We start from the raw sequence: 288,358 nt of genomic DNA on the forward strand, positions 1-288,358 counted from the left end.
GCAGTCCATAGTGAGAGGGAAGCAAGGGGAAGGGCTCCCACAGCAGGTGTGTCCTCAGAAGTGCTGGATCCTGAGATAGACCCTGAGCCACAGGCATCTACCATGGAAACGTCTGCAAAGCTGCGAGGTGAGGGGTCGCCTGCACACAGCAATAGAGGTAAGCAGCGAGCATGCAAGTGGGAACAGGAAACCCCACTCACCAGGGCGGCTGCCATGAGAAGGCAGGGCTGCAAGTGCTGCTGCTGCAAGGGAAACGCCTTACCCAGTCAGTGCCCTGCGCGTGGAAACGCACAGACGCGGGGAGCAACCGTTCTCACAGCGCTGACACCAGTTGACCAGCAACTCCGCTCAGACCCCGCCACGGGCGCAAGGACACACGGGTGCTCGCTTCAGTGCTATCAGGGGAGAAAAATGGGCAACAGCTTGCACATCTATCCAGAGGGATGGGTGTCGGCTGTACACAGTCAGCAACAACACGGCACACAGCACGTCCAATGAATAACCCAGTGGGTGACCGTCCATGTGGACGGATCTCAGTGACACGCTTCAGAGAAGACGGTGAGAGCAAAACGTTACTGACAGTACATCGCCATGTACTATAAATATATACATTAGAAACACCAAGATTTACTTTAAAATATATGTACTTATTGGTTTGAGAGAGGAAGGGAGAGGGAGAGAAAGAAACATCAGTGATGAGAGAGAACCATTGATCGGCTGCCTCCTGCACTGGGGATGGAGCCCACAACTTGGGCATGTGCCCTGACCAGAAATCGAACAGTGACTCCTTGGTTCATACGTCGACCCTCTACCACTGGGCCACACCGGCTGGGCCAAGATTTACTTTTATAGAAGCAGTGGCACAAATGCAGAAACATGGACAAGAGGTGCACATACCACTTTCGGGGCAGGTTCCTCCCAGAGGCGGGGGAGTTCTCTCCGCAGTGTGGTTGTGGTATTTCATACTCTCTCAAGGTAGGAAAGTATCAACACTTTGTAATATACATTAAAAAGTCACTTTGAGATAAAATGACCCAAAAGATGTGTCACATAAACCTCGATTCTAATAAACCTGAAGCAGCCCTCAGGAGCCTCCTGGCCCGAGAGCTGGAAATACTTGTAGTCGTTTTCAGAAATGAGAACTGTAAGAATAAGATCCTCTTGTTTGGGGTAAATTGATAAATACATTCTCATAAACATCCACCTTAAGCCTGAAGAGGCTCTCGGTATATTGTAGCCTCTCAACAGCTGCCATCCCGTTTGGCAGGGAGAACATGTAACCACCCCCAGCCCCCAGCTCCAGGCCCCAGCCCGTGTCCGACTCCGAGCACTCCTGTTCTCCAGGCTGTGGCTTGGCAGCTGTGCCGTCAGCTTGGGTGGCTATGCTCCACATACCTCATTCTGTGGCCCATTCTAGGGGGGGTCCCAGGGAGCAAACTTGGGGGGGGTATTGTATGCAGAATGTTCAAGTACCTTGGGTGGCAGCTGTGAAAGGAGATAAGAACCGGACTTGGTAGAGAGACAGTGGCTGTGCAGTGGGCAGCAGCACCTTGGACAGGCCCCAGGAGTGGGCTAGAACCACATGCGGTGGCCCAGGAGGCCGCCTTTACCCATCTGTCACCCCAGTAGGTAGTTCCAGGGCTGGGCAGCCAAGGAGGATGGTGGCATGGTCTGGGGGTGGCAGTGTGTTGCTCGGCGGAGGTTGTGGTTGGGAGTTTGCAGATTGTGGGGGTGGGGGGGAGGTGGGGGGCATGTGCCCAGCTGGGGGAAAGGGCCGAGCCTAGGCTCTTTGGCCTTGTCTTCCTCTGAGATCATGTCCAGCTCACCTCCCCAAAGTCTGGAGAGAGAACACTGCAAGGACTACAGGTACTCCCCATCCCAGGCTGAGTGCAGGCGGGCCAGCCCCGCGGGTCCTGGCCCACGAGCCAGCAAGGACAAGAGCACACAGGCAGAAACCAGAGGTGAGAGGGCAATGCACGGTCTTTATTGACACCACAAGAGTAACAAGTTGTATGACGAGGTACAAGAACTGGGCACCAGGGGAAGTGGAGGTGGGGTCGGCCTTCAGGACATGGTCAGCCGATGCAGATCCACCCAACAGAACAAAATGAGAACACTTCCGACCCCACTGAGCGAAGGAGAGACCCCCTGGGAGGTCCAGACAACCGGACAACTGTTGAAGTTACAGAGGAAGCAGGCGGCCGCTCCCAGCAGGCACAGGCGTCAGGTGGAGGTGGTGGCGCGGACCCCCGGGCCTGTGCTGAGCTCTCGGTGAACAGGGTCAGCCCCGCTTATGTGTGTTCTATGCGTGTCATTCTCAGAAATGGGAAAAGAGCCTCCAGCATGGAGCACACACACCAAGAAACAAACAGAAGCGTCACTTTCGTTTCTTTCCATAGGAGACGTTTAATCATGTCAGAGACAAAGCGAGCTGAGCGAGGAACCAGCTCGGCTTCGTTACAAGGAAGAAATGGGTTCCTGTCGGTACAAAGTAGAACCTGAAACCACAGTGCTCGCACAGCTCACGACGGCGTAAAGTGAAATCTTAGCCATACACCATCTAAAAGGAATAAAAAGCCAACGCGCTGTGCGGAAAGGGCGCTCTGGCCCACCGGTTCTCCATCGGTTCGAACGGCCATGGGGCCGGGGGGGGGGGGGCAGTGCTCACCTCACCCCCCCCCCGCCCCCCCGCCCGAGAAGATAAAGGAAACAAAGGAAACAAAACAAAACAAAACAAAACTCCTCCAAATCAAATGAAGAGACAGGCAGTTCACTTGAACTCCGCGTAGTTCCCCTAGAACACTGTTCCCACATAAATACAATAAACTTTATTATTGGTATGTCACAAGTGTTAGATAAACTTTGTTTCTTAATATGACAAATGTTTAAGTAGTCCTTTTTATTTCTCTTACAATAAAAAGTACAATTTCTTAAGAATAAGTTCAATAAGACGCAAACGTTCCCCCCTCTCCTCCAAGGGTTTGTTACGTTACAGAAAAATCTCCATCTTTTGAGTCAGCAAATGTCACGAGAGGGGAACACAAAGGCATTTTTCTTCTCCCCCAAGCTGCCGAGTTCGGCGTGCAGATCTGTGTACAATATAAAGACATGCCGGCCGTACAGTCATGCAACCTCCGGGTGTAGGAAACTTAAAAAAATATACTCATATATATTTATATATATATTTATATATGTATCAATGCCCATAAAACACGTGGGCCCAAAAGTCTACAAAAAGAATGGAATGAGCACATGGCTGTGACCAGGAAAGGAGGAATGTTCCGATGGGAAATTGAAAACAACCGACTCTGAGGCTGGCCACCCAGGCTCACAGTGTCAGACCGACACAAAGGGTCCTTCCCCTGGAAACAGACTTTTAAAAGAAAGAAAAACTGAAACACCTTGACAAAGAGGCCCTTTGGAAGCCGGGTACAGTCCCGGATGGCCGCCTGCTGGTGGGGCTCAGACGCGTCGTGGCCGGAAAACTGAAAGGGCTGGGTGACACCCGGGCCCTGCGGCAGCAGTTTCCGGTGAAGGGCTTTAAAGTGCTCACCTGCTGACCCCGGCCTGTGCCTCAAGGACTTTGCAAAGGAAGAAAAGGCTAAGGTCCAAGGACCAAAGAGGGAGGGCTGAGGGGCCCTCCTTCACGCAGGGTCCTGCCCACACTTGGCAGGCCCTCCGCCATCTGCCCTGGACGGTGGCCGTGGAGAGGGGCTGAGTGTCTTCACAGAAAAGAAAGGCTACATGGCTCTGCTTTCTGCACGTCTGTGAAGCTGGAGTGAGCTGACAAGCGAAACAGGCTCCCTGCCGGGCCTATCTGCAGGGGTGCCTCTGTGAGCGGAAGTAAACCCCCAGGGAGAATGTGGCCACCAAGAGGTCCGGGCCGTCTGATCATCTGTAAAAAGGTCAGATGATGCATTCCTTCCGAGAGCCAGGGCTGGCAGAGCAGGCAGCAGGGTCCCCGGAGGATCTTGAGACGGGAGCCGAGAAGGCCGAGAGCCACCAGCGGGGCCCTGCACTGCTCTGCGCCACGCCGGGAAGGATGGCACTGATCCCACCTGAGCTCCTCCTGCCAAGTGGGCCGCAGGGCAGAGTGGCCAGCAGGGAGAAGCGTCAAACGTACCCCAAGACCTTCCTGTCCCGCCTCAACCCACTGTCCTATTTCTGACCAACAGCATCCCCATGACCAAGCCAATCCAAGAATTTGGATTCCTCTGGTCAACAGCCGGCTGTGTCAGTGGCTCTCTCAGAAGCTACCCTGTAAATGTCCCCAAACTCAGAGACTTGGCTGGGGTTCCCTCCTGTGGGCACGCTGTGTCTGCACTTTCCCCCACGAGTCTGAACTCAGTACACACTTGGGAATGAAAGCGGTGGCTTCAAGTTCTGAAAATAAGTTACCAGTAAAAAGTGACGTTCCGTTTCTGTCAGAGAAAAGGAGCAAAGGCTGGCTGTGCTGCTCAGGAGTCTGGTGTCCCCACAGCTCACCAGGCAGCAAGGGCCAGGCCATGTGGCTGCAGTGGAAAAACCTGGGCTGGTGCCGGGCCATGCATTGCTGACATGCTTAAAAGGTCTTTGGAAAACTGAAGCTAGTCTGACGATGTGGTCAGAGAAGTTTAAATGAGAGTTTCAGGAAGCTGACGGCCTGCGGTGTCTGGCAAGTCACCGTTCAGTGTCACGAGTGGCCCTCTCCACACTTGCCACGGAGGGAAACACACCACCCGGTAATACTACTGGCGAGGCAGGAGCAGCCCGCCGCTACCAACAGCCCAGATCCACCCCACAGGCGACGCTCTTTCTGAAAATAAACTCCAATGGCAGCAGTTCCGTGCACAGAAAACTGCTCACCATACAAACAAAAGTGAAAACAATAAAAAACACGTTGAAAGTTAAAAAAATGTACAAGAAGAATTTAGAAAGGAAAAAGGTTTAGACATTATTACCATTCAGAAAACTGCTAAATGGTGAGAAAAAAATGTGAAATTCACAAAACAATGCTTATTCAGGATCTTTTTGTGAAAAATTCATACAAAAATCAACAGCAAATTTATATTCCTTGCTACAAAAACTCATTAGGTACATATGTGGGTGGAGGTGTGGAACGGGAGGGGTCTGTTAGAAAATAATTAAAATGAAATACAAACGTGTGGTAGTTGCCAGTGGCGAATGTGCTGGCGATCTGAAATCGATCCAATCTGACTTCAAACTACATGAGTTCAAACTAGATCCCTTTCCGTAAGCACCTTGGTAGCTAATTCACAAGTCGCTCGTTCCCAGGGGCCTTGACAACCTGCATTTTATATATATATACATATGTATATATGTATATATATATATATTTCTTCTATAAATGCATTATAAATATTTTATCAAGATTTCATAAGAATCAAGTTTCTTAGCTTGGAATACAGTGGAATATATATTATACATATATATATTTATTTATACCTAAAATTTAAGCAATACTTCATGCTACTTGCTTTTAATAAAAAGCATTCCAACCGTAACACTGAAGGTGTGCCTAGGACATGCTTCACAACCAATGGAGATGCTCAATTGTTATATGATGTATGAGAAAAGAACACTTTGGATTCATTTAAAATTTGTTGGACTTCAAAAATCCCAACAGTATTTGCCACTTTTTGGGAACTACCTCCATTTTTCTTACACAGCAGTAAAGCAAAATGAGGGCGGCAGGTTGGCAGCCCTCTGGAGCCGCCGGCCGCGGCCTGCGCCTGCTCTCAAAGCCCTGGTCAGCGTGGGGCAGCCTCCTGCCCACGGGCACTGCTAGCCCCACCAGCCACAGGACTATCCCATCAATTCCTGCTGTTTATTTTTTTCTTAAGGCATTGTTCCTCAGACTTCAGAATACCCAGCCACAAAAATCCATCAGAGCAATAAAAAAAAGGCACAAACTTGCATCTTCCGATGGCTTTGAGAAAGCAAAGCCGGCTCCTGCAGGCTCACATTTCCATTTTTGTCCACTTTTTTTTTTAAAATGCTCATCCACTCTGTCCCCACCCGGCTGCAAACCCCACCGCACACCGCTCTGGTTCACAGAGGCAGGCCAGAGCGATAGAAAACGTTCTCTTTAAAAAGAAAGCTACAAGATGAGTGGTTTACACGGAGACTGTGGAATTGTGGGTAATTAATCATCAAACTTTAAGCACCAGTTTTGATCAAGTTTGTTTTGTATTGTTAGATCTTTGATTTTCATGTTCTTTTCCTCGTGTCAACTGAATCGGGCAACTCTGCCACGAGTTGCCGCAGGCTTCCTCCCTCTTCGGCATCCCTCAGGGGGGCCGAGGGCGAGCCTGGTGCCCTGCATGTCGGTGTCTGCTCTTCCCGGAGTCTGTCCCGGGTTCTGTGTAAGGCTGCCCTGCCCGGAGAGACCTGGGGTCTGGGCCCCTGGTGTGCCTGCGGATTCTGAGAGAACGCCTGGCAGGATGCAGAGAAACAGCAACTTTTCTTGGCGGAGCTTCAAGACAGACAGACAAACAAGAGTCGCAGCCGTGGGCACGGTTACAGGGGCGGCTCCTCTTCCATGGGCTCCTCCTCAGGCCTGTGGCAGTGCCCCAGGGGGAGGACAAAAAGGCACACAGCAGAGAAGAGAAAGGACAGACGGAGGGTTAGAGGCAGCATTGCAGGGCCTTCTCTGCCTGTCCTCCGCCCCTCTTCCTCCAACAGGACTGCTCCCCTGCTCCCCCCCCCCCACCTCCCACCTTCAATTCCCGGCTCCTGACCAGGAGTTACTGGGCCACCTGCTCAGGGAAAATGCTCCCCCTACACGGGAAAGACTGTTGGATGGGGACACCTGCTCCCCATGCCCTTGAGGGCCCATGTGGAGAAGCCTCGGGCCTCTGATGCAGGAGCTGAGACTCCTAGCTCCTTCAGAACGCGTCCCTTCCATGCAGTGCCGCAGGCCAGGCCCTGCAGGGCTCACCTCTTCTCAGCAGGCTTCACACCTACGGACAGGGAGGCCATGGCGGTGACTGTCTCGGCTTCTTCATTCTCGCGCTTCTGGGCCTCGACCAGGGAGTAGGCCACGGTGGAGGGGAGGCGCTGCAGGGAGCGCCAGTACTGGCCTGGGCGAGGGAAGTGCTAGGTTACAGACGCCACGGGTCTGGGCCCAGCAGGCTCTCCATGACCCTATCCCTGACTCTAGCAGGCGGGGGCATGGGAAGACTGCCACCCAGTGTGGAGGGGGCTCCCAACTGGACCTTCCAAGACCATGGGGGTGTCCCTATGAGGCTCAGAGTAAGGGGACCCTGCAGGGAGGGCTGGGCCTGGCCCAGACCCAGCCTCTCAGTGTTTTCTGGCACCCAGGGGTTCTCATCAGGGCAGGGGGATAGCTCAGCTCCAAGGCTAGGAGGGACCCAACACCCGTGGAGGACACACAGGTGAGACCCCTGGTTCCCACCCACCCAGACGGACAGTCTCCACAGTCTGGGCCATCCCAAGGACCCAGGACAAACTGAGCTTTGTGACCAGGAGAGGGCACTGCCAGCTCACCTGAGACAGGTGTGCTGGCATGAGTCACCTGGCTGTGTGCCAGTTCCCTGGGTCCCCAGGGCCTGATGTTGGAGGGGAAGTGCTAGGAAATAGGGGGCCCTGCACTCTCCAGAGTTTGCAGGGGGGCCCTGCACTCCCCACTGAGTCTGCAGGAGTCTGCAGGAGGGGTGGGGTTCTCGGGCCAGGGAAGAGACCAGACCTGAGGACACAGTTCACGCCCTGGCCCCACCCTGCTAGCTGGGGGACTGGAGCAAGTGACTTCACAGCCTCCTGGAGGCAGGCACTCTGTGACATGAGCTGAGACACATTGTAGTGGATTGCGGTGAGCACATGGGGGTTCAACAAGAGTCTCCAGCAGCTCATCAAATCTGGCTAAAAGCCAGGCCTGTCTTGTAGGCCCAGGAAGCAGCCGGCAGTGACATGAGGAGCCCAGGGCGGGGACTCGGGGCTGGGAGTCCTATACTCTCCCTCCCACAGGAACATTTCCCAGCTGGAGACCTGGCCCAGACAACTTACTGTGAATCTCAATGACCTTCTCCATGGACCGGACAGCGTTGGCATTGGGTCTCTGCTGTAAAACCTTCTCTGGGAGAGGATCGAGCTGCAAAAGACGAGTGACTGTATGGTTAATATAACCCCGTGCACGTCAGGGCGGGCTGTTCACAACCAGCACTTGTGTCTTGAGCGCACTTGCCAACAGCGAGGAAACGTAACTTAATAGCCAGATGTGGGCTTCGGATTTATCACATAAACGTTTACGAAAGTAAACTTATTTTCCTTAGGACACTTTTCTTAGGAAACTCTCAGGGATGCTTGTGGTTCTCAGGTAGCAGGGCCACAGACGGTGTCCGGGAGGGGCTGGTGCGACATCAGCATGAGATCAGGGGAACAACTACCACTTTTTGGAAACATCACTTTGACATTCCTGGTAGTTTACATAAAAATGCTTGACTACTCCCTGGCCATGGTTTTCTTCTAATAACAGGGGAAAAGGTAAATGGAAGGAAAGTATTGAGCAGAACAGAAGGAACCTCTGCTCTAGGCGATTCCCTAAGTCCTGGCTGCAGGTAGCAGAACCCACGCAAAGTCAGAGGGCCGCAGGGCAAACCAGAGTAGCTGCAACAGAGCATGACAACACAATGATTAAAAAAACTTTAACTGGATAAGCCGAGGGACACACAGGGCCAGCAGGAAAAGGAATACAAGATGCAGGACGGAATCAGAATCCTGAGTCTGCCATGAACAGCCACGAGTGAACGGGAGAGACCTGGGGGCTCGGTAGAAGCTGGAGCCACCGAGACACACTGGGGACAGGCGGGGCTGGAATCCTGGAGCCCTAGGCTGAGCCAGGGAGGGCAGATGCAGAGGCGTGCTTGCAGAGACCACTGTAAGCAGTTTTGTTCTTAGCCTTGGCTCTGGGCAAAAGCTCAGAACGAAGGCACCTGAGACTCTGCTGGGTCCTAAACACTGAGCGTTCAGACCTGCACTTGCAGTGGTGGCTCCGTGACATGGCACAGCAACTGTCCATCCGCCATGGGCACTCGGCCCCGAGGTTGCCAATCAGCGCTGCCAGCTCAGTTCCAAGGAGCCTGGCCTCCCGATCATGAAGCACAGAAGCCAGCGAGCTGCACTTGGGCCAGGAGAAGCAATCTCGGTCTCTAGTACCACCCTCCAATGAAAGGAACCGGCTCCCCGGAAACGCGGCTCTTCCAGGCAGCGGGGAGAACACGGAGGAGCCGGGGCGTCTTCCGGTGCAGAGTACAAAGGAGCGCAAAGACAGTCGACGGGGCCTGTCCGAGGGACACACAGGGCCAGCAGGAAAAGGAATACAAGATGCAGGACGGAATCAGAATCCTGAGTCTGCCATGAACAGCCACGAGTGAACTCTGACATAAACAAGTGACTGAGTACACAGCCCTCCCCATGACAGAGCTGACACCTCCCACCTCCCCAAAGCACGTGCGGGCTGCACGCATGACTTCCAGCCAAAGGACCGTTACGTGGGGACATACACTGACAAGCCCACTGTCGCCAGGCCCTCACGGTGACCTTCAGCAGAGGAGCCACGTGCACAGCAAGTGTGGAGAAGGGCACTGGACCCCTGGGGTTTCGCCCCCCCCCCAATCATGAGGGAAAAACCGGACAAACATAAAGGAGGGACACTCTATGAAACGCCTGACCAGCACCCCCCCAAACTGTGGTGGTCGTGAGAACAATGAAAGACTGGGAAGCTGTCACAGCCGAGGAGACTCAGGCGACAGGACGGCAGGGCCACTGCGGGGAAAACCGAGCGAGCCTCAGTGTGTCCCGCGCTTTAGCTAACGGCCGTGTGCCAGGGCTGGCTCCCAGGCAGGGACCCTGTCCCACACTGAGCTAAGATGGTGACTCCAGAGGAAGCTGTCTGAGACACGTGTGCTAACGCTGCTACTTCTGGGTCAATCGAGAGGCACCCAAAATCACAGCCCAGCTCCTCGGAGACGGCAGCCATTGAAATGACCAGTTCAAGCTATGAAGCAAGCATGGAAGCAACAACCGCAGAAACGGTCAGATGCAGCCTGGAGGCAGGGACGTGGAAACGGGAACAGGTGCTGACCTCCGCAAGTCCCCGAGGGAGTGGCAGGCATCAATCAGCACAGGTGCCCACACTGAGGGTGTCCCGGCGGACCACTGGCACATTGGATCGAACCTGCAGAAAATTCTAAAGCAGCTGGGGAAAACAATCGTCAGAGGAGCAGCACCAGCCAGACGGCGCTCGCTTCATGGCAAAGGAGCAGGAAGACAGTGGTGTGACCTCTTCCACGCGAGAGAGTGACTCGCTGAGTGACAGTGAGGGCGAAACAGCACGCTGGGAAGGTTCGCGCAGCTTCCCACGGGAAACTCTGGGCTGTGCTGAAGGCAAAATGAAAACAACCCAGTGGCCTGAGAAATGAGGAGGCACGAGGAGCAAAGAGAACAGCACAGGTGCAGGATGGCCACGTGAACAGGCTGCATGGCGCAGTGACGGTGACATCTACTCCATGAGAATAAAGGAAAGAGGGAGCAGGAAGGAATACTCGTCATGACTGCACAGAACCGGGAGCGGCTGGGCTGCCCACTGACAGACAGACATACCGAACACCAGGCACACTTAGGTGTCTGGTGAGCCAGTCATGTTTTATGAGCATGTTCACCTGGGTGCCCTGCACTTAATCTCTGATGTCCCCTGTAGCCAGAGCAGCCCACGCCCTGACTGCACAGGGAAGGGTGAGGTTACCGACCGAGTCAAGGGCACACGCTAACATTTTTAAGGGTCATGACTGAGAGAATTTGGTTGGCTGTAACTTCCCACTCAGGAGAGAGGACAAATGGAGTTGGGGAACCCTCCGCTGTGTTGAGAACAGGCACGAAAGAGGAAAGAGAGCCAAGGAAAGGGGCAAATAGCACAGAATCAGATGGCGGGAATGAATCTGAACAAACCAAACAACATGGACTCGAACCAACGGTCATAAAGGTATAAAGGTAACAGGACCCCTGCCTCCTGCTGGGTACAAGACATCGGACAGGGGAGGCTCCATGGCCAGGAGAGCCGGTGCTCCGCAAAGCCCGCGAGAGGAGGCTGGTGCACTGGGCATGACGCCTGCAGCACTGGGCATGACGGATTTAACTGGGCACAAAGGTCACTGTGTGATGATAAAAAACTCAATTCATCAAAAGGATATAAAGATTTAAAATGTGGACATATTTAGCAAAATTGTTTTAAAGTGTATGAGGTAAACTTGGCAGACCTAAAAGGAAATATGGGTAAATGTTCCATCACAGCGGGAGACTGACTTCTTAGATGGAGCAAACTAAAATGTGGGCAACACAATGAGCAAGCTGGGCTTAATGGACATAAAGAAATACATTCTAAAGGAAAAAAAAGGTACTGTAGCTGAAGGTTGATTCTTTGAAATTATCCATTAAATTGACAAGTGCAGCAGGAGTAATGGAGAAACTAGAGAGGCACAAACAGAGTGAAGGGTACCAGGCCCCAGATACAGCAGACATAAAAGGACAGTAAGAGATACTGTCGGAAACCTGGCTGAAAGGGTAAATTATTGGTAAAATGTAACTTTCCAAAATTAACTCAAGAAGGAACAGAAAACCTGAATGGATGACCAAAGCCACTAAATGATTTTTCAAATCATCTAAAATCTTCACCCAAAGGAAACCCAGGGCCCAGGCGAGCCATCCCAGTCAAGGAACAGAACAGACTATTCTGATCCTACACACACTCTTCCAGAGACAGAAAAAGAGGGGACTTCTACTGTCATCCTTCCCACATATGTAGATACCCTCCCCTCCATTCCCCCGCCGACCCCTCCCATCCATCCATTCACCCCCCTGTCCGTCCTTCCAAACACGTCCTTCCAAACACGGCCTAATATAAAAAAACAAACAGGAAAGGTCATGATCTCCATGAGAAGAGAAGCCTGAGGGGCCCCCGCATGAGAAGATGCTCAGCCCCGGGGTGACGAGATGACCATCCACCTGGCTGGCTCCAGTGCTGTTTCGCCCATCACGTTGGTGGAAGTCAAGTGTGGGGATATCAGGGTTGCTGAGGTTCGTCACCCACTGCTGCGGGGGCTGTGCGCCTAACACTGACTTCACCTTCCAAAGGTGAGCAAGGACGCTTCCTGGGAGCACGGCTCCCTCTGCTGGCATTTACCTCAGAGGCACAGGTGAGCACTGTATCGGCTGCAGTTGCTGTAACCACCAAAGGCCTCCACCAGGGAGAGGAGCAGTGTCCCCAGGGCACTGGCCCTTTGTTGAGAGATGAGGAGCAGGGCCCCAGGCCTCTCGCTGGACATGAAGCTCCAGCAGAAAACCAGCCGTTGAGATTTTGAGGTTGCCATTCAGTACAGCCTATGGCGTCCCAATGATTAGGTGCCAACTTTAATATTTTGCTAGAATTTCGTTTTACCAGTGTTTTAAAAAGCAACGCATTGCACAAGTTATCAGTCATTCTGAAGCAGAGGGGTGCATGTGCATACACGGGAGGAAGTTACTACTGCTGCTGCTCCATCTCCAGTTGGTTCCCCACGCCACTCTCCCCAGTGGGACCAATACAATGGTGGTGGCGAGCCCTCCAGGGTTATGTAAGTCACCTCCTCCCGTCACCCTCAGCCTCGTCATGTCTTAGCCCTGTGACATGTCACTGCCGGCCGGCACCCCCTCCATCCCCATTCCCGAGCGTTAGTGCAGCACCTGAGGCTCACTGTCTCTGTCCCCAGCACCTGGCCAGGCGTCTGGGGGTGGAGCTCTCACACGCTTGTGAAGTAAGGCATGAGCCATGAAGAAGGGTCCTGTCCTGAGCTCACATCCCCCTGCCATGTGAAGTTACGTGGAATTAAGGGGAAAGAACGGGAGCGATCTAGCAGGAGAGTGATCAGGGCCCTCGGCTGCATCTCTGGCTTCTCTGGAGACCTGGGCAGTGGACAGGAAAGCCGGAGGTGCTGCCTGCGTGTGAAGGATAGAAGGAAACGAACTCAGGCCAGCACCAAAGGCAGAGACTGGGTGCGTTTCTACTGGTTTCATTGAATAACAAAGGGAAGGTAAAAGGGCGATTGTGGACCTGGGTTTTTAAGGCAAGGCCGCTATGCATAAGTGGAATAAAGCATGAGTGATGAGATGCTACTGGCTTGTACTGAACCAATTCTTTCCACGAGCCTTTATGGGCGCCTCTTAGTGCCAGGCTCTGCTCCACCACCAGAGATACTGACTGCTTCTCGCCTGGACTTAAGAAAACGGGGCCAGGAAGAGGGGACTCACCCCTCAAAGTATTACCCTAAGTCTGACAACACTGGTGGCTCAGAGGGTTCTCTGCAGCACCTCTGCCTGCTCCCATCTTCCTGTGGCTGCTTTCAGAGGGGCCTCCTAGGCCCAGTTCTATGCCGCCAGCCTGGCCCCTCCACCCACCTGTGGCTCCAGTTCCCTCTTTGAGTCCATGGCATCCCCCACACATCCCTGCTGCCCTGAGCACTTCCACAGTCGCCCGGGAACCCCACAGCTACCCGTCAGGCCCCGTGGTGACACTACCAGACCTGCCCCTCTACACAGTTACTTCAGGGTGACTTGAGGAGTGGGCGGTGAATCCTCCACCGAGTCAGCACCAGGTGGCCCAGGAGAGCTGGTAACAAGTTGGTAACCTGTTCTCATGTTGGTTTTCAACAATTTTTAAAAAGCAAAAATAAATCATAAGAGAACTAATAACCCGGATTCCTTCTTAAAAAAGGGTAAAGGCTTGAGACTTGGTAAACAGCAGAGTAAGGAAGTACACCTGTGGTAACAGCACCCTTCCCCCTAAACGGGGCCAGCTGGGCAGGCTGCCCAGCCCTCCCCACCTGCTGCCTCAGGCCCTCATGTGAAAAAATCCCTGCCTGGCCGGGGAGGGCACGGAGAGTGCATGTGCCAGGATGACACCAGGAAGAGGCTAGTTTTTCTTTTTTTAAAATGTTTTTATTGATTTCAGAGAGGGAGAGGGAGAAATAGAAACATCAGTGATGAGAGAGAATCACCGATTGGCTGTCCCCTGCAAACCTCCCACTGGGAATCAAGTCCACAGCCCGGGCATGTGCCCTTGACTGGGAAATCAAACCGTGACCTGGTTCATGGGTTGACGTTCAACCACTGAGCAACACTGGCTGGGATCTTTTTCTTTTTTAAAAATAATGTTTTTTATTGTTTTTTAGAGAGAGAGAGGTAAGAGAGAGAGATAGAAACACGGATTGGCTGCCTCCTGTACACCTGTTGGGGACTGAGCCCACAACCTGAGCACAAGCCTGACGGGGTATCAAACCAAAGACCTCTTGGTGCATGGGTCGATGCCCGACCGCGAGTGACATTGGCTGGGAGAGGCTAGTTTCTTGGGAGACCTGTGGGAGAGGCCCCGGCCCGCTCTTCCTAGGAGGTCCTGTCACCTGCAGAGTGGCAGGGTGAGGCCTTCCGGGATGAGTGCACCCCGTCCCCATTCTTTCTCTCTGGGAGATTTGGGGCATGTGTTTCAGAGAACACGAAGCCCACACTCCCAATCAGCTCAGGCTTGGAGGCCTCAGCTGCTGTGCCTGGAAACTAGGCCAGTGGGTGACATGCCACCCTAACATGCTGGAGACGCTGGTGTGCCATGTGGCGGCTCTTCATCAGTAACCAAATGCTCAGAAAGCCCCCTATCACTCCCTCCCTGAGTAGGGGAAAAGGTGTGGTGAGAACAGTCCTGTGTCCTTAGACTGACCTAGGGCCAGCGCAACTCATCTCCCCCTCATGCTCCAGTCTGGCTTTCTGGCTCTCCCGTCTCATATTTTTATAGTTGCCAAATCCTCTAGGAAGAGAATGAGGTATGAAAAAAAAATCAGCCCAGCTCGCGTGGCTCAGTGGTTGCGCATCGACCTATAGGAGGTTGGATTCTTTCCTAGTCAAGGCACATGCCTGGGTTACGGGCTCGATCTCCAGTGGAGGGCGTGAAGGAGGCAGCTGATCAATTATTCTTTCTCCTCACTAATGGTTCTCTCTTTCCTTCTCCATTTCTCTCTGGAAAAAAAAAACACCAGTCACCAAAGCTGAGTGCTGTGAACACAGGAGTTTCTTGCTGCCAGGGCCCCAGAGTGGGAGCTTGGCAGTCAGTGCTGGGCATACTGAACCTGCTGAGCAAGTGAGGACAGGGCCCAAGGTGGCATCCTACTCTTGGCTGTGAGCTACCCTTTTGCTGAGCTAGGTGGCTGGCAACTAGGATGACTTTTTTACCCATTTTACAAAGGAGGGGGGGGGGCGGGCAACTGTCACTGTTTCCCTCCATCCTGCTGTGACAATGACCAGGGTGAGGGGGATGGTCTGTGTGTGGGCACAGCTCCTTCACCTTTGAAGGACGGGCGAGGGCCCACTTTCCGAGTGTTGCTAGCAAGGACTCAGGAGACTGGACAGACAGGAGGCATGCACTGCCCTAAAGCAAACACACATGCACTGGGGCCTGTGTCCCCCACATGGGCCTGCACACAGCTGAAACTACGGCCACTGCTGGCAGGAGGTGACCCTGGCCAGGAGTGTGAGCATGTGTAAGCGCGACTGTGAGCATGTGCAAGCATGACTGCAAGCATGTGTAAACGTGATTGTGAGTATAAGTATAGCTGAGTGTGAGTGCAAGCATGACTGTGCAAACGTGTGCATTTGTAAGCATGACTGTGATGTGTAAACATGACTGCGAGTGTGTAAACATGATGAGCATGTATATAAACATGACTTGCAAGTTTGTGTATGCATGATTGTGTGAGCATGTGCAAATATGCCTGTGAGTGTGAGTGTATGAGCGTGTGTGAGTGAGGGGGAGATGGCCGATTAAAAGCAGATAACCGGCTCCCAGACTGAGTGGACTCAGTGTCTGTCTCTGTGTCTGCCTCTCACACACACAGCTGTTTTTAATCACTGTGTTTTGTCACAGCCACACCTTTCCCAAAGTGTAACAATATAACACAGTTGCTAAATTTCCAGTGAAAGCCTTTTCTCCCAACACTGCGGCTCCACCTCATCCTCTGTGAACTCCTTCACTGATCTCGGAGATGGGTTGAATGAAATGATGGCATTGATCCCTGATATGCCACATGATTAACCAGAAAATTGGCCCAAACCAAACGCTGCCTTTGGGGTGACATGAGAAATGATGGTCCCTCACTGCTCATCTCAGCCCTCCACCTGCTGGACTCCCTATACCTCTGTTTACACTGCTCCTGCAAAACGTTTGAGTTTTCACAGTCAGTTGTCACCAATAGTTGCAAATAAAGCCAAAACTGTTCAATAAAATGGCTCTTGGGAGCAATGTGGGCCTCGGCACAGCGCTGGTCTCCTATCGTAGGCCGTGCTCTTGCCTCTCTCCTGCCTCTCTCCCCACCAGGTGGCTATGTTGGCCACAGCTGGCTGCCCGTTGTGTGCACCAAGTCGTCCAACACGCCGTACATCAATCCACTTCAAAGGCCGCAGGGCAGAGAAGTGGGGCTCCGTCCAACTTTCTTGCATTAAAAATATTTTTAAGAGACCTTGATAAACCAGTGTTTCCTGCTTTTTGATGTGTGTAAGTAAAGGAACATTTTCTTGTCAGAAGAGTGAAGCAGGAAGAAGGGACAGGCCCTAGTTGAAAGCTCAGTTCTCTATTGTTATTTTAAAATAACTCGAAGAATCAAAAAGGTTTGGGATGGTTTAAATACATAAGTCAGTTGCCTTTTAACTTTAGCTAGAAAGGGAGAAGATTGTTTCATGTGAAGAAAGGCTAGGTGAAATTCTATGAGCACTTTAAAAAGCACACTGGCATTTTATTCGGGAATATTCAAGCATATCGCTAACCCGCTGACCAGACATGAGATGCCACCAGGACCTTTGATCTGCTTGTGACCTGGCTTAAAATGAACACCATCCACAACAAGCAAGGGGCCGGGGAGTGGGGGCTGGCTGGAGCACCATAGGGCCTACATGGAGCTGGGACCACACCACTGTCTCCTCCAGCCTGAGCACCTCCACCACAACTGCAGAACCAGGAAGCATGCTGGGTATGGGGCCACACCTCTGTTCCCTGAGCCCAGCAGAGGGTTACAGAATGGGTTCAGGATCCTCCCACCCCAAGGATGGTGCACACTCAGTCCACCTTCCTTAGGACTGGCCCTTGAGAGGGGCAGACAGAGCTATGGCCTTGCTCCCAGGTGCCCACTCCCCAAGGCACCTGGCCTGGCTCTCCTCTGCAGGCCATCTCACAGGGAGGACACACACAGCTTCCTGTGGACCCAACCCCACATCAGGTCATTGTCACACTCAGCTGGACTAGGGCCCAGACCTGGGTGATACCTCACCTTTGCTTCCACATGCCACCTGTCATCTCTGTCCCTCCTGAGCCTGGCAGGGCTGGCCATACCCCTCCTCCTCCTGCCCGCAGCCTACCTTCTGTCAGTTCATGCAAGTCACAGGGAATAACGCGGACTGGGAACAGCTCGAGGACAGAGTGCTACCTCACATCACAGACCTCTCTGCAACTGGCCATCTCCCCAGTGTGGCGGATGCAGTGAAGTTCAACATGGAGCTTGGAGCACCTGCTCGGAGCCCCCCTCTGCATCTTCCCACATGCCTTATGGACCCTGTCAGCTGTGTTTCGGGAGGAGTGGGGTGGGTGGGTCTAAGAGGGCAGCCTCAGGACCGGCCAGGGTGGGCTCCCAGTGACTGCCTCCGGGGGGGAGGGGGGAGGGGCCTCTCAGGCACTCAGCCCCACAGGCCAGAAGCTGGGGACAGAGCCCCACTGAGCAATGAACTTATGAGGGTGCCGCACCCAAGATGGGCCTTAACAGGAGCCTTGCGCTCTTGGTGTTGACCAGCAGGGCAGCTGCAGAGGTGACGGCCCCTGACTGAACACCTGGTAGCCCTGTCCCGACTGAGGAGTGTGCTCAGTCACCGTGTCTGATGGGTGAGGGAGATGAGTCCCAGGGGACGAGACGGCATGAGGGCAGGGGCCCTGGCACCTCTCTGTGTGGTTGGGCCTCTAATCTAGGGCACTCACCGGAGCTCCCCAAACACCAGCCAGCTCATCTCTAGGACCCATATGTGACGTTCAAAGCAACAAGAGAAACTACACTAGGGAGATCCTGAACCCGCTCCATGAGCCTCTGATGGGTGCAGGGGACAGAGGTGTGGCCCCATATCCAAAGGCCTGTGGGTGAATTTAAGGTTTCAGGAAGTGTGGCCACTCAGAGGGCTGGACATCCTGGAGGCATCCCTCCCATCACCCTGCCCTCCCCTGGCCCACGTTGGCCTGGAGTGTAGGTCTCCCCGCGGCTCTCCTCCAACCTCGCAAGTTGCCTCCCCTGGTCCAGATCCTTGAGCCCCTTTGGTCCAGCTACTGCGTCTCCCTGACTGTGTCCTGGGCCTCAGTGGGGACACTGTGCAGAGCCGGACCCGGTGTCTGTGAGCCCGGGAGGCAGAGGCCTCTCACTCAGGGCCCGAGACTCTCAGAGATGCCACTCCTGGAACCTGCCTTAGAACCTCTGGGAACTGACGGTTTCTGAAGGAGGAAACTGAGAGTCCTCTCCAGGTGAGTCACACATGAAGGTGAGCCCCTTCAAAACACAGGACCCTGAACCATCTTTTTAAGAGGAAGGGTTCTTGATGATCCTTTTGCTCACCTCCTTGTGGCCATAATCAAGCAGTTTGTCAGATGTGTTGCCTGAGTGGGGGGAGGGGGGACATCAAAAACCAAGTGGGAAGCAAGTGAAGTGGCCCATGCACTGGGTCTGGGTCTGGAGCCTGCGTGCAGCAGCCATGGGCCTCCGGTCCTCCTACCTCGTTTCCCAGCAAAGCAGAAACACATGCTTCCGAGGCATCACAAATGGCCGTGAGGTCGTGGCCCCCCTCCAGGGCCAGAACTATCCGGCCGCCAGCCAAGCCCATCAGCTGCTTCGTCAGGTACCCGAAACCTGCAACGGGAAAAGGGAGATACAAGTAGAGGGCAGGGCGGGTGCAGGGCCGACGCTGGCAGCAGATCAAAGCGTCCAGAAGTGCATTACATCACATTACAGACCCAGGGGGCTGGCACACCGCGGCTCATAATGGAAGCCAGGTTCGATCGCAATAAATTCATCGAGGAATTCGGTTTGGGATCCTGTTTGATCTGTGTGAGAGCAGGAATTACGGTTTCAGTGCTTTGATTTCATAATGCTGCAAATCACCTCATTTGGGTGGATGGGGATGGGCCCCAGGCTTTCTCACATAGGGACCAGAGGCCAGGAGACAGGGCGCCTGGAGCAGGGCAGCTGTGGGCAGCCTCGGAGGCACGGCCATGTCCATCCCTGAGGCCAGGGGTTCTGGTTAGGGGGTGTGCTGGGCATGAGCACACACTCCGGCACACATATCAATGCTGCGTGTGCCCCTCTAGGACTCTGACATCTGTGTCTGGCTTTCATCAACAGCCATGTTCCCTCCGTTGCACCCACATCACCCTCCCACAGGCAGGAACGCCTGACGGGTAATGATAATGACCACCCTTGGCCAGAACAGCCTGACATTTATTAAAGAGCCTGTGAAAACCATGCCATACTGGTTAGCAGCCCCAGTGCCAGGTGGCCATCGGCAGACCCGGCCCCACGCTGGCAGCCGTGGGCACTGTAACCTCCTAAAGCCCTGGTTTGTCTCTGATGGAATCAGGGACACAGGCTCCAGGCTGCTTGGTCACTTCCTCATCACTAAACCACACTGCCCGGGTTCAGGTGGATCTGAGGGGTCCCGCACTGGAGCACGGCTACGCCAGCATAGCCCTTGGTTTGACCTCTTTCTTCTCTGGTGACCCACACTCTCCCTGTGGGAGGGGAGAGACGATAGGCTCTCCTTGGCCATCTGCACCCATGGAGTCAGCACGAGGGGCCCCCAGAGTGTCCTAGGAGAGTCCCAGGACCTAGATTTCTGTGACCACCACAGCAGGGGGGTGGTGGTGGCCAGGCAGGGGTGGGGGTGCCCAGGGCCTTTCTGTGGACCAAGGTTCCACGCCAGTAGGTCTCTGATGTGACTTGCTGTGACGGCATAAGCAGAGGCCTCACCCTTGTGGGAAGGCGATTTTCACAGGACTCCCTCCCATCATGAAAGCAGGGCCTTTATCTAATGCAGTGGTTCTCAACCTTCTGGCCCTTTAAATACAGTTCCTCATGTTGTGACCCAACCATAAAATTATTTTCATTGCTACTTCATAATTGTAATGTTGCTACTGTTATGAATCATAATGTAAATATCTGATATGCAGGATGGTCTTAGGCAACCCCTGTGAAAGGGTCATTCGACCGCCAAAGGGGTCGCGACCCACAGGTTGAGAACCGCTGATCTAATGCAAATCCTTAGATGAGCCCATAATCTGGGGCTCCCTGCTCCCTCCAACTCTGAACTGAACCTGCTCTCAGCTACCCCCCTCACAGGCTTTAGGGTCTGTTCCTGCACTCAATGTGGGCGACCACACCAGTTCTCAGTCAAAGTGGAGACCTGGCCCCTAGAGTGGCCTGTATGCTCCCAGCTGAGCACGAGCCCCCCGGGTCAGCACTGTGAGTGCATGACCTTCAGTGAGGAGTGCCTGCGGCCTCCTGGTCCACACCATCCTGCTGCCTCCATGGGTTTTCTGGGGCTGCCCACACTGTCACATCTCTAGAAATGCCATTGAAGGGGAGATGAGAGACACAGCACAGTTGGCCACAGAGACAGCAGGTCCCGTTAAGCTCCTGAAAACCCGACTTACATTTGGCAGAGAGGTTGTAGCCGCCCAGAGGTGTGGGGTGGCCCTCCACGGCGTCGAAGCCTGCTGACACCAGCACCACATCCGGGGCAAACTCGTTTGCGATTGGCATGACCACCATTCTGCAAAGGGTAGGAGAAGGCAACACTGAGGCAGCCGGGACACAGATGGGGAGGGCTGCTTGGTCACTGAATGTACCTGCCACAGTTCCCCTCAAGGTTAGTGGGCCGAGGGCTCCCATGGAAGCTGGGATCTGACGATTTCACAGTACCTAAAAAGTCCAAACCAACAAGGCCCTGTACGAATGCTGAGGGCGAGCTATGCACTGGTGGTTTTGTAGGAGGCTTTCGCTGCAGACCGTGGAGGTGGTCTGTAATGCCCAGCACCAGCTGCACCAACATGGGGAAGTGGAGCCAGCTAACAGGGCTGCTAAGAGTCTTCCCCAAAGGTGCGGATGGCTCTGCTCACCTTACACTGGCCCTGATTCAAGATGGACACAGCCATGCCCCTGGCACCAGGGATACAGGGCTGTGTGGCTGAGGAGGTGGGAGAGCCCTTCAGTAGCCCTGGCCCTGAGGGAGCCCTCCTACCTCCTTCCACTCACCCCAAGGGCCATGTTAGCAACAAATGACCATACGCACACTTGCAACAGTGCTGCATCGGGTTAGTTAAAAAGGAATTCTACACTTGAGATTTTTAAAGGGAAAACTGATGGTCACATTAAAGAGAATTGATAGTTAAAAATACACACACCACTGAGAGGTTAAGTTATATGAGGGAAAGAAGGAAAAAGATTTACTTGAATACAGAAAAAACACTGAACACAAAACCACCACCTGGGAGCCTGCAGTGTAAAGAGGTCAGTGTGTCCCTTAAACATGTGCTTTGTGTTTTGATTGAAGAACTATTAAATTTGGAACTCAGCAGTGGCACCTGCCATTTAAGCTTGTTTCTCAGACTCTCCTTCCTCCCTCTGTAGATGAGGTGGGCAAGGTGAGCAGAATCTCAGGTGCTTGGGGCCCATGTCCCTGAAGTGGGCAGAGGAAGGTGGACATGACGATCTAAATGCGCTGGGAGCCTCTGCTGACGCGTTGCCCAGCCCCATGGGGGAAGTCCAGCATTCACAATTTCTCCATCTGTTTCTTAGAGCAGCTCAAACAGTTTCTACTGCACCAAAGGCTGCTCAGTGCTCCCGCAGCTCACCCAGCGACTCATCTCTGAGTCCTGGTTCCCTTCACTTGGAGCTTCAGAGGCCCTCGGGGGGAGGAGGTCACAGGCACCAGGCATGGCCCATGGTCCTTCCCCATGGTAGAGCCCTGGGGACACCATGGCCAAGGACTTTTATTACAGAATGAAATTGCCATTTAAGTCAGCAGAGTCAACTCCATAAAGTACCAACTTTGCCAAAGGACACAAACATGCTCAAAATGAAATGTTCCTCTACTCTGCAACTACCCTGGATTGCGATCCCATTGAAAAGCCACCTGGTCTCCGGTGGAAGGAGTGATGAAAACCCACCACCTGTCTCTGCAGGACCCATGCTGCAGAGCACCCGGCCCTACTCCGAGAACACGCACCACCCAGTGCTGAAGGACCCTGAGCCAGAGCTTCCTGGAGGAGAGCGTGGGCTGTGCCATGGGACTTTCATCTGCTCCAGTTGGGGCTGAGTGCCTGCCATGAAAACAGGCACTGGCAGCTGAGAAACTCGCTTCTGGAACCTCACACTGGAGTCACAGCAGAAGGATGAGGCTGGGTTTGAACAGTTTGCTGCATTCCCTTTTCCAAGGCCAAGCGCAGTTCATAAACTTCCCCGGGAAGCACCTCTGCACTAGCCTCAGGGTGTGTGCCTTGGGCACCGTCCATCAGGGCCCAAGGAACAAAACACAGGATCTGGATGGGCTTGGCTAGCTTTTAGTCTGCGGGCCACACGGCCATGCGTGAGCTGCACACGCACCATGTGAACACACTAGCATGACGGTGCCCCAGTAAAACTTGACTTAAAACACATGGTGGATTTGGCACGAGGGCCCCACTCTGCCAACCCCTGCCCCACACCTGTCATTACAACCATGGTGATGCTATTCAATGCCCGGCACCAGTTCCAGATTTTAACATGTTTCATTGTGTCTATGGGGACGTGGTAACCAAAGTTCACAGATTCTGTGAATGCAAAGGGGTGTCTGTTACACAAAGCACATGCTCCTGAGCAGGCACAGGGCTGTGTCAACAATCCTGCCATGACACCACCCCGTGCCCTGGCTGACCTGTCCCTCCGGGTGCCCTGGAAGCACCATCCACACAGATGGGCCTGTGGACGCCTCCTCTCTTGAGGTGCCTGGAAGCTTGGGCTGCCAGTGCCACCTGCTCTCCTCAGTCTTCCATAGCATGTGCTTCCTGTTCCTGTAGATGTGTAACACATGTCTGCAGCTGGGACATTCCTGTGTGCTGGAGCGGCCAGACCAGGAGCAGCAGTTGCCACACTGACAGACCGCACCCGCCTCCATCCCCCCTGTCTTATAGGAGGTGGTTGCTTCCACACTGACAGCACCATTTCAACAATCAGCATTGTGATGACTGAAAATTCCATTTATTATATGCTGTGACTTTGGTGCTTTGGGTCCCATCTTTTGAGAAAGCCACAAAAACCATGTTTGTACCAGAGCCACTGGGCCAGTGGCTGGAGCAACTGTCCATCAAGTATTTGAACTCTACTGAGAGTTAGAATCAGAGCAAACACAGAAATTACGGGAACCCATCTGCTCTGGCCTGGCTGCCACCGGCGGTGATGCCCACAGCCCTGCCCTACTCCTGTTTACCCACAGGCATGGTGGCCAAAGAAGGTGCACAGACAGCTAGGACACAGCTAGGTCCTGAGACTGGCCTGAGCTCCACCCACACTTAGAAGACCAGTCCCCTCCAGAGCCTGCTGCCTGCACCTGCAGTCCCTCTCCCTCATGCTCTGAAACCGGGGGCCCATTTGCTCCCAGCCTCCTCACCTCTCAGAGGTCATCCTGGTGAAGTGGGCACACCCCTCCCTCCCTCCTGTAGCCTCCGTGGGGGTGGAGGGATGTCTTCCCTGGGCCCTGGGCCTCTTGACTCTAACCCAGGGGTGGGCAAACTTTTTGACTCGAGGGCCACAATAGGTTCTTAAACTTGACCGGAGGGCCGGAACAAAAGCATGGAGTGTTTGTGTGAACTAATATAAATTCAAAGTAAACATCATTACATAAAAGGGTACGGTCTTTTTTTTTTTTTAGTTTTATTCATTTCAAACGGGCCGGATCCGGCCCGGGGGCCGTAGTTTGCCCACGGCTGCTCTAACCTATTCTCACCCTTCCCCTCCCTGCCTCTCTTGCCATGTCTTGCTCCACAGGCTTCTCCATACCCCACCTATCACCACCACAGGAGGCCTCAGGCCCATGCAGCATCCCTCCCTCATGGTTCCCACAGCCTCACTGACATTGTCCTCAAGGCCACCTCCACTGCCAGGGCCCTTTGCTGCTTGAAGCTGACCTTGGCCTCTGCCTCACTCTGGGCAGGGCCCAGCTTCCCCACTGGGCACTAGCCTGCCTCCGAGCCTGTGTCTTCCCCCAGCTCCTGTCCCGTCCCCCAGGTCCTCAGAAGAGCAGTGTTTGCTGTCTCTTGTCCCCACCTCCCACTCATTCACTCCTGTGCATTCTGTCTTAACCCCTTCCGACTGTCTTCCCTGAGTCACCTACCAACTGCCAAATAGAGGGACACTTTCCAGCTGTTTCCTGGAAATCTGCTAAAACACCATTGACCCCACTACGCTGTCCTCCACTGACCCTATTGTGCTGTCCTTCGCCCAGCTCAGACCTGCTCCTCTTGATTCTCTGTCCACTACCCCTACCCTCATCCACCAGTACTTGAGCCCCCGCCCCCCCTCAGTTCTATCTGATCACCAACATTTTCTGAGGTGGCCCTTCCCACCCTGTTCCATCCTGGTCAGGGTTGCCATCCTTCCCTGGGCTCGTCCATGGAATCTAGTGCAGTCCACCCATCCTGGAACCAACTCTGTCACCAAACTGCCACGAGATAGCCATCAAACATGTAGAACACACCGCCTTAGTCACCTGGTCAGAGCCCTGGACACTCACTGTCAGAGTCACGGTCCAGCTCTCTGGAAGCAGCCACACAGCCTGGACTGGCTCCTGTGGGAAAGCCCCGTTCCCCGACACCCATGCCAGCTCACTCCTGCAAGACTTGTGAGTGGGCACGGGTACATGCACCTGCTGCAGCCCTGTGGTCCCCGTCTGAGTCACCTGAGGGGGCAGGCACTGCATGGATCACCTGTTCCATTCCCGCCGCCCAGGGCAGGGCAGTTGGACATGAGACTGCCCAATTCTGAGTTTCTAGCTTACATCTTTGCTTCTAAAATCACCGCAGAATGTCCTCGGGTAAAATTTAGAGACATGTTGAAGAGACATGGAGAGAACACGGCATGTCATGGACATTTCAACACAACAGAAAAGTTAGAAAGAAGCAAACACACCTTAAGGACGTAACAAAAGTCAGAAGTGCCACAACCTGACGCCATGCCCGAAAGGCCAGGGAAGGCGACATGAACCTGCCCGGCTGTTCAATCGCTGGGTCACTGCAATTACCACTTTGGGATGTGCAGGTCCCCTGACACCTCTCAGACACTATGTCACAATGAAATCCAAATTATGACATCAGAGTACGGACAATCCCGATTTCACTTCCTCACTGCTGATAGGTGGACCTGCTGGGCTGCCAGCCGCAGGTAAGCGAGGGGTTAAGGAAAGTGCACCATTATCTCCTCCAGCCCAGGCCCTCAGCTCCTCAGCCAACTTCAAAGCCTCACCCCACTGGTTTGAATTAGGCCCCCTTTTCTCCTACAAGCCTCCCGCCCCAGGAGAAAGCACCGCTGCTCCTGGATTTCATTAGGGGCAGTTTTCTTATCTCCTCTTCATCGCAGGCTTGATCTCCTGAAATGCAATGTGGCAGGCAGGGTCTGAGGAACACGGTGCTCCGTCTGAGGCACGCACTGTCCGCGGGGCCCCAAGGGGAGCAGCACAGAAGAAAGGGGAAAACGGATCCTGACCCTCTTCCCCCTCCGACGATCAATGCCCAGGGAACCATAAATTGTAAACTTCAAAGTGCTATTTTACATTAAAATCAATAAAAAAAACCCGACACAATTTTCCTTTTCAAAGAAGTTATTTAAGCTTTAAAAAGCTCATTTGATAAGGTATCATCATGTACACACTTGGCAGGAGATTAAAACAGAATGTCGACAGCAACTCTGAGGGAAAGGTTCATCTTAAAGGCTGGCCTGGGGAGGGGGACGACTTTCAGGGCCGTCTAGCTGCCCCTCACCCTGCCCACCACCAATGAAATGCCAGAGGAGGTGCCAACACGTCCGCCTAGGATCGGAGTGCACAGGGCACTGACAAGCTGCAAGTGCCAATCCAGTCAAACCTGGCCCGAAAAATGGTCTGAAAGAAGAGAGACTACCCAGTTTTTACCACTTCAAGCCTCAGTTTAAATAAAGTTTTGCCTTCTCTGACTTACACCAGGTGTGGGCTGTGTTGTGCCCTGGTCCCCTGGGTGGCACCAACATTCACTTGGGCACTGTTTACACCCCTCACGGTGGCATCTGGACACCTATTTCAAAAGGAACCCCCTGAGAGGGCCGGTTCTCAGGCAGGAGGGGACAGTGATGCTGAGTGGCTGTTCCATGCACATGCAGCGACTGCCCAGGTGGGTTCAGATTTCATGAAGCTGATATTTAACTGTGCACAGGAGAAAATTGTCAGATGTTTTGGGGCCTCCTTCTCTCTTAAATTAGGCAGGGTAATTATCAAAATTCCACGATATTTGATAGAGTAAGAAGAAACATCAAAATTAGACCAATGAGGCCAGGAGAAAAAGTAATTCGGTGCCAATCAGGGTAGGTCTTCCAAGAGACAACTGGCTCCTATTTTCACAGACCAATTCTGTTGTTGGAGCTGCTGACCGAAGGCCTCTCCATTTGCAGGCCCACACGCATGCTGATACTGGGGACTAGGATCCTGTTCTGAGGTGAGCGAGCAGATGCTGTGAAGGGTCCTGTGACCCACACAGGTCTCACTGGGACATGAGGCAGAATCCTCAGCAAAGCTTTGGCCAGATGTGTCCTTAATGAATCTCAGCCTCCAGAGGAGGTGGAAAGTCACTGGGGATGCCCCGGGGTACCAACTCCTGGGTTTTCTGAGATGGTCAGACTTCACCATTGAACAAAACTCTCCTCCTCTCGCGGGCCTGCCCCACCCTGAGCTGCCCATTCTGCCATTTTAACGTCAACAGAGGCCACCTGTGCTATAGGAATTACTTCAGTTTGGCCCAGATCAAACCAGAAATCACCATTTGATGACAAAAGCAAACACTGAGGCTCAATTCTAGGGCCCAGAATAACACCAAGCAAGTGTATGAATGGGGAGGCCATCTAGTTTATCAATAAAGGAGGAAGATCTTTTTCTGTCTCCCGTCTTCTCAAAGAGGTTTCTGGAAGCTAAGTCAGGAGACCACAGCCTTCCAGATTTGAACACCCACTTTTCATTACTACACCTCCTGACCCCTTCACTGAACCATTGGGACCCAAAGTGCACAGCCTGGAGCTCTGCAGACAAAGGTCAGAAGACAGCCTCAAAGATTCCACCTTCAGCTTCAACAAGGAACTGAGACCGCACGCTAGGGCCTCAGAGCATCGCCCCTCCACATGCAGGATAGAAACATCTGTCTCTGGAAGGTGTACCCGGGGGACGCTGGAGGGTCCTCCTGAGAGGGGTCTGGGTGCTTAGGAAGGAGGGTGAGGGTTAAAGTCAACAGGAACTGAGACATGGGGGTGGAGTTCCTCGAGGTCCCTAGTGCCCGTGGACAGGAAGCCAGGACAGTTACCTGAAGGCTGCCAAGTACTCTGCATCTCCCATGGGGGGGTCAAGGCCACCAGTGAAAGCCATGTTGACGTTGAAGCCCACGCCCGGCCCTGTGCCCACCTGTGGGAAGGAAACATGTGTCAGACCCTCGACAGACCAGCCCTGGTGGTCCCACAGCAGAGCTGTGGCTGTGCTCCTCATGAGCTGTCACTGGTCCCTACAACCCCTGACATGCTGACTCCGATGACGGCATGCTTTCACAGAATTTGGGGCTCTCGCCCGCCCACCTGACCTGTGGGTGCAGTGGGGGCCACCCTTTCCCTGGGCCCTGGATGAACTGCAGCTCTGTGCTGAGTGACAGACACAAGCCAGCAGAGGGCCACTAGGAAATGCCTGCAGACGAGCTGCCCTTTCAACTTCCTTCTGGGAAATAAGATCTGGAGGTGGAGCAGCTGTTTCCTAGGTTGGGATTCCCCACTGCTGGGGCCTCCACAGGCTTGGCTGGGGCTGAGGGTGTCATGAAGGCTCTGAGCTTGTCGTCCTGAGGCCCACTGTCTGGCACCACAGGTGAAATCAGAGCACAGTCAGCCTGCCCGAGGGACTGGACAAGAGCACGGCCTGCATAGCAGCCATTCCTGGAGGAAGAAGGGCACCCTGCTCCCTGCTCAGGAACACCTCTGTCGGCCTAGACTGGAATGGGAAATGGTCTCCAGGCCTTCACTTACACATCAGACAAAAGTCAGGCTGCTGTGCACACACGGGATGGAATTCAGGCCAATGTCTGCCTCAAGTCACCTTCTGGGGTTTCCATGAGTGGGTAGCCCTTGCTTCTGCTGTGCAGATGTCCACTCTGTCTCCAGGGTAGCCCTGCCTTGACCTCCTCCCAAAGTCCTGCACACCTACAGGAGGCCCTGAGTACCTCGTCAGGCGCCCCGCTGCCTGGGAAGAAGTTGCCGTCGTCGTAGCGGTGCAGTGAGATGTAGAGGACATTGGGGTCGCTGTAGAAGGCCTGCTGGGTCCCATTTCCATGGTGCACATCCTGAGAACAGGGAGAGCGGACTCAATCTGGGCCATGCAAGGATATCTCCTAGGCTCAGTCCCCCAGCAGCCCAGCCAGGCCACTAACTTCACAGGGATGCCAGCCCCCTGCACCCAGGACTCGGTCAGAGGGCCCCAGGGACCAGAAGGAAGGGTCCCGGGACTGTGCCCGAATTCTTAGCACCAGAATAGACTGCAGGCTTTTGGCAACAAAAGGTTGGTGTTTCAACCCTGCCTGGAGGTCAGCTTTCCAGATCATTTGACTAATTTCTTGCTTGGCTGTGTTTGTGAAAAGTGAGCCACTTCCTACCTCCTCTGACCATGGCTGCTGATGTTCGAGCACATGCGTAGTGTCAGCTCTGTGCCTGACGCTGGGGTAAGCTGTGGGGTGGGGGATGGGAGGAGCGGGAACGCGGGGCAGGCCTACCCCACAGGCTGAGTGGCAGGTGCATAAGGCACCCAGCACTGTGGGCCCAGGTCCCAAACTAAACTGACAAACCACTTCTCCTAATCACAATGGGTGGCCAGGCTTCCACCAGGCCCTAGGCCCCACTTCCTTGGCCAGGACCACGAGGCCCCCGAGAAGGGGCCTGCTTCACACAGTGTGCACATGAGGGGCTGCTTGCATGTCAGTGACTGGGAATACCAGAGAACTGCTTAGTATCCTTCTCTTCTTTATAAAAGTCATCTGTGCTCATTACAGAAAACACGGGACCACGGTACAAAAGGAGTTGTGAGAAACAAACAGTCCCAGCCACCAGGAACCACTGATGCTGTGCAGACAGGCGGCAGGCGCACACCACCTGTACCCTGTGGGACACGGCAGCACATGCCTCAGTGAGGTTCCCTGAAGGTTCCGCACAGGTCACCAACTTTTGCCAACTGCTACAGCCACGCCTGCGTTGATCACATGGCTGAGCTGTTCTAAATCACATGGCATCTGTCACGTCCCCAGCATTTCTAGTTATTCCGTTAGGAGCAACTAAGGGCTCAGGGACATAGGCGCCAGGCACACTGCAGCCAGTGACTGTTTTCACTGAGGCCACATAAGTCACGCGGCCTCAGCCACCTAAGTGCTCCTGGAACTCTGTGACCAGCGCCCACATCTGGGAGCTTGCCGGGTATCCTGGGTTGTGTTTTGGTTTTTCTTATCCAAAGTGACAGGACTTTGCATTATAAGTCACACTTCTACCTGGTGTACCTAACTTTTTTCCTTAAAATTTTATAAGATTAATCATAAATACCCAAGAGAATACCCTTTACTCCTCCCCCCCCCCAAGAATTAAGTTAACACCTTGACTATCCACTTCCAGTTCCAGAACCCATGACCCTGATTGTGGAGTTCAGAGGTCACAGCGTTTCTAACTAGAGCTTGCCCTTTGGGGCACTGGGATTGTGAGAAGTGGCACTTCCTACAGGGAATGGGGAAGGAACGTAAAGCAGCACAAACTGGGTCTCCGGTGCCGGTGCCAAGGCAAGAAGGGCGCTTTCTCACAAGGGAAGCTGCACACTGGTCCAGGGGAGAGTGCGGCCTGTGCTCTCAGACGGAGGCACCTGGTGCAGGCTGCACCATCTCCTCCTAAACCTGCTTCTCAGCGAGGTTTTGCCAGGGTTGCCCCCAACCACTGGCACATTTCTAGGCATTTTGGGAACCCAATTATTGGCAGGATCATCTATTGAAGTTGTGAAATAGATCCGTAACAGGTCTGGGCTTTTATTTTCCGAATCTTTGAGATAGTTTCCAGAAGCTAAGGTCCCCAAATCTAGATGTCTCAGGAGGCAGAAATGCTTGCCTTCTCCCTCTACACAGGACAGTCTTCCTGTGAGAATCACAGCTCCCCCAGCCCTGCCCTGGTGAGGGAGGCCCCTTACCCAGTCCACTATGAGCGTCTTGCTCACATTCAGCCTCTGTTGGAGAAGCCTGGCTGCAACAGCCACGGAGTTGAAGTAGCAGAAACCCCTGCAGGTGAGAATCAGGAGAAACGGAGAAAAAAATATAGGACTGGATCAGGTTTTGTTTTTTGTTTTTTGGTTGAGATTTTTTAGAGAGAGAGGAAGAGAGAGGGAGAAACAATAGATGAGAGAGGTAAACATCCATGAGTTGCCTCCTGCACGCCCCATACTGGGGAGCGAACCCACAACCTGGGTAAGTGCCCTGCCCAGGAATCAAAAGGGCCACCATTCAGTGCACAGATGACGCCCAACCGAGCCACACTGCCCAGAGCTAGATCAGTTTTTACGTAACTTGCAACAGAACCATCAAGAGTTTAAGAGGGTCTGGTGAATGTACAGTTTCTAATCAAGCAGTTTGAGAACCTTACTTGATGCTTATGATTGACAGACCAGTCTCCTGTGTGCAGACGGCCAGGCTCCCTGTAAGAAAATCCATTTCATTTTGTACCAACATCTCGCTCTTACTGGCCTCTCAAGAGACACCATGGGCCACAGAACACAGACGTGTGACCTAGTTTAGTTGTTCACTGCCAATCTTTCCACGTTCTAAGACATACGACAATGATGTATACAGGCACCCCATTGACTGACTGTAATTCCAGAGTCTTATTCAAGAGAGCAAGAAAACCTAAGAAAGTGATCCAGGTAAAAATGAAAGTCTTCTCAGTCTAAATCTGTTTTTGTGGAATTCCCACAGAACCGGGTGGCCTGCTGTTTTGCTGCTGGAATCCAGGCTGCAGTCTGGGAGCCGCCCCCTAGGACGTGTGGCTACAGCTCGGTGCACAGCGGAGAAACTGCACTGAAAACACCTCTCTGTCACCCACTGCAGTCATTTGGGTTTACTACTCAGAATATCCAACACTGAGATTCAAGCTGGAAGTCACTCTGAGCACTGAGACAAGGCCCTGCTCCCAGGTGGCCTGGAGTGAGTGCTCTGGGCCATGGGGCAGCCAGCGACTTCTCAGGTGAGGCTGCAAATACTCCAACCCACACCCACCTCCTCCTTCCTACACAAAGATGATTCCTTCTGAAACTCCGCTCTGACTCCCTTACTCCGGATCTGAAATGACAGGAGGCCCTTTGGGTATCACGGATTAGTCTGTGGTCCCACTGTGCTCTAGCGGCTTTATGAGGGCGTTGCCCTCCCTGCCCTTCCTGGCTCCACCTGACAGTGCTGTCTGCCAGGTGACACACCACGACTCATTCTTCAAGGCACAGCCCCAACATCACCTCCTCCTAACTCACCTGGGCTGTCTCCTGGCCAGGGGAGGCCACCGTGTTCACTGGGGTGGTTTCCTAGCCCAGTGAGAGGGCACCTCACCCTGCAGGCAGCAGAGGCACTCTGCACAACACCTGAGGCTGAGTGAGTCCTTGTGACCTTGCCCCAGGTGAGTGTGCACCAGTCACTGGCTCTCCACGAACACGATGGATTGGACAATCCATACATCACATGCACCACCTCAGCCACCGCCTCAGAGACGCACAGCCAGGGGAATCCGAACCCGGAACAAAGTCCAGGGAGCGGGCCGTGAGGTCATAACCCGGAGCCTTCAGCTTCATCATCACCATACTGTAAGCAGTTACCTGAGAGGTCATACTGAAAACAAGTGGAGGGTTTGACTCTGAATGCTCAGTAACAAGGACGGGCCACATGGACTCGTCTATACAATGTAAGCTTTCTCTCCCAGTTTTTTGCAGCGCACTTAACAACTGACTTGTCTAGACTAATTCTGTGGGTTCCTTTCCTTCCTTTCCATTCTCCGATTCACCTTTTCATCACAACCATCAGCAAAGTCGGCCTTTGACTACAGAGTTGCTCGGTTAGTCACTCATGCTAGATCAGGGATACTTGGTGTGGAAGACATGCAAGCACATTCCACATCACAGGAGGTTTGGCAGGTGGCAACTTCAGTCCTTTAAGGAGTCAGACACCAGCCCCTCCCCCACCTGCAGGGCCCATGTGTCTACTTACATGGGCGTGCTCTCCTCTGCGTGATGTCCTGGAGGGCGGACCACGGCAAAGCCATTCTACACACAATACCAGACATGTGGGGGAAAATAGGGAGGAAAGATTGGTTTCATGTCAGTGAGAAAATCATACAAACTGAATGGTTAGCAGACTCAGAGGACACTTGAGGATGTGGATTTATGCGGAACCCAGGGCATAGACAGGAACAGGATAAAGGGCTGACTGCAGCATTGCTGAGATGGCTAGTCTACAGGCGATTGTGGTTACTAAGGGAAAGTCATCCCTGACTTTCTACCTTTGCTGGCCTGCTGGCCAGGGTGGACACTGCTCAGTGTGAGATTCTGGGAGGGCTGGAGAGAACCCTTAGTTCAGGACTCTCCAGGAAGCAACCTGACGGGGTCCCTGGGTGTAGATGAAATAGAAGGGGCTCGGCTGTGGGGCAGATGTCATGTCCCAGTTTGGCCTTGACGTGAAGGTCTGTCATTATCACTGCAGCTCAGTATACAGGGGAATGGGCCACGTGGAAAACAAGCCCATCAGCACCTTGAAGAAATATCTCAGAAGCTGGGAGCTGCATACCCCTGCCTTCTGTTAGAACCTCTAGGTTAGGTAGGCTTTAAAAAACCATCTGCTTTAAAGACACTGTAGCTGCTGTATACAATGTACAATGTATACACTGCACAGGATGTATACATTGTATAGGATGTGTGCACTGAACAGAATGTATACACTATAAAAATAGTCTCCATGAGCATCTCTTGGTCTCACCAGCAACAGGAAGCTGTGTGGTCAGTCTATACACTCAGTAGACAGACCCATCTCCCTGCACACAGACTCTGTGCAGTGGTGTTAAGAGTGCAGACCACAGACCCTGGGCACCCCATGCCCCTCCAGGGGCAGCTGTCATAATGACCTTAACCTTTCCTACCATGCTGGCCATTGTGTGGATGCACTGGTGGGCCCACTGAGAGTGTCATAGCAGGAACTCAGGCACCCACCTGCAGTGCGATTTTCACCACACATTTGCAGGGGAAAAGGCAAAATGTTCTCAATGAAGCAGTAAACTTATCAATGTCATCAACTCTCGACCCTGAACACACGCCTGTCCCATGTCGAGAAGCGTGAGGCTGTGTGAGCAGTTCTGCCGCTGACCTGAGCCTGGCTGCTCCCCGCAGGAGCACCAGTTTTCCTCAAAAGCAGTGAAAAGGACTTCCTCAAAAATAAACCAAGTGAGCTGTCCTCAGGGAAAGTGCACTCAGTGGTAGCCTTCGTGCTAAGATCTGAGTGTTCAGTGAAAATGAGCCAACGTTCGGGAACCTGGATTGACCACTCCTCCTGGCACTCAGAAGACAGTCCTGAGTGTTGACCGTGCAGTGAGACGGGCAAGGCTGGAAAGACATGCATCACCCAATGAGCCCATATTTCCAAATGACCAGTGTTACACAGGTCACGTGTAGACACGGGATCTATTCAATGTGCAAGACAGGCCCATGGATTTTCATGTAAGAATTACAGCTCATTGACTGTTTCAGGTGCCACATTGCAACTAAATTCAAGAGACTTCCACTTGCTGAATTTTGGTGTGGCATCAAAGAATATCCACAATTACCTCAAAAAGCTACTGAAATACCCCCTTTCCCCAATTCTGTGTCTGTGTGACGCTGACTTTCTTCATGTACTTCAACCAAAATAGCATGTCGCCAGAGAGCACACAGAAGTAGCTATGAGAACCCAGCTGACCTATGGAGCCATACAGATATTTATAAATGTTTTTAAACTTTCTTGGCTTCACCTCTAATATGGTCCATGCTGATGACACAACTTACACACACAAGAGTTTTTGGGGAGCTCCAATACTTTCTAAGACTATAAAGTGCTTGAGGACCCATACCTCTGAGGACAGCTAGGTAATTGTTTATACAGATGTAGGAAATGTTCCTCTTGATTCACAGCTGTTGACAGAACAGGGTCCCCCCTTTGCGCCCATTGTGCCTGTCTAGAGGGGGAGTCGCAGTGGCTGTTTTCTCCCCCTCTCCTGGAAATGTCCAGGCCGGTTTCCTGCTAGGACCCCATCTCTGCCGCATGCTCACTGACCTTCAGCTCCCCTGTGGCCACCTTGAAGACCAGCTCCACCACGCAGCCCACAGCCAGGCGGGCTGCCCCCGATGAGTGCACTTCGTTCCATATGGTGTCACTGTCCACCTGTGGAAACAACACTCAACAGTGAGACCTTGCCGTGGGCTCTTGTCCCAGAGCCTGTCTCTTCCTCACCAATTACAGAACATACCTTACCGCTTTTCAGAGGCATGCCAAAAATACTAAGCAAGAAAAGAACAGTGACTGCACCAACACCAGTGTGTCTGGGTTTGCCCTTGCTGGAGTGTCACTGTATTCTCAGCTGCTCCGACACATTGAAAGCTGAGTACAGATGTCAAGGTTGCCTGGTCAGTTCCTGTTTGTTTTTACTACAATTGCAGTCGAGTTAAACTAACAATTAGCAAAATGATATGTGAGAAGAATTAGAGGTCTTTCTAAATTATGGCCTTATTTTGTGCAGAATTTAATTAGAAGCACCAAATACTTGATAAGTTCTATAGGAATGGAGGCATGGAGTGGGGGTGAGGGGAGTGAAGGTCTCCCGGAACATCCTGGTGGACTGTGCACCACGCTCTGCCCAAGTGATGGCATGTCTGCCTGTTCACGGCCACTGTGTGCAGACATGTCAGGAATTTCTTTGTGTGTACCGGCTTATTTATTAAGGCATATTAGATTTTTTAAGGCTGGGAGAGAAGGAGGCAGAGGCAGGCCTCAGTTTTGTGAAGAGTGTCTCCTTGTAGAACAGGGGGAGGTGGGACAGGATTAAGCACAAAGCCCCTGGGCGCTGTGCCCCATCCACATGTGCCTTGGCCACACACACTGCATGTCCTGTTTTGGGACACAGCCCAGCGAAGACTCTGAGAAGGTGTGCAGTAACATGATTGTTTATCTTTAATATAGTGTCTGCAAGTCTATATGAGGACCCTCCTCTCCAAATTCATCTCCTCCAAGCGCTGAATTATTTGGGACTCCTGAGACGGAGGCCCAGGCAGCTGCACACTACTGAGATGTGGCTGCCAAAACTGTGCCTGCCCCTCCTGGCAGGTGTGTCCTGATGCACAGGCTCTTGCCCACCTGATTACAACACTGACTATTCATGCGGGTGGATGAACTTCTTTCAAGGAAGCCTTGAAGCTTGTATCTTCAAAGCCAGATGATTTAAAATAAAGTACATTTCTGAGGGGTTTGAGCCACTGCCTGATGAGTGCTACTTCTTGAGGGTTATTCTTCCCAATGACCAAACTTCTATGTTCTCTAAATAGTTTCCAAATGTCAAAGGAATGCTGTGCGCTTCCCCAACTCTCCCAGCTTTGATATTCAACTTCCAAAGCCCAGCTTCCATGCTAGGGCACACTGCTCTGCTGTCCTCGGACGGTCCGTTCACACAACCATCTGCACCCAGTCCTGGCTGCAGAAACACCTCACTAAAATCAAAGGTGACAGCCCTTGACTGACAGCCAGTGGGGGTGGCCAACCGCTGCCTGTGCCTTCAGGAGGATGACACTTTCATGGGCAGGCCAGCCCCAAGGCTGCTCCTCTGAGGACCGAAGGCAGTTTGGGCAAAACCACTCAGGTTATTTCTCTCTACAGGCGAAGATTTGGGCTTTAGGGCCAAGTAACACAGTATGGGGAGGGAGTGAACTCACACACCACGCACTTCGAAGGTCCCTGCTCTCCCCCTGCTCACCTTGGGTCCTGTACCATCCTACCCAGAGCCAACAACAGCCCCCAGCCCCACAGTGGGATACCAGGACCTTTCACTACTTCAGGGCTGGCCCTCCAGCTGCTGGCCACTAGACTGTGGATAAACCTGGAATGGTCAGCCCTCAGCCCCGAGTTCCAGAAGCATGAGGTCCTGGGAAGGGAGTGCAGCCTGGACAAGTGGCCCTGTCCGGAGGCGACCCTGCTTAGAGCGAGGCAGCAATGTGCCTGTTAATTCAGGACAGGACCCACTGCATGCAAAGAACAGAGTGGATGCAGAAGACTTTCCACAGAGACTGGGGGACAGACGAGGTGGCCCTTTAGGAGTGCAGAGCACGGGCACGGGACTCAGCACCAGGGCCCACCGGGGGGAGGACTCACCAAGTCCTCACTAAGGGAAACCTGTAATAACCAGGAGGTGAGCAAAGCAGTTTCTTTTACCGGGTTGAGAAGAGGTAAATCACCTCAGCCTCTATGTAATACAGTTAAGGAAGAATAGTTATACACCTAGATGCTAACTTAAAGCGAGCAGCCTCTCTCACTGCTTCCTGATGTTCCCACCCACACTTGGGCTCCTAAGGTCGGCTGGACCCTGGTGCTGGAAGGAGAAGCTGAGGCCCAGGAGGATTGTGCTGCACCAGCAACACAGGTAATTATGGAAACAATGGAAAGAGACACCCTGCGGTTCACTCCTAATTATTCCACAGGCTCCCCTCTACCAGTCCATGTGCTGGGACTTTTGTCCCCGAGCTTGGGGGCCTCTTGTGCCTGGGTGTGAGCTGGGCTCTGGTCAGCCTGCGGTCAGGTCTGGACTCACACTGGGGAGGGGCACCCAGCTCAAGGTCCCACTCAGCTTTCATTTGTAAATTATAAGTCCTGCCTTGCCCCGTGCTAGCTGCAGGGCTGTGCGAATCCAAACCTTTTCAAGTCTGGCCAGAAATTTGCCCCGAATTAAGAGATTGCAGCCTACTTACAATTCAGAATAAAACAACTCTAGGAGGGCTTGGTGGTGGATGAATAAATGCCGCTGATTCGCTTTCTGACGGGATAATTTTCAAAGCAGCGATTTTTGTAAAGACTCAGGAAGAAAACAATTTTGTTTCATTTCCATAACAGAATCCAGACCTTGGGCTTCACCCTGAGCTCTGTAATTACACGCACACCCTGCCGCTGCGCAGTTTCAGCCCGTCAGCTTTGTTGTCCACTCGGCCATTTCCCGGGTCGCTGGGACCTCGTGGCCAGCAGATCGCCAGGAGGAGGCCCGGTCTCACTTTCAAACTGCAGCTCTGTTCCTGCCCTCACCCTCCCTCATCCGAGTGAGTGGGGGCCAGGAGCCCCTTCTTTATTCAAGAAGCTTTGGCTGGGGAGACCCCCCTTCCCTGAACCAAGGGAGGCTGACACCCATACCAGAAAGTCCACCTAGTTCAGTGCCCACATTAAAACTCGGGGCCCCATAAGTGTCTCCCTGACCTGATCTGATCTGCTTAAAAGCATGTTAGAGTTGGACAAGCAGTGAACACAGCAAGCTGGCAGCTTCTGGAACTTCAATGGCCCTTAAACATCAGGCTTCTGCAGTCCAAGCTTCACTGGGGCTTGGGTTTGGACATTGGGATAAAGATTTTCACCACCTGAGTCGGGACAAGCAGACCTTGCTCTGTAGCTAGGAGACCAGCCCGCACAACCGATCCCGTTTCCTAAGGCAAGCCATGGTGCCAGACGACCCTCCCCAGGAAGGTGCCCGAGTCCAGCCATCAAATGCTCACAGGCTCACGGGGCCTTTGAAGCCACACGTGTGAGCGGCAGGGCAGCCCGGCTGCCAGCCCGTTTATGGAAAACACCTGGCAGCCATTATCCACTCGGCAGAGAGCGAGGCGGCGGTTTCTGTGACCACTGGGACCCTGAGAACAAACAGGACATTATTTACACATTAAAGAAATACTTACCCCGACACCGCCACAGGGCAGCCTGACAAACATGGACGTCAGCGAGCCTGCAAGAGAAGAAGAGCCAAGGTCAGAGGGCCAAGGTCACAGGGCACAGCATGGACTCTGGAAATGCTGCGGGTTCCTGAAAGGCGTGGGTACCATGATACATCCCAACTGAGGGCAACCTAGTTTCAAAGATAGAACTGTACCTCTACACTGGGTGGCACCTGGTGGGCAGTGGGTCCTGGGCTTACGGGACCTTCCTTAAGGCAGGGGAGGCACCCACGGGTGGGCTTTGCTTCCAGCCAGAGCTTGTGCACCTTGTGTGGCACAGCCCCATGCTCCTGAAGGCTGTGTCTGAGCAAACCTCAGTCATCTGATCTGACCTGGCTCCATGGTGAGCCTCACTGCCGCCCTAATGTTGTGTTAAGTCCCAAGAACAGACCTGACCTGGATCCACAGAGAGCTTCACCGATGGCCCTAACGCTGGGTTAAGTCCCAAGGCCCCAGCAGCCACCCAGCTGTAAACAGGGAAAGGAGCTGGAATATAATGAGCCATTCAGACAAGAGGGATCTTTCTAGAATGTGAATAAAGACAGACCCCTCCCCACTGACAAATGTTTGAAGTTCACTTGGATGGTGCATGAAGTTGGCCATCTGGGAAGGCCTGCCCAGTCCCAGAACACAGGAGCAAGCCTCCCCAGCCCTTTCCAGGTCACTGCCGTCAGAAGACGACCCCCTGACTTACAGGAACAGCTAGGAGGGTGACCGACCAGTCCCCTCGAGTCCAGAGTGCACTGCAGCCCAGCCAAGCTGTCCCTGCACATCCGCTACACAGGTCTTGCACGGGACTCAGGAATTTGTGGATTTAATTAGAAGAGGAAGAGAAGCCACCCAGCCATGTTTAAACACCTAATTAGGGTTAAGTTAATACCTGAGATAATCACCAGCTATTACTATGTCTGGGACACTCAGACTGACGACAGTGGCGTGTCCTGGTGAGGACAACCCTCAGATTAAAGTAGATCCCAAGTGGTGAGAAGGAAACCAATCAGGTGTCCTCACAGCCACATGAACAGATTTTAAAACACAAAGTTTAGCAGAAAAGAAAAAGTAGAGTGATTTATAGTATCATGGATGCAAACTGCACACACTTGACGCTGCCCTGCGACTAGAGACCTCCCTGCGGCTGGAGTTGGGGTTACTGGTTCGTGCTGTGGCAGCAGGACCATAGGCCCCTCTCCCAGAAGGAGGAGACACTCCAGGCAGCGAGACCTGTGCTGAAGTAGTGACATTTCCTGGAGGATCCGGGGACTGGGCACTGCTGGTCACGCTGTGTGGCTGTCTTCTGCATGTAGCCTCCTCAGTCAGACCCTCCTGCTGAGGCCACTTACCCTCTCCCCACTGTCCACTGTCCTCATCTCTTAAGGCTCCTTTCTTCCAAACCCTTCCTGGCCCCAGGCTAGATGTCCTTTCTTCTGGCCCTACAATGCTGGCTCATTTCTGGACATGCTCCGCCCTTCTCTGCACCGCAGCTCTAGCTTCCAGCCCTCCACAAGCCATGTGTCCCTCCGGAGCCTTTGTCTCCTACCTTGGCTCAGACTTCCCTGCCCTCTGCCTAAGACCCTCTCCACGACTCCGGGATGAGGGCCCTGTTCACCCCAAACACCCCCCAGAGCTGAGAGACACAGTTGCTTTTTTGGGGTGAGTAGCAGGATCACTCACATGAAGGGTGTACATGATGTACATGTATAGTCTACGTCACAAACATCCTGTGACGGAGACCACATCCACACCCTCCTCCACAGGGACCAGGAACCTCTCCCCTGCTCCTGGCCAATGGTCCCCACACTTTTACTATAGTTCTACCTCCTATGTCATATCTTAAACCACAAGAGCTGAGCTTTGAAAAACTGAGTTAAGTAGCAAGAACAAAGCAGAGAACAAAAGGGCCTCTGTGGGCTGACGGCTCCCAGGCCATGACAGTGGAGGGAATCTTTGGTCCACACCCTGACATCAACTTTCCCCAGGGCTCCCAAGGCATCATGGGGAACAGGGTTCAGGACAGCAGAGCATTGGGCAGGGCTCAGACCAGGCTCCTTGCAGGCGAGGGCAGGTGGCAGGCTGGGAGCTCGAGCATCTAACCTCTGCTGTCTCAGATTCTGTGAAACCAGTGGTTCCCACACTGTACAAAACAGATGGACACAACCAAGACTTGGAATCCCACTAGATACACAGGGTAAAAACTCCTCCTCCAGCACCTCACCTTAGAACTGGATGCAGGCCCTACAGAGAAGGCCTCTCCCTGCCTGGCTGCCTGGGCAGAGCCTGGTGGGTGACACTCACTGTCTTAGCCATAGCCTCAAGGGCCAAGGATGGGATGTCCTCCTGTGACCAGGCACAGAGCCGCCTTGAGTGAGCACAGGGCTGGAAACAGCCTCGGGCAGTAAAGTTAGGAAGGCCTCAGAATACCTAGACGTTTCTTACTGTCCAGTTTCTGCCTGTTGAGGGGGTTTGTGCCGTAGAGTAGGGTGTGTGCCTCCGAATGCACAGTCTGCAGCTCCTCCAGGGTGGCCTTCCGTCCTCGGATGCACTGTGGGGACACAAGGGAGAGGTCACTCATATTGCCCGAGTGGGCTCAGGTACAAGGGAAAACCACCAGCCAGAGGAAACTGAACTGTATACATGCAGGAGCAGAGAGTTATTTGGTTATTGCAAAATACACCCTACACAATGTTTCTTAAATTTCCAGGGAGGGCTTACTTTAATTGTAACTGAAAAAAGTTTAAAAAGACAATTCCAGCCTTCAATGCTTTAACCTTCACTGTCACACAAATGATCTGGCATCAAATTACTACTCTACTTCCCCACTGCCAGGGTCTGGACTAAAAACAGAGAGGATTTGCCAGGGGCAGTGGGGCTGCCTCCTGAGTTCTCCCTGAGAGGAGGCTGGGGCCCGCGTCCCTGAGCACTACCCAGTGCCGGAAAGAAGCAACCTTCTGGGGAGCCCAGAGAAACCTGAGATCGGCCTTGGATCGCCATCCACGCCCCTCCATCCGTATTTTTCTTTGGTTTAGAAATTACCCAAATCAAGACTCCAGTGCTGTTTTCAGATTTCCCCAGAAATTAACATAAAAATTACTGTTCTTTAGTTGAGTTACATTTACTTGATCTTGTAGCAGGAGGGGTTGGTTTATGAGATGAGATTAAAGTTGACATTTTACACTACAGTGGTTTCTGAGAGTCAGAACACAGCCAGAGGCCCTGGTGGTGGTGGTCTGGGGACACCCTGGGCTGCCAGACAGTGTGACACTCCTGAGCACAGAGCCAGGCCAGCAGCTTCTCCTGCTCCTGAAACCTCTGGGGTGATCTGGAACTACTCAGAATAGGGCAGCTCCTCTAGAGACCGTGCTGAAGCAGGAGGTAAAAGCAGAGGGAGCTGGCTATAAGCGGCCTGTGGCTGCCTCATTGATGGCCCAGCCTCAGCGTGGAGGAGAATAAGCTCCCAGGAAAGATCCACTCACTCCTCTTTCAGCACCATGCCGAATCCGACGCAGCAGCTCGAGCAGGAAAGCCCACCGAATGGACACCCCCACAGTCATCTGCCTAGACCAGGGGTGGGCAAACTTTTTGACTCGAGGGCCACAATGGGTTCTTAAACTGGACCGGAGGGCCGGAACAAAAGCATGGATGGAGTGTTTGTGTGAACTAATATAAATTCAAAGTAAACATCATTACATAAAAGGGTTCGATCTTTTTTTTTTTTAGTTTTATTCATTTCAAACGGGCCGGATGCAGCCCGCTGGCCGTAGTTTGCCCACGGCTGGCCTAGAGCGAGGGGCCCTGGCTAGGACGCCTGGGATCCTGGTAAGTCCCTCTAACTTCTCCTATCAGGGGTCAACTCCTATAAACGTGTCCAGTGCCAGGCCATGTACTCTGCCATCCAGGGGACTGTGCTGGGAGCCAGGTGTAAGGGGTGGTGACAGGGACACTGTACTCCCTCACTCTGAGCCAAGAGGTGCAGTTCAAGGTGCACAGCCCACCCGGGTCCCTGAATGAGTGCTGTGTGGAGGCCACATGTTTCCACCCAGTCTCCTCTAGCCCATCGTGCTGACTCGGGTCTGACTCATGAACCACAGGCCCCTCCCCTCCTTGGTACCCGAGTCCTGCAGGTCTGGGGACCCATTGCAGTCATCAGCGAGAACAGGTGGGCACCCCCTATGGTGCCAAAGAAGGTGGAAGAAGGTTGAAGCTTTATTCTTCTGCGTTTCATGTCTCACCCCACCTTGCCGTATTGGCTTTCCTGGCTGAGAAACCACTGCAGAGACCTCTGGCCTCCTTGACCCTCTTGGGGACAAGGAGGGAGGGACAGGAAGCTGGTCGTGGGGATTTCAGATGCCCCAGCAGCCCTATGGAGGAGGAGCAGGGCCAGGGTGGTCTGCAGGAGGAGAAACAGGTTACAGCTGTGTCTGCAGAGGCGATGCTGCCCCCTAGTGGTGAGTTCTGGCAACCCAGAACAGGTGCCAAGCTCCATTCCTTACTAGTGGTCAAGGTCCTCCCCAGGGCACTAGAGGACAGGATTCTGGACCGGACCTTTGTGCCCCATTTCCCTCCAAAAATCACGTCAAGAACTGCAAAAGATGGGGAACTAAAGTTCCTAAACATTCCAGCTTCTGGAGGAGGAGGAGGAGGAGGAGGAGGAGGAGGGACTCAAGGGGGGACTCGAATGGGAAAGAGGGGTGGGGGGCTCAAGTGGGGAAATGGGGGGACTTGAGTGGGGAAGTGAGGGAATTTGAGTGGGGGACAGGAGGACTTGAGAAGGGAAGGGGGACTCGAATGAAGTGGGAGGACTTGAGTGGGGAAGTAAAGGGACTTGAGGGGGGCTCAGCAGGGTCCTGGATGTGCTGGCTTTCTGTGACACGCCTGCCCCAGCTGTGGCCCAGGTGGCTTGGGCTGTGATGCACAGATATGGACAGTTTGTCATCAACTGCAGGGCCCTAGCTTCCCAGAGTCACTCTGCAGTGCAGCATGTCCCATCCCTGGTGTGGGATTCCCAATGTGTGAGAGACACAGCAGGTGTCCCATTTAATGGGTACTTGGGGACCGGGGCCATTGTCCTAGAGTATCCTGGGAGTTGGGTGCTGCTAGCCCCACTCCATAGACAGGACTGTGAGGTGTCCCCGAGCCTGGGCCCCTCTTCATGCACCCACTAATTGCAAGGCCTTCCTGAGAGCTACACTCCTTCATGATGGCTGCACTCCAGGTCAAAGAGCATGAGTTGGGTCGCTCCATGAAAACATTTTCCCCATCAGCAGGATGAAAGACCGTCCTTCATGTTACTCAGCAGAGCCTTCCTGTCCTCACAGGCCAGGGACCACTGCAGCCGTGTGTGGGCAGAGACTGGAATCCCAGGCCCTGATGGGCCAGGAGGTGGGGGCCCTCTTTGTCTGAGAGTGAGACTGGCCTTCACTATCCCAGGCAGTGAGGAGACCGAGGACCAGCTGGAACCCTCTCACTCCACTCAGAGAGGGTGGGGGCGCTATGATCGTGAATCAAATTCCAACCAGACCAGACAGGACCAGACTGTGACTCAAATTCCCACACCATTCACAGCCCCATGGGAACTTGGATTCTGAGGGGTACCTCAGACCTGACACTTTCCACATACTGGGAGAAGCTTCAGGAATGTTAAGTGAGAGGACACTGACCGAAAAGCAACAGGGCTCGTTTCCCTGTTTCTCTAGTTCCTGCTGGAGGGCGGCCTGCATGCATCCTGGGAGCTGATGGGAGAATAGCCTCAGAATGGTTCCTCCAGGGGAATGACCAGACGGAAAATAAGGGGCTTCAGCAACAGTGTGCCGGGAGAGAGTGGAGCAGCGTGTGATGAGGGTACAGGACAGAGGGGTACAGAGGGACCAGGGGGTGCAGAAAGACAAGAGGGGTGCAGGGGAACAGAGGGATGCAGGGGGACTGAGTGCAGGTGGACCAGGGCATGCAGGGGACCAGCGGGTACAGAGGGACCAGGGTGCAGGACAGAGGTGAGCCTTCCTTCAGGAGGCCTTGGGCTTCTAGGAAAACAGCCCTGGGCATCTTCCAGAAGGCAGGCCTGAATATCCCAAGCTGCCAGTCCTTATCATGGAAATGCTCACAGGCCCCCTCCCCGCAGGGTCCCACACTCCACACCGGATTCCTGCAGGCCGTGTGGGCCACCCTCCCTGCTGCTCCGGGCAGCCTTACCTCGCATTTGCCTCGGAGGCCAGTCTCCTGCAGCCGAGACCAGATGCTCTGGATCCTGCCGGCGTGCTCGGGGTGGCTGTTGCTGTTCCCGCAGGTGCACTGGTGCTTCAGCATCAGTGTGTCGTACACCAGGCCTGCAGGGAGGCAGTGGAGAGACCCTCAGAGCAGCAGGGGTGCTTGGCAGCAGGCTTCCCACCACCAGCCCAGGAAGCTACCATCTTGTGGCAAACCACCACTTCCATAGAAGTGGACAGAGGCTCACATCATGTCCCATCCTGCAGGGACGATTCATTAGAAAAATCAAAGTTCATCAGAACCCCTCAACTGCAGTTCACAGAAACGAAAACCAAGGAGAGGTTGAGAGGGTGAACTGGGCAATGGCTTTGGCGCACACCTGCCCAGAATCGAGCCGACAACACCTCTGGGGTGTGGTGCCCTGCCCAGTGGGAGCAGGCAAGGGAAAAAGACACGAAAAGGAGGCCCACCCTAGGACTCCAATCTCCAGCATTAATGCTGTGTGGCATTCATGTTGCAGAGGACCATGGCGACTTCCAGAAATGAGATTTTGGTCTAAATAGCCAAGTCTATCTGCCAGGGACCAACCTCTCTTTTAAGCGGTCCTAGTGGACTGGACTGTCCAAGGCTCCTAGATTCAGAGGAAATACAAGGCATGGTCTCTGCTGTGAGCTGTGCTCCGGGCTCATCTTGGCCAGTGGCCAAGATCTGCTCCCTGCCAGGAAGGGCCACCTGCTGACCACATGAACCTGTGCAGTTTCTGGTCTCCTTTCTGAGAAGCAACAATTTAATTTCTGGATAATCACTACTTAAGCTTTTCTCTGAATATGGACAATATCCTTCTAAGAGCTGACAAAGAGAACTTAACCACACTTAGACATATCTGTGAAAAAAATTAAGACATTTTATAAGGACTGTTTGAAGGATGAAACCATTCTGAATTTTGACATTTTTTTGTTGTTAATATATCATTGAAAAGAAACATTAGGTGAAAATAGTGTTAAAAGCAACCCTGGCTTCCTTCCGCCTCAGGCCGGATGTGGCTGGGCAGTGGCACACTCAAGAGCCCAGTGCCTCAGACCCCAGTAGGTGCCTGGCTCAACCACCCAGTTCTCATTCCTGACTTGTGTGTGGAGCCTTTCAGGCAGAAACAAAATTCCCGCCAGCAGACATGTCCCCCGGCTCGGGCATGGTGAGGTGGGGCAACACAGAACAGCACAGCAGGAATCGTGACCACCGGCAACAAGGAGGACAGCAATGCAGAGTCCAAGGCCCTAGATATAGGCTCAGCTCAAGGAAGGGACAGAGGAGAAAGGGCAGGTTCACTGCCCCAGCTGATGACAGGGAGGCATCCAGCCTGCACACTCACACTCACGCTGGCCTGGGGATGGACCTTTCTCTGGAGGACAATGACTCTCTGGGAAGGGAGGGTGGGCTTCTATGCCCAGGAGAAAGTCCCCAGGATCATAGATGGAGGGCAGAGGAAGGGAGCCTCAGTGAGCCATCCATCTGACACCCTCCACCCAGGGAAGGAGGTTGGGCCAGGTGTGAGGCTGCCCAGCCCTCCAGCCCTAGAAGTGGCCTGTCCCTGACACCACACCTGGCCTGACACCTCACCCTGAAGCACACCTCCCAGACAGACGTCTGTCAAATCCTGGCTGCCCTGCCAGGCAGTCCAAGGCCCAACACCACCGCCCCCCCCGCCCCCCCCAGCCCTCCCTGCTCATGTTACCTGTGGTGAACCTCGGTTTGCTGGGGGGCTCCTGCACAGACATGGGGAAGGTGGCAGACGCTGGGGAGGACTGTGCCCGGGACAGAGGCCGGTGGCCACCGAAGGACACAGGGATGCCAGCGGCCTCCATGGAGGCTTGGTAGTTCCTCAGCTGGTGGATCCGCTGCTGTTCCAGCAGGAGCGCTTGCTACGGGGAAACATGTTTTGTTGCTTCAAAGAAACCTTACACCCCTAAGGGCTCTGCATATACTTTTCTCATGTATCATTCATCCCTCTGCCCGCCTCCCCTCCACCCACTCACCATCGTGCCATGCACGGTGGCACCTGGATGGACACTGAGGATGGCCACCAGATGCCCCAGCAGCCTGCAGGAAGCCCTCCTGGTCGACTCTGTTGTCTTGGTTTTGACCAAGAGCACTTGCTCTGCATGCCAGAAACCTGGGCAGAAAAGCCCACTGCAGAAGAGAAATGCTAATTCTACTTCATTTGCCACCGTCTCCCTGTCCTGGCTCCTCACTGTCTCATGCCCTCAATTGATGACAGGAATGACTGCTGAAGCAAGGAAGATGTGAGCCATCAGGTTCCTGACACCCAGGGCCCAAGCAGCTGGGGTGACAGGGCCGGGAGAGTGTGGCTGTGCCTCTGAGGAGGCAGGGACCTACATGAATAATCCCAGGACTGATAGCCATCTTTCAGGAAAAAACAAAAAACAAACAAACAAAAAAACAGAGTAGAAAGGGGTGAATTAAACATCCATGAAAAGTCTCCCCTGCCCCCCCCCCCAAAAAAAATGCTGTTTCTGTGTGAAGAATGGCTTCTTTAAGAGCACAAATGCGACCAGGATCTAAAGCCTAAAAGCCAGCAGGTCTCTGACCTCTCTCCCGTCTTTACTGCTGGCCAGTGGAGATATAAAGGAGGACTCTGGAAGGGGCTGTGGAGGCTGCTGGGACAGAGGGGCTCCAACCCAGGGCTGCAGTGCAGGTGAAGAGCTAGGTCTGTGGAGCATGGGCCACTCAGCCAGGGCCTGAGGGAGACAGACCCCGATGGGACGCTGTGGACAGGCTGAGGTGTGTGTCCTGTGGGAGGCAGAGTAGAGCCACAGGGAGCGAAGGGCAGGGATGACCTTGCGGCCAGCCCCGCCCTGCCCAAGGAGCTGCTGATATCCAGGCCACCCTGGGACAGCAAAGGAAGGAATGGGTCCACATCCTACTTTATAAGCTGAGGAGCCAGAGAAAGTAGAGCCTGCCAAATCCTCCGCAAATCGTGCCTTAGTTTTCATGTATAAATCTTGTCATTCTGGAAGGTCTGTTTTCCTAGCCCCTGGGGGAGGGGCAGGCACACTGCAGGCTGGGGGGCAGGGAAGAGCCCTGAGATGCTGGGAGGACCTGAGCAGGAGGCTCCCCTGGATCCTGAAGGATTCACACCCAGCTTCACGGCCACCTACAACCAACCAGCCCTCTTCCCAGTACAGGTTTTCCAAAAACTCAGATACAGTGTCTCACGTTTACATCTGCAAATTGCTACTTGCACCACTGAGTTTCCCTGATGAGGACCTCTGCTAATTATTCTCCAAAGAACATAGAAAATTAGTGTTTTTAATGACTGCCTCAGGCTTTGAGTACAACAAGGCTATTTTTCCTAAATAAATGCTGATGGCTTTACCATCTACAAGATATTTACCCTAAAAATTTACATAAGTACTTTCCAATCTCATATCCGGTACTAATAACACAATGAATTCCAGTTATAATAAGAAATCTGCTTCCTTCATAACTCCGAGACCTACACAGACGAGGGAATGAAGCCCCGTGGGGTCCTGTTGGCCAGGACAGCCAGCCAGGCACTCCTACTGCTGGAGCTGCACAGCAGAAGGCAAGGTTCCTTTGGTTGGAACCTCTCTATTTTCATCAAGTGCCATTTCCACTGCACTTTGCAGAGCAGTGGCTTAGTGCCTGGGTGCTAAGAACATGGCCTGAGAAATGCGAGATGGTCCCCCTCTGAATGAGAAACAGAAAAAGCACTATACAAGCAGCCAGCTGCAGGGCCCCCCATGAAACCCAAAAGGGGTGAAGGGTGTGGCCTGCCGCCCAGAGGCCTCTAGAGAAATCAAAGGTCCTGTGTGTCACAGGTGGCGTCTTTCTTGGTGCTGCTGGGGGAGGTGGGGGAGCTGCAGAGGGCCACATGCCTGGGCTGTCAGAGATCAGTGGTGCACAACTGGATGGCTAGGATATCTAGTGGAGAGAGGGGAGGGGACGAGCCAGGGCCTGCACCCTGGACAGAGCTCTGTTGCTGGAGGACAAGATCCGACTTCACTTTGAGAGTGACCTTTGACTCTCATGTGCAGTTCATTAGGAGTAAGCAACCTTCTTCGTGGCACTTGGGCCTCTTAACACGAGGTTTTGACTTGCTGCCTGCCTGGCTGACCTAGTGTTTTGTTGACTTGGCAGTTTTATTTTTACTGTAAATTAATAAATCATTCATCAGATATATTCACCAGTCTCTTGTGAGTTTGGTTATTGTGTGCCAGTGCCCAGAACCCTTACTGGCTCTGGGCACCTGGCTGGCACTACTTTTCTGGATCTGCAAGGCTGGCCACTGCTGTCTCCTCAGGCCCCAAAGGCCCTGCCTACCTTTTTGATCAACTAAAAATTAATCTCCCTCCCTGGACCTTTGGTGATTATGCTGAATCCTATTAACACTTGGCTTTATGTTTATCACAGCCTATATACCTGAAAGAAAACCATCCCTTGGGAGTCTGGGCCAACGCTGGCTGGAAAGTAGGTGCATAAATGCCCACAGTGGACAAATGGCCAGTATGTCTAGATACAGCTAAGGTAAACAGACATAGAACCTCAGCCACCTCCCACACCACTAGAGAGTGATGGGTGAAGACCTGGCCTGGCAGGAGTGGAAGGAAGAGGCCCTTCAGTTTCCACTGCCCACTGGAAATGTGGGCCACTGTCCCTTGCCGCCTGCACCACCCAGCTCCAGTCCACTTTCCCCTCCCTGTCCACCTTCCCTCGCCCTGCCCGCCCCGCCCTCATGGTCACCTGTCTGAAGAGCAGCTCTTGCTCCGTGGGCTGGCGCTGGCTAGGGTCCACTTCCCGAGATGGCTCTGCCTCCTCGTCGTCACTCTCCAAGGGCTCCTGTTTCACCTGCACTCCAGTCAGCTCCTGGGTCTCCTTCTGCCCAGAGAGCCGGTCTAGGTAGGGCTCCTCCAGGAGGGCCTGGTGCTCACGGAGCTCCTCCTCTGTCTCCTCGGGGTGGCTCTCAGGCTGCCGGGCTGGCTCGCTGGGTTTGGGGATAATCTACAGAGGTGAAGGGTGAAGTCAGAGTGACCCAATGTGACTGAGGTCATCAGAAAGGAATGGTGCATCAGAAAGTCTTCATCTCAGAAACAAAGGGATAGAGGACTCGGGGCGGGGGTGAGTTAAGGCCAACAGGCACCAGGCTAGCACCAGGCTGGTCACCTATGCAGAACATGGGCGCTGTCCGCGGTGCTGAGAAGTAACATCAAGGCTCCAGGCAGGGAAGGACGCAGACCTGCAATTGGTTTATGAAACTGTGTTTGTGCCAAGCAAGAGAACACAATGACAGAGGTGTCAACCCACCTCTGCACCTGGATGAGAAGGGAAGAGGACAATGTCCCCTTCTCCACTGTCACAGCTTCTGAGAGGGACATTGCCTGCCTTCTTCCACCCTCAGCCCTTTTCTGTGTCCATCTGCCTGAGAAATCCCTTTTCTGTGTCCATCCTAGTATAACTGAGGTCCTGACCTGAAAGGGCACTGGGGTGGTTACCTGCATCTGCTCCTCCTCCTCCTGGGCTTCTCTGCCAGCTGACCAGGCCCCAGAGCCCCCAGCCCCATCCCACTTCCTGCTCTCCACCCTCAGGCCTGAAAAGCTCCCATGTCATGAACTTTGACCTACAGACCATAGGCATGAGAGGCTGTGTTTTCTTAAAGGGGGTTCACACCCCTGCCTGTGCCACAGGTAGGTCCTAACAGTCAAACTGAGAATGGGGCACTGGGAGTGACACTTTGGGCCTCAGCCAGGCTGGGGTGGAAGGCCAGAAGAGGGGCTGGGTCCAGAAAGAGGAGTGGAAGGCTGCAGCAGGGCTGGCTCCTCGTGCAGGTATGGACAGAGGCTGGCAACTGCCTAGAAGGATGCAGCTGGCCAGGAGGGAAGGGCAGGGAGTATAACGGCTCAGAGAGGCTAAAATTCAAATGCCACATGAAAAGGGGATCCACGTCAGGGTTTAGGAGCCAGCTCAGGACTGGAGATAGCTGTCAGGAAGAACCAAGCAGTCAGGAAGTTGAAATGCAGAAGCTCATGCAAGGCTCAGAGAGACTCGTACTGAGGACAGAGAAGCCACACACACAAAGGGAAACACAGAGAACAGGCCAGAGGCCAGGAGAGGAAGAGGGGTCCACCCGTCCGCTGCCCTGGGGAGGAGGACTAGAGGGTCCCGACTACCTGCAGGCTCAGAGTCAGCTCTGGGATGTTACGAGGAGGCATATAGGCCACCTGCTCCGAGGTGCCCTTCCACAAGCTCAATGAAGATGGCTGTGGGAAGCATCTGCACCAAGTAGGAGCAGGTGTGGGGGAAACGGGGCTGTGGCCACCTCGGGGTGACCCGGGGATGACCCCAAAGGGAGGTAATTTGGATGCTAGGGTAACCCAGGGCCAATTCTAGGCCATTTGGGAGGCCCAGCTCTGATGTGGGGTGTTTCTGCAGACACAGAGCTCTGGTCCCTCCCTGAGGAAGGCCAGGGAAAAGTAAATGAGGAATGGAGGGCCCAGCCAGGGCCCCAGTGCTTGCCTGAGGAAGCTATTTGAGAAAACAGAGCACTAATACTGAAGAGTTAGGAGAGTGGCCATGGGAACATGTACTCAGAGGACAGGATACTCCAATCCTGACTTTCTTCCAACGTTTTCTTCTAAATTTCAAAACTAGAGAAAACTTTCAAAAATCGTTAAGAAATCCCATACACCCTTCTCCTATAGATGGAAGGACACAGGGATGAGGCAGAGGTCAACCTCTCCTCTGCTGACCTACTTGAGGGCTGCCAGTGGCCGTGAGACGCAATCCAGCAAATGTGTCAGCCCTCCTCTGCCCTTCTCCACAGAACCCTGGGAATCACCCACTTGGGAGTCTCACTGATAGACTTAGTGACTGTCAGCTGTGCTGTAGACCACACAAATATTCAAGTTCCCTCAGTTGTCTGATAATGTCACTTATGGCCTTTCCTGGTCCAAATCGGGTCCAGCTACAGATCACGTGTATGTTTAGGTGACCTGTCCGAAGTTGCCATGTCTGAAGCATTCAACCAGTGTCTGTAAAGGGCCCCTGGATGTGGTAAGGGATCATCCCCTCTGGTATCTGGGGCAGGTGCTAACATAGTTGGGCAGACTCCCTGTGGGGCAGGTGGACTTCCAGCTGTGGTCAGTGTGCCTCCTGTGGGCCGCACTCCATCCTCTGTCACATGCTGCTTTTGGGCTGAATGTTTAGTCTCACCGGTTCCAGTGAATGTCCTGAGCAACCTTTCCAGGTGATGGGCTCTGGGAGTCTCTTCCTTCCTCCTGCAGCTTCACTCTTATGGAGCCTCTGAGGGCACACCCCTTCCCCCATTCCCCCCAGGCCTGGCAGGTGGATGGGTGGCAGCTCTGGGTCATCGAAGGGGAGGAGAAAGGAGCTGGTAGACGGCAAAGGCCCAGCGGCAGCTCTTCCTGGAGAAGCCAGGCAGAGGGGACACAAAGCAGCCTGCTCATAGCAGACGTCCAGGGCTTCCCCTGCCATCCTCTCAGCTTCCTTGGGAAATGAGGCATCCAAGCGGAGCCTGCCAGGCCCTCCCCTTGGGCCGAGGTCACGTTCTGGCCCCCCGTCACTGACATGCAGCTCTGCTTCCCACTGGCCGGGCCATACGGCAGAGCCAGCAGCAGGAGGGGCAGTGGCAGGCAAACATGCTGGAGGAAACACTGGCAGAGAATCGGCAGCAAACTGGACGAACAAGTCAGCTCTTTGTCTCCTAGTGGCCTTTGGACCTTAGGAGCCCTCATTTATCAATTACATGAGAACAAATGCAACTCCAAATTAGAGCAACACATTTTCTAAAAGCCAGACTGGAGTTCAGAGCCAAAGCCAACTGGTAAGCAGCCCATTTTTAAAGACTACTGGCCATGCTCATAATTAGACCACACAAATAAACGAGACCCAGTTTTCATATTCAATATTGGGAAGGTCAGATGAAAGGAAAATGCATCCAACCCAGCTCTATAGGACTTGGGCTCATGTGCAATTCAGCAACCACACACAAAACTGCTGTCACAGCAAAGCCAGCTTTTCCAGTTCTCAAGGTGCCTTAAGAATTCTCTTCTAACAGAGAAAAGGCATTTCTGCCCCTGTACACGCTGCTCACCTTACACAGACCACACCTGAGGCCATTCTCAGACGCTCCCAGACGCACAAGACTGGCTTCACTTCAGCTTCAGAGCTGGAAGCCCCACTCCCTTTGATGGCAAGCATTCTCCTAAAAGTCCCTTCACCCAGCAAACTTCATTAAACACACTGCGTGCAAGGCCACGGGCATCCACAATGAGGCTGACACACCACTGGATAGGAGTGCTGGGCACCCACAGGGAGGCCCACATACTGCTGGAGAGTAGTGGTCATCGCCCGGTGAACCCAGCCAGCTCCTAGATCCATCTTTCCTGCCTCATAGACTTTCTTAGCCAATGGGCCATTCTCTGGAAACCACAGCAGCCCCGTTGGGCTGCTGAAAGTGTAGCAACTGGGAAGGGCTGATCTCTCCAAGGGTGACATCCTTGAAGAGGCTGCCCACTGAGGCTGAATGACAGCAGGCCATGCATGGAAGGTCACCACCCCCATGCACAGGGCACAGGGCTGCAGGGAGGGAGCCCTGCCAGGCTCTGGGCTCTAGTGCCCTCAGGTAATGAGGCCTAGGAACAGCCTGCTCCAAGACAAAGGGCAGAGACATCAGCGCCAGACGGTGCCAGATACGAGCTTGGCTCCCTGAGCGCTGGGAGAAGTGTATAAACATGTCAGTCATCTGTCGTTCCCACCGTCAGTCAGTCAGTCATGTAGTAGAATCAGGGAGATTACCCAGCTTCCAAGTCGCTCTGTTCAGGAACATATCACCTATGAATAGGTGTTTCTTGTCTTCAAAACCTCCTAACCTGCCACTCAGATAATGACATAACAAAACCAAGAAGCCAAACTGGCATCAGGTGGAGAAATGTCAAGTTCCCACACAGTGAGGAGTCCCTTTCCTGTCCAATCAGGGCTGGGCTCAGGGCCTGTCCACTGCTGACTGCTTAGTCCAGCCTGGCTGGGAGAGCCTGTGGGGTGGGGGCTTTGTGGGGGGTGGGGTGGGAGCCTATTTCCTAGTGCCTGGTGGGTAGAGGGGTCTGGGCTTGGCTGCCCTGGGCAGCTGGCCATTTAGGAGTGAACGTCCCTCAGCCCTGTCAGGGCAAACACACTGGGGTGGACTGGGGCTATGTGGCCGCCACCTCCACCTGTGAACCCTGTGGGGGCTGAGCCGGACTCAGTGGAGGAGCAGCCCCAAAATACATGATGGCATTTCAATAAGCAACACTCTTGACAAAACCACACCAGCACCCGCTCTTGGCAGGCACCGTGCCAGGTACCTGGGTCGACCAGGGTACACAGACCGCATCCTTGTGGGCTGACATGCCACCAGGGAACACAGATAGGAATATGAAACGTGAGAAATGGGTGTAGTCACTGCAGACGGGAGGGTGGGCAAGGAAACAGGATGGAGCTGGAAGGCAGTTCTAACTGAGGTGAGGGACTCATGAGTGATGTTCAGGCCAAGATTCAGAGGAGCAAACCTAGGGAGCATGGAGTGGGAAAATGCTTCTTCTTTGAAGATTAGTCTCCGTGCCCCAAACCCAACTGGGCTGGGAATGCTGGCAGACAGAGGAGCAGGGCTAGCTGTACTTAGCGCCTCGGCCCCGGAGAGGTGATCTTCTCTCCTCTTGCTCCATCTTCACACTCGTGTGGACCCTTCCAGGTCTTGTTCCTGATCCCCCTCTCTCCCTCCACCCTTTCATTCCTCAGGGAGGCAGAGACAAGAGTCGAACTGTGTGTATCGGGTAGAGGATCAATGACTGAGGTCTCTCTGAAAGAGGGAACGCGACCAGATGAGCTTTCCCAGGAAAGAGACATGTTGAGAATCAAGTCTGTTCATCCCCAAATCTGCTAGTTCCCCTCAGAAAACACCAAAGCTGCCTTCTCTTACCTCATCCACTTCTTTCTTAGCAGCTTTGAGAGGTAACTCACATACCAGAGTTCACACTTTCGAACTGTGTAAGTCACTAGTCATTTGTATATTAACAGAGTTGTGCAACCATCACGTCTCTAACTCAGAACACTTTCAATCACCTCAGAAAGAAACGCCATTCCCACTGGAAGTCATGCCCCTGCCACTCCCCACCCTGCCTAGGGTGCCCATCGATCACCAAACTGCCTGCCCGTCTGATGTTCTACCCACATCGAATCATACGTGTGGGCTTTTCTGTCTGGCTTCTCTCCCTCAGCACCATGTTGTCAGGGCTGAGTGATACACCATGGCCTGTCTGTGCCCTTTCTGTTTGACTGTCATCTGGGCTGTCCTGCTGTTGGTGTGCAAGCCCTTGTTTAGACCTATGCTGTCAACTCTCTTGGGTACAGGCCTAGCAGTGGGCCTGCTGGGTCCCATGGTAACTCTGTTAACCTTCTGAGGAAATGCTGGACTGTCTTCCACAGGTTCATCTCATTCTTTACTATTAAAAGATGCTTTCTTTCAAATGTTGGTATTTGAAAAACGTTACTCAAAGTTGCTCTTTTCCTATTTTACTCACTAGAGAGCAACACCACCCTTTCCCACCACTTCCTGTTGAGAGTGGCGTCGCCGTGACTCTAGGGACTGTATAGGTGTGCCGGCCTCTGTGAGCTGGCCTGGGTGTAGCCCTCTAGAGGATGTTATTCCAATGGACAAGTATACTGCAAGGGTAGAGTCATCCGGACATGTGCTTCTGGGGACTTCAGGCCACTGTAAAGTTGGGGACTTCCTGTTTTGTGTTTGCTTAAAGATAAATATGCTTGAGAAAAAAGTCTTGCCTGGCTGGCATGGCTAAGTGGTTGAGCATCAATCTATGGACTAGGAGGTCACGGTTCAATTCCCTATCGGGGCATATGCCCAGGTTGTAGGCTCGATCCTCCTGTGGGGAGTGCAGGAGGCAGCCAATCAATAATTCTCTCATCACTGATGTTTCGATTTCTTTCTTTCTCCCTTCCTCTCTGAAATCAATAAAAACATATTTAAAAAGAAAAAAGTGTTGGCTGAGTGGAATTTACCATGCAGTGATGCGAACACTTCACATGCATAATACTGACCAGGGACTCAGGAACTGGCCCTGCCCACTCCAGTCATCCCCCAGCACGGGTAATTCCCCCAAGTTCCAGCTGCACACAAGCCCGTCCTTGCCGAGCGTGGGGAAGCCTGAGACGCACTATTTCTCCTGTGGCCCTCGGCCGTTCAAGGTCAGAAAGGGGCAGCTGCCAGATGGCAAAGCTGAGGAAAGAGCTAACAGATGTGAGGCCGTGGAGCGCACGGCACAGACCCACCTTGTTCATATGCAGCTGCTGCTGCTGAAACTGTTGCTTGTGTTTCTCCAGAAACTGCTGGTGCTGCTGCTGGATGACCAGGTGCTGCAGGGCCTGGGCGTTTTGGGGCAGCGGTGCCGACTGTGTGCGCCCCAGTGGGCGGTGCTGCCTCAGCTTGTGGATGGAGGGGGACACCCGGTCTGCGCCAACCAGAGACTGTGTGTGCAGGGGCAGGGCGCCCAGGCCTGAAAGATACCAGTCTGAAGATAACATGGAGGAAAAAAGCAGAGGGGAAGAGGAAGAAGAGAGGAGGGGAGAGAGCTGTTGAGTGAATGACAGAGACACCGTGAGCTGCAGCCGCCAGCCCAGGCGCCTCCTCCCTGGAGCCCAGCGAGTATGACTCCAGGCACACACCGAGCATCCTGAGCTGTCACTTGGAGAGTACTGTCTCTGACACCCAGGTTAATGCCATCAACAGGCATTCTGTGCAACAGGCTTCAGAAGAGCTTGCCCTGCCAGAGGCAGATTCACAGGTACGAACGCCCCCTCAGAAGGTTCTGATCTGAAGAGCACTGTGGGCAATAAGAGTACCACATGCTGAGCTGAGGAAGGCCATAGTAGCCCTTCCCTGTCACAGAAACTAATTGTGAGAGAAATAAACTGTCCTCAGGGGTCAAGTTCTTTTAAGGGTCTCCTAAAACACTGATCTCATGCACAAAGGGGGCATTAACACTTACAATCCTGATGAATATGGTCAAAACCTCTTTCTACAAATTTCTACAAGGATTTGCCAACGCCCAGGCCCACTGGCTGCACAGGAGGGTGCTGCGCCCACATCTGCACCTGAGCTAAGTGTTCAGATCCAGAGTCTGAGCTGACAGGATACATCTGGCTGTGTCTGCACTTGAATCTCAGTTTAAATTACAACCTCTCTTGTGAACCAGGAAGTTTAATATTTTTTCTTCTGTAGGCTTTTCCTCCATCTGGTCTTTCTTTTGCAAATTGTTGTTTAGGTCATTGACCATTTTTCCAAGGGTCTATGGGCAAAAAGTTCTAACAAACCCCTTCCCCTGCAACCTGGGTATGTCCTCCTGGCAACCTGAGGTAAACAAACACTAAACATTGCTCAGGCTGAAAATGACCCTGGGTCAAGGATATCCGACTGGGAGAAATGGTAAATGAACTGAGCACACCAGCTCCTGCTGCCCTGTGAGTGACCAGAAGGCTAGAATAACCCACCAGGTACCCACACCTGCTCCTCTACTGGGCCTTCTTCCCACCTATTCACCTGCCGAGTACCACCTCAGGTCTTAAGCAACAATGCTCATTTCCAGGAAGCCTTCCCTGAAGCTCACCTGCCCCAGCACCCAGCCTCCTGCACACACCCAACTACCAAGCTCTGGGGCCCATCTCCCAGGGCCTGGCCAGTAGGACACACTGGTCTGAAGGTTTGGTTCGCCGGCCACTCAGTCACTGTGCTCAGCTGGGTGGCCAGGCCAGGCGGTGCCTACGGTTCTGTGTGGAGCTGCAGAAACAAGCCAGGACTCTGCAAACAGTTCCTTCTCGCCTGGAAATAAACCCGATTTCTATGCGCTGCCCTGGCTAGCTGCTCAAACTCAGCCTCTGGGAATACTGGGACTTTGCTCTTTCCAGGAGTAACTGTGTGCAGAGTGCCTAATAATTGAAAACATACGAGCCATAGGGCCTGCAGGGAAGGGGACACAGCACCCGAGACCCTCCACCTTGCTTGCTCTCTGACCTGGCCAGCCACTCCTCCCACACGGGCTCGTTTCCAGAGCACTTGTGAGTGGAGCTGGTATAACTTGGTAGGTCTGTCCAACGAGATCATCAGCAAGCAGAGAGGTCTGTGGGTCGTCCACTTGGGGGGACTCAGATACACTGACATAGGAACCATGCAGTGAGAACTCCTGGGTCCTGCTCAGACACAGCCACCTCAGACACATGGCTCTCACTGGGCTCAGTCACAGGGATATTTACTACGCCTATGCTATCTACTAGGCATTGCAGACTGTGTGGGTGCTGGGAGAGAGAGGATGGCAGAGCTGTAGGAAAATGCAAGGTCTGGGCTCCAGGAAGGAGGCAGGACAGATACAGTGTCCATGGAAGCTGACATAGAATGAGCACATGGGAGCAGGACAGGGGCACAGAAGCTGGCCTCATGGAAAAAGGGGTTTTGGGAAAAGGACAGGGCTTCCAGAATCGCCCTGCAGGCCAGTCAGCGAGGAGTAAAACTGGCTAGTGATGAGCTGTGTGGGAGAAGGGGCCCAGAGGCCTGGCACAGCGTATCTCCAGCTGAGAGCCCGGGCCTCACTGCAGCCAGCCGCTCAGAGCTTTCTGTGCCATGGAAATGGTCCAGGTTCCCCTGCACCAGCAGCCACAGGAGTATTCGCTATGCCTCACAGGTGACTGAGTGCTTTTAACTTTCAATTTCAATGTTAATAGCCACATGTGGCCAGTGCTCCTGCACTGGACAGCACTGTGCTACACAATGGGGGGACTTCCCGGGCCCTGATGGAAACCTGGTGGCAGCTAGAGGACAGGATGGAAAGGCAGGAAAGCAGTCAGGAGGCATCTTCCCACAGGGCCCACGGGTCGTGGAAGGACACGACCTGAGCCCTGACCAGCCAGTGACTCTAAGGAACCAAGTGCTCGAGAGGGACAAACAAGCATAAAACAGGAAAACCAAACCAAACCCCCGTCTGGACCCGCATGCTCCACATTTGGACTCTGAGGCCTGCCGGCACCTGCATTTCCCACTGAGGTTGGGGGTCAGAGATTTGGAGGTGAAGCTCTAATGTTGCTGTAGATTTTACTTCTGAACAGAGAGAGAGATTCGAGAAGGCAGAAATGAAACTGAGGACGGTTTCCAGATGAGGACGGGCGACCGCAGCCCCCACACGACTGGCAATCCTTAGTGACTCTGTACACCATCACTGCTATGAAGACTCCATCACAGATTTCCCACTTTTTCCTAAATATAACTGTCCTTTAGATGGGGCACCATTTTAATAAAAATTTACTGCTGATAGAAATTGACTGTCCTCCCAAGTCAGGTCTGTGTTTCTGCCACTTGCTTAGCTTGACCCAGAGGAAGACGCAAACCAGAGGAGCTTCAACCTCCTCTTGAGAGGGCAGGACCTGTAATTGGCATGTCGTCCACACAGTTCTGTGAGGGAGACATGGTGCATCATGTCACATGCCCGGACATGGGGGAAGTGAGGGAAACACAGGGTGGAACAGGCCTCCTTGCCGGTTCTGTGAGCTGGCAAGGCCTGATGCCGTGCAAAGCGCTCACCTGTGACGAGGGGCGTCTGTGTGGGTGGCTGCTCCAGTAAGACCATGTGCTGCAGGAGAGGGTTGTGAGCTGCCCCGCCGTCCCGCTCCAGGGGCGCCGTGCTCAGGTAGGGCGTGAGGTGGGTGCCAGGAAAGAGGGAGAGCCGCTGTTGCAGGGCTGGGAGAGCCAGTCTCTCGGCTTCCTGCTGGCCTGCCGCCCCCTGGAGAGGCACAACTGGTAACATCTAGGCTACATGCCTGTGACAGCTGCCCCGCACCACACAGACCCTCAGAAGCCTACTTACAGCAGAAGGGCCGGTGGCAGGAAGTCCCAGTGTGATGTTGGGCAAGGATGGCGATGTGTAGAGGGGAAGTGGGGCCACGGAGCCTTCCCGAGTCACCAGTCTGTGTGCCAAGCTGGTCTGGGGACAGAATACAGGACGACCATCACACAGAGTCTGCTCTGGCCAAGTGTGGGCAACCACACCAAGGGGAAGGACAACAGAAAACACTTCTGGGCAGATCATGCCCAGAATATAAAGATGAATTAACAGATTAGAGCATGTAGGTGAGTGTAACATTTCAGAGCAGGCGGCAAGCATAAAAACATAGATTCATGATCCACCAAATTCTCATTTTTATTCAAATTGCTTACTCATGGCAAAACTACAAGAAGAAAACCTAGGAAAATGTATTTTAAAATATATTCTTAGAGTTGGGAATGTCTTTCTAAACATCAGAGGCAGAAACCAAAGAGGGAACTAAAGATGAAAAAAAAACCCTCCCATGAAAGGGAAAGAATGGTGATGACAATAGTAGCAAAGTACAGGACAAAGGTTAATATATAGAGCGCTCACAAATCAAAAGCAGGCTCGTTTACACATGGGGCACCAGTTTGGCAGAGGCTTGCGGTTACTTGGAATCTGTTCATGATGTGATGTTAAGTTAGAAAAACAAGTCACAGAATCTTACACTTTTTAAAAAGAAGACTTGGACTATTTAAGTGTACAGCAAAAGTGAGGACTAGAAGGGCAGTCAGAAAAGGGTGAGCAGTGAGCAGTCTGCAAGGAGTTGAAGCACTGAGATATTTAACATCTTCTGCTTCTAGAATAAACCTTCTTTGATAAAAAACATATTCACCAGCACATCCCTGCACAGCAAATGTGCGCCGAGCCAATGAGCAAACCACCAATAGGTGACTTTGCCATGGGACACGAAGGTGGGGGTGGCAGAAGTCTGCAAGATGAAAAATAATGTGAGGGCTGAACATCCTGACTTCCTCCCATCCTTCCCACAGTGAACAACATAATCAAGGATGAGAACCATTTCACTTCCAGGGGAAAAGCTGTGGACTGAAAGCTGTTACACGTTACTGTAGACAGTGGTCACTGACTGCAGCCTGCCAGCCTGCAGGGACAAGTGCCCACTCTCAGAGTGAACATCTCTGCCTTGCAGATTCCCTAGGTGGCTATGTTGATGGTGTCATATTTTGATGTCATCAAGAAACATACATTTTGTTTCTGTGCTTAAGGCAGAACAAGATGGAACAGCTTTCCTCAAGAGGAAGGAAACAGCACGTCTTGTTCCGGAGACTGGCTGCAGCTACCTGTACAGCTACCTGTAGTCACTCATGTAGTCAATGGTACAGTAATGATGAAAGGATGACTGTGAAAGCGCTCTTCCCACACAAAGCAATTTTGTTAGAAGTAAAATACTAACAAGCTATGTTTTAGGGAACATGATTGCGACTGCCAAGGAAACCATGGTTCCACTGAACTGAGATTCTCCAAGAACAAAGAGATGTTCTAATGTTTCCAAGGTTGTAACTTCCTCTTTATAACCAAGGCTATTTTTTTTTAACCTAAGTTATTTTTAGAAATAAAGCTGCCTCAGAATTACTTGGTAGGCTGACTTGCCCGCATTTTCAGTGTCAATGTCTCTGTCAGCTTCTCAGTTCTGCATACGTGAAGGGTTGGGGTCAGAGTGCCTGTGGCACCACCCTGCCAGCCACACCCCAATCATGAGGCACACCCTAGTCATAGGCGTGCCTCAATCCCATCTAGCCTTCTGAACTGGACGGAGCCGCTGTCTGTGGCACGGGGAGCCCTGCATCCTCTGTATAAAGGGGGACAGGGTATAGTGAGGCTGAGCTCCACGCCGTCCAGGGGTCCCTTGCCTCCCTCCCACACAAGGATCCTACACAGCCTCTGGACTGGGAAGCCTCTGTGCCTCTCAGGGAACTGTCCAATCCTCAAAAAGGACACCTACATACCCTCACATTTTCTAAGACTACCCTGCCAATCCTTTTAACATTTCTTGTGAACCTTCCTACATCTTCTATTAATTTGCACTAGCTTAATTTACATCAACGTGTGACTTGGAAAAATTAACACATACTTTAAACCAGAACCATGTAAACTCACCCAAATAAGGCATCCCTACAAGATGAAGCATTAGGTACATACCTCCCCACCTTTAATAACAATCAGGGCCCAGGATCGCTATTGCCCACATGATGATCCTGACATCTTGTTCCGGAAGCAATTTCTAGGCTGAGCTCTACGCAACTTCAGGCCACACTGAGCTATGACCTGAACACCCAGGAGGACTGTCAAAATGTTCTATAATCTAAATAAGCACTTAAACAGGTAGCTTGAAAAGAAAAGGTCATAAAAGGAGATGTATAAAAGAAAAAGATGAGAAAATGGGGATTAAGCAAATTAAACAGTAATCTTAGTTTCCAAAAATCTGCTTATCAATAGTGTCTAGAACTCTGTCAGCCCTTTGGAAGGGCTGGATTCATTTCTATTTAGGGAGGAAAGTAAAAAGCTATGTCTAATAAAGTATGGCCTCCTGTAAGTTAGAACTGAGAACACAGAACCCACTCAGTAGAGCTGTCTGGGCACGAAGCAGACGGTGTTTCTGGCTCAGTTTGCCAGACACTCAATGCCGAGGAGGTTCCCCACATGGATCCCCGCCCACATCCCCACTCAGCAAGTGCAAAGTTCTCTGCTGAAGACTGGCCCGCTCGACTCCCTCTCCCCACCAGCATGAGGAGCCAGGGAGAAGCAGGCCCTTGGCTGGACCCTCGCCCTAGGTCCCGAGCCTGCACAGGGCTGGGGCAAGATAGGTGCTCCAGAGACATTTGGGGGATAAATGGAGGGAAATGAATGTAAGAGTGGAGGTCCTGGAACCTACTGCTGGATAGTCGCTCGACTCAGGTCTGGTCAAGTAATGGCATGACCTGCAGCTGGCCCTGGGGCCCTCCACCTGGCTGAAGAAGCCATCCACCTCTTCTCCTAGGAGGCCTTCTTCCCTCTCTGCCAACCCCTGCATCTGATGTTCCCTCTAAGTGATCCCAGAACCCTCTCTGTACCCAATCCGTGATGCTAACTGACACCCTAACCACCTCCCATTGTGGCTCCAGCATTCCTACACAAGTACATGTGCCTTGTTGGGCCAACATTTTGAGCAGTGTATCTCTCAATACACAACAAATATTTTTGTTGTTGTTAATACTCACCCGAGGATATTTTTCCATTGATTTTTAGAGAGAGTGTAAGGGAGGGGAAGAGACAGATAGAGGAAACATCGATGTGAGAGAGATTCATCGATTGGTTGCCTTCCGCGTGCCTTCCGACCAGGACCGGGGATTAAGCCTGCAACCAAGGTATGTGCCCTTGACCGGAATTAAACCTGGGACTCTTCAGTCTGCAGATTGATGCTCTATCCACTGAGCCAAACTGGCTAGAGCCACAAGTTTTTTCATTCCCATCCAGCCAGGATTCCAATGGGCTCCTGTGCCATGAGGTTACGGGCAGCTGGCACCACTGCCCTGTGCCATGAGGTTACGGGCAGCTGGCACCACTGGCATGTGGTTCATGTGGAGGATGGATCTAATGTGTTCTGAAGAGCCCAGGAGGAAAGAGGGGGTGCGGAAATGTTCTTTGACCATGACTCTTGTATTGGGAACTCCTGAGTCCCTATGTAAAGGAGGTCGAGTGATGAGTGGCAGACAATGAAGTCCACACCAGTGCTCTGCAGGCTGCCTCGCTCTTCAGTTTCCCTCACCACGACCTGGACAGTCAAGTCTGAAGGACAACTGTAAGATGCAGTCACCTCAAGCAAATCAGCTCTTTGAACCTGCCTCGGGGCCGGCAGGAAACAAACAGAAAGCGGGACACTGACCTCGGCTGGGATGCTGGGGACGGCGGGCGCGATCCCATTCTCCGTGCTGATGCTCCCGGAGCTGTTGTTGGGCGAGCTGGGTGCGGAGCCGGGGGCACTGCTGCATGCAGAGTCTGTAGTGGAAAGACATGCTGTCAGCCATACTTGGCTCAAGTCCCAGGAAAGTCATAGGACTCACCTATTGACTGGGGCCTGAGCTGCTGCTCACCAGCTTGTGGACAAACTCCAGCAGGAGAGAACATGACCAGGGTCCCCAAACAGCACTGTGCAGCCCACTCCCCATTTTTAGCTTTGCTAACCTTTCAGTTCTGTGGATGCCACAGCTGAGACTTTTGAGCTGTACACATTATCAATTTTATTTCTCTTTTGTGTTTTCAGATGATCTTAAAGACCAGAAAGACAAGCCCTTGGACACTAACTAATATTCTAAACAAAAGGCCAGGAAACACACAAGCCCAATGACTGAGAGCAGGGAAAGGTTACTTGTGGTCACCAGGAAAGCCATGCACCATTAGTGTCCACTTTGAACACATCCTCTCATCCTTCCTGAGTTACATCGAGGTCCAGGGAACGTAGAGCGTGTAGTTTCTGCGGCTGATCTGGGTTATGCGGAAACACACACTACAGCTTGTGTGAGTAACTGTGAAGGTACAGTGGCTGCACACTGCTCGTGGGGAGAGGGCTCCATTCGTGCTGCTGACAGAGGAGAGGAAGGTGTTCTGTCCAGTTGGCCTTCTGAGTTCCAGGGGAGCGGCCATGAACACAGAACTTGCTTTCTCTGCCCCAACCTATGACCATGGCCACCAACAGGTCCTGTCTGCTGGGAAGTCAGCTCTGCTCAGAGCATGGGCCCCTCTAGCCACTGGGGCCGTGCTGCCTAGGACACCTGCACCTGTCCCTCAAGCTTTTTCTGGCCTGTGCAGCTTCCCTCATGTCCTGGCCCAGGTTCCTTTGGGTGCTTTTTCTATGAAACACACTCAGTGTCAATCAGGAGTTGCACACCCAGTCTGCTACTTGTCTCAGAGTGATGGTCTAGTCCAGGGGTGGGCAAACTTTTTGACTCGAGGGCCACAATGGGTTCTTAAACTGGACCGGAGGGCCGGAACAAAAGCATGGATGGAGTGTTTGTGTGAACTAATATAAATTCAAAGTAAACATCATTACATAAAAGGGTACGGTCTTTTTTTTTTTTTTTAGTTTTATTCATTTCAAACGGACCGGATGCGGCCCGCGGGCCGTAGTTTGCCCACAGCTGGTCTAGTCTCTTGAATTAGATCGAAAGCTCCTGGGCAGCGAGGACCTGAGTCGTTTTTGTGACCAGCCAGGTCCTGACTCACAGTAGCATCAGCAGTCATGGCTGACATGACATTCACTCTAATGCTCAGAAAGAAGCCCAGGGACAGTTCCATCTCCCCAACAGTGTGGCTAGAAATAAACGCTGGCCTTAGAGCTGGCCCCGACCAAGGTGCTGCTCAGAGGAAACCAGGTTGTGCCCATGGGCACACAAGTGCTTTAACATAACGGGATTCTCTAACTCACACAGAAGCGTCAAGCTGGTGAAACCAAGAGGGACTTCAGACGTTTTCTTCATTTCTTTAAATCAGGCCTCTACACTAGAACAACTAGAGGAAAGACCCCACATTGAAAAAGGAAGACAAAGACAAAAATGGCTCCCCAGATTCTTTTACACTAATCCACAAATATGTGGAGGTAGGCTCTAGGCTGGGTTTCCCCTGGGCGGAGGAACCTCAAGAGCAGCGGGGCAGGGCTCCAGGTACTTATCTCATCCCGAAGGTGTTGGGACTCAGAGTGTGAGATGTGGCCACTCACATAGGGAGGACCAACGCCGAAGGCGCCCTCCTGGTCCCGAGAGCCTTGGTTTTCAATCCAACACTGTACTTGGTGCAAACGCCCCCCCCCCCCCCCCCCCCCCACTTTCCAGGCTACCTCTAAGCAACTTCTTTGTCCTGTGCTTTCAGGAATGTGGACGTGCGCCCTCATGACATGGTGCACCCCCAGGAAGTGGGGTGTGCCTCGAGGTGGGGTATATCTTGGATAGGGGATTCACTCTTGTAAGGGGGTGCTCCTGAGGACTGGGGTGCACCAGGGGACCTGGGGTATATCCCTGTGAAGGGATGGGCACTTGGAAAGGGTCTCTGCCCAGTGGGTGTATTCTGCGTCTCCACCACTAGGTGGGATCCAAGAGCAATGCACTCATTACGAGAAAGTGGAGACCTGGAGCTCCCCATTTCTCTTCTGCCGACCTGCTGGCCCCTTGCTGAACCATTTTGATGCTCTAGTGGTTCTAGCATTGGAGCAGGTCAGACACGCGTGACTCCCCACTAACAGGGCAGGATGAGTTAAAACCCCACCTTCAGAGTAACCTCAATCTGAATTCCTGCAGACCTCTCCTGCCCTGTTGGCTTTGTCGTGCTCCCTGTGCCTAGTGACTAATGCCGGAGCAGGGACAGGTGTGCAGGGTGGGCTTCAGCCTCAGAGGTGCTAAAGAAAGAGCCTCATGGAAAAGGTGCTGCTGGGTTGTTGGGCAGGCAGTGGGGTTTAAACTCTCTTCTAACATACCTGTGACATCCAAAGGACGCTTTTTTAGAGCAGTGACCACAGGCCCATCTTTCCTGCGCAACAGAGGGCTGCTCCGTCTCTCAGCCACTTTCTGCTTTAGCCGGGACCGTAATTTCAGATTGGGTTCTGAAGCTGCATGAAAAGGAGACGTCATTACAGCCAGACAGACACAACCTGGGTCAGGGTTATTTTGTGGTGGTTAAAAATATGCACACTGGGTAAATATTTGCTTAATAGCGGAGTGAAGGCACTATCCTGAGGCCTGTGGGCAGAGTATTTTCAATCAAACAGCGAGTAAAACATATCTGATGCCTTTGGCTACATTTCTTCACATATAAGATTATAAACTTGTGTCAGTGGTGTCATCAAAAATAATGCTGTAACTGTGCCTTACCAGCAGAGGGGAAGAAAACCGAGAACTGGGCTTTTTGGGGCTTTGTCCCATGGGCATTATTCTGACCTTACACACTTTCCTGTTCACCTACCACGTATCACAAACCCAGAAGCAAGCTGCCTGCTGGAGCACCTGTGTCCTCTGTGAAGGTCACTAACACCAACCCCACTGGGATGAGGGTTAATCAAGCCAGGTCTCAACATCCTAGTTCACCTGAACACAGGCCACAGGTGTTTCAGCTTGGTTTGGTTTTTATTCATAGCTCTGCTTGTGTAGACGGAGCTATTCGCAAACCTGGGGCTCTAAGCCCATGGTGGTTCCTAAGTCTTCTGTACCTAGAACCCAGGCCACCCCTGACCAATCAGGTATTAATCTTTATACACTCACATGGAATGGTGCCTCCATTATAAGGTTAACTGAGAAAATGAGTTACAGGACAAAATGCAGAGCAGGTATTTTAACAAAAAGCCAGCTATATATACCACACACACACACACACACACACACACCCAACACACAGGCTCTAAACTGTCTGCAGATAACAAACTATTGGCAGTAGCTGCCTTGGGAGATAAGACTCGGGGTCCGTACTTTTGTGTGTTAATTTAATATAAGCATGCTTTACTTATGTAATATTTCATATTAAAAAATTTACTCTATGTGATGCTTCAAGGTGGTGGGTTTCCTAAACCCCCTGCCCTACTCAACTGGGCTCAGGGCAGCCTTCCCACTGAACAGTGAAACCTGCAGATCAGCACAAGATCTCATTGGGCACTTTTCATACTGAAAGGAGGTCAAGTCTGACAGATGTCGGTTTGAAGGCTGAACACAGAACAAGGTGTGAGCCACTTTCCCAGTGTACAAGCTGCCTAGTATTGAACAACACTCGCTATCCCTAAGAGTTTCTTTGGAAAAGCACAACAAAGTCTTCTTTAAAACCTCCTGAACACACTCATGCCCATTTTTAAAGAGCACTATTGCTCCATTTTAAAGATGGGCAAATGCGCTTGGTGGGGTCATCTGCCCACGTCACCCAGTGAGGGCACGGCTGACTATGGAGCTCTTCCTCGCCCAGCAAGACAGCTTCAGCCAGTGACAGAGGAAAACCCATCCGGCTTCCCATGGCAGCAGTCAACTGATACTTCTCGTGAGCCACTGCGAACGGGGCCATCCATGTGGAGAGGTGCAGAGCTGGATGAATGTTCTAGAAGGAGGAGCAGGAACCTGGGTTGCAGGCTAGAATCCAGGCTAGAAGCCAAGTTGTGGGTCTGCTGCCGGGCCCATCATGGTGCAGGGACCATTGGGAGCACAGGTTCCTTTCCCAGGCTGGCCTTTCTCACTGCAACAATTCTCCACAAGGCTAAGGAAAGCCTGGGATTTGCTTTGTACAACAAACGGGGAAGACAGTATGCCCATGCCAGCCAGCTGGTCTCCTGCTGGGGAGAGTGGCCACTGTGTTGGAGAGCCAGGTGGGGTCCTGAACAAGCAGGCTCCATGCAGCGCAAAACTGTGCTGAGGTCCCAGAGTCACGGACAACATGGGAAAAGGATTGTGGTGGGATGACAACAGGTTGTTTTGTGGTTCTGGTCTTTTTTCATCAATCGGAAGTCACATTTACAAGTCTTTATGAAACAACTAGAGGCCTGGTGCACGGATTTATGCACTGGTGGGGTCCCCAGCCCTGGCCCGTGGGGATCAAGCTGAAACAAGCTTTTTGACATCCCCTGAGGGGTCCCGGATTGCGAGAGGGCGCAGGCCAGGCTGAGGGATCCCACCATATATGAATCCGTGTGTGCACCAGGCCTCTAGCATGCATATAAGATCTTTGGTTAATCACTTCCCGCCCTCCCCCCTCCCCCCTTCCCTTCATCAGTCTGTTCCATGTTTCCATGCCTGTGGTTTCCGCTCCTGAGTTGAGCATCTGCCCCCATGGTGGTCAGTGGGCATATAGCTACTGGTTGGCTGGTCAAATGGTCGGTCTGTTGCTTAGACTTCTATATATACTAGAGGCCTGGTGCATGAAATTCATGCACTGAGGGGGGGGGTGTCCTTCAGCCCAGCCTGCACCCTCTCCAATCTGGGATCCCTCTCACAATCTGGGACTGCTGGCTCCCAACTGCTTGCCTGCCTCCCTGCCTGATTGCCCCTGACCACTTCAGCCCGCCAGCCTGATTACCTCCTAACCACTCCCCTGCCAGCCTGATCAATGCCTAATTGCTCCCCTGCCAGCCCGGTCGCCCCCAACTGCCCTCTCCTGCCAGCCTGGGCCCTCCCCAACTGCCCTCCCCTGCCAGTCATCTTGTGGCTGTGGGCACTGCCATCTTTGAGGGTGTGGCAGTCAATTAGCATATTCCCTTTTTATTGACTGTGGACACTGCCATATTTGAGGGTGGGGCAGTCAATTAGCATATTCCCTCTTTATTAGATAGGATAGATTTTTCAGCAGCCAGTATCTTCAGAAATAGAATGACCAAGATGCTATTGGAGAACAATAACATCCCTATGCACCATCACTGTGACAAAACTCTGCTTTTAAAGGGGAAGAGCCTGCTTTCCTCAGTATGAATGTAGAACCAAACGCTGTACTTCACGGAAATCTCAGGTTAAGTTGTTTGCTGCCCCACGGACCAGGTGCTGGGGATGTCGACACTTCTAGGACATCTGTCACTGCTGGACTTGAAAAGGATCAGAAAACCAGGGTTAAGGCAGCCCCTGAGGCTCCACCCAGAAGACCCAGTGGGGGCGGGCACCACTTCACCTGCTCTGTACCCCTGTCTAGAAATGACCCCTCATATTCTGGTTGAAGGTAGAGGACAACTCCTGTCAATCACTGGGAAAGGGGCAGGGCTAGAAGATGAAACCTGACATCCCAGTAGAACAAGGCATGCCTTGATGTCCAGACTTCTGGCTATAAATGCTAGTGTTTCCTTCAGTGAGGTCTTCTCAAGGGGTGTCCTGCAGTTCCCTTGGTTTCTGACTCTGGCATTGAGGAAAGGGCTGAGGGTGAGAAGTCTGGCCGGAATGGGTCACTGGCTGGGGAAAGGATCAAGAGTGCCCTAACAGCTCAGGAAAACACAAGCAGATGCTTGTCACTGGAGGCTATCTGAGGGAGGCATAGGAGGCCAAGAGCTCCCTAGTTATTAGGCAGGTGGGCAGGCAGGGTGCTCCAACTCCCCTGAGGATGCAAATACTCGGACAGATGGATGGGCTTTTCTCTTGAGACAGGACAGGTGAGAGTGTCACCCATAGAAGCCACCAAAGCCCAGGCAGGAGAGCAGGATGTGTGGAGTGCAGTGAGATTGAGGACATATGTTACATGCTCACACATTGTGGGAAGGGCAACAGAAATTAAAGGTAAAATCATGGGATTATTTAATTGTACATCACACCTGTTAGAGGTGATCATTTTAATTCATCCAAGGCATTTTGTAACTAACATTTCATTTAAAGAGTTTCACATAACTGACTGTTTCCACAGAAATGTAGGTGTAAATTATTTAGAATTAATTAGATGTCCAGTGTTTGAAAGAAGACACCTGTAGGATGACACAGGACATCTCACTGCAAGATCTCATTTAAACATTTTCCCTGAAATCTTCGTATTATTAATATTATTGATGTGCTACTGATGTCTTTTGATAACTGACAGTGCAGTCATTTCTTGATTAAGCTCCCTGGGCACCAAGCACACTCAGCACACGAGGCAGGGCCTTGGCCTGGGTCTCCCTCCCAGCCCGGTGCACGCCACTCACCATGGACTCCAGCTTTGCATGTCTGCACTTGGTTAATTACAGCTCCTAAGGGGGCTGTGAAGGGCAATTGGAGGGTGGGCCCCCGACCCTGACAGACATTTCTTTCTGTCCAGCTGGTGGACGCTCTTTTTAGGGGAACTCAAGATCATTCTTGGCAGATGATGAGTGAGAACCACACCTTCAAAGTAAAGAGGAAAGGACAGAAGCCCCACATCCACCTTCAGCATTAAAGGTTTTACACTTGTTTGCAGGACCCCACCTCTGGCTGGGAGGAGCTCCAACATCTAGTCAAGGCTCTGGGGTCAGCACCAGGGACATGGCTGTACTGCTGTGGCCCTTTCCTCTCACACACTTCGACTGCTAGTCAAGTCTCGCTGAGGTTGAGCTTCAACCTCCTTCCCTGCAACTTACAGCTTTGCATCCTGGTCTGACCCCTCTCTGGGCACAGCTCCACCTACTGAGAGGCCCCACATCTCAGTCTTAGGGTGGGCTGGCAGGTGAGCCCCCACCCCCAATGCCTCATCATTGGGGTAAAAGACCTGGGGTGTGACTGCTTTAAAACATTTCTGTCCCGAATTAACTGAAATCTTCTTGATAACACAAAGTTTGTTTTTACAAAAACACAGCTGCACAGCAGACTATTCCCATTAAGCAGGTGTCCCCACATTACCCACACTGCCCTGTGGCCCAGGCTCTGCTGCTGTTTAGGCCCTGGCCTCCCCGAGACAGAGCTCTGGACGGCCCTCCTGCTCCAGCCCTCCCCTTCCTCAGCCCCAGTGCACTGCCAAGGCCACTCTCATCTTCTTAAACGCCACTGCCTGCTTAAACCACCAATGCTGCAGAAAGTCCAAGAGGCCCGGCACCCTGTTTACATTTGTGACAGAGGTGCTGCTCCCCTCTGGCTTGTTACAAAGGTGCTGCTCAAACCCCTAAGACCTCCCCCTGCAATGTCCCTGATTTCTTTCTCATACAGCTTTTCCCCCAACTCCAGGGCCCCGACCACCCCCGCAGCATGGGCTCTGCCCAGAGACAGCACTGACAGCCAACAATAGAAGACCTTGAGGCCCATCACAGGAGCAGTTGTGTTCCCACACCCACCAGGGGACACTCTAGACTGGGACAAAGTACAGCACACCACCAAAAGAAGAGTAAGTTTGCATGTTTACAAATGAGCTTGAGGGTTAAAAAGTAGGTGCACATACAAGACGTTCATTGCTTTTGGTATGAATCACACAGGAATACTTAAGAATATTGTTTAAAATGATGCTCTAATAAAGTAGCACCTATTTAAAATAAGCAAGGGCTTCCTGTTAGTGCCAGGTGGACTTGGGGATATGGAGGGTGCAGGTACAGAGCCCACCCCATCCTCACACCAGCAGACAGGGACACTGACCTGTTTTTCTGAGAGGGAAGTCGTCTTTGGCGTCATACATGCCCAGGACCGGGTGGTTGTAGGAGGCCGACACACCGCTCTGGGGTGGGGAGCTCTGGTCCAGGGAGCTGTGCTGCGTTTTCCTGGGGATGACATGCAAAGACATGGCTTAGTGAGTGTGGGGCATGGACCCAGTGTAGCCTGGCTCCTCGGAGCAAGCCGCACCGAAGTCCAAGACACTGTCCCCATGAATGGTTCCCGCTTTGACATCAGCTCCAGCTCAGCTGATGGCCTCCTGGGCAGACCAGCCTCCTCTCTGGGGCCAGCCTGAAAGGAAACCAAAACCAACACTGATAGAGAGGCAGATCATGTGACCACACCTCCGCCACCTGACCTGGTGCTGAGAAGTCTCTGCCAGGCCACTGCTCTCAGGTGGCTCCTGACTTCGTCTGTACTCTGGCCACCAGGGTCACCACCAACAGAGGTGCTTGTCCTGGGGGGACAGGGCCCTGGGGCAGACAGGTGGGCTCCAGGTGTAAGAAACCAAAGGTGTGATTGGGAGTGGCTGTGAGGGGAAATGGGAGGGCTTTGGGATGACTGCTGGAGCTGTCTGTGGGTCCCTGAGGGCAGAAGCCACGTGGTACTTCCCTCCAGCAGAGAACCTGCAGCTTTCACCCATGCCTCCACCAGGACACAATCACTGCAGACATTTTCCTTCTGTGGGGAGGGACAGGCTGCCCTGGAGTTGATCTATACATTTACTTCTTTATGAACAGCCATGCAGAACGCAGAATCCTTAAAATGGCTGGCAGGCAGGCTGCCACAAGGAGGCTCAGGGGAGAGGGAGGCCTCAGAGGGAGGGTGCTGGCTGCCCTCCGGACAACCATTAGCAAGCTCTGTCCTAGTGGAACTGCCAGCTGAGTCTTGTGGAAGCACCAGAGGTGTAATGAATTCTGTAAAATTCAAACTGTGTAATCTGCTTAATGACTGAAAACAAATTTGCCAAACTTATTTGGAATTTGTTAGACTATTTATTTGAATACACAGGACTTCTTATCCATGCACCTGCTGCTATTTGAATTAAGAATGTGAGCTTCTAAGTGCTTACAGGTGGATATTTGAATGTTCAAGAGCAAAGCAGTGTAAAGAAAGTGTCTCTTACGGAGACCAGGTCAATGAGCAGGGCTGGTCCATCGAGTGCCTGGCACCAGCCCGGCCAGGCCATGCCCCACTGCTACAGGGACAAAACTCCATCAGGACGTTCTCATATTCCAGGGGACCACCTGCGGCCTGGGCTGGGAGTCCAGGCTGGGACAGGGGCACCCATGGGCCAGCTGCAACCTCATCATGGGTCACCTCTCCTTCAGGCACAAAGCCTTCCTGTAACCTGCAGTTGTACTAAGACCCCGAAGGCCTCACCCCAGGGACTATCTCCCACAATGTCATTCAAGGTCTGGGGGTTAACACCCTCTACCGAATCAGTTTTACAGTGTATCCTAGGGGCAGCCACTTGCCAGACAGGTGAGCCCCGAAGTCCTGTCCTCTTCCCTTCCTTGCTCCCAGACACTCCTTGTGGACCCCTCCCTAGAAGCCCCTACACTTCCAACCTCACAGCTCCTGCCCTGTCTCTGCCAGAGGCCACCCGTTCTCTGCAGCCTCCTGGATGCAGGTGATGCACTTTCCTAGCCTGTGGCCTCCATGCTCCCCTCATCCATCAGCCCACCACCATGGCCTCTACTCCTACCCGCCTAGTCTCTCCTAGCACCACAGTTACCCTAACCCTCCTCCAGGGCCCTGTGGCTGCCATCCAACAACCCTGATGTGCTCAAGCCATGCCTCCCACTCTGACTTGCCTGGGCTCACCTCGCTGACACTGCTCCCCTTCTGGATAGGTTCCCGGGGCCTCCTCACCCCATGGTCATCTCTTTTAAGGTTATTTGCCAGCTGTCTCAGCCTCCCTCCAGCTATTGCCCTTACAGGTCTATAGTCCAGGTTCCTCTCTGTGCCTCCTGATCCCTGAGCCCACCCCACCCCACCCCAGCTTCATTACTGCTGCCCCCAGCTCAGCTCCGTGGACAACACCACAGCCATTTCCCAACTGCTACCCTCACTCAGCCAGCATCCACCTGCCACCCCAGCCTAGACAGTGGATCTTTCCCATGACAAAACCTGCGACTATTACTAGTGGAGAGACCACAGGTCAGACTGGTGCTACCAAATGTGGGGTCTCCAAGTGCACTGCCCCAGCACTTCTAACGAACCCACCCCTCTCAAGTTGCTAAGGGCTCAGGACTTCGTTATGACTTTGCATGAACCCCCATGGCCTTCCTTCCGGTGTGACTGTCACTGGTTGAGCTGTATAAATACCACAGCAGGTCATGGCACGAGCACAGCCTGGTGTCCCAGCAATGAGCAGTCACAGCGAGCCAAGGGGAGCAGAAAAGGGCCTGGGAACAAAATGCCTTTAGGTTGCATTGAGATACCTGATATGTCATCTAAGGGAATAAGTGGGGTTACCTCAATGGGGTTTGGTGTTTTAGTACTTTGGAGCTTGAGGACAGCTACATTTTTTCCCAATGAAATTAATGGTAGTCACATTTTGATTTATCAAAACTACCCTATGGGTTTCTCCCAACATGAAATTACCCGGGCGGGCATTAGAAACCTAAATATAAGCAAACATCTGTGAAGCACCTTGGTCAGTGTTAAAAGCCACAAGCTCACCACACCCTTCAAACCTGGCCTGTGTCCACGGCCAGCGCCCTGGAACTGTGCTGACAGAACATTCCCCCTGCACATGGCATCACCACTGACAAGGTCAGGACTTTCGGCTTCCAGCATGAGCAGGCTCTTTGATGGTCTCTGTCATTGTGCAGGCTCTGGCAGAGGCTCTTACGTAAAAATAATAAACACACTGCAGGGGTTTACTGACTCCCTAAGAATCAGTAACACCTGGGGAAGAGATTCAGAAGGTGCCTATGGACAATTAAGACCAGAGTTCCATTTGAAGTGGATCCTTTTGTGGCCTGAGAAGACCAGGAAAGCCAAGAATGATGGGCAGGCCCCAGCTCTGGTCATTTTAAGAGAGGGCCATGCTCCTCTGGGTGACTGCAGTGCGTCTTACCACCAGACCTCGTCCTTTATAGCATGTTTGCTATTTGTCTTGGGAGTGTCTAATTCCACACCCTCCCACTGCCTTCCAGGAGCAGAACTGGTGCCACTCAAATCTATCACAGATTGCATGCTTGGGGCCCTGCCCACACCCCACTTACCCATACCAGTAGCGAGGATCACTGGAGATACAGTGGTTCAGGCTCCGGTGGGCCAGCGCCTTCTTTTTATTGAGGACAAACTCTTGCAACTTCATCTTCACTTCTGTGCTGGCCACAGCACCTGGCGTGGGAGAAAGCACAAGGCAGTGACTGGAGGCTCTGCCCTGAAATGGTAGAAAGGGGCTGGAGACATTGAGATTGTAATTCAGGAGGCTGCTGACACCAAGGAAGCTTCTTGAAGGAAGGAGAAGGCAGAAGCTTTAATAAGAGGTCCTCTTCCCGCCAAGGATTTTTACATAATTGCATTCTACCAGACGTGCAGAAGCAATCAATATGGGGACAGACTATCCCCTCACACAAACCCACATCTTAAGGAAGCTTTAATATCTCTCTCTATATAAAAGCCTAAGCGATCATTTGACCGGTAGCTATGATGTGCACTGACCACCAGGGGGACAGATGCTCAACGCATAGGCATGGACACATGGAACAGACTGATAAATCTCAGAGGGAAGCGGGGAGGGCGGGAAGAGATTAACTAAAGATCTTATATGCATATTAGAGGTCTGGTGCACGGATTCGTGCACCAGTGGGGTCCCTCGGCCTGGCCCGTGGGGACTAAGTCGAAATCAGCAGTCCGACATCCCCTGAGTGGTCCTAGATTGCGAGAGGGCACAGGCCAGGCCGAGGGACCCCACTGGTGCATGAATCCATGCACTGGGCCTCTAGTTCTTACATAAAAGAACATTCTGGCCTTGGCTGGGTGGCTCAGCTGATTGGAATGTTGTCCTGTACAGTAAAGGATGGCAGGTTCGATTCCCGGTCAGGGCACATACCCAGGTTATAGGTTGAATCCTCCCCAGTCAGGGTGAGTGCAGGAGGCAACCGGTAGATATTTCTCTCTCACATGAATGTTCCCCTCTCCCTTCCTCTCTAAAATAAAAATAAATAAATAAAAAAGTTCTGGACTGAGCACTGGCAGCAGAGTGATTTCTTTCTCACTACAGCACTAGAGGCAGAATCTCAGAAGCTTTGTACACACCAACACGTCCCTCCCATGGCAACGGCAGCAGGGATGAAGCCTGCATCCTGGGCAGGCTGCCACACTCCTGAACCCATAAGGCAGCAGGTTCCTTTGCAATCATATCAACATTATATATAACACGTAATATCGAATGCACATTTCTGTTTCTTCCAACCTTGCAGCTACTGAGGCAGAGTACTTCACCAACTGGACTAAAGTCAAGGTCATGAGCTTTGTGGTTTGTTGGGCTGCTGGTTGCCCATAGCCTCTCCCACCATAGAACAGGTCAAGGGTCAATGGTGCCTGCAGCTGCCCTGGAGGCCCCTTAACCTTGCAGATGCCCCTTCTCCTGTGAGGTTCCTTCCAGCAGCTCAAGGGACAAGAGCCTCTTGGTGTCCCCTGTTGGGGTGTCTTGAAAGTAGCACAAACAAGCTAATCTCAAAAGAGACACACAGAAATTAAAGTCCAAACTCACACTCCCACACCCAAGCTGTGAACATCTACCCTGTTTCCTCAGAGCTGCCATTGATTACTCAGAATCTGTGTCCATCCCCCAACAATGATGGGCCTAAGTATGTCCCATCATTGTATAGACTCAAACAGCTTTTTCATGGTGGGAAAACATTCCCACAGTGAGTGAAAGAGAGTTTACAAAATCAAGTCCTGACTATGGGGCATCCTTAGATTTTCCTTTGTTGTGGTTAGAAACCACGCTGCAAAGAACATGTATGAGTCAGTATTACTGTCCATGTGAAGAATTAGTGCTTAGGAGAGACCATCAAAATGATGACATCTAACAAGTTTAATATTATAGTCCTTGGAACATCTTCCAAATGCCTTTAAATACTTGTGACTTCCTATTGGCCACACACCAGGGGCAGGTCCCCTACATCTTTATCAATAGTTGGGATTACCACTTTATCTCTCAGTACTTGGCATGTTTTAGTGCCACTGGCACTGCAGGAAAGTGATCAAACTGCATGATGATAATGAGGAGGAAGAGGGTGAAGACAACCCCAATGGCCAGTCAAAGGACATAACCTTCAGGTCCTTCTACACCTGCTGTCTCAGAAGGAGTAATGGAAAGCAAGACGAGAAGCAGAGTTTTCACTGAGCAGGATAAGAACACATACCAAAAATTTCCAACAAATGAGAATCCCTGTTAGCTAGCCTAACCTCAAGAAATACCTATTCACATGGATCCACTTTCCCTTTATGGGAGGGATGGTATTTCTTACCTGTAAGCGCTCGAGGAATAGAGAGAACCTCACACATCTCTCATTTAGTAAGTCACTGCCTCTCCCTGCTTTGGCCACACCCTCAAGCTTGCATCATGGGCTCCTGAACTCCGAGAAAGGCAAAGAACAAATGCCCACCCCCAGCAGGAAGGGCACACAATAAATCCCAGTAACAACTAAGGGCAGGAAGGTGTGGCCAGGGCACATGCACTGCCCAGTGGAGACGATGGCCCATTTATGCTAAGTACCCACCAAGCTGGGACACCGAGATGCCCTTGTCCCCTGAGCTGCTGAAAGGATCCTCATAGGAGGAGGGGTGTCTGCAGGGCTGAGGGGCTACAGGGCAGCTGCAGGCACCATGGCTCCTTGACCTGCTCAAGGGTGGGAGAGGGCACCGTACCAGGCTCTCATGAAATCAAAGGAAAACAAACCCAACTCCCCAAACAACACTTCCTCATCTTTAAAATGATCTGAAAGGCTCCTTACCCAGCTAAATGAACTAAACAAATGATGCAGTGCCTCCCTGACCTGTCCGACCAAGTCTACTTTAGAAGAAGTGGCCAATGGTGATGTGGTCACAGGAGTGACCCCGAATGGCCTCCTCCAGCCACCTTTAGCTGGGGGCTGAGTTACGGGTCCCTCCTCACAGGGGCCAGTGCGCATGACCCAAATACACGTCCTCTCAGCTCCCCACAGGCCTGACTGCAGCAAACAAGTAATGCCAAGGCACAGACCTGCAACTTTGAGTGCAAAGGAAATCTTTTTTTCTTTGTACTTCATGAGGATACAATTCAAAAAGGAAGCTGCTGGTTCTGATTTATGTACTCACCTCTCAAAGGATTTTTCCACTATAAATCGAAGTTCTGGAATCAATAACGCCTCTTCAATAAACAAAAACCAAATGTCTTAAAATTTCTACTTTTTAAAATAATTCATGTACATTATCATTTATTCATTTGAGAGGATTTATAGAGACCTTACTATGTGCTAGTACTGATCCGGGCAACATAAGAGAGACAAAGTCTCATACAACAGGGTGGAGTGGGGCAAGGGGCTGTCTAAAGAAAAGGCAGGTAAATAAAAGATAAATAGGAAGAGAGATATGAAGTACAGTAAACCAGATGGGACCAAGCAGATAGGTGGGAGGATCTAGACCACTTTGGGACACATCAAATAGGTGAGATGACCTGACCAGGTAGGGATCCAGCAGATGGGTGGGAGAACCTGACCAGGTGGGGGCCCAGCAGATGGGTGGGAGAACCTGACCGGGTGGGGGCCCAGCAGATGGGTGGGAGAACCTGACCAGGTGGGGGCCCAGCAGATGGGTGGGAGAACCTGACCAAGTGGGGGCCCAGCAGATGGGTGGGAGAACCTGACCGGGTGGGGGCCCAGCAGATGGGTGGGAGAACCTGACCGGGTGGGGGCCCAGCAGATGGGTGGGAGAACCTGACCGGGTGGGGGCCCAGCAGATGGGTGGGAGAACCTGACCAGGTGGGGGCCCAGCAGATGGGTGGGAGAACCTGACCGGGTGGGGGCCCAGCAGATGGGTGGGAGAACCTGACCGGGTAGAGGTCCAGCAGATGGGTGGGAGAACCTGACCAGGTAGAGGTCCAGGAGATGGGTGGGAGAACCTAACCGGGTGGGGGCCCAGCAGATGGGTGGGAGAACCTGACCAGGTAGAGGTCCAGCAGATGGGTGGGAGAACCTGACCGGGTGGGGGTCCAGCAAATGGGTGGGAGAACCTGACCAGGTAGAGGTCCAGCAGATGGGTGGGAGAACCTGACCGGGTGGGGGTCCAGCAGATGGGTGGGAGAACCTGACCAGGTAGAGGTCCAGCAGATGGGTGGGAGAACCTGACCAGGTGGGGGTCCAGCAGATGGGTGGGAGAACCTGACCAGGTAGAGGTCCAGCAGATGGGTGGGAGAACCTGACCAGGTGGGGGTCCAGCAGATGGGTGGGAGAACCTGACCAGGTGGGGGTCCAGCAGATGGGTGGGAGAACATGACCAGGTGGGGGTCCAGCAGATGAGTGGAGGACTTGACCAGGTGGGGGCCCAGGCTGAGGGGCTAGAGAATGAGCTGGTGGACACAATGAATTACACAAATCTGTTTCTACCTTCAGTTGCCTGTGCCTGAACCTAACTCCTTTTTTTTATGCTCCACGTTCCTCTGAGGAAGGAAATGGAACAAATGGATCACTTTCAGGATCAGATGTTCAGTCTAAACTCCAGCCTTTTGAGCCATTTTTACAACAAAGTAAATGAGTTTCCTAGTGAAGGCCCCTTACTCTCAACCAGGCTATTATAAAGGACAGTGATGAGAGTCGACATGCTCATTCTGACCTGCTCAGAGAACAAAGACTTGCTTTTAAATTTATATTAAGAGATAGTGTAGTTCAGATTCTTAAAGGTAGTAAATCTAACTAAAACTTAACTGATTAAAGATCGTGTATCAATGCTGAGATACCATAACTCCCACAAATTCTGAGAATTCACTATTCTTTCAAATTAATGGTATTAATGGTATCAGAAATTAAAAAAAAAAACACCTGCAGAATTATTTAAAATTAAAAGTACTGTAAATGTTTACAAATGTAACAAAATTTTGAATTAAGTATTTAAAAAGAAATTAATTTTAAAAAACAAGAATCTGGACAGCAGTGTGCCCTGCATTTCCAAGTGTATAACCAGGAGCTTGATCACAGGCAGGGCCACAGCCGCCAACGCCAGGGCCTTCGCACAGGACCGCACTCAAGGTGGCAGAGCCGACCCCAGTGTGCCAAATCCTCACACCGTACACAGTTTACTACTACTAATAAAACCTGACCACCCAAATCCACATTGGAAACCACCGGTGCTACACTGTGACGAGCTTGGAGAGAAGCAGAGGACACTCCGGCGCTCTGGCTGGGCTGAGTGGGGTTGCTCCACAAGGGCTGCAGAGATTGTTTCTGACTTGCAAACAGGTCTAAGATGTTTTCTAAAGTCAAGGGTTTTCATATTTTGTGAGGCTTAAGATGTTGTTTGTCTGTATTGGAAGATTCTGATAAATACAAGGACTAATTTAGATGAGCTGCTTTTAAGCACTCTGAAAAACCGGTATTTTGTTGGTTAGTTGTGGCACAGACCAACTATCTGATACGTTAAACATCCATCCTTGGATAAGCAGCAATGACTTCCTCCCCCTAAAGAAAAATGTGTAGGATCACTGAGCTCCAAGCAGAGCACGGGAGAAAGAGGACAGAGGACTTCCTGGCAGGCCACATGTAACAGCAGCCTTGCATGCACTCCTGCGGCTTTGAGTTGCATGCAAGCTTCCTGCTCACAACAGAAGCCCCTCACAGTGCCCCCTACAAGGCCTGGTGCTGTTGTCTATGGTGGCGGCTCTCTGAAGTGGAAGGCAATACCTGTATAGTAGGCCAGGCCACATGTGACAGGCCCCAGAGCGTCTAATTTATGTAGATTCCTAACACAGAGCGAGAGGAATCATCTAGACTCCCAGTTCTCATCCTGGCCACACAGTAGACTCACCGGGAGTTTTAGAAACGACAATTCCACCGTCCACACTCCAATCCACATAAACATGCCAGGACACCTGGCTCCACGTGCTGCACCTCTCACGCATCCCTCATGGTGTCAGTGCCCTGGCTGCACCCTCAGCCAGGAAGTTCCCTCAGCTGAAAGAAGTCAGCACACATAAGACAGGCAGTGGTATAGAAGAGGAGTGTCATCTGAGCCAGTGGGCCAGGCAGTGAGAGCGACAAGGGTGACTGACACCATGTGCCCCATCTGCCCCTTGCAGGGGGCCCCAATCTGTGCTAGCAGCCAACCAGAGTCTACAGTGCAGCTCCTCTTGGCAGCCTTCTGTCCTCACTGTTGGATCTCAACTGGGCCACCCCTGAGCCTGCAGTCATCACCACACCTCATTGCTGTGGTACAGATCACTATGCCACTCAGTTAGTCATTACTTTCAAATATCGCACAAAAGTCAGATCTCACGGGGAGAATAAACTCTCCTGATGTGCTTTTCACATTGAAGCTCTATCAGAGTTGAAGAAAATGTTTATTATTTTAAGAGTAAACTGCTGGCCAGGCCAGTGTGGCTCAGTGGTTGAGCATGGACCTATGAACCAGGAGGTCACAGTTTGATTTCTGGTCAGGGCACATGCCCAAGTTTTGGGGCTCCATCCCCATTAGGGGGCGTGCAGGAGGCAGCTAATGGATGATTTCCTCTCATCATTGAGGATTCTCTCTCTCTCTCTCTCTCTCTCTCTCTCTTCCTCTCTGAAATCAATAAAAACATATTTTAAAAAATATTTAAACAAAAAAGTAAACTGCTGTAATAACAAATGATTGTAAAAGGTGTTAATTTTATATAGAAAAACAATTACTATGAACTTACAAATAGAGAAATAAACTAAAAATAAAGAGAATACACTAGCTAGATACATTTAGAACAAAAAAATGCCCCTTTTAAAGAGAAAATATTTATAAAATGTAGAAAACAATATAGGCATAATAGTACAGATTTTATTATAATCTAATTCTAATTTAAGAAGGATAGATAAATTACATCAGGACTGAACTTATGTTAGGAGAGTGACATAGAACGAACAACTCTACATTCAGAGAAAGGAAGACAGCGCATTAGACAAATGAGCACACTTCAACAATGGAGAATAGCAAAAGGTGCCCATCTCACTGGTAATCAGAGAAACGTGTTGGAGCCATGAGGCGCTGCTACACCCAGCTGACAGGGCAGTGACTGATGGCAGTACCAGCACTGGTGGGGACTCAGAGCAACAGCAACTGTCCCACAGCTGGTGGCAGCAAAAACTGGTACAGAGGCTTGGACAACCATCTGGCATCACGTATGAAAGTTGAACACACACTACCCTAAGGTTCAGTGATACGACATCACAGGGACTCATATGCACCCAGAGACATGTCCAAGGACGTGCATGGCAGCTTTACTGTGACAGCCCTGATTAGAAAACAGCTCGAATATCTGCAGTGCATGGGACACACATGGCGGTGCGTCCATGAGGGGCTGATCCTCAGTAAAAGCGCATGAACACCAGTGAGGATGGCTTCGCAAGCACAGTGTCAAGCGAAGAAGGGAAACGCACGAGCCCCTAGATAATGATCCCACTCATTTTGGAAGCAGGAGAGATGACTCTGGGGTGTTAGGTGTCGGGGAGCAGTTGCCTTTGGGAAGGAGAATGGAGTGGTGACTGTCCTTGTACTTCAGGACGGTAACACAGGATGGTCCTTGAGGACAGTTTCCCCCAAGAGTTCCCTATAAACTGAAGATTGGGGGCTTTTCTGTATGTCTATCATACACCAATAACAATGACCTTTATAATAATCCTATCAAATAAAGAGGTAATATGCAAATTGACCATCACTCCAACACACAAGATGGCTGCCCCATGTGGTCAAAGATGGCCGACGGGAGGGCAGTTGAGGGGGATTGGGCCTGCAGGGGAGGGCAGTTAGCGGTGACCAGGCCGGCAGGGTAGGGCAGTTGGGAGCGACCAGGCTGGCAGGGGAGCAGTTAGGCAACGGTCAGGCTGGTATGGGAGTGGTTAGGGCAGGGGTGGGCAAACTTTTTGACTCGAGGGCCACAATGAGTTCTTAAACTGGACGGGAGGGCCGGAACAAAAGCATGGATGGAGTGTTTGTGTGAACTAATATAAATTCAAAGTAAACATAATTACATAAAAGGGTACGGTCTTTTTTTGTTTGTTTGTTTTATTCATTTCAAGTGGGCCATAGTTTGCCCACGGCTGGGTTAGGGGGTGATCAGGCTGGCAGGTAGGCGAGCGGTTGGGAGCCAGCAGTCCTGGATTGGGATTGGGCCTAAACGGGCAGTCGGACATCCCTCGAGGTGTCCCAGATTGGAGAGGGTGCAGGCTGGGCTGAGGGACATACACCCTACCCCCTGCACAAATTTTGTGCACCGGGATTCTAGTTTCAAATAACAGACTTTACAAGAAGACTTTAAAAATATAAGATGCTGTTGTGGAATTGGATATTAAATTTTAAAAAAACTTGTTAAAATGACTTGTACAGATGGCTAATCATTTTCAGAAGGTGAAGCTGAAGGACTTTTGAGAATTTAGAGCAGGGGTCCTGAAACTTTTTAAACAGGGGGCCAGTTCACTGTCCCTCAGACCGTTGGAGGGCCAGACTATAGTTTAAAAAAAAGTATGAACAAATTCCTATGCACACAGCGGCGGCAAAAACACCCGGCGGGCCGGATAAATGTTTTCGGCGGGCCGCATATGGCCCGCGGGCCGCAGTTTGAGGACCCCTGATTTAGAGGTTTTGCATCTTGGTGAGGCATATAAAGTCTTCTTCTTTTACTCGTGAATATTGGATGGGCAACTCACCCAACCATCAATGCCCAAGCCCTGACAGGGTCAGATATGCAACCTAATTTATTTCAGTGTGACCAGGGACAAACAGGTTTAGCTGAGCACTGGCATTGGGTGGAAGCTGACAGGCAAGGACTGTGGACACGGATCTGCTGAGGAGGCCCTGATGTGTCATTGCAACAAGTTGTCAAAAGAAAGTGGCACAATACTCCTGGGGGCAGTGTTCCTTTTATCACAGTCTGGGCGGGATGCTGCAACTGTCAATACACCAGGCCTTACTCAGGCTAGTCACCTTGTGTCCATGTCACTGTGCAAGCCCAAGCCAATCTCTGTCCAGTGGCCGTGCAGTCAGCAGAGGGGGCTGTGGCCTCTTCCCTAAGAGACTCCGGAAATTTTCCAAAGGGGAATAGCACACAGAGCAGCCTCCAGGCTCAGATCAAGTCTGGGCCTTTCGAAGGATAACATACGACACTGGTATCAGACATAGGGGAACAGCCACTATAAAAAGCAGAATTGGGGTTGGTCACGATGTCTCCTCTCAGCTATGGGTGTCCCACAAGCTAACATTGTGTTCAAGGCATCCACAAAATGCTCTCAAAAGAAAAGAACTTTCAAATACTTAGGATTGAGCTCACGGGTAAAACGCATACCCATTTGGATTTTAATATTTTCCAACCTATTAGGAGTCTGCCAAATATACTTCAATATGCTTATGTCAACCCAAAGGTCATGCTGACTGCTCCTGCAGCCCCCAAACGAGGATAAAGTCACTATCAAGGCTGAAGCTGAGAGCAACTGAAACAGCCACTTGAAGTGACCCTGTAGTGACACCTCATGCTAAGACCAGGGAACAAGTGGAGCACAAATAACCTCGACCCGAGGAAGGCCCTGGTGTGGCCTAGACGTGACACTCACTCTCTTTGCCTTTCTCCTTGTTCTTGAGCTGCTGCAGCTTCTGCTCACGGTGCTGCTTCTCCAGCGCCTGCTCCTGGCGGTGCCTCTCCAGCTTCCGCTGGTGCTCTAGCAGCTCTTGCTGGTGCTTCAGGGCCAGCAGTTCCTGCTGGTGCTGTAGGAGGGAAGGAGACGGGTCAGAGCCTGGGGCTGAGACAAGAACCAACACACAGACACACACACACACACACACACACACACACACACACACACACACGACAGAATCAGCGAAGGACCAGTTCGCCTCTGTGTAGGTGCTGCCACTGGGGCTGGTCCTGTCCCACAGCCTGCATTTCCTATGATTCTATCCCAACTCTGTGCAGTGCCCACGCAAACAGGCTGCTCGGGGCCCAGATGTCTCCTGACCTTTTAAGTGATAAAAATGACTGGATCCTAGAAGAAAACACACAGGGAGATTTATTTATGTCATCTTGCAAGCTGGGAATGCCTTTTTGAGAATGACACAAAAGAGTGTGAAATAAGCATTCACCCTAAGGCAAAGCCGTCCTACTCCTGGGACTCACCCAAGAGACATGGGCAAATCTGACCAAAGCCCTCTAGGGAATGTGTATGGCAGTCCTGCAGGACAGCCCAGCTCGCCACGCCCAATGTACCTCCGAGTTGAACACAAACTGTGCATTCACATGCTGGAATACTACCTAGTGATGAAAAGGGATAGGCTAGAGACAGAGGAAAAGACACAGACAGACTGCAGAACCGCATGGGGACAGTGACAGAGTCAGCAGGCAAAGTTTCTACTTCTGTGGTGTTTGGGAATAGAAATTCCTAAGACCTGGTGACAAAAATCAGATGCAGGCCCATGGATACTGAGGGTCACTTCTAAGAGCTTTCTTATAGAAAAAAAATATATTGTAGTCAACTTACATGAACTGGGGACAGTGGACATTAGCAGGCACATTCCATGCCCTTCCTGCCACCTAACAACACTCTTGATGGCAAATGGCACGGGGTCAGAGGAGAGTGCTGAGGCCAGCCTGCCCGGCATGAACCTGGCTCTGCATCCTCAACCCCCCGCCCCCCTCCACTCAAGTACTGAACTCCTCCCTGTGAGGACTACAGGAGGTAATCTCTGGGAAACACTTAGAACAGCGTGGCACAAGCCTCTTGTCTGTTTTCTGTCTTCCTCTGAAAGACCTTGACTCCTTCTGAATGTTGCAATGTCATCCTAAGATCAAAACGAGGCCCCCAGTGGTCTTCCAGAGAAACAGCACTCACAGAACAGACCCATAGGGAGGAATTCCAGGAGTTTTAAACCACAAAACTGGCTTCCTAGTTCTGCAGTGTTGGTCGCCAACAGTTAGCAAAACCTGGGTCGAGTGCCCAGCTCCAGCTCCTGAGAACTGTCTATCAGCTAGAACTGTGCAAACAATTCAAACCAGTGGGGTTTTCTTACTGTTTAGGAGGGAAACTAAATTACACCTTTGTGACAAAACAATAAATGAAGTGGGGGTGAAACATGCCCCTTATTTTTAGTTTTGATCCCAGACACCATGCTCTGAGCTGCACTGTGGGGGCTGATGTTGTACTCACTGAGGACAGGCGCACATGAAGAAGGTCTCCGCCTGAAGACCTATTTGCTTGTCTGAATAGACACAGAGGACCTGCCCAAGAGCCACATGCTGTGTCTGCGGTAGAGGCTCGCCCCATTCCTGGGTCACTAGTCGTGTCAACAGCCCTGCCCTCCTGCGTTGGCAATCTCAAGAAACGTGCATCCCGGCGGGCTGCCTGCTACTGCTCAGGTCAGGACAGTATTACAGCGATATTCCGACAACAGCTTTTACAATGAAGTGTCCCTCCCCACTGGTATTACCTATACCCCAAGGGCCCTAAGTACAGCCTGGGTTCCCTTTCAGCTGCTCAGTATTCATTTACTTTCTAAATGAGGAACAGGCAGAAATTTGCTTAATAGTCTTTCTCAACATTTATTTTTGAGCCAGAACCCAGAAGAAAAAGAGATCTTTCAATTATCTTTACAAAAAGACTGGAAACAACCACCACAGATACTGGTGATTAAAATTCACAGGATTACAGAACTCCCAGAAAAACAATATTGTCATGGAGTTTTAATGAAAGCAGCAAGTACAAACAACGACTCAGATTCCCCAAAATGCCCCAGAGCTACACTGTATGATCTCATTCCACCTCCCATTTGGATGGACATTACCCAATATTAGATTATATTAAAGCCCATAAAACAAAAGTGATGGGAATAAATCAGACCCTGGCAGCCTTCCGTCACAATGTCACGTCACATTTCTGGCCTGTCTCTTGATCTTGAGACAAAGCGGTCCTCTAGACTCACAGATTTAGGGAAATAAGGGTGAACTACAACATAAAGATCATCTGCATTATTGTCCCCAATCACGCATCATTGTGTGGAATCGTAAATATGAACTGCCTGTCAGCACCCAGGAAGGCTCCTCCATGGGGAATGAATGAATGTGTCACGAAGTATAGTCTTCAGAATACAAAACAGGTCTTTGAGATGTGCTAATTTTCATGTTAGGTAAAATCCATAGAATTATTTGCACCTAGTATCTCGCTAACATGAGTGAAGGTCAAGACTATTCTATAGAGAAAGACTTGTTGATAAGCTATTTTTTGCAGATTGAAACTATTATGAGCAATTTAAAGAAGATGTCTACAACTTAATTTTTCTAAGAAAAAAAACTGAATAACAATAAATCCCATTACTCCAATGAGAGTTTAACACTGAATTTACTTTTAAGCCAATACTGAGCTCAGAATCAAAGCACAGGTTCCTGGAATTCAGCTTCTTTGAGTCTGACTTTAGAATTGAATAAACGAATGTTCAGGTGGAAACCCAGCCAAATGTCTACTCTCAAAAGTGAACTAAAACCCTGCTACATGGAAGGACTGAAACTGGGGACAGGTACCCATCCACAGCCCCAGGCGAGAACAGAGACCTTCCAGCCTCCAGGGAACTGTCACCTGACCCTCTCAGAGTGCCTCTGATTAATCCTATGGATCAATAACCAACCGGTCATCAGAAATGGTAGCAGTCAAGTTCCATTAAAGCACATTAACACCACCACAGGGACGCTTACAAAGCTGCTCAAAAACCAACCTCCCTGGGCGTGGACTCTGCAAAACAACTAATGCTGAGGTCATGACCATTCAGACGTCAAGTTCTTGGAGCCAGAGGTGCCCCATACAAAGGCAGGAGTTGCAGGTAGGTACCTGTATTTCAGCACGGGGGAGTCCCATGGGCCATCTGCTTACTCTGCGGGGGGAGGAGGGGCGTGTGAAAGCCACAGCCTGCTCAAGAGCCCAAGGATGTCTAATGGTCAAACATGCAAGTACCCTACAGGGGTCAAGGGCTCCTTTTAAAAGTCAAGGGTGTCTTCCTGATTTTAAATTTACGGCAGACTCATGGTAGCAAATGTGAAAATGAGAACAATATGAAACATCACCCACTCCCCTTGTCTCAGGAAATAGGGAGCTGATGTCCAATGATTTCTGCAGTCCACTCACAACTAAATCCTGGCTCCAAATAAAAACCAAACAGCCAGCAATGAGGAGTACCTTCTAGTCTCCCATGTGTTAACTGGCCTCAACAGAAATGGTCTTAGGTGGATTTTTATTAACCATTAATGGCCCAACCTGTTTTGTGCCAGTCTACCCCTAAATTTTGCTAATCACTAGAACTGATGCACCAGGAAATGTCCCAAGGCATGTAATGAAGGATGGTGATGGGCAGCCTATTCAGACCTCCAGCTACCTGCCCACACCCAGGATGAGGCCGTCTCAGGACTCACCATGCCCTGCTCTGCAGATCCCTAATCACAGACGTTCACTATGCTCTTGTTTCTCTTCCTTGACATTGAGGCTGGTAAGACACCAAACCTAAACAAACGACAGCTGGGGCCAGCAGGGAAAAGGACGGAGGAAGCTCCACATGCAGATGAGCTGGAGTCAGCCAGGGCTAGAATCTCCAGGTGCTCATGTGACCCATGTTAAGCTGCGCACAGGCAGGCACTGGTCCTCTCACACAGATGTTTCCCATGGTGGAGGGGTGCAGCGAGAAACTTCACGCTGCCTCTCTATAGCAACCCGGACCTCGTGAGGGCTTGCCACCCCTGAGGCCGATCACAACCTATGCAGGGCCCTGCCATCAGCAGATGGATGCTAGGAGCTGTCTTTGCCACCTCCTTCACTGCATTTCTCTTGAAAAGATTAAATCAAAAATAAAGCACAGATTCAGTGCCTCTTCACTGAAGAATGCACAGCATTTCAGGAGCCTGGCATAGTCAGTGCAAAACTGAGGATGTGCATAAAGGCTGGAACTGTGACATGGGGAGTTGCCCGGGAGCTCTGTGTCTCAGCACAGCCGCCAGTTAGGTGGCCTAGTTCACAGATGCAGAGGCCTCTCAGGCAGCCACCCCTACCCCGACACCTCCCTCATTCTAAGAACACAGTTCTGACTGACGGAGATTTCTCTCAGGTGGGCTGGCTGTTCACATCCAGGAACACGTGCTGTTTGGCCATGGTTTCCATAGCCCATTTGGGACTAAAATGCTATTCGTTAAGGGATCCTCAAAAACAGAAGCCTTTCCATGTTCCTCTTACTGGATGTGCTGGCTCATACCCAGAGGCACCCATTCAGTACTTTCAAAATCATCTTCCCTCTTCCTCACCAGGGTAAAATCCCCAGGTGGCAGTCACATTCCCATCCCAAACTGGCCACTCAAATGTTATAAAGACAAAAAGGGTTGGCCTCAGCATGATGATCTATGAGAGGAAGGTCTGCAACAGACGCCAGCACTGTGGTGTGGTCCAGGGCACTGTGGGCCACTTCTGTGAGGCTGCGGGTACAACATAGCTGTGAGGATGGGGGAGCAGTGAAGGAGGTAATGAGGAGGGGGGACAATAAGAGGGAGAAAGTGGAGCCAGGAGGGGGAGGGATATGAGAGGGAGGGCCAACTGCAAGCCCGCTGCCCGTGCTTCCTTTGCCTTTGCCCCCAGTACCCAGGGTAACCCTACTTTCTCCTTCAAGGCTGGGCTCCAGCAGCTGCACTCTCATGAAGCCCAGCACCTCCCCCCATGCTGGGATTCCTATTTCTTTCCCTCAGGCCTCACCACCACCTGGCACACTTGCACAGGGGCCTGAGGCTGTCTGTGATTGGGCTGGGGCTGCGCCCCTTGTCTTCTGCAGACCTCAGCTGGGCCCACAGCAGGTGTGAGCGAAGCCCAGGGATAGGGGACCAGAGCAAAGGCAATAGAGCCAGTGAGGAGGAATGAAGGAGTAGGACAGGCAGGACACAAACTCCCACAGCTGCTGCTTTGGAGACACAGAGTTCCTTTTCTCCTACAACTATAGGCAGCCTGCAGTTGGAAGGCAACATTAACAGTCAGCAGGACACCTGATAAAGCCAGATACTCTTAGGTGCAGCCAACGAAAAGCAGAGCCCAGTGTGGCAGCCAGAGTGGCCATCAGTGACCCTTAGGGCAGCAGGCAGGTGGAGCAAGGCCATCCACCTGCCCATGAATGAGTTCCTGGAAACCACATGCCAGTTGTATATGCAGTGCTTCCTAGCACTCTCATTAGGCACAAACAGGTCCAGGGATGACACAGGTCTGCATTGCACAGCCATGAGCCTTTCCAGGTGCCAGGGTTACAACAACCGGAGTTTTCCCGCTAGCTCATTAATGTCGCCTCAGGTGACCTGGAAGCCAGGACTCCGGGCAACATCTCTTCAGTTACCTGAGGCAGGTAATAAAGAGAGAATAAACATCCCCATCCCAAGTGGACTCCCAGTGCCATTAGAATCAGGTTTCCTTTCAATTTTCTTCCTGTCCCCGCAGGGAAAAGAGTCATACCCTCAACTAAATAGCTCTTAAAACCCTGTCCTACCACTGGGAACAGCACAGGTCACACTAACAGACATGAACAGAGAGAAGTTCATCGTTTCTAGCAAAAAAGCACAAATTCACACAAAGTGGGAATGATTTTTACTTTTCACCACTTAGGCCAGAAGAGAAGGGGCCACCTGCCTGCACCTCTGGGAGGAGCACTAACCTTTCAGCTACTCCCCCAACCCTTGACTTTATCATTATACCCACACTGAGAAGAGCTACTCCAGTCAAACAGGCTATGATGCTACTTACATGAGGTCCATAGAGTAGTCAAATTTATAGACAGAATGTAGAGTGGTGGCTGTCAGGACTGAGGGATGGGTAATATTTAATGGGCACAATGTTTCGGTCTAGGAAGATGAAACTGGCGGTGGTTGCAAAACAGCGTGAGTGTACTAGTGACACTGAACTACACACCTAAAAATGGTAAGATGGCAAACTTCATAAGTATATTTACCATAATAAAGAAATGGTTTAGGGGTCTAGTGGTAACATAGAATTACCATATAACCCAGCAATTCCACCCTAAAGAACTGAAAACAGGTGCTCAAACAAAAATTTGTGCACGAATGTTCATAGCAGCACTATCACAATCGCCAGGGTGGAAACAGCCCAAAGGCCTATCACCAGATAAAGAGACACATAAACTGAGGTCCATTCAGACAAAGGAATATCACTCGGCCATGAAGAGGAACACAGCACGATGCTTGTTACCATGTGGTGAGCCCTGAACACGTGATGCTGAGGGAAGGAAGCCAGACACAGAAGGCTATATGTTGTGTGATTCTGTTATATGAAATGTCTAGAACGAGCACATTCATAGAGGCAGAAAGTGAACGAGTGTTGCCAGGGGATGGGGGAAGAGGGCATGGGGAGAAACTGATAAAATGGTTTGTAACTAGGTGGTGGTGATAGTTGCACAATATTGTAAGTGAACTAAATGTCACTGAATTGTATACTTTAAAATAGTCAAATGATGAATTTTATGCTATGTAATTTTTAAAAATATATTTTTATTGATTTCAGAGAGGAAGGGAGAGGGAGAGATAGAAACATCAATGATGAGAGAGAATTGATTGGCTGCCTCCTGCATGCAACCGGAGCATTTACTCTGACTGGGAATTGAACCGTGACCTCCTGGTTCATAGTTCGATGCTCAACCACTAAGTCACGCAGGCCAGGCAATGCTACTTAATTTTTATCACCATAAAAAAAAATGACTAAGGAAAAAACTAAGGATTTCCCATAAAACAGTGGTTCTCAATCTTCTGGCCCTTTAAATACAGTTCCTCATGTTGTGACCCAACCATAAAATTATTTTCGTTGCTACTTCATAACTGTAATGTTGCTACTGTTATGAATCGTAATGTAAATATCTGATATGCAGGATGGTCTTAGGCGACCCCTGTGAAAGGGTCGTTCGACGGCCAAAGGGGTCGCGACCCACAGGTTGAGAACCTCTGCCATAAAAGAAAAGGAATAAAAGCACAGTTGTTTCCTATGTGGAATCTCCATCTGTGTGGACTCAGGCAGGGGACAGTGAGTGTGGTTTTTGAGACCAATTACAGCAATGCAATTGGTCTTAGAACTTAGATGGTCCCCTGGGCCTCCCAGCAGCAGCAGGAGGTGGGAAAGGGAATGGAGGCCGAGAAGGGCCAATTGACCAGAGGCAGAGCCTGATGGGCACTGGAGACACAAGCTGAACTGGAGCAGGAAACAGGGAAATGCAGCTGTCAGGAACATGACCTGGGTCCTGGGGAACACTAGAAAATGACAAAATTGCTCCATAGATGAGCACACTTACCATTTACCTAGCACCACCCCATGAACCAGCTCCTCTAGGAGGAGAAGGCCATCGCTGTACCTAGGACCCAGGGAAAGCTTTCTGCTCTGTAGAAGCTAGAGCGTGGGGGCCTGAGTAACCCCACAGGAGAAACGGGAGGGATTCTCCTGGGGTGACCCAGAGGCCCACAGCATGAGGAAAAGAGTTCCCACCTTCCCCGGAGCTCCTGCAAGCCACAAAACCAGGTTCAGAGATGGAGCCTTCGGGAAACAACCTTGGCCTGTCAGGACCCCAGGGCCACGAATCATCCATACCTGGGGCCCAACCTTGGCAAGAGCACAGTCATGGGATGGGCCAGGCCCTGCCCATGAGCTGTCAAGGAGACTGTCACAGATAACGTTTCAATATCTTAAAGTGGTTAAGGAAGTTTTAGTCAATGCAGCTGAAGAAAGGAGGTCATAAGTATTTGCATATGACATGTCTATCTGCCTAGAGAACATGAAATAACCAATTATAAATTTGAGATGAATAAAAAAATTTGATAATTCTATAAAGAAATATATAAAATACCTAAGAATAATTGAGTATAAAATCTACAAGGCTTATATGAAAAAATAAAACAAGGGTTTTATTTAAATAAACCATCAGACTGTAACGCCGTGTTCCTAGATTAGAAACTTAATATCAGGAAGTTATTACAAAATATATTAATTTATGAACTCGCTGCAACTTCCATACATTTCCAAGTTTTGAGGACTCTATGGGAAAGATTCTGAAGTTCACCTGGAAGAATGAAGGGTAAGACAGGCCACAGCGAATTTAAAAGGTAGAATCCACGTGAGGGGACAGGAGACATGCGGATATGCACGAGACTAGCACACGGTGCAGGGGTTCCTGCTGACAGCTGTGTGGTGTCAGCACAGGACCTGGAGAAAGCCGAGGCAAACACGCACTGGTTAGGAGACCACAGTGACACTTCTAACCACTTAGAAATCATGTTCTGATCTGTGAATGAGGTTAGGACAAGTAGATACTACTGACTATGGGCAAAAGTAACAGCCACATGACAACACTGAAATAATACCCTTAATTTATAATGGGCACTCCTACAACAGTAAGAAAAGGCCAGCACTACAACAGAAGAACAGCAAAGAAAATGATAAATAGTAGAAAAAGCGAATAAGCATATATAAATACGGTTACCCAAAATCGCAGAAATAGAGACACAATGTGACACAGAATGGAAATATAATGGGAACAAGTCCCGCTAAGGCCTCAGACTGCCAGGGAGGGGTGGTCACTGCAGGACAGGGACAACCCCATCAGTGGAGGAGCAGGCATGGGCACCAGCTCCTTGGGCAGCTGTGGGTGTGAGGGAGAGCACCTGTGCAGTGCCCAGCACGAATGGCCCCACCCAGGACGACTCAGTAAGTGCGCCTGTCATGGTTACTACTGCTTTGCTATTTTGTCCATAGAGTAAGGAAGGTGTGTGTGCATGTGTGACAGAGGGAGGGAGACAGACAGGCACATGTGCACTCGGCTGGTATAGATTTTGGAGATAAACATGGGTAACAAAAGCCACAAAAAAGTACTTATCTTGGGTCAGCAATGCCATTTCTACTCTGTCTAGACATATGCACATGATTCATGCACAAAGAAAGTAAAAACATGAAAAACTGAAAATAATCTTAATGTTCAACTATTCGGGTATTAGTGGTTGTTTAAATTGTGACTTACTATAAGACTACAATAAAACCATTAAAATCATACTTTCGCAGTGTATGGGATGGTTTAGGGAAATGCTGACAACACAGTAAATAAAAATAAATCAGAGTTTGACCTCATTCTGTAACATTACACATACACATGCACACAGCTCACTAGTACATAAGATCACAGAACTTCATTAACAGCCTTCCTACCTAATAGCACAGGAGCAATATTTTCTCCTTTGTAATTTTCAACTATTCAAATCATTAACACTAATGACTTTTACAATCAGAAAGAGGACACCATGAAAACATTCCTTATAACAGCAACACAGCCTGCAATGCCAACGTAAGCATAGGGCTGAATCTGTCCATACACAACCACTAGGGAGGCCTGAGGCCCCAGACCCTCCTCCTCCTCCCGCTGATGCTCAGGACACATTACCAGTGGGTTGTTCCTCTGGGGGTGCAATGGATTCGCCAGTTGGGATGCTCAGGAGGAAGGTCTATGGGTGTGGTTCTGTAAGTGAATGACTAAAGAGGAGGGCCAACATCTGGGTGAATGTGGCTGACTGAACACAGGCCTGACCTCCACCGCCCTGAAAGCACCGACAGGGACAGAGGAAAGTATTTTTTAAAGAGATACAAATCCATAGACCACAGACTGCAGAAAAGGTTGGACTGCAAATCAAGTGAGTGAAAGAAACACCCCAACTGGGAAGGCTGTGGCCTCTACCAGGGAAACAAAACAGCAGAACTCCCAGTAGCTCCCAGACAAGTGTCAACACCGCTTCCAACTAAAGATGCTCATATGTGTCTATCACTAAAGCTAAATGTTTGATACATTCCCAACACAAAAATATAAGTATCTGCAAAACATGAAGACAACATGCATTTACAGAAACATTCCTGCTCATGGATGGAGATACTGGGATGGCACCCCTGATCCCAGACTAGAGGGTGGCTAAGATAGTGAACTGGCTTGCACTCGGGTTTCCAGTGTCCTGCCCCTTCTTCCTGCATGCACCCAACTCCTGCCCGAGTCACTGCTGAACATGCCCCCTGTCCCCTCTGAATGAGAGTGAGCATCCCTCCTGCATGCACTCTGGCCCTGTTGCTGCATGTCCCCAGTACCCATTCCCTTGGATATTATTCCCAAAGGAACTCTGACCTTAGCTATGAGACCTGCTTTGGCCAGTGGGGCAGTAACATCCTAGAGGGAAAACACACTTGCCCTTCTGCTGAGCTTGCAACTCTGAAACCAGCAAATAATCCCCTGCCCCCCAACAGCCTGCCAAACATCAGACCAGAAAGTGAGGCAATTATAGGTCACCCCACTGCTGTAGGTACAGAGAGAAATCCCAGGCCTGAAAAGCAGCTTAAACAACCCTCAACATACAAAATGACTACTGTGGTAAGTGCTGTATTTGGGGTCATTTGCTACACAGCAAAAGGTAACTGAGACGCTCCTGCAATACAGTCCTTGCAGTCCTGTAAAACGGTAAGCATCACCACACAAGCAGGAAGGACCTAGTGGGTCTTAGATGCTAAAATCATTTCCCCTTTGCATGAAACGAATATTTAAATTATTGATCCTGATCTAAAGATGCAATACATTCCAATTTCAGATACTTGGAAATACAAAAACCATGTGATTGTATCATTATACTTAGAAATAGCCGCTGACAACTACAAATGCACTCTTCTGTGAGAAGAGCTCCAAGGCCTCTCAAACTGTGGGACTGGTTTGCATCAGAAAAGAGGGACCTAAGCCAATGGGAAGGGAGAAATGATTCACTCCAGGGAAACCCCAGAGCTGTATCAGAAAGGGCATGTGGTTCCCCGAGTGCCAAGTGTGAGCAATACGCACACAGACTGACACAGGAAGGGAGACTCTGAGTAGGTCTTTAAGCAGAGTAAAGTCTAAGTATACCAGTAAGTGGCCTCCAAGAAGTGGCCTTGTGTATGTGTGTGGGGGTTGAGCAGGAGAGCCAGTTCTTCCCTCAAGTGGGAAATTGCTCGCTGGGTTCTTTCTTGCAGGGAGAAAGCTGGCTGTCTAAACAGGGAATGTTTGCCTGACGAGGTCTAGGGCCTGTGAATCCAGACGGAGGGCAGAGAGAGGCAGCTTTGTTGGTTAACCCCACTTTTTGATTTGAAACACTAAAAACATGTATTTCTTTGATAAAATAAAAAGCATTAAAACTATAACAACTCCCAAAGCAGCAAATCTAGAAAATAGTCTTAGTTATCTGTGCTATCCCTGTTTGTGAAAGTTCACAATTTCTGGGCACAGATATTCCCCACACCCCAAACTCTGGCTCTCTCACACCCCGCCTCAGGTACAGTGCTCATTGGGACCTTGTTCAGGAAAGGAGAGAATGAACCATGTAGGATGCAAGCAGGAACGTGGTACCTGAAACAGCCTGACTCGCAGAGAAACTGTCAAAGTCACGTGCAGTACTGAGCACTGAGAGCTCATTAAAGATCTTCTGCACCCAAAGTTAACAATTTAAGTCATATTTTAAAAATGACTCCCTTCTTATTTACAAGTTTCTACTCAAATTCACTGATGATTTAATGGCACTAATTAGACTGTGTGCTCAAGAGCTCTGTCTGGCAAACACGACTGCCAAATGTCACTAACAATGTGACAGCTTAGGAAGAGGGTTTAAATCATCAAAACAAAAGCCGCTGATGTAATGATACAATTACAAAGTTTAAACAGCTTTTATGATCTCCATTTTAAATGGAAAAACAAATGATTAAAATGCAGAGAACATGTGACCTTGAGATTCTTCCTGTGTGTGGAGAACCAGGCCTGAGCTCTCTTGGTGACAAGGGCATGAGAAGCGCCCAACGGCCAGGCCGGCCCTACACAGGCTGACATGAGGACTCGGGAAGGACAATCTCCCATCTCCATGGCAGGGATACAAATTCCTGAAGTGCCAGGTGAGAACAGGAACAGGGTCAGGACACCAGACCCAGCGCAGTCAGAGGACCAAGCTGCGGGAAGCCCACTTGCCCTCTCAAGGGTCTTGATGATTCTTGTTGCCCTGATGACCTCATATACATGGGGTTTGTTTATTTCTCAAAATCTCATTTTTTTTCTACAAACTATAAATTCAACAGACTCCTACATGAGACATGTTTAATGCCGGTTGGCACGAACCATGCCTACAAGGTAGGACACTGGCGCTGTCTGTATTAGTGCATGATGACAGGAGTGTGAGGGACAATGCAATTCAATAGGTAGCTACTAAGGTCTTCCTTCAGCCAGGTATAGTTGTGTTGGGCCTGCAAACCCATGTCCACGTTGGGAGGCATGCACATGTGACTGATAGAGACACACAGTGAAGGGCAGTGAGGGGCCCGCCTTTGGGAGCACACGCATGCACTCTATGTGCTTTGGGGGCTGCGAGAGAGGCCCACATGATAAGGACCTGAGGCCTCCTGCCCACAAACACATGTGAGCTTGGACATGGATCCTGTGGCCCTGAATGCCAGCTTGACCTTATGAGAGGCCCTAAGCCCCCACCTCCAGCTAAGCTGCTCCTGGGTCCTCGACCCACAGAAACTAGGGGATAATACACGTCTATTGTTGTAGCTGCTAAGTTGTGGGGTAATATGTTACATAGAAATAAATAACTTATACGACATGGGTTTTTTTGCTTTGTTTTAACGTGGCTACTAGGAAATGTAAAATTACCTACATAATTGTAACGTACCCTATATTTTTCTATAGGGCAATGCTGCTCTGAATGGCTCGAATACCATGAGAGCTTATCAGGACCAGCACATCACACCAGGACTGTTAACTACATATTGTACCTTCGCTACATTTCACTAATACATGTTTCTTTCCTATGTATTTAATTTTAAAATCTGGAATATGATTAGATACTTGTATAGAGTAAGCACCCCCCCCCCCCAAAAAAAGATCTATGTTAGTTTTTCTTATTCTATTTAAATATAAGAAAATGTTAACACCTCTTCCCAGTTACAAAAGATCAGTAGGACAAAATGAGAAGAGGTAGACACCACCCAAGAGATAACCTGGGTTACTATTCCTACTGGTAATTTCCCTATTTCAGGACATGTATTGGCAGGTGAAATTAGGTGGGAAGCACTCTCTCTGCTTTAAGTACATCCTACACTGGGGCTTTAGACACTGTTTCCACTATATGCTACATCTGCCACAATTTAGTTGGCCAACACCCTGCTGCTGAAGATACAGCATCCAGTGATCTGTCTTCGGGGCATGGTGAGGAACGTCCCTGCCTGTGAGTCCTAACGGTGCAGCTGGTTGCTAGGGACCATGCTCAGCAGCTAGGATCACGGTGAGAAAGCATGTGCTGGAACCAGGACTCACCTTGATGTGCTCGTGCAGCTGGGCCTCGTGCTGCCGCGACAGCTGTTCGTGCTGCCTTTGGAACTCTGCGATGAGGATCTGCCGCTGCAGCTGCTGCTTCTGCTTCAGAGCCAGGAGCTCCTGCTGCAGCTGCTGTTCCCGGAGGGCGGGCTCCGCCACAGGCAGCGGGAACTGGTGGTCCAGGCGCAGGTCCATGGGCACCGCCGAGGGAGCCACCTGCAAAGGCAGCGCCGAGGCCACATCCACTGCAGAGAGAGCACAACACAGAGCATGGTCACTGCAGGCCACGGCGTCCCCCGCCTGAGCAACCACCCAGACCCTTAGCAAGCAGCAAGGGGTATCCGCATGCTGAAGGACAGTTCACATTTCAGATGCCTCTCCCCAACTCTTGCCCAAAAGGTTCACAGTGAGGGACTCAGCAGCCTATGAGAGGATCTACTCTTCAAGTACAAAAATCACAGTCATCATGAAGGTGAGACCAGGACACATTCACGCACACTGCCCCCTGCTCTCTCACAGGAAGTCACTGCAGGCCCATCACCTTTTCTGAAAGCAAGTTTGAAAGGCACAAGGAGAAAAGGGAAGAACTCCAGAGAGGGTTGCACAGCACTAAGTATGGAGGCTGACTGCGGTGTCGCTTCCTCCTTCTCACCAAGTCACTGAAGAGCTGTGTACCGGAAACACAGAACAGTGTGTGCCACAGAGTGGTCCAGACAGATGCTCAGGACGAGGGCCTGTTTCCATGGCGAAGCAAGTGCCCTCTCAGCAAACATGTTTACTGGCTGCAGCCCACGGAGTGCCTCCCAGCTGGCCTGCACAGGCACATGCATGAGCCGTGTCTGCTACACAGAGCCCACGGCTTCTTTTAGGCTCGAAGGCTGGCAGAGGACAGCACCAGTGACTGAGATTAGAAACAGCAGCAGAATCAATCTTAATGCTGACAAATCAATACCAAATTAAAGCGAGAAAAGGAGCACAGGAGGAATGTAAGTTTTCAATTATGGACATCACAAGAGAACCCCAAGGTGGGTGCTCCTGCTGGGACAGGTTTCCACTTTGAAAATACATGAACACAGGCTTGCACTGTGGCCAGAGAACTTTCCACAGTGGTATTCAGACACGCTGTGCTCTCCCCCCGCACCCCCCAAATGGACTTTGCTCATAAAGCCCCTGAAGGAGCTGAGGGGAGAGCATAGCGCAGAGACCCACAGCTCCCGGGTCACTTCCAGAAAGGTCTCCCCAATCTGCTCTAGGCCCAGACCCGGAGGCCAGGGCAGGAGAAGGGGGCCTTGCCCTGAAGGGGGTTGCAAGACTCAGATGGGAGCCCCAATTCAAAAGGCCAGGGCCACCACGGACCAGTTTTCTTACCTAAGGGCTGTCTCTGCCTGGACCCTAGCACAGGCCAAGTTAAGTATATGACTTGGTCCCCGAGTCTGCCTGGAAGTAGTCACCCCCACTACACACATGCCCAGGACCTTGCCCTCAGGCCAGAGCCCTCCAGTAGCAGATATACAGTTCCTGAGGAGTTCTGTGCTCCCAGCCCTATAGCCCATAGGTTCTGGTACAAAAGCCCAGCCCATAAATGGAACCACCCCTTGGGGCAGAGCATTTCTGTGGTCATTGCCCAGATGGAAGGTCTTACACTGGCCTTTCTGATAAGGCAAGGTTGGGGAAGGCTGGGGCTGAGGGAGAGGCTGGCTGTGTGGAAGCCCTGTGTTCTGACCCCGAGCAGACGCAGGCACTGCGCTCTGAGCACCACGTCCTGACAAATGTGTCATCTGAGTGCAGTGTATGGCTCATGGAGGCAGAGCCCAGGAAGCTGACAGGCTGGAAGCTGCCCAGGATACTCTCACCTCAGAGTCTGAAGCAGCTATAACACAGAACTGCCCAGAGGGCGACCAACAAATTCTCCACACTTGATCATTTTAAGAAACTATCCAATCTCCTCTCTTTTAACATTAACAAGCAGGGGTAAACACCAGCTGACTGTTTCTCTTCTGTTCCCCAAATCAGTTAAGTGCAACCCCCAACTTTTTAAATGTATGCATTTTTGTCTAATTGGGTATCAGACTTGACCCATTAAGAGGTTTTTATTTGATCTTTATGTGACAAAATCTATACAAATAAAGAGTGTTTTCCTGAACAGGCCCAGGGAAGAGTGGTATCCCACCCACCCCCACCACATACAACCTGAGAAGACTAGATTTATTAATCCCCCGGCTTTTCTTGTTTTGATCATTTTATTATGAAAATATAGCAAACTGGATAAACTGGGTAAATAATACCAGTTTTAAAAAACCTCAATATCTTCCTCCATTTGCTTCAGACTTTCTCTGAAGGAAAAAGTCGTATGAAGGGCAGGGAAGGGAGCTTAGTAAAAAAGCTTAGCAACAAGGGGACTCTACACCATGAGGGGATTCAGGTCATGTGTTTGGAGGGGTATCAGTGTCACCTATGAATAACGCTGAGTGCTCCCAAACCTGTCACTGCTGTGACTGACCACCAGCCTCACAGGTTCCCTCTGCATCCACCTATGGCATCCAAAAGTTAGTGTCCATTAACCCACTAACCTGCCTCATTACCTCAGAGATTATAGGTGAGGTACATAACGGACTTCTCAGGTGAGTTTGACTTCGCTTTCGAAGGACAGGCCTGACCCTACCTTTCTGGGTTACACACACATGGTCACTGTTTTAGAGAGAACTCCTGGGTGTATGTTCAGAGGTAGGAATAACCTACAGGGTCTCTCTTACACTGTGCTTGTCTGGTTAAACAGTGCTATTTTAGCTTCAGTAAATAACCACAGAGAACTAATGAATAAGCATAGCACCTACATTTTGTGAGCAGTGTCACTTTGGTGGCCACTATGGCAGGGGAGGTCAAGTGTGACCCCACTTAGAAGATGTACCAAAGTGACCTGAGACCCTATGCAGCAGCAATGCCATTGCTGACAGGCCAGACAGAGGACTCATCACTGCCCACTTGAGCTCATTCTCTCCCTGTTTTCTAATTATTCATAGATGGGGCAGGCGGGCCATCAGAAATGCCCCATAGTTAATCTCTTAAAACTAAACATAGCCCTGGCTGGTGTGGCTCAGTTGGTTGGGTGTTGTCCTATGCACCAAAAGGTTGCTGGTTCGATTGCCAGTCAGGGCATATGCCTGGGTTGCAGGCTCACTCCCCGGTAGGGGACATGCGGGAGGCAGCTGATCAAAGTTTTGCTCTCTCATCCATGTTTCTCTCTCCCTTTCCCTTCCTCTCTCTCTAAAAATCAATAATAATAATAAAAAACAAGAACAAAAAACAACTGTAAAAGGATCCTTTTTATTAACCAAACCTGTGTTAGGCCACCATGTCCATGCACATTTATCTGCTGCTAGTGTGCAGGACCTCCTGCTCTGTGCTGGGCACAGGCCCAGGCCTACAATGGGACACCAGATTGGGGGGCGGGAGGATGGGCGGACAAAAGCCCAGAGAAGGCCTGCAAGGGACTGCATCTCCCTGACATGGAAGAGGCATCACAGCAAGGAACCAGGGGTCCGGGTGCATGTGTGGGGGTCATGGGGACTCCAAGGCAGAGGAGCTCATATCCCCTGCCCTGTGGATGCCCCCTGGGCAGGGGGACAGGCAGTGTGGGGAGGCTGGACCAAAAGCAGAGGGGCTGGCAGCGGGTTCAGGGGCTGAAAGAGAAGAGGGTGGTGGCCTCGGGAAAGCAAACGAGGATGGAAGATGCTGAAGCACAGCAGCACGCTCAGGTGGCCCCTGCTCAGTAATGACGTGGGGCAGGCAGCGCACATGCACCACATTCAAACCGAGGTTTGTCTTGTTAACTCAAATGTTCCTCAGAGTCTCCTGAGAATGGAATCCCAGGGAATCTTCTAAGGACACCCTCCCTGGTAGCTGGTGAGTCCTCCTGCAGACACCAAAGAGCAATGGGTCCAGTGAGGAGTATGCTGATGTGGCTGATGAACTTGCAGACAAACCTCCCTGCTGCCAGGAGTGAAATGAGTGGGGTATGAAGGTGGCCGAGCCGGGGCAGAAGTGTCCTCAGTGAATGCATCACTGTTCTGACTGCAGCATTTCCTCCACATTTGCTGTTAGAATGGAATAAAGTCTTGCCTCGGTTTACCTTTTTGAGGTATCAGAGAAAAACTTCACTCTTTTGCTACAGAAAGTTAAAGAGCAGAGAGAATGAAAAGTCGAACATTACCTATGTCAGACACACCCAAACTAGCTCCTGCCTTTCCTCCACCCCTGCTGACAATGCTCCACTTACGGTTAGACACAAACACAGCGTGGCAGCACACCTGGGCCACAGAGAGCCATGCAGGGATCAAGAAACGCTACCTGCTCACCCTAGTGTGCCCCACAGACACGCCAGGTGGGGAGAGTGGCCGTAGCTGTCCCCAGCCCTGTCTTGCACACCAGCTGCTGAGAGAAGTCACAATCCCCATTCATCCTAGCCTCCAGCGGGTGCGTCAGACAAGACTTGTACTGATTCAGTATCAAAAACTAGCTGAAGTGCCATGAGTTCCCAGCAGAAGTTGCTAGTGCCTCTGACCCAGAGCGCCCTGGAGAAAACAATCAAACCTTCTCTACTTAAAGAATGCAGCACCAAAACAAAAAAGCCTGTATTCCCATGAATATTTTATGGTGGAGAGAAAATTGCTTGTATAGGTTGTGCCATGAGAAATACATTAACACAATCAGACTCGTGACGTCAGCAGAAGCACAAAGAGCACATTCAGGGCCCAGTAAGAAATGCCGACTGTGCTGTTCTCAGCCACAGAGAGAAGAAATCTGGGATACTGTTTCTTTATTTAGTAAGTGATCATAAAGGACACTGTCACTTTCCATGGTTAGGTCCTCTCTTCACACACCATGCCATGCCATCATATAGACACGAAACACAGAGAAGCACTATTCCTCAGAAAACACGGCCAAAGTTCAGGGTCCATTCAAGTGAAGAATGAGTCATTCAAATCCAGGGAAAAATAATAGATATCGCAACTATGTAACCACAATTTCCTCTTACTCTGACATTTTGCCTATCTGGGGAGGCGGAGAAAGGGAGAAAAAAGAAGACGGGGTAAATTAGAGATGTAACTGAAAAACGTGTTCCCCTATGGCTGTGAAATGTGTCCACACACTGAAAAACATGTGTTGGGTTAAGGAGTGATGCTGGAAGGCCCTGTATGCTCTGTACATCACATGCCCGCCCAATACTCTAACTTCGTCAGGCAGACCCTAGCTTTTATTTTTTGTTTGTTTGTTTTGTTAATCCTCACCTGAGGATATTTTTCCATTGATTCTTAGAAAGAATAGAAAGGAGGGGGAGAGACAGAGAGAAACATCCATGTGAGAAAGACACATCGATTGGTTGCCTCATGCATGCACTCCAACCAGGGCCAGGGATCAAGCCTGCAACCCAAGTACATGCCCTTTACCGGGAATCAAACCTGGGACCCTTCGGACTGCGGGCTGACACTCTATCCACTGAGTCAAACCGGGTAGGCCAGTGGTTCTCAACCTTCTGGCCCTTTAAATACAGTTCTTCATGTTTTGACCCAACCATAAAATTATTTTCGTTGCTACTTCATAACTGTAATGTTGCTACTGTTATGAGTCGTAATGTAAATATCTGATATGCAGGATGGTCTTAGGCGACCCCTGTGAAAGGGTCGTTCGACGGCCAAAGGGGTCGCGACCCACAGGTTGAGAACCGCTGGGCTAGGGCATCCTTCACTTTTCTTTATAGTTATAGTCTACCTGTGTTATTCCTACACATGTGTTCCTTAATGACAGGAGTGAGCACAAAAGCAATGGCATGACAGGGTGGTAATGGTTCCCAGGAAAAGATATGCAGTCTGGAGTCTGGTCTGCCTGCAGCTGGAAGAGTGGGCAAGAGTGCCTCCTGGGAAGGGTTGTGAGTGTCCCCAGGACACCAAGGGCCACTCTCATTGTGGCATCTGGCAGGGCAGTCACATGGACCAGAATTGCCCTGCACACCTGCCTCCTGTCCCCAGGTGTGAGCCATGAAGGCCTGTGGAGAGACAGGTGTCCTCAGCGAAGTGGGGCCAGGGGGGCAGATGGTCCAAACAGGTCAGCAGCAAGCCAACAAGAGTCTGGGGCAGGCTCACCAGTCTGTCTACAAGCCACAGGGCACGGAGCACAGGCAGCCTTGAGGGTCAGCCCTGCCTCCACATACCTGCTCAAAACCCAAAGGCTCCACCCTGCCAGGTGGCCCAGGGCCTCCTGCTCAATGGTTTGGTAGTCCCTGGTCTCTGTCCTCGAGTAAATCTCTGGGTTTCTTTGGCCCACTCATCTTTCTCATTTCACTCTCTCAACCTGCGGAAACTCAGGCTCCATCTATGTTTTGAATAAAAAGGAAGCATGGGAGGCCTGCCTGACTGCAAGTGTATCCATTTTCCCTCTGTGTACTGGCGCTGTGCCAGGACTCTAGCTTACAACCATCTCCCTCAGGACTGCAAGGAACTGCTCTCTGCCTGTTGCCAGTACTGTTGTGAAGTGTAAAGCTGTTCTGATCCTGGAACCTTTTTGTGGGACCTGGATCTCCTCTCTATATGTTTGTAAGATCTTCTTGTTCCCAGGGTTCTGAAATTTTAGAATCACGTGTTTGGGGATGATCCTTCTGTGCCCATGGTGGGGCACATGGTTGGCCTGTTCACTGTGGCAGCTGGTGTCCTCCTCGGTGGGGATTTCCTTGAATTATTTCACCGAGTTCTTTTTTCATTTTGTCCTTCTGAAACCCCTGTTTAGGTGGTAAATTGCCATTTCCTTTTCTTTCTCTTATGCACAACTTTCTATGAGATTTCCTTAAAGGTAATTTTAACCTTTCCATCAAGTTTTATGTAATTTCTGCTGTTATTTTTTTAAGTGTTTTTATTAATTTTAGAGAGAGAGAGGAAGGGAGAAGGATAGAGATATAGAAACATCGATTGACTGCCTCCTGCACGCCCCCTACTCGAGACTGAACCCACAGCCTGGACATGTGACCTGACTGGGAATTGAACCTGTGACTTCTTGGTTCATAGGTCTACACTCAACCACTGAGCCATACTGGTGTTCAGAGGCCTGGGTGGCTCCATGCCAAATGTTTCCTGTAAACTATCAGAGGGATCTGGAGGCATGGGTGGTTTCACTTTGATTCCCAGCAAGACCACCCCCAGGAGGTTCTGCACCTGCTCAGGGAGCTCCTATGACGTGCAAGGCTTTCCTATTCTATGAACAGCCGGCAATGGTAACTGCCCAGATGATCTCACTGGGGTTGTCAACAATCCATCCCCCTTCAACTGTTGGCCAGACCATTTCTGTAATAAGGAGAGACCCAAATTAACTACCCATGTTTCTCAGACAGCAGTTTTTAGGAGAAAGGCAGGGCAAATGCTTGATTCTCTTGCCCACTGTTTGATCCCCACATTGCATCAAACATTTCCCTGAGGAGAACAGGTCCCTCCAGTGGGGAGCAGTGTTTAGGGACCGCAGTCTGGCTGCTGGGTGGGTGCTGCTTCTGACACATGGATCTTTACTGGAGTTTTTGTGAATTTTGGGTGAGAGTGAAATTATAGTCATATGTTCAATCTGCCAGCTCGCCAAGGAGCTTCGGAATACATTACTTATTAAAAATATCAGTCAGAAGAATCAACAGTCATATCAGGTTTTATTCAAAATACTGATTTATATTAAATATCACTTTCCCCAAAGGTGATCTTAACTGAATTACAATTATTCTTTTTAACACTATGCGTACGTGTAGAGGGAAGAGGAGGTGAAGCCTTAAGTGTTTCTCAATGTAAAGATGTAATGATCTTCTGTGGCTAATGTAAATAACTTCAGTGACCCCCACCTTGGCCTAATTTGTAAGTGAACATATATATCCTTTCTCTCTGCCTCATTACATGTATATATGTGGTGCCAAAGAAATGGGCTTATGGAAAGTATTCACCATTATTTACATTATACTTGAAAAATGAGAATAAAAACAATTATGGCACAAGAAGAGGGAGTTTTGTTTTGTACTGTTTTCAATTGAGAGCAAAATGAAAAGAAATAAATATAATCAATGGCGACATTTATAGATTTTACAGATGTATATGGGAAGGCTTTGTTCTCCACGTGGGGCAGGGAGAGACCTGTATCAGTTGGTTTGCATATATTAAATGTTACAGTAAATGTAACCCTTTCTGTGTCCTGTACACACGATTTCCTTGCACAATTCCAGGGAGTGGATCAGTCTTCCAAGTCAGTGAGAAGTTGACTAGAGCAGGTAGGTCTCTGCTCCACGCTGGAGGTGGAGAGGGTGTCAGGCGGCACTCCTCCCTGCATGTCCCCTTGTCGTTGCTACCAGAGCATCGCTGCAGGTCCTGTGCGCTGGGCCTGGCCTAGCTTCACTCGTGCTACCTCATTTAATGTGTAACACAAAGGATCCTACAGGACAGTGACAGGCGCCAGCTATACCCCATAGGACAGGTGGAAAAGAGAAGCACTGAGTCTGAGCAACATGCCCAAAGCCACCTAGCAAATGAAAATGACAGCCAGGAACTAGAACCTGGGTATCCTAACCATGCTGCCGAACGGGCTAAAGAGCCCAGGGGGCAGGTCACCCTGAGCGGTGGTTCTCAGGCTGGGTGCCTGGGGACTTGGAACAATGTAGGACCCAGGCCTGCACTATGTGGGAGCAGGCGTTGGTGGTCTCCAGCAGAGCTCGGTGGTCAGGCACCCCCGGAAGCCAGGAACGCCCACCTGGAGCTCTGAGTAAACACCCACGAGTGTGTTTCCTGCCAGCAGTGGGCCTGCCTGACCACTCATATCTCTCCCTGTGGCTCTGACTTTGGTTTCAATTGTGACCAAAGGCCAGTCTGCCCTGTAATTACTGGCTTGCTCGAGTGCTCTGCAGTACTGAGCTCTCTATGAACAACTCTACTTCTGAAAGGTCCTAGGGCTGGGGCAGCCTCAGGATCAGCCCTGCAAAGCTCTGCTCAAGGCTGACACAAGGCCCCAAAAGGCTGGCCAGACCAGGTCTTGCCACCCACCCAGGACCAGGAAGACAGGTTTACAAGTTCAACCGAGCTGCCATAGCCCACAGAGCAGAGCTGTAAAGAAAATCCCCTAATACAATTCTTATCACAGCTAAAATAAGAAGCTACAATTTACACCAGGTGTGGGCTTCACCTAAATTAGCTCGCACCTCTGCCCAATTCACACCAACTCCCAAACTATAAGTTTTCAAAATATTTCTCTCTGGTAGGAAATTTAAGGTCCCACTATACACTAATGAGATGTAGACTCTCGGCCAGTGTCTGTACCCGAGGAGAGGGGCTTTGCACAGCTGGTTAGGACTTTCCTAAGGCCATGCCTGCCCCCCACCTACCCCATCACTACCGCACTGGCATCTCCAAGTTGTCTGCAGACGCCAGAGAGAATGTTTTAGTGGAAAGGCAAGCCTGCAGTGCTGCTGAAAGGGTTCACCCTGCAAACTCACTGTCTCCACACCCATGTCCTGGCCAACAATGTGGAAGACATTGGAGCATGAGATGGGAGCTGTTCTGCAATCAGTTAATACTAAGGAGAGCAGGCTGGGCTGGGCCACTGTGATGTTGGCTCACGGGACATGCACTGGAGAACTGGCTCCCCATATGTCCACAGTGTGGGCCAGACACAGGGCAGTGACGGTAGGTGGACTCAGGCTCAACTGTGAGTTCACATCCAGCCAGTGACCTGCAAGAAGGCACCTGGCCTTGATTTTCCTCCATCATTCCAGTAACGTGACAAGTGCTGGCACGTGGCGGGTGCTGAGTGTGTGACCTAGTGTCCATCTGGGACCAGGACACAGCCTCCGACCCAGACTCATTGTCATGGGGTTCGTGCAAATGGGCAGACTGAGAGTCTAGGAGGGGCTGGCGCCTCTTCTGTTTCCAGAGGCAGCCAAACTGAGCCCACCTTCCCTCAGGTGCTCCTGAACCCTGTTGCCCAAAATGTGGGCCCAGAAAACACTTTTTATGTTGAGGGTGGTAAACAGGGCAATCAGAAAACTGGTGGCCAGGGCGCTAGCTGAGAACCCCAGGAGAGTGCCAGCTGACCCTTGGTGTGCACGTTTGACAGCTGATGATAAAGCTGTGGATAAGTTGTGCAAGGAAAGCCTGGCCCCAGCCTCTGGAGAGATTCAAATATTCCAGCAGACAAGCCCCAATCTCATCCTGTCTGGGTACCAACAACTCTGCAGACCTCAGGACAGCCAATACTGCCTTGGAGCATCCAGCTTCTCAGGTAACTCAGCCTTCTAGAAGCTTCCAGGGGCTTCCAGAAGCACTGCCTCCCATGAGCTCCCCGTGTGAGAGGTAGAGGAGGGGAGGAGAGAAGGTTTGGTCAGGTCCTGGTGTGGTGTCCAGGGACCACCTGCAGGCACAAAGCCCTGGGGCCTTCCCTTCAGCAGGCGGAGACAGCACACCTTCAGGACCCTACCAACACTGTTGTTCCCAAAGCAAACACAGCTAGGGGCCAGCAAGCATCGGGAGGTTGGACACAGCGGGCTGGGACACTTCACCAGCAAAGGAAGCACCTCATTGGCCATTGTGGAGAGGGAGCAGTGGAAGGAGACCTGGGGAGACACCTCTCCTTTCATAGAGTGACACTCCCCTTGTAGTAATCAAGTGATTCCTGGCAAAACCAACTGTAGGTTCCTATAGGACAGTGATGGCAAACCTATGACACGCGTGTCAGAGGTGATACGCAAACTCATTTTTTTGGTTGATTTTTCTTTGTTAAATGGCATTTAAATATATAAAATAAATATAAAAAATATAAATCTTTGTTGTACTATGGTTGCAAATATCAAAAAATTTCTTTCTGTGGCACGGCACTAGAGTTAAGTTAGGGTTTTTCAAAATGCTGACTCGCCGAGCTCAAAAGGTTCGCCATCACTGCTATAGGAGAAAAGAGAGAACCTGGAACTGGGAAAAATCCATCCTATACTTTAACCAGAAGTGGGTAAGTCTACCTGGAAAACACAGGAGTGGGGGATCCACTTCAGGACCCCGGTGGGAAGACCAGCAGCCCCGCTTCCCTGTCCTGATCTTACAATCAACACAGTTTGTCAGGTTTTCAGGCTAAAATCCCATTGAATTGAGACAGACCCAGAGGTTGATAGACAAACAGCTGGAACTTCATTGTCCCACAACTGTCTTCTTTAAAGGCACGTGGTCGCTGCTTAGAGCACAGAGGCACAGACGTGGGGACGAAGAGAAAAGACGGAGGCCCACCCCGAATCTTCACTAGCTATGGCTTCGCCAGAGCAGCTTCATGATCAGATTTGTGTGTCACCTCCAAGCCCCAGGAGCCAATCTAAACCCTGAAGGGAGCAGCCCTTCTGTGCCAAGGTCACCTTTGACAGGCCCCACCCCATCAACAAAGAGCAGAAGGCCCCGCCTGCCCACTGCCCACTTGCCTGGCCTCCTGCTTTGCAAACCTGCTGAAGTCACAGCAGCACAGGTACAGACAGACACAGAACCAAAATGAAAGTCTCAACATCAGGTGATACAAATAGGACCCAGAAGAATGAAATAATAAATATTCATTACAGATATCCATGCTTACCAATATACAGATATCACAGAGATTTAAAATATTTTTTAAAATGACCGTTAGGCCAATCAATTTTAAAACCTACATAAATTAAACACATTTCTAAAAAAAATATATATATAACTTTCTCAAGTTGACAAAAATATAGAGTAATCCTTAATCATAAATTAAACTGAATAGTTTAAAATATTTCCACAAAGATCATATTAGAAACAGTATTATCAACCGTTCAACTAACTAATCATTCAATTAAGAAAAAACACACAAAAAAACCCTACACACACCTGAAAGAGCACAGGAAGGTAAAGCACACTCCTGAGCTCATTTTAAGAGGCCAGTGTAACTCTTATTACAAAAACCAGAGAAAGACAGTGTAAGAAAGAAAAATTATACTCAGTCGTGACAGAGCTACAAAAATCCCAGGTAATTTATTAGCAAGCTTAATCTAACAGTCTATAAAAAAGATAATAGACCAATGTAAGTGGCATTTTAACATAAGAAATGTAACACATTTCTATACAGAACATCTATAAATGTAATCCACTACACTAATAATGATCACGTAAATAATGAAAACAAGCATATAATAAAACCCAACAACTAGTCATTATAAAAACTCTTAGCCAACTAAGAATAAAAGAGACTTTCTTTAACCTAAAAAAGGGGCATCTATAAAAAAACCTCACAGCAAATATTGCTTTTAATAGTGAACCTCGAAAAAGACAAGATTCCAGCTACCCCAGGAGCTAGCTATGGTATAATAACACAAGCAAAAAGGGGAGAAACAGAATCGCCATGACTCAGACTCTCTGATTGCCAATACAGAGCTCTTCCCCACCAAAAAAAAAAAAAAGGAGAAAAAAAGAAAAATAACTTACAGAAAACTTAATAGAACTAATGAGGACATTAACAAGGTTCTGGAAAAGAACAACACTAAAAAACAAACTGTATTTCAATATACTAGTAATGCAACAAATACAAAACCTAATATTTTTAAAAAATACAAAGTACCAATTAAATATAACAGAAGATAGGAGACACTTTTTATGAATAAAAACTATAAAAGATATTGACAAATATTTTAAATGACTAAAATAAATGAATAGAAAGACCACATTAACAACAAGAAGAGTTGCTATCAGAAGGACATCAATTCTCTCCAAACTGGTCTGTATAGATCCAATGCAGAGTAGTTCATGAGCTGACAAAGTGGTTGTCAAACTGCAGTTGACCCCTGAGTCCCACGGGAGTTAGGGACACTGACCAGCCAGGCAATTGAAAATTCACACATAACTTAAGTGGGTCCTCTACATACACGAATTAGTTTGATGGTTCGTATGGAATAATAAACCCAGAGCCCCCAAGATGCTCCTGAAGAAGGTGGTAATAGGTCCTGTGCAGATAACCAGAGCTAAAGTATTTAACATTTATGTTTATGAAAAGATGGAATTCATCCCCATGGACCAAAATTAATCCTGCATGGAATGAGACTCAAAATGTAACCAGCAAAATTTAAAAATCTTTAGAGGATACTATTTGAAAATACACTCATGACCTTTTAAAGAAATACACAAAACTCAAAAAGTGCTTACCATAAAAGACAAAACTGATCAATCTGACTACATTTTCATTAAGAATTTCTGCTCATTAGATACTATTTATAAGTGGAAGAGAGATGTGAAGAAGATGGTCAACACCACATGTAACTGAAAGTACTGACAGAGAACTTGTATCTATAATAAATGAGTAACTTCTACAGACCAGGACCAAAAAGACCAAAGAAAATGGCCAGAAATGTGAATAGGCTTTTCAAAGAAGGGCTCTTAAGGCAAGAAAAAATAGACTAAAACTCAGGCCACACTGGTAGTCAAGGAAAGCCAGTCAGAGCAGCATGAGTCCTGAGATTACACCCTCTCCACTCCCAAGTCACCAGGTGTTGGGAGAGCCTGTGGGGCAGCCAGTGGGGCAGGTAGCAGTATAAATGAGAATGAACCTTCTGTAAATCACTGACTTTCTTTTCTCAAGCTGAATCATGGTTCTAGGACCCTGCAACTCCACATTAGACATATCCAAACTTGAAAATCTTCTGGGCGTGAATCTGAGTGGGGCAAGAACAGTTGTTAAAGCAGGGCTTGCTGGAAGCTGCCAAGTAGCCACCACAGATCCATATATCCTGCAGGAGATTAAGAGTATGTAACTGTGTTTAGCATGAAAATGATGTGAGTGAATCTTAGAAACAACACTGAAGCAGGGGGTGGGGAGTAGGGGCTGCAGAAGACTCTATCAGTAACATACACTTTAAAAAGGCTCAAAAAAAGTGAAACAAAACAGGATCCTGTTTAAGGAACCATACATATATGGCAAACTAGTTTTTTTGTGTGTGTGTTTTTAAAGCAAGTCAAAGACAAAAGACAAAAAATTGAGAACAGAGTTTATGTTAATGACAAGGGGTTGACCATACACCCTGGAATCCACTGCTAGGTCTGTGAGCAAAAGGGCTAGGAGCCAAATCCACCCAGGGAAACATCTCACTCCACTTTTCACCAAACATGACTCATTTGTTATTGGAAGTTTCTCTGATGATACGAACGGAAGGACAGTTTAACATTTTATCAGATTCTTAGAACAGAGTGCAGCATATCTAGTAAGAACATTGACACCAACATCAGTGTGGCACTGGGACCTGGAAGGGGCTGGGGCATGGTACTCGACCCTCCCCAGGGGGACCGGCCCTGCCCTAGCACCCTGGAAGAAGAAACAAGAAGAGGTAGCATCCCTCACCAGCCTGGGCAGCAGGAGCATCTGCTGCACAGAGCCCATCATGGAGCTTTCAACTCATTCCACAATACCGATCCCCACTTATATTTAGACAGGTCACCAAAAAAGAGGCAGGTCCTGGCTTACTCAGACCATCTACACATGTCCTGAGAAAAGATACACAGAATCTTCATGATTGCCTCCAAGGAGTCAGAAACACGAGCACAAAAGAAAACCTCCTGCTCACAAAGTCACTTGAGTTTCACTTTAAATTGACCTACTCAAAATCAACTTTAAATGAAAATTTCTGACAGAGGAAATATGTAACTTTTTAATGGTAGAAACATAGACTTGGCGCCCTTACGACACGATATCTCTCAAGAATGTAAAATCCCAGAAAGCTGGAATGATTAAGCAAAACGCAGTATTCCCAGCCTGTTCCTCCTCCCAGAGTGCTTCAGTCTCCAGGATGGGCCAGGCCCTACAACCACCCTGAACTAGGTGTTTAATGAGGAGGAAGGAGTCAATAGGCTGAGTTTCATCTTGAGATAAAAGGAACTTCCATTTCAATGACATCTGCATTTGAAACCGACATTTTCAAATTACATTCCTTAACCAGCCAACTTGGGGAACTCCAATTCTTGGGGCATGGTCTGAGGAAGGACTGTGGTCTCCAGCCCCAATTATTCATCAGCTAAAGATGCAAAGACATTCTTACGCTATGTGAGACATTCCCTCAAATCCAGCATCTCAAAATATCTCAGAGGACTCATATAGCTGCTCTGGCCTCTTCTTTAACAAGCAAACAAAACCCCCAAACAAACAAAAGGCAGAGGTAATATGCACCCCTAACAGGCCTAATACTTAATAAAATCATTTCGCTGAGTATAGGGCCATTTGACATAAAATCTCCCTTATAAGTAAGTGAAAAATGCTCTTGACGACTTCTGAGAGTTCCTAACATGAGTGATGAAGATGTGGAGAGGACAATTCTGGTGTCATGAAGATTTTAATTTTGAAGTCCAGTGACAGTGTTTTTAAGAAGAATGGATAAGAATGATGGTGAACTGGGGTGTTTAAATGTCTAGAGTGTTACTAGGAGTCCAATGAGGCTTCCCTATCAATTCTGAAAGTGCAGTGTCCAAGGTCTGCACACCCAATGCCCCTGCTGAGCTGAGGGGGTGCCTCACTCTTCATACTCAAGGGGTGGCTTGTTGGAAGAACATGGCTGATGGGATTTACTTGGCTCCCTCCAAAATCTCCACTCTAAGGGCAATAAGCAAAGAACAAAGTCTTTCCCAAAAACCTATCACCCAGGAGACAGCCATAGAATCTTGGAAGCTGGTAAGTGGCCGGCAGAGCAGAGCACAGAATGGGTGCTGTTGACACAGTAGAAGCGGGGGCTGTGGGTGGGAAGTCTGTGCCCTAGGGAGGAGCTGAACAGGTACTGTCTGGTGAAAGGAGTATGCCAAGAGAAAAAGACAACAGGTCATGGCATCTGGGACCCTATGAAATGAAGAGGCCCTGCCCATCAGCAGTCCAGCCAGCTTCTTAGAGACTTACTCCCACACTGGCCTGCCATTCAGGAAAGCCCCTAATGTGAGAAAAGAGAGGCAAATCCAAATGTGTGCCATCTGTTGAGCCCCCTGCCCCTCCTCCCTGAAAACACAAGGATATGGGTGTTGTTCTCTAGGGTCCCCCAGAACCTGAAAGGTGCTGGACCAGGGAGGTGGCCATGATGCTGCAGGAGAGAGGGCAGGTGCGAGGAGGTTCCACACACATTTAATAACTTTACTGAGGTACACTCTGCATTTCACCCTCTTCAATGATTTTTTTAGTAAATTTACCAAGTTGCACAATCACCGCTAAGAATCAGTTTTGGAACATTTTCATCACTAAAATGGGAACAACCTTGTGTACTTATCTTAGGGGCAGAAGGCATTTGCTAACTGGATCAATGTGCAGGAGAAAGGGCACAGAATGAAGGTACCACTGAATCCATGGAGGCTGTGAGAAGAGCAGGTTTGCAGGAAGACATCGAGAATCTGGTTTCGGGCACATCAAGTCTGAGATGTTTAGTAAATACCCTGGTGGGCATCCAGACAAGCAGAGAGCTCTGGGAACTGGAATTCAGGAGGATCCAGGTTGGAGCTGTAAACGTGAACTGCAGCAGAATCAGGATCATTTCTGAGCTATGATATGGTGGGAGGGAATCACTGAGATCTCTTAGGGATGAGTCAACAAGAATGAGCAGCCATCCAAGGACAGTCCTAGGGATGTCTCACTGCTAAGAAGTAGGAGAGATGAAAAAGAACATGTCAAGGAGCTGAGGACCAGTGTCAAGGGCAGTGGCCAGGCACCAAGAGCATGTGGTCTTAGGACAAGGTGCTAGAAGAGGGTGATCCACTTGGTCAACGTTGGGGAGAGGCCACCCAGATGAGGATGGGGAGCCAGAGAAAACTGGCATCTGTTAAATGCCACAGGACCACTAGGTGGCACTTGCAGCCAAATGGCACCACTCATCTCACCTGGAAACAAGTGCAGACAGCATCAGAGATCAGTGCTAACCTCCCGGAATCTGGAGAGGGTAAGGGCTCAAGGCAGGTGCAGCTCAAGAGGCAGAGAGATGAAGTACCAGTCTGGACCCCTATCTTTCTTCTCCAGACCAACACCACCAAGGGTAGCGACACTAGGAGACACCCTACTGCAAATGCCAGAACCAACACAGGAACAAGAACAAAAGCCCCCAAGTAGCCCAGCCCCAGCAGTGGGACACATGGAAACAGAAGAGCTGACGTGTCCACATGCCAATGTTCTTTAGGATCACTTCAAATGTATGATCAACTCAAACCTCACGCTCAGCCACAGTTCTCCCTGGTGGAGAGCCATCTTCACACCACCCACACTACTTGGTTTGATTCTCTTCATAGAGAATTGCATAGTTGTTGTTTTTTTAGTCCTATTAAATGACAAGCTGAAATTATTGGTTATACAGGCTTTTAAGAAACAAAACTTTTCTTAACAGACCACTTAAATGGTTTTTTAAATCAGAATAATATGCTGTATACACTATGAGAAAGCTTTACTCAAAAATGTGTTCCAAATTCGATTCCACAGAAAATAGTTACTTCTGATGCAAAGATGTAGGTCTGCACAGCTGTTTCCAGGGGCTCCAAGGCCCCTCTACACAAGACCTCAGGACGCTGCCCCACCCCAGCAGCTCCAGCTCAGAGACATGTGCAGCATCATACTTTAATTCTCCCACTTTCAGGACAGCTCTGGTGTTGTCATGGCATCACGTGGGACTTTGCTATCATACCTTTATAAATAAGGTATTACTGGACAAGAACTCTAATGTTATACAATTACAATGCAAAGGCAGTAAGATAGAAGCAAACACTCCTGTGTGTGGCTGGACATGCTGGGGTCAATCTGAGGGAACAGAGTCATCTGCATGCACCCTGTACCATGAATGGACTGATGAAGCAAGTGCTAGATCTCCCATTCCTGAGTTCGGAACCACCCTTAAAGCTCTTTAAAACCCTTTTAATGTTTCTAATTTTTTTGTAAGCCTTAAGAAGAAACACTGTGTTTTGGAAATATCTGCAAGCTCAAATTGAGCAACAGCTGTAATAAAATCCTGGCACACAGTGGGGAACTTGGCTTTCAAAAAGTGCACAAATGTATTTCCCAGAAACTATAAATAGAACCCAAAATGGTGAAACCTGCTCTAAGGTCTCAGCTGACTAAAAAACGAGCCTGACCTCCAGAAATAAGTGACAGAGCAATCCACGTGGGACTTTACTATCATATCTTTATAAATAAGGTATTACTGGACAAGAACTCTAATGTTATACAATTACAATGCAAAGGCAATAAGACAGAAGCATAAAAAGAAACTTAATGTTCTACTACTCAGCACTTCGTATAAGAGCTACACTGTATTACTGACTTCAGTCCTCACAGCCCAGAAAGCAGTGACCAGACAGACCACAGGTGGGAAAACCCAGGCTGGTGAGCTGTTAGCAGTTCGCCCAGGGCAGCAGCCAGTAAGTATTGACCCCTGGATTTAAATCTGGTCACACCCACTGAAACATCCGCTCCCACCCCTGCAGCCCCTCACCTGGGCTTAGCTGTGCTCACACCTCTAAGTTACTCTCTGAAAGCCGTTTTGATTGCCCTAAACTCACTGGATTAGAATACATTATCTAAAAATTAAAATAGTTCCAGTGGTCTAGGAAGGCCACAAATCTCCTGTGCAACTGTCCTTGCCACTTCAGTTACATAAGGTCAAGTTTACATAATACAGAAGATGGATTTCAGAATTTCCTTCTTAGCAACCTCCAAACGTTTGGTTATGTATTTTACCTAACAGCTGGGTTGTAGTAGGAACCAATGTTACTTAATAGTAACAGCTGAAATATTTAAAAATAGAAGGTGTTTCTTCCACTTGGTGGAGAGAGAAGACAGGGCAGCAAAGAGGCCAACCTGAAGCAGCGCTGCATTTCTTGGGAAGCTGGCCTCTTCCAGTGCGGGGTGGGGATGCGGCTGCCCTCCTGGCCAGCAACAAGCATTCCACCTGGGCTTTCTGGAAACCAACTTGCCCTGCTGGACCTCAAATGTCCAATAGGGAAAGCAGCTTCTTTCAAGAACTTGGTTGGTCATGGGGGTGGGTGGTCAGGGGGAAGGTAGAGGTGGGTAGGGTGTAGGAAAATCCAACAGGCAGTTGGAAATGTGGGACTGGAGTGTGTTGGGGTAGGGGAACGGGGGTTAGGTTCAGTCTAGAAGAAACACCTGGGACACTTGTTTAAAATTCACTGTGTAAGCTTGGTAAAGTTACCTGGCCTCTAGCAGCCTCAGATACCCACCCTGCAGGCCCCTCAAGAAGAATGGAAGGACGGAGAACATAAAGTGCTAAACAAATACGGGGCAGGCAGCACTTGGAGGGACCGTTGCTGTCCTTATTGCCATCACCACCGTAATTATCAGTGATCCAGGGCTATGAGGCTGAGCTCTCCCATCTCAGGTATGGGGCTGCTTCTACAGGTGGACACACAAAACAAGAGATCCGGACAAGATACCTCTGCTGAGAAACAGTGAGACTCTATAAAGTATGAGTTGGTAGAAAACACATTGGTAACTCTAATCATTATCTTTTTTAAAAAATTATACACAAAGTCTACCTTATAGATGTTGCATGGAGGTCTGTTTCCTTGGCAGATTTCATTTCCATACCATCTTTATGACACCGACTCCTAATGTTAAGACCCTTGCTTCGGCCCTCCTCCCAAGTTGGGGCACATGTTCACAACTGCCTACTCAGCATCACTAATGGGCATAACTTTTCAACAATCCACATGTCCAACACTAGCCCTCACCTTCCCCCAAGGCCAGCTTCATCCATGTTCTCCACTGTGATTCATGGCAACTCCGCCTCCAGATGCTCCAATCTCAAATTCCAGTCACTGCCCGAGGGTTTCCCTCCCAGCCTACCTACAGCCTCCGTGAATCCTATTTAAGATGTGCAGAATTACAGTGGTTCTCACCACTGTCTCCACCAGGCTTCCTGTCCCTCCCCTGCCCCATGTGTCCAGCAGTCATTCTCTGTAGCACAAGGCCGGTGGGTCACTCCACTCAGAACCTCTAGGAGCTCCTCATTCACTCAAAGGGGAGTGACCCTTCACTCACAACAAAAGTCTCATTGCTGAAGATGGCCTGCATGTCCCTCTGTGACCAGCCAGAGCCTGGAGCAGAGATTCACCAGTCACATGCCCATACTCCTCTCCTGCACATAGTGAGTAATACAGTGTAGCTCTTATACGAAGTGCTGGAGACTGTCCTAGGCACCTTGCCCCTGCCGGACCCGAACTACAGCTCCTTCTCTGCCACCTCCCCCAACACTGCTTCCTTGCCACAGTCTACTAATTGTATTTATTCAATGTCCTCTTCCCCTGGTTCAACACGAGCTCCACAAACTTGGGGATGTTTCATTCATAAGTCTATGTGTGCCAAGGGCAGTAACTGGCACCCAGAAGGCCCAACTGCCATAAATGACTGAGTGAACGAATGAATGAATGAATGACTGGGTGAAGGAATGACTGGAGAAAGGAATGAACGAATGAGCCTGATGGATCAACAGTGAGGCCTCCCTTGGCCACTTCATTTAAAATCGCAGGAACCGACCACATAAGAATTCCATCTGTCCCAGTTGCTTTTTTCTCCATAGCCCTTATCACCTTCTCACATCTGATGTTCTGCATAATTTACTACAACAATGAATGAGTTAATGAGCATATTTAGGGACCAGCATTAAACTGGAGAACTCAACTCACTCACACACATGATGAAGATTCATAAAAAATGGCCACAAAGCAAGTCTCAACAAATTCAAAGGCTTAGTCACTTCCAACCATAATATAGTGAACTATAATTCAATAGCAAAAAGATTACTTGAAAAACTTCATACCTTCAGATAAAAAACACTTCTAAATATCTCATTTAAAAAACAACAATCATCAAACAGAACCCACTGCTGGAAGACTTCAAAAAGATGACACTTTAACCTCCTAGATGGCAGGTTGTGGGTGTGACTGAAACGTTAATATGACCACAGAAAACGAAAATCGTCTCAATTGGACAATGCCAAGAGAACAGGGACAAGAGTTAACATCTCTCCCTACTCCTGGCTGGACACACATTTAGACTTCATTTCCAGAGTCGCTGCTTCCAGGGACATTTCATGCACACCCCATAGCCCTAAAGTGTAGGACACAACGCTGGTAATGAAAGAGGGGATAAATAAAAAGGAAAAGGGCACTTTCCCCACAATTGGTGTCACAATGATGCACACCCTGGACACATTCTGTCCATCGGGGGCACCTGTAAGGCACAAACAAAACAGAATTCAAAACATCCTTTCCTCCACCTAATAATCAGGTAGAACTTTCAAATGTCCCAAGAGGACTTAAAAGGACCATTGGGTCAGACCTTAGGGTCACTGCCAGAGGGCAGATGTCATTCACTTCACAGCTATGCTGAGGTCACCACCCCTCAGCGAAGGACAGGGACTGGATTGAGAGCTGGTGGCGCCCAGCAAACACACCTATCCCCGCCACCTGCAGTCACCTTGGCCTCTTCGCTGGCCCGTCCACCAGGAGAGCAGTCATCAGGAGGAAGACTGCAGTCGGCCAGGTGTCACATCCAGGTAGTGAATGACGCCCTGCACCTGGGCAGCAGACACAAGGGGGTTTCTAGCCTGTAGGTACATCTACATTAACTATTCAGTAGGTTCGGGTGCTTGACTTAGAAAGCAGCACGCCTGTAACTTCACAGGACAGAGCAGAGAGAGAAGAGCGAAGTGGACGGAAGCCTCCTGGGGGGCTCTCAACAGAACTCTAAGCACTATGTAGTTGCTGGGCTTCCCTGCACTGCCCAGTGTTTGCTTCATTTTAAATAGTGAGTCCTAGGTGTCATCACAAAGGCTTCTGGGCTGGTGAAGGGAAGGGGGGAGAGACAGTCACACTGGAGAAAGCAGCAGAGCCAGCAGCTGGGACGGGCAGACCAGAGGGCACCAGAAACACAAGAGGGGAAAGCTTTGCACAGCTACGGACACCTGCTTTGCTTCCTGGTCACCTAAGGCCTCTGCCAGGCCGAGCAGCCACCAGATGCTAGAGAGGCACCCAGGCTCAGAGGACAGGCCACCTGCTCAAAGCCATGCAACCAATCAGAGGCAGGTGGACCCTGTTTCCCCAGGTCTACTGGCTCCCTGGCCTTGCCACAGCTCAGCTAGGTCCAACTCTGACTCTTCATTCACAGACCAAGGGTGGGGTGTAGGTGGGGGGAAATGGAGCATTCCCCAATGGAGCTAGGAGGGAAGAAATGGGGCAGAAAGATATAGTTTACCTTTGTGCCACAGGAGAGAGACTGCTCTTGGCACCACAGCGCTTCCAGACACAGCAACTGCCCGTAGGAGCTCTCGATCAGGAGGAAGGGCCAGGCAAGAGGTGTTTGACACGCGTAGGCTCGAAAGGTCACACCTTTTACAGACCCTGAGTGGTGATGAACCTTCAATGGTGGGGGAAATTGGGATCTGAGGGTTCTTCAGCACCACACCCAATGAACCAGGTGGCAGTCGAGCAGCGCCCTCTGGTCTAGAGCTGTCCTTGCCTATAAGTTCACCTGTTCCCCAAAGTGAATGAGGCATTTCCAAAAACTCATGAACGCACCCTCCACAGACAAAGCTATAATTACACTCAGGTTTTACAGTATGTGCGCCACACACTCATAAACCAGTCTGTAAGTCATGGCTGTTCACAGAGCCCCTCTGGCAAACTCAGTGGAGGGAAGGGGGACATTATCAACATTCGTTTAAGTAAATCAAACTGCGTGAACTGTTTTCCAGTTTTTCAGATAGCTAGGTTTTACTTTGATATCTTTTTGTTCTGTGTTTCACTTTTACTCCAAAATTTAAAACAAATGAGCAGAAAGGAAAGCATCACAGACAACCTGTCACCCTGGTGCACATGCTCATTCAGTCTGCAGACGTGTACTGTGTGTTCACCTCACCTGCAAGCCTCCTACTGTGTGCCCAAAAGCCCCCACTGCATGGAGCTCTTTACTGAGTGACAGTTCCTTCAGCTAGAAGATGACAGCTCAGGGAGTCAAGCCTGGCACCAAAACGAGAAAACCAGAGAGAGCTCTCTCCTTCCCACCACTCCTGCCCGGTACTTCAGCAGGAGAAGCCCTTAGAAGCCACCAAAGGTGGCCATTAATCCTCTATTGTGCCCCATCCAGAACCCCAGGAGTATCAAGTGAAAAGCATTCCAACTAAGGTTCTGTCCCTAGGGCATCTGTTTACTAGGTATATTAATAGCTTCCAGGACAATGGAAGATTGTCCAAGCTTTCCCTGAGGCCACAGGTCTCCTATCTGTACCTGTGTGCAGGCCCTCAGCAAACCAAACAGCAAAACATGCCTGGGAGGCGACAAAGGCTCCTGAAGCCAGCTAACCTCAAACAGTACCTGTTCCAAAACTCAACAGGAATGTCAACAAATTCAATAACCCCTTTGACAGAGTGGTGGTCAAATACCCTGTAAGATTTGGGAATCCATGGCTAAAGCCAAACCTCACTTTTTAAAAATTAGTTTGGATAAGTTCTCTAGAGTTTCTGTAGTTTCTTTGAGATTCCAGAATTTTCTTTTAAAAATTCCACCTTCGTTTTAGAGCTTGAACTCTGACAGGAGCGGAGTTAACGGGAACATGTGTGCAGAGCACTGGACCTCCGTGTTGGACCTGAGCAATCTGCACAAGATACTCTCCTCTGGTGCAGCCCATCCGAGAGTCAGCCACCACGTCCCCTTCTGGTGCCAAGGCTCAGACCATGTTCTAAGCTGTCTTTCACCAGAAGCACACCTGGAAAGCAGAGATGGGTCCCCGCCCCATACTTTATGTGCCTGGAAGGAGCCCGCCTTCCTTCCAGCAAAGCTGCTGTAAGGATCAGTGAAAGGATGGATGGAACCTCCAGCCTGCTGTCTGGTTACAGCAGCACCTCTGGTATGCATCCTGCTGCCACTGAGGCTCTGGTCTCCTCCACAGTGTCCTGGACAGCCCAGCCCCCTCCTGGAACCCCTCACTCAGTCAGGCTGGTGAGTGTCTACACTGTCTCAAGATTGTCTTCCCGTTCTAGAAACCACCATCCCACACATTCGGTATAATGACTCTTTTCTATTATAAACACGGTTACTTTTATAATTAAGAAAAAATGTATTTTACTTAAAAAAATATGATTCAGAAACAAATGACTTAACTGTTTTTAAGTCCCCTATAATCCCAGCACACGACACAGGTGGCATGTAATCCCGAACATGTCAGCTCTCGTAGGTGACCGTCTGTCACTTTCTCTTATCCACAAACTCAGCATCTCTCCCCACCTAACTCTGAGCTGATGACCTGGCCTCCACAGGACACCCACCCAGCCACCATGTCTGTGCCCCAAGTCCCCACAGAGAAGGAAAACAACGAACGACCTCTAGGAAGGGAGAAAGAGTGTAGCCTTGCCCATGACGTGCCATTCACTTCTTCAAAACCCAGGAAATAGATGCTATCTTAAAAGTAATAATAATCGGATATCTGTTATAATACAGTTGTACACACATGATTATACTAGTATGTTTCCCCTCTTTTATGATAGCACTAGTTTATAATTTTAAAAGTTTAATAAAACAAGGAAAAAGAGCAATAGGAACAGAAGGATATTCACATATAAGAAGTTAAGGGGAAGGGGAAGAATGAGAATTAACCCCTCTGCCCAAACTGAAGTCCAAGGTCTGTCTCCACAGGAAGTGGGAGTTGGCCCCACATCAGATCTCAGCCAGCGGCACTGCTTCCCAAACCAGAAGGTCCATTTGAAGCCCATGTCTTCCGGCTCACATGAACATGACCCACATTTACCACCTTCTCATGGTCTGTACAGCCACTGAAAATCTTCCTCCCTCCCACACCTGGTGGGCACCAGGAAGTTGTCTCAAAATGCCCAAGTGCACAAGGACTCAGTGTTTAAACAAAGGAAACACACAGAGTGGGAATCACCATTGCTAAAGCGAGCAACTTCATCAGCCATCTGAAAGTACCTCCCACCCCAGGTCCTGAGGTAAAAAGTACACTGCTTGGTAGGTAGGGAGGATACAGATGGGAGTATAGAAGAGAGGAGACCAGCACCCCTGCAGGGCCCAAGCGCTGTGCCTTGGAACAAGCTCCTTCGAGGAGCACTGCAGAGAAACAGCCTAGGTCTGTGCTTGAGGAAAGGCCAACGGCGAGCTTGGCAGACCTCAGCATCGCCCTGCACAGAAAGAAACCTCTCCTTTGACACTCGCAGCCTTGCTGCAAGCTTTGCCTTCTTTTTCAGGGGCCTGGGGAAGATGAGGCCGTGAATATGTGGTTCTGATGGGGGCCAGGGCCAAGGAAGGGTCTGCCACCTCCCTGTCCCAGCCAGCCCTGCTCACAGAGGGAGTGTGCAGAGGGGCCACAGGAAGCCTGGGTCCAGGAGGAGCCACAGAGCAAAAACCACAGAGACAGAAGCCTTCAGGACACGGCAAGGGCAAGGGTCCAGCAGCACTGCCCTCAAAGCCCTGGCTGAGCATGTACATGACGGAGCGACAATAGCTCACTCACACCCCAGGACTTCAGTAGGTTAGTTTTCTTTTCAGTAAGGCCAAGTGGACTGTGAAGAACAAACAGTACCCACTCTGAGCTGAAACCCTGCAGGACACCACACGGGGAGAGATGTTTTACAGAAAAAGGAAAGAAAAAAATTTCCACGGCCATGTAAACTTGGGAAACTTTGCTAAAAGCATCCAATTTAGAAATATCATATATGGACTGAAAGATTTATAATCACAGTTGAAGCTTTTTTGTTAAAAAAAAAGGAAATCAAAAGGGCTTAGGAAACAATGTCATGGACTCAGTTCACCTCTAGAAAGGCTGGGGCCACAATCACCGCCAGTGGCCCTGTGGCCTCCCCTGGCATGGAACTTCTGGCCCCAGCTCCAGCTCAGACACAGCCTCTGGCACTGCAGCAGAGAGGATGGCCCATCTCTGCCACTCAAGTAACATCCAGTCAGTGCCCATTTCATTCCCAGGACGGGCAGCCTATTTTACCCCAGAAAAAAAGTCCCCCAGCTTCATAGAGCTGGTAACTCCAATCCTTTCTCTCCGTGCTCTCCCAGGAAAGTGGAGCCTCAAAATAGCCTTCAGGTGTGCCGGGCCCCAGGACTGGGAGCGCTGACTTACCGGTGCTGGACATATGGTTCACACGGGCTGGGTTTAGCAGCTCCACGGGCTGGTCTCGGCCAGAAAGTCCATCTGCAGGACAGAGAAAGTGTTTGGCTTCAGAAACTGCTTGAATTTCAATGAGAACACTTTATGTTCAGAACCTCCACGAAGCAACTCCTCGAAAACAATGACAATGTATGTGTGTCCTTCTTACTTTAGAGATGACGGATTTTATTCTATCATGGGTCATTTTTATTTGCTGAATCAGGAAATAAAAGACCCTTGGTAGAATAACCAAAATAGTCCCCAAGTGAAGCTACCAAACTGACAAACACCAATTTCTGGCCAAAAATCTGGCTTAGCTGTTTGGTTTACTTCGTCAGCAACCACATTCTACCTACTTGTGTTTATCAGAAGTCAGCCTTCCTGCAGAGACCACAAGCATAAAGACAATAACAACAGAAGAGCTACTCATTCTTGCCCATCACTAACAAATGGCCTGTCTATTGAGGGAAACAGCCCCCAGGAGGTAGCTTAGCTTAAAGCAGCGGTGGGTTTGTGGGCGGGACAATCAAGGAAACAGATGAACCTTTTAGAAAAATACCTGGCCAGGAACTGACAATGTTTAAGAGATGGTTTCTGTTGCATCCCCTTTTAGACTTGGACTGTCTTTAGGAATGGTGTCTATGTGTTCCGGCTACTGCGGAGCTGGATCCAGAGACTGTCCACCACCCAAGCTTGTAGAAGGCTGAATGTAGACAGCCTGAGACTTTCCACATTGTCTCAGAGAGAAAAGAAAGAAAACTAGCAAAACTTCCAGGAATCACGCTTCTTTAAAATTAGCTCCTGACAAATGTGTCAAATGGCCTGCGTGAGAGGCATGTCCTTATCCATGACGGTGTGGAAGGTACTTTTCTTACCAACTTAAGGTAGAAAACACAAGTTGCACAGAGCAGCCATCAGGTCCCTTAGGCAGACTTTCAATCATGACAAAAACAAGGAACTTCAGGTCTACTGACTCTGTCATAAAACCTTGCTTTGTATCCAAAATGGGTAACATATTGTGCAGCCTTCGCATTTTGTGTTATACAACTCCCATGTGTGTCTTTGGAGATGTTAAACATCTAAGGACAAAATTAGTGACCCAAGAAGGTCTAAAAAGGTGCTCCCAAGAGCTGAAGACCATCTGAGGAAGGGGGCAAGGCATGTGAGGCCCCCAAATTGCCCTCTGTTATGGCCTGCATGAGCCCCTCAGCACTGCACCAAAGGAGAGGGATGGAGCAGCTCTGACTGTGCACCCGCAGGGACAGCAGTTCCTGGGCAGCTCAGAGAACCAAATGCTGGTATTTGTAGTCTCTCCCACAGTCAGCACCCTCTCCCCAATTCTGGCCATGTGAAGGTACCACAATAGTCATAAGAAAACAGCATATTAGAGGGTTAAGACAGTCCATGCTCCCTGAGTCAGGAGAAGGATGGAGGCAGGCCACTGAGGCCACCAGGCCCAACTACTGAGGCTTTTCTCCTGGAGCACAACCACCTCGAGCTGGCCTGACCACAGAACTGTAAACCTAAGGCTGTGAGCACCTTTATTGCCATTCACACGGACACCTCGAGACAGTGATGGGAAATGGGTCTCAAACCTTTCTCCTGAAAAGAAGTAGGTGAAATTGATTTCATTTATAAATGGAGTGATTCATTTAAAAAACTGAAAAATTCAGGAAAGTATATACATATTCTGACTTTTAACCCACTGTGAACACTTCAGAAACACCAAAAGGTACTTCTGAAAACCTGTCCAGCTGCAGCTCCTGGATGGGCGGGGTCAGAGCAGGTGCTGGGAGGTACCACCTGTACAGGGCTCCACAGCTGGGCTCTGAGAACGCAAGAGCTATTCTCTCTGGCTCCACCAGCCAATACACGTCCCTAAAGCGTCCTCCTCCACTCAACTCCTCAATGTCCACCCTCAGCTTCCATCTGAGTGAAACGCTAAAACCAGAAGCAGTTAAGACACCCAGACGCCAGCCAATGTCCTCATTTCACACTGCAGTCCATGGCACAGGGCAGCATCCAGCTCAGTACAGACCTTCCACGATGCGGGATGAAGCTACTCTCTGCCCCAGGCCTAAAGATCTCAATGCTCGCCACATGAATAAATGATGCCCAATAATACGTTCCTCCACCCACACTAAAGCTGGAAGATGCATTAAACCTCCATGCAATCAATCCCAAGTGTAAGTTAAAGGCACGCAGTATCAGAGTATTCAAAAGCTTCACCGTGTAGTTTAAATCACTGTATGGCTGGGCTGAGTCTTGGCTCACCCACCACATTTCCGGGCATTGGCCTAGGGCAGTGGTCGGCAAACTGCGGCTCGGCAAACTGCGGCTCGTGAGCCACATGCGGCTTTTTGGCCCCTTGAGCGTGGTTCTTCCACAAAATACCGACTTCTGCGCATGGGCCACAAAGTTTCAATCGCACTGTACCTGTGCGCCCGGGCGTGGTATTTTGACTGTTCCACATCCTTGTGGAATAAAGTCTGACTTAGATCTAGTAGGAAAGTGTTCTGGGCTAGCATTAGGTTACTATTAAGGTGCCCTGCCTCTCCGGAAAGGAGCTACTGTGTGAAACTGCCTACGAACAGCAGGAGGGTCTAAACACTCAATGTGCTTCACCATGGGTGCGCAAAGAGCACAGTCACGTGTGTACCAGGAGCTGACAGGACCACACTCACAAACACAGGCACTGCAAGGGGCAAGCAGAGAGGCCTGTCACCAGACGCTTGCAGCAGAAGGCAGGGCAGCAGCATGAGCCCTTGACAGCTAAACATCCTGCCCTCGGCTCCTCCCAAGTCACTCATTCAGCAGGACACCATAAGCAGAAGCTGTGACCTCATCACTAAAGGAGGGAGACAAAAAGCCAAAAACAGGTGCTTTCAAAGAAGGCAAGTGACAGACCTGATAGGCAGGCCTCATGGAACTCAACAGCACAGAGTGCCTGGGAGATGTCTCTGAGCAGAAGCAAACAATGAGGGCCACCAAGAACAGACTGGACATTGGGACACAAGACACAGACAAGCAACACCGCCTCCAATACTGGCCCCAGAATCCTGCAATTACCTGGTTCAGGTGCCCAGACTGAGTCCTGGGGGTGTGACCCGGGCATGTGGTTGGTAAGAACCTGATCACATGGCAAAGACTCTGCTGGGAACAGAGAGGCATGTCGGTCCTCCCCTAGTCTTGGAGGATTCAAATCTAATTACAAAGAAAAGCCGTCCCAACTCCATGTAATACTTGCAGCAGCACCCTATGTGTGCAAGTGGCATGCCACACGAACGCCATAGTAGTAAGATAAGAAAGTTGGAGTAAAGCAGCACAGGGACCAGAGCCGGTGACATATCCAAGCAAAGGCCTGACAAATCCAGTTCCATATCTCAGTTCCCATGAAAGAGACTTCAGGATGTGCAGCTGGGACCAAATCCTGGGACAAAGCGAAACCACATTTGAGGGGCAGAGGCTGCAAAGGCTGAGATGACAGTTCAGAACCCAGATCTAAGTGCATTGCCAGCATGTAACCAGGTAGCCAAAAGCAAAACACACACTTTGCCAGGAAGAAACAGCAAACAGTGGGAATACAACCACACAGGTACAGGCCAGTGCCCATGGAGACACACTGGTCCACGAGCCCATGCAGGCTTGCACCTTAATGCTATGTTGCTTCAGACAGCACGTTTCAGAGTGAGCTGAAATGAGGATTAGGCATAATTTCCATATTTATGTCCTTTGCTGAAAGTTCTAAGCTTTAGGAGGAAGCAGCGGTAAGAACCTAACATTTAACAGGAAGAAAGCAATCAAAGTCCTACTTCCTCTTGGACCCTGAAACACCCACTGCAGGCAGGTTTTCTCCCTGGTCTGCCTCCATGGGAGAATCTAATCTGGAAACCCATTGGATGGGACTGTGGTATTTCATGTCTGCAAATGGCTACTTAATTAGCTCATGGAGCTGAAAGAGGAGCACACATGCAGAAAACAGAAGTGGGGAGCATGCACGTCCTCCAAGTCCCCTCACAATGTGATTCACCATGGGTGTGCAAAGAGCACAGTCACGTGTGTACCGGGAGCTGACAGGACCACACTCAGAAAGAAACAGCAGGGTCTGTTTCAAGATTACAGGCTCTAGCTTAAAAATAACTGCCTGCTGTAACTCAGTGTCATCCCAAGGGGCGGCACAGATGGCTTTCAGAACTCTACCTTGAGTGATAAGCACCGAGGTCTCTAACAGGAATCATGGCCTTTGGAGAAAAAGGAACATCACTCTCAACTCACCTGGCCTGCTCCCACATTTAACTCATGGGGAAAGGGCCCAGCAGGGCTGAGCTCTGTGCCCAAGATCATGAAGTTGGCACCCCCAGAACCCAGCATGGTCTCATCTAGACCAGTCCCAAGCCTGAACTGGATCTGGGGCAAAAGCTCACTCACCAGGACCTGTACCAGCAACTTAGGGCTTCAGGAACAGCTGACTCCTCCACCCCAGGAACCTGTGCTAAAGAGGAAGAAAGCAGGAAAAGACAGACAACACTAGGAAAAAAAGAGAGAAGAAAGGGTTGGGAGGGATGAAAGCACATACCAGTTATGATTCATGCCCTCTTTCACTTTTCAGGTCCAAGTTTCCAAAATTTCTAAAGAACAGAAAGAGTTCACAGGGCCTTCAATGGAACCCACTGACAAAGTTGGGCAAGTGCCAGAGATACTGGCCCAGGGAGGCCCCCGGCCCCAGCTGCACTGTGAAACCTGCACAGCTGCCCACCCTGGGACAACTCAACTGCCCCCTATGAAGGGCATGGGCATTCGGGTCAGACCAGGCATAGTCAACCAGCGGGGACTCAAATAATGTGGACTGAAGCAATTTCTGTAACAACTCCCACGTAATCTATGGGATGAAAAAGCCAAAGCAAAACCTTCAGACACTGAAGAAGAAGGTGGCCCCACCCCTTTCATGATAGAAGTATAAATTACACTAGAGGCCTGATGTATGAAACTCCTGCAAGGGGCTTGGCCCTCACAGCCACAGAGGCTTGCCTTGGCCCTCACAGCCGTGGCAGCTTGCCTCGGCGCTCGAAACCCAGGCTTTGTCCGGAAGGTCGTCCAGAAGGATGTCCCAAAGGTTGTTCGGCTGTCCAATCTAAGCATATTACGCTTTCATTATTATAGATAATTACAGAGCATCTGCATTTTACTGCCAGCAGGAACATTATGTTTCTTGGACCAATAAAGGCAGTCCATGAGACACACACAGGTGTTACCTGTGAGAGATGGGATGGGGGGGTGGAAATTATGGGGAACAGCCCCCCATACACTACCCAGTCCCACCCAGGAGGGGAGGAAGAGGCATCTGAAGTTAATTTTGCCTCTGGGATGACAAGGAGACCAAGCATCTTTCTACATGCTTACTGGTAATCTGAATTCAAGCCTTTCGTCCATTTTTGTTGTTGTTGTTAATTGGGTTGTCTTTCTCTTACTGTTTCAGAGGAATCCTCTGTTAATTACACACTGCAGATATCACCTCCAAAATGATGGCTTCTCTTTATTTAAGACCACAGGTATCAATCTTTCTGTTAAAGCTTATGTTTTTTATGTCAAGTTCAAGAAAATTTGCCCTACCTGGAGGTTGCAAAGATGTTTTATCACACTGTCATCTAAAGTTTTGTATCTTCCCTTTCACTGGCACATGGGGATGGAATGATGCAGCGGCTGACCTCCCCAGGCACCTGCTCTGCTTCTGTCACACCCAGCAAGGTTTCCTGTGTCGTACCTGAGGCTCGGTCAGGGCAGACAGGGCCAAGTGTCCAAGTGCCCCAGCAGAGCACTGAGGCAATGAGCAGAAAGGCTGGCTCTCAGTGAAGAAGATACCACAGGCAAGGGAGATCACAGCTGGTTACTCGGGAATTTTCGCAGATGGGAGATCACAGCTGGTTACTTGGGAATTTTCTTTGGGAAAATTCCAAAAGTGAAAAGGCTACCTCACCCACACCTATTTGAGATACAATCCACAAACCAGAAAGCTTCAGTAATGGGGAAAGAACAGCTCAGGCACAGGCCGCAAGGAGGAACATCGGAAGAGCGGTCTGAGGGCACAGTGGGGTCTGTCCTGTCCCCATAGAGCTGGATAACACTGAGCCAGAGAGTAACAGGGCTTTGACACCAAGGATTGAGCAGAGTCAACAGCTTGGCAGGTGGGCATTGCTGGCGTCCAGGCAGCAGTGCTCTGGAAGGCCAGACAAAGCTGGCTCTGTTGTATGGTCAGAGGCAACGTTTCCTGGAGGGAGCTTCTCAGCACGTCTTTTAGCTGGTCCTCTGGGACCAGTCTGTCATGCTCCTTCCTCCCTGAGTGAGACAACATGGAGACCCACCGTTCTCAGCTGCTCTCACTGAGTGGGCCAGCCCAGCTCAACTATTAACAAGAGATATAGACAAATCTGAAGAGAATGTCCAGCCACCTTTGAAAACAGATCCGTCCCAGCCCCTAAAAGGACGTCCATCTGCCCCACGGGGACAACTGAATCGGGTGAGTCATTCCAAAGCTGTTTTGGAGCACTAGAGGTGTAGGAGGGGACAGTAACTTCGGATATAAACTCTGTAGGTTCCTGAGTCTGTATGAGAAATAGCAGACAACAGAAATCACATAGCAGTGCCACAAAAAAGCACCCCGAATCTGTACAGGGCTCACTGAAGTTCAGAACTGTCCTCTGCACAGGTTCCCTAGGGCGAAATCAGCAAGGTCCAAAGTCAAGCCATAAGACCAACACTAAAGCCAGCTCTGACATCTACTTGTGAATAACCCCCTTCTCCCACTGCTCAGGCTCACAGCTGGGTCTGTGAAAACCTGGAGGCAAACCCTTCCTAGCACCTACCACTGTTCTGCAGGAGTCCTGCTTTCTGAACCAACACCTCTTAACTGCCCAGCAGTGTAATGAACATACTATAAAGAGCAGGGCACGAAATCAGCTCCTCTCCACTCCCCCACACATCGGTGATGCTACTGCTCTATCCTGCCTGGACACAGAACGTAGCCCAAGGCATCTGATGGGGCACAGCATCTCCTGAAAATGTGAGTCGCACTACCTCCACGTGATGGATGAGCCACTTCCATGAGCATTAAAAATTAGCTCACAGGTGCTTGTGGTTCAAGTGATAGGAAGCCAGAAAATAAGTACATATTAATAAGCAGCTCAAGAGAAATGAGGCCCTAACTCATAACAATAAACCAGAAACAGCCATGTGGAGCAAGTCCACGCAGGCATACTAACTGTGTGGCTAGAGAGCAGTCAAGCTTCACCCTAACCCAGCAGGCCAGGCAAGATGGAAACAGTGTGGACCCTACTCACCCTTTCCCCAGCCACACTGGCCTCAGAGGCAATTCTTGTCCTTCGTACAGAAAAAGGAGCCTCTGCCCTCTCCCTTTAATGCAAGGTTTCAGAAGTGACCAAGACCCAGCACACTCAGGAAATGTTCGACCATGCCGGCCACGGAGGGACCTCAAGCCACCAGGCTGAATGCCAGCAGCAGGAGCCCACAGGACACTCAGCCCCAGAGGTCACATCGGCAAATGTCTGCTGATACCATGCTGTTGCAACAGCCAACAGTCACCTGGGGTCAAAAGGCTTTCTCTCCTATCACTCTTTAGGACAGTATTTGCTCCAAGTCACTGAAAGTATATTTAGTTTTCCTAAACTAACATTCTGGCCATATCTTGCCAGAATAAAACAACAAAGTTTACTTTCTAAATCAGAAATAACAGCTAACTGGTACTGGGCACTTATTATGGGTCAGGCACTTGTCTAAGAGTTTATTCCTGTTACAGCGTGCTTAGTACTCACCAGGGAAACAAATGGTATAAGTACTATTATTGCCCCCATTTTAAAGATGAAAAAGTTAGCAAGAGGAATGGTGAAGGTCATTATGATCAAGGTCAGACCAACTCTGCAGGTCTATCTCTCCATACTGCCAACTCTACCTACAAATTCAAATCATTCATTCATTCAACAAATGTTACTGAACTGGTTATTGAGTGATTGTCATAATTCTGGGAGTAAAGACTGGCACCCTAATCTTCCACTGGTGAAGACATGACACACACACATAGCAAACTGTGTGTTTCATGCTGGGAGTAGAAATCATGGGGGTAGGATGTGATTGGGGATCATTCCTTTAGATAAAGTGATTGAGGGAGCCCTGTGAAGAGGTGACATCTGATCAGACACCTGGAAGACATGCAAGAAGGAGCCATCTAAACCACCTGAGCAAGAGTGTCGTAGGCAGGGACAGCAAGGGGAAGGCCCTGAAGAGCAAGTGCTGTGGACTCCAGTAGAAGGAGCCAAGGGGCCAGAACAGTGCGAGAGGACCTGGGCTGGCCACTGATCCTGAAGGCTCCTTTCTGCTGCCACAAAGAACATGACCCAGGGCTGGGGGACAGAGGGAGAATGGAAGCAGAAAGAAGAGTGAAGGCTGTTTCCATGGTCCAGGTAAGGATGAGGATGCTCTCCATGGAGCTGGGAGATGTGGTCCAATGTGGACTCTATTGTAAAGGTGAGTCCTTTGGGACTTCTGGGTGGATGACACAGGGGTCTGCAGAACAAAGACATTCACCCAGGTATGAAAAACCAGGAGAAGATAGAGGTGGTGTGTTTGCTGGGGAAAGGCTGGGAACCCAGAAGGCAGGCCTCACTGACCTGTTCATTCTGAAAGAGTAAATGGAACTTAAAACCTCCTCTCGTTACTTTATGACTTTCTCAGGAAAAAAAATTACAAAAAATGTTCAAGATTTATCAATGGTTCAAAATTCAACATAGTATGTATTTCAGTTTAGCTATTCCACTCATTTTGCCAGTTTATAGGCCTTGCCACTGCTTCCCGCCCACCCCTTAACTCACTCTTCACTGCTGCCCTCACTCCCACTGCCCAGATGCCCAACCTGGGTGGGGCCTCACCTTCAAAATATGTATCAATCTCTGCAGCTGAGCTGCTAAGAGAAAAAGAGGGAACTTAATATTAAATGGTATACACTCCACCCAGAAATTTTGCCAGGAAACAAGTGCACAAAGCACCCAGAGGTGAGAGTGTGTTTCACCTATGTGGTCAGTGCCTTGTGCTGGTTTCACCTCCTCCCCGATGCAGACTAGTTTCCCTTCCCACAGGCACTGTGCACGTGGAAGGTCACTGCTCCAGACTGCAGCCTCATCTGGAGCACCTCCCTTAGTGGCAGCACCTGCCACATCGCAGTTGCCACACATTTCCTGTTATGGTGCATAGACATCCCCAGGTTCAATCAAATGCCCTGATTTAATTTCATGTTTCTGACATATGCTGTCAGGAGCCATGTGTGCTCCAGACACATGGCATCAGGTTCTGGGAACCCTGTGCTAACAGAGACACAGACTGGCCACAGACCTTAGAGAAGACGAGCAAGTACTATAACAACACTATTTCATCCTCAGCACCCAGGTATCAGCCCCAAAGATGTGCCCAAAGACCCTGGAATGCCTCGCCAGAACCAGTAGGGTGACAATGAACCCCACACTGTGCCCATGGGACAAGTTGCATGTCTGTATGACCCAAAACTGCCTGGCCTCCCTTGTGTCTTACCAGGGCAGCTTGGCACAGGGGCTACTTGTCCCCATCTGCTGCTTGGGGGCTGTCAGGGGCTGGAGTCTCCCTCCAGCAGCTCATCTCGGGGCAGGAACAGTAGGTACAGAACCGAGGTACTGTCTCACTGGTGGGGAAGCACCCAGAAGTCTGAGAGTTTCAGTGCTCACCATCAGCAGTGACACATGACACTGGGCTCTCCTGACATCTCAACCTTTCCCAGGGGAAGTGAATTTCAAGGGAACCAGCCCTTAAGGGTCTAGGAAAGTGCTTCCTCCCTAGAAGCTATCATACGCCATCCACCTGCCCGCATCCCAGATAGGAAGGATCACTTTCTGCAGTCTGACACTGGACTGCCATACCCAGCAAGGCCCTGCTACCAGAGGTCTCGGCAAAAAAAAGACAAGAGAGGATGTCCCATGAATTACACTAGGACAGTGGTTCTCAACCTGTGGGTCGCGACCCCTTTGGGGGTCAAACGACCCTTTAACAGGGGTCGCCTAAATACATCCTGTATATCAGATATTTACATTACGATTCATAACAGTAGCAAAATTACAGTTATAAAGTAGCAACAAAAATAATTTTATGGTTGGGGGTCACCACAACATAAGAACTGTATTAAAGGGTCCCGGCATTAGGAAGGTTGAGAACCACTGCACTAGGAGATGAGCTGCCCAGACCTGTGTCGTGGGAAGAACTCCCTCTGCCAGGACCTCCACCACGCACCTCAGGGTTCACCTACAGCCCTGAGGCAGAGAGAAGTGCAGCCAAACAGTCTGAAGAGCCCCGCCGCTCTCCCCCAGAGCCAGAGCCACGCAGAGTCCAGCAGAAAAGAGGGCTTTCAACAGGGGCAGCTTCTGTTTCAGAAGCTTTAAATCATTTCTAGTTTTCCTTTATTTTTGTATTGCCTAATAATATACAGCATATTATTATTATAAATATATTTTATTGATTTTTTACAGAGAGGAAGGGAGAGGGATAGAGAGTTAGAAACATCGATGAGAGAGAAACATTGATCAGCTGCCTCCTGCACAGCCCCTACTGGGAATGTGCCTGCAACCGAGGTACATGCCCTTGGCCGGGATCAAACCTGGGACCCTTCAGTCCGCAGGCTGACGCTCTATCCACTGAGCCAAACCGGTCAGGGCACAGCATATTATTTTTAAAGTTATATCTATTCTGTTAAAATTTTTAAATATATCTTTTTATTTTAAGAAGAGAGGGGACATACAAGTCACGTTACCCAAATGCCACAGCTGTTAGCATTTTAGCAGACTTGGCGGGGAGACTTCCAGCCTCCCAGGCATGATGTGTGCATGACGATACTGCAACCTGCTTCACACAGGCACCTCCTTAGAGTCCAGACCGTGTGCTCCCTCTGTGCCCAATGCTAAGTGCTCAGAAGCTTGCGTGTGTGCTCAAGGTCACTTTATCACCATTATTTCTCAAGAATTCCATGGCACACCCCTCCCTCCAAAAAAGCTAGCTTTCCTGGGTACTACTCCGAAAAGGCCTGCAATCTGCAAAAGTCACTCTTACATTTTCATTACACACAGTGTGGATGTACTCAACAGATCACAGCTTCCCCCAAATCAGACTCTCTAAACCTGCTCATTATTCCTTTTATAACCACTTTTATACAATGCTAACTTCAGTTTCTAAAAATACAGTGATTACACTGTATCATGTTCTATTTTAACCTTCTAAAAATAGAGCTACTGGCAGGAGCAGCAATTTGCTGTTAGATGTTAACTATGCTAATGTTGGTGACAGGATATGAATTTCTGTCCTTTTGACTCTTTCAGCCTGTGGCTTCCACATGACTACTCAGGAGTCCAGCACCTGCAGCTGGTGGCACCGAGGTTCAGCTGTGAGTGCCAGAGCCCAGAACCACTCCTAATTGTCCCTGACCTCACATAAATGACCTGGCCTCATTTTCCACATCTGTAAAATGGGTGGCATGTCCACCTCACAGGACCAAAAGAATTAAATCAGGCCACTGAGTGAGCCCCCCACCTGACACCTAGCTCACAGGACCTGCTCACAAACAGCAGGACCATGTGCCATGAAAACCAAAGTGTGGAAGTGGGTCCTCTGACTTTCACTCCCATCAGCAGGTGCATTACTTCCCAGGTTTCAGCAGTAATTAAAGGAAAATCAAGAGACACAGGAAGGAGCAATACAACAGGAAGCTTTGATGTCCCACACAAGTCCTTGGGGACAGGCCAACAGGTCTATGCATGCACTGGGCCTCACTTCTTCTCTAAAGGACAGGCTGGCCCAGACGAGGCCGGAGAGTGGTAGACTATTTCCAAATAGCCAGGATGGCTTATTAAACAGCAAACAACCTTTCTAATTTCTGAACCTTCATATATATATATATATATATATATATATATATATATATATATTCTTAAATATATACAAATTTATAGGCTATTTCTTCTTATCGCCTGTTTTGTAATGGAGTAATCTTTGAATTAAGAAGTAGAAATAAAATCATTTCTCCCCTGCTCTCCACATAAACATGTGCACTCTCACTTTCCAAACTGTTCTCTATAAACAAACCTGGCTTGATGTTCCCTGGCTCAGCCCCTACACCCTTGCCTCCCAGCAAGAGTCCTGTGCACCTGGTACTGCATGGAGCAGAGTGGAAGCCTGATGACATTTTTATCCCAAAGTCACCTGCTTTACAGACTACCTGAATTGGTGACATGTCTTCAGCTTCTCATGAGATATCATAATTAATGGAACACATTCATTTCATATTTTTCAATATTCAAATCAGATGAAATTCAATCATGTCCCAGTGTATTCGTTTGTGACAATGAGTAGAAGAATAATGGAGCAAAGGAAATCTGTAGAAACTACACCAAAAAAAAAAGCAGCCTTTCTTAATCTATATAACCAATTACACCAGTACAGACAGATTATGTCCAACTGCTTAGGCATGAAAGCAATCTGTAATTAAAATGAGCACCCTCAGGTGGGTACTCAGTTATGATTGATCTACATTAAACTATCCACAGACAATGAGAAAGAAGGGCAGCCTTTTAACTCAACTGTAAGAAAAGAGGAACTGAAAATGAGAGTAGTCGAGTCTGTGCTGCTTGGCTGACACACTGAATTAACAGGGACACCTGTGGCAAAAACCAATTTCACACCTGGGAAAACACAGGGCCTACCCATGTCCACAACACAGAGCTGAACAATTTACAAAGTTATCACAACCTGAGGTTCCTGAACCTTACCAGACTTAGTCCATAAGGCAGGGGTGGGCAAACTTTTTGACTCGAGGGCCACAATGGGTTCTTAAACTGGACCGGAGGGCCGGATCAAAAGCATGGATGGAGTGTTTGTGTGAACTAATATAAATTCAAAGTAAACATCATTACATAAAAGGGTACGGTCTTTTTTTTCAATAGTTTTATTCATTTCAAACGGGCCGGATGCGGCCCGCGGGCCGTAGTTTGCCCACGGCTGCCATAAGGACTCCTCATTTCCCAAAACAAGAATATAGAAATGGTGAGTATAAAGTAAAATAAAATCCCACCCCAATTTTAAAAGAAAGACAGAGAAGACCCTGTTACCAGAGGAGAAAACAGGAGGTGCTCTCTAAGCAAGTGTACTGAGACCCAGAGTCCTTAGAACCGGCCCTGGGGTGAGCTGCAGGCACGTCCACTGAATCTGTCCTGACAGAGAGCTGGACTGAGACTCCTTCATAAGAGCAGAACTCTGGAGGACTCCTGGATCTATGAAAATGGGGCTGGACAACTCCTCCCACCAGGCCACGGAAGCAGAGGGTTGCTGGGAAGAGTCTCCTATGAAAAACTGAAGCCCTAAACCTGGCCCATGCAAGTGTGGCCTCCAGATTCACATCACTTAAACAGTTCTGGAATCCTAAGTCTAGAAATTAAGGTAAAATCTAGACCTGAGCTTGGAAAACCCTGGAATCCCAGGAAAGTCAAGAAAATGGCTTTCATGGGAAACAGCCACATCTCAGGACACATGAGATGCCAACGGCAGAAGAAGAGGAAGTTGAAGGGAAAGGGGAGAGACGCAGGGAAGAAGAAAATAAAAATAAAAAACCTCCTGCTAAAAAGTTTACAATTAAAGTAGAAAAGTACAAACAAATAATACATGTAAACAACCCATCAACACCACAACCCCAAGAGTGGTCGAATTCAGCTGCTTGTCCAAAAAAGGACTCCAATGTATCTGCAAATATTAGAATATGGAAAATACTATGAAGCATGCATGTTTTAAAAAGTAAGATGTTAAACAAAAGGAAAAAAAGTATAATAAAAGAACTCTGGAAAAAGAGAAATAGAAAACCATTAAAAAAGAATAAAAAGAGCCCTAACTGGTTTGGCTCAGTGGATAGAGCATTGACCTGCAGACTGAAAGGTCCCAGGTTCGATTCCAGTAAAGGGCATGTACCTTGGTTGCGGGCACATCCCCAGTAGGAGGTGTGCAGGAGGCAGCTGATCGATGTTTCTTTCTCATCGATGTTTCTAAGTCTCTATCTCTCTCCCTTCCTCTCCGTAAAAAATAAAATATATATTTTTTTAAAAAGAATCTTTCAGAATGAACTGGATGACAGGTCTATAGCATTAACCTGAATGCAGCTCCAAAAGGAGAAAAGCTAGAGGAGAGAACCATGGGTAAAAAGGCAAGGGGGTCCAATAGGGTAATCTAGTCTGACTTCCTGAAGTAAAGAATAGAGAAAATACAGAAAAGGTAATATTCAAATCAATAATAAAGGAGACTATTTCAGAATTCCAGAGATATAAGAGTCCTTAGATTTAAAAAGCATGCTAAATCCCAAGCAGGGTGAGTACAAATCTGCACACTGCAACACAATATCAGAATATGCACCAAACAGAAGCACCAAGATGAAAACACAAATTACCTAAGAAGAAACAACAGGGCTGAGAGCTAACTTTTTGACAGCAACACAAAAGTCAGAAGACATTAAAATAGCTTCAAGCTGCTAAGTGAAATACAAGTCACCTACACGTCTATACCCAGCTAAAGCACTCACTGTTCAAGAAAAAGGGCTCTTTTGGGGACGGTTATCTACAAGCACTCAGAATGGTCCAGTGTTTGACATACTGGCAGAGGTGGTCCTACAGTAAAGTCTCTAATAAAATGAATACCTTTATACTAAGAAGGTTGGGAAAGCACCACAATCTGCATGTGGCCTGTGCCTAGGCTGAGTTCTGCTATGAGACCCAAAGTTCTAGTGAAGTTGTCTAAAATGAAAAAACATGTCAGCAAGGCCTGTGGTTGGATCCACTGTGCTAAACGTGTCCAAGACAGGATCAAGTGTGCTTTCCTTATTGAAGAGTGGGAAATGGTTGACAGTGTGGAAGGCACAAGCACAGAGTCAGAGAGCGAAATTTAAAATAGGAAGCTTTTTGAGTCATAAAAACAATGAAAAGACAAAAGAAAGAAAGAAAAAGAAACCTTTTCTTGACAAAATTTGAGAATATTTGCCACTCAGAAACCATTGCTAAAATAACAACTAAAGGATTATTCAGAAAGAAGAAAATCATATCCAAAGTGAAAGTAAGATGCTAGAAGGAGGCTGAGGTAAAGCACTAGTGAACATGTAAATAAACATAGGTAAGTACTGAATACTAAGTTAACTCAGAGTTTCATCTAGTCACGGAGACCCTTTCATTATGTGTAACACTGTTTCCTCAAACTTGTGTTTCGAAGTCACTGTCTAAAACAGCTCATTGGTTTCCTCTTAAGAACAATGTAAACACTAAAAATAAGGTTCCCTCTTCACTTTGACAGTGAGGAAACTCATGGTTGAATTTCAGTTAATTTTTGAATAATTATGCAGGATTTACCATACGCATTTCTGGGGTCTACTTCTCTTTGGTAGACTATCATTTTTCCTTTGCTCTAATTTCTTTATCTTGACTTACATCACCCTCATTATGACATAAGAACTAAGAACATACATCCTTAAAACTGCAATGCACAGGTACCAAAGCCCTACAATACTGCCTGGCTTCTTCGAGCTATGAAGAGAGGCAAAGGTTGAAATTGGCCCAGTTTGGGCAGAGCTTCACTGAGAAGAGTAACAGTTCATCAATGCTACTTTTATACACAGAAAAGTACCAGGAATATGACTGACAGTAATCAATGCAGGGTTGCACTTGACACTACATTTGCATGGTGGAGAGCCCTTCTCTGAAATCAGCTACCCTTGTGCAAAAGCAACTACTTTTGAGAAATAATCAGCAAAAGATTGCTTATCCTTTGCTGCACTCAGAAATTAGTTCCAAGTAACCAGCACTTGGGAAAGGATAAAACACTTTATGCAAATACTTTTGCAAAGGCTCTCTATTAATGCAAATATTATGTTTGTCTTTTATTTGAATGCAAACAGCATCTGCTTTGCACAGTCAATGCCATCACTTTGTAGTTTGTGCTGAGCAGCTCTAGTGCATTCCAGCTGCTTTTTTAGAGTAGGAAACAGATTTCCAGAGAGTTAGAGGCACAGAAGGAAGTTTGCTGAAAGGAGAAAGCAAGTGTGCTGGGTTCTTGTGGAGGCTTCCTCAGTCTTAAGGCAAGAGAGAAACAAATCCAAAAATGAATTCCGAATTTACTTCTGGAGAGGTTTGGCTTCGTGTGTGGGATTTTCTTTTTTAATAGTTTTGACTAAAGAGGAAATTAGGGTTGCTTTTTATATATTCCTTTGCTGGAAAAATACACTCAAAAAAAACAGATGTTGGAAAAGAAAAACTGGGCAGCACAAGGCTGCCACCAGAGCAGAGGCTAGCTCCCTCTGAAAGTTCTGCCTTCACCCTGCACACCCCCCTCTTGCAGACAAGAATGGTGACCCCCTAAAATGGACACATATGTAATACCCTTTGTAATACTTTAAGCAATAAATTAAAAAAAAAAAAAAAGAATGGTGACCCCAAAGGCTCGATGTCCAAAGATCACTTCACTATGTACTCAAGAGCTCCTAAGAGGGGTGAAATCTTAATAGTTTTTGTATCAATAATCCTAAAACAATTACTAGTTCAGGAATAGTAGAGACTGGATGACTGGATGGATGGATGGACCATGATACAAATGAGGAAACAGATAATCTGAAAAGTCGATCTGAGTTCCTGCAGATTTCAAATATATTACACTTCCAAAATCTCTATCCAATAAAGAATGTCTGGAAATAGTCTAACCCAGACGTGGGCAAACTACGGCCCGCGGGCTGGATCTGGCCTGTTTGAAATGAATAAAACTATTGAAAAAAAAGACCGTACTCTTTTATGTAATGATGTTTACTTTGAATTTATATTAGTTCACACAAACACTCCATCCATGCTTTTGTTCCGGCCCTCCCGTCCAGTTTAAGAACCCATTGTGGCCCTCGAGTCAAAAAGTTTGCCCACCCCTGGTCTAACCCTTCCATATGCATGGACCGCAGATATGTTAACCAATCAGACCCTCTAGATCAGTGGTTCTCAACCTTCCTAATGCCGCAACCCTTTAATACAGTTCCTCATGTTGTGGTGACCCCCAATTTCAGTTACAAATTGAACATAATTAAAGCATAGTGATTAATCACAAAAACAATATGTAATTATATATGTGTTTTCCGATGGTCTTAGGCGACCCCTGTGAAAGGGTCGTTCGACCCCCAAAGGGGTCGCACCCACAGGTTAAGAACCTGCTCTAGATCAAGCATCTTCATGCAACAGACTACGAAGAAAAGGGGAACTTGGGTACATTCAGATACCACTCAAAATGAACTTGCCATTGAAACTCCAAAATATTTATAATAGATAAACACTTCCAATAACTCCCTTTAATAATTAACTTAGGTATTAATTTCATTTCAAATTGACTAATTTCCCCAGATACACTGCTAATCATCTTATGCTATTCCTCTCTTCCTCTAAGTCATACAGGAAAGGATTTGTTTCTGAAAAATACACTCTGAACAACATTTGATGGATAAACATGACTTCTTCAAAAACACAAGTGCAAGAAAAGGTGAATGAGGTCCTCTGATCTAGTCTCACAACAGTGAACAACCAGAAAGCTACACCTGTGCAGAGAGAAAGGTGGCCTTAAAGGACATATATTAAGGTTCCATTTCAAGGGTTTAGAAATGAACAGCAAAATAAACTCAGAGTTTAAAAAAGTAATAATAAAGAACAAAAATCATTGAAGTAGAAAAGATATAAACAGGATTAACAAAACCAAGAATTGGTTCTATAAAGACTAATAAAATGGAAAGCTCTCTGATGAGAATGATGAAGATTGTCACAACGGAAAGGGGGATTGCTCCTGGCACCTAGTAGACACCCCATCTAAGGGAAATGTGAGGACCTTTATGACAAGGAGTGGACTCTGGAGCCATACGTGGGCTTCACACCAGTCTCCTTACTTGTCAGCGGGACGATCATGGCCATGTTTCTTTCTTCCTCCTAGCATGAGATCTCAGCCTTGTCGTGAGGGTCAATAACATCACTGAAGATAAAAAGCATCTAGAACAGGGTCTCATCAGTGTCCAGTAAGCAGACTAGGCCTCCACCCTCTTTCAACAAAGTACAGAAGGCCTCAAGCCAGCCTAATGGCCTCTCTCTTCCTGTCCACTGGCCTCTCCTCCCTCCCACAATCCCAACACTACAGCAGAACCGCCTCAATAAAATGCATGTGGAGCAGATCATTCATGAGAACACCAGCAGGATCTAGTCTGGGGTCCCTGGTGGGCAGAGGTGTCTCCTTCAGTCCACCGGGTCAGGGTGCCCAGGTCCCGTTACCCACAGTGGTCTCACCCCTGCCTCCAGGTGAGGGGGACCTGAGCCATGGAAGGCAGGAAGGCAGCGTTCACCGCACTACACTAATGGGTCCTTCTTTCCCAGAATGGGGACTGCTGCCCTGAGCCCAGGAGGGAGGCCCAGGCACCCTTCCTTATCAGCAGCCATAAAGAAAGCCCTGCTCCCAGTGTGGAGAGCAGGGGCCATTTGGCCTTGGTCTGGGAAGGGATGGCCCACCCCACCCCAAACCCTGAGCATACCTCCTAAGTCTCAGGATGCTGGGCCCCACTGAAGCTCAGCATCAGCACTATGTTTTCACGGGGACGTTTGTGCATGTGTGTTGGAATAGGTGTTGGGGTGAAGATTAAGATGAATTTCGTTCAACCCACCTATAAAGGTAAACAGAAAACAAGAAGTGTGCACGAGGCAGTTACTAATACATGGAATTCCATTTAGAGGCTTGAGTCACTCCTGAAAACACATTCAGACCCATGAAGCGTGCCAGAGATGAGGATGGGGGGAGAGAGGCAGGTCTTCCGAGCAGACATGGAGAAAAGGCCCAGTTTCCACAGATGAGACGACAGCACACGAGGCTCCGTCCCTGGGACAACACTGGGCCTGAGCACAGCTCCTTTGACAGGGAGTTTCTAAAGATCTCTGATTTTGTACATCTGAGGAATAATACCCTGCAACCATATGATGAAACACTTTTCAACTATTACCAAAACCCTGCCACAACTCCCCAAGGACAAGTAGGCCTAGAGGGACCCCTGGTTCCTTTCAGGGCCTGGGGAGCAAAAGGAAACAAAGACAGTGTGGATGGCTCTGTCCTTCCTGCCTGAGCACTGGAGCTCCTGGAGAAAACCAGAAGGCAACTTCCTAAAGAGGGGACAGCTGCGACAGTGGCTGTTGCCTGGGGTGGGGTGGGGGTGGAGAAGGGTTACAGTGTGCTGGTAGCCCCTTGCAGAGGCACAGGAGCCTTCCCTCACGACCCTGGTCATGGAGAGGGGCAATGTGCTGGAGCTCAGGCACCTGTGACTCCAGGAAGGACTCGCCTGCAGGGCCCATGCCTAGCGCACCAGGTGGGCTTGCAGGCGGTGTTTTACCAGAAAGCATTTCCTGCCTTGGTGTCTCCTCAGGGATCCTAAGTTTCCATGATGCGAGAGGGAGTTTTCGTGGAATTACAAAAACTGGTTTAATAACACTCTTTAGAGCCAGAGTAGTAATTTGGTTCTCTGCGGAATTATAAATGGAAGAGATGTATTTTCCTTGCGATTTTAAAAATAATTAGGAGGAAGAGGAGAGAGGGAAGCTTTGTGAAGGCAGAGATTACAATCTAACAGAAACAGACTGGGACCTCCTGCCTTGCCCCTTCCAAGCTGGATGTGGCAGGGGTGACGCAATGTCCTCCTGGCACAGGCCCACCTCCGCCCTGCAGGGTCCGGACTAAGAGCGCTTGTCCCGACACTCATGCCAGCACCACAGTCCCCACAGAGGTGCACCCAGGCCCTGTGGCGTGCACAGCCACACGAGTGTGGGAAAAGGGCTCTGAGGCCTGCCCAGACAGCCTGTTTCCAGAACCCCCGCATCTCTTCCATGAGCAGGCAGGTGCCCCAGGTGAGCAGGACAAGGGCCAAGTTACGGAGGGGCTCTGTCACTGGAGCGTCTGTGCATACCTGAGTCATGCTGGAAGCCTCACTGGGCTCCACGAAAGTCCACAGGTCAACCCCAGGACTGAGACTGAGGTTGAGGATCTGCCCAACAGATAGATCCTGAGCCTGTCACACACAACCACCGCAGTCACTGCTTCACATCCAGAATAGAAACTCGACATCTCTTCAGTCTCTGCTTACTGTCTGGGCGCCAGCCTCTGAGCCCAGAAATCAGAGCTATTCCAACAACACAGGGTCCACTGAAGAGCTCTCCTGATGCCCAGTCCACTGCTCAGCCCTCAAGCAGGTTAAGCCTGACCCTGGTAGCATGGGCCATGGTGTACTCAGGTAACTCTTGGCATCCGCATCCAAGGGGCACTGTTGGGTCTGAAGGTGTGTCTGCCCTTGCCACAGTCTGGGAACAGAAAGCCAGGGAACGAAGAGCAGTGATGCATGCAGCTCACAAGGATTTTGTTCTATAAAGAGAAGGGGCATCAACTATATCTGAAAGCACTCGCCAGAGATAGGAACGGAGAGGTGCATGATGCTGCCTGTGTTGCCAGGTCCATGGGAGGGAAACAGCCTGATGGAGTCACACAGAGTTCAGCCACTTGGATGCCCAGGGTCCCTGAGGAGGGGCTGGGTAAAGGAGGATAAAAGGGTACACACAGCCCTGGAGGGAGGAGCAGCTCATTTCCCAATTCAAATAGGAAGGCCCTCAGGGGTCTACTCAGCCTGGCCAGAGGTCCCTCCTGGGCTGCACATGTCCCAAAGCTCACCCCTGGGAGCCTCCTAAAATGCTGGCTGGAACGCGGAGAAGGAACACATGTCCCCCCCCAGCAGTATCCACATTTCGCCTCTATCAATTCAGCCCACCTTCAGCCAGAACTGGAGTACCACTGAAGGCAAATTAGGCTTAGGTTTGCAATTTCAGCACAGGCATTTCCAAAAGCAATTTACATTTTGAGTGTGCCGAAAGAGCATGTGGCAGGAAGCGGGGTCTTTGGGCTGGTGTTTAAATGTCTGTTAAGAATGTGCTCATGCGAGATTTCTCAGGAAGAGGGCAGCTGATGCCTTGGTTCACCCTGGAAAGAAACCTGGCTGCCCACACACAGATGGGACACAGCCACAGGAGACAAGATGGGTGAGTTAAGGCTCTTTGGTCAACAAAGGGCTATTTGACAACCTGCATTTTCACACCTGCCCACCTGCAGAGGAGCTGTGAGCCAGAGAACAAGTCAGCCTTTCCAGGTGAACTCAGAGAGTTTTGCAAGCACCTCTGTCCCTGTCCAACCTCGGGAAAGAGAGTACAGTTTCCAGGCTGCCAGGGTCTGTCTCATAAGAGGGCTGCACTCTGCTGGAGGTACCAGGGTGTCTACACCTGCATGGAGGCAGGGGACTGCCTATCACCCTCAAGATACCTCCCCTTTCCTTCTACTTGGCATAACACTGATCGGGATACGTCCATCCTGTTTGTGGCATGGCTGCCTCAGAACTTCTCAGGTTCAGAGAACACCTAACCTGGACTTTCCTCTCCCATCACAAAACAGACCACAGGCGGGCAGGGGTGCAGGGGCCTGGAAGCAGAGGGACCACTGAAGCCAAGAACTAAAGTGACCCCACAGCCCAGCCACCTCCCTCAGCTGCTGTGAGTGCCCCTCACTCCCACCCCCAAACCTGGTGTCACCAAAGGAAGGATGCCACTACCTGGGTTAGCCTGTGCACCAGGCCCAGGCTCAGCATTCAACCACCTGACCCCCCAGGTGGCCCTTCCTACACAGGTGTGCTGACACATACATATCTCAGAGAAAAATCACAGACTCTAACAATGTTCCAGAGGTTTCATAAACAAAGCCACAAATGGCTTCCTTTTTAAACCTGTGACTTCTCAGTAAATACAGCAACAGACCTTTTTTAAATCAGGAAATCACTCTGAGACAGTCAATGGGTGTGGCTTCAAAAAAATTCATTCCTCCCAAGAAGCCAGGGGCTCACACTCAAAAACAGGCCTCTTAAAAACAAAGAAAACCCCTGCTGTCAGCCACCTCAGCACCCAGCCTTCAAAGCCACAAAGCCAACTGCCTGGCTCTTTCCAGGTGCTAGAGTGAACACTGCACTGCCTCTGGGTCCCACTCTCCCTGGCCTCGGTGGGGACATCCAGACTCCCTCCTCCACGTGGGAGCTGAACCCTCATGCGGAAACTGATCAAATCTGAAATCATCAGTGCCCCCAAAGCCCCTGCCAGGGCCACCAGGGCCACATCACAGCCAGGGTTCCCCAAAGTCAGTAGAGACTGCCAACCCCCTCCAGATGCCATGAAGACAGCAAACATCTATGACTGTTCACAGAAGGGTTCCCTGCTCTACAGCAGCTATAGAGAGAGTTGTACACTCAAGAAACCAGCCACAAGCCGGAAATGTTAAACCACAGCTCAGGAGCACTTCCTCACGGGGAGCACCAGGAGGGTGTAGGAGGCCCAGAAGGCTGGCCACCAGATCTCTCACACGAAAGGCCTGTGCACCAGCAGCCCTGCACATGTGATCACAACAGGGTGATGGGGACTGAGGGCATGGGAAAGGCATCCCCCCACCCTAGGGCCTCAGCTCCTGGGCTCAGGTCTCGGTCGGTCTCTCTCTCTCTCTCTCTCTCTCTCTCTCTCTCTCTCTCTCTCTCTCTCTCAGGACCAGAGCCTACTGGAGCTCAGCTGGTCAGTTTTCAACATAATGTCTACTATTGCTCATTGTTTCTAGCTTCTGGGTTTTTGGATAATTCCATACACGTGGTCTTTCAAATGCCATCCTATTTAAGAATGAAGGCATTTTCCTAAAAAGACAAAGACCATCAAGCAATTTTCAAAAAACTAAACACCACATTATGAACTGCCTATGAATTCCATGCATATATCGGAATTCTCACTTATCTTAATTAAATCTAAGAGTTATCAAAATAGAAAATATTTTTTACATGTCATTTTTTAATTTGTCTAATTCTTCACTCATTCCCTCTGTTGAGCTCCTCCTTACAAGGTATGAGTATGTGCTGGAAGAGGCAAAAAAAATTCTCAGCAAGCCCGAAACAGCTGGCGGCCTGCTGAATAGCCTACTCCAGGCCCGAGCCTCAACTGGGACGGCAAAGGGGCCCTCTTGGGGAGGATACCCGGCTCTGTACCTCAAAAAGAGAAAGCAAGCCAAGAGATATTGTAGGAAAGTTTAGAATTTCTTGGGGTGAAGTGTGATTTTGAAAAGATGCTGAGTTAATAAGCCACATGTTGAGGAGAAAGATACTCATCATGAGAGTGAACAAAGGTCTCTCAGAGTTCTGACTTATCATAACAAGGAATCAAAATACTTCTTCCACACTGACTTTTCCTAAGCATTTCCACAAACAGCTTTATCTCAGAAGTGCCAGGAGAGATGGCCTGCCCCCTTTGTTAGGAAGCACTCAGAGGTCAGGGGAAGGTAGGGGCTCCAGGTGGTGATGAGGTAGCCAGCTGACTGCCCAATCTCTTGTCCCTGATGCGAGGGGCTCCCAACAAGATTTCCCAGGAAACTATATACACTAGGCTATGAGAGCCAAACTTCTTTATGCTTTTTCATTCACCTAACATAGACCAGGATCAACAGAGAAGGGGGAAAAATAAAAGGTTCTGGGAAGAAATAAACCTCAGCTTTTCTGCAGAGAGGCCCCCAGGGGACCTCTGGACACTGGGATCATGATGGGCTTGGGACCAAGGGGCCAGTTAGAGGACAAGCACAGGAGAGCCCCCCTAGACCCAGGACTCAAACAGAGACTTAAGGAGCCCCATCCCTCCTCAGCCTCCAAAATGAAAGGAACAAAGAAGCAACTAGGTGGGAGGTCTGAGTTCAGCTGCCATGAAGGAAGCTACCAGCTCTGGCAGGGAATACAGGGCCAGTCACCTGTATGGCTGAGCTTCAAGCAACTGTATTCTCAGCCGTTGTGGAAATTTCCACAACGGCACTTAATTTACTAATAGGTGGAACCACCCAAGCACCTGTCATCACACATATGTACACGCATACATATGTGAGTGTGTATGCATATGTGTATAACCAACATAATGGGGTTTGCAGGCTGGAGCAAGGGTCAGGCAACCTCCAGGCCTTTCGGGTTGGCACCCAGGAACGCTCAGCAGGCCCCTCTTTCCACTTAGTGTCTTGGACTCAGCATCAGGAATGACCATCTGGTCCGCTCAGAAATGAGACACTCTCAGAGGCTCCCATGGGCCAGCCACTGGGATTGATGCCCTTTCAGGCTCCGCCAACCCCCCATGTGCTCAGCAGCCAAGCTCTTCACTGAGGGTTTTATGAGAAGATGACTCAAACCATGTCAACGTACAGACACTGCCAATCTCACACATCAGCCATAAATGGGAAAGGACACACTGTGCACATGAAACAAAGAGCAGTTACAAGGACACATGATGGGGCTGGGGCCTGCTTCCTGTCGTCCTAATTAATGGCTCATCGGAACTTGTAGAGGCTTCCTAGGTACCCACTCCTCAAACAAGCCCAGTGGTTGTGCCTGATCTTTGCCTTTCAATAATGTCCTTACGCGATACAAACAGGCGACTCCGAGAAAAAGTCAGCTCCTTACAGGCGGCTCTGAGATCACAGAGCCCAACACCCTTTCTGGAGCAGGGAAGCTAGCCCTGGAGACAGAGCCAGGGGCTGCACAGGAGTAACTGTGCCAATGAAGAGCTGCCTGTCCCCATCAGTACACGTGAAAATACACGATGATAAACACAGAAATCTGCTGAAGGCAATTCAACAGGGACAGAGAGGCAAGTTCTTGGCAAGTGCAAATAACTGTCGCCTCAAAGGGACACTCATTAGCTATCCTCCCATGTGTTCCACTGGAAGGGGAGAAGAGTAAGTTGACACCGTGCAAAAATCAGGATTTACTGCAGCAGAACAGAGCAAATGCAGAGACAAAGAAAAGGAGACCAACCAGCCACTTAATGGAAAGGATAAGACAACCAGCTGATGCTGTGAATGGGTGTGAATATTACCTGTGAGCAGCATGTGGAGATTTAAGTGGCTCTTACTTCAGACCAGTACACTGTACACGGACCTTGGAAAAAGCAAACACAGAGTAAACCATATACTGGGGGCTGGCTGGTGGCAAGAAAAACGCGAAGCGACCCTTCCTCATTGGGAAAGGCAGTAACTATCTGGATTGATACTAAATATACCCTGGTTAGTGAGACAGCTCAAGAGACACTTGCAAATCAAAGGACTAGGTTTCTTTGACAGACCATACCTGAAGGAAACAGGAGATTCAGAATTAAAAACTGGTACAAAGGTTGGTATTCAGTATGTTTTATCTTTAAATGGCCTAAGACAGCAGCAGACTATTCCAAAGTTTCTAAATTTCACAAAGTGCATTCTAAGTTTCAGTGTTGTCACTGCCAAGATGCTCACCTGGACAGTTCAGATCCGCCTCCTTGTTCTGAGTGACTGCTCAGTATACATAAACCCTACAACCGGCAGCCTCCCTGTGGCTTCCACCCACCCACAGTGAATCCACCTGACTCTCAGGCAGGTGCTACTGTCACCCCACTGTAGACATGAAGCTGGGGTGGCCGAGACTGATGACAGTGGGTGACTGGTGGGCCAGTTGTGCACTCCGCCAGCAGGTTGCAGAGTCCATGCCCTAGCCTCCCTCCCAGGAAATACAGAGTCCCACAATTAACCTGCGGATAGTGAAATGTCTATCTGTATGTTACATGGAGCATTCCGAATGATATGGAATTTTTGTTTGGGGAGCGGAGGGAACCACTCTAATGCTAGAATATTCAGCAAGACCAGCAATAGTAATCTCAATGAAAATTCACAACATGATGCCAAATTCTAACAAACTACCCACAATAATGATGAATAAAACCATGGTTAAACTCAGTTCTCTCTGTGAAACTTTCCATTTACTTGGCCATTTTCCCATGGACGTTCAATTAAAAACAACTGTGAGAAAGTGAGCCACCGTGAGCACTGCACAACCAGGCAAGGACACAAGCCTCTGCTAGCCCAGAAGCCTTTTAGCATTTATTCACATTGTACCCAGTCAGAGCCAGCAGCCCTAGGAGGAGACATGCACTGTAATTTTTTATCCAAATTGACTTCAATAAATAATTCTGATGACACCAAAATCAACAAGCAAGAAAAGAAAAACCAGATAAACTATACTTCATCAAACCTAACAACTTTTGTGCTTCAAATGTCACCATCCAAGAAATGAAAAGACAATCCACAGAATGGGACAGAATACTTGCAAATCACAGATCTGATAGAGTTGTATCTAGAATATAGAAAGAACCCTTCCAGCACAATAATAAAAAGGCAAATAACCCAATTTGAAAATGTTAGGCAAAAGATCTGAGTAGACATCTCTCCAAAAATAAAAATACAAATAGTCAACAAGCCCATTAAAGACTTATTGTGGTGATCACTTTGTAAGGTATATAAACAATGAATCACTATGTCGTACACCTGAAACTAACATAATAATGTATGTAAAAATAAATTAATTTTTTTAAACTGCAAGCAAAGAGAGAAGGGGAGAGAGGTCGTGTATGAACCTCAGTTGATCCTTGAATAACCAGGAAAATACTGAAGCAATATTGATACAACTGAAGTTTTAAACAATAACTACTTGACAGCATTAAAGTGTCAACATTTCAGTTGTGATAATGGTATCTTTTAGACATATGTAAGACAGCAGGAATCACGTGCACACACCAGTGCGGAAGAAGGCCCAGACTGGCCCTGGTTGGGTGTGGCTGAAGTTGAGGATGGCCACCTGGTCATTCCTGATTCTGTCTTCTTTTGCTTTTGTGTTAGAAATTTTTTATAATAAAAAATGGAAAGCTACCTCATGACAGGGCTGGATTTGGACTCTGGGGTTACTCTGTCCATGTGGTGGCTACTCTGTTGGTGTTTACTGGCTGTCTGCAGGTTGCTTGCAGTTCTGGAAGGCCACAATCTACTCAGAGAGACACTTCGGAAGACTTCACCCGCACTAAGTTTCTCTGATCCCCTAGAGCAGCTGCACCTACACACAATTCTGATCTCTGCCAAAGTGCCCTCGAGTTCTGCCTTGTTTCCAGGGCAAAGGTAGGGGTTCACTGAGAGAAGATGACATTGGGAAGGTGAGTGCAATGTTCTCCTAAGATGTAACCACAGCTGTTATTAGCCAAGTAACTAGGATATCAGCTACAATTTAAACTACAATAATATCATAAAGTTACTTTAAAAATAAAAACTTAACTTGCCTACTTCAAACAAAGCAAACACTCAACTAGTGATGCCACAGGAATCTCTGGGATTCCTCTGGCACGGCTCCTGGGACCACATGGAGGATACACCTTGACCAGGGAAAGGCTCACAGTCTCTGAGGCATCTGCTTGAACAAACTGTGTCGCAGGCAGCCTCCCCAGGCCTGCCCATCCCACTCTGGAAACGTCCTTCCTTTCAGGTCTCTGGGCTATCATGGGGGCAGGGAGCAGTGACACGCCTTTTCAATGAGTCTGTCTTACAAGGGAATCTGTCTTACAAGGAACCTTTTCAAAGAGCCACGTCCTAGGACAATTCTGTGAAAGGTCAGAGGAGACAGCTGCAAACACTCCCGTGACTGAAAGCGTCCCTCGCCCAGGACAGAGTGGAGGAAGCCGGCAGAGAAAGCGAGAGAGCGAGAGAGCGAGAGAGCGAGAGAGCCATAATTACCACTGCGGCTTGGCGGGAATGGCAGGGATGGCGGGGGCGAAGCAGGCGGAAGCCTGCAGCCTGGACCACCGGGGTGAGCGGCCGGCCCTCTGTGGCTGTCCCTGGCGAGTGTCCCCGCGCTGGACGCCAGGCTGCCAGCAAAGCCTCACTCACTGCTGCTTTCTTCACATGTGGTTTGATTGACGCAAATCAAGAGGCAAGCAAGTGATTCATCACTGTCCCAGCACCGCTCCCACAGAAATGGCAGAGCCCAAGCTTGCTGAGTCACCGGAGAACGTTCCCCTCGCTCTGGAGGCGCTGCTGGTCTGAACTTCCACACGCAGACACACGTTTGGGCTCCTAAGTGCGGCAGCGCTGGCAGGGCCACAGCATAAAGAAATACCGGACACTAGCCCTGCCAACCAGCAACAGGATAGGGGGACAGGGGGACCGCAGTGAAGAGGCAGTGGCAGTGACCACTAGCCCTGTGCCTGCTCAGCTGGTGCGTGCATACATGCGCTGGGGACGCTAGGCGTGGGTGCCCTTATACACCAGCTCCAACCTCAGTCCTTGGTCCTACTTCTAGCACCTCAGTGTCATGCACACCAGGATCCCTGCCTTCCAGGAGCCCATGGGGAGGTGACAAGATGAGAGGCCCCAGAAATCCCCCCATGGTGCCTAGTTCCACCCCAAGGGACAAGGAAGACACAGCCCCCCATTGCCTGCCTCAGTTAGAAAAGCCTCCCAGAGGAGGTGAGCAGGAACTTTCTAGGTGGTTGGGGTAGGGGAGGGGACCTTCCCGGCAGATGGAACAGCATGTGCAAGGCACAGCAGGCTGACAGCGATGCAGGTGGCCCTGCGGAGTGAGAGGGCAGCACATGAGGCTGGAGAACCACAAGCAGTCAGGAGGGGCCCTGGGTGCACTTCTTGGCAGGGGAGAACCATGCAAGACCAACCAACCCAGGAGACGGCACACCAGTCAGGACTGGCATTCCAAGCTTCCCCTGAGAATGGGCACGGCAATTTCTTTCCTGTTCCCTGTCACGTTAGGCCTTCCTGAAGGCACAGGGTGAGGGCCCAAGTCTGGGAGGGAAGGTGCACAGGGGAGAAGGGCCTTTGTCCAAGCCAAGTGCAGGTCCAAGTGGGCACACAGGCCACACCCCAAAGAGACATACACAGGTTGAGTGGAAAAGAGCACACTGAAGGTCTCTGCTCCCACCACAGGTCCCCATGCCGTGAGGGTCACACAGCAGGCATCACTGGGTCCTCTGAAACAGAAGAGCAGCCCTGCACGCAGCTGGCCTGCCCCCAAAGCCCTGACCTGGTTGCCTCTGTGTCCCCCAATCGCCCCCACAGCACTGGGACAGAAAGCACTGCTGCTTTCCCAGCAATTCCATCCTGGGCAGGGACGTTCCCCAGGAGTTCTGGCCTTAACTAACTCCAAACACTCGGGTTCTCAGGTCTGGTGGACACAAATAAGTAAGACAACTCTTCTCCCAATAGACAACCTCCACACCAAGTTCTCTGCCACTCAAAGCCACCTGGAGACTGGGGTTTCTGAGAAATAAATTTGTGCTCACCATCAGCTTCAGATCATTATGTCACCAAACCCCCCACACAGATGGGAAAGAGAGAGAGAAAACAGATCAGCAAGAGAGTGGCAAGTCCAGGGGCGAGGAAGGTGTGGTTCACTTAACTCTGATTGAGCCCTCCAGGGCAGCCTGCTGAGAAGTGCCTCCCCAGCCAGGATCCCTGCTACCACAGCATTTAAGCTGCTTTTAAAAATACTTGACAGTCTAATTTGCAAAGAAAAATTTTTGAGTATGGAGACATATCTCCTACTATGTATCAAAGTAACTTGCCCAAGGGTTTTAGCTTGCTTTAGCTTACCTCCTAAAAAGCTTCTTGACCCTCCCTCTACAACCACCTCCCTGCCCCTAACACTGACACAGCACTCTTCCTCTTCAACCAGGAAAGACTGATTCAGGAGCAACTGCAGAGAGGTCTAGGAACTGGAGATAAAGGGCAGTGCAGATGTGTGGCCACATCTCCAAGCAGGGAAAGGAGCTGAGAGGTGACTGCTCAGCAGCGGCGGCCCACAGGCCCTGTACTCTCTCTAGATCTCAGAGCACTTTCAAATTCAAGCGTAATAATAGCCTTTACTTGCAAAAACAAAGCCATGATTTGAAGTCCCCTGGAGACTTGCCTCCTAGAGGGTGAGACCTGAGATCTGCGCCAGGAGAGGAGACTTTGTTTTATGTGCTGAAAACAGTGACTAAATAAATTAATTATTAAATGAATCAATGAACAAACTGTCTACCTGGCACCAAGCTACAAGCTTACACTCAATCCCCTAAGCCTTATGACAAATGCATGAGACAGGGTTTGTTACCCCCATCTGAGAGATGAAAAAGAGAGAGGCACAAAAAAATTGAGCAACGTTGCCACTATCTGAGAAGCAAAGCATGGATGCAGACTGGCCTCGCTAACATCAAAGTCAGTCCCCTCCACTGTCCCAACAGAAACCAGAGTCCTGGCTCCCAGATGGAGCATGGATGGAGGAAAATGTCCCACCAGGAGGACAGGTGTGACAGAGGCAAAGGAAGGACTGAACACATAAAAAGAAGCAAAGTCATTAGCTGCAGATCTCCAGTGAAACACCCACTGTGCCTCCTGCCAGTAGGTGACAAATGGGACCCAGAATTAGCCCCTGCCAGCCGGGCTGCAAGGAAGAAACTGGAAGAAGGCTAGTCAGTGAAAATGTTTCCATGTCCTCCCCAGCAGAGAAGCTTGGCTGCATAATTAAATAGAGATATTCCTTCTGGGAAAAAGAACAAATGCAAATCCTTCTTGCTGGGTTTCTCCAGCCCTTTTCAAAGCCGGGAGTGTAGCTCTCGGAAGTTTCCCTCCCCACATTCCAGAACATGTACTGTGGCCCATGAACCATGTTCAGCCCACCTCAGGAACCTTCGCTAACAGGGCCCTTGAGCCTCTCTCCAAAGCACACTAATCTCCAGGAACCCGGGATTTTAGGCTTGCTGGCTGAGGAACTAGTCACTGTTGATAAAAGTTCCTCCTAACACTTGAGATGCACACTGGCTCTGTTTTATCAACCATGGAAAGAAAACATGTTGGTAAAAAGAAAACAGAACACACCATATGGAAGTTCACACTGTACATGCTTTCATTTGTAACTATGCCAACATCCCATGAGATGGGGACAAAGTGAGAAACCATTTGTACCACCTGAAGAAAGCGAGCCACAGCACCTCAGATCCACTTGTTCCAAACTCCTCTGTGTGAATGCCCAAGAAGGTGGACAAAGACAAAGCTGTTTCAGAGTAGCTGACCACAGTAAGCATTCTGGTACCTGTGACCAACGGAGCCACTGAGTGAATGACAGGGTAGTTGTGAAGAAATTAGCTGGATACAGAGGCAGAACTGAGAGTGAACACAGAGATGAAAGACGTAGGGAGTAAAATGAGATGGCACATTTGTTTACTCGGGATCTCTGGCAAAAAGAGCAAAGCAAACGATACAATGTTTGAAGAAGCACGGGCTGAGGATTTCTAGCGTTGATAAAAGCACAGATTCACAAGCACAGAAGGAAAACTTACACCAAGGGACAAAGGTGTGTCCACACCTAACACATCTGCACAGAACTGTGATGATGAAGACAATGTTAGCAGTCAGAACAGGCTGACATGGAAGGGATGACCACTGTGCAGGCATCACACTTCACAACCACAGGAGCCACAGGCAGGAAGAACACCCTACCTGTTGCAAAAGGTGGGGGGAAAGGTCCTCTTGAGAGGTTTTAACCCTTTGTGGTCGTTTGTCTACTCTCAGCCAACAAAGCTTTTTTACCATTCTAGTGGTATGTCTACTCTCAGCCACCAAAGCTTTTTACCGTTCCGGTCGTATGTCTGCTCTCAGCCACCACAGCAAGGAACCGTACGAATCTTAACTCTATTCGTTCATGTATCAGTTCATAATTTCTCTGAAAGCTCTTAAGTGTCTAAGCGACCTCGTCACGAACCAAAACACTGCCCCGACAAATCGGAGATATCGAAACTCAATATAAACAAACGCGGTCGTTCCGCACTCGCCATGCAAAACACCGTGGCGAGTCAGTCGCCTTTTGAGAGTGAAGAAATCGACAAGCTTCAGAGATACTTCGCAGAATTTCAAATAAAGCTTTACAAATTACGTTTAACTGTAGTTAGGCATTCTCGCTTGTTAAGATATTTCAAAATAATACTCCAAAATGGCAAAAAGAAAGTTACCGAAAGAAGTGTACTGCGAATGTGAAAGTAACGATGAAGAGTTTTATTTTGGCACCTTGAATACTGACTCTGACGTAGAAAGTGATGACGTTTGTAGTGATTCTACTAGTAGTGACATAGTTCCAAAAAAGAATTAATAAATCTTGTTTATCCTTCATAATCTTGCATGTTATGTATCACTGCTCTTTCAATGGAAATTAATTCCAACCAGTACGACACCCATGTCCAAATTTAATACGACTGCAAAGGGTTAAATGATCCTTCAAGAATGAGGGTGAGATAAGAGACATTTTCAGGTAAACAAAACCACTTTATCACCAACAGACCTTCTAACACTGTTCTTGAGGGATGTGCATGAGGTGGAAAGAGTGGGACCAGGAAGGAGGGTCTGCCACGCAGCAAGGAATGAAGAGCACCTGCACTGGGACACCACAGGACTGGAGATGACCGGAGCACTGCAGGTTCTGAGGACTGTGCACTACAGGAGAACCGGATGTTTGTTAACACCTGACATTAGGATTGTTAGTGTAGGCAGCTAGCTCGATATTAACAAAAGAGAAGGGAACAATACTGGCTAAGCCTAAGCCTGATTAAGTCTCAAAGTTACTGCGTCAGACACCACAGGTGAAAGCTGAACCCCCATTAAGGGGATTCACTTCCCTCTTTCCCCCATGTAGGAAGGAAGAACAGGCTTTCCCATCTCCCCAGAGGGCAACCAGTCCACTTGCCTGGACTATGGGGAGGAATAAGCAATAAAGGGGGAACTCCTAAGCACTGTAGAAGCCAAAACCGTGCAGGGATGAGGCAAAACTTTGAGGCATGGGCAGTAGGAGCCAAATAGCAACATAAATGGGCAGAGTCTAGCCTGGGAAAATCTGAGGAAAGGACTGTATTGGATAAGGGGGAGGGCCCAATATAAGCCTGAGAAGGATCAAGAAAAAGATTGGTTAGTTTGAAAGAAAGCCTATTCTCTCCCAATCCTGAAGTAATATAATCAAAGCTTAACAAAGGCCCCACTCAGTAGCACGTATCCGTTCCTCCTTTGGTTTGCCTGCATTCTCTCTTAGTAGCAGCCATGAGGCTCTAAGTGCAGGTACAAGTTGGGTCCAAGCATGGTCCTGGATGTGGCAGCGCAGCTCCAGCTGGAGTGCAGCCAGGAACAGCTAGCCAGGTGGGAGGAGAGACTATACTGGACTACTGGAGCCCCAGGTGATGGCATCACAGTTCTGTATCCAGAGCCTCCTGGTGGGCACTTATGCTCACCAGGCCCAGGATTTCTTCCGGAGTGAGAACGGACCTGAGCCACCTGGTCATAGATGACACACTGGGCAGCTAGAGGCAGTCCTCTGTTACTGCTCCAATAAATCTTACCAGTACACCTCATTCTCGTACGTATGGGTCCCTAAAATATTTTTCTCATGACACCATGAAAGAACCCTATTTCCACGGCAACAGGATGATGCACTTGTCACAATAATGAACCAACAGTGATATATTATCATTAGCTAAAATCCATACTCCATGTAGGTTTCTGAGTTTTCCCTCTGTGTGCTCCAGGAGCCCACCTGACATTCAGTGGTCATGTCTCCTCTGGTTCCTCTGGGCTGTACTGGTCAGCTATTTTGTGGAATGTCCCTCAGTTGGATTTGATGTTTTTTTCATAGGGTTTTGTATTTTCAGAAAAAAACACCCCAGAGGTGAAGTGCCTTTCTCCTTACACTATACCAGCTGTGGGCAAACTACGGCCCGTGGGCCGGATCCGGCCCGTTTGAAATGAATAAAACTAAAAAAAAAAAAAAAAAAAGACCGTACCCTTTTATGTAATGATGTTTACTTTGAATTTATGTTAGTTCACACAAACACTCCATCCATGCTTTTGTTCCGGCCCTCCCGTCCAGTTTAAGAACCCATTGTGGCCCTCGAGTCAAAAAGTTTGCCCAGCCAAAACCGGTTTGGCTCAGTGGATAGAGCGTCGGCCTGCGGACTGAGAGGTCCCAGGTTCGATTCCGGTCAAGGGCATGTACCTGGGTTGCGGGCACATCCCCAGTGGGAGATGTGCAGGAGGCAGCTGATTGATGTTTCTCTCTCATCGATGTTTCTAGCTCTCTATCTCTCTCCCTTCCTCTCTGTAAAAAAAATCAATAAAATATAAAAAAAAAAGCAAAAAAAAAGTTTGCCCACCCCTGCACTATACCAAAGGAGTACACCTATCAACACAACTTTCAAAAACCGGAATGAATATGAAAATACTAGGCGCCAGCACCTGTTGGATATGCCTCACACTGGATTTCAAGGCCATGTGCAGCCTATATAGGAGAAAGGCTGAGGACTAATGGGCTGCAATTCAACCTCAGCAGTTAGGAATGATACCAGATGACAGCAAAATAAAGTAGAAGAGCGGAAATTTAAAAACTAGAAAGCAAACTAAAAAGGGAATAACATCAAAATTTGGTTCTTAAAAATTTAACAAAATATGGTCAAAAGAAAGATATATAATGTTTGAAATGAAAAAGGGTACATAACTCCAAATCCAGCAGAGATTTCAAAAGATAAGAAAATATGATGAACACTTAACAGCGATAAAAGATTTAGATGAAATGAACAAGTTCCATGTGAGCACCTTCAAACAGAAACCCAAGTTCCCAAGAAAGAAGAACCATAACAGAATCACCCCGAAGGCTCTGACAGCACCATTTTATCGTAAAGCCTATACGCTGTGCCAGAGGGCCTTATGAGAAACCTGAAACTAGCAAGGAAAGAAGGTTTAAGGCTTGCCAGAGTTGGCGCTCCTGGCCAAGGCCAAGTGCGGGGCTGGGGTCCATGCAGTGAGCGCACAGGCCATAACAGCTGTGATGCTGAGGGGCCCGCTGAAAATAGCAGCATTTGTTTATATCGCCTGAGAGCGAGCCTTTCAGCCCTTTGGGAGGGTTGTCCTAGGGTGGAGGTGAGGGCAGGGGCCTGGGAGACATGCAGTCAACAGTGGGGACTTCAGAAGAACGTCATCTAGAAATGGTGGAGCAATAGGTGACTCAGGAAATGACTGAATTCCACCGCTGTTTTCTGGAACTTGGCCTCTAAGGGGAGCAGATGCTCAATAAGGCAGGGTTGGGCCCAGAGCCAGCCTGCTGTTGAGACCTCACAACTGAAAACAGCTTTAAAGGACAACCTACAATTAACATGGGAACAATTATCTTCCTAATTTAGGTTAATTCTACTGCGCAGCGCTGGTTGGTAGGTTGGGGGGAGGATGCACTGGAGACATCCATGTGGGTGCTTTTTATTTTCTTCTCCAAGGCCACACATTTTAAATATGGTAAAGAAGATTTAAAACGTCGGCCAGCTTCTTCTAGAAAAAGGGCCTGAGCTCCCAACAGATAGCTCCTAACTCAGGCTGGAACCGCTTCCTGGAAGTGGCCAGCTGCATGTGCAAGGAAACAGAACCTTAGTTCTGAGGAGGTCACCATGCAGCCTTGTCTGCAGACCCCCATGCATTCCCGGAAGGAGGAGCGCAGGGAGGCTGTCCCCACCCCAAGGCAGTGGGGCTGGACATGGGGTGTTCTGACACACACAGTCCTCGGTCCTGGGAGGCACCTGTCTCAGCAATGCTGGTGCTACAAAGCATATGCGGGAACTCGGGCAGCAGCCCTTTCCAGAATACCTGTGAGGCCTCGGCATGACAGTCACAGTGAGGCCCCGAGGCCCCAGGCCTGGCCTGGCAGTAAACAAAGTGCTCTGGCTGCTGCTCTTGTGTGGCAGGAACACAGACCCTTTCAGCATTTGTTCTTTGTCCGAGGCCTGACGCAAAGGCCTTTGAGAGCATCTGCGATGAGAATGTCAACAGCGCGTAAACACCATTGGACCCTGCTGAGCCAAGAAATCTGCCGGGCAGCCTTGACCAGGCAGTCCCAGCAAGAAACCAGGGCAGCCTCGGCCACTTGGCAGGGTCTGAAAAACACACACACCCTCTCATCCTTATTTAAAATGAGCACCTTTACCTTCAGAGAGCAAATGAGTATGCCAACTGGACATGAAAGCCAGAACAGTGATCAGGTCAGAGTGTGCCCTTTCCCACGTGAGGACCAGTGAGTGAGTGGGGCAGGAGGTGGACAAGATGCTGTTTCTTTTTCTTTCTTTTTTTTTCTTGTTCTTTTTTGGAGTAGGGTTGGGATGGAAGCAAGTTCCCAGGAGCCAGGGAAGCTTGCTTTATGGGGACTTGGGGTAGACAGACCTCCTTTAACAGCCAGCCCATGAGCACAGCCCATTCGGGCCTCTAGCGGGAAGAGAACATTTTCAACTTCAGTTACCATCCAAACAATAAACAGGAAACTTCATTAAAGAGATTACTCTTTCTAATAAAAAGGAGCTAGACAGGAAATGAAACTACCCAGCTGGTCTGCAAGCCCTGACCTCTGCCTCACCTGGCTACCCTCCTCTCAGGTCATCCACACCCTGCACTGGGACACACAGCTCAAATGTGTGTCCTAGCACATCTCAGTGGCATGCACACCCTGAAGACAGGAACACTGGCTCCACCCTTCCTCAAAACACTTTAATGGGAAAATATTCATTACAAGTATGTGCTAAGCACCAGAGGGCTTTCAATGATCTACTTGCAGTAAGAAAAAAGGAAGCAAATGTACTAGAAGACATTTCTAGAAAGAGATAGGCCATCCAAGTTATTCCCTCCCACCCCTACCCTCCACATCCTACCACATACACAGTGCCCTCCCAAAAGGCTGGGTGGTTTAGGTCATGTTCATGTGCTCTATACCCAGGTGGCTGAGGCGAGGACCTCACTAACCATGCATGTACCACCCCAGGCAGGTGAGCAAGGCCCTAAGGCGGAGAGATGGGTGAGTCATGGAGAGACTTGTCCTTGCCGTCAGGGACCACAGCAACCCACTGGTCAGATCTGCATTTTGGAAAGGTTCTTCTAGAAGCCGTGGGATAGGATAACGCGAAATTGGAGCTTCAGTAGGGTCAGAGTAAAGCACAGGAATTAAACAATTTTCAGAAAGGATAAGACCATTTGCAAAGCTGATGAAATGTTGAGGGTGGAGAGAAAGAGAAGAGCCATGTCTGGGCCAGGGTTTTGGGTGGGTGGGGCTGTCTCTTCTGGGAGGGGAAGAACAGGTGTAGAGACAGTTAAGGATGCAGAACAATGTTCACAGGTGACTCAAAGTCCATCATGGGCAAGGCTCAGGCGAGAGAGCAGAGCTGGGCACAGAAAAGACAGCTGTCAGGACTCAGTCTGCCTAGGGCAGGAGCACAAGAGGGAAGGGATAAGCTGGAAGATTGGGCCTTGGTCTGGCCCCTGCTTCTTGGCCTCTCCCCAGGGATACTGGGAGGGTCACCTGGTCAATACTGGTAAGCCTCAGAACAAGGTCAGAGGGTCAGAAAAACTCTGTTCCTGTTCTTACCCAACAATTAACCCCAAAGACTCTACCTGCCCAGTGTGAAGCAACTGTCAGGCCAACTTGGGACAACACCCACCAAGGCAACTCTCATGCCCCTGATCAGTCCAAAGGGTTTCCTATAATATGGAATTACAAAATATAGAGTAAAATGCAAAATAGCCAAATCTAGCATTCATCAAGGAGCCAGTCACGCAGGAGCCAACAAAACAGGACAAGGACATGGCAGCGGACTGGAAGGAAATAGTGATGTGGTCAGAACATTGAAACCAGTAACAGGATTAAAAGGAAATTTTCCCATGTTCAAATGTTTTATTCTTTTCAGCATTTTCTCCAACAAACAGTTCCCACCTTACGTTTAGAGACAAAGAACACAGATCTGTGGGCTTCCTCTGAAGTGGCTGCACCCTCCATGCCTGCACCTCTCCAAAGTTGCTCTTTTCTGCTCACTGCCGCATGGAGACTCATTTCATTTCTTACACAAAATCTTCTCACCAGAATCAAGAGCAGCAACAGAATCACTCCCAATGACATTCTGTGTGAACAGAGCGGAAAATCGGCCACCTGTGTCTCCCACAGCCACCTTCTACTGACACCAGAAAGGAGCATCTTAGGAACTGGGAACTGAGAACTCTGGGGAAGCTTCCCTGCTCTGTCGCAAACTCCCACTGCATTTGCTTCCCACTGGGCCCCATTGCCAGTCTTTCCCTTAAATCACAGCCAGCCAAGCCTCGAGCTCTCGTATGAACTGACCATTAACTTTCACTCAAGAGAGAACAGAGTTTTTCAGCACCCCCAATGCCCCCATTTTACAGACGAGGCACAGAGAGGCTCAGGGACTGCCCAAGGTCCCAGGCAGGAAAGGATGATGCTCAAGCAGAAGCCCAAGCAGACTGACATCAGGAGCTGTGCCCTGAGCACTCTGTTTGTACAGTCAGAGAGCAGTCATGCGCAGAACGCACATCTGCACATGTGCATGTCACACACGGCAGCCATGGCCACACATGTGCCTTGGGAATGGACGCGGGTGCTATCCAAAGAAAGCCTTCACTATCAGCCCAGTGCACGGTCCCTGCCGACAGCCATGGTGGGCAGGCCCAACCCCTGTCCCAGAGTACCTCTTCTGCTGGTAGCTTGTTTCACTGCTTATTGTCTCTCTTTTTAAAAGGCGGACAACCAGCTGAGCGCTGTCTAAAGGTCATGACATTTCCTGTGGCCTCAGATATCTTTGCAAGGTTTCCTGGGATCAGGGTCACAACGCTGGCTGGCATTTAAGAGGACCCATGCTGTTTTTTTCAGGGCTTCCCTTTATCTGATCATTTCTGGCTCTTTTTCCTTGAACAGTCAATAAATAACAAACCTCAGCGATGCATCCCAATCGGCTTGGGGACAGTGAACTGGGTGCTTGTCAGACTCCCAAACTCTGGAGGTGGCTTACCTGAGGTCCAGGAGTGGGGCTCAGGGATCAGGGTTCCACCTATGCCCAGAGATTCTGGGTAGCAGATAAATTTAGAAAACATGGGGTTAATGGTTAACCTCACTCACCAGACCTGTCTAAATCATATAATCTTGGACCTATTTGCTGTAATTTCCCTCGATATTCAATATTCAATTATTCTTGTCAAAGAAATGAGATTGTGATCTAGATGGCTTCCCAAAGATATCCCCTGGGGCACAGGAAAAAAGTTACAAAACTTGTATTTATGTTTATTTTTTTATTTTAAAAAAGGTATTCGCTTTATGCTACTTAATACAAGGGCTGGTCCCGGTCAGGGTATCCCCTCCCCCGCTCAGCCTGACCCAGTGACCTGTGGGCTCTGCTGGCAATGGGGACTAGGGTGAGCAACCAGGGAAGCCCTGTGCCCCCAAACCTCTCAAAATGGGGACGAGGGGCATCACTGCTAAGCCAAGGCAGTGACCTACTTGGAAGGTGGACACTTTAGAGATGAAGTCCCAGAGACCTGGGCGTGGTGCCACTGAGCTGCCACTATGCCACAGGAGAACCTCATGAAGACTGGGGCTTAGCTCAGAGCCTTGCAAGGAGGGGCCTCCTGAGGACACAGACACTGTCCACTGCAGAATCCAAACCCCAGCAAATCCAGTCTGCTTCTGAGAGCCACAGGATGATGAAGGAGCTGTTTTTGTTGGCCTCCTAATTGGAACCCCTCTAAATAAGGGAAATGGGTAACTGAGCCAGGAGCAGACCGAGCACAGTTTGTATACTGACACAGGTACAGGCTGGAGGGTTGACCCGCACACAGTGTTCTGCTTGCCATCGGTGGGTCACTGTCACACTGAGGGTCCTCTTCTGAAGCAACGGAGATTCTGCTCCCTAGAGAAAGCCACTCCCCTTTCCAGTGGCCCATTCTAGGGCTCAGCAGGGATGCTGCACAGTCAGTCCACAAGCACAGGGACCTGGGACCTGACCCAGGCTTCTCGCTGATCTGGCTGGTCTCTCTGGACAAGCGGGGCTCCTTGGAGGCTGGCAGACCACCTGGGCATCATGGGGATGCGAGAAGATGCTTCCAGATCCTGACTCACAGTAGGGACCCATAACACTAATGCCTTGCATCTTAGGGAGTTTCGGGGCACCTTAAGTTCGAGTGTGCCCACACTGAAATACTCCACGAGTCCAGCAGCCCTCGCAGTTACAGTCCCTCTGCCACTACTGTCTCTGGAGTTCAAGGGTCTCCTTGTGCTGAGTGCTTCATGGAAAAGTCCCAATGAGCATCCTCAGAGGCATCTGGCCCTGTCTCTACCTCCTCATTCTAACTCTACTTCATCTAATCCCAGAGACAGCACAGGAATGACCATGTGAATAGAAACACATACCACATCCACAAAGCCCTAAAACCGAAAAGCTCACTTACCCAGAACCCAACAAGGTGGACATCACCACTGTCCACCTGCAGGGGCTGAAGATGGCATTTGCCTAATTGCACAAAACATGTTAGAACCATTCTCATCTCCTTGCTAAAAACCTCCCAGACGCTTAACCATGTCATACTAGGAATAACAGTATTTCCTCAAAAATGTGCTGTGTCACGAAACCACCCTCCTCTTAAAATTGGGATTGAGTGGCACCCTGCCACCATTAGTGGTCCCCAAAAGTCAACACATCAATGATAAAAATATTTCTTTTGATAGTAGCTCGGCCACTGCCAAACCAAGGCATTTCAGAGACAGGCACAGAGCAGTAGAGCAACCAGGACAGAGGATTACAGTGTATCTGGATACTCAGTCCCACATGCACTTGATCTCATCTCAGACAGATGCTCCGAGCCCTTCAGTAGGTAAGGGGCTCAAGATGCAGAAATAGAAGAGGTGAGCCTGCTAGGAGGGGTCCCTCCACCATTCAGTGCAACTGAGATTTCCCAGGCTAATGACCCACACTTACTTCCTGGCTAATTTTCAACAGTGTACACAGCAGCAAAAGAGAACTCCCTAAGTGAGTGGGTTGGGATTGGGATCAAGCCAAAGCAGTGACAGATTCAGCTCTTTTTATCCAACCAGGATGTTTAAAAAAATGAAGGCTTATATTTTCAAACTAGAGGCCCAGTGCGCGAAATTTGTGCACGGGATGGGAGGTTGTCCCTCAGCCTGGCCTGCATCCTCTCGCAATCCAGGACCCCTTGAGTAGGGTCCCTAGGCCTGGCTAGTAATCAGGGTCTATCAGGGCTTTCCTTCCCTTGGCTGCCAGCAGCTGACTCCGCCCCCGCTGCTGCCACTGCTTGCCATCAGCATCGCTGCCCCTCCTCCCCCGCCATCCCTTCCCCCACCACGGGTCACTTCCCTCTACAAGCGACAGGTGTCAGTGCGATCACTGGCCAGCCTCGCCTACCCACTGCAGCGCCACCAGCCAGGTAGCCTGGGCCTCCCTCTTTGGGGCGATCATGGACCCCCCCCCCCTCCATGGATCACCCTGCCGGCTGGTGGCCTGGGCCTCCCTCTGCGGAGCGATCGATCATGAAGCGAGGACGGGACCCCTCAACCAATCACATCGCACCCACCTTGGCTGGACTGGAGCAAGTGCGTGTCATGGCGTGGTCATCGGGAAGGTCATCCGGACGGCCATTCTGCTGTTCGGTTGTTCAATCGATTTGCATATTACACTTTTATTATTATAGATATAGTAACTGAATGAAGAGCAGGTCCTCACTGTAGAGCCTCCTCAGTGCTGAACTATAGTTAGCCACGGGCCTTGTGTGGCTTCTAACATTAATTAAAATTAAATAAAATGTAAACTTCAGCTCCGCAGTCACACTAGAGGCATTTGAAGTGCTCGACAGCCACAGCAGGGAGTGGGCAGCTACAGAGCATGTCCACCATGGTAGAGTTCTGGATTAGCGGCCAAAGTCTCCTCTTCACAAAGCAACCATTGTTCCCATGTCTTCCTCTTCCCTCAAGTGAGCAGAAAAAACTGCTGTCCCTGACTCTGTCCTATAAACGTGGATTGAGCCAGACTGAGTCTCCTGCAGACAGGAAAGAGCACAGCTCTGGGCCCCAGTGAGCCTGGGAGCTGTAGAAAAAAAAACCCGATCTCCCCTCACCAGCTCTTACAGAATTTTTCCAACCAGCCCTTCCTTCCTCCCTGTTCCATGACGGCACAATGCTGATGGGGAGAAACGAAGGAAAAGGAAGAGCTGGAGTCCCACGCTGCTCCAGAGGGGCTGTAGGGTGCTAGGACAGGGCCCTCTGCTCCACGCCTCTCTCTTCATTGGAGGGTTATATTTAAAAACAAAGCAGCGCAGCGCCTAAGGCTGGGTTGTGACAGGTCTTCCCAGTGATGACCAAGGGCCACTGCTTGGACCAGGGTGCAGGGGCCTTGAGGGCCAGGGGTTCTTGGCCCAGTGGTAAGAAGGCCAGGTCCTCCACACCTTTGCAGCAACGCCCCTCTTGTCTAGAAAATACAAACTCGGTGCTCTGTCTCATGGCACTTCACAGGACTTACTACTGAATCCAAACAAGCTGTTGTAATGGAGATGAGCCTGTCAGCCCCTGACTGGGCCAAGCTGGTCCTGCAAACCTGCTGGGGTGGGTGTTTCAAGTTCTCTTAAAACAAGCAAAGTGGACTAAGGATGTCTGAGCCTTCCATGTTCTCTCCCATAACCACTGATTTAGGAACTGTGGCACTCATTTCTACAGTGTCACACTCTGTCCTGTCAGGATTTCTGCCGCTCTCTTCCAATGTTCACAGCAATCTGAACATAAGGCCCTAGTAGCAGCATAACCAAAGGTCCTGCATCCATCGAAGCAGATGGCCACACCATAAGCTGGGAGAAGGCAAAGACAGACGGCTGTCTCCTGAGGCCCTGACTGAGCTGGACCCCAGCAACAGCCCCCATTTGGGAGATGACCCTGGGCAAGTCTCACCCTCTCTGGGCCTCACTTTCCTCATCTGTAAACTACAGGTCATAACCATACCTACCTTTATAGGTATGTTTTGAGCACTAAGAAATTTAATGAATGCATTTAGCATGGGGCGTAGCACCCAGAAAGGTACACCATAAATATGATCATTTAATACAGGAAGGTGTGGAAACCCAGAGAGACAGGGGTCCACACGGGGACTAGGAGCCACAGGCCCTACCCTCCTCACAGGGCTTGTTCACAGGGACACCGATGACAGCAGAACCCAATGGTATTTAGCACAGGTTTTCCCAATAAGAATGTCACACTTCCATGAGGCTATACAGCAGCCTTGGAGGGTGGGGTCCCAGCCAAGGTTTCTGTTTCCAAGGGGTTTTCCTGGCGAAGGAGGAGTCTGCAGGTCCCTTTCACTCAGCCAGCATTTGTGAATTTAGATAAGAGTGAAACACGTGGCCATGAACCCGTGGCTGTTGCTTCCAGCGAGGGAGCCTCGCTTCACTGCTGACCTAGGTGAGTTTACTTGGCACATTTGAAAAGGACAGAGATCTGTGTTCATGGTGCATCCAAGCAGAGCATGGTGAGGAGGTTGCTGGTGTCCCAGGAGAGATGAAGCACTTTCCTGCAGCTGGCACAGGGGCTAGGCCAAGGACATCTAGAGCATCCAAGTGCCCATGTTTGGGAGCTGCCGTGTGCTGGCAGCAACCTCGCCCCACGGACCTGTGCTCCCCACGGGTCTGTATGTGTGGCCTGTAGTCTGCTTCCTGTCATGAGACCAAGCCCCTCACCGCTGAAACATGGATCTCCTTCACTCTTAAAGCCAAAACCTTTGCACAGAGGCCGAGAAGGTGGCACAAAGCCACTGCTCATCCCCTCGCAGTTCAAAGGCTCTAGGTTGATTCCTGGTAGCAAGGCAGCAGGTCCCTCAGAATGATACTCTTTGGTTAATAGCAGAGCATAGGAACCCTAAAAAGTGTTCATCACACCGAGCTTATACTTTACCTTCAGGCCAGGCTTTGCTGCAGCTTCCAGAGGCCACCCGCACCGGTCCTTTGGGGCACTGAGCCTGTGACAGTGGATAAAAGGCGAGGCGTGCACTCCCGGCGCTTACCGAGGAAGCGCTCCACCACCCTGCCTGACGTATGGTTTCTATTTCATGCCCCTGTTGTTACATTACATAACAAGCAGACGATACTCAGATACTCAGATCGCCAGACTTGGCTCAGGACTCTCGGTGAACGCCCCAGAGCACTGCTGTTTATCCCGAGCCACGAATGCTCACCCAACCAAATTTAGCGTGGAAGCCGCACTATCCAAGCTCAAAGTCAGCACTTACAGCCCATGCCCTCAGCAGGAAAAAGACACCACCTGCTTCGTACCTTTGATTGAAATCATTCCATTCTGAATTTCTATCTCTGGTGCCACATTCAAATGTGAGAAAAGGATGAGTTTTCTGTGGCCTGGAGTTCATCTTTCCAGGTCTGGAAAGAGGCCTCAGTCTCCAACAGGTTCAGGAAGGTGGTCGCACATGGGTTAGGGACAGATCGGATAACAAAGGCCAGGAGTCCCTGCCACCACGGGGACATGTGTGGTACCAACCCAGAGGGAAGAAGGCTATCAAGGCACCCAAAGGGAGCACACTGCTGTGAGTATCCTGAGAGCTCTGGAGCCTTATGTGGGGGCAGCACCCGCCCTCCCCTCGGCTTACTGGGGAGGCTGTGAGGGCATTCGCTAGGAACACAGGCTAAGCGCACCTCAGGCCATGGACATGGCTATGGGAGCATGGAAGTAAAAAGCCTCTGTGAGCACATGCTCCTCCCTGAAGCTGCCCTCCCAGCTGCCTGCCGTCTGAGCCTCACTCACCTGAGCCTGGGGGACGTGGCAAGGCAGTGCGAGGGGCCAGGAACACAGAGGTTCTTTCTCCACAGTGGCCGGAATGGCCCACAACCTGATCAAGAAGAACCTGGCTCCATGAAGAGGTGGACACCTGACAGCTGGCCCCCAGGGGGCTTCGTGCAGGTAGAAACTGAACTAACCTCGGACAGGGGCCCAGAGCAATGACTCAGCTGCGGGCAAACTGTCCTTCCTGGGGGGATGCGAGAATTTAAAATGTTTTCTTATTAATACACAGACATGCAAGGCTGATGTGAGGGGCAGAAGTCATGAGCCAGTGGACCTGGGGTCTGGTCTGTCACCACGTGCGGAGATGGGTACTTTCCATCTCTCCCCACCCCACCCCACCCCACCCCCACTCCCCACTGGGTTCCAGTCTTGAGGACACAAAGCACTCTAACTCAGCAGGTTTGAGATCCACTCCCCTGGCCCCACCAGGGACCTTGGACAATTGCTGGGGAGAAGCTACTTCAAGTATGATAGGAAAAAACTGAGCAAACAGTGGTCCCAAACACAGCAAGGACTGACCCTGCTGCCATGGAGCAGATGAGAGAAGAGCTGTCAGGATCCCACTCACTGGGAGGGGCTTGTGGAAGATGTCAGGTAAATATATGGTTGTTTTCCTAATTTGGGGTTCGTCCTGTGGAGTGTGCTGTCCTTTCTCATCATGTTAATATGAGTAGGGCAGGGGCTAAAGGAACAGCAAGGAGAGGCAAAATAAAATTCAACAGGAGAGGCCAGGCCAGGCTTGCTGCATGCAAAGCAGGACCTGAGGAACAGCTTTCCCTGAAACAAACCCGAGATAAAGGGCTTTCACCCCACCCTATGACCTAACACCAGGATCATTGCTGCACCTCATTAAGTTAGCCATGTCCAAGGCCACAGCCTTCCTGACTTTAATCTGCCTGCACCAACATGGGTCATAGATTAAGAAATGCCCTTCACCATTCAGTGGGCCAGCAGCTGTCTGGACAAGTAGGGACCTGTAACTTCACGCCACGCTCTTCAAGCATGACTGGGCACCGAGTGTCGGGCCCTGCTCTTAAGGAGCTTTCTGTCTGGGATAGTCAGACCAAAACAGAAAAGTCGCTTTAAGGCAAAGAATAAACAGACCCTCTGCCCTCAGCAGGAGGGTCCCCACAGAGCTCTGTAGGTCTGGAGGGTACAGGCACGCTTGTTTGAGCATCAGGGTCAACCACAAACTTGTACCTAAATAGCGAGGTGGGAAGATGGATCCAGCCTGCTAACACCCTGGCCCTGGCGGCCAGCCCAGGCCTGCGAGCCCAACCCCCTGTGGATCTCCCTTGGATGCCCTGTCTCCCAAGGGGCCCTCCCGCTGACCCAGGCGTGGCAGGTCCCACCTCCCTTCCTAGTCCTGCCTATAGCAGGTTCGGATTCTTTATCACACTCAGTATAAGTCTGAGCTGTTTGTTGACAAGGATGGAGCCAAGAGTTGCACCTGTCTGTAAACCCGGGGCAGCTCCCAGAAACCAGAGAACCCCATGCCTCGGTGGATCGGTGGCACCAGGCAGCTCGGGAGCCTTAGGGACTAGCACCACCACACTTCCCAGGTCTGTGGCCGTGCTCTGCCCACCCATCTGCCCACCTCTCCTTCCTGGGCACACAAATCTGAGTGGAGCAGCTCCTGGGCCTCCACATCCCAGATCAGTCACCATAGGCAAAGGTGCCCCTCCTCAGCTGCAAGGAAAAACTCCCAGGGAAGGGCTAGGGAACCCATGCCTCAGGCAGGGAGCAGGACACTCTTTCCTTGGGATGGGGATGGGTCTCTTATAAACAGAGAGAGAGAGAGAGAAGAACCAGTGCCCAGGACAGCCCTCTGTGCCTGTGGCTTGTTTGAGAGCACAGAGTCTCTGCCTGAGCCCATGGGCCAGGGACCTGAGGAGAGGGAGCCCACAGATGTCTGACCTGTGGCTGCACTCCCTATGGCTGCCTTTCCCCAGGAAGCTGGGCCTGGGCTCGGGGCAAAGGTGTTCACCACCATGCTGAATCAGCCACTGAGAGAGAACGAATCCCTACCAGGCCACATCGCAAACCACCCCACACTTGTCTCTGCCACAGATGCTGACGGTATTTACCTAAGTTGAGAAGCATCACCCAGGCCTGGGTGAACTTCCTGGCTCAAAGTTTTCTGCCAGGTCAGGCAGTGTTAGTCCACGCCACAAAGAAAAGAGTCTCAGCGTAGTAACCCCTCGGCAGCCTGGTGGCCACAGCCTGGCAGCGCCTGGTCCACCCAGGGCTCCCAAAACTCCCAAGCACCCTGCCGCCTTCACAACCTGCAAGTAAACACAGCGGTGTGACAGCACGCTGGCTCTGCATCATGTCGCAATGTTGGCACCAGCAGCGCACGCAGACTACAGGCAGCCAGCCTGGCTGCTGTCTCGGGCAGCATGTCACGGGCACACCCGAAGTGGGATGGATTGTTCTGAGCCCTCGTCAGCTGTCTGATCCACACACACAGCACTAGCTTTTCTCCTGGGTATCAGGGGAATGTGAAAGCCTGAGTTAGCCAGCAAGCTGGAAATATCAGAGTCAAGGAAGGAAGTGACACTGAGCACTACAGCCTCTGTAGGAACAAGCCCTGTAATCACTTCACAGGTAAGGGGGCAGCGATGGGGGAGGGCAGGCTGGCCTCCAAAACCACACAGGGGACTCCATGTTTCTGTTTTAAACCAACAAGAAACACATTTTCACACAACATGCCGACACTTGCTAATAACAGTCCCACAGATGAGGACACCACAGCTTCTCCCAGGGTGACCCAGCAAGGACCTAGGCCAGGCCAGCCTCATCCCCATCCTCAGGTGGCTCTGGGCCTCTCCTGGAACAAAGAGCTCAGAAAAGGTTATTTTACAAGTCCCCAAAGCCAAGATCGTGTGGTTCCCTCAAGCACTAAAGTAACACTTGGGGGGTGGGGACACTCTTAGATAAAATCAATAAAATTCCTAATGAAAACTCCAAAGTCACAAGTTCACAGCCTGTTTTCTGTTTGGATTTGAGGGATCTCAGCAGTGAGATAAAACTGTCACCATCAAAAAGCACCAGAAGCCATGCATCCTCACTGCTGGCCTAATGCACCACCTCCTTGGCGAGGACCAAGTAGGGGCACCACCCTGGCATGGACTGCATACCAGACCTGGCAGGCGAGCCCTGGGCAGAGTGGCACGGAGTTGGAAGACGCTCACCAGGACTCCAGCAATGGCTCCTCCTAAGAGACCTCATCGCCATCGCCACCTCTGCCCTGGGCTCCGAGGAGGACTCTGTCACATGGCTAGGAGCACTGCCATCTCTCCCTGCATGCCAGGAGGCAAACACACAGCCACCCTTCCCTAACCGTGCCCTCAGGGAATGCGGCCCTGCACCTGCACCTCCACTGTTCTCACCAAGGAAACAAAAGATGCCCGCGCAGCACACACATACCAGCTTTCACAGTTTGCCTTTTCTTCCTCAACTGTCTGAAAAGAAAGTAAAATCCAGGAGAAAAAAAAGTCCCCTATTGTCCTCCATCTGAAGCAAACACTCAGCTGTTATTTAGTTTTGTTAAGAAAAATGGACCACCGGGTTGCTGCAGAGGAAACTCAAATTCATTCTTTCATGTGTCAACTACAATGAAACCTGCACATTCGCCTTCTACTAAAACAGAAAACTGCATGTGGAGCCAGGACCATGGGGGTCTTGCCAGCATGTCCCAAGGACACACAGTTAATTCTTCTGCGATGGTCTTTCAAGACAGTGACCCTCAGCTCTGTCCCGCAGCACCAACAACAGAAATCTTGCATCGTCACTCTGTCCTGTCCCTGAGGACACCACTGGTGAAACAGAGACAGTGCTTCAGTGGAAGGCAGGGCCCTTGGGCCAAGGCCCAGGCTACCAAGGTTGACAAGAGCAGGAAACCTTGGGCAAACCAGACTCCTTCTGGGCGTTTTCATCTATAAAGTAGTTTCACATTCCTCCCAGTTCTGACCTGTGAGGATGGAAGTGCTAACAGCTCGAAAGTGCTTAGTCCCCTAAGCTCCTCTGCACCATGTTGCCGGGACATTCTGAGGGCTATAGGCTGGTGGTAAGAAGTCCATTTGCTAGGCGTGAGCTCTGTGCCTAGGAATGTGGAGAGGGGAGGTTGGAAGCTCAGTCCCCTATCTAACCTCTTCCTCGTCCAGGCACACAGATGTGCTGAGCAGCAGAAGCCGCCTTCTGCTTGGATTCACTTCATTTTCAAATATACTCTTACTAGGGGCCCGGTGCACGAAATTCGTGCACTAGGTGTGGGGGGGAGGGGGGAGAGTGTCCCTCAGCCCAGCCTGCCCCCTCTCACATACTGGAGGCCCTCAGGCGTTGACCCCCATCACCCTCCAATCGCCTGATCGGCCCCTTGCCCAGACCTGACGCCTCCGCCAGAGGTGTCAGGCTTGGACAGGGGACCCCCATCTCCCCCCGATCACTGGCTCTGGCCCCCGCCCAGGCCTGAGGCCTCTGGCCCAGGAATCATGCCTGGGCAGGGGACTCCCATCTCCCTCTGATCGCTTGCTCCACCCCCCGCCCAAGCCTGACGCCTCTGACCCAGGTTTCAGGCCTGGGCAAGGGGACCATCATAGCCCCCCAGTCCCCGGCTCCGCCCCCCGCCCAGGCCTGATGCCTCGGCCAGAGGAGTTGACCCTCATCACCCTCCGATCACCAATCACCGGATCGGCCCCTTGACCAGGCCTGAGGCCTCCGCCAGAGGTGTCAGGCCTGGGCAGGGGACCCCCAGCTCCCCGCGGTTGCAGGCTCCGCCCCTGCCCAGGCCTAACGCCTCTGGCCTAGGCGTCTGGCCCAGGCAGCAGGGACCTGCAGTGGCAGCGGGGGGTGCCGCGATCGTGGGCTTCGCTTTAGGCCCAGGCAAGGGACCCCTAGCTCCCGGGACTGCCAGCTTCGACCGTGCCCAGCTCCCATCGCTGGCTCCACCCCTACTTCCTGCTATCACTGGCCAGGGTAGCAAAGGTGCCTGATTCTCCGATCATGGCTGGGAGCAGGGCAAAGGCGGCCACAGGGCCGCCTTTGCCCTGCCCCCCAGCTCTTAGCTCCCCCCTGGGTTTCCGATCACTGTCAGTGGCAGGGGGCTTCTTCTTGCTTTCCCTTTCGCCTCCCTGCATTGTGCCTACATATGCAAATTAGCCGCCATCTTGTTGGCAGTTAACTGCCAATCTTAGTTGGCAGTTAACTGCCAATCTTAGTTGGCAGTTAATTTGCATATAACCCTGATTAGCCAATGAAAAAGGTATCGCCGTACGCCAATTACCATTTTTCTCTTTTATTAGTGTAGATTGGAAAACAATCACTTGACAAAACCAACTGATGTAAGTGCCCCTACCATAGCCAGTGACTAATTATGGCAGCATAAAAGTAAGGGGCTTAGAGCCCAGAGAGGATGCCCACGGGGAGTGTTCCAGGCAGATGTGCCCAGTGGTCACAACGGAACCTTCTCCTCCCTGAAGACACAAAGATTGGGACTGGCTTCACATCAGTGTGACTGTTAAAATAGAGCTTTGATATAACAGTTTGGACTCTGCATAAGCTATCAGTATGCCAACAACAGAAATTATTCACAGATACAGGGCCAGGCCCCCACAGCCTCGCATCATGTGCAGATAGAGTTTATTTCTTGGGAAAAGAGTGCCCTTAAGAGAAAGCCCACTCACAGTGCTGGTGACAGTGCATGGAGAGGCCTGATGAGCCATGTGGTGGCAAGACAAGCCTTCTACACGGGAGCTGAGTGAAAGTAAAGGAACTCTCAGAAGGCAGGAACTTGGGGGGTCAGAGGGAAAGGGTGTGGAAGCCAGGGCCTGTCCTAAGGCTGTCCTGGGGCTACTGCCTGGGCTGTAGCTGTGAAAGGCCACCACACAGGAGACCACACTGGGGCCCAGAGAGGGGCACTGGGCCTATGGCTCCCTTGGGGAGAAGCTGGGAAATGGCACTGTTGGAGGGACGTGCCCATGTCCAGATTTGACCGCTGCTGGTAGGAGGCAGGTCAAGAAAGAAGACTCCCACCCTGGCTGGTTTTACTCAGTGGTTATAGCGTTGGCCCTCAGACCAAAAGGGTCTTAGGTTCCATCCCTGATTAAGGGCATGTACCTCAGCTGAAAATTCCCCAGCCCCAATAGGTGTGTGTGCAGGAGGTAACCAATCGATGGGTGTCTCTCACCTTGATATTTCTCTTCCTCTATCTCCCCCTCCTCCTTCTCTTCCACTCTCTCTAGATATCAATGGAAAAAATATCCTTGAGTGAGGATTAAAACAAGAAAGAAAGAAGACTCCTCTAAGAATCCATCACCAGAGGTCACTTGGAGGGGGTTTAGGGAGAAGCCAGATGAGCCTGGAGATGACCAGGCCTTTCCTCTGGCACTGGGCAGAAACACGTACATCTGCCCTGCACAAGTGTGCTATCAACCCCAAAGAATGTCTGTAAAACATTCTCAGGGCATAAAGTCACAAACAAAAATCACAAATCAGAAAACCCAGGGAGTGGGAGTTTAGCCAAGACAGACTTCAGTTATAGAAAATCTGCTCTAACCATCTCAGTCCATTTCAGCCACAGGCCGGAGAACAGCCGTGTTGTGCAAGGGTCACACTAGAGCAGGCGACTGTCCAGGACTGTCGCTCAGGAGCTTGCACAGCCCTGGGCCCCTCAGCCTCTGTGCTCAGGACCTCAGCTGCCAGGAGTGGACAGCCAAGCCTTCCCCTGAGGAACATGAAGGAGCAGATGAAATTATGTGGTAGCTGTTATCACTAATATAAAAAAAGCAGACACATTTGACAATGATCCAAATAGAGCTTGTAGAAATGAAAATTATAATAATTAAAATTTAAATGAATGAGGTAATCAATTAGGTAGAGCTGAAGAGAGAATTGGTGAACAGTAAAATGGTACTAAGGAAATAACCCAGAATGCAACACAAAAAGAGAAGGCCATAAAAAGTAAGAGAGGCTGGGGTGTTGGGGCAGAGGAAATACACTAACATGCATCTGTCAGAATCCAGGAGAAGAGAGAGACAACAGACAGAGACACACGAGATAAATGCATGAGGACTACAGAAGCATTCAGAGAAAAGCCATGAGCCCTCCCATACATGAAATATCCTAGGAAGCCCCATGCTAGAGAGTGTAGGACAGGCTCATAACCAGGTAGAAAGGCCAGGCAGATCGGCCAAGCCCATGGACCAGGCTCATGGAGCCCCAGTCTTGACAATCACTGTGATGAGCAAGGCTGCTTCATCGGTAGTGCTGGGACAACTGGAAGCCACTTGGGAAAAGATAAAACTAGATCCAGATCTCACACACAGGAGCACACCCTGCACGACTCAGGGACCTCACTGTAAGGCAGGAAAGCACATGAGCTCCAAAAGAAAACATGGCCTGCAACTCAAATCCAGATGCACTTAAAAGAAAAAAGAAAAAAACTCTAAGTCTGAACCATGGTGGGGAGGGGCTTACATGGCAAAAGAAATACATACTATAAAAAATTCAAAAAACAATAGACAAACTGGGAGAAGTTGCCTGCAATGTATCTCACAGCTAAAAGCTAATGTTACTTATGTATAAAGACTCTTAAAAATTGTGAAAACAAAAATCAAATCCTTACAAAAAAACAGGCCAAATGTATAAAAGGGAAAAAAAAAAAAAAGGCTCTACACTGAGACTGCATTTCTTATCTATCAGAGTGGCAAAAAAAGTAACCTCCTCTGCTCTTTAGACCATGTGGGAACAGGCATGCTTGGACATTGCTGGTAGGAATGCAAATTGGTACAAGCTTCATACAGGAAAATTTGGCAGAATCTAACAGAATTATATATTTCTCATTGTCTGATAGGAATCCCTTCTGTAAAGGAGTCTGAAGATACAACCCCGACAACAGGAAAGTGCATGGGCATGACCTTACCCACTGAACACTGGTCTGAAGCGCCAATGCTGTCACCTGCCCTGATGTCTGAGTGTAGGACAGAGCAGATGGGACTGTCAGAGACAAGCAGGAGCAGTTCTGTGGAGGGAGGGGGAGGTTTCCAGGACAGGCTGAGTGAGAAACCAAATGCAGAAGAGCCACCTATAGGAAGTTCCGGTTGCAAAAGAAAGAAGCAAAACAAAGTGCATGTGTTTGCTCAATTGTCCAGAGGGGACTCAGGAGGCCAAGGGTGGGGCTGGGGTGGACCAGGGAAGGACAGAAGCATGGCAGGATGGGGGACGCCACCTCTTGAGCCTAGTTTCCCATACAGTTAGAACTTTAGGAACCACACTCATATCTCACGCACTCGAAAAATGAAAATAAATAAAATAAAAAAGGATGAGGGAAAAACTCAAAAATGAAATACAAACGGAAACAAATGAGCCAAACCACATACTAAATGGATATTAAATAAGCACACTGGGGCAGGGTGGAGGGAGTGAGAGCTGTCCAAAGTGGCTTTGGGATGTGGTATTTGGGCTATATTTGGACTACACACCTTAAACAAATGCTGAACTCTGGATAGTGGAGTTTTCTCACAGAGGTGTAGATTATTTTCTGTTGTGCATTCTAGGAGCTGAGTATCTCAGTGTAGGAGGAGGGAATACAAACATGCAGAAGAAAGACAATTAATGAACCTGCTGAGCTGAATTGTAACTGGAGGGATCAGTGTGAGCTCATGGGCTCATATGTACCCACAGTCACAGATGGAGATGGCAGGGTGTTATATGACGGGTGTTGTGCAGTATGTGTGGTGTAGTGTGTGTTGTGTGGTGTGTGGTGGTTGCTGTGTGATAGTTGTTATGTGGTATGTGTTGTGTGGTGTGTGTGTGCACAAAGACATCCATTTCCTAGCTCTGTCTGTGAGAGGGCCTACAAGCAATGAGCACATCCAGCACACAGAACTTGCTTTTTAAACACCAGCCTCTGAGAAAGGAACCAGGCCTCATGGGAGCAGCAGCAGACTCCAGGGCAGGGCAGGGGGCACAGGAGAGACCAGACCATTTTCTTGCACCAGAGAATAAAGAGAGGCTCTAAAGTGTTGGGGACCTACCAGAGGAGCCAGCATGAAAGGGCAAAATGGGCACCAGAATAGATAATAACAGGATTATAACCCAGTGAATAAAATAAGAATCCACAAGATGAGTAGACAAAAAGGAAGAAAGGGAAGTTCTGTGCAGCAGAAAGCCCACTAGTGAATGCAGTGAGAATGACAGCCTCAGACGGCACTGTCCAGTACCAACATCCCAATCACAGACTCAGGCCCGAAGCACCAATGGATGGGTCAGTGCTGCAGGTCAGTGCTGCGGAGTAACAAGGATCAGTGCAGTCCCCAAGTATCTCCCCAAAAGGTGTAGGTGAATTACAAAGGGAAAAACAGTAACTTCAAAAAGAGTAACTTCACAGAGAAGAAGTCTGGCAGTACCCCCTTAACCAAGTGGCGAGAGTCAGTGTCCTCAAAGCAGGCCAGGTGGAAATGCGGCCCCTGGACATGACATGCTGGCAAACACATCACTTTGGGCTCCAGCCCCAAAGGGGATCACCTGAACCTAATCATGAGGAACACTCATGAAAATCAAAATCTGAGGGAAATTTTACAAAATAGCTCCCTGTACTTTATGTCCTGCCATAAAACAAAGAGTATACGACTATTCCAGATTAAAGGAGGCATGGGGACATGCAGGACCCGGGACTTGCTCGGGAGATGGAAGGTGGCATTAGGACAACAGGCCAAGTATGAGTAGGGCCTGTGATTGGATGACAGCACTGCATGCTGGTGACCTCCTAATACTAACCATGTCCTGTGTGGCCAATGGGACGCTGCCCTTGCTTCTGGGTGATACCAGCCGGATCAGCTGGGGCAAAGGGCAGCATCTTGCCCACTAATCTCCAATGGTCCTGAAAGAATTATTTGCATAAATAAATGTATAAAAGTAATTCTTTGTACTGTTCTTGCAGCTTTTCTGTAAGTCTGAAATTATAGCAAAATTAAAAGGAAAAACAGAAAGACTTAAGGGCTAAAAGCTCCCCAGAATTTTTGAAAGACAATAATCTCTAGATTCAAGAAGGCCAAGAAGTATCAAGACAGATAAGTGAAAACCTTAGTAAAAATGCTTAGAAGACTAAGACAGACTGTAAAAGCACCCAGAGAAAAGGGGCAGGACTACACCAATGTGGAACTCTGCACAGTGACAGTAAAATTTAATGAACCAATAATATTTCCAAAGTGAAAAACAACTGTCTACCCAAAACTACTGCCCGTGACAACAGCCAAAAGTGCAGGTGAAAGAGGCCATTTCAGACCAACAAAAATGGAAGAACTTACTACTATAGCAGCTTAAGAAATTTCTAAAGGATGTCACCTTCAGCAGAGTAAGATCCAAAACACGGCATGAAAATAAATATAAACACTATAGAAAGCAATAATAATAAAAGACTAATAAGTATAACATTAAAATTAAAAAGCTGTATTCACTGAGAGAGACCAGAGTGAAAAGAGGAGACATGTCTTTAAAAAGCAACATGCTTAACCAGCTTTGCATCCAGCTGCTATAAGGAAACACACACACATGTGCATGTATGCTCACACATGTACGCACACAGATATATCAAGTCTACAAATCAGTAAGAAAATGAAATAAACGTCCAAAAAGAACAGTGAGTACAACATATGAGAAGATACAAGTGGCCAAAACAAGATGCTCAAGTTCACTGGCAAACTGGGCCAAGCACAGTAAGATCCAGTTTCATGAGACCGGCCCAAGAGGCCTGACATGTGGTGCTGGTGGGGCTGAGGAACGGAGCAGCCAGTACAGCCACGCATGGCAACAGGCTGGCATGGCCCAGAGAGGGAAGCATCACCAGCCCATTGGTCCAGCACCCCATTCCCAGGGCGTATGAGTGCCAGAAAATACACAAGAAAATGTTCACAACATCACATCTGTGGGTGGTAACATCTGAAAACAGGCCATAAGCCATCCACAGGAAAATTAGTTATGAAAATTCAAAAAATGATTACTAAACACCAATCAAAATAGTCAATTTACAGCTACATGCACAAACATGGATCATTCTCCAAAATAGTTTTGTTTTAAAAAAAATCTAAAATAAAAAATATATGATTCCATTTACATAAAATTTAAAAACATATAAAACTAAAACCATATTATTGAGAAACATTATATACATTTTCATTAAAGCCAGGGAATGATAAGCAAACATGCAAAAGTCACGATCGGCCTCCACTGTGGAGAGGGGAGTGGGTACACTGTGGTTCCATTTTACTTCTTTAAGTTATGCCACAAGGTCTATACAGTATTTAATTGTGGGCCTCTGGAAGGACACAGAATAGTTGTTCTGAGTACACAGTGCATGGCTCTTGTTCGTACAAGGCCTCTAGCTCTGTAACCATAGGAAAAGTTAGTTTCTGCTTTCAAATAATCTTTAACCTACTTATTAAAGCTATGGTTCCTCCCAGTTTGGGGATATTTTTAATTAATTATGAAAACAGGAGTACTTATCTATCTAATCTTTTTTTTTAAAATATATTTTATTGATTTTTTACAGAGAGGAAGGGAGAGAGATAGAGAGTTAGAAACATCGATGAGAGAGAAACATCGATCAGCTGCCTCCTGCACATCTCCTCCTGGGGATGTGCCCGCAACCCAGGTACATGCCCTTGACCGAAATCGAACCTGGGACCTTTCAGTCCACAGGCCGACACTCTATCCACTGAGCCAAACCGGTTTCGGCTATCTAATCTTCTTAAAACATTCTCCCATGTGTTTTATTTTTCTTTTATCCTTACCTGAGGGTATGTTTTTATTGATTTTGGAGAGAGAGGAAGGGAGAGGGAGAGAGAAACATTGATGTGAGAGAGAAACATCAATGGGTTTTCTCCTGCACATACCCAAACTGGGAATCGAACCCACAACCTTTTGATGCACAGGATGATGCTCCAACCAACTGAGCACACAGCCAGGGCATTCTCCCATATTTATACGAATTCTACATCTTCCCCTGTACAGCAAGAATCCTGCAGTAAAGCCCTTGGTGATGGATATCTGTCTCACGCTCTCAAGGACTTTCCCAATATTTGGTTTAGGGTTTGATGTCTCTGCTCATAAGCAACATCTGCTTTATAGTTTTTGTTTTATTGCTGTCTCTAGTAGGTTTCTAGGATGAAGGCACTTTTAGCCTCATAAACATCAATAACACTTTTCTAGATTTAGGGGCAATCTTCTGGAGGGTCGACCTTGCATCAACTTTGAGGAAAAACTGAGTGATCCCACGAGTAGGTGCTTTTCTTTTGAGAACATCCAGCTGGGTCTTGCACCAGCAATCCCGAGTCCACAGCATGTCTCGGTTACCACCATTCACAGTTCTCCTGGGGCAGAGGAAGGATGCCTATTGCAGTGTGGAGTTTAGACATGTTAACATTATGAGCACTCTGGCACACCTCTCACTGGGGTCCCTAACTCTCCATCTAAAAGCTGAGAACCCTTCAAATAAGATTTTCCAAGTTTCCCTCAGTGTCGTTCCTCCAGGTGACTGTCTTTCCTGTTCCTCCAGAAGCCCAACTGCCCCCACTGTCTGCAGGTCATTTATGTCTCAGAGTCAGGGGACCCTATGGAGCCCAGTGCACCTCCTCTAAGTGACATCTGCCCAGGGCCTATGTTCCCAGACCCTGCAACGCCCTTTCATTTATGCACCTGCAGTCCAGGGAAGCTGTGCTTAAATTTCTAAGAACAATGTGAAGTCTCATTTTTATGGCCAAAAAAGTTCATTTGTTGAGAATGTTTCTACCTAAACTTCTTATTGAATGGATTTTCCTCTCTGCCTTCAGATTTCTCCTGGCTCTTCCTGTCTTTTTTTCTTCATTACTCAGCACTTTGAACACTGTCATCATTAATTTTCAGTGTGACTATGTTGATCCTGACAGTTTGGGTTTGAAGACCCACACTAGTCAACCATCCTCCTTGAAGTTTGCCTCTCTGCAAAATGACAAAATGCTAAATGAGAACAAAAACTCCAGCAAATTTATTCTCATCACCTAGAACTTATTCACATAATAAGTCATAACCATGTATAATTAAATGTAACAAATACAACACAAACATAAAGTCATCAATCATAGCAGCTGCAAGTCCTGTTCAGCGACACCTGTGAGCTATCATCCTGTAGGCCTGTCCGCCCACCCCCGTGGGGGACCACGAAGAAGCCCTCAGCACAGGCTGTCTCACTGCCCCGCGTGCACCCACACCTGATGAGATTGGCACTGCCCTGTGCCAGCACAGGACACCTCAGCCTCCTCAGCACCTACAGATGAGACATACAGACAAAATAGGTTTAAGTGCTTCTTAAGAACCTATGTATGTCGACACAGAGGGCTTGGATCGGCAGTTCTCACAGTTTTGCAGCAATTACTACCAATATTTACTATCGGAAGTTAAAACTGAATATTTTAAACTATCCTATCTAATAAAGTGGGAATATGCAAGTTGACTGTCATGAAGTAACAAGATGGCTGCGCCCACAGGGGAAGTGAGGATCCCGTAACACAAGATGGCTGCACCCACAGCGGAGGCCGAGTTCCTGTAACGATCTTTAATGAGCAATCAGCAGGGACCTGAGGCTGTGTGGCGCTGGGCCGGGGCAGGGGACCTGAGGCTGCACCCCCTGCCCGGGGGGCTTAACGGTGGACCTCGGGCCAGGGGACCTGAGGCCACACCCCCAGCCATGCGGGGCTTGACAGGGGACCTCAGGCCGCACCCCCCACCCTGACACTGGGCCAGGGGACCTGAGGCTGCGCCTCCCTCCCGGCAGGGCTTGATGGGGACCTCAAGGCATGCCCTCTTCCCTGGCGCCAGGACAGGGGACCTGAGGCCACGCCCCCCCACCTGGCAGGGCTTGATGGGGGACCTCAGGCCACACCCCCCGCCCTGGCACCAGGCCAGGCGACCTGAGGCCGCTGCGCCCCCCCCCCCCAAGCAGGGCTTGATGGGGGTGGGGCCGGCTGGGTCTGAATCTAGCCCAATGGGGTTGGGGCTGGCCGGGTTTGGGTCTCGCGCGATTTCAAGGCGCACATGAGTGGGCAGGGACTTGACTCTGGTTCCCATGGTGCGCCCCAGACTCTGACAGGAGGAAGATTTTCATATACATTTTACTAATTTTCTTTCATCTCTAACACTTCTATTATAGAGAAAGGGCAAATAGCAATATTAAAATATTTCCTCTAATTAATTTCCTTTTAATGTGTACGAATTTCATGCACCAAGTCACTAGTTTAACAATAGTAATGAGTGTCACTGAATGTTAACATAAATTACCTGTTTTTATGAAAAAGTAAGTACCTTTTCCACAACACAGACAACTGTGAGTGGGTGACACGGCCTGCCTTCTGCAGAACTCTGCTGTCTGGCTCAGGGGAAGTCAGGGACACTCACGTCTGTTCCATGCTCCGAGTGCTCTGACAGGTTAGTTAGGTGGAAGTGAGGAAGACACCCACCTTGCAGAGATGCATAGCCTTTGTGGGCACCTGCGAGTCATCTTGAGTGTGCCTGCGACATCAGGACTTGGTCGTGTGGACAGACTGCCTCATTGAGATTGTCCCCAGGTAGACATGTGCCGTAAACAATGTCTCACTTGGAAGCTGGATGTCCAGGACTTGGTCGTGTGGACAGACTGCCTCATTGAGATTGTCCCCAGGTAGACATGTGCCGTAAACAATGTCTCACTTGGAAGCTGGATGTCATCACTGACCACACAAACCATCATTTATTTTCTTTCAAGTGACAGCCTCGCTTCATTTGTAAGAAAATATCTGGCAAGTACTCAAGTCTGAACAACCAAATTCTATCTGTAAATCACTCTTTCAAGTAAAAATGGTATCCCCTGAAGAGCATGGTTAGTTCAGCTGGAACCCGGTCACAGGAAGTGCTCCTGGAGACGGTCACCACACATCACCAGGCAGCAAAGCTCTGTGTGCACACCCACGTGCCACACACGACATTAAAGAGAAGTGCACCTCCAGGGCAGAGACTCACATGCCAATAAAAGTAAGAGCTGTCCTTCTTGTCAGGAATATTCCCAACTGAAACTGGCATTTTCCCTTTGAGCAGTTGGCGTTGAGGAACCGGCAACCTCCAATGCAATTGGTACCAGAGTCCGATACCTGCCTGGTAACCAGCAGTAAGCATAGCCCCGAAATTGCTATTTCTAGGGCTTCAGCCCAGTAAAACAATAATAATAAATGTAATCAACCACAAATAAAAATGCGTGTCTAAGAATGTTCCACTCAAATGTTACCTACTACAGAATAAAACATTCAACTTCCACCCATCCAGGACTTTTAAGTACTAGAATATTATGCAGCTATCACAATACCTTATGCTCTTATACCAACACACATAAGAGGACAGGTACACATACACATTGTAGATCCTGCTTGAGAATCTCTACAAAACATAATCTGTCCCTCTCAGTCACTGTGGTCTGGTGGGGGGATGAGGTGCTCTCCTTCCTTCTTTCTATCCTTTGGCATTGTCTGAATTTACATGGAGATGAGACATATTAACTTTAAAAAATTGGGGGAGAGGAGTGTTTTCCCATTAAATAAACTGCTCTCGGGGAAACAAAATCAGTACAGTAAGTCTGGCCGAGCCCTGGAGGACTGTTCTACGGCAGGGCCACTGTAGGTGGGCAGAGGTGCAAAGCTCTGTCCCTGCACAACACAACACTCAGGAGGAGCCAGGAAGAAGGCTGGCAATCACTCTCTCTGCCCCGGCTTCCTCCAAGGCTCCCCAGCCCAACCAGATGAGGAGGGAGGCCTTTGGGGAGGAAGAAAGGCCAGCAGCTCACCATGGAGCCCAGGGAAGGAGGAGCTGGGAACAACAGGTGACACACTCACTGGGCCTGTGCAAAAAGAAATGCCTGTCTCCAAGTAGGCACAGAAGTGTCACAAAACACTGTGTGTGTGTGTGTGTGTGTGTGTGTGTGTTTTAAAGACAAGAAATGCATTACTCTTAAATTTTTTAGCTTACAAACAAATGAAAATTTCAGAATGGAATATTTTCTTTGTAGCTTCCCCTGGATACAAATTATAACAAGTGTATCTGATGGGGACACAGACACAGTAGTGTGTGTTTTCTAAGCAGTGACAAAGGCTGATGTAACTTTAACTGCTAAGGAGTAACACAGTGGAAAGTGTGAAATCAGATGGCAGCTAACAAAAAAACCAACAGCTGTAGGAAGACAAAAATAACTTTGTGTATCCAAGGAATATTTCCAAACCTAAAGCACTCAGAAGACAATCCTGAACTTCAAACCCAAGTTTAGCCTTTGCAAAGTAAAAATTTAGCCACAGGTAGCTGAAAGAAACACAGCCCTGAGGCATCCCAAGAGAAAACTACTCCTGCCGCAGGTCACAATGTGAATGAAACCTGGAAAATCTCCACTACCCAACATCCAATACCAAAGGGGTTGAAGGATGAAAATTAAAAGCAAGAGAACAATAGCAATTTGGGTCTTTTCATTTCAATGAAATACAAGAACAACAATGTTTAATCTAAATACAATAAATACATCCTATACTAAATAAATAAAGTTCCTGGGAAGCCTACTGCTATTGTGTACCTGCTGTGGCAGGAGCAGGGCAAGGCCAAGGTGTTCGTGTGTGCATACTACACATCCCTGCCCGCAACCCACCTGCCTCCTGGCTGCAGCCACCGAGCTGCAGATGCCTGTGCAGATAGTAATCAGGACTTCATGTGGCAGGCAGGCTGACACAGTGGCCGCAGAGTCCCACATGAGTGGCAGGCAACTGCCAATGGATGGCAGCAACAGTGAACCTGAGCCAAGTCTGCCTATCCTTTCTTCCATAGAACACCATGTCGGCTGTTCTCAAATTTGTCATCCCCAGAGAGGTAGGCAAAGTGAATGGGGTACAGAAAAGGTGCCAAATGAGGAACACAATGACAGGAAGTGGAGCCAGAGGAGGAAAAACTGTAAATGTGGCCGCAACATCCTGATTGAAGATGAGTAAGATCTATACCAACCTGGACTGTTGCTCATACTTCCAGAGAAAATCTTGAAAAGTAAGCTGGGTCCTCATCTACAAATGGAAAAGCGAGCCAGGTCCTTGTCAACAAATGGTGCTGGGACAACTGGGTACCCACAGGCAAGAAATGAAGTTGCGCTCTGACCTCACACCGTATACAGAAATTAACTCGAGATGGATCAGTGACCTAAAGAGAATTAAACTATGAACTCTTAGCAGAAAACAAAGGAAAATCTGCAAGACACTGAATTAGGCTATGAGTCTTTAGATGTGACATCAAAGGATAAGCAACAAAAGACTTCATCAATTTTAAAATTTTATAGACAGGGAACAAGCAACTTACAGAATGGGAGAAAATATTTACAAAGCATATAGGCAGAATATATGGAGAACTCCTACAACTCAACAACAAAAAACAAACAACCCAGTGAAATATGAGCAAAGAACATGAATAGACATTTCTCTCAAAGGGACATACACATGCATGGCCAACAAGCCCATGGAAAGATGCTCAATTCATTAGTCATTACAGAAAAGCAATTCAGAAGCACAGACACCACCTCCTATTACTAGAATGGCTATTATTTTTTCAAAGGGAAAATGACAAGTGTGGTGAGGATGTGTGCACTGCTGGTTGGACCGTAAAATGGTGCAGCCACTGTGGAAACAGCGGAGCAGTACATTAGAGTATATGCAACAACATGAATGAACCTTACAATGTTGTAGCAAGTGAAGCAAGCCAGTCACAGAAGGACAAATGTTGTATGATTCCACTTGTCTGAGATCCCTAGAATAGACAGATTCAGAGACAAGTAGACTGGGGGTCCGTAGGGTCTGAGAGGAGGGAGAAGTCAGGAGTTAGTGTTTCTGTTTTGGATAATGAAAAAGTTCTGGAAATAGATAGTGGTGATGATTACACAATATTGTGAATTATACTTAATGCCACCGAACTGTACACTTAAAAATCATTAAAATGGTAAATGTATGCTATTTATATTTTACCACAATATGACACACAGAGAACAAAGAAATTGGTATACATGCTGGTAAACAGAAATAATACCCAAGTGTCCAAGAGAATAAGAGATTGCCTCCCTAATTGACAGGGAATAATCTTCAAGATGCAAAAGTGAAAAGAGCAAGTGGCTGGGGAAAAAGCACAGGGACAGTTTGTTGTTAGAACCCATGTGATTTCTCGAGAGTCCCAGGCCTTTCCATCGGGTATCCCAGACATGTTGGCACTTTGCAGCTCGGCTCCAGCCCCGGAGCACCACATCTATAGCACCTGAGGTTCTCAACAGCGACACGGGGCAGGTAAGCAGCTGCACGCCAACCCTGACCACACAGAAGACACTCCCCGGCATGTTCTTAAACCCCCAACTCTAACCTTCTCCAGCCCTGTGAGTTCAACTCAAAGCATGAGCTACAAAGTGAGACCACTTCACTCACTCAGGGTTCCCAGCTATCTGCACCTGTTTCTGGAGACAATGTGCTGAGACTGTAACGATTAACGAACGGCCTCCTGAACAACTGTTTCAAAGTCTCTGACACGCACAGCCCCCAGGAAGCCACAGAGGGGGCCAGCCCTGGCCTGCCCTTACCAGCTGGGGCTTCTGCCAGCACTCAGCTGAGCCTCACTGTCCCCTCCTGGAACGAAAGCTGCACCCATCCCATTAGATGAGCTGAGGGCATAAACGAGGTTGTCTTAGGCCTCATAAGCACTGTCCCCTTTCTGCGGGGCCAGGGGTTACCACAGAGAGGTGGCATGTCTACCCTCCTACAGCAGAGGACACATGGGTCTAGACCCCTGCTCTGCTGCCTGCTGTGGAGCCCCAGGGCTCAGGGAGCAGGACTCAGCTCTGTTCCTCAACTGGAACAGGGCCATCTCTGCTCAATTTTACACGAAGTTCACATTACAGATGCCTCCTACTTATTTTTCACTTACAGGTTTTCCTTAAAATCATGGTCCTCACCACAGCTTATGTACACAGTAGAAACTAAAGATCCTGAAATCAGACCATCAGCTCAGCTCCCTGGCTAGAGCGCCATGGCCTTGAGGCTGTTGTTCCATCATGGGGTGTTCTGTGGGAACTGTGCCAGGTTTACAAGATGGGATTTGACACAACTCCCCCAAGTGCATCCTGTGCCCTGCAGGTGCCCAGAAACTGAAGCAAGACTATAGAACCACTGGCCAAGTACAAGGGCACGGGCCAAATCTCATTTAGTTGCCCACCCCACCCCCACCCCACTTCTGCTAGCTAGCATCCAACAGACCTCCCTCCCCTGGGTGCCTCTGCCCTACCTTCTTACTACTTCTCCTGCACGCCCATCAGGGGCCGTCCACAGGGGCCCTTGAGACACATCCCTCAGCATCTGCCAGTTACTGCCTCCGGGACTGTCGTCCCCTGCACCCATCTCAAATGTAAGCTCCTTGAGGACTCTCTGGAAGCCATGATTTTTGCACCGTCCACCTTAGTGGGGCTCAATGACCATCTGCCAACTGCCTGAGTCACCCATGAAAAAACTAGAGGCGCAAGCTGTTTCTCCTGGGAGGACCCAGGGAGAGCCAGGACACAGGCACGTTGTGTTCAGTTCCGTCCCAGCACACTAACAGTATTTGAGGGCTGTACAGACAACAGTTCCCATTCCTGCCTCTTTTGATGAGAAATGCAGAGCACCACAAGGCGCCTCAGATGAAAAGCGTTCTCCAAAAAAAAAAAGCCAGGACGAGTTCAGCCCAGATCCCAAGTGCCAATGACAAAGCCTTGAATGAGGATGACAGAGGCCACAGGGAGCTTGTGATCTGGGCAACGAGCAGCCTGCTAAACACGCCTGGGTTCCCAGGGCTGAAATCAGGTTCTAACCCTCTCACATGGGCCTTGCCACACCACTAGGGAAGACCCAGTGGAAAGAGGCAAACTTCGTCTCAGTAAGAAGGAGAGCTGGGGGAAGCAACACTTGCCTTTCAGTGAATAAATCACACCTATGCCCAGCACCCTCCTGACAGATTGTGCGAGTGCCAAGTGATGCCCTGGGAGAAAGGGCTTTGTGGTGAACACAAGGCCCCTTCCCCTCCACTGCCCCGCCTGCAGCTCTGAGGGCGCCAGCGCTGGCCGAGCGTCAGGGGCGGTGGAGCTGGGCTTGGTGTTTATGTCTGATCCAGACAACGGAGGGTTTATGACGACTTACTGACGCAAGAGCCCAGCCGCATGCCAGAAATTAACCAGGCAAGAGGATTCTTTTTAAGAAACCACTTGGCGACCGCTGCCGGCCTGAAAGGCGGAGAGTGTAAACTGAGCTTACTCCAGGCCCAGGGCCACCAGAGCAGCAGCACTCCCAGGACTCCCAGGCCACAGGGTCAAGCTTAGGCGGAGCTCACCAGAGGGAAATGAAGGTCCCCAGAACCGGGGCAGGGAGTTGGGTCCACCTCTAGCTGTATCTCTCCAAACAGAGATCCGGGCCCAGACCACTCCAGAGGCTTATCCTGATGGTCAGAGTGGACCAGTGCCAGCTGGGCAGAACCTGCAGGAATGATGGGTGCCCCCAAACTCTTGTCACCTGTTGCAAAAATCCCTTTCTTAAGAGCTGGGTTTTAAAGTTTACAATCACCAAAGAGAAAAAAGTTAAAAAAGTACATGAGTTTGACACTGGTCCCTTGTCGCAGCAGGACTTGGAGGGTGGGGTGTCTGCACCCTGCATGGCAGGGGAGCAACTCTGCATGAGCTTCTCTCCCGCTGTCTTCTCCACACCTCTCCTCTCAGTGCTCCCCCATCTGTACGAACTGGGCTCAGGACCACATCAGGTGGGGACTATTTAGACCAGGCCAGCAGGTGGTTCCCAGCGGGAGTAGGGGAGGCTGCATGTGTGCAAACACCCTTGCTTTGAGAAATGATGTCATAGCATTCTGGAATCTCAAACATGGAGGGGCACAGGGTATTCATATTTCTCAAAAAGGGCATGAGTCTGACCAGGTCAGCTACACTGAGACTTGCCTCATGCTCTGGGACCAGTCCTAGGCTACAGATGATTCTAGATGCCTGTGATGATGACCACAGCTGACAGCCAGGGAACAACCAGGCACTGGCTACATGCCACCTCAGTTACTCCTCACAACAACCCTACACGGTGCAACCTCTCGGTGCAGCCTCTTGAGTCCTCACTTTTCAGATAAGGAAGCCAGCTCAGAGGGAGGGCCCTGCTCACCTGGGGGTGAAGGGAGTCTGAGCTCAGACATCCACTTCCAGAGACTCAGGAGGAGAACAAAGGAAAGAACAAGGAAGGGCCCCAAGTGGCCCAACCTCCAGTTTTCCATAGGCACAGCGCCATGCCCAGGGGCCGAGCAGCCCCGACTCCTGATCCTGCACCCCTGACAGCCAGTGGTACCTCCCAGCTCACTTCCTGACCCTCAGAGCCAGGACACCAAGCAGGGGCAATGGCAGCTACAGAACAGGTGCTCCTCCCACCCCAAGGTCTGCGGGACCGTCATCTGCTGACTGAAAAGGATGGCACACAGCTCTGCGGCTACACCTTCGCAGGGCTACCAACGAGAGGGCACCACCTCCATCTCGAATTACTGACCTACCAACTGCTCCCCACTCCAGGACATGCTGACAGGGGGACTGTGCAATAGTGGGGGGAGGGGGCTGCTACCAGCATCAGCACCTCCTAGACCAGTGATGGCGAACCTTTTGAGCTCGGCGTGTCAGCATTTCGAAAAACCCTAACTTAACTCTGGTGCCGTGTCACATATAGAAATTTTTTGATATTTGCAACCATAGTAAAACAAAGATTTATATTTTTGATATTTATTTTATATATTTAAATGCCATTTAACAAAGAAAAATCAACCAAAAAAATGAGTTCGCATGTCACCTCTGACACACGTGTCATAGGTTCGCCATCACTGTCCTAGACCACTGGTTCTCAACCTTCCTAATACCGCGACCCTTTAATACAGTTCCTCATGTTGGGGTGATCCCCAATTTCATTGTTACAAATTGAACATAATTAAAGCATAGCGATTAATCACAAAAACAATATGTAGTTATATATGTGTTTTCCGAAGGTCTTAGGTGACCCCTGTGAAAGGGTCATTCGACCCCCAAAAGGGTCGCGACCCACAGGTTGAGAACTGCTGTCCTACACCATAGGTGGGAGACCATGGGGAGGAAGGGGTCCACAGCCCATCCTCTATAGGGCACCCAAGCCAGGGGAGGGGACATCATGCATGAGTGACAAGTGGCAGTGCTTTATTCTGCCTAGTTCCAAAGGCCTGAACAAGGACCCCTGGGGACCCTGCCAGCTGCCTGGACACAGATCTCAGTACCCATTCCAGGCAACCAGGGTTACAGGGGGCTAGGCAGCCCTGACCCACCATGAACCCTGTGGAGTGACAAAGGCCATCTTGGGACAGTGTTATAGGTCAGCTAACCTTCACATGAGGTTTGTTTTATTATCTCTAAAGAGGACCAAATTCTAGAAAAACAAAGTACTGAAGTACTGTTTCACTGCAATGCTGAGATGGTCTTCTGTTTATAAAGCCTGGCTTCCTTAAAACTAAATAATCCATAATTCAATTTGCAAATAAAATTATAGTTCTTTATAAATTATTTAAATTAGCAATTATATGAATAAAATGCACTTCTAAATGTAATAGACCAAACCTAGTATTTATAACCTAATCATATAACATAAAATGCATCGGTTAGAAAACTAAAAAGTAAATTTTAATGTGGAAAAATGGTTCCCGCCCAAAGTCTCCCCCACCCCAATACTGCCATTAAAGAAGAGAAGTTGTTTGCACCCCAACCCCAAATATAAAAATTCCTAGAATATGTATTGCCAATCTATGGCTTACTTCCAACCTTTCAGGATTTGGCTACTACTTGGATGTGAGGATCATGAAATCTCAGAATCGAAAGGAACTAAGATATCATTTAATTCAGCCCCAGCTCAATGCATGACAAACCTGAGGCCAAGAGAGGCCTTGTGTCACATTCATGCTTCGCCCCGCCCCACCCCATGCTGGAACCAAAGTTGGTACAGTCATGACATTAATAGCATGAAAAGCAACGTCCTACAAATGACTTCTCAAGGTAACTCTGAAATGAATTCTTCATTCATATTGGGGGAGGAAAAAAAACAACTTAGTAAAAACCGAGGGGGAAAGGTGGGGAGGGCAGGAAGGCAGGAAGGCGCTGAACAAGTGTGCCCTGCATTCGGACCTGGGAGGTTTGACCGTTTACAAGGTGCGACATAAATCACCTCGTAAACTATCTGAATAAAAGTGCTCTAAGAGCAGCTTGAGGCTGCAGGTATATTTCAGTCCACTTTCAAATACACCAGCAGGGATTTCATGGCCACAGAAAGATCAGCCAGGGACCCTGACACAAGAATGACATGAACGAGGGACAAACAAAATCACGTCTCCACCATGACACTGGCAGCAGCCCTGGCACTGACAGGTACAGCTCACTTCCACTTTGGCTGTAGCTAACAACTGACAGCAGCTTAGTAAAATTATAAAACACACGTGCAAATGTGTGTACTACTAAGGCTGGAATCAGAACGCTATGGAGGCAGCCAGGACTTGGGGCCCGTTCTCCCCACAGAGGCATTTGCTGACACCCAAGCCCCGGCCTGAATGGAGGGTGAGGAGCTGAGTCTGGGAACCTGAGCCAGATCCAGGACCTGCCACATGGAGAGGTCTGAGTAGATATGGAGCTTCCATACGGGGAATGAGGACAAGGAGAAGGCGGGCCCTCATAGACACTGAAATCAGACATTTCATTATAAAAATTCTAAATTTGCATGGGCTTAAAATAGCTTCAAATATACAAAAGTAAAAACTGACAGAAATAATACTAACCCACAATTACAACTGGGGATTTTTAAATACCATTCTCAGTAACTGATAGAAAAAGCAAACAATGAAATTGGTAAACAAATCTAAACATCAAGATTAACAAATTTCACAAAATTGGAGAATTGACAAATCTTAACTAACATATTCTACTCAAATATACATAAAACATTTACAAAATTTACCATATAATGATAATGCAAAACTCAAAGAATTTTCAAGAACTGAAATTATATGTAATAAATAAAATGACTACAGTGAAATTATACTAGAAAAGCATAGCTTTAAGTGCATGTACCAATATTTCTTAGGAAAGTCTGAAAAAACTCAGTATTCTAAATATTTATTTCAATGAGTTTTTAAAAAGCAAAGTAAATCCAAATAATAAAAGAAAATAATAGCAGTAAAAGCAGAAATTGATTTATTTAAAAATCCAATAGAGAGAATCAACAAAACTAGACATGGTTCTTTAAAAACATTAATGTAATTATCATAGCAGGTCATGAAGGAAAAAAGAGGAAGAGCAAATAAATAATATAAAGTATGAAAAAGAAGATGTCAATATAACTCCCACAAACATGACAAAGATATGGAGAGGGCATTTAAACAATTTACATTATAACATTTGAAAATTTAAAAGAAACGGAAAAATTTCTGAAAAAAAACTAAACACATGAAAACTGACACAAGAAAAAAATAGAAAATCTGAACACTTCGGGGTGTAATTTCTAAATCTTCCTACAAGGAAAACTCCCAGATGGTTTCCCAATGAATTCTTACAAATATTTAAGAATGAAATAATATAAATCTCATATAAACTCTTCCAGAGAATCACACAAGAGCCAACACAACCTATAAGACCTGATAGGAAAAACTAGTTATCATTTTTAAATGGCTACATAAATAATTAAAAAGAAGAGAAAACATACAACAGAGGCCATGTGGGCTCCACAAAGCCAAAAGTATTTACCATCTAACTCTTCAAAGAAAACTCTGTCAACCTTAGGAACAGAGGAAGAGGAAACGTCATCCCATGTAAAGGCCAGCATAACCTTAACATCAAAACCTCACAAGAATATTTCAAGAAAAGAAAATAGCAGGTCAATCTCACTCATGAATTTACATGAAAAGAAGTATGCCAAATATAAGAAAGCAAATCCAGGAATATATAAGAACAACAATATATTAAAATCAAGTTAGATTTACTAAAAATTGTAAGATTGGTTAAACACTCAAAAATCCATCAAGAAAATTCATCATATGGCTCAAATAAAGGAGAAAAATCCTTTGATTAATAGATGCAGAAAAAAATCTATTAAGTTGAACCCAATGGAAGTGCCATTTTGTACAAGAAATATCAAACATTTGCACTATCTTGTGGTTCAACCTAATATTTTAACACCTACTCCTGAGAACAATTGGCAACCAAAGGATAGAAGAGATCTGCACTGACTGGATGAAGCCTATTTATAAGAAAGCTACAGCAGTTCCACACAGAATGATGAAATGCTGAGAATGTTCCTTGTGACAGTCTTGTTCAGCTGTCTACAGGTGTCCACTAGCACCAGCTCTGTTTAACATTTGATTGCAGGCCCTAGACAATGTAGTAAAGCAAGAAAAAGACATAAAGGTTTAAAAATTAGCACAAAAGAAATAAAACAAGTGCTAGCAATATACATTAAAACACCCAAAAGAATCCACAGTTAAGTTAGTATAATAATTAGCAAATTCTGCAAGCTGTCAAGAGACAAGAAGCTATCCAAAAGTTAATTATATTTCTAAATACAAGCACACAAACAAAAAATAAAAATTTTAAAGCAAAACAGTATTGAAAAAACTACCAAGTAAATCTATCCAAAGAAATGAAAGACCTCTACAATGTGATCTACAAAATGAACTGAAGAAATGAAAGAAGACCTAAACAAATAGACATATTCATGGATGGAAAGATTCTAATCAAATTCATTTTATGTGCAAATTGATACACTCCCTAAAGAGATCCCAGTGTTCTGATGAAATTGAAAAGCTGACTATGAAATTCACATGGAAATGCAAAGGGCTAAGAACCGAGACAACCTCTGAAATGATCTGCAGTTGGAGGACCCACATTACCAGATATCATGACTAATTATAAAGCCACAGCTCAATGAGAGGGTGTTGCGCTGACACAGAAATAGACCCATAAACAATGGACAAGAATAAACGCCAGAGAAGACCCAGATACAGATACTTGACTTGTGACAAGGCAGCACTGTAGAGCAGTGGGGAAAGGATGAATTGTTCTAATAAGTACTGTTGGGCCAATTGACTATCCAAATGGGAAAAGTAACCCTCAGCTACTACGTCATACTGTGTTTTCTTAAAAAAAATCAATTCCAGGTGGACCAGAAATCTAAATGTGAGTGGCAGAACAATGAAACTCCTGCAAAATAATAGAGTATCTCCATGACCTTCAAGGAGGCTTAAATAAAATGACCAAGAAATTGGATAATGTTAAAATTAAGAACTTCTGTTCACCAGAGAGCATCATTAAGAGAATGAAGAGGCAACCCAGAGTCAGAGAGAAAACAACAAAGGGAATAACCAACAAAGGACTTATCCCTCATCCATATAAATAACTCCTCCAGTCAGTGAGAAAAATAAAGGCAACCCATTTTTTTTTAATGAAAAGGCTGGAACAGGTACTTCACCTAGCTGTTCAATTCAAGTGCAAAAAGATGCCCAATGTCTTTAGCAATCAGGGAAAGGCAGAGTGAACCACAGTGGCTACAATGACAAAGAATAACAGTACCAAGCATGGTGGGCAGAAGAGCCCTTAGGTCTCTCTCTGTCAGAGCATAAATGGGTACATTCAATGGGAAACCTATTGGGCACAAACATGCCTCATTGAAAGAAATGTGTACTTGTGCAGACCCAAGATACACATAAAAACGCTATAGTAGCATCAGATGTACCCACCCAAACTAGAGGGCACCCAAAAGTCCTCAATAACTGAACAAATAGTCATGTCCACACGATGAACACCATACACCTATGGGAATGAACAATGGCTAGAAGCCATACCACCAGAAACTCACACAGGCGTACTGTTAAGTGAAGGAAGCCAGACAAAAAGACCAAGGATTTTAGGATTATATTCATATCAAGGTCAAAGACAGAAAAAGTGAATATAACATGTTAGAAGCTGGAAAGTGATTCCCAGGGCAGGATAGGTGGTGCAATACCCGAGAGGGAACATGCAGGGCTCTGGGGTCGGAATGCTCTGGTTCTTGACCTGCGTGGCTGTCATGGGCATGCCCTCCACGAGAAAGCACCAGGTGAACCCAGAGGGCTGTGTGTTCTGCCTGTTACACTTCCATAGAAAGTTCATGCAGGAATGCAACGCTCACAGCAGCCGTTTACAGAACAGTAGTGGGAAGACTAGAAACAAACTCAGTGCCCACCAACAGTGATAGGTGTTAAATGAATGACATTACAGCAACACACAACCATGAGAAAGGATAAGACACTACTTTTGCACCGATTTAGAATAATCTCCAAAGGAAAAGTTTCAAGAGCTAGGTGCTGAGCATCTCCGAACGCCACTGTTGATGAACAAAATGAGCGAGCAGGAATAACTACAAGTTTCCTTTACGTGTCAGCTCAAATTTGATCAAGACTTTATTAAAAATCAAGTGGACAGTACAGTGCTCACACATACCCAACCACAACCAACCTGCGCCCAGTTCACATTTCTATAGTACATTAGTCACAATTAATGAACCAACACTGACATGTCATTATACTTCTTTCAGGTTTCCCTAGTTCCTCCCTCATGTTTTCCTCCTGTCCCAGGATGCCAGCCAGGGCCTCACACTGCCTCCTTGGCTACTCTGGGCTATGACAGTTTCTCAGACTGTCTTTGTCGTTGTTGGCCTTGACAGTATTGAGGGGTTGAACAGGGATCGTAAAGGACAAGCTTCTCCTGGAATGTTATGTCTTTCTGGTCAGACTGGGCCTTGGGAAGAAAGACCACATAGGTAAAGAGCATTCTTATCACACAAGTGAAATTCATGGCCTAAACTCAGCACACTGCCACTGTTCTCCACTGCTGGTGCCAATCAGTGTCACACAACAGCCCCAGGGAGTGCAGCAAACAGCAATTCCCCAGGACTCACAATAAGAAAGCACCCCAGGAAGGCTGAAGTTGGAAACCAGCACCAGGCCGCTGGGCACAAAGGCCCTCCCTGCCTCCAGTATCTCCCACAGGAGCCCATCTGAAGACAACCCAACCTCTTTTGAACCAGAAGAAATCAGGACTCATGAGAGTAAACAAAATGAGACCTGAAATTGGCAGACAAGGAAGAAAAATCAAAAGCTTCCATCTCAATTACACATGGTGGTGATTAGCCACAAAGTCAGATGGCCACTGCTGGGTCTGACATTTCATGGCTCTTCCTCTCCTCTGCACTCCCCTCCTGCTTCCAAGAAGTAGGATGAATTTAACAGTACATCCCAGATCCACCCAGAACCGGCTTCTGCTCCCACACACATGGCGACAGAGGGGACAGGATACACCCCCGGTGGCCCTGGTTGTGCGTGACAAGGCTTTCCAGGAACAGCGAGAGCCCAACAACAGGACAACTGCTTCAGCTGAGGGCTGCAGACCTGCCACTGAAGAATAAACAGGCAGCTTGGATCCAGCCCAAGCGGGACAAGTGACAAATAAGGAGAACAAGGAACGTAGGCTTGTTTTTGGACACGGCTATGTCTGCACAGGGAGAAAAAGAAATGGAGGGAACCCCTCAGGTTTGTAATCTCAGGGGCTACGCTTAGTGAAAGAACCAGAGATGGGTCTGAGCACAGGCCTGGCATACAGAAGGACACGCCCACAACACTAAAGGCCTTGGGGAAAGGTGTTGGCTCAGCCCTGCCCACCAGCCAGGTGCCCAGGCTGCTCACAGAAAAGAGACGGGTGCCACAAAAGAGTAGAGTGAGATCCCAGCTCTCAGCCAGGGGGTCCACGCCACCAACAGCATAGGTCTCACCTTGGTCCCCACGGGAACTGCTCTGAGACCTCCCAGGACACCTTACAGTCCAAAATTGGTGCATCCCAAGGGCCTTCCTGGCTTCCTCTCCCTCACACCCCTCTGCAAGGCCTGGCAGGCAACCTCTCCCATCACCATCTCCTCCCCCCATGTCCTCAGTTTGGCCACAGTCCCCACCTGGCTTCTTACAAGCAGTACCTGAAACACCTTTTATGTGACACCTTTCCAACCTCTGCAGAGCACCCCAAATTCTGTGTGACCCTCCGCCCCCCCCCCCCCAGTGTAAACATGGATTTGCTAACTCACTTGCTAATAAATAATAATGGCCCATTCAAGTTCAAAGCTTATTCATATTTGTTTTTTAAATCCCAAACTAAAATTTGATGTTCAAAATTTACATATCACTATATAAAATATGAGAAGATAACTTTGTATAATTTTTCTCAGACAGTTTTCTCAGTCTTCTGCAACTGTCATGGGACTTCCGTGGATTTTGACATATATATTACTAGAGACCTAGCGTGCACAAAACTGTGAGTAGCTCGCTTCCGCTTGCCTCAGCTGGCCACCCTGCTCATCACCACTCCTAGCTCTCCAGCGCTAGTAGTTCTCGCCCCGCCCTGCCCCCTGCCAGCTGTTTGGTCGTGATGGCTTTACGGTGTGACGACCATGGGCCTTTTATGACATAGACAGAACTGACAAAGACCCCTGTGTTCCATGGGAGTCTGAGCTCAGTCAACCCCAGAAGATTTCATTAGTATCCAAGGCAAGAGTGAGACTCTGCCAGAGAGCATTTCACAAACCGCTGGTGGAAGGTTCTGGAGCAGGACTTGCATGTCAGGCGTGGCCCAGTCTTGCAGTCCTTGCCCACCCAGAGCTTAGTTTCAGCTTCCCAGGAATACAGTTCTATTTCTAGCAAGAACGTGCATGTAGAATTGACTTGAAGGGTATCCAAAAGAACTGTGAAGGCATAGGAAACCTGTATTTAACAAAAACTTGTGAAAACTATGTATTTAGTTTACATAAAACCGGAAATGTAGAATCTCGCTTGTAGAAACAATGGTAAAGAAGTTATTTTGGTAAGTAATTTTAACCAATGTCACAAAATGAATATAGAAACTGATACAATAAGCTGCCTATCCACTTGTGTCCAGGTGAAGACTTGGACCCAAATCCGTGCAGGTGAGAAGGAGCATGCCCAGCCAGCCAGGTGCAGTGGGCAAGGCCTGGTTACTCTGGATGCCCACCGCCTTCCAGCTGTAAAAGGATCTGGATTTTGACTGTAAATACAGGCCTCCCTATTTGGGACCCTCCTCCTTGTCCCCCGCAGCTCTCTCCCTCCCCAATAGAGACCCATTGAGGGAAGAAGACAGATCACCTACTGGCCATACTGCTAACCTCTATCAAGCCCAACACAGTGCCCCCGAAGGGCAAAACCAAAAGCCAGGTATCCTTCTGAAGGGCCAGGGCCTGTACAAGGCAGCGTGGCCCCACTCTTAGGAGGGAACCAGGCTGGGTTGAGAAACCCCAAGGACATTCCCTCAGTAAAGATGACATGGTCACACACAGAAACCAATGGACACAGGGCTGCCTCTGCCAAGTGGCTCATCCAGCGCCGCCCCGTACCCATGATCCAGGTGAAGCCCATATATTTCAGACTGGAAACTGTTGAGAAATGCTACCAATGTTCTCTCAGACAATTTAAGCAACTTGAGACAGACCCAATTGCTCTTTTCTTCTCATAAGTAATACTGAAGTTGGAAATAATATCCTTCAGCCAGAGAAGGCTTATCCCATCAGATCACAAAACTGCTGGAAAAGGCTCTTCAAAAACAAACAAGCAAAAAACCATCTCCTTAAGACCCCAATCATCGAGGCCACATCCATGCAAACAGGTCCACCAAATCCACTCATAACAGGATGCACATACCTTCAAAGAAACACCCACCCTGGTTCTCACACATCTAGTCCTATAGCCCCATGGGGAGTTCAAGGAAAGCCAACAAGAACCAAAAAAGTTACCACTATGTCCAGGCCAGGGCAGCCAGGCCATGTGAGTTTTATCCTGGACAGAGGTGCTGGCCAGCTGAGCATGGAGATGGGGCCCAGAGAGCTGGGCACCTGCCCACGAGTGAGCACAATGGAAATCACCCGGAACTCCGAGCTGGGAGTTGCTGCAGTGCCCAGGGCACTCATCACCTGCCATGTGCTCCTGCTCCCCCACCTCATTTAATCTTTTCTTTACCATTATAATCCCCTAAATTTATCATGTTTTCATGAAATAAGCAAATAAAAGGATCTTGAGTGGAAGCACAATGAAAAGTTTCAACCCAAATCTCCCCAATGACTCTGGTTTGCCAGTCACCCAGTGAGCCCTTTCAGTCCCAACTTTCTAAAGATTGGCAAAGAGTCCAGGGAAAGTTCGTAATATACTCAGGACACATCATAAACAGTACAAAAACCAAGGAATTCAACAGCAAAACCAAAAACCGGCACAGTGCAGGGAGCAGGGGACAAGGAGCCCACAATCCCTTCTCCACACCTACAGGGCCATGGGACCACATCTACCTAGGTGGCAGCAGCCTTCCCTGCTCACGACCCCTGTTCCCCGACATCCACCCTCCACTCCCAATCTCCTTCCTCTGCCACACCAGGCTCTCACCTCCAGGGCCCTGGGCCCAGCCCTCCATCCCCCACCCAGGCAGGCGAACTCCTGCTCTGCTTCCTAGACTCAGCTCACCTGTCTCCTTGCCTCTCCCCCCTCACCTCATGAACCACACTGTACCAAGGGCCCTGGAGCCTCTGCCTGGCCTGGGAGCTCCATGCACGCTGGTAGGGCCAACTCCTAAGTGGGCCCAGGGCACCCTGCATCTGCCAGCTTGGAGGCTCATGTCCCTCAAGGACAGATGACCAATTCTGGTTCTAGGTTGGCCTCTGATTGGCTAAGCACTGGATAGCAGTAATTACTGATTTATTTAGCTATAAAATGAGAATAATGGCATTGGAGTTCCCTATACAACGTATCATGCAAAACAAATGAAATAACTGTAGAACACAACCCAGAACAAAGCCACTACTCATTATGGCCTAAAAGCACAGCAGGTTTTGACTTGGAGTAAGCAGATAACCAACACGAACATATTACTACTACAAGTTTTAAACATCTATGGTAAAACAGAGCCCAAACTGCGCCAGCACTCCCTGCTGGAGCCCAGCATCGGGAGGGGGCGGCACACCTGCACACCTGTCTGCTTTGACTGCCCACTGCCAGGCGCCCCAATTATAGCTTCTGGTTCCGGCACCAAGCTGCACTCAATGGTCTCTGATGCTGAGTTTGTATGTCAAATCCATCCGGGAACTCATTCTTAAATCTCAATGTCATTAATCACCCAACATTCAGCATCTCAGAACTCAGAAATTTGCATTTCCACAATGGTGGCTTTGAAAAAAAGGGGCATAAATGCAAATGCTCCACAAACTGTATAAGGATTTCAGAGAATTGCCAAAACAAACCATCAATGCTCTATTGACAGTGAATGTTCTGAGCTCTTCATAACGACTGAGGATTTGTGATTTTTTTAAAGACAAAACACAATTTGAGGATTAAAAAAGAAGCAGGTTGAAAGAGAAGTCGTTCTGTCTCCGTGATTTCCAGAACAAATCCTGACTGATTAAATTCTCAGAGCGTGGATGTTGTGGAGAATCAAGGAGTGACAGCTCAAGCTGCAAATGGGCCCTTGGGCTCCTCAACAGCCTAGAGGGCCTGGGGCGGGAAGGCTCAGGGGCATTTCTGAAACCCTTCCTTCAGGCACAGAAGGAAACCTCACAAGAGGCTCAGAGCCCTACTGTCCCAACAGTTCAATCCTTCCGATCAGTCTTCCCTCCAACAAGCCTGCATGCAGCCCGTGTCAGTGACTGTTCTACCGTCTCTGTATCCTCGGGGCCCAGCCCCACTCCTGCCAGGAACCCCCCAGCTCTCAGGTTAGTCACTTCTCCCAACCAGGGCCTCACTAGGTCCAGAACCTGCTTATTATCTGCAGCTTAGAATTGATGTCTTCTCTATGTTAAATGCAGGTCCTCAAAATTCATTTTCTCTCTTTGAAGTCCTTAATACTTTGTAGTATCCTGAAACAGTCTGTCATTGCAAAGCACAATCTAAGTGACATAAAAATGTTTCTTTTTAAGAAAACATATTCTAAAATATACTAACCTTGGTGGCCAAACTGGTTGCAATGAACAGACTCAAGATCAAGCACAAGAAGACAGGAGTACAAAGACTGAGGCAGCCAGCCCAGCTCAGACCAGAGCAGGGCAGAGCCTCCCCCAGGAAGACCTCCAGATGAAAACCTTAGTATGATCTAAAGAAATCAAACCACATCAAGACTCAACTAAGCTATTGCTGACAAGACTTTTTAGCTGCTTTTGTGCGGAGGGAATATTTCAGACTCAACAGAATATTAAGAAACCAAAGAATGGTCCAAATTAAAACACTGATCTTAAGTATACAAGTTTCCCTTAAAATAACTACTTGCTTGTAACTAAACACTGTTACACACCTCTTCCCGAGATGCAGGGGGAGATAGAACACTTGAGTTTCCCAATTCCATCCTGCTCAACCAGTTTCCTATCAAGGGTCAAGTCTGCATGACTACACACAGGTCCATAACGCCCACCGGTATGAGCCTTGTGACTGACAAGTGTTTCTTCAGGCAGAAATGGTGCGAAGGGTGGGGGGCAGGTGGTGTTAGAAAGCTGCAGAGGGACAGTTCTCAGTAAGCCATCCAAGCTCCCACATCCCAGCACACTGCTCACAGGCCAGCCAGCAGTCTACATGGGAGTGGAACAAAGGCGGGGTAGGAAAGGGAGCCGAGGACAGGCCCACACGGGTCAAGTTCCCTCCCTCTCACTCGGGATGCCTTGTCCAGGCAGGGGCCCTGTGTCCTATACGTCCATCCTGATCTGTTTCAGCACATCCCAACAGGCAAAGGTTTGGAGCATGGAATTAGGCAAAAAGCACCATATTTCAGAACCTCTTCCCACTGTTCTTACTGTCAAAGAGGAGTTCTTTGAGGCTAAATCAATTCAGGCCCTTTCCGCAGGCTGCTCCCATCAGTACAAACACTGATTCAGAGCAATAAAACCAGCAGTGAGCAGTTTTACGTCAGAGAACCAGGGCCCAGCTCTGGCGGCGTTCATAAAGAACAGCAATAAAACCCTACTGCATGCCTCACCCACCAGAGGGAGTTTGAAGGGAAAACAGGAGAGAAAAAATCAAGCACTTCAAATAAAAAGGTCATTTTATCATCAGGGCAAAGGCAAGTTGCACTGCAAGTGTGAGTGAGGAGACAACAGCAAGGGCCCCAGGGGACAGTGAGGGGGGCAGTGAGGCCCCCAAGGAAGAGTGAAGGCCTCAGGGGACAGTAAAGGTGAAAGCCCAAGGGATAGTGAGGGCCCCAGGAAAGAGTGAAGACCCTGGGGGACAGTGAAGGCCCCAGGGGACAGTGAGGGGGGAGCAGTGAGGGCCCCAGGGAAGAGGGCTCTGGGGGACAGTGAGGGCTCCAGGGGGCAAGGCAGAGCAGGTCACAGCCAGACAGAAGCCGCTTGGATCATGAGGGAGGTGAGAGGCCCACATCAGGGAGGCTGCGCAGTGCGGGTCCAGTGGGAATGAGAGAGACAGTCTCCTCCTTGGGTTGAAGAAACTTCCCATTCAAAATAGCAAACTGAATAAGTGAGTATTCATTATATCTCTTCCTCCCAAATCCACTAATTTACTAAATATAAACAGAAATATAAAAGGATATATAGCAATGCTAGACAGTGGGGAATAGCTCAGCTGACCAAAACTTGGAGGAATTTCCAAGAAAATATAAATCTGATGGGATCAAAGTGACAGGAAAACAATCTCTAGTGATCAACCCACCACCTGGCAAGACAGACAACAGCCCCACACACAGGGAGGGTACAGGTCCAAGCCCAGTCCAGCCCAGCCCCCTGCAGCGAGGCCAGCGCTGTTTGTGGTCCCTTGCTGCAACTCCAGGGGCTGCTCTGGGAGGAAAGGTGGCTCCTGAAGGACACCTGAGCACTGCAGAGAGCAGGAGTACCCAAGAGCTTAGGCCCCGAGCATGCCGCCACCACTGACAGAAGGCTCAGCCTCCAAGGAAGCCCTGCCCTCACCAGCTCCAGCCCCTCTTCCATCTTCAGTCTCCAACCCCAGGAGGGCCAGAGACCACAGGAGTCGGCTGGTGGCAACAACACACAAGGCCAGATAGGACAGTGATTGCGATAAACACGATGGGCAAACCTACATATAAAGGCAGACTCTCAGGGGAGAGAAAGCCAGCGCAGCACTCTTCTCCTCCCTGAGACAAGCCTAAAGAGAAGGAAGGCTTGGGAGGTTATGATAAGTTATGATAAGCGGGTGGGGAGATGTTGTTCAGCCCAAGAAACCAAGGGCAGAAACGCTTTCAGGAAATTCAATTAACTTCTTGGCAAAGACACAGGTAACAAAGAGAAATACATTGTATTTTATTTAGACACCTGGGTTACCAAGAGATAAGATGACAGGTTCTAGAGTTAACTGAGAATAAACTTAACGTTTTAAACGTGCACACCCACTATGCCCACTGACGGAATAATTCTGCCTCTTGGAATTGATCCAGTGCAGATAGATGCTTATAGAAGTGCAAGTACAAACTATACATATAATTGTCCGATGCCAGTTTGGGGCTGCTATAAATAGTGCTGCAACCACATAAATATTCATCTACAAGCTATCAAAATAAGTTAGATTTATACACATACTGACATCAAAAAGTGCTCATAATACATTAAGATGGAAAAAAAAATAACACAGAAGCCCACAGATGGGATGACTGCACGCCACTGAAATACCTGTATGCAGCCCCTGTGCTCAGACATGGGAAGGAGGCCCAGCTCCCTCACTGGGAGGGAGAGCTGGGCACCCCTCAAGGTCTGCTTGACACACTTCGATCCAAAAGCTTAAATTTGTTTTACACATTTTATCAATCAATACATGAACAATTTATATCAATAAAGCCTTCCTATCTAAATATAACTGGGAATCCTAGCCTCCAGAGTTTCAGACAACTCCAGTCTGGCCAAGGGAGGGAGGGTGTGTGCAGGTTCTGGGCCATCCCAGAGGCACAGACCTGGATTCCCCAGCCACACTGACAGGGGTGTGGGTGCCTGAGGATGCTCAGCTCTGTCCGGTGGCCACTGCCACCCCTCCCACATGGACACAGGACAGACTGCTGTAAGTGCTCTTATAGGCCAGGTAGCTAGGAGTGGCAGCAAGCAGGACTCAGGCATGCATCAGGCAACTGCACTGGGACTTGTCCTAACAGTGGGTGCCCACAACACATTTCTGAAGCCAAGGGCCACACGAGCATGGTTCCTAGTCCTGTTCAGCCACTTACTAACTCTATGACCCTGAACAAGGCACCCCTTTCCTACAGGATGAGATTTTCGGGGCATTGCGAAGACTGAATCATGTGACATGCTTAGTGCAGGGCCTAATAAAACACACTCCAGCAGCAGGGCCAAGTCACAGAATCACCCCCACCCCCCGAGCCCCAGGAACAAAGAAACTGGGTGAGAAATTAACTCTCCAAATCACAAACTGACCTTTGAACCCCACCTCGCTAAAGCAACGTTCTTGTCTCCTGGTGTCTAGAACACACGTCTGCCACTCAAGTCAGTGTGCAAATCAGCAAAGACGGGGCCTGAGTCTCCCGAGGGCTCTACAGTGTGTCTTTCCCAAGGACAATTTACTCTGCACCAGGTGCTGTCAGACCACCAGGGGCCACTGTCAAGAAAACCAGTCTACCACCCAGTGACATGTTGCAGTTGCAGTGACTTCCTTTCTGCCCAGGACAGCCCACAGCCCCTTACCTGGGTGGCTTTGGGAGCTCATCGCTAGCACCGTCTGCTCCTCTTCGCAACTCAATGGCTCAAAACTTCCACAGACACAATGCTGCACAGAGCTCCAGAGTCCCACCAACACATCCAAATTCAGCAGCAGGCGGGGGCCACAGCCACAGCCACGTCAATGCTGGGCGGTCCACAGCAACGTGTCCACCAGTTCAGGGGAGGACCTGCATGGTGAGACAGAAATAGGCCAGTCAGGAGGCGACCCAAGGAAACCCGGATATGTTTTCATCATTTCACCGCCAACTGGTAAAACAATTCATCTGGACGTTTCTGCTGACAGGAAGCACTGGGGTTGTTAGTAAACACATGTGAACATGAGTGAAACGATCTGCAGGGAAGCGTTTCTAACCGGGGCACCACGGGTGGAGAATGTGTCTCAGGGAGTCACTCTGGCCCATTCCCACCAGTTTCCACGTGTGCATACTCCCGTCCAGCCCACATCCACACACACACCAAATCTCACCTAGCTGCAACCTGAGTCCCAGTCTGCAGTAAGCCCTCCTCACTTAAATCATCCCCCACGTTTCCACCTCCACAATTACCATTTCCTCAGCTGATTTCCACTTTCTCATTATAAAAGTAGCATGCACTCATCACAGGAAAGTATTTAAAGTCACCCATGATGCCATCACAGAGGCAGACATTTGGTAATATCCTGACATGCTTTCCTTTGCCTTTTGCCCACACTGCCAGCTCCCAGCCTCATCTCCTACTATCTGTGCTGACATTACAGCCAGTTTTACAGTGTCCATACCACTCCTGGCAGCACGAATTGGAAGGCTTTGCGACAGAGCTGCCCCTCCCTCATGCCAGGTGGGTGGCATGTGACTGGGCCAGCTCATCAAACCCTCTCCCCAAGACCAGACTTGCCCATAGGTCAGTCACTGGACAGAGAGCCTGAGACAAGTCTAGGAACTCCCACCACCAAGCCCCTGCTCTGGGCAGTGGCATCATGAGGGGCTTCTTGAACTTGGCAATGAGCAGATATTGCATTTATCATCAGAATAGAGAAATACACTGAAAAAATGGTAATTCTGAAAATTCTCCTATTGACCCTGGCTGTAGGCCCTTCCGGGGCCTCTGTCATTTCTTCCTTTGCTAGGATGACAAATTCCTGCTCTTGATTAAATTACTCAAGGGCAGTCTTTCCCTATGCCTTATAACCAAAGAACCCCAGCCAACACATGGAAGGGATCCCTCTCCGAGATTGCTCTTTAGGTGGTTTCCAAGGACATGGATCTGTAACTCTGTGGTTAATATCTGGTTCTGTATCTGGTTATTTCCCTATGAAACACAATGACATATTTTCCTCAGGTTCAGAATTTTTATTCATCTCTTGGTCAGAAGTAACATCATTTTCTTAAAGGCAATGTAGATGATATGTTTTGCAAACCCTTAATAAACCTTAGGTGGTTCTGTATCCTTCACACAAGTCACACCTTGGCTGGGTATAAAAGTCTTAGCTCACAGACATTTTTGGCTGAAAATCTGTAGACATTGCCCCAACCTTCACATTGCAGAAAATTCCATCAGCTGAATAGTGTTTCCTTCTCAGGGAGCCCCTGGGGGCAGAGTTATGGTGGTGGTGGTGTTGCTATAGTTACTTTATTCTGTCTGGATTCAGCTAGAATTATATTTTTAATCTTGAAATTAAAAAATGTTTTCAGAAGATATATGGTAAGAGTCTCCTTTCATTTATTTTGCTCCAAACATGAACCTTTCCATACATATTGGTCTTTCTGCTCAGGAAATGCTCTTCAAGGATCCCTCTACATTTGGCTGGACTCACTCCATCACCACAGGCATATCTGCTGTTTATTCTCATGCCCAGGCATCTTCTCAAGGGTGTTCTCTGCTATTCACATCACTGCTATTTTTCATGTGATCAGTTGTACTCCTATAGCTTCTACTATGGATTTTAACTAAACCATTTGTTTCCAACCATTTCCTTTTACAACTCATCCATTATCTTGTCCTCTCTGTACATTCACTCTTAATGACCTTCTGCTCCAGTTTGTGGAGTCACATCTTCTCCCAGCCAGTCTTTTGAAATTTGTCTTCTGATTTCAACCATAAATCATTTTTAAAGGTAAGTTCGCCTTCTGCATTTCAGTGTAATTCCCTCTCCCCATATCCTGGGACACCTTGCGGAGGCCCATAGTGTTGGTTCTTTCTGTTTATTTATCCTCAAATATGAACAGCTCTACCCAGAGCTGGGTTTTGCCCAAACTCTGTGCGCACCTGCTCCTACCCCAGTGTCCACCACAAGGTTGGCTAAGCACCTTCTCAGGGCTCTGCACTGGCACCTCACATGCAGTTAGCTTTCAAACACAAGGTGAAGTAGAAATGGAGATTTTCAGATATGCAAAAACTGAAAATACCCATCTGCAGCAGATCTACACACACACACACACACACACACACACACACACACACACTATTACAGTCCTCAGGCAGAAGGAATGTAACAAAAGACAGGAACACAGCTCCACATACAGAAGTGAAGAGCCCTGGAAATGGGAGCCATACAGGTAAATGTAAAAGTGTTCTCTTATGGTGAGTTTCTTAAAAAGAGAACTGTTTAAAGCAAAAAGAATACTGTATTAAGACGTTTATATCATATACTAAGAACCTCTCAAAAATAACCCAAACTAAGAGGGGGCCCAGGAAGCACACAGTCCTGTGTCCCGAGGTGTGGAGTGTGCCATACCATCACCTAATGGCAGACTATCCACTATAAATCCTAAAGGAGCCCCGAAGTTCTAGTTAGCAAGTCAATTAAAAACAATACAATCTGAACATAACCCAAATGAAGGCCAAAAAAGGAAAAAGAACCAAAAAGTGACAAATATAAAACAGAAAGATGGTAGCTTTAAACCCAAATCTATCAATTACCATATCAAATGGTCCACTCATCACCCCCAGTCAGAGGGCAGAGGTTGTGAGATTGGAGAAAAACACAAGAACCCACTTTCCCAGAGTTCAAAGAGGCATCATGTGAGGTACAACAGAAAATGACTCAGAGAGGAGGTCATGCACTTGATATCTATAATAATAAAAGCATAATATGCTAATTAGGCCGGAAGTCCTTCTGGACGTCCTTCCTTCAGGACAAAGCCACAGCAGGCGGGGGCAGAGGCAGCAGAGGCCCTGGACACAGAAGCATCAGGCAGGGGCCAGGGCCAAGGCCCTTGCATGAATTTCATGTATCGGGCCTCTAGTTGTAAAATAAATCTTCCCCAAGTTTACAAATCCAAGTATAATGCTGCTTACAAGGAACCCACTTTAAGTATAAAGATACAGATGGATTAAAAGTCAGAGCTGGAAAAGATACAGGATGCAAATGCAAATCAAAAGAAAGCTGCAACAGTTGCACTAATATCAGATAAAGTAGATATTAAACAAAGGATCTCACCAGGGACAAAGAAGCCATTTCATAAAGATTCATCAAAAGGACATAACAGCCCTGACCGGTTTGGCTCAGTGGATAGAGCGTCGACCTGCGAACTGAAGGGTCCCCGGTTCGATTCTGGTCAAGGGTATGTACCTTGGTTGCGGCACATCCCCAGTAGGGGCGTGTGGGAGGCAGCTGATCGATGTTTCTCGCTCATCGATGTTTCTAACTCTCTATCCCTCTCCCTTCCTCTCTGTAGAAAATCAGTAAAATATATTTTTTAAAAAAGTTTCCATCTTTAAATAAAGAAGGAAAAAAAAGGACATAACAATCCTAAATAGTCATGTGCAGCTAATAACAGAGCTTCCTACACACACAAAAATTAATAGAAGTGTATGGAGAAATGGAGAAATCTACAGTTACAGTTGGAAATTTCAACACCTTGCTCTTAGGAATTGTTAGAACAAGCAGACAGAAAACGAGTGAAAACAGAAAAGATATGACACTATCACCCAATCTGACCAAAAGGCATTTATAGAATACTCTGTATACACCAGAACACACATTCTTCACATTTTTTTAAGCACATAGACCATTTACCAAGATACACATCTTTGGGGCCATAAAACAAGTCTCAGTAAATTTTAAAGGACTCCAGTCCAGCCGAACAAATATGTTCTCTGACTAAACTGAAATTAAGCAAGAAATCAAGCACAGAAAGATATCTGGAAAACTCCAAATATTTGGAAACTAATATACTTCATGGGACAAAGAAGAAATTAAAATATAGAGAGTATCTGAGATGATGAAATGAATGAAAATGAAACACAACATGTGTACTTAGAGGGTAATTCCTGGCACTGAAAGCCTATATTAGAAAAGAAGATCTCCAGTCAATAACTTCAGGCGTTGCCTTAAAAAGCTAAAAAAGAAGAAGAAGAAGGAGAAGAAGAAGAAGAAGAAGAAGAAGAAGAAGAAGAAGAAGAAGAAGAAGAAGAAAGTAAACCCAAAATAAGCAAATAAGAGACAATGACAAAGAGCAGAAATCAACATAATAGAAAAGAGAAAAAAAGCAATTAAGCAAAAGCAGATTCCTTGAGACAATCCTATATAATAAAAGCCTTATATGCAAATCAACTGAACAGAAGAACAACCGGTGGCATGGCTGGTGGCTATGATGGCGCACTTACCACAAGGGGGCAGACACTCAATGCAGGAGCTGCCCCCAACCCGCAGGCCCCAGGCCAGCCAAGGCGGGTGCCAGTGGCCACCCTCGCAGATCGTACCGCTGGTCACCCCACAGATCAGCCCTGATCGCCGGCCAGGCCTAGGGACCCTACCCATGCACAAATTTCGTGCACCGGGCCTCTGGTAAAATTGATAAACCTCTACCTAAACTGATCAGAAAAAAAGAGAAAGAAGACCAGTTAATATCAAGAATGGGAGAGAAGGTTAACATGGACCAAATGGATATTAAATGAAACAACGTTATGCCAGTAACTTTGACAATCTAGATGAAATCAACAAATGTCTTAGACCCAAACTACAAAGTCACTCAAGGAGAGAGCCCACCCACAGTCAGTGCCAGTCAGGAGATCCCAGCTGCGACTCTTCTTGTTCAGTCCCTCCTTTCTTTCTTTCTTCTTAGCATTTCCCTGCAAGGATGAGCTGTCACTTCTCTATCTCTCTAGTTAATCAATTATTTATTTACATCAGCATGGGCTCATAGGTATTTATTTTAGTCTCTGTGTTATAATCCAACCCTATCATTTATTTTGTTGCTCAAGCTTTGGCCATTGGGAGCTCCTTTAGGTCAACTCCTACGTTTTTCTGACAAGTGCCCTCCCCCAGCTTTTTTGTTTTGTTTTGTTTTGTTTAAAGATTTTTTTTTTTTATTGACTTTTTAGAGAGAGGGGAAGGGAAAGGGGAGAAGGAAACATCAATGTGAGAGCATAACATCGACCGGCTGCCTCCTGCACACCCCCTACTAGGGATCCAGCCCACAACCCAGGCATGTGTCCTGACCAGAAACCTTACTGGCAACCTTTCAGTGCATGGGAAGATGCCCAACCAACTTAGCCACACCGGCCAGAGCATCATTTTTTTAAAGCATTCTTTACTTTCTGGTTCCACAAGATGTCCCTGTTGCAGCCCGGAATCAACCACTTCTCCAAGGATCCTGAGTATATGCGTATACCTTCTCAGATTCCAATCCAACATCATACCGATTTCCTGGTGTTCGACTTAGTTCTCCACCATTGAGAAACCTTGGTTTTTATTATCTCCAATAAAGTTACTTATTTGTTCAATTCTAGTACAGAGTAGTTTCAGAATTGCTGACCCACCCACACGAGAAACATTCTCCCACAAAGCTCCAGCCCGTGTCCCATTCTCTTGTCCTCCAGCCCTGCGGTCCAGTCCACAATCCCCAGTTCCTCAGCTCAGTTCTTTTCTTCTTCACCCATTCAGCGCAGAGGGTGCTGCATTTGTGATAGAACTTGAGTCATTTGTAAGTATTTGTATTTCATATTGGGTAGCCCCCACATCCTGGTTGGTTCTGTTTATTTTTTGCATATGTGAAGAGTAAGAAATACAAACATTAAGTGAAAAAAATGTGTTCATGTTGATATTTGCAATTTAAGTTTTAAGATTTTACAGAGTTTTCATGTAAATTTATCTTGCTTTAAAACACAGCTTTTGTATTATGGAAATTTCAAACATATACAAAGTGAACAGAACAGTATAATGAGCTTCTAACACCCACTTCAGCAATTACCAACATTCACCTCTATCTCTTTTTACTAAATGCCCAAAATGTAACTGTACACTTGTAAAAATGGGTAGATGTGTGTAACCCTATTACCATAAGAGGTTTTTCTTGCTTTTAAATGCATTGTCAAACTAGTGAGAAATAAATACTTTTGATATAATTTATTCAGAATCCAGTTCTGTCATAAATAATGGGGCCTGTCAGAATAGCGTGTCCTCCATCTTGTGGGAAACAAGAGCCCCTGTAGGTGTTTGAGCAGTACAGAGAGTCCGGGATGGGCTCTGGGGTATGCAAATAGCAGTACCAACCCAGACACGGCCTCCCTCCCCAGAGCCAGAGCTCAGGCCCTGGACACTCCCTCCACTCAGCCTGTTCCAGCATCAGGGCTCCTCGATGGCCATCAGTGGCCCCTGCTAGCCCAGATATGGTCACCACCTGACCACCTCTGGTTAAGGTTGTCTCAGAGCCAGGTTGTGCCAGGGCCCATGGCCCCCTGAGAGAAAGGCAGTGGGAATTGGGTCTGGAGAAGCCGAGACTAGGGGAATCTAGATGACAGTGGACCAGGAATAGAGGCTGAAGAACCAATTCCAGGATCTGAGACAGGATCAACACCCAGCTTGGGAACCTTCTTTCTAGAAGCAAGTAACCAGAACACAGTGTGTGAACCAAAGGAGGTAAGGACTCAGGTTCAGGTACAGGCATGTTAGAACAAAGGTGTATCTGCCAGGGGCCCCACTTGGTTGCCCTGCTAGATCTACCCTATTATGTGGGGCACAGTAAGACATTCCCAGAGTTGCCGAAGGGAATGACATTTTTTGAAAGTCGTCCTGTATGCACCTCAGAAGTCACCTCAAAAGGGCTCAGGTCAAAGAGAATTGCAAAACAACAGTGCACTGCCTTTGGGGGGTTCCAGGAAAAAGTTAAGGAGCACATCTAACACAGAAGATTCCAGAAATTCAAAAGCACGTGGCCTCAGGAAGCCACTGCCTTAGAGAACAGCAGGGCTGTGGGCAGAGCAGCAAAGCAACAGGTAACAGCCTTCTCAACCCTCAGAACACCTGGCTAAATACATAATTTGCATATTTTAATGAAAATGGTGGGACAGAGAGAAGAAAATTAAGAAGAAATCATTTTCTACCTGAAAACTAAAACTCCTGAAACTAAAGCAATACCACAAAAATCCCACAATGAGAGTAAAATCTTTCACACTCAAAAAGGAGAGCCTGTGGATAACAGTCTAACTTGTTCAACCATATTTCTCCTCTTTTCCCCTTCCTATTGGCATCCTGTTAGGCAGAAAGTCTCTGAACAGCCCAATGCAAATTCACAATATAAAACACACTAGAAATTCAACATTTAAATAAAATAAAATTCACATGTGATATAGTTCTTTTATCTTGATGTAAACATCTTAACTAACAATAGAGCATTGCTTTTCTAAGGAAACACATGGTTCTGAGATCTCAAAAAATGACAGAAACTGAATCTTTCAGAAACCTATTCACGGTGAACGTCTGAAGTGTATATCTGTACATCTCTAACTAAAGCATATACTTCTGATATATATTAGACACATGTTGAACATATTATGACTTGAAACACAACTGCTTTTATGACTGCAGTCTTCCCTGATATATGGCATAAACGCAAAGCCCACATTGGGGAGGGTGAGCGATAGAGAAAAATCTGTAATTTTAATTTACATGCTGCTTTAAAAAGGGCATGGTCACTCTACTAATTAGGCAGCCTCTGACACTAAGCATATATTTACATAAAGACATTGCTTTCTGCTGGTGTCCAACCCCAGCAGGTCCAGGGGTCCCCAAAGGTGTGGACGGAGTCAGCGAAGAAGGAAGGACACGGAGACAGCGTTCAGTTGATCAACAGCCTAGCCAGGATCTCTAGCCAAGTTGTGGTCAGGATCTCCAGCGAAGTTCTGGTTAGGATCTCCAGCCAGGTTCTGTGTCCATGTTCTCTTGCTAGGTTCTCCAGCCAGGTTCTCCAGGTTCTCCAGCCAGGTTCTGTAGCCATGTTCCCTCGCTAAGTTCTCCAGCCAGGTTCTGTCCAGGTTCTCCAGCCAGGTTCAGTCACCAGGTTCTAGTCAGGTTCTCTTGCCATGTTCTATCCAGGTTCTGTAGCCAGGTTCTGTCTCTAGGTTCTTCAGCCAGGTTCTCTTGCTAGGTTCTGTCTCTAGGTTCTGTTGCCAGTTTCTGTCCAGGATCTTTTGCCATGTTCTCTTGCTAGGTTCTGTCTCTAGGTTCTGTCTCCAGTTTCTGTCCAGGATCTTTTGCCATGTTCTCTCCAGCGAAGTTCTTCTGTCTCTAGGTTCTGTGTAGGTTCTGTGTCTAGGTTCTGTGTCTAGGTTCTGTGTCTAGGTTCTTCTCTAGGTTCTGTGTCCTGTTGTCTTGTTACATCTGTATTTATACCAGTTGATTCCAATCCTATCAATCTCTATTCCAAAGGTTAGGGCGTTTCTTATCTCCATTCCAGGGAGTAAAGATTATGTAGCTTAAGCATGATTGTTCGTAGTTGAAGTGATTAATTACCTGCCTGGCACTTAGTTAAGGGGTTTTATTCCCTCCCTAACTTCAGGGGAAAATCCCTTACCTGGGGAAACAACCTTTCTCAGAGAGGTGACCTTGGTTAAAACACACAGTGCCAAGAAGGTGAGCAAACATATTAAGAACAGTATGCCATATATGCCAGGTCCCTTGAACAGCAAGGATGGACCGGCTCCCGGCAGCTTTCTTTATTTTTACTTCCGTTCCATACAGAATAAATGAAACCAAATGTGTCACTATGGCTTCAGTGTGTGCTAATATTTCCTCCACCAAAGGTTTTGGATCTAAGATTACCTATAGTTCTTCCATCCTGCAGCTGCCCTTAGAAATTTTAGTTGGCCTAATTTCATGGAACAGACAATAAACCTTACAAAGAGTAAAAGTCTTATAATTATAAATCTTTAGGAGAATACACTCTTTAAAATCTTATTGACCACAAAGAAATGTGGCAGAGAAGAAGGAGGACATGTTTTCTCACTGACCACAACCTTCCACATCCTGTCACATGGGCAAACAATAACCATGGCTCAAAGTCCATACACCTCCTCACCATGGCCTCAGCCTGCCAGGCTGGTGGGTGAACCAAAACGATGCCACACAGGCTATAGCACCCCAATTCAAGAGAAAGCATGCAAATTAAAAAAAGAAGTCAACGGAGAGCTTTCTCTGAATCAGGATACCCACTCACCACTTCTAGTCAACAGCCTGCTGGAGATGCTAGCCAGTGCAACAAGGCAAGAAAAAGAAATGAAAGGCACAAATATTGAAAAAGAAGCATATACTGCTTTATTCACAGACAATATACTATGTACACAGAAAACTCAAAATGATCTACCAATAACTATCAAAATTCCTAAGTGCATGCAACAAAACATTAGGTACAAGGTCAATATACAAAAATCTATTATACATACCAGCAACAAACAGAAAATAAAAAAGATAAAATTTGCAATAGCATATAATATCGGCAAATATCCAGGGCCAAATCTACCAAAAGAAGTATAAGAACCTTACACATTAAACTATGAAATGTTTTAAGTGAAATTAAATACCTAAATAAATGGAGGAATATACTATATGCATGGATTGGAAGACTCAATATAGTTAAGATGTCCCCCAGATTAATTAGTAGTCAATCATTCTCAATCAAATCCCACCAGAAATTCTTTGAAAATTGACAAGGTAATTTTAAAATTTTACATGGATGCACAAAGGACCCAGAATAGCAATCTTGAGGAAAAAAAAGACCTGGAGGACTTATGCTACTAATAAATACCAAGATTTATTATACAACTCTGTAATTAAGACTTCGGTATAAAACTAGACAAATAAAACAAAAAAAACAGAATATTCCAGAGTAAGACCAACACAAATAAAATAATATGATTAGAGCAGAAGCTAGTACACTCCAAATCCATAGGGAAACAGGCCAGCTGATAGGTTAACTGCTACCTTTGTGGAAACAACTGAACCATGACCCACCATTATGAAAATCAGTGTGAGATGGATCGTACATGTTAAAGACAACAAAGCCCAACCTGAAGGACAGCAAAGGGAAAGACCTGCAGGTAGACAAAGATACTTAAATAGATGTTTAAATATTTTTTTTAAGGTACTGACCATAAATGGGGGAAAAATACATTGTAATGCATCAAATTCAGAACTGTAGTTTATCAAAGACTCAGTGGAAGAGTGAAAAGGCAACCCAGAGAGCAGAAGTTAATTTGCCCAAAATACATCCTACAGAGGACCGGGATCCCAAATATATAGATAGTTCTTACAAATCACTAAGTTTAAATAAGCAGATGACCCAAGTAAAAAAAAAATGGTCAAAACAGGTAGTTTTATAAAGGAGGATTCCACATGGTCAGTCACCACATGAAGAGGTACACAGCACCTGTACTCACAGGAAAATACAAATTAAAACTGCAACAGAATACTGCAAATGACTGAAATTTAAAAGCAAAGCAAAATCAAGTTTGGCAAGGATATAGAGCAACTGAGACTCTCAACTCTGCCATGAGTGTGAAAGGCACAACACTATGGGAACCTGCCTGGTGACAAGCACTGATGCTGAATCTACACATACCTGTGCCCCAGCAAGACCACGCCTAGGTGCATACCCTACAGAAAGGCATGGATTGCTCATCAAAGTTATTCACATGAATGACACAGCAGCAAAATCTGTGGTAGTCAGAAACTGGGAACATCCCAAATGGCCATCAACAGTAGAATGGATAAATAACTCGAGAACAGTCATATCATAGTATACTGCATAGCAATGAGAACAAACTACACCTATAAGCAGCAACACAGATGAAGCAAACAAATAATCTGTCTGCAAGGGAAGACAGATACACAAAAGTACACACTGTATGACCCCATGTGATAAAGTTTGACACCAAGTGAAACTAATCTGTGCTGTTAGAAGACAGGTGACACCCTTGAAAAGGGGGGGAGATGGAAGGAGAAACAAGGAGGCTGGTAATGTTCTGTTTCCTGATCCAAGAGAAGGTTAGTGAGGATCAGTGAGACAGTTCACCTGGTGGAAATTCACCCACTGAACAATTCTGACTGGGTGGGGATTAGGGGGAAGCAGAGAGAGAGACTGAATGAATCAACTCCTCAAAGACCATCTTGCATCAAAGAAAGATCCAAAAATAAAACCTCCTTGGTTGACCCACTCTACCTGCATTATTTTCCTTACACTTTCTGGGCAATGGATGAGTATTTTATAGTTCTACCACATTCTCACAATCAGCATGGACACATGGAATATTTGTCAAATTACCCCCTCTCGGAACCACTAAACCTCACACTGCACAGGCCTCATTCGAAGGGCAGGCTATTCAAACTGAGGGGCTACAGGATAGTTCTTGGAGGCCCTGAGTCAGGTTATCAGAAAAATGTATACATGAAATAATTTTTAATGTAAACGTTCTCCCATTAAATAATTTAATTTGGATTTAATTCATTTAAATTAATTCAAATTTTAATCAAAAACAGACTTAACTGATATTCCTGAGACCTGTTTGTACAGTGAGCTTTTTAATAAGCATTGTTTTGTTCAGTGAACGTCCTCAATGAAATAGGGACCGTAAGGTCTAGCAATCATGTTTTGGAAGAGTATTATTCTATGATAGACTAGAGTCCCAGTGCACGAAATTCGTGCACGGGGGTGGGGGGGGATCCCTCAGCCCGGCCTGCGCCCTCTTGCAATCCAAGACCCCTCCAGGGATGTCCGACTGCTGGTTTAGGCCCGATCCCTGCAGTTGGACATCCGGCAGTTGGACATCCCTCTCACAATCTGGGATCCCTCTCGCAATCCCGGACCGCTCACCCCTAACCACTCACCTGCCTGCTCACCCCTAACCACTGTCTGTACAGTGTGCTTCATAGTGACCAGTCATTCCGGTTGTTCCGCCGTAATGGTCACTTAGGCTTTTATATATATAGATGGTCACATCACAGAAGACTTAAGATTTCTTTCCCCATAATTTGTTGGGACAGATTTATATTTTAGTTTCCTAATAGGCTCTACACTTGAGAGTAATAAAATTTCATTTCAGTACATTCTAAAAGGAAACGCTTCACTCACTCTGAGTAATACGGAAGTGGCAGACTTCTTCCAGCCATTCTGGAAAGACCAGGCCAGATGCTGGGGACAGAGGGGACCGGTCTGGCAGCAGGCACCACCAGGCCCTCAGAGCCCTGGTGCACAGACACACAGCATGTGCACAAACACTCACACACACACAAACAGGAGCAAAACAGCATCAATTCTCTCCATGAAAGAAAATGCCTTCCAGGCCCTGGACCCCTTTTCCAGATGGCTACATCCACTCATTGATAAACAGCCATGGTGTAGTGCTAATATGTTTAAACTTCTTGATAAAACAAAGTTTTTAGATTAAGGGTCCACATGGATAAAGCGCCCAGATAAAATAATATCTATTTCCTTTAGCTGCTAAATAAAATAATATTTAAGATTCTGGCAGGCAGGGACTAGAGATTGGGCTTTTAAAAGATTGGGCTTTTAAAATTCTGGATCATCTAACATCAAAAGGCCATGAGCCCATATACACCAGCCAGAGGCCAAGGGTGTCCTGGGCAAACAGACAGCTGTAACCCCTAAGGAAAACAGGGCCTAGACCAGTGTCCTACACAGAACATCTCAGGGCAGGGGACAAGCAGCAGCATAACCTTTCAACTATTACCACCATAAACCCAAGTGCATGTGCTTCACCGACAACATGGAACTGCCATCACTGACAGTCACAGGAAATTGAAAACCAGCTCAGTAACAGGAGGCTCCGTGGGCCAAATGCCTGATCAACTGCCACAAACAGAGGTGAGACCTCTCCTCCTCCTCCTCCCAACCACATGGAAACCACTGTCTGTTGAACTGGTTGTGGAAGTGTCCCGGGCCCATTTCCATGGTAACACCAAGATGGTATGTGCCTTTCTCACCCTTGCCCTCACGAATGTACAGAAGAGTTTTCCAGGGGCTACAAGTCATGTGAAATGACAACAGATGAGATGCAGAGGCAGCTACAAGAAGCCCCATCCTCCGATAAGCAGACACTGCAAAGACCAGCACAAATGTAGAAGGGTGCCTCTTCTTGTTACTACCTATTCTGTTTTACAAAATAAGTCTTTTTTATGAAAAAAGTATGTAATCTTTATCACTGTGGAATGGGTTGTTTGAAATAAATATTTTTTAAATTTCTAATACAGTGAGTAACACTAGATACCAGCCAAGTTAAGCATATTTGGAAAACTGAAAACCAACTGCTTGCTAGGTCTGAAATGGACCGGCTCACCCAGCGACCCTGCTGGCTTCCTCCAGGACAGAGAGCTTCGGCCCTGAGACACAGAGCAGGGAGAAGGGACTCGGCCTCTGGCATCCTAACAATCCAAAGTTCTGAATTTTGGTCCCAATAAATGTGTGTTTGGACCAAGGGCAAATCCGTGCCCAGAGCTCACAGTGGAGGGAGTCACAGGGGCAGCAGCACCATCAGCCTGTCCAGTAGGGATATCCCCACAGAGACCCAGTTTCCTAGGGAGTGAGGGGGTAGAATTCAGGGTTCCTTTAAATTCCTACTTCCTAAACTTCCTTAATGTTGAAATGGTCTACAAGGATCATTGTTATTACAATGAAAACAAAGCTATTTCTATTTTAAAAAATAAACAAAACTGTTGTGGATTATCACCACAGGGTAACAGTCAGCCTGCTGCATGAACGCAGGCAACACCACTGTACATGGCACCTGGGACCAGGCTGCTGGACAGACCCCAGTCCAGACCCCCCTAAATGAAGCACTCCTGTCCTGCTAGCTGTGCCCGGTCCCAAGGTACTCCCAGCCTACACAATGAGATGCCCCACATCTCTGTCACCTCAAGTAAGGGGAGGCAGGTCTCAGGGTCCTGCCCTTGGCCCCAGTGAGACCCCCAGTGTGTCCTGTCTCACTTTCCCACAACCTGGGAGAACATGGTCCAGCTGGGAAAAATCTACACCAGCCCCGAAGCATGTAGGCAGGAAGTGAAGTGCCCTCTATTCTCGCCACGGCCTTTTAACGCAGGCCAGAGCTCACAGCATGTCCGGGCAGGTGCCAAAGCGTGGCAAAGTTCCAAGAGGTGAAGAGGCCACCGACTCCAGGATACTGACCCTGCCTTTGGGGCAGTGAACTGCAGACAGGTTCTGGGACGAGACAATTCCCCAACACATCCTTCAGCTTTGAGCCAGGACTCTATCTCCAAATACCAAATGAGCACCTCACCTGTGCAGTTCTGACTCATCTCAGTGACCTCTAACTTCCTCTGGAAACTGAAGTTCTATGAAAACCAAAATGCCTGGTTTTCAAACTTTTCTTGTTTTTTTTGTTTGTTTGTTTTTGTTTTTTTCAAAAAGATTATGAAGGAGGCAAAGTGTCAGGTAGCAGGGAAACTGGTCCCAGAGCAGCATCTCTGCCCAGGCAGCAGCGGGCGGCACCCGTGGGGATGCACAGCTCCCAGAGCACACCCATCCACATGCACCTGACCAGCCACTGCCCGTGTCAGCCAGGGAAGGCAGTCCCTGGTCCCCTGGTCACGGGCAGTAGCTTTGGGGCTCATGCTCCTAGAAGGAGACAAGCAGGCAGAATGCAGGGTGACAAGGGCTGGGAGAAAACTAAAGCAGTCAGGACAGGGGTGTAGGGCCAGGGGTCAGGGCCAACTCTGACCAAGTAATGACAGAGAAAAGCAGGGAAGCAGGGAGCCTTGAGAAGCTGCGGGTTGAGGGGCCAGTCTCATGTCTGACATGCACTAGTCCCTGGGCCCCCAACATTGTCCCCAGCCCCCCCTCTTTCACTCAGGAGCTCGCCTGCAGCTCAAGCTCTCCTTTGCCTTGGCCAGTCAGACAGTGTGGCCTCAGGTTTTCAGCAACAAGAAACAAACAGACCTCTCTGCAGACTTCCGACTCTGTCCAGGGACCCAGAAAGTGTCGCTTTCCCTCCTCTTCCCAAAGGAAAGCAACCCCTGCAGCCCAACCATGCACTATGCACGTTCAAGAGCCTGCAGCGTGTGTTAGCATATATGTAACTTAATAGGACTCACTAAGTTATATATTTATTATATATATAATATTAACATAATACTTAAACATACACATGTACTTTATAATATGCATATATGTGTGTGTATATATATATATATATATATATATATGTATTGTCTATATAAATTTCTTTTCCTTTAGCTAGTGTTGGTGTTCAGCATGGGATCAATGGTGACCTTGTGTTTTGTAAGAACCATCTATTTTTAAAAATCTACTAGAAGTAGTGTTTAATGGTAACAGTTTCAGTTCTGCGAGATGAAGAGGTTAGCTGCACAACAGTGTGAATATACTTAACACTACTGAACACCTAAAATTGGTTAAGGTGATAATTTTCACGTTATGTGTTTCTCACAACTACACTGGACGAGTCACAAGTACACAGCTCGGCGGCATCTCCAGGATGCGACTGAGCAAACAAATGTTTGTGTCCCAATAACTGGAGAAAATGACTGGAAGTGACTAAAGCAACCCGCACTCCCCATCACACACATCAGGATATTTAAAGTACACCCATGGTCACTGAGTTATCACCAGAACATGTGACTAACATGCACTGTTACGACGAAGGAAACAGATTCTAGGTATGAGGAGCGAGGGCCCTGCCTTCCTTCCTGATTCAACAGCCTTCCCTGATCCTTACAGTGAAAAGGCACAGCAGCACCGCAAGTGAGCAATGGGAGACAAACATCTCGGCCCCCGTGTTAGCATATTCTAAAAACGCAATTTTCCATTCAGCAAGTTCCTCTCTTTTGTCACTATAGCACAACATGCCTCCCGGTTATCTCCAAGGACATCTGCATGAAACACTCACTTTAGCTAGGAAAAGTTAAGTCCTGGGGACTCACACCCATTCTTCAAATTTGGAAGAAAAGGGAAAGGAGAGAACAAAGGTACATTTCATTCATATGCAAACAAAGTAAATGAAAGCTGACTTCACTTCCTCACCCCAAGCTGGTACGCATATGACGTGTGTAACTTGCCCTGGAGTGGTTTCAAAATTACTACTTGAATTATTACATGACTGTGCAGGGGAACCAAATCCAGCTTGGTCCAGATGCAGTGCAGTTTACTTCAAAGCTGAAAGAAATGCAAGGACTGTGTTCTGCATGCCATGACAACAGGGTTTCCCAACCTCTGCACCAGTGACAGCAAAATCGCCTTGGGGCGAGAACCCTGAAGCATGTGGGACTCTCTCCAAAAAGGCATGTCATTAAACCAACACCCAAATTCCCTGTGCCACACACACACTCTACCAGCTAAGATTGCCTCTCTGGGCACAACAGGAAGTTCCCCGGATTACTCAGGCCCCCAAAGCAGCCAGAGTGATGGAAATCACAGAGTCCCACAGGGCCACAGGCTGATTTCAGGTAAGGTCCCTTGGACCTCCTGGGGCCATCAACTAGCAGAGAATCACACCAATACTAGCTGGTTTCCCAGGCGAGGGAGGGCATGCACCCACGGAACAGATTAAAATTAGGCACTCATTATTAAACTGTCACTGGAAAAGCCGGGAACACCTTTTGTTTGTTTTTTTTAATAGGAGAATTAATGGATTTCTCTATTTGCTTACATTTGTGACAAGCAGTCTGTCTTTTATTATCAAGGCAGTCATAAAAAAAATAAAATGCTATTGCCACACATGCAATTAAATCATTAATATTTTTCCCAATTACAGTAACTGATTACTTGTATTGCTGATCTATTCTCCCAATTTAGTTCCTTTAATATTAATGATATTAGAAATGCTTCACACTCTCAGGCAATACAAGAGAAATGATTTCTGTTATCTACCCTCTGATCCTGTAACTGCAGGACCCCCAGTGCGGACCTGATCAGTCACCCAGGGACTGGCTGTGAGCTTGCCCTGGGCAGGGCTGGGCCAGGAGAACCACCGCACCACCACCCCCCACTACCACCACCCCCACCGCTAGGTAAGGAGCCTTCTAACTGCTGCACAGCACATGGGTGTTCTGATAGTCAATTATAATGTATTCCTTTCTGGAACAACTGAGGGAGCACTGCCAGGACCCCAAGTTCAAACATCAGGCACAGCCCTGAGGCCCAGTAAGAACAGCAGAGGCAGGGACGATCCCTGATGCTAAAAAACTGAGGAAACCAGCCATGAAGTAGAAATAAGAATGCAAAGTGAGGCTGAGACCACAAAAGCCTGCAGAGTGCCAAGGAGGGACCCGTGAATGGGAAAGGCCACCAGAGGGTACAAGGCAGCTAATCCCAAGTTCTTTAGTCCAAGAACACGGTGAGCCTGGGTGCGGGAGACGGACAAGTGTAGATGCTCAGCACCTACAGGCAGAGAGGCATCCCTGGGAGCCCTTCCGGAGTCTCTCCCCTTAGTTCAGACACCTGCTGCCCAGGTATGGTGTGGTCACAGACCCTAGGCCTCCTTCTGCTGTGGGAGGAAACCCTCTCCCAGCCCCTCTGATAAATGCTCTGCTGCAGGCCTTGCGGAGAATCGCTGACTCTCAGCTTCCTTTGTTCCGAGGCCTCCAACCCTTGCTCCATCAGGGCCTGCAAGGAAAGTGAGCCATGCCCTGCACACTGGGGTAGCAGGTGGGACTGCTCTAAGCACTAAGCAGGGTACAAGGGCAGAAGGAAATGGAGCTCCAACAGTGAAAGCCCAGTGGGGACTCTGTCTCAGCCCAGCCCCTCAGGGTAGGTGCTGGAAGGCAAGGTGGACTACAGGATGGGAGAAGACAAGTTCCACCTTGGTGAAAAGCCCTACCTCCCTGAGAAAGAAATACTCGGGGTTGGGAGGAGGTGCAGCTCTGAGGTCCCCGGCCTCTCTCTCTGGTTGGGACACCCTCCACACCTGAACATGTGAAAGGACACACGCCAGCCCCTCACCACGCGGCCTGGCAGACCCAGAAGTGCATCCCAGAATGAGCCTAGCACCTCCCATTTGGGCACAGACAGCAGTACCGCACATTCCCACCAGTTACAGAAGGAGAGAAAGGCAGGTGCTCAGGGCCCAATTCCTTACCATCAAGCCGTCTGCTCCTGCTTCGGTGTCAGCTTCCTCAACAGTCAACTGGATAAGGGTCTCTATGCCACAGAGTGTCGAAGGACTAACAGATGGTACTTAGTAACACACAGTGCTAAGGCACCGGCCGCTGGGCAGGGTCTGCCCAACCCACAGGCACATGAACCTAAGGAAGGGCAATAGCATTTCTTCATCCTGTGCCTCTCGGCAGGTCTAGAGCTAGGCCACAGGCCTCCCATATCCCACTCATTCCTGACAACAATTCTCCCCTGCAGAAACTCCCATGCCCACCTTGCAGGTGGGAAGACTAAGGCACAGAGGAGCTGTGGTGGCCGCTGGCCCTGTGGCCCATGCTGGCCAGGAGCACAGCTGGATAGTGTGAGGAACCAGCAGCCCATATGGTGGAGCTATGCTGGATGTGGCCTTGGCCTGGGTGAGTGGGAAGATGTTCCTACCCCTCTCCCTGCTCCAGTCCCTGCCCCCTTACACCTGTGTCCTCCTCTCCTGGCCCTGCCTCAGTTGTGCTGCCAAGTGGAGTTGCCCCTGCTTATGGTCACCCAGGACATTCGTTACCGGTGCCTTCTTCTCCCTCTTCTTTAGCCCAGCTGAATTCTGGATGCACAGCCCTGGGAATGCCCCCCGACAACCCCCATGACAGGCACACACACAGTTACACACAGTGCAGGCCCACATGGGGCAGTACGTGCCCACATGTGCACACATACAGGCACATGTGCATGCGGTGCCACATGGGAAATATGAAAACCCAGCTCCTCTCTTGTGATTCTCATTGAGCTGATTTTAGCTGCATGTCTACGTGCCCATCACTTAATGAGGAACAGTGGAGTTTGTGGAACTTGGTACATCTGATGACGGTTGGGGTGATGAAATTCTCCCTCCATGGAGTGCAACTCTCACCAGTTCCTCATCTCTAGGTATAGATCCTTTGTTTTTTAATCCTTACAAGTTTGGCTTTCTCCAGACATTTTGGCTTTCTCCTAACTCCCCCTCTCCTGGCCACAGCACTCCTGCCCAGACAGTCATGGCTCCTGTTGTCTAGAATAAAATTCGAGTCCTTTTGTATTACCTGCAGGGTCCACAGGGCTTGGTGTAGGTGATCTTCCCCAGATTCATCATCTGTGTCTCTGGCCTGGCTACATGGATCTGTTTGGTCCATTTGCTGGGCTCTCTGGCCCTGGGCTTTACTTGTGCTTGGGGCTTCCAGGTCCACAACTGGAGACTCTTATTAGAGACTCATTTTGGTGGCTGGATGGCTCCCTTTCGATTCCAACCAACCACCTACACACTGGAGGGTTGTGAAGGTCAAATGTTAAGCCCATCTATCTGATCCCAAAGCACATCCTTTCCAATGCACCCCTTGCCTGGAGAGAGGTGGGTATGGCTGATGGGGTTCCCGGGACTGCCAGGACTTGCTTTCACCCTTCCCAGGAAACCCTCAGCATTTGCCCCCCTCAGCATTGCCCTCAGAACATCCTCAGACAACTGCCTTGGTCTCTCTGGGTTGCTGGGGCACAACTCTGAGGGCAGCGGGACTGGTCAGTAGGAAGCACACAAGATGCCAGGAGGCCTAGCCCCACTATCTGAGGACCTTGCCAGACAGCAACACAGGGAGAGAGTGGAGGAATTTCCCTGACCTCTGTCCACCTTGCCAACTGGCCAGTTCTAGCCACATGCCCAACTTGTAGGGCCCAGGTCATACCCATGAAGGAGACGCAGGGAGGCCGGATGCCCTGGCATCCACTGCCACGGAAGTCCTGGTCAAGGCCTCACTTCCCCTCTGCGGATGGGCATCATCCCTCCCTCTAATGAGGGCTGCTGCGAAATTTCATGAGACAAGGTCTGTGAAGCATTCAGTATGGCACCACACACTGGGGCTCACAGGAAAGGCGGTGTGGAATGCTGCTGGGGCTGCTGAGAGCAAGGAGCTCCACGGAGGATGCTGTTCAGCTGGTTCCCTCATCACCATCTCTCCCCTTCCTTCCCCACCATAGTGATTTCCAGATGAGGGAAGCGGACTCCCCAACCAGCTTCTGGAAGAGGCTGAACCATTCAGCACATTCCAATCCATGGCCACAGTGACGGTTCAGAGGTGAACAGGTGACTTAGGGCAACCCAAGGAAAGTGAATCAAGACTTTTGTTGGGGCAAAGATACTCTCTTTCCTGGTGACATAAACTAGCAGGTGTGCAGCTCTGACAGCAACTGGCAGGACCCTCTTGGGACCAGGAAGCTGACTCACCCAAGAAAGGGGGGAAAAACAAGTCTGTCTTGATGACAGTGTGGAGAAGCTGGATCAAGCCATACCTGAACTCTTCCTTCACCTGCACCTTCTGAGGAAGCAAGTCTACCAATAACTACACAGTGCTCTCTGAACTTGCCATGAAGAGAAACTAACTGATGGAGAGCTACCAGATATATCCTCCTGCTCAATACTGAGAGCCACTCACGAAAGATTCCCTTAAAGCCCTAGCCAGTTTTGCTAAGTGGTTAGAGCATTGGCCTGAGGACTGAAGGATCTCTCTCACATCGATGTTTCTCTCTCTGTATCTCTCCCCCTCCCTTCTACTCTCTTTAGAAATCAATGGGGAGTGGGGGAATATCCTTGGGTGAGGATTAACAACAACAACAAAAAAGATGCCCTTGAAGTGTTTTTCCCATAATCCCAGGGAGGACATAATCTGGTTTCCTGCCTCCATGCTCCTCCATTCGCCAGAGGCCACCTGTCCTACAACACAGTTACACCTGGCCCCCACGTACACATGGCCCATGGAGCACCATCTCCTGTGGAGGGCCATGCCCACAGGGCACCAGAAGCACCCAGCCTCTCTGATCTCTAAGTCCTGGTGCTTACAGTTCCCTCCACACAGAACCCAACACCAAGGCCATGCAGGTTCCCTCAAGCCACAGCTGCCTCGGGGAGCAGCCTTCCCAAGGTCTTCCCACGCTGCCATCCATAGGGGGTGAGGAAGGGGTAGAATGTTCTGTCCCTGAGGCTCCCTGCTGTTGCATGATAAAGAACAGTGACAAGAAGGGAAGCCGGGACAGGGAAACCTGCAACTGGTGTTGAAACATGCAGCCAGCATCCCAGGACACCAAGCAATGCTCTGAGGTGAAGACCCGGCAAGAAATCTCCATTACGCTAGCTCATGGATCACCTTCAGAGCCAGAGACCTCAACAGCCCTGGCCTAGAAACAAATCACACCATGTCCAAGCCAGGAGCACTGGGACAGCAGGGCTGTGGTCAGCCCTATGTGTGGGATACACACAGCAGCACCCTCAAAGCTGATGGTGCTCCATGTAACAGGTGCTGCTGAGCTTTCAAGAACATCTCCAAAGGCTAAGAAACAGGGCCTGCGAGGACAAAGACAGATAACAACTCGCTCCCAAATGAAGTCCTTCAAGGAGGATCTGACCCGCCGGGACTTCAGCAGACAGATGCAGGCAAAAATGCCCTGAGTGGCCTGAGCCAGCACAGGGGTCTCAGGGAGTCAAAGGCTCAGTCCCCCACAGTTCCCTGCAGATGACAGCATACCTGAGGCCTGCCCACAGAGAGGGGGTAGAGAAGGGCAGAGCTTAGGGAGAGGGTCGACTGCCCAGCACCCCCATTCGGCCTCCTAATGGCTCCCAGGGAGGAGCCCATCTCCCATCCTACAGACAGAACATTCAACTGGCAGAAGCGAGGTGATAACAGCCAGTCAACAGAGGCACAACAGTGAAGGTGGGGTCTCAACCGAGGTGTGACTCAACACCCATGTTGTGTCCTCAGCACTCACAGCCATGGACAGCAGGATATCTGCCACCATGGAAACCCCTCTTGGGCACAACCGAACTCGCACCTCCACCCTTTACCCAGCACCTGGCTGCAACGAAACCTCAATGAGCCCACAGAGGAGCCACAAGGAGGAGAAAGAAAGCATTGGGAAGCAGAGTGCGCTGTGTGCCACTCTGCCCCTTCGGCTCCGTCCTCCACTTCATTAAAGAATTCTGAAAATAATAGCTTCCCCCAAAGGCAGCCCACACTTGGCCGAACACTACACATACTGACGCAAAAGAACATTCTTCTTCAGGGCACGAGTTAGGGCACATTTCACACTGTTGTTTTTTAACTCCTTGATCCAAAAGGTCGACTCTCCATCAGCCCAGGGAAGTGGCCAGGAGGTGACCTCGATGCTGCTCCACTGGGGACCCAGGGCTGCTGTGGGCAGAGGAGGCCACTTCCGGCTGCCCAGAGAGAGGCAGGCCACTTGGCCCACACTTCCTCGGGGACCTTGAGTAGAAAGGACCATTAGGAGGTTGCAGGTGGGCTGCTGTCCAAGCTGACAACGGGGGATGGGCTCAGGCTGCCACTAAACTAGTTAAAGGTGAACACCAGCTTCAGAGGAGGTACTGGGGAGGAGACCAAAGTTGGAACAGAAATGCCCCAGTGTCATGTCCTTCAATGTGTCCCTCTGACCTGGAAGCTGGGAAGGAATTACAACCCAGCCCTTAAGCTGGCAAAGAAAGGTTTTGCAAACAACAGGAACTGAAACCACCTATCATGACCTTTTCAGTGCAAAATTGTACATACATTTACAGCAGAGAGGGTTGCAATCCACAGTAGTGCATGCCGAGGAAGTCTGTATGATTCTTTGAAGGCCCACAGGGCCAAGGGCCCCCCAGCCTGAGTGGTTCTGCTCTTAGCACTCACTAATTACCCCATGCCCTGCATTGGTGGCCTAGGCCATGGTACATGACTGTACCTCCCCCTGGGTGTCCACAGCCCCAAAAGTGGGGTGGGGGCCAGGCTAATCAGAACTCCAAACCTTCCGCCCTAGCAGGGCTCAAACACCAGTCCTTAAAGAACCTGTGACATCTGCTGATTTGCTCAGTGTCCATCTCACGACCTGTAGGTCTGCCAGAGCCCTGCGTTCTTCCAGGAAAGCCCCTGCAGAGGGCCACGTGGGATTCAGAATAAGCTTTTGACTCCAGATGTACAAAACCAACAGCTGGATTAAAGGTTGGCTCAGGTCCCTTCTAGAATGTTCTCTAGAATGACTCCCATGGAGCTCAGGTCCTGACAGCTACTCCAAGGAGCCCCAGACCTAGAAGAGGGCTCTCAGGAACACTGGCTGAGGGAAGGAGGAAAGAAACAGTCACCTCCCTTCAGCACATGGCCCCCCCTGCTCCTCCCCCACCAGTGTGAGGTGCCCTAGGGTCCTCCCTGGAAGTGCTCAGTCCAAACACATGCCCCAGGCCGGGGGGGGGGGGGGGGGGAGGGGGAGGGGGAGGGCTGGGGCTGTGCACAACTGTGTCCCTCACTCTGTTCCCTCAGCCAGGTCAGATGCAGAGAGGTCAGGTTCATGGCACTTGGCAAAAAAAACCAGAAGAACAGAAGTTCAGAAACCTCAATGAAATGCAAGCAAACTGTGTGCAAGGAAGCAGCAGGGAGTCCTTCACGAAGACCAGCCCCACCAGCCAGTCCGGCAGGCTGTCCAGCTCATCCTTCCTCAGCCCTCTGGTCCTGAAACCCTCAGAGCTGGCCATCATCTGATCATGATGACCTTCCCACTCTGCAGAGGCCCACAGCCCTACTCTCGCTAAAGAGGACCACACCCATTTCCAGCCCTGCTTCTGCCTCCCTCCATGTGGGCCCTGCTCCTCTACCACCGTGGCCCCCAGACCCCCAGCGCCAGCCTCCCCAGCCTGGTGCACCTGTGAGTGTTTCCTCTCCCGGACCCCAGAACCCCACCAACGACTACACTCCTTGTGGACAGAGGCCAGGTCTTCCTGATGGAGACTGGGGTCATAGGACCTGCCACTGCATCTGCCACTGAGTTCCCCCCCAGGCAAGGAGCATTTATTTGCTCAACTCCATCTCCTCTCTGTGCCCTCACCTTGTACTTGGGATTGGGTACAGGCTTAAGATTTGCAAAATATTGACTGACCAATTAAAAACTGCAGGAAACACTCCCAAACACCACCAGCACCACTCCCCCATCAAAGAGAGGCCATAGGGCAGCGGTTCTCAACCTGTGGGTCGCGACCCCTTTGGGGGTCGAATGACCCTTTCACAGGGGTCGTCTAAGACCATCGGAAAACACATATATAATTACATATTGTTTTTGTGATTAATCACTATGCTTTAGTTATGTTCAATTTGTAACAATGAAAATCCATCCTGCATATCAGATATTTACATTACGATTCATAACAGCAGCAAAATTACAGTTATGAAGTAGCAACGAAAATAATTTTATGGTTGGGGGTCACCACAACATGAGGAACTGTATTAAAGGGTCGCGGCATTAGGAAGGTTGAGAACCACTGCCATAGGGGATCACAAAACTTCTCTCTGAAGTCTGAAAAAGACCACTCCAGCAAAGAGCACCGCTGAAGGTAGATGACATGCTCCCCAGTGAGGACTTAATTCCATCACCGCTAAACACTCCTACTTGGAGGGCGGGCTTGGGCTTTCAGGCCCTAAGAACCGATTTATTGTTTCAAGCGCAAACATCAATCCAACAAAAGCACTTGACTCACTCAGACGGAATACTTTATAAACAATAGTAAATTCACACAGCCTGACATTCGCTTTTTTAAACAGAGCAGACTCCAAAATGTTTACATACACAACTATATTAAAGTATCATATTAAAATTATGAGGTTAAATAAGAAGTGACTAAACAATGTCATTAACTCCAATATGAAACAAATGGGAAAATGCCATTAATAAAAGCAGCAGCTGGCCACCTGGAACACTGAAGCCCGGGCCGAGGACAAGCCACGTGCACCCACCTTGACTGTGTGCACAATAGCCCCACCATTTGCCACTTAACAGCTGTGTGTTTGAGGCCCTTTTTCTGCTCATTCCTCACTGGATCACAGAATCCACATCACTTTTATTTATGGCATTTACTTAAAAGCATGTAATCTCCAAAATCAGAACCAAGAAGTTCCCAGGTGGTGGCAGGAAGGAAACAGGCAATTCCAGAGAATAGGGAGAAGCACACAGGTGCCATGAAGCCCAGACCAGTCCTCAACCAAGCTCTCCACCAGGGCCTACACCAGCGGTTCTCAACTTGTGGGTCGCGACCCCTTTGGTGGTCGAGCGACCCTTTCACAGGGGTCGCCTAAAACCATCCTGCATATCAGATATTTACATTATGATTCATAACAGTAGCAACATTACAGTTATGAAGTAGCAATGAAAATAATTTTATGGTTGGGTCACAACATGAGGAACTCTATTTAAAGGGCCAGAAGGTTGAGTACCACTGGCCTACACTGTGCCCTTCCCTCAGCAACTCAGTCATTCATTCCTGGAACACCTACCGCCAGGCCTTGGAGACAGAGTGGGCATGAGGCCCTCAACCCCATGAGCCCCCAGCTCATCATGATGTTAGTGGTGACATTGAACCACTACCATCATGATGAGCTACTGAAATTGCACAACTGAATCCTATCAGAAAGGAGAAGAAAAGATGTTAGGCTTATATGTAACAAGGGTCAAAGGATATGCATGGATTGAGGGTCTGAGGGAAAGGAAGATGAAGAGAGGTGGTTCCAAGAAATGAAACAATGTGTGCAAAGGCCCTGGGGTTTGAGGGGCTTACTGAGAGCAAGGAAGCAAGCAGGGAGGGACCAAAGCTCAGTAAACAGACAAGTGCTATCAGAAGAGGCTGATAAATAAAGGCCAGCATCTGGCAGGATTTGAGAAAGGGAATGAAGGGTACAAACCTGCTTTCGGTGAGACCACTAAAAATACCATTTGCAGCATGGATGAACTACACTAGACACACCCAGACCCAGGAGGCCAGCTCTCTGCTCAGAGAGCTCACTAGCAAGTCAGAGAAACAAATCCCCTAAATTCTTCTAATGCTAAGCATATTTATCAACTTCCCAAGGATTTGGTCTTTCTCCCTTATAAATAATGTAATTGAAGAGTATTTCCCCCAATGGAAAATCAACTTTCTCTTTAAAAGTATTCCATGCTTAGAGAAAAAAGTTATATAATACCACTAGAGGCCCAGTGCATGAAATTTCTGAGCCCTCTTGCAGTCCAGGAGCCCTCAGGGGATGTCCGACTGTGACCCACAGGGACATCCTTAGCACTGCCGTGGAGGCGGAGAAGCTTGCCAACCTTGAGCCTGGCTTCTGGATGAGCGGCACTCCCCCTGTGGGAGCACACTGACACCAGGGGGCAGCTCCTGCATTGAGCATCTGCCTCCTGGTGGTCAGTGCGCATCATAGCGACCTGTTGTTCCGCCTTTCAGTCTATTTGCATATTAGCCTTTTATTATATAGGATTATATATAAAAAGACAATCAAAGTCCCTCACAGCTCATTTTCCTGAAACCCCAGACAACCACCATTATCACTTTAGACCAGTGGTTCTCAACCTTCTGGCCCTTTAAATACAGTTCTTCATGTTGTGACCCAACCATAAAATTATTTTCGTTGCTACTTCATAACTGTAATGTTGCTACTGTTATGAATCGTAATGTAAATAGCTGATATGCAGGATGGTCTTAGGCGACCCCTGTGAAAGGGTCGTTCGACTGCCAAAGGGGTCACAACCCACAGGTTGAGAACCGCTGCTTTAGACCCAAATACTTAAAAAAAAAAAAAAAAAAAAAAAAAAAAGCCGGAGCCGGTTTGGCTCAGTGGATAGAGCGTCGGCCTATGGACTGAAAGGTCCCAGGTTCGATTCCGGTCAAGGGCATGTGCCTGGGTTGCGGGCATATCCCCAGTAGGAGATGTGCAGAAGGCAGCTGATCGATGTTTCTCTCTCATCGATGTTTCTAACTCTCTATCTCTCTCCCTTCCTCTCTGTAAAAAATCAATAAAATATATTAAAAAAAAAAAAAAAAAAAAAAAAAAAAAAACCCTGGGTATTACTCAGGACCTGCTTTCCTAACACAATGCACTCTGCTGGCTGGGAGCCTGCACACACACACACTCCTCAGGCCGAAATACCAAAATGTATTTAATAAGTGTCACTTTTATAAATAACACTAGAGGAGGCCCAACGCACGAAATTCGTGCGTGGGTACGGTCCCTAGGCCTGGCCTGCAATCAGGGCCATGTTCCCCAGCTGCTCAAAGCCAGCCCCGCCCCCTGCTGCCATCCACCCCTAGTTTCCTGTTTGCCATTGGGTGATTAGAGCCTGCCAGCTAGGAGGGAGAAACTGAGAGGTGGTCAGTGCGCTTCATAGTGACTTGTTGAGCGGTTGTTCTGGTCATTCTGCCATTAGGGCAGCCGTGGGCAAACTACGGCCCATTTGAAATGAATAAAACTAAAAAAAAAAAAGACCGTACCCTTTTATGTAATGATGTTTACTTTGAATTTATATTAGTTCACACAAACACTCCATCCATGCTTTTGTTCCGGCCCTCCGGTCCAGTTTAAGAACCCATTGTGGCCCTCGAGTCAAAAAGTTTGCCCACCCCTGCATTAGGGTCAATTTGCATATTACCAATTTATTATATAGGATAAGAAAATATCCTGTGCACATCTGGATGGCCTTATGTTCATCATATTATTTCCTAAGAATAAATATTCTAGTTAGTAGAATTGCTGGGGAAAAGGGACTGACCACTTAAAATTTTGACACATAAAACTTTTCTGGAGAATAATCAATCATGATTTTTTGCTCTACGGAGAGCAAAAAATCATAATAGCCAACACTCATATTTTGTTTACTATTTGCCAGGCCCTATTCTAAGCACTTTCCATATATTAACTTACTTCAGTTTCTCAAAAACCACAGAAGATAGAAATTATCAGTAACACCACCAATGGGTGTTATCAAACTTACCTTTGCTAATATGATGAGCATAAAGGGACTCTCCTTTCAGCTGAATTTCTTTACAAGCAAAGCTTGAGTTTTTTACAGTAGCCACTGTGACCTGCATATTTATGTGCTTTGCTCCTCTTGCAATAGGGATGCTCATCCTTTTTTTTATTGGTTTGTAAAAGCTCTTTGCATATTGACAATTAAGCTCATATAGGTACTTTTTGTATATTTTTTCTCCCATAATCTCTTAACCTCACTTTTAGAATCTTTTGTCAAAGAGAATTTTCTTTAATTCTTATATTAAATCTGTCAATATTTTTTTCTTTAAGGTGTCTGGCTGAATTATAATAACAGATTAAATCAGTGGTTTTTCAAAGTTTTAGGTCCTTGGAGAGCATTCTTCCAAGGTAATCTTCCAGACAAAACACTGAGGGCCACCCTGCTCTGGCTGAAATGGGTGTGGAGCACCAGGTGTCCTCCACCACCCTCACCTGCCCCCAGGTAGCCTCAGGAGACATCCAAGCACTCCATGCAACCACCACTGCCGGCTGACAGGATTGTCAAGATCCCTCCCAATTCTATGGCGCACTGGAGGAGTAGGAGACAGCCTAAGAAAGCCAGAGCTACTTCCCAGAGGCTGCTGCAACTCTTGTCAGCTAGAACAACTCCATCAGCAGTGACCACAACACTGAACCCAGAAAGTATTCCAAACTGTCATCTTCTCAAAGAGGCTGTGCTCTCCCAAAGGGCTCACCTACAATGAACTTCAACTTTAAGACCACCACTGCCTGGAAGCCAAGGCATGGAAGAAGGGACCAGCATTTGGGTGCCAGTTGTTGTACTTTCACCTCTATCTCAGGTCTCTCCTCTGCAAACTGAGTACAGAATAGGAGCCACCTCAGGCTGTGGGGAGAGAAACGGAGGCTACATGGCATCTGGCCCAGTAAGTGCTCATTAAATGCTAGCCACTGGCTATGTAAGGGGAACACTCTCCTCCCAGGAGGGGCATTCTGGCTTCCGCATGGGCTGATACAGACGCTGATCTGTCCCCGTGGTTCTATGAGAGGTCACAGTGGAGGAAGCCTATGTAGGGCCCTGGACTGTCCTTCCAGAAAGTAAGGAGGCATGTCAGAATAGGCAGGCAGCAGAGAGATCCTGAGCAGCTGCAGATGCCACAGCCCACGCTGCACCCCATACAAGCCCCAGCCACCCCTTCTCTTCACACAAGCCCAAGAGACAATAAACATGACCTTACAAAAAGAACTCACGATTCTTACTTCAGTGACAATTTTCCCCAAAAGAATCACTCTATAAACATACTTAATAAAGTATGCTAAAATGCAGCATCACTTTTGACACGGGGCCCCTCTTCTGACTTGAACCAGGAGACACTGTACCTTTCTCTAAGGTCAAGGCCGAAAGCGCTGAGCCCATGCAGTTCACAGCATATGCTGACCATCTGAGACTGAAACAAAAACCCCTTCCAAACTTGATCCCTGACACCCACCCCAGGATCAAGGTGGGGGCTGCAACAAATGGGGCAGGGAATTGCCCTCTGGCTAGAACAGCAGGGACTGGGGCCCAGCTTCACAGGCTGAAGAACCAGGTTCCAAATCCGAAGCTCCCACCAAAACTAGGTACCCTTCTCCCCAGTCATTGATTTTGGTCCAGGGACAGAAAGCCCAGCACGGCCTGTCGCCTGAGGCAGCCCAGCACCAGCAGTTGTCCTTCCTTCCCTGCGTTTGGCTCACTCCCTACATCAGGTATTAATCTATTACTCATGGCAGCTTCTGAGCCATGAAAGCCCAGCCGTTTTCAATAGAGAACGGTATGGACGCATTCTACAGGAGTGATGAAATGTTTCTTCTGCTCTGGCAATTAAGACGGCACAAAGTCCCCTTTCCTCTGGTGCCACCCCCAACATCAAAGGATGAGAATTCAAAGCCGTTCATGCTGCATTGAAACCTCACAATGAAGCTGGAAAATGGAAGTCGATTACTGGGCATAAATATGCAGTAGTTAAAAGGAAAGGATTACAACAAAATTAAACTGCAGCAACCCCACAATGTGTGGAAACTTCCAGAACTAGAGTCTTCCTGGTAAACATAATGAGGGGCATCCTATCCTCATAAAGCAGGTTCCAACCACCGAAAATCAAGACCCGCACTCCAGCTGCACATGGCCAGGATGCCATGTTCCATTGATCCCACTACAGTAACAGCCCCCAAGGCCTCGGAGAACATGGCATTTGGAGATTTTTATTTTGCACGGCTGTGAAGCTGCTGACCACAGAACATTCTCTCTGGCTCAGGCCACATCTGTCCTTGGTCCCTAGGCCTTCTAGGCCTACAAACCATCCTCAAGTCATCCACCCCACCCCCAGCCCCAGTGCTCCCCCAGGGGCACGCATGCTGCCTGCGCCCCTGGCAGGAGAAAGAACCCTAAAGAGGGCAGTGTTACATCTGCCTGCTGTAGAAACCCTGCTTCTTTTCTGACTGATCCTTGTTCTTTTTAGGAAGGTATTTGATCTTAAAAATAAAAGCCCAGATCGCTGTAGAAGTCTTACAATGTGTCAGGGTGTGTGTGTTTTTAAAGCAGGAAAACACGTTCCTCCCACACAAATGGGAGTTCTAGGGCAAGATGCCACAGACCCAAGTGAGTAGACGGTCTGGGAAAGCTTGATCAGTCTTAAAAATAGATAATTGAACACAGATTTTAGGATTCTCAGGAGCTACCTGAAAAAAAAAAAAAATCAGATCTACATATTTTCAATATCCAAAACTCCATTCTGAAGGAACTTCTAGCAGGGTGGCATTTTGCATTTCCAATGATAATAGAGTAATTGTGTTGCCATAGTTACTGCAAAATTCTGCAATAACTTTTGTTGCTTTGTAAATGCTGTAGTGTATATTTGTGTACAAGCAGCTGATTTTCTTAATTCAATGTCTCTCCCTCTCCGTCACCATCACCACCTTTCCTGGCTGTACTGTGAAACCACCACGATCACAGCACCGCCCCTCGCAAAACGCACATAATTATCAGAAGCAATTAAAACTCCAGGTAACCATGACCATGCTACAAAGAAAAAGTGAAACCAGGCCAAGGTACAGACCCACTGGCACTCCCCCAGTCTTGCTGGGCGGGCTCTGGGTGAGGGCTGTTTGCATGTTTACTCCAGGCCTTCCATGCTTAGGTGGTTTGTGGGAATAAACAGAAAAGCCTGAGTGGAGAAAAGAGGAAGCGAAGTAACTACCAGGCCCTTTCCTCCCCCAGCGAGGGCAAGGCAGCGCTGCTCTCAGCAAGCAATTAGGTAGGTCTCTACAGTCCTGCAATTAGGATTTAGTTAAGAAAGTCATTAGTTTCAAAATAACTTAAGTTTAATTTCTGCAACGCTTTATTTGAAAATTGTGTCACAGCAGGTCAATTTACAACATGCAATAAGGAAAACACTTATATCAGCTGCCGCGAGTTATTACAAATTTCTGATGTGCCCTAAATGAGTACACTGGGTTCCACCCCCGGCCTTTCCAACAGATCCGCACGGTCTCCCGCGGTAACAGTGTCAAATAATGCAGCGATAAATGTAAATACGAGATAATTTGCTTATATTGCCGTGGTGTGTTTTTACAACGCCGGGAGACGCGGCTCACATCCTCGGGGCAGGACCAGCCCCATCTCGGCCTGTGGAAACCCTGCGGGCACCCAGACGGGGTCGCGGGCAGCAACCCGTAACCCCGTCGCGGGCCGGGGCGCGCACACACACGGCGCGACGGCGCACCCCACGCCGAGAGCCCCGGGAGGGACGGTTTTCTGCAAACTCACAGCCCTGACAAAGTTACATAAACAGCGCCCGCCGGGCTCCAGGAGCCCCCGGCCCACCTGCTGGGAACTCGGCCTGGCCCGAGCGACAGAGGCGCCGTGCGACCCCGGAGGCGAGCGGCCGTCCTGGCCCCTCCCGGCCCCGGCGGAGGGCCGTCGTTTGGCTTCGGTTGCAAGGAAGGTCCCGACCGGCTGCCGCTCTCGCCCGGGAACCCTCGAGCTAGGCGGCGCGCGCGGCCTGGGTGCCCGGGCCGGGAACGGGCTGGGCCGGGGGCGCGGACCGGCGTCCACCTGCCGGGCAAGGCGGCGGGCGGAGGGCGTGGAGGCCGGCGGCCTGCTGACGGCGGCGGACAATGGCCCGCGGGCCAGGCCGGACCGGGCTGCGCTTACCGCGGCGGCAGGCGGGGAGACGGCGGCGGCGGCGGCGGGCGCTCCGAGCCGCATCTCCTCAGCCTGCACCGCCACCACCACCACTGGCGGCGGGCAGGCGGGCAGGCGGGCAGGCGCTCGGGCGGCGGCGACAGTACGGACGCGGCCACGGCGCGCCGGGCCCAGGCGGCTGAGGCGGCGGCGCGGACGGACGGGCGGGCGCGCGGGCTCGAGCGCGGGCGGCGGCAGGGACAGTGCACCGCGGCGGCGGCCCCACAACCTCCCCTCCTCATTCACAAAAAATTGACCCACGTTGAACCATGATGCTGCTCCCCCCTCCAGCACAGAGTCAAGCGCTGATAGGCTAGCTCCGACGCCCGTCTGCCGCCAAGGCCCTGCCCCCCAGCTAAAAGTTCTGCAGCCATTGGCTGCGGCGGCTTTGCATCACCTCCCTCCCGGGCTCCTCCCTCCTGCCTGGTTTCTACTGAAGAGCTCGTCAATTACGGTTCGGCCCCGCCCTCCGCCCGCCCTTCCCGAGAGCCCGGCTGTCCTTTCATTGGTCCGCTGGAAGCCAAAGTACAGCCCCATCTGTTCCCGCCCCTCGTCCGGCAGAGGCCAACGGCCAGGCCAGACGCCCTACGAACAGCAGGGACGCTCCACCCCTGCCCGCCTTCCCGCACACGTCCTGAACCCCGTTGGCTGCCGAAGCTGCCAATCCCAGGGGGGCGGGACGACCAAAGGACGCTGCAGGCGCCAGCCTCTGGGTGCTTCGCCGTTGAGAAGGCGCACGGCGCGGGAAGTGACTGAAAACACGGGCCTTGGCCTTGGCCTGCCCGACTTTCCAGCCCCGTGCCGGCCCAGCGGTCAAGAGCGCGTGCCTGCGCGTTTAGCGGGTGCATGCCGGGGCTGGGACTGAGGCGGGGTGCCTGCGGGGCCTGGCCATAGCCTCCATCTTGGACACTGGCAGCGGTCACGTGTCGCTGCGTGCGCCCAGATTCGCTGGGGCGGTGCGAAGGGGTAGTGCGCAGGCGTGGCGGGCCCCGCCCTGCCCCGCGGCGGGAACGCGGGCGGTGGGCCTTCCTGGCGGGCGTGGAGCCGGCTGTCGGCGCCTGCGCTGGCGGGAGGTGGCCGGGCTGAGCTAGATGCCAACCCCTTGGGCGCTGCGGACTTGCGTCCAGCGTCTGAGTGGCGGGGCTCTCGCGGTAATCACAGCCTCATCCGTGCTGCTCGGGGGTCACGACCGGCCCGCTCGCCCCAGTGCTCAGCATTTTGAGGCCGCTGGGTGGTTTGTGCTTTGTCCCGCTAAGGACCTCCGGAGGTCCCGTGGGCTCAGTGAGGCACCTAGGCACCTCGCCGCGGCTTGGGCGAGGTCTCCTGGCCGTTTCCCTTCCAGGGAGTGTGACAGCTTTTCAGCCTCGGTGCACCGAGTGTGTCAGAGTCCCAGTGTTGGGGTGACCATGTGGCCAAGGCTTGGAGCTGCAGCGCTGTGCTTCCCCACTGAACTCCAGAAACAGTTTTGCTGGTCAGCCTGTCATGACTGTTCAGACCGACGTGGTAGGAGCACCGTTGGGAGTTCTTAGAGGGAGTCTTGATAGACTAAAAGGCTAAAACATTGGTATTCAGATTGCAGCACTTTATGATTGTTTTGTTTATAAAAAGCTCCCTTTAATCAGAGTGCTGTGTGGAATCTGTATTCTAAATTAAAAGCGTTGTATAATTGATTTGCTTTCATAAAACCTATACCTTCAGGATACTGTGAAATCTCTCAGAATGTTTTACAACAAAAAAAATAGTGACTATTGCTAAAAAAGAAAAAACTTGAGATCTTAATGACCACATTTGGTTAAATATGTTGGCGCTCAATTAAAGCAGCCTTTTTCCTAGAAAGCAGAATTTAGGTAGATCATTTAAAAACTGCATTCAAGGGATTTTTTTTTTTTCTCAAGTACCAATATATTCTTACTTGTCAGGCTCTGGTAACACGAACCCAGAGACAGCATTCTACTGAGCCACACAGGAATGTATACAGGCAGGTGGTTGGAACAGAAATAATACTGATCTTGAGAACTTGATCATAAAAGAAGAGAAGTCATTCTCTGACAGGCTTATTTCCCTTAGCGTAGTACTCTCCAGGTCTCTCCATACTGTCTCAAAGGGTAAGAGATCCTTTTATACAGCTGCATAGTATTCCATTCTGCAAATGTACCACATCTTTTTACCCACTCATCTATGATGGGCACTGGGCTGTTTCTAAACCTTAGCTATTGTAAATAGCACTGCTATGAACATAGGGGTGCATATACTCTTTCTGGCCGGTGTTTTGGTATTTTTAGGATATATTCCTAGAAAGCCAGTTAGAGAAAGACAAGTATCACATGATCTCACTTATATGTGGAATATAATGAGTAAAATAAACTGATGGACAAAATAGGTCCAGAGACATGGAAGCATGGAACAGACTGACCAATCTCAGAAGAAAGGGGTGGGGAGAGAGATTAACTGAAAAAACTTGGACACAGACAATAGTGTGATAGACAGGGTGGGGGAGTGGATGGCATCAATGAGGGGGAAAGGGAGGCATCTCTAATGCTTTCAACAATAAAGATAATTTTTTTAAAAAAAATTTTTAAGAAAAAACTCAATGGAGAAATTACCAGAGGTGACTAGGTTACCTGAAATTACCTGCTGGATTACAGGAGGGAGAGGAGAGGCCTGAGCTGCCCAGGTGTTGACACCATCAGTTCTCACTATTCCATCAAGAAAAAAAGACATTGATAAGCCTTGATCACTCCTGAACTTACCCTTGAGCTTTTCCAAGATTTATGGCCCAGATGCTTTTTCAGGAGAGAAAAGCAGCATTTCAGATTTAATCAAAATCAATCCTTTGTGGTATTATGTTCTTCTATTTATCTTATAATGTTGAGTTTGAATTTTTTTAAACTCTTCAGAACAGAAAATAAAATCAGAAAGCAGGTCAGTTTAATTATCGATCTCAGAATAGTCCTCAAGGCAGACCTGATGGAGCAGCTGAAGCCTGATGGAGCATCCGTGACAAACGCAGCCTGAATGAGGCCAGCAGAGATTTGTAGTTGCTTGTTTTTAGGTCTATCCTTTTAGAAATGAACAGAGATTGGTTTTAATAGCATTATTGACCAGTGACTCTTAGGAAAATGTAGCTATGTAGATGAAAATACAATTTTCAAAACGAAAATGCACACCTTTACAATATTTTAAGTATCTTGAAATAAAAAGTAATGACTAGATAACATTGGACAGTCTAAGTGGAAATGCCTAACCCAAGATAACTTAACTTTGAAGCAAATGAATGGTAAATTGCAAAATGTTAAAAGATACAGCTGAAGGAAATTACCACCAGGGACCTGGGTAATGATGCAAGCAGTACACAACCAAAAGTTCACATATGGTAAAAAGGACCAGTGGCTGAGTAACGTTTAGATGATAAAAATTAAGGTACAGTGTTATTTCACAAAGTATTAAAAGTGTGCAATAATCAGGAGAAAGTCCAGTAAGATTAATTGTACAAGTACAAAATGGGAGAGACATGCCAGATGAACTTCATCCCCAGCCCCTGTCAGGGTGCATGCAGGAGACAATCCATGAGTCTCGCTCACATCAATCTTTCTCTCTCTCTCTCCCTCTCACTCCCTCCCTTCCACTCTCTCTAAAACTCAATGGAAAAAATATATATCCTTGGGTAAGGATTAACAACAACAAAAAAGAATGTACTACTGATGCAAATGGTGAATGTCAAGAACATTATAAAAAAAAGTTCACGAAAGAGTCTATACTATGTGTCTCTTACTGTGACTTTCAGGAACCAGCTAAAGAATCAATGGGGATAGAAACCAGAAGCCTGGTTCTCTGCAAGGGTGGGGCAGGCAGGGAATTGATTGGGAAGCAGGCATAAAAGAACTTTCTGAGGAGATGGAGATGCTTTATGTCTTCATTGGGGTTGAGAACTCACAGGGCTAAAGACTTATCAAAACTAATTGAATTCAAGAGCTGTGCCTTTCACAAGGAGGTTTTACCTCAAAAGGAAGATTGGAGGTGCCAATTTGGGGGGAGGGGTGGGACTTCTTGGTTCAAAACTTAAATTTTTAAGTTTAAAAGACAAAGGACTTGGGAAAGAGTTTGCATCCTATTTCAAAACGGCATAATCAACGTCACAGGTAAAAGGGCTTTCAAAGTTAAGAGCGAAGATGAACATTCCAGAAATGAGACGGGCAGAGACATGAACAGTAGACACAAAAGAAGAAATGCCCAATAAACATGACAAAACATGCCACTCCCTAATAACAAGAGAAGCACAATGCTTTATGTATCTGATACAAACCAATGAGAATAAACACTATTACACATTAACAGTGAGCGTCAACTGGTAGAAACTGTTAGCTACTCAACAAGACACAAATAAAACCTTAAACTTTTGCATATTCTTTCACCAGTGATTTCACCTCTAGAACTTTAGCCTAATAAAATACATATGGATGTTGATAAAGATTTAGCTAAAAGACTTACAGCAACAATGATTGGAACATATGTAAATATAGTTTAATGGAGATCTCCAAGTTTCCAAAAATACGGGGTTTGCTAACATAGAAAGAAATTCACGTTATAGTTTTCGTGAAAAGGAAAACATCATTACAGTATGGTGCAGTTTTTTATCAATGGGAACATTTATAGACACAGAAAAGACAGGAAGATGTCCATCGGAATGTTCCAATGTTTTCTTTGGAATCTGTGGGAGATGGCAGATTAACGTTCTCTTGTTCATCCCAACCTTCTACGTCCTCCAGTGAGCATGCGTTACTTTTGTACGTATATTTTTAAAAATTCTCCAAAAGGAGATGAGGTTCACTGAGGACCCAGTAGGGTGAGTAGCTGAGAGAAGCTGTCAGGTGGGTCACTGAAGAGCAGGATCTTAGGAGTGGGGGAAGGGGGGCAACAGAGAGGGATCCTGGAGCAGAGAAGGGGGAGTTCAGGCTCATCTCCCAGCCCCAAGACTTGGCCCCCACAGCTCTCTCCCCAAACCCACTGCAGATGAGGATGCCCAGCCAGGTGACTGGAGCTACCACCCACAGGACAGCTGGCAGGGAAGCTCACCGGCTCCTCTGTTTGGATCATTGCTTAGATGGAGCTGATCTGGATGATCCAATCAAAAGCTACCAAAGAGGGTGATACTCTCTTGTTTGTTGTGTTTTCACTTGCCAGCGTTGTTCCCCAAGCAACATAGAGGACCAGAGGGAAGCTCCGGAACAGCCCTGGCCTGGGTGCCGATGGAGGCTCACACATATATGTCTGAACCCTTAGAAAGAGCAAGCCAAGATGACAAACGGTTCAATCAACATGCCCTGTGTGTCCTCCCCCCATCCACCCCAACACACATGCTGTGTAACTGTCTTGACTTCAGAGTTCCTCCTCTGGGTTCCATGCCAGAGCAGAGCCTCAGCCCTGGCTCGTCCCCTTCTGTCCTACCTCCACCGCATCACACACCTGCAGGCACATCACCTGCATGCCCATTAGTCCAAGCTCTCCCTCACCTGCACACTGGCCTCCCCTCAGCTCTGAGGGACCTGAGGAGCGCCCCCTGCAGGGGTTCAGGATGTGGTTTCTGGCCGTTCGGACAAGGGAATCCTGGGCCTCAGTTACCTGGAGCAGGGTTCAGAGTGGGGAGCATGGGCCCAGATGGGCACCACCTCTCGGCCCCACTCACTGGGGGAAGATAAGCTGGAAGGGGCTAGAGTGGGTCCTGAAGAGCCTGAGCCCAGGCCAGGCCCCTCCTGTTCAGGTTAAAGGGAGGTGCTGAGGAGCCCAGGCAGAAAAGCCCTGGACCAGGAGAAGGCTCTACCGCGAAAGAGACGGGCAGGATAATGGCTGGGAAGGAAGGAAGACAGCCTCAGATCCAGGAAGTCTGCAAGTCCCAAGGGTGAGAAATAAAAGTATTTCACGCTGGACACACCCCAGCATTGGTATTGCACAACACCAAAGAGAAAGGTGCTTTCCCAAAGGCACCCAAAGGAAATGGCTGGTTGCCTCCTAAGGAGTGACCACTGGGCTGATGGGACCACATCAAATTTACAAGGTGCTCAGAGAAAACAGTGCTTAGCCCAGAATTCTGTGCCAGCTGAACTTTCCTTCCATGATGGAGGTACAATCATGACATTTCCCAGACAAACACTGAGAGAGTTCACCACTCAAAGACTCCCAAAGGAATGGAACTTGGAGAAGCTGGGGAAGGAGGGACATCAACCAAGTAGCAGACAATGTGGGTGCCCAGCCCAAGTCCCAGGGTACCCACAGCTCTAGAGCCTCAGACCGGGGCTCCTGTCCCAAGGGCAGCCTGGAAATGCCAGGGAGATACTTTCAAACCGCCTTGTAGTGACACCATGTGGGACACTATCCCCGCAGGTGGGACATTCTGGGGGTGCTGTGGGCATTGCCCAAGGTCCCATCAGAATGACCCTAGTTGCCCTAGCAATGAGCTGCAGCCCTGTATTGGCTGCTTTCTTCCTCTTTCTCACATCCCCCCTCTCCTAACCTGTGTCCTGGGATCACCTCCCAAATAAATGACTTGCACACACACCCTTGCACTCACAGGCATCTTAAGATATGGCACCAGCACTGAGCGTAGGAAGCTGACCTCGGAATGGGATCCCATTGCTAGGGTAACATGAGGGATAACCAAGGTGTACCCTGGCAGCACAGTTCCTAAGGCACCTATGGGAAGGAAGCGAATGGGGCGGTGCAGGGAGGCAGAGAAGGCTCCTAGTCACAGGTGTTCTGCTCAGGCACCTGCACGTGGCAGATACTGAGGCAACAGCAATCATAAGTACGATGGGGTTGATTTCACTGTCACTGGTGGCAGCAGAAGCGCAGGCAGTGGACACCTCTGGGCACGGCACAGAGGCAGCATTGAGAGATGCCCCCAGCTTCTGCAGTTGAAGGACATACGGTGCAGAAAGTCAAGCCTGAGCCCTGACGGCCAGAGCAGCAGAGTTAACAGGAGGCTGACTTCCTACCTCGGCTAAAGTCAGGAGTCTGGTGGAGAAGAAGTGCGACCCTGATTGCAGAAGGGGCTGCACACCTTGAGCTCCGCATCCTCCTAGGTCCTAGGCCAGCAGAAGTAGCTTCCCCACACAGAGGAGAGCCTGCCAAGCCTCAGCTAAGAGGAGCCTCAGGAAGTGATGCTTGCCCGGTTCAGGACCTGCTTCCCCCATCCCCCTTGCTTCTACAGTAAAGGCCAACTCCAGGCATGGGCATCAAACAAAGACCTGCAGGAGTTGACTAATGTACAGGTAGACACAGGAGATCCTGAAGATGCGGACCAAGGAGAGCAGAACAGAGCTGGACAGGGGCAACAGGTCCTCCTTGGTGACTCAGGATTGCACATTCTAGAAGGGCCGCCAGGAGCCGGAATGGATGCCAGAATGTCCCCTGGAAGCATGGAGACAGTGGCCAGCAGTGGCAGAGGGCGGTGCCTTGGCTCTAAGAATTAGGCGTATGAGAGGAGGGCATGCGGGAAGGGATTTAAATGGCTCTCAATCTTGGGGCCACGTGAGAATTCTTCCTGCCACATCAGATCTGTCTCCCAGTGAGTTTAAGGGGTTTGCAGGTACACTCCAAGTGCAGATGGTATTGATTCATGGTACATGATATGTTTTGTGGCCTAGTATGTGGCCATGGCCCGTGTTTGTAAATGTTCTACACAGAGTAGAACAAAAGTAGGTTTACAGTTGTTCATATGGAAAATAGTACAATAACCAATAAATAATAATTAATACAAGAATAAAATCTGTTTTGAGTCCTAACAATTGTAAACCTACTTTTGCCCCACCCTGTATATACCTGAAAAGAATGTGTTTGCTAATTTAGGAGTGATATGTGAACATCAGTTTAAGCTTGGGATGGACGCCCGTGGCAGACGACAGAGCCCTCACTTTGGTTCCCTCACCTGTGGAGTCACAGTTATGATGGTGGGAGAGGCCAAGTGGAAGCTCCTCAAGATGCCCCCTGCCCCTCCCCCCAGACCCCTGCCCCCTGGTGCCTGTCCCTGCCCCTTGCCCTGTCCAAGACAGCCAATCAGCTGCAAGAAAAAGTGATCAGAGAAACTGTAAATGTGTGAGTAATCTAAGCAGGCCTGAGCTATATAGCAAACAAGGATATAAAATACAATGATTAGAGACATTGGAGTTTGAGCATTTTAAGATCCTTGTCTGGGAAGTATAACTCTAGATTTTGTTAAGCAAAATTCTTGCTACAAATTTTAAAGAAAACACTAACAGACTTGAAATAGAATGTTCAACTTTGAAAGGGGGGCTGTCAAGAAAAGGGGGAATGAAATCTAACAGTCCAGTAGAAGTTACAGAAGGAAAACAAAAGCATGGAAGGAGCGGGGTTAGCAGAAAACCCAGGATAGCCCTAGGCACCGAGTCCAACTAGATCAGTTATCACAATGAACGTAAACAGACTAAATTTTTCAGTTAAAGACAGATTATCACGTTTGGTCTAAAAATACACTCCATCTTCTTACTGTTTATAAGTGATAGCCCTAAACATGAGAATACTAAAAAGCTGAGAGTCTATAGATTCAAAACATGATGTTCTGTGCCAACACTAAGCAAAGGAGTCCCAGTTACTTTAGTATCAGTCAAAACTGGCTCCAAGGAAAGAACACATTGAGACAAAGTGGCCACTACATAAAGGCAAGAGGGACAATTCTCCAGGGAGATGTATCCGTTTCAACTTATCATCTAGTCATTTAACCTCAAAATACTATAAAGCAAAATGTTTAAAGTTCCCAAGAGAAATTTATAAACCCAAAATAGTGGAGAACACTAGTCTTTCTACAACTGATGTACAAGATTTGAATAATAAAATCAACACCTTTATACTAATGTTTACATGTTAAAAGAATTCTGTACTTATAAATTAACAATGATTCTTATCAGGTATATATAGAATAGTGGCCATGGCCACATACTAGACCACCAAGTAACTCTCAACACATTCCAAAAAATCAAGGCCATGCAAAACTTCTTTAACTAAAATGTGATTGTGTTAGAAAGCAATTACAAAAAGATAACTTCACAAACATCTTTATGGAAACCATTGGAACTAATAAGAGAGCTCAGTAAGATTAATGGTTTAACATCCACATATCAAAGTTTACTACATTCCTATACACAGAAACACTCAGAATTGTAAAGATGCCATTTATGATGCAAACACCTCATGATGCTTGGGGATAGATGTTACAAATGTTGTATATTTATGGAGACAATTATGAAACTTTATTGAAAGATGTTTTAAAAGGACCCAAATAACTGGAGACATTCACCAAATTTCATCAATTCAGAAACATGTTTTTTTTGTTTGTTTGTTTTGTTTTGTTTTTGTTTTGTTTTACCGGTAACCTCTCAGAAATCAGATATGTCTTAAAATTAACAGTGCCTTAACTTTGTATCATAGGCCATGGATCAATTAGACTTTTTCTTTCTTCATAGCACACAAAATAATGGTGAGTCTTTTACTCAATGACATCTTAGATTGAATGAATACCATGTCCATGGATGGAAAGACTCAAAATGTAAAAATGGCTATTCTCTCCAATGTATTTTATAATTTCAATGTCATTTTTATTAGGTTGCTTCTGAACATCATTGAATAGCTAAGAGCTCAGAATAGGCTAGGCAGATTTAATAAATACATGTGTGGGGGAGTGGGGGGAGGTGTGTTTACCAGATGTCAAGATCTTTTTTAAGCTACAGGAATCTGATCACATGGCATTGGCTCAGGGACAGAGCAGTGTAATAGAGTAGAGTCCAGACAGCAACACATCTTCGCAGAAACTTGATCTCTGACAGCGATTGTGTTACCCAGCAGTGAGGAAGGACTGTAAATAATCGATGCTTGGAGAATTGGCTAAACATGCTGAAATAAATAAAATACAATCTCACACCAAACACATAAACTTGACGGGAGAAAAATCTATACATAAAAAGCAAAACTTTAAAGTTTGGGGACTTTAAAGTTTTAGGATCCATTGCAGGATTTCTTACACAGATTTCTTCTACAAAAAAGCATAAACCACGAAGGGAAACAGTAACAAATTTGACGTCATTGTTCAACATCATTAGACATTAGTCTGGACCCAGGCCTAGCTGCTTCGAAGCATACTCTTCCTTTTTGAGCCAGCACCATAAATTTTGTTATTTCTCCTTCTTCAACTCCAATCCACTGTGCATTTTCCTCCTAAAATGCTCTAGTAGAATAAGAACAACAAAATAACCGTCCCTTTATTAAGGTAAGAAATCACAATTTTCTCCTTCTGCTTATGCGGAGCGTGGAGCCGGTGCTCGATGTCACACGGACATGCTCTAGCTACATGCTCGAGGGTGAGACCCCTGACCCATGGCTGATCCAGCCCGGCCACCCAGGAGTGCTTCAAAGCGACCCGTGCAATCACTACATAAACACAATAATAGGAGATATGTGTGTTTTTCATTTAAATTTTATTTTTTCCCACTAAAATATTCAAGTGAGAAACATTTGGAGATTTATATTCAGGGCACAAGGCCAGGTGGCATCTGCAGCATTTCTCTGTTAAATATAATTAATTTTTCTTGGCTTCTTTCTCCAGCATGACAAAGCTGGATCTGTACCATTGATCCTATTTATAGGTGAATATTACCCTTCCCCAAAGATTCTCGGCAACAACCCCTGAGCCCTGGGACGGGTGGCAGTTCCGTTTCCTCTCTTGTCTTCATATTGTGAACAGAGAAGCAACCTGAGCCAGACAAACAAACAACAAACAAACAAACAACAAACAAAAAGCCACTCTCCATTGGCTTTCTTCTTATCTAAAGAAAGGACTTGGCTTGTTCTATTTCTGTTTGAATGGGCAAGGAAAGACAGCTCCCAGCAGCTGGAGAATTGTGGGTGGGAGATGTATGTGTGGGGAGGAGACAAAGAAAATATTGCTTCTTTCTTTTCTTTGTTTTTTCCTAGGGAAAAGAAAAGACCTCTTTGTAACGCACTCACAACACAATTAGAATCTAAAGAACTGTAGAAAGGAAGCTGCGGAGAGAATGTTATTTTTCCAATAAAAGATATATGTGATCTGGCCCCTGGGTGTTGGTTTTAAGTGGAGATATTGACTTTCAGCTGACTGATGAGTGGAGCGTCTTTCTCCTGAAATATTGATAGTAGATTACACGAAACCACAAACTATCTCCATAAAGCACACCATTTCTAACCCTAATGGTGTTTTCTTCCCTCTGGATGACTGCTACCCTCATGATATGATGGCTTTATTCTATCTTGGGGAAAAACTTTTTACCATACTGCTAAATTAACTTGTCAAAAGGCTTCAAACTTCGGAAGCTTTTACAGCTCAATTCAGTGCTATTATTCAAGATTGAATGGAAGGCCACGGACTGTAAAAGCTTGCAAAAAATAAATTTCACAGGCTTTCACAGACTAGGGGAAACAGTTACCTTTTGTTCAGGCTGTATATCTTTATTGAAAAGTCTCCGAATAGCTGCGTTTTGCCTATAAATCTTCGCTCTTACCCTGAAAGACTGTGTGTTTTGTCTGCTGCCCTTGAAGGCCTTGCCCAGCACAAGCCCCTTGGTAACAATTCATTCCTGCAGAGCACGGTGGGGTTGGGAGTGCTCCCCAGAACACGGGGCAGCAGAGCAGGCAGCGCTCCCAGCTCCCAGAATGAACCTTGAGTTTCTGAAATTCTTTTCTTCCCGAAACAGATTCGCGAGGGAGTTGATAGCCAATTACTGCGTATGAATGCACTCCAACTGTCATGGCCGTTTCCCAGGGTTATCTCTGTGGCTCAGGGAGGAAAGAACACAAAGCTATGGCAACACTCTAGCTCAGGCAGGGTCATCTGGGTGAAGTGCAAATATCCAACGTTAAATGGAACCTCAGTGCCAGCCTCCTGAACACTCAGCCCGCCAGGTAGTCAGGTAGAAGCCACCAACCATGCATTTATCCGTTGGCCCCGTGCAGGTGTAGCCTGTACCCCTGGGCACTGAAAGTGTCGATGTGCTGACACACTGCAGCCTGGAGCCTGGGAGTGCTCATCTTCATGCCACCAGCACAGGAAACCCTCCCGGCCCTGCCCTGACAGCTGTCCCCCGAGAGGGCGGGTTTTGTAGTCCCAGTGGGTTCTTGCTTCCTGTGCTCACTGACTTAGAGCTTCCAAGCCCACCTGGCCCTGGGTGCCTGGACAATACTGACATCTTTTTACTCTGGAGACCAAGGCACTCTGGGAACAGAGAATCGCAGACTCAGGGTTTGGGTTTTGGGAATAGTTTCATGGCACTGGGTGGAGTAGGAGAGACCAGACCTTTGGAAATTCCCAGTGCCAACAAGATGTCGATGGAAGCCGGTCAGGTTGGTTACCAGGGGACGCCATCCTTCCTCTGCCCATTGTTGCTTCTGTTTTTAAATCTTCACCCAAGCATATTTTTTCCATTGATTTTTAGAGAGAGTGGAAGAGAGGAGAGACACAGAGAGAGAAACATCTATGTAAGAGAGACACATCTATTGGCTGCCTTTCACTTGAGTCCCGACTAGACCAAAGATCGAACTTGCAACCCAGGTACATGCCCTTGACGGGGAATTGAATCCAAGACCCTTCAGTCATTGGGCCGATGCTCCAACCACTGAGCAAAACTGGCAAGGGCTGCCTGTTGTTTTTCCCAATGTATATATTTTTATACTTGAACATGGATGTGATGGTGGAGGTGCAGCCACCTGCTGGAACCACGAGGCAATGAGCACAAAGATGGAAGCTGATTTTCTGTGGGTCTTGGAGTAGAGTATGCAGAGAAGCCCGTATCCTGAAAGACACCAGCAAGGAGCTGTGGCAGCCGTGGGCTCTCCACCTACAGACGTCTTGCATGTGAGAAAAATAAACCCAATGAGTTTGGAGACTGAGGGGAATGATTCTGGCAATAGGTAAAAACTGTATGAAAGATTCTAGCTTCTGAGGTTGGGCACCCTTTCCTTGCAGCCTAAAGCATTAGGCTATCCTAAGTGGTAGGAGTATAATTTGATTTTTTTTCACATATATTTGGAGGTGAAACAGGACCAGGGTGGACATTGTGTAGCTGTCTGTAATTTAGAGAAGTCCTACTGAGCTCAGTCACATGTTTATCTAGTATAGGAAACACCTGCTGTAAACATTAACTGAAGGTCAAGTCTGTATCTCAGATGGAGGCAAATTCCAATCTGACCCGGAGGACCCAGGGTCCGCGTCTCCCGGAGGAGAGCTGTGTGAAGAGCGTGCCTTTGTGGAGAGTGAGTGGACACCTAGGCGTGTGCGGTGACCAACCTCCTGCGTGGGTCCGGCAGGAGAGGCGCCGCTTGGCTTCACCGGTTCGGCTCAGTCTTTGGCTTGCGCCTAGTTGGTTCTCCGGTCCTGGAGCCGCAGCATGGCCTCTTCCAGAACACTCCTTCAGAGCCAGGGGCAAAACACTCACAGGAAGCCCCCACGCAATGTCCCCTGTACAACTGCTCTGTGGTTCCGTGTTCTCTCCGCGGATGCGTTTCGCGTTGCGGGGAGTGAGAAGTCAACAGAAATCTCTTGTACATCTCTGGGTCGTTACCGCAGACGACGACTGTGCCACCGCAATGGAAACAGATATTTTAATCGATGTTTTTATAAGTAGTCCCTTCTTCACAGAGTGGTTTCAGTTTTAGAAAAAAAGGGAAACGCTGTCAGAAACCGTGATTTCATGATCTCAGATGGAGGCACAAATGCCAACCTTTCAAAAAAAAAATTGGGGGGGCATTTTTCCTTGAAATAAAAAATTTCATATCTGAAAACTTCCTAACATTCTAAAATAAGTTATGTAATGGAAGTGAAACACGAATCCAGGAACAATGTGCGCTTCTATATGTGTCTGAGGAAAACGGAAAGTCTCTCAGGACTTCTTTTGCTCTTATTTTCTTCTATTGAGTTTTGGTTAGAGATGATCTGGGGTTTAGAAAAGCAGTTTTTACCCTAATTCAGGTAACATGTATCTGTACATAGGTGATCAACCAAGTTTAATAATTCAAATTAAGTTGTTATTGAGACTTTTTATAACATTAATCATTACCTGAAATTATATTACTTGTTGGTTTTCTTGTCGCTTTTGGTTTTCCCATGAGAAAGGAATCCTTTTTATGGCTGGGTGCCCAGCATAGAGGAGAATGCTGGTCACACAGTAAGTGTGCAATAAAACTTGCATATAATAATTATTGACAGTGTAACTGCTTTATGGTATCATTGTGGCTTCTTCATAACACCACATTAAATGTCAGATTCAGTATTTTTTAAGAAAATGTTTGGCTTTTGCTGGCACTGCAACATTCCACAGAATTTCACAATTCCTAGATTCCAGTAGGATTTTTCATAGAAGATCTCTCTTCTGGGGTATTGTCAGGATGAGAGCACAGGGCTATTTATTCTGTCATTGACATGGTGACTGCGCCGGTGGCCCCGGGCTGGCCCCACTCGCTGGCTCCCTCACTGGAGCTAAGTACAGCTGCCAGTGTGTTTATTTTGGTCGTGTATTTCAAAGGACCATTTCTACCCGAAAGTAAACAAACAGAATGGAACAGCTGCGACTGATAAAAATCCCAGCATAATCATCACCCTCTTGTACATATCCTGTGGTTTCAGATTTAATTTTTAAAATCTCCCTTAACTCTTGATTCACGATAGGGACAGTGGATTCAATGGAAAACGATGCAAAGCTGTTCTCCCATAAAGGACACAGATAGGGAGAGCAATTGAACCGCCTTCTTTCTTCCCAGCACTGGGGTGATGGACTCTGAGGTTCCTGCCCTGGGCACTAGTGTAGCTGGAAAGTGGGGTGTGGATGGGCATGGACGAGTGTGGACAGGCATGTGGATGGGCAGTGGGTGGGTCCTGGGAGCAAGGCCTTGTGGGAGGTGCCCCACATGGCCAGGCCTTGGGGAGGTGGCCTTTGGCCGCCATTCGCCACCATTCCATTGTGATCATCGGCTTCATGAAGGGGTGCAGACCTGTTATGATAAAAGCTGTGAGATCCCTGAGATTTAGTTTGTTCTACAAACATTACATTCTACCTTACTCATATCTGAAAAACTGCTCCTTTCCCAAACCTTCCCCAAGCTTTGGGATCCTCTGTAAATCACACAAAAAAGTACATGGATACATCTGATAGAGCTAACACATTGCGGTAGATTAACAATGCATGCATTCAAACATTGAAATATCCCTTAAAAATTAAACATAGAGTTACCCTATAACCTAGCAATTCCATTTCTGGTCCATACCCCAAAGAATGGAAAGCAGGGTCTTAAAGCGGTATTTGCACACCTATGTTCACAGCAGCATCACCCACAACAGCCAAGAGGTGGAAGCAACCCAACTGTCCATAGAGAAACAGAAAACTAAAGTGTGGTCCATTCACCCAGGGGGATATTGCTCAGCCTTAAAATGGAAGGAAAGTCTGATACCTGCTACAACGTGGGCGGACCTTGAGGACATTATGCTAAGTGAAATAAACCAGTCACAAAAGGACAAATATTTCCTGTAAATTCCACTTATATGAGGTCCTTAGAAGAGTCAAATTCGCATACACAGAAAGTAGAGTGGTGGCTGGGGGTTGGGGGAGGGGAATGGGGAGTTAGTGTTTAATGGGGACAGAGGTTCAGTTTGGGATATTGGCAAAGTTCTGGAGATAATGAATGGTGATGGTTTCCTAACAATGTGAATGTACCTAATACCACTGAACCATACACTTCAAAATGATCAAAATGGTAAATCTTATGTTAAGTATATTTTACCACTATAAAAAAATAAATAACATTTAAAAACTGAAACACTAAGTATTTGGGGAAAATTCCACAAAGTTCTTATGATGATGAATAAAGGTCATACAACTATTAAACAATTCTCTGCCTCACTGGGTCCTCATCATCTTTATCCCCCTTAATGGTGAATGCATGGGCTGGTCGCCATGGTAGTGGGGAGCCTCCTGCCCTTTGCAATATGACAGAAACTTCCCACACCCCAATTCCATGTTCTAGAAAAACCCAGCATCTTCTACAAGTGTTTTGAGCACCCCTGCAGCTCCTGCCTGTGACTCAACTTTTGCACCTTGTCCGAGGGGCCCCAGGAAACAGACTGAGGATTGGTGTGTCTGTTCATGCTGCTCCCATGCTGCATGGCTTATGGTGACTCTGCTATGTATTCTGATATCTGGCTGGTAAGTGCCCACACTGTGCTTCTCCCAAATCGTCCTATTCATGGCCTAACACTTACACAGGAATTTTAGGAATGGTTTGCCGTGGTCCATATGCAATCTTGTTGAGATTTTGTTGAAGGGAAGAGTTGGTGTCTGCGTGATTTGAGTCTTCACATCAACAGGTGTGATACTTTTCTCTGTTTTCTTAAGGTCAGGTTAAACAGAAATCTTTGCATGCAGTCTCTCCACTTTCTTTAGACAGACAAGGCACACTTCTATTGGATTTATTCTTCGACGTTTCAGTTTTTGCTGTTGTAAGGGCTTTTTGCTGTTTTGCTTTGTTTTGACATTTTCAAGGTGAATGTTGTACGTCTGGATCTGCTATCCTGTCTCCTTGCAAATTCTTATTAATTTTTTAAATCCTCACTCTGGGATATGTTTTTATTGACTTGAGAGAGAGAGGCAGAGAGAGCGAGAGAGCGAGAGAGAGAGAGAGAGAGAGAGAGAGAAGACCATCAATCGGCTGCCTCCTGTATGTGCCCCAACTGGGGATCAAACTTGCAACCCAGGTATGTGCCCTGACTGGGAATTGAACCCGCAACTTTTTGGTGCACAGGACAACAGTCACTAACTGGGACACCTGACCGGGTATTAATTTTAATAGTCTGCTAGTTGACCAGCCTCTTGTGGCGCGAACATAGGGACCCAGCATGCTCTCTCCTTCTAAGTGGCTGCCCTGGGAGGTGGGCCTGCCCGCGGAACAGATTGATTCCTGAGTGTTCTATGTAGACGATCACATATCAGCAAAGAAGGACAGTTTTTCTCTCTTCTGGTTGAATTGTTATTCTCCATATTCCCTTTCCTTACCATTGTACCAGCTGGAACATCTAGTAAAATGCCACACGGTAGTGAGGATGCTAAGCACATTTCCCTTTTTCTGACTTTGATGACAAATGCTTCTGCTCACTCACCATTAACTTTGTGTCTTGCTTTAGATTACTGGTCAATGCTTTTTATCAAGTAAAAAAGTTTTATTCTTCATTTCCTAAGAGTTTTGTTTTCAATCATGCACATGTGGTTTTAATCCATCCAAGCTTTCTTATTTGGCAAGTAAAATTGGAGATTCTTTTCTCATTAATGTATTATTATAGAGAGTTTCACTGATAGATTTTTCAAATATTGAATCAACTCTGGATTACTTGGATAAAGACGACTTGGACATGACGTATTACTTTTAACACCCGTTCCCCCTGAAATGTAATAGAGAGAAAAATGCAGAAACCACACATCCCCAGTTTAACCAATCACTCTGCATGGAGCACAGAGTCACTGTCACCCGGGAGAAGAAACTGAACCGCCCCCCTGCCTGGCCCTTCCTGGTCCCAGACCCTTCTCACGCCCAAATCAGCCACCACCTGGGCTTTTGTTGTACTCACTTTCTATTTTCTTTATACTTTTCAACTTAAATATGCATCTCCAAACACTCTAAGTTCATTTGCCCCTTTGACCTTGATGTAAGTGGAATCAACCATCAAGTATGTCTGACCTGTTACCTGGCCTTTTTCCTGGTCATTCCAGTCTGTGAGCATGAGGAGGCTGTGTCTTCAGTCTGTTGTTTGTACTGGTTGTCGTTCATGCATTCATGTCTGCCTGGTCATGTTTGGTGGTGTGGTGAATAGGGCTTTTTTTTTTTTAGAATACAATTGAGAGCGGTGGTGTATGCCCCTTTTTTCAGAGGAGTTTCATTTATAGGTGAGTCATGTGTGTGAGGCCCCTGTGAGTCACTGGCAATCCATGGCCACTTCAATCCAGTTTCAGGGTTTGAAAGTTTTTCTGCACCAAGCGGGTGATTCAGAGCTGGTGACATGGGGTAGATTACGCAAGTCCATCCTAACTTCTAGGAAGTGGTGTGCAGGAGCCAGCCTGCACTGGCTCTCAGGAGCTGACTGTGTGCGTCTTCTCCTAATTATGTGTTTGGGGAGATCATATTGGCAGTGTAAAAATTGGCTCTGATGGGAATATTTACACCATGGAAATTGGCAAATGTTAGAAATCAAGAGTTTTTATCTTAGCGAACCACTTGTTAAAAATTTATTGCCATGTGATTGCTCCTCGGTTTCAGCTCTTTGGGGTCTCTACCTAAAGTGTGGGGTTGTTTACCAGGCTCCCTGCCGTTGGCAGGCTCCACACTCCAACTTTTATTTCCAAAGCCTGACAAGGCTGTTAGATGTATAACACAGCCTCTTAACCTCCTTTCCCACATCAGTTAAAGTCCATTGGTCTCACTGAATGTTGGTCTTCCTTGGGTTGTTTCACAGTTTTGGCAATGATGAAAAGAGTTGCTGTGAACATTTGTGCATAGGGTTTTAGGTACGCGCATGTCTTAATTTGTCTAGGACAGTGGTCGGCAAACTCATTAGTCAACAGAGCCAAATATCAAAAGTACAACGATTGAAATTTCTTTTGAGAGCCAAATTTTTAAAACTTAAACTATATAGGTAGGTACATTGTTATTAACATAATTAGGGTACTCCTAAGCTGGCCTTTGCTAAAATAATAATAAAGCCACCAACACAAAATAATTACAATTCTTAAATTGTTGACAAAAATACCTGTAGGATTTGCAGCTGGTTGGAAAAATACAGGTAACTTTATGCTTCGAGTAGGTACTTTTGTCACCCGTGTGCAATTTGCGGAGGCGACCAGCACTAACCACTGCACAATGAGGCTGCTGACCGACTGGCTCACTCAACTCATGCATGAATCGTGCGTGCCTCCCCTGCGCTGCGTATCCCACAGCCCGCCTGCGCCGCGTCTCCCATCGCCCGCCCGCCCGACACCCCCCACTTCTTCTAACGCCACTTCTCCAAAATAGACTCACTCAGGCCAAAAACCGACTTCTGCGCATGGGCCACGAAGTTTCAATCGCACTGTACGTGCGCGCCCGCACGTGGTATTTTGTGGAAGAGCCACACTCAAGGGGCCAAAGAGCCGCATGTGGCTCGCGAGCCGCGGTTTGCCAACCACTGGTCTAGGACAACACAGTGGGATCATTGGCTTACGTAGTGAGTGTATGTTCAGATTCATAAGGAGCACCATGCTGTTTTCCCGCGTGGCTGTACCATTTCTCATTCCCACCTGCAGTGCTGAGCAGGCCAGGGCTTTGCACCCTGTACTGGGTGCCACCATGTTCTGTTTATTTACTTACTTACTCACATGTATGTATTTTTTTTTTATTTTAGCCATTTAAATAAGTGTATAGTGGTATCCCCAGTGTAGTTTTAACTTGCATTTCCCTAACACCTGCATTTTTTTAAATTTGATTTTTAGAGAGAGAGGAAGGGAGAGGGAGAGAGAGAGAAACGTCAATGTGAGAGTGAAACATTGATCAGCTGCCTCTTGCATGCCCCCTACTGAAAGATGAAGCCCATAACCCAAGTATGTGCCCTGACCAGGAATGGACCAGGTAACCTTTCTGTGCACAGGATGACCCTCAACCAACTGAATCACACCAGCCAGAGCAGTGAGCATTTTCTCATATGCTTGCTTCCCATCCCTGTATCCTCTTTAGTAAACTGTTCAATTCTTTTGCTCATTTTAAAATTGCATTGTTTATTTTCTCACTATTGAATTTTGAGTGTTCTTTATATAGGGTGGAGCAAAAGTAGGTTTACCGTTGTTTGTATGAAAAATAATACCATAATTAAGAAATAGTAATACAAGAGTAAACTCTCTGTTTCATGTACTCACAACTGTAAACCTACTTTAGCCCCCATCCTGTATATTCGGGATACAAACCCTTTGTTGGATATGTGATTGGCAAATAGTTTCTCTCCATCTTTACATTTTATTTAGTTTCTTTTTATTTCTCCCACTGATTTAGAAAAGTAGATCAGTGGGATAAAAAACAGAACTCAGATGAAAAAAACCACGTATACAGGAACCCAGGAAAGGACTAAAAACTTACACACCAAACCCGTAACTTGGATGACCTTGGAGAGGGTGAGTATCACTGGGAGTAATAGTCAGGGGGGACTGTAGCTTTTTCTGTAATGCTTGAAACCTTTACAAAGAGGAAGTTTAAAAAAATTATTTAACAAGAAACACATGATAATGCGAATACAATTTGCCACCTATCATCACCAACATGTCACTAAACAAACGACATTTTAAAATCAATAAGGTACAAATGATGTTATTTAAAAGCAAAAGAACATTTCAAAATTAATATTAATACATTTAGCTTTATGAAAAGTTGCTTGCACACAAACACACACACAGTTCCCAAAGAAATACAATTTGTTTAAGCATTTTGTGAATTGTTAAACCTTGCTAAAAATTTGGCAAGAAATAAAGAGCAATCAATTAGCCACAGTCCAGCTGCAAGTGCTGCGATGCTGGCCTAATACCAACACAGCAGATGGAGCCTTTCAGGCGGGCCTCGGGCAGCTCCTGCACCCCAGGCACCATTGCCTCAGCCTGCCCTGGGGGCCACGGGCTCTGCTCAGCTGTAGGCACTTGCTCTCCAGATGACTACTCCTTTGCCTGGGGAGAGCCAGGCTCCTTTCCCCTCCCCCATTGCTGCTGTTAAGCCTGAGTGACCAGCAGTGGTTTTGGGGCTGCTGGTCCCCTTGTCCCTCACACAACATCACAGGGCCTTCGATCAGGCAGCCAGAGCAGCTGCCCAGGGGTCTGAGATGCAGCCTGGCGTCAGCTGGAGTTAACATCCTGTGGGGGAATCACTGACCAATCAGAAACGAGATGGGAGGGAGTTGGGCAGATGGATTCCATTTTCTTCTTCCTCCGACAGCCTGTTCCAAGATATCTGCTTGTCCCCGTGGTCGGCAAACTGCGGCTCGCGAGCCACATGCGGCGGCTCTTGGGCCCCTTGAGTGTGGCTCTTCCTAAGCCTTAGGAGTACCCAAATTAAGTTAATAACAATGTACCTACCTATATAGTTTAAGTTTAAAAAATTTGGCTCTCAAAAGAAATTTCAATCGTCGTACTGTTGATATTTGCTCTGATGACTAATGAGTTTGCCGACCACTGGCCTAGCCTGTCCGGAGAAGCACCTGCCTCCACAGCCTAGGATCCCTTGTGAGGCAGTGAGCAGTGTGACCATGCACCCTCACCTCGCCTTCCTTCTCACCCTCATGGCCTATTGCCTCTTTTCCTCACTCTTGGGAACTAAGGCCACACCTAATCCTGGCCTCAGGCTGTTTCCTAAGGAACCCAGATAGGAAAGAGCACTTGCTCTTCTCACATAACAAGAAGCCTGGAGTTAAGTGGTCCAGGGCTAGTGCGTGACTCCAGTGAATCCTTACAGGCCCAGACTCTTTCCTTCTTCCTGCTCGCCTTTGTAACTTGAGGCTTTTGTCCTCATGGTCACAATAGGGATGCTGCCTCTCCATCTTTCATCCAAATTCCAGGAAGGAAGGAAGGGGAGGGGGAGGAGGAGGGGAAAGGGGGCCAAGAGCTGCATTCTGATAAGGTTTTATGTTTTATTCAGGACAGCAGTGCTGCTCAGGTGCTGGCAACCACCACCTTCAAGGGAGCTGGGCATTGACGCATTAACTCCCATTCCCTACAGTAGAAGTTGCCGAGTGAGAGGGGTTTGGAGTGGGCTGAGTGACCCAACCTGAGGCAAGCATGTCAAACTCAAAGGCTAAGACAGGCCAAATAAACAAGGTGTAAGTTCATGTCAGCTTCAAAAAACCAAAAGCTTCAATTTTCATAGAAATGTAGGTTTATTACAATAAAGACATGCTGAATACAAAGGGTTGAAATAAGTGAGTAATCGTTAACATAAAATAATAGAACATTTTAATAAAAATTAATATGTTTTCTTGAACATTAACTTACCAGACATTGGTTAACTGCACAAATTAATAAGCGTAATGCAAATAAACCTATTTTTTCTTGTTCTCCGAAGGCAAAATATTTCCTGTAGCACACACCAAACACGTCAGTTCAAGACCAATTGACATGGCAATCAGCTGCTAAAATATTCCCTGCAAGTATTAGTGGAGAGAAATGGTGTGCCTGTGCGTAAGGCGAGTAAGTCGTGTAAGGGAAATGAATGCAACCTGATTTTAGTAGTCAGTCATTAGTGAATGTTACAGTTTGTTATTAGTAATTATGTATAACAGGATATTGTAAAAATTAAGTTACAAAATTTTTATTGAAACGTTTTTTACATACCGTTATATTGTCTGGGTCACAAAAATATTCATTGTGGGCTGTGAGTTTGACATGCTTGACCTAAGGGATCTGCCAAAAGTGGAGGTGGGCTCTGAAGGACATAACCCCCCTTCACAACTCACAGCACCTGTATTTCACGTCTCCTTTTCCTTTGCTCCACCCAGGATCAAAGGAAATCCTTGGGCCTTCTGCAGGTTAGCCTTTCTCTCTTGCTTCAAACTGCAAACTGGGGTTCCTGACACCTTTAAAACCCATTTATTTTTAGGCAGTGCCCTGGGTGGTTCCCAGACCTGTATCTCCCCTGCGGATGGTTCAGGCCAGTGGTCAGCAAACTGCGGCTCACGAGCCACATGCGGCTCTTTGGCCCCTTGAGTGTGGCTCTTCCACAAAATACCATGTGTGGGCGCGCATGTACAGTGCGATTGAAACTTCATGGCCCATGCACAGAAGTCAGTATTTTGTGGAAGAGCCACACTCAAAGGGCCAAAGAGCCACATGTGGCTCGCGAGCCGCAGTTTGCCGACCGCTGGTCCAGGCCACCATTCCTGTTCTCTGTGGTCACCACCTAGGCTGAGTCCCCACACCCTTACTTACCTGCTAGGCTTTCAGGAGCTTCTGGGTTCTCATCTGTCGCCCATAGCAATTCACCTGCTGCAAGAAAGTTTGCAAAAAAAGTGGATTCTGCCCTAAAAACAGTTCTGATTCTGGCTTCTCAGAGAATCCTATTCCCTCCATCTTGTTATACGCACTGGTCCTATTTTTCCTTAAAGTGATTTTAAGGAGTCTGCTACAATAAAAAGTCTTCTGGATTTAGTCCCAGAAGAATGTGAAGGTCATATTATATACAGGAAGGTATGATGTCACCCTTTGGTTCAGTTCATTACTTTTCTTAAATTCAACATCTTCATTCACAGGCATTAAAGATTCACAATTGACTATTAATTTGTATAAAATATCACTCATACTGACTTGTTAAAAATTGTTTCATAGTATTACCTTTTCTTATTTACTTTCATTTATTTCAAGGGAGGATACTCAACAGAGGCAGCAGCTAGATTTTGTAATGTTGACCAACCCATAAACTTGATAAAGAAGGATTTTGACCAGAGGTGATAAGAACAGATAACCAAAGAAACAGAATCCTATATAATAAAAGCCTAATATGCAAACTGTCCCCTGGATCAGTTGTTCAACCAGGAGTTTGACCAGGAGACCGGGAGTTCAATCGCTTGCTATGATGTGCGCTGACCACCAGGGGGTGGCAGTGGAGGTGCTGCAGGCCCCAATGGGTCCCAATGAGAGCGAGAGCGGGATCATGGCAGGATGGTGGAGCAGGTGAGTGGGCGGTGCCAGGCCAAGGTGGGTGCAAGTGGGGCCCGATCACCCCACCCATCACCCTGCGGATGGTGACCAGCAGTGGAGGTGGAGGGGCTGGGCTGCCGCCTGGCTCCCAGGGGCTGAGGGAGAAAGGGCAAATAACAATATTAGAATATTTCTTCTAATTATTTTCCTTTCAATGTGCACAAATCTATGCACAGGGCCACTAGTTGTCTATAAAAACACAGTATTTTCAGCTTTTCCTCATTTACCTTTGCTTTCTTGGCTATCCTTAGAATATTATAAAGAATATATCTCTTACTTTATTATGGTAACAGTATTTTAGAATGTATATGTCATATTGATGTTTGACAAATGCTTGATGAAAATTATTTCTTACTGCACCAAGGTTTTTTCCTATACATGTTTTAAGATCCAGTCATTTTTACTTTATGCCTACTGGAAAGTTAGAAATATATTGTACATAATCAAGTGAATTGGATTATGCACAATATATTTGAACTCTGTGAATATAATGACAGAATATTATTATGTAATGTCTTATTAAGATTGTATGACTATGCCTTATTGAAAATATTTCCTGATTATAAAAAAACATCTTATTTCTGCATAACAAAGATTATTCTTCCTGAAGAATTGTGAATTGTAAAGAATTATTGAAATGATCAGTCTCATATTGTGCAATTACAAAATACAATTATGCAGTAAATTCCAATAATTACATTTCAATTGAACTAAGGTATTATATTATCACGGACTATTTTCAAATATATACATATATTTACATTTTCCTCTCCTGTAATTTCCAAGAGAGTTTAGCATTGAACGAGTTATAGTCATGAGTCCTATTTTGATCTGAGATGGGGCAGGAGTTTGTGACTTTAGAAATTAATGAACTTATAGAAGGTGAACTTTATAAGGTCATTTGTTAAGATATGAAGTTACATTTATCTCTTAAGCTTTCAAAACATCTCCAGGCGTGTCCCAGGACACAGATCTGACAGAGGCTCAGATGACACCAGCAGCCCCCGCCGAGCCCATCTCCAGGCCCGTCCCACCTGCAAACGGCTGGCTGCCGGCACACTGAGGCTGCTGGGAGTCTCGGTGTTGCTCATTCATAAAAATTTCATAAGTGAAATAATAGCTTTGGGCAGATTGAGAGCAGAGAGAGACTATACCAGCTACTCATTTCATTCTGAATAATTTCCCCAGAAAATTTCCCATGTTTCTGTCAATGTGGAACTAACTGGCTTAATTCAAAATTTTCTGGGGAATTGAGTATTGAAAGTCAGAATGTCTATGATATCTCAACATAGTGTTCTGGGTTTCATTTCCTTAGGGGTCTTCTTTAATGACTGTGTTTTTTAAAAGTGAGAAACAGCCCAGTGAGAAAGAATAGGGAGAAGAAAAGATCCTCTCACCGGAATCACATGCCATCTTGGAGATGTTTTAGTCAACACGCATTTCTGACGCTTTTAATTTGCAGCTGCGAGGCCGAGTGCTGAGCGGGGCAGTCCAAAGCCTTCAGAAGAGGACGCTCCATGGGCCCCACACTGCTTCCTTCTCACATCTCTCTTTGGAGGTTTCACGTGTGGATGACCCGAGGAGGCTGGTGTGGGCGCACTCGGACACGGCTGGAGGGTGAGGTCCTGTCTGCCTGTCTCCTCCAGGTGGGAGTCACACCCCTGCAGGTCATGACCAGGAGGCAGTGCCATCCTGCTCTGTACCCAGTCGGAAAGTCCCAGCAGGCCTGGCACTGTGGCCCCTTGGCCTCTGTGACACTTCATGTGGTCCGCATCGGGGGCACCTCGGTCAGTGAGAAGGGCATTCCTTTCTGCAGCCAGGCCAGAGAGGTCAGGGACATGCCCCAAACAACAGGCCTGGGCTCTGTCCCCCGCCAGGTCTCACCTCTCCACAGCCACACAGTAGACACTGACGGTGGCTCTAACCCTCCTGGGAAGTGACTGGGAGGGACCCACATGCCTCCTTCACCAGAGTTTATAGTATATATGTGTGCAGTGCCTCAAGGCATGTGATGTGCTGGTCACCCACTAAGCATCTCTGTGAACTGGCGGGAGCTGGCCATGCTGAGGCCCATATGGTCCCCCAAGAGCAGTGTTGACCACAGTCGGCTACCCAGGGATTTCAGAAGTACGAGCCCTGGACGCATGAAGAGGACCTGCTCTCCAGGGAAACACTGATTCAGACCTGGACACAAAAGGCTGTGTGGAGTTGGGGCTGCTCCTCCCACAACCCTCTGGCCTGCAGGCAGCCAGGGACAATCTCCCCTCACCTCCTGGAGGTGCACAGCTCTTTTTACATAAGAACTTGGAGAAAAGGAAATCTAGAGCCCGGTGTGCTACTCTTGACATCTGGGCCTAGGAGGTTCTTGTTGGAGACTGTCCTGTGCATATGAGAATGGTTAACAGCATCCCTGGCCTCTACCCACTAGAAACCAGGAGCACACCTCCTGTATCCCCAGCTGTGAGGACCCAGAACCTCCAAATGTTGCCAGATGCCCCCTGGGGCTGACGCGGCTGACCTGGAGGCTTCATGGATGCCCTGTGTCACACAGCCAGGGAAGGGAGATGAGAGCCCGCCCAGGTCCTCTGTGCTGGGTCGGCGGTGTTCTCACTGCTCCCTCGGTCACCCTGCTTGTTGTGGATCATTGCTCACCTGCCTGCTGCTTCTTAAGTGCACCTATTTGGGGCCACAGGTTTTACCTGCACCTTCTCCCCCCAGCCCCCGACCTTGGCCTGCTTGGTCACTTTTTGACCTGGGCTGCCCTCTCCTGGTTGGGCCAGCTCTGCTTGGAGAGGTACCTGAGCATGGCCTCTTGCTGGATGCCCAGGGGCAGGAGCAGGTGGGGCTGGAGGAGGAGCTTAGGAGAACTTGAACGGAGAGCCCAGAGCAGGAGGCGAGGTTCCTCACCTCACCTTGTTGTCTTTAAACACTGGGAGTCGGGATAGGGACTTTAATAAAGTTAGGGCTCACAAAAGGAGCAAGGGGTGGTGGTGGTGGCATACGACCCAGGTAGAACCTGAGGGGTGAGGGTCTTTCTCAGGGGAGGAGCAGTTATAGCAGCAGGAAGGTCTAGGCAGGTCCCAGAAAAAGGTGGAAAGAGGCTGCCTAAGGGCACATCTGCCACCCAGAAGGTCAGAAAGATACCAACAGGGCAACCCGAGTCCATGGGGGGCCTTGCCAGGCCACAGGATCAGGCCGGCTAAGACACACCAGGGACAGGCTGCTTTCTGCCTGAGGCTGGACAGGAAGAGTCATCCTTATGGAGGCTACACCCCCACAGGTGGCACTTGTGACAGACTGTGGTGTGGAAAGAAGGCCCCCTTGGTACTGGCTGCCACCTGGAGAGCAGAGAAGTGATGAGAATCCAGGACTTACAGAGACTGAGTTTTAAACCAAAAATTATTGAGTCTGGAGACCCCAAAACAAAGTTAAATTCAGTTATGATGAAATAAGAGAAGTGGCATTGCCCTCTGGCCAGAATTGTAGTTAACCATGCAGAGCCCTGAGTTGCTGGGATGTGTGTGTGTTTGTGTGTGTGTGTGTGTGGGGGGGGAGGGTTGTGTGTGTAGCTCCAGAGGATGCGGGTCTTGCTGTGAACCAATTATCCCAGGTGCACTCACTGCTGGGCAGCCCCTCTGGCATCCTCAGGCCCCTGGGGTGGAGAACTATGTTCAGGGTTGGGGGGCTCTGTTGAGCTACTGAAATGCAAAGGGACAGTGGCCTGACCATATATGGAAATAGAGCCTTGATGCACAACCTGCAATAACCAGCCCAGGAACAACCCCTTGTTTACAGACACCAGCCCAGGAACCAACCCCTTGTCTATAGTAACCACCCCAGGGAGCCACCACTGTTTACGTACAGGTCAGACCTGTTATTGTCACAAGTCAGATCTCTGTCTCTAGTAACAATCCAGGAAGTGAAACAATAACCCTGTAACTATCAGCCCCAAACAACCAGAACTTGATTAATAACTGATTTTCCCTAATATGCTGTCCTCACTTCCGACTTAGGACCAGAGAAAGCCAATCATGCACCCCGCAGTCACATGGGATACCCCACTTCCAGCTAGCCCCCTCATCTTCCCCAGACCCCCCGGCTCCCATCAGAGCACCCGAGCCTCCCCCCAGCTCACCATGAAGCCCCCCTCCTCTGCCTGCCCTGAGTCTCTGCCCAGCACAGTGACTGGCTGACTGCTTGCTGCAGCAGTTCCGAGTGAGCAGCCCTCCTCTTCTCCTTGGGTGGTCTTCGTCCATCTCCACACCGTTTAAGGGAGGAAAAGAGGGAGGACCAGTCTGTGTGCTCTGTGCAAATGCTCCCGAGGGCTGGGGTTTGCAGAGATGATGGAGCAACAGGAACCTGTGGAAAACCCTAGGCTTTAACTGTGTAAGGTGGGAGCCCTGGTCTAAGTTCTCCACGGCACTGAGGAGCTGGCCTCATTGTGGGGCTAGTCCTGGGAAGGACTAGATACAGGCAGAGGCTCCAGGCTTCGGTCCTGGCCCACCATTTCCCATCAGGCACGTTTTGTCAAAATTATTGACCTCTTAGAGCCTGACTCTACCCCTGTAAAATCGGGATGACATTCTCTTCCCTAGCAGGGCACGGTGGTGCCAACAGTGAGTTGATGGTGGTAGCTTCTGAAAGACCCTAGGCCGTCGTTGCCTTGGTTCCCCTAATGTGATAGGAACAGTACACAAGGTTTTGAACTCCCACTGCTGCCGGTGTGCTGGGTCACTGCACAAAGCAGTCTCAGGACAGGACTCAGAGGCTCTGGTCCCCTCGTCCCTAAGACTGCACCTCCCCTGTCCCATGTCTCCCAGGCTGTAGCTCACAGGTCCCTCTGCCACTGGCTCGTCCCCACAGCCTGTGAGCCCCTTGAGGCAGCTAAGTGCCCATCCCGCCGGAGTCCCAGCTCTCAGCTCAGTGGGGTGAGGGCCGGGGCGTCTAAGTGCCGTCTAATCCACCAGTGGCTGTGCTAACTGCCTTCGCCCGGCAAGACCCTGCTTCTCCCAGCACCAGCCGCAGGCCACCTCCCAAGGTGCTGGCGCTCAGAATTCCGTGGATTAACAGTAAACTGGGAGCACATCTTCCCAGGAAAATGGCCAGGTCCTGAGGCAGCTGTTCTGGAAAATTACTGCAGTGCATATAAAATGCCTGTCTAAGTCCCCAAGTCTGCCGTCTCGTTGCCCACCGGTGGCCTGGCTTTGGTAGAAGGGCTGAGAGGAGTAAGTGAGGGTCGGCGCACAAAATGGAAGCTCCTCTGCTCTCCGTGCCCACCCGGTGCCCACCAGAGCTTGCCTTAGGGCTCAGCTGGGGACTCTTGTCTTCTGACCAAAACAAGCTGCAGAATTGTTTCCCACGTGGTTGTCGGTCCTGTTTCCAAACGGCTGCCCGCTGCACCGCAGGACGGAGTGTGAGACACGCGAGGATCAGCACTTGGATGGGCGCTGGCTTCGGATGCCAGGCTGTGGGGCAGGCGGCCCGGGACCAAAGCCAGTCTCTGGTCCCTGCTTGGCTCTGCCCAGCTGGGCTCTCTCTGAAGTTGAATCTTGGCTGTTGTGAAGCCTCAGCTGGAAGAAAAGGAGGCTGCAGACCCCCTGGGGCTGAGCTGTTGACCGCCTGAGGCAGGGGCCTCTCCCTCCCTTCCTCGGGGCTGGACTCTGAGATGCCCCCACAGACAAGTTAATGGGAGCTGCTGGGACTCAGGCTCCGAGTGGTTGGTGGACGAGGCACAAACACACACAACAGGCCTGTAACTTCTGTTAGCTGGAGAGGGACCTGGCTCTGCTTGGATTATGCCTCCCGGGGGGGATGACAACCTATTTTTAAAGACTCAAGTGGAAAAGTGTTCTCACAGCTGTGAAAACACTGGCCGGGTCAGCGCTCCTGGCCTGTGCTCAAAGGCTCCGAATGTGGACGGTGCCGGCGTCGAGGTCCGGGGCAGCGAGGGAGGCCTGGTGGAAACAGGACCGGAGGCCCCAAGCAGAGCACGACTCTATACCCTCCCATGGATGGTTAGGTGGACTCCGGCCAGCGTTTACCTACCTGGTGCGATCACGTCAGAGGAGAGCTGCTGACGTGAAGGACACGGCCGCGCATCCGACAGGAGAGAGGGCCCTTCTGTCTTGCACGTTTACCGAGCAGGCTTCATGGGTTAGATACATGGACGAACCTGACCGAGCCTCTGGACACGCGTTTGTGGTCATGGGAAGTCCAAAGGGGCCCTATGATCGCTGCATTTCTGTTTGAAGCGTCTGGAAGCCTAACTTTTCTAGACTAAACCAAGCACTGACTGGAGGCTTTTGCAAGTGCCCCAGACCTCGTTTCTACGTGTCAGATGTCTCTCAGACACAGAGCCACACATCCCTGCGAGGAAGAGAAGCGGCCACGGAGAACGTGCCCTTGTTCCCAGGCACAAGGTTAAGCTGCGGGCCTATGACATTTTGTATGTGTCTAGGATCGCTTTTGGGGAACCCATGTAGAAGTGGTCCTTTTTGTGGATTTTCTTCAGCAAGTTGTAATCACTGGCTCTCTCCTCCCTTCTGCCTGGGGTGGTACAACCTCATCAAGGATAAAGTTCAGGCTGTGAGGGGACTAAATCTGCCACCAAGAACTAGGCAATGGACCCACCCTACCCCCAAAGAGGAGCCAGTTTTGGATTCACCATTATGTTGGATTATCTGTGTTTGGTGGCGAGTCATGGAGGGTCTGTGAGCCTCAGACTCCCCCTCTGTGGTGAGGGGAGAGGGCTGGGGACACCTCCCCTGGGGTAGCTGGGAGATTCATTGAGCTCACATATGTGCAGGGTTCATCTCAGCTCCTGGCAGAGCAACGGCACTCATCACATGTTTATTATCTTATAAGACAGCAGGAGTGATGGAAACAGTGGAGAGGATGGGAGACAGAGCCAGGCACAGCTGCCTGAATGAGGCTGAATGTGAGTTCCAGACATTGGGTGTGGGATGGGGACAGAGCTCTAGAAACGATGTCAAGAAGCAAGACTGACTTTTGGGGTACCTAGGCATTTTGCCCTGGGTGTGCTGGGAAATGCTTAACAACTAGCTTTCTGACAAGAAATGAAAAAAGCCCTGATTTGTAGCATCTGCCACTTTTTCTGGTGTAAATACTCCCCTTGTGGCAGATGTCAATCTGCTAATGTGCTGTCACTAAAAGCAGAGCTGGAAGATGCACAGTTGGGTCTTAGGAGCCCAGGTTGGCTCTGAGACACCACTGGAAAGTCATCTGACCGAAGGACAGGGTAAAGGGAGAGAAGTCCACAAGGCACCTCGAGTCTGGGAGCAGCAGCAAGCAGGTCCAGCTCCACCATGAAGGACACGTGTTGTTTGGACACTAGATGTTTACAGAGTTGGGAACAGCTTCATGACCCAACTCCTGTGCCAGGGCAGCACCAGGAACTTGCAGGTGCAATCATGGGACCTTCGCACGGAAGGAGCTGTGGTCACCATTTTGTTCAGTCTCTCGGTCATAGCAGGACTCTCTTTTTGAAGAACACTTTTGGAAGGTAGTCCTCCAGCTCCGTGCCTTGTAGGGGAGCCCTGGTGTTGCTGGCAGTCTGGTTAATTGGAGAACTCCCTTGTGTTGAGCTGAAGCCCAGCTCTCTTTACTTCCCTCCTTTCCGTGTCTATTCTGCTGCTACACCAAGTATCTCCTCTGTCTCCTACAAAAAAGCTTCCAGTGTCTGAGTAGCTTGCACGCACCCTAAATTCTCCTCCTCCCACTAAACTTCTCCAGTTCCAGCCCAGAGCCAGTCACCAGCTCCTCCCCTCAGGATCCCAGGACTCCCTGCAGAGCATCACCCCAAGTGAAAAGGGTCCTTGAGATTGGGAAGGAGGCATCTTTAGGGAAACTGACCTTTAACATTCCTAAACCTAAACGCATTCCTTTACATACACAGAGAAACAAACTGGGAAATTATTTAAAATTCCTACAAAATTCATTTTTTTGCAATGAAAGAAAGCTTCAAGAATTGCCCATGAGAACAACCAGGGGCCAGTCCCCATCTTCCACCCTTACGCTGTTGCCTGCTCTCATCACGGCCCTGCTGGCTGGTCACGGGATCCCCATCACTGACATTCTTTGCCTGATATTCCAGACTTGGCTATTTTTCTCAGCTTCTCACTCCCGTCCCCAGGGTGCTCTCTACCTGGGGCTGCCTTGGTTCCTTTTCCAGCTGCCTGGAGGCCTCTTTTCCATCCTCAAGGCCAGCCCAAGGGCCAGCTCTTTCAGAAACTGCCTGTTTGCTCCAATGTTCAGCAACTCTGAACTCCCAGCCACCACCCCTTTGACCATGGGTCACAGCCGGTCCTCACCCTCACTGCTTCTCAACTCACATCACATAGGAGATGGGCTGCAGACAGCATGGGCAGCCTCCCTCCTTCCTCCACATCACTGTCCTTGCTCCCCAGGGCTGCCCAGAGTGCCTTGGAGTTGAGGTGGGGCTGGGGTTTCCTGGCACTCAGATGAGAGTAGCCTGTGTGCTCCCAGAGCTGAGAGGACCCCATCATCATTGAGGTCTGGTGGTGGCTGTGCGTATTTGCGGCTCCTCGCTGAAGGCTATGAGGTCATGGCGGAGTCATGACTAACTGGGCAGGAAGTGGTGGTTTGCTCAGGGATCCTCACCCTCTGGTTCTATTCACGCCAGTCCAGGATGCTGGCCTTTGGGTTACATGTGCTGGCTTCTTTCTGGCCCTGGCTCCTCCACTTTTGCACTGTGTGTTTCAACTTTGTTGCTTGTGTAAAAGAACGCACTTAGAGAATGATAAATGAAATGTCAACATCCAGTCATTTGGGGTGAAGCACCCAGGTGTAGAGACAAGCGATGCTGAGCCCCAGAGGCCACAGGTGATTCTCCTTTAAGTGGGTAAGACGCAGGGAGGGGAAGGGAATCTAGCTTCCTGTTGCTGTGCGGTGCCCATAAAGCTCCCTTCCGGCCACGTTAGTTCATTGATGTCAACCAATGCTTGTTGGCGCCATTTCAAACACCAACAGGAATCCCCAACTTGGGGTGTGGTGAAGAAGGAAACTTTATTTAGTGCCAACAGCTCAACGGTAATACAGCGCGGCTGTGAAAACAGCACTGCTGTGGGACAGCTCAACGGTGCTACAGCGCAGCTGCACAAACAGGAGGGCTGCGAGGCTGTGCCGGGCCAGGCAGCCCGAGGCCAGGCCCCTCTGCGGCAGCTCCGACGTCTGCTCCATGATGGTCCTCTCTGCTCGGTCTGCTCCACTCCGCTCGGGAGAAGTCTTTAGTGTTTCAGCTCCAGTCAGAACCGCACTCTCCGTCAGAGAGCACTCTCCAAGCCAGAGGGAAGCGGCTTATATAGACAGAAGTCCTGCCCCTGGTTCCTGATCATCCGAATAGAGCTGCTCTGATTGGTCAGAGCTGCACAGCTCTGATTGGATGGGAACAGCTTCAGGCCTATTGGTTGAAATAGGATTCCAAGAGCTCCTCTATAGGGCCCGCTCAAAGGGCAGACAGTGCAGGCAGGCATTCAGTGTAGAGGCAGGCAGTTCAGGGCAGAGGCTCCTCCTTGAAATGCAGTTTGCTTGAGAGGCCCCTGTGCAGAAATGGCTGCTAGGCTCTGTGTTTGTTTGTTTGTTTTTAATTTTACTTTATCTTATTTTATTTGAGCCCAGTTAGCCACCAAGAGTCCTTCTTGGTAGGAGCCTTTTCCCCCCTCGGGTTCACAGTGAGCACTGCCTCAGTTTCCCCATCTATCACGCAGAGTCAGCAGCTAACTCCACCTGCTCCGTATTTGCGTGGGTAAGTCACTTAAAGCAAGAGATATCCTTGGTGTGGGTGAAGGGACCAGGAGTCATGCACAGTCAGTCCTGCTAGTGGCAGCCCTTTCAGCTGGAACAGCACAAATACTCAGATCTCATCGTCTACACCAGGAGCCCCTCCCTGCTTTCTTGTTCCAGGCACCTTTAGTTACCACATCCTCAAAGGGCGTCTTGAAAGGTACAGGCCTCTGGCTTTGTGCAATGCAGCCTGAACCCCAGGTTAGTGGAGTGACTCCCTTTTGGGCTTAAGGCAGTGGTTCTCAACCTTCTAGACCTTTAAGTACAGTTCCTCATGTTGTGACCCCCAACCATAAAATTATTTTTGTTGCTACTTCATAACTGTAATGTTGCTACTGTTATGAATCGTAATGTAAATATCTGATATGCAGGATGGTCTTAGGCGACCCCTGTGAAAGGGTCGTTCTACCGCCAAAGGGGTCGCGACCCACAGGTTGAGAACCACTGGCTTAAGTCTTCCTCTGTCCCAGGGAGAAAATGATTTCTGCTGTTACAGCCTATTTATACAAGATTGCATCTGATAACCATCACTTGTGTCTCACAACGCTTTAATGATGTCTACGGAAGACCATTTAGTTGGGGTGTGGAAGGAAAAGGAGCCATGTTTCTTGGCTGATCTTGGCGGCCGCTGGGATCGGCTCATTTGCAAGAATGCCCAATGTTCGGAATTGTGAAACTGCCTATTGTGTAAGGCGATGTCTTCTGCCCCCTTGCCAATGGCGCATGTTGCAATGAGCTTGGCTGCTGGGCGGTTCCTTCCAGCTGAAAGCGTTCTGCACCAGAGAAGGCTGGTATTTGCATAGCAATTAGCTTGTATTCCTACAAAAATTTTCATGGATTCAAGTTCTTTGTAGGAAGAATGAACTGGAGGGTAAACTGCGCCACAGATGAAAAGACTCGTGTCAGGCGATTCTTTGAACAGTTTTTAATGGTTTTTGAACCATCATTATTTGCAATATTCTCTGAAAAACCAGCAAATAATTGTTTTCCCCCTACTGATTTGCACCTCTCCTCTTAGCAAATATTGGTTCTCCCCCCACTCCCCAACTTGGTTCTGAATGGAGCTGAAATTAACAGGGCTGCTTTTGTTTGATACAATGAACAAAACCTCCTGCTTGCAGGCTTCTGCCCTGCCAGAACATCTGTGCAGGCCCAGATGGCAACAGGGCACTGGAAATCGGGCCTGAGTTACACTCTGCCGACTCAGCAGACAGAGTGAATGTGCTGAATTTTTACAGGCCTCACAAAAATAGTAACTTTTGAAAACTTTCTGGCAACAGAGGGCTTTTTTTTTTTTTTTTTTTTTTTTTTTAAATCTGCTAAGAATGTGGGACTTCCCCATTAGATCACTAAGTAGAGAAAAAGCCCAATTTATAATCAGAAAGTCTGCTCATCGGTACTGCTGTAACATATGAGCATGAATGAATGACGGGATGATGTGGGAGGTATCGGTATTTCCCAGTTATTGATGGTAGAGCTGTTTTAAGCTCTAGGAACTTTTCCTTGCACTAAAAGGAAATATAAAGAGGGACTTTACTTGTCAGGAACATCAAATGGAAGACTTTTATAAAATGGGGTCTTGAGACATTTCTAGGTTTATTTTAGGAGCTTTTTCCTTCCTTATTCCCAACTCTAAAACTTCCAGTGTCTTTGATAGGACTGGTAGCTGGAATATGGCTGAGAAGTGGGAAAAGGCCCCAGTGTTGTTGTTGTTTTCAACCAGAAAAACGTTATAGAGTGCCTACTGTGCTCCAGGCCAGGAGTAAATGGGGAAGGACCAAGAAGGGTGGGTATAAACTCGTTTCGTTCCATGCAATTCAGCTCCGTAGATGGTTTCAGGTCCTGGAATTAGCTGTGTGATTTAGTTCCAAAGAAGGCAACACTTCCTGTGGTCCTGGCCGTGGGAGAACGGTCTGCCCTCCCTTCTCAGAAAGCAGCTGTCTCCCAACTCTTTGGGACAACGTTCCGAGGTTTAAATCAATGGGAGCTTACTGTAGGTATGCTTCTGTAATTTGCTTCTTTTATTCAACATTGTATTTGTGAGTTTTATTCAAGTGCAGCTCTTGTTTCTCCATTTTTACTGCTTTACAGTATTCTAGTGCATGGAATTAACACAATTTATCTGCCCTGTTTTGATTGAATTTTCTAGTGATGTTGTATAGATCTGGAATTCTTTGAGAAAAAAATTTCACTGATGATGCAATTTCTTTAATGAGTATAGGCTTTCTATTTCATCTTAAGTTTTGATATATGTTTAGAAATTTTCCATTTCATCTAACTTTTACATTTATTTGCAATTATTGGAATTTTTTTTTACAGTATCCTCTTATTACCTTTCCCTTATCTGCAGGATCTGTAATGATGCCCCTTTCTTATTTTTAATATTGTATTTAGGGCCTCTCTATTTATTCCTAATGAGCCTCATCAGAGAACTGACACTAATATTAGTGTTTTTTTTTTAAATAACCACTGTGTGTATCTGCTCTAATAAGTGTTTTATTTTATTAATCTGTGATCCTATTAGTGTTATTCTTTCTTGGTATTTTTGTTGGGTTTATTTTGGTTTTCTTTTTGAAATGTCCTGAGATGAATGGTTAGCTTATTTATGTTTAGTTTTTTTCCCTAATATAGTTCCATAAGCCTATATTTTATCCTCTAAATACAGCATTACCTGCATCTCACAAATTTTGTTATGTGATATTTGTTATTGTTCAGTACAAATAATTTCTGATGTTCTTTGTGATGTTTCAAACCCAATTCAGAAGCATATTAATTTCCAAACATATAAGGATTCTAGTTATTTTTTGTTATTATTTTGTAGCTTAATTTCAGTAGTGAGGGAACTTGCCATTTGTGATTCAGTCCAGCACATAGTCAATTATTTTTGTAAGCATCCCATGTGTATTTGAGAAAAATGTGTATTGTGCTGTTGATGGGCACAATGCAATGTTCTATATATGCTCATTAAGTTTTAAATTTTATTGTACAAACCTGTATCTTTACTGATTATTAATATGCTTTTATATATTATTGATGGAAAATTCTCTGTTGTGTTTTGTTTATTTATCTAAAACATATGTATTTCTTATTCTTGAAAGATACATTTTATGATGATAGCATTCTAGATTGCCATTCCCCCCTTAATACATTGAAGATTTCATTCCACTATTATTGACTACAAAAGTTAGCTAACACGTATTTCTTTGAATGGACTAGTCTTTTATTTTATCTTACAGATTTTAATTTTTTTCCCTTGTCTTTAGTGAAATTCAGTCTCATTAACGAGTGGGACTAGTTGCGATTAATTTATAGGCATTTCACTTTAGATTTAGTGGGCTTTTTAAATCTGTACATTTGTGTCTTCCAGCTATTATGAATAATTCTGGCCATTAAATCTTTAATATCTGTGTTCTATTCTCTGCTCTCTGTTGATACTTTGACCTAGGAGGATGTTAGGACTTCTCACTCCATTGTTTATGTATCAACTTTTCTATTATAGGTATATTTGTTGTTTCTCTGTTTCCCTGTGGTACATTCTGGATAATTTCTTTTGAGTTTTCTTCCAACTTACTAATTCTCTCCTTAGCTGTATCTAATAACTTGATAATTCTGTCTCTATCATATTGATTATTGTATTTTTAGTTTCTATACACTCTATCTGAATCAATTAACCTATACGTCACATCCTATGGGTTCCTATGGGGCTACAGAGAGTTTCAAGTTTGTGTTATATTTTTGTAAACACAGTACATATACTTGTTTCTAAATCTGTGACTGAAAATAATAACATTTGAACATTTTCAGATCTGATTTTGCAGCTTGATGTTTCTCTACTTTTCTCATGGATAGTGACTTGTTTTGTTGTGTTTGATTAGTTGTTTCTTTTGTGTGGGAAGCAACCTTTCCTTAAAATTTTGTGTGGATATTCTTTGAGGCCTAAGGTGAAGATGTACTCCTCCAGAGAGAATGTGCGTTTGTTTCTGTCCAGTATTTAGGAAAATTTTTAGTACATGAACACTTTAAAAGAAATTCAAAACTTGAGGTTTTCTCAACCACATGGGTGACGTGAATTTGGGCTGCAAATTCTGCAAGGGTTGGTGTGATTATAATTTCTCAGGAACTATATTCCCCATATTTTGATCAGGATCATGGGGATTTTTCTGCAACTTCCTTCTTGTTTTCCCTTACCCAGGAGATAGCCCTCTGTAGTCCAAATTGTGAGGACATGAAGAATGAGAGTCTCTAATCATACTTTTCCACACGACTGGGCAGGGACTCAGAAGCTGGCTCCAAGCCCAGTTGGGCAAGGCCGTGGGGACTGCCCTGTCTCAGGAGACCTGTTGACACCTGGCTGCCATCACCGGGTGGCAGCATGCCCCTCTGCAGGCTTCTCTCAGATCTGAAAGCAGTGTCTCCAGGCAGGTCCCAGGCCTCTACCCCATCTGAGCCGGAAGCACCCCTGAAGAATGTCATGAATATTCCACTCCCCCTCCTGGTGCTGCTCCTGACAGCGATGTTGTGCACTGAGCCTCCCATGACCCTCAGAGACCAGAGAAGCAGCTGCTGTGTGTGTGTGTGTGTGTGGGGGGGGGGGGGCGGTTCCTTGCTGCTACACATTCAGACCCCTCTCCAGCCTGTCCATCTGCAACCTTGTGGCATGTTTGTCCTTTCTGGAGAGGTGACTGAGGCCCTGCTGCCGCCCAAGGCTCCAAGCTCAGAGCGGCTCACACGCTGCGTGTTTTGTTTTAAATTACCTTCCGCTACGAGAACGTGTTTCATTCCCACTCTAAGTACTGTTGACAGATGTGTTAATTCATGTATTTAAACAGATATTTAGCAATCGGCAAAAGATTTGCCTAAATTGAGGTCATCTTTCTAAATAGGCTCTTTAACATCAGGCTAGAGCTGGTGGCTGCTGACAGGGACCCAGGGTGGCCACTCCCAGTGCAGCCACATCAGGGAGGACAAGGGCGCAGGTGCCCACACAGGAGCTATGTGCTGTCCAGTGGGACAGAGCTGGCCGTGGCCTGGAGGCACAGCAGGAGTCCTCGCCCAGTGGGCTGAGCCTCTACCACCAGCCGGCACCCTCACACCCGCCTCGAGGCTCCTGGCTGCCATTTGTAAAGTTAGGCCTTGACCGAGTGTCTCAGAAGCACTGTGGTCCCAGGAAAGCAGGGTGGGGCCCGCTGAGAGGCAGTGACACCCAGGAGGGAGGTAGAGCTGGTCCAGGGGTATCAGAGGTGCTGTCACCAGCCTGGGACTCTCAATGGCGACCTTGCAGGGGGCTCTTAGGTCCCTCCACATGCCTGGGGGCCCCTCCTGGGGAGGCAGGAGAGGGAGCATGAAGAGCCCATGAAGGCGGGATGCCCTGTGCACTCTAACCTCCAAAGGACAGAGAGCCTGGACCCCAGGGTGGCCTCAGCCCTCGCTCCCTATCCTGGGACATGTGCCACCTCAATTCTTCTCAACACAATGCTCCAGACAGCCCTTCCCAACCACACAGAATTAGCAAACGAGTTGAAACCTAGTCACCATCTCAGTAGGGACAGAGGGGGCTACTCACTCAGCTCAGGTCCTTACTCCTGACACCCATAGGAGTCTGGGTCACAGCCTAAGGTACACCAAAGGGTGGCACTGTGACCATAACCTGAGTGAGGCTCAACTAGGGTGACAGTGGGGGAGCGGAGAGTGGAGGGCTGACCTGGAGCTTGGGAGTGGGGGCAAGGGACACCCTTCAGCAAGGAGGAGTGATTTGTGGGGGTGGAGAGCTCCATTCTAAGTGCCATGGGCCCCTGCCCTGTGGGACTATCCAGTGAGCTCAGAGGAGATCCTCCAGGGGGCATCTTTACCAGGAAGTCCCAGCTGGAGGCTGTGGAGGAGGTCGGTGGGCACAGCCTCCAGATGATGGGAGAGGCCCACTCACAGGCTGCCGGGTGTGGGAGGAAGATGGGATGGAGGCAGTGATGGGGGTACAGAGAGATGGCATTTCTAATGTGCTCCCAGGTGGCACCGAAGCTGCAGGTAATCAAGAACCACAGTTGGAGTAGAAGACTGTGTGCTCAGGCCTAGGAGGCGATAGGTAGTCCCTGGTGGGCACCTGGCAAGCAGCTGGCAGGCATCTGTTGAGTACCTGTAGGACACCTGTTAGGAACCTGCCAGTACCTGTTTGGCACCTGGCAAGCACCTGGCTGGTCCGTGTACAGACCTTATTGCTCCCTCAACCCCACACTGACCACCCCAGTGCCTTTGTGAGGTGTGAGGAGCTCATGGCCGGGGGCAGGAGAGGCAGGCATTTTTGTATGCCCTTTCTTAAGTAAACCACAGGGAGTAAATTAAGACCCCAGTTCTCCTGCTCTGTGACTCTCTGCAAAGGTCTTTAAAAGCCCACACAGGGGGATGGGTTGGAGCGCCTGTGCCCCTTTAATTAATCTTTTATGGCCAATTTCCACTTGGTTCCGTTTTGCTCCAGGGTCTCTCTTCCCCACCTCTGTGGCTCCGTGGCCCCATGTGGTGGGAGCCCCTGTAATCAGGAGGGAGAGGCAAATTAGAAGGAGGCTGTGGGGGGTAGTGGTGGGCGACCGAGCCCATGCTGGTGGGGGTGGTGGAGTTTCATCTCGGGTACCGATTGGTGGTGGCAATTTTTTCTGACTCTGTAGTCCCCGTCCCTCTCGCTTGTCAGAGTTCATCTGCTCTTGGAGCAGGCAGCCCCAGGTGAGCCCAAATCACAGATGACTTCTATCCCTCACTGGTAAATGTAAAGGTGCTAATTATATGGAGCAGGAATCTGCTTGGTACCAAAGGAATGAGCACAGAAATGGGAAAATAACCCCGGGTGACACCCCACAATTAGCTTCGTTGGCACCTGGGGCCCTGCCTGGGGTGGGAGTATAAATGCAGGCATCTCAGCCGTTCAAACCCATTTCCCAAACTGACAGGGTGGGCTCTCCCTCCCTCCCCACTCTCTGCGCTTCCTCAGGCCAAATAACAGAATGAGGACTGGGGTCCTAGGGGGATGGGTGGCATTAGCTGGTGGACATGGGGCCTCCCTGAGGAGGTAACATTGGAGCTGGGACTGGAGTTAGTGAGGAAGAGAGCCATGAATTTCTGTGGGAACAAGGTTCCAAGCAGAGGGAAGGGCCTTGGGCAAGCCCTGAGGTGGGATGGCGTTGAGTGATCAAATTCTGGAAGGAGCAGAGGGGCTGAGGAGTGAGGGGCAGGCTGAAGTTGAAGAGGTGAGCGGCAGCGGCGGTGCAGGGTCTCTGAGGACGGAAGGACTGGGGTTCCCTGGGCATGATAGGGCAGTGGCTGTTTTAAGCAGGGGTGTGACCTGGTCTGATCCGTGTGCTGAAATGTCCACTGCTGCTTCTGTGGGAGGAGCAGGCTGTGTGCGGCACGTGTGAGTGTGCAGAAGATGTGCTGTGGCTGAGAACTGAAACTCACCTGGAGCCGCCACTCCGCATGGGGCAGGCAGAATAATGGCTCCCAAAGATGTACCTGTCCCGCACCCGTCACCCCAGGACTAGGAATGAGCTAAGTTATGTGGCAAGAGGAAATGAAGGTGGCAGGTGGAATTGAGTTGCTAACCAGCTGATCTGAAAATAAATAAGTTACCCTGGATTATGTGGGTGGGCCACTGTAATCACGAGGTCCTTGCCAGTGGGAGAGGGAGCAGGAGGGTCTGAGTCAGAGGAGCTGTGCTGACGGAAGCAGGTAGGAATGCTGCGCTGAGGACGCAATCAGCCGCTGCTGGATTTGAAGGTGGAGGAGGGCCATGAGCCAGGGCATGTGGGCGCCTCTGGAAGCTGGAAAAGACGGGAAATGGATGCTTGCTCCTCGGGAGACTCCAGAAGGCATCTGCCCACACCTTGGTCTGAGCCTGATGGGGCTCCTCTCAGACCTGTGACCTCCAGAATGTATGGCACGAAGTATGTGAAGCCCCTGAGTTTGTGGTAATGAGCTGCAGCAACTGCAGTCAACTAATGCTGCTCCACCAAGCCCTGGCCCCGTCCTCAGGGATTCTGCTCTCTGCAGCAGGACAGAACATCTCCCCACGTGCTCGCAGGGAGGCCCTCAACTTTCTTTGTTGCTTAAAATGGTGACCGGGGACCTCACGCCCGGCCCCCCGGCTCTGCTCTGGAGACCGGGGAAGAGGCCCCAGTGTCTGCGGCAGCAGGTGGTGTGGAGACGGAGGCTCTGTCTGTCTCCCGGCCCAGAGGACTCCCTGTGGTCTGTGCAGTGGGACACAAGACTTCCGGCACGAAGTCTCTCTCACTTTACCGGTGAGAGCGGAAAACTCCAGGGATTTGCTTCCCTGTGACCCAAGCGGTGGAGCAGGGACCTCTGCTCCCTGCGGGGCTCTGCAGGTTTCTGCCGCCCAGAGACTCACAGGTGGCGGGACCTACGAAGGAGCCACCCCTCTCCTCTGCCCAGCCCAAGACCAGGGACTCTGCCTGCGGAGAACACACGTCTTGAACTGCCTGGCTCAGGACGTCTTTACCCCCGGAAAGAGGAGGTCCTCCCCGAGCCATTTTGTAGGACGGTCTGGAATGCATTCTCTTAAAAACCGAAGTTCCAAAGGACCGCCACGTACAGTGATACACCCTCGAGCCCGCTGTCACCTCCCAGCCTCCCCTGCAGGGGCCCCGCCGTGTCCTCTGTCCCTGGACTCCTCAGGCTCCTCCCGCGCCCCACCCTGCGGAGCTGACATCTGAAATGGCATCTTCATCCTTCCCGGGGTCCTTACGTTTTCCAATCCTGGGTTCTCTCTATGTGCCCACCAACTGTTTTCCATTCAACACTTTGAAATTAAAATGAGTGTGTAGGGCTGTTTAAGCCACAGACACATCCAGTATAAGCCGTGTTTACGTGGCAACTGGTGACCACTTAATTACATAGTAATTACAGTGCTGCGCAGGCGATCGCACAGTAAGTGCTGTGTCATTAGCCCTGATTACTCCGTCTTCCCAAGCACAGGGAGGCTGCGTGGTAATTGCTTTCGGACTTTTTAAACGCGTGTGAGCTGGAGCCACAGCCGCCTGTAATTACCAAGGCCGTGGGTGACGTGTATCAAGGAAGCAAACGTGGGGGGCTGCCATGTGCAAGGGAGCAAGATCAAAGCCCGGCTGGGGAGGCCGCTGCGGCCCCAACACACGGCCAGGCCGAGCAGCCACCTTCACAGTGTGCTCAGGCCGGGATTCTGTCACCTGCCGCCAAGACAGTCCTCATGAAAGCGCTGAGCTCGGGGTGCCGTGAGGGGGTTGCTGTGGCTGGAGCCCAGGGAATGGAAAGGGACAGGCGTGGAGGGCAATGGAGTGGGAATGAGGGCTGTTCAGACTGTAGGATGGCGAAGGCAGCTCACAGTGGGCGTGCAGGTCTGCCCAGTTCGGAAGAACGTGCTGAGGCTCAGAAAGACGCCGCCGCGTGCTGCTGGCTGAGTCCATCACGTTGTTGGGCACCGTGTTCTCAGGTCTGCTTGCCTCTGCTCTGGGCGCTCCAGGCAGCCCCCTTGATGGTCGTGAGAAGGGGCTGGTTGGGACCAGGAAAGGCCTGGGCTTACACTGGTGTCCCTACCAGGGTCTGGGCAGAAGGTCCAGGCTGACACCTCCAGAGACGGAGACAAGACCAGGGGCCTAGTGAGCAGGGAGCACAGCAGGGGCCACGGCCACTGCAAAGGCAGGCCACGCGGAGCCAGGGGCCCCTGGAAGAAATGGGGAACAGTCCCAACTGCGTGGGAACTGTCCCAACTGCTGGGAAGGATTTTAGGTAGGGAGGGACGTAAGTTCTCAAGGATGACTGTGGCTGGAATGTGGGTGGCAGAATGAGCACCTTGAAGGAGAAGACAGGCTGGTAGGCCCCCGTGGGGTGTGGAGGAGAGGGCAGTGGCTGGCCCGGTGTGGCAGCAGCGAGTGGGGAGAGGCGGGTTCCTCTCCTGGGCTGTGCTTCCTCTGTTCCCCCAGCCTCCATGGTCACTCCTCTGTCTTCCTGGGCCTCGTCTTCTGTCCTGCTCCGCTGCTGGAATTTGGCCAGGCACCTTTGCCCCCTCCCTTCCCAGGGAGCCAGGAAGGTTTAAGAGCCGGGCACTGCCTGGTGGGAGTTATGCCTGAGGAAGACCGATGTCCAGACCCAGCATAGCCCTCTCAGCCCTTTGCTGAGCGTGCAGCCAGGCCATGTCCCCAGGTGGCACCAGCCACTGCCTATGCCACTGTGAATCCAGTGTAAGCGGGTCTACCGAAATAGGTCACTCTCAAAGGCAAGCTAAACTTAATTGTTACAAGTTAAAAATGGAGGCAATATGAATCCCCGAAGAATAAGTCATTCATTAATACTTCCCCTGGTTTCAAATGGAAAAGTGCTTAGCTTACCTTTTGCCTCAGAGGAGTTCGTCAGAATGGGAACGTTGGATTCCTGGCATTCGACTGGGGAGAAGTTGGAATTCACCACGCTGGTGCCTTTGCCTCTCCTGCCCCTGCCTCTATGGCCTCCCCTCTCACTTGTCCCCTCCTGAGATTGGGGTGCAGGTGAGTGGGGCCCCAGAGAACCGTGGTGTGTGTGCTGTCCTGTGGAAGCAGGTGTGTGTCATAGGAGCACCCTTGGCCCCACCACGGTGGGTTCCAAAGAAAGCTACACCTGGAAGGACTGCATGACCCAAAAAACTGACAATAGGAACTCAGACACCTGGATAGGAACATTCACAGAAACACTATTCACTATAACCAAAGGGTGGACATGACCCACGTATCCATGATAAATAAAATACGGTTCATCCATAGCATAGACTATCATTCCACCACAAAAGGGAAAGAAGTCCTGACATATACTTCAAGTGGGTGGACCTTGGGCACAGGCAGAGATCCATGGAGACAGAAAGCAGATGGGAAGTTGCTGAGGCTGGGGGTGGGCCATGGGGAGTGACTGCTTGATGGGTGTGTCACTGCTCCCCTGAGACCTGCAGTGGTGAAGGGCTGAAGAGGAGATGGGGAGAGACCCAGGGCCTACAAGAAGTCACAGATGCAGGGGTGGCCTGACACACGACTGGTGTCCTCCTCAGAAGAGGGAAATTTGGGAACAGAGACACAGATGCAGCGAGGCAGCGCCTGGAGTGATGCAGCCATAAGCCAATGCCCGCCTGCCACTCCCAGAGACCAGGCAGGGAGTGAGGCCCTGCCAACACCTTGATTTCCGATTTTGACCTCATCACTGAGAGAGAGTACATTTCCGTGGTTTAAGCCACTTCGTTGTGGTAATTTGTTACGGCGGCCACAGAAGAGGAATGCGGTCACGGACACCCAGAGGGGATGAACCAGAGGGTGACTTCTGCATTTTCACCTTCTGCCTGCGCCAGCTGGCCGAGGGTTTTGTTCACGCTCAGCCTTACAGACTAAATGCTCAATGCATTCCTTCCTCAAAGGGCTGACATCTAACGCTCAGGAGAAAGTTGTCTTGCATCTCACTTTCTGTCAACAGATGGTTAAATGAACACATGTGCAAACCAGGGTCAGGAAACAGGCACAGTACGGACAGTTGGTCGGAGTGTTTAGCTCAGCGAAACCAGTTCACACCAATCTACTCTCAAAGGGTTTGCTCTTTCTCTGAACTACATCCCTGGTCCTATCAGCCCAGAACTTCACTTTCTTTTCCGTATCAGCTCAATGTATTTCCCTCCTACTGGGCAGTCTATTGGGTCTTAAAATAGAATTTCTGTTTCTTTTAATTGGAAATGTCGCATGAATATTTTTAACTGTAGGAAAACGGCTTTTCTTCTCAGTTGTGATGTCCACGGTTCCCAAGGTGATGTTGGTATTTTTGCCACATCAGCAGGAGCCTTGTTTGTGATAAACACATGAGGAGACCGGCCAGCAGGCGCCCGAGACACCGTGGGTACTGCTCACAGTAGGAGCAGCTGAGCCATCAGGATGGAGGAAAGATTTGCAAACTATACATCTGATAAGGATTTAATACCCAAAATATATCAGGAACTCATACAACTCAATAGCAAAAACTCCCCAAAGAGCAGAAGGCCCCACTACAAAATAGGCAAAGGAACTGGATAGACATTTCTCAAAAGAAGACATACAAATGACCAACAGGTATATAAGAAAATTCTCAGCATCACTAATCATCAGAGAAATGCAAACTAAAACCACAGTAAGTACCACCTCACACCTGACAGAACCCCTATTACCAAAAAGTCAAAAGATAACCAGTGTTGGCGAGGATGTGGAGAAAAGGGAACCCTCATGCACTGTTGGTGGGAATGTTAATTGGTGTAGCCACTATGGAAAATAGTGAAGAGGTTCATTTAAAAATTAAAAATAGAACTACAATATGATCCAGCAATCCCACTTCTGGGTATTTATCCAAAGGAAATGAAAACAGGATATTGAAGAGATTATCTGCACCCCCATGTTCATTGCAGCATTAGTCACAATAGCCGAAACATGAAAACAACCTAAGTGTCCTTCAAAGGGTGAATAAAGAAAATGTGATATAGAGAATATTATCCAAATATTAAAAAGAAGGAATCCCATCACCTATGACAATATGGATGAACCTGGAGGGCACTGTGCTGAGTGAAATAAGCCAGACACAGAAGGATAAATACTGAGTGATCTCACTTATTTATGAAATTTAAAGTAGTCATACTCACCCTGGCAATGTGGCTTAGTTGGTTAGAGCATCATCCTGTGTGCCAAAAGTTTTCCAGTTCAATTCCCAGTTAGGGCACATAACTAGGTTTTGGGTTTGGTCCCTGCTTGGGCCACATACAAGAGGGAACCAATGAATATCTCTCTCTCTCTCCCTCTCTTCCTCTCCCTCTCCCCCTTCCTCTCTCTAAATCAATAAACATATCCTCAAAAAAATGTTAAAATAGTTATACTCAGAACAAGGAGTAGAGTGGTGGTTGCCAGGAGGTAGAGGGGGGGATGGAGACATGTGGGTCAAAGGGCACAGAGTTTTGGTTATGCCAGATGAATAAATTCTGGAGATCTAATGCACAGCATGGAGACTCTAGTTAATAGCACTGTGTTGTGTTCTTGAAATTTGCTGAGAGTAGACCTTAAGTGTTCTCGCCACACAAAAATAAGAAGGAAAGAAAATGGCAACTACGTGAGGTGATGAATATGTTAATTAGTGGGATCGTGGTCGTTTCACAATGTGTGCACATATCAAACATGAAATTGTACACCTTAAATATATAGTATTTTAGTTTTTCAGTTAGAGCTCAATAGAGCTGAAAAATAGTACTAATATACTAAAACACGATAGAGATATTTTGAATCAATTAGGTCTCTGTACTCCTGGGAGAACGACTTCTCCTGACCTGCCTTATCAGTCTTGTATTTTCAATGGATTAGTGAAATGCACATTTACAGGGATTACTTGAACTTTGTCCCAGGGATATAAAACACAATACTTGTGCCGCTTGGTAGCCATGGTGAGTGTGCGTAACATGTTAAGTACATCTGTTTCCCTGACAATCTCTGTGTCAGCAGACAAATCGCTCACACTGCACTAAAAATAGCTCACGAGTGCTGTTTGGACCCCTCTTTCACGAGCATGCGTCATGTTCTCGGCAAGCATCGATTCGCCATGTACCGGCACAGGGCCCATGTCAGCGATGGCGTTTCCAGGTGTCCCCAGGGACCGGCACTGCCCCTGCCCCTCCAGAGGGAGAGTTGACCGTGGGCGTACTTGTTGGCCATGGCCTTCAAGACTATAAGGAAGCAACCAGGCCAAAAGGAGACATTGAAACATGAAAAATGCAGCCATTGAGGCCCTTTCAACAGTCTTTTAGATCTATCACACGTCCACTAGACAACATTTTTAGTCAGAAGGAAGTCTGAGATATAGACCGCCACCACACAGCATCATTCTGATGGGCTGTGGCCGTGAATGCCAAGGCTGGCGCTACCAGGACACCGACATGCCCAGCAGACACGTCGCGGCATTTCCTAAGGCACTCAGAGATGACCCGTTCACTGGGGTGGAGACCAAAAGTGTTTCGGTCAAGCAGTCACAATTGGTGCGGTCTGCCCATGGGGGTGCTTGGGGTGGGTGGCCAAGACCAAAGCCAAGTCCAGTCCCTTCTCTCCCTAGCACTTTCAGCTGAGGCCTCTGAGTCCAGAGGACCCCACAGTTAAGGGCTGGGCCTCAGAGGGTAGGGGGCCTTCCCACAAGCACCTTTTCCAAGGAGGATTTAGTTGGTCACCCTGGGGGCCCTTGGGATGGCCAAACAGACATCAATGCCAAGAACTTTGCCTCCATTATGTTTGAAACATCTAACAGATGGACTGCAACAACATCGGCAGGGGCTCAGTGAGGGACGACCAAACAACTGAAGAGCAGGCTGCATGGGGCAACCAGGCTGGCGGGGGGGGCTGCAGTTAGGGGTGATCAGGCTGGCGGGGGAGGGGCAGTTAGGGGTGATCAGGCTGGCGGGGGAGGGGCAGTTAGGGGCAATCAGGCAGGCAGGCAGGTGAGCAGTTAGGAGCCAGTGGTCCTGGATTGTGAGAGGGATATCCGACTGCCAGGTTAGGCCTGATCCCTGGGATGGGGCCTAAACCAGCAGTCGGACATCCCCCAAGGGGTCCTGGATTGGAGAGGGTGCAGGCTGGGCTGAGGGCCTGCCCCCCATGCATGAATTTCATGCACTGGGCTTCTAGTATTAAATAATTGAACCACAGTGGGAATCAACAAATAAACCTCAAGGAAGTATTACACAAAAGAGAGAAAGTTTTGGATCAAAAGTTTTTTTTCTTAAAAAGGCAAGAAAAAATAAATTAGAACCTGTAACCAGCAGCCCTATCCTCAAATGTTACTCTGACAAGAATATCTTAGAGGATGGGTGTAATTTACCCTAAAAGCAATGTAGGAGCATCTTACACCTGCTAAAGGCAGAGGGTCACTGGAGTGACTGCAGTTGTTGTGACCATCACGAGGAGACATTCAAACAAAGCCGACAGTGCCAACATTTCTGGGAGTGAAACAAAGATAAATGCAGGCAGCAGCTTCAGAGCAGGAAAGAGCAAGAATAGATTTAAGTAAAAAAGTGAATTTTGAGAAGCTGGAAGACCCAAGCACAGAGAACCAGCCTGCACATGGCCACTCCTTCCAGAGAAGGAAAGTAGCTTGGAAACATCGTGCCACTGGTAAGGGACTTTCTTTGGATTTGGGAAAATAACTAAGCTGGGAGAAAGAGGGCCATGGAATCAGTTATGCTGAATCAGCAGTGACTGAATCGATGAGATGCAACTTTGTAAAATGCCCACCACCCACCATGTGTTTGCTCCATAAACATTCGTGGAGCGAAGGGCAAGACTTCGGTCAGGTCGGCAGGTGACATGGAGCAGAAGGTGGTGGGATGAGGAAGACGGTCTGCCCAATGAGAGTGTGTGTCATGGAAAAGCACGAGCCGTGCAAGGACGTCGTATGTGGTTGCCCACCAGGTCCCCTTTGTCCAGGGCATGTTCCAAAACCCCTGAGTGGGAGGCCGTGAATGAGGGGATGGGCAGTGATGTCAACTCGCCCAGGCAAACTCTCGACACCAATCTGAAAGAGGTGCTGGAGAGATGGCGCTGGGAGCCCAGCGAGAGGACCAAAGACGAAGGCACCTGGTGTCCAGAGGGGACAGGAGACCCTCTGAGGTGCAGACTTGTTTCTCATGAAAAGCAGGTCCAAGGCCCTAGCCAGTTGCTCAGTGGTTAGAGCATTGGCCCGAGGACTGAAGGGTTGTGGGTTCAATTCTGGTCAAGGGCATGTGCCTGGGTTACAAATTCGCTCCACAGCCCCAGTCTGAGTGTGGGAGGCAATCAATTGATGTGTCTCTCTCTCACATCAATGTTTCTCTCTCTCCCTGTCTCTCCTCCTCCTTTCCACTCTCTCCAAAAAAAAAAAATCACTGAGAAAATTTAACAAAAAATAAACAAATAAAAAGCAGGTCAAAGGATCTTTGTTATAATTGGGCAGCTGTATCTGTAGAGAGAGACAAGGTTTGCAGAATGCTTCAGTGTCCTTCATTGTGTTACACAGAGTGTTTACTTTCTAAATTCAAGTGAAAAGTACAAGAACACTGAGACACAGGACAAACAAAGAGGAGGCAGAAGCAGGACAGAGTCCTACAGTGACCAAAGCCAGCCAGGTGGGAACCCCGCACCATGGGAGGGTCCCAGGGATGCAGGGAGGTGGCGGAATGGGGGAGGGTGGAGCCTGACCTGACCACTGCACACCTTTCCCCCCGTTGCTCCCACAGGTCCCTGTCACACAGGAAGGGCCTGGGTTCATGGGCACAGTACGCTCTGCACTGTCAGGTTGAAATTCTTGGTGTAAACCTTGCATCGTCCACAGAACAACAGGCTGGCCTTGATAAGACACTGAGGAAAAGCTGAGCTGCATCCCAGGTGGGGCTGAGGGACCCCATCAGGAGCAGCCCTGTGGCTGGTTCTGATGATGTTCCTGTGACAGTTTCCCAGGGTTGGGCCCTGCAG

At 49.0% G+C, this 288,358-nt stretch overlaps 1 protein-coding gene across 2 annotated transcripts; it reads right to left on the minus strand.

Moving 5' to 3' along the window:
* Nucleotides 1–5,641: 5,641 nt before the first annotated feature.
* HDAC4 (histone deacetylase 4) lies at nt 5,642–238,573 on the minus strand. Of its 2 annotated transcripts, none has more exons than XM_081095399.1 (27): nt 238,252–238,573; nt 205,889–206,091; nt 124,301–124,372; nt 98,156–98,400; nt 84,361–84,511; nt 74,806–74,926; nt 71,555–71,676; nt 66,016–66,147; nt 63,436–63,548; nt 59,553–59,669; nt 59,270–59,468; nt 55,975–56,198; nt 49,378–49,635; nt 46,328–46,514; nt 44,581–44,714; nt 40,831–40,936; nt 38,362–38,408; nt 34,715–34,822; nt 32,624–32,679; nt 30,571–30,658; nt 28,580–28,699; nt 27,683–27,780; nt 20,765–20,883; nt 18,832–18,965; nt 8,026–8,110; nt 6,941–7,082; nt 5,642–6,559 (listed from the first exon to the last, which is right to left on the minus strand). In XM_081095399.1, exons 2-27 carry the CDS (start codon nt 205,908–205,910, stop codon nt 6,520–6,522), a joined length of 3,240 nt encoding a protein of 1,079 aa, XP_080951525.1. In that variant the 5' UTR covers nt 205,911–206,091; nt 238,252–238,573; the 3' UTR covers nt 5,642–6,519. The 2 variants fall into 2 exon arrangements, with proteins under 2 accessions (XP_080951525.1, XP_080951524.1); XM_081095398.1 differs by having other exon boundaries at nt 40,816–40,936; nt 55,975–56,213.
* Nucleotides 238,574–288,358: the final 49,785 nt, after the last annotated feature.

This window comes from Myotis nattereri (assembly GCF_964212035.1).
Source record: "Myotis nattereri genome assembly, chromosome: 7".
NCBI lineage: Eukaryota > Metazoa > Chordata > Mammalia > Chiroptera > Vespertilionidae > Myotis > Myotis nattereri.

Bases quoted from the DNA above. Each gene is read 5' to 3' on its own strand.
- HDAC4 (XM_081095398.1), bottom strand. From the start codon at position 205,910: ATGAGCTCCCAAAGCCACCCAG. The intron at 59,469-59,552 runs GTAAGTAGGCTT...GTGCCTCTCCAG, and splicing joins CTGCCACCGGCCCTTCTGCT to GGGGCGGCAGGCCAGCAGGA. The intron at 56,214-59,269 runs GTGAGCGCTTTG...TGTTATCTTCAG, and splicing joins ACAGACGCCCCTCGTCACAG to ACTGGTATCTTTCAGGCCTG.